Genomic DNA, 236863 nt, shown 5'->3' on the forward strand with positions numbered 1-236863 from the left:
GTTACTTTAAGAAAGAACAAACGTATTTAACTGAAGGTAAATTAACCGTGCTTTCTGGAATACACACCTGTTGCTAAAGAAAATGCTGCTATTTTACTGTAAACAGAATTTATTATTAGGCTATTTGCACTTAGTGTAACTAGAATAACATTTTTCAACTAGTTTAACTGCCAAAAATATAATTGTTCAGTTAACGACAGTGCAGTGTTGATTCAGTTCTGTCCAGTAGCCTATGTAAAGTTCTTCAATTATGAAATGAGTTCAACTGGTCAATATAGCATTGTTTACTAATATGAAGCCTTATTAACAAGCCTTTGTAAAAAGAATGGTTAACACATTTGTTTGTAAGGTAACAACCTTGACAGCTGTGCTGAATTAATGTTTGTGTTTGTCATGTGACAAGCATACTACTCTGAAACATTTGTTGCTTATTTTAAACGGTTTCACACACTGTTCTTTAAAAATAGTAGGAAGTATGCACTGTGCACTGGGCAGTAAGCAAGTATGGCATTTTGAAAACACAGCCCGAGACGGGATCGGGAGTTTGCCACTTGGTTCAACTACCATCATGGTACAGGCCCCTGGCTATTACATTATTTGTTTTACTCATGTTAACTGTAAATATTTAGACCTGTGTTGGTTGCACATTTTAATGTTTTATAAATATACAAATTGCTAATATCACTGCTCAAGATTTTTCACCAGTACTGGTTTGTAACATTAGGCTATCAGACTGTGTGAGTATGAATGAATGAATGATGCATTTATATAGTGCTTTATTGTGTATAGCTGTACACCCAAAGCGCTTTACAATCATGTGTGGGTCTCTCCTCAACCACCACCAGTGTTCAGCATCCACTTGGATGATGCGACGGCAGCCACAGGACAACGGCGCCAGTGCGCTCACCACACACCAGCTACAGGTGGAGAGGAGAGAGAGTCATTGAGCCAACCAAGTGTATGGGGATTATTAGGAAGCCGTGATTGACAAGGGCCAGTAGAGGGAATTTGGCCAGGACACCGGGGTTACACCCCTACTCTTTACGAGAAGTGCCATGGGATTTTTAATGACCACAGAGAGTCAGGACCTCGGTTTAACGTCTCATCCGAAAGACGGTGCTTTTTGACAGTATAGTGTCCCCCGTCACTATACCAGAGCGTTAGGACCCACACAGACCACAGGGTGAGCACCCCCTGCTGGCCTCACTAACACCTCTTCCAACAGCAACCTAGTTTTCACCGGAGGTCTCCCATCCAGGTACTGACCAGACTCAACCCTGCTTAGCTTCAGTGGGCAACCGATCTTGGGCTGCAGGGTGATATGGCTGTGGCTGTGTCGAGTATTGTGATGTTTTTCTCTGATCAGGATATTCTTCTCCAACTGGCATCATTGTTGGTGCTGTCGTCCTGTTGATTGCCATTGGTGTTGCTGGATATGTGGTCTATCAGAAGAAAAGAGGTAAGGACAAACAATTATGACAGGGTGTCCACAAATACTTAAAAATATTAAAACAACAATTCACTATTTATTCAATTCACTATTCAAAATTTAAAGCCATAAACAGTTTCACATTACTTTTTTTTCTCGCAAAGGTCCTGCTTAATTTTTTAACTGTTGACAGAATAAGAACTTTAGAGAATTCTAAGGTTATGTGTTTGTAATTTTTGTTTTGTTACAAAACTGGTCTTAAATTATATTTTAAATTTACTTCATCTTAAAATGCCTTAAATGTAATTATTTTAAAAAGCACATAAACACACCATATGTGATTTGACAATGTTATATTTGGTTGTAAATATAAAAAGATAAAATATGTATTTTGTAATAGTTTGTTCTATTTAGACTGTTTTTAGCTGATTTTGTTTTTGTGAAATTACTGAACTTACACTTCCTGTCTTGGTTGTTTTTCAGGATTCAGATCTGTCAGTGGTGAGATCCTTATATCTACATATTAAGATGGGCTGTAATGCGGTATTAAGATGGGCTGTAATGCGGTTAATAGAGGTATGTTAAAATATTGAAATAAAGAAAAATAGCAATTTTGTCCTTTTCTATAGAAACAAAGATGGCTGGTGTGCTAATCTAAACAGTCTCGATGGAGCGGCCCGTTGTGATGTTGTTTTCTGTTATAGCCTCTGACAGTGTTACAGATCAAAATTCATATAGATGTAAGTCATTCATCAGTGTAACTGTCAGTCATGTGATATGATATGAATGAAATGGTGTATGTTTCTTCTGGCATTTTAGGAGGCAAGACATGTGGAAAAGATGAAGTTGAAAAAAATGACGCTTATGCTGCTGCCCACTGTGTTTACAAAACTATACATAAACACACACAGGGCCGTAGCCAGTGTGTCCGGGGCCCTGGTGCAGGTTCTTGCTGTGGGTCCCCCTCAAAATCATGTTCCAGGTAGGGTTTTTCCCTCAGGTGTCACCTTCTCCATCCCAGCGACAGCTCTGCACACACACAGCACAGGATCAGAAAATTTAAATAAACAAAAACTTCAATTATTAGGTGTAATTCAGAATCATAAAGACATATTTCTTATGGTTCATTAATACATCTAAAAAAATCAAGTTTGGTGATTATTCACAGTTTCTGTTCTTCTTAGTTTTGGTTTATTGATTTTTTAAGTTTGTTTTTCATATCAGTCCTGACCCTGAAACTGAAATCTGACAAGCGTATATAGTGTATATGGGTTGATTTAGATATTAAATGACATTTTTAACTTTAATAAAAGCACTTTATATGTTATCACGTGAAGATGACAAAACATTTTTACAGTGTGGTTCTTAACTAATTTAATTGGTATATGTTGGTTTAGCAAATCCATTAAATTTAAAAAATTTGCATGATATTCTGGAAATATGTTTTGACTTTCCAAAAGCCATCATAGGTATTCACTATTATAGATTAAAATAATTGAAAGTAATTCATGTATCTGTATGTGTAAACAGCAGGGCCTTGATGATTAATACAGTTCTGTTTATCAAACAAAAAAGCTTGCATCTAAATAATGGATTAAAGTAAAATACAATCAGTTTCGTTTTTTTTTTCTTTATTGTTTTGTACAATGGCCATTGAAAGTCAAAAACTGAGACACAATGCCTAAAATCACTGCAAGGATTATTTCCAAGACAAGTTTTACTTCACACTGTTCTGACTTTGAGAAGAACAAGTGAAAACAACAGCAATCATCACCATATAAGAAGCTTCACATTAGGCATTAAGTGGTGACTTGAAAGAGTCCCAGCAGTTATCAGAAATTAATAAATAAACAAACAAACAAAATGTCTTTTAAATCAGACCTCAAATTGTATTTATTGGCTTAGCTATTGTTTGTAAATTTCTGAACATATCTTCATTATCAATGTCTTCACAATCCCAGCAGGCAATATTAATAATAATATTTTATTAATATAATATTATACATTCAGTTAATTCCTTAGTTTCTGGTGACCATGCCTATAATATCTATAGACACTTTTCGGACTGCAAGGAGGTATTTAAGCAATATATTTATTTATTTTTTTTTAACATTGTTTAATTTGCGATTCGGAACAAAGTGAACAATTATATGGTATTTATCCCGCTATAGAAGAGTTCCGCCCAAAACCGGAAATATCTGTTTAGACTCGCTTTTGAGACGCCTCACCTGTTTACAGGTAACGAACTCATACGCCTGGACGAAATATATCAAGTCATTTCTCTGGAACGATTATCTTTCTTAAAAGAAATGTTTCGCAGCTAAAAACAACCATGAGACCTGTTTTGCTCTTGCTTCTCGGAGTTCATTTAGCCTTTGCTGGTAAGTGGAGTGTTTTTACATTAGAGCCAGCGAATGACTTCCTTAAAGTGTCTTGTTATTGACACGATCATTTGACGCAAGCTATGTCTTAATACCTTTATGAAAATACATATTGAAACTTTATTTCACACTCAAAGCGTAATTTCGTTGGAGTTATGGGATTGTGTAATAGAAAGCACTAATGTGTACCTAAAACCTTGTATGTCATTTAAATATTTTACCTATATATACCAAATATATATATATATATATATATATATATATATATATATATATATATATATATATATATATATATATGTTTGTTGATTTGAGTTTTCACACTTTCGAAATGTTTTGGTTGTTTTTATTAGGCCTACTTCTCCTAAAGTAAACTAGAATGTGTTGTATCAGAGATCAGTTTCATTTTTAACCCGAGTTAAGTCTTTCTGCCTAGACCAATGACGAGCAACTTGCTAAATCTACTATTCTGAGGCCTACTACTAATTAAGCACAAACCTTGGGTCATTCTGTGTCAGCTCAACCAGAGGTCAAATTTTAGATTTTGCTAATATTTTTTTCTGAAGAAAGATAACCATGTTTAGTGATGAAAGGCAAAATATTAAATGTCATGGATGAATATTTACTGAGTAATCCTCTTATTTGGGCTCAAAATGGCAATTTTCACCTGAGATTCAGAGCCAAATTACAGCACGGTAAAAATGACATGAAGGTTCTGAACAGTTATAATTTCTTTTGTAGTTTTGATTTCTGCATTATCTATGTGAATATTAAAATCCCCTGCAATAGCAAAACAGTCAAACTCTGAGGAAATCATTGATAACAGTTCAGTGATCTCATCAAAACAGACATATAGTGATGAAAGCCAGAGATTCAGAGCCAAATTACAAGGGGGTAAAAATGACTTCAGAAAGATGGCAGCATCATAATGTTATTTTTACACAGTGATTGGTAGGTCTGTTAGTAAAATCTGTTGACTTTAGCAATCTTTGTTGCATTATGTGCTGGTGGTGACCAGTCAAAAATGGGTAAACAACATTACTTATTCTTCAGACAATCTGCTTTAAATACGAGAAGTATCATCTGTATACAAATACATTGAGGTCCCCATATCTCTGTGACTGAATCATATTGCGATATCTTTAATACTTGTTGAGTTATAGGCATGTGAACTTTGGAAAAAGAATATTTATGGCACTCAGACAAGTTTGTTCAATGCAATTGTTTTGACAGAACTAAACAAGATAGGCTAGTTTCAACATTATTTGTTCTTCTTGCATTCCTCTTTAAAAGAAAAGAAGTATCATATTTTTGCAAATTGACCCACATTTGGTTTTTGACCACTGATAATGTGTACATTTTACTCTTGGAGCCATATTGAAATTCCAATATCTCTGGAACCGAACCATATAGGGCCTTAAAAATGAAGATGCCAAAAGGAAGGTTTGTTAAGACCCAATATCTAAAAGGGCATTAAGATATCTTTAATACTTTTCGAGATACAGGCATGCAAACTTTGGAGAAAACACTTGAAAAGTGCTGTTTCCCCAATTTTGACTGGTCACCACCAGCGCATAAGCACACAGCAAAGATTGCTAAAGTCAACAGATTTTACTAACAGACTTACCAATCACTGTGTACAAGTAACATTATGATGCTGCCATCTTTCTGAAGTAATTTTTAACCCCCTGTAATTTGGCTCTGAATATCAGGTGAAAATAGCCATTTTGACCCCCGCTAGGGCTGTGCGATTAATCGAAATCGAATCGCAATCGCGATTTGAGACGTTGCGATTTACTAATCGCAAAGCCTGCGATGTGGACGCGATATTACTCTGTTCCAGAACATTTGCATGACTGCCAGCCTTGAGTGGTGGTCTTATTAGAATCAGAATCAGAAAGAGCTTTATTGCCAAGTGTGTTTGCACACACAAGGAATTTGTCTTGGTGTTATGAGCTTCCAGTACAGAAAGTACAAACATAGTGCAGACAACATATAATTAAGGTGATAAAGAACACTAATGAAGAGAATATACAATAATTAAGAATAACAATAGTAATAAAAATAAAAATATACAGAAAAGAGACATGACCATAGACAGAACTGTGAATGTGCATGTGTCCTATGTACAGATGAAGGTTTGATGGGTTATTTACAGATGTACAGTACCGGGGTGTGTTATGTGTTGTTCAGGTGGGATACGGCCTGGGGGGAAAAACTGTTCTTGTGTCTGGCTGTTCTGGTGCTCAGTGATCTGTAGCGCCGGCCAGAGGGCAACAGTACAAAGAGAGAGTGAGCTGGGTGTGAGGGGTCCAGAGTGACTTTCTTAGCCCTTTTCCTCACTCTGGAGGTGTAAAGTTCTTGGAGGCTGGGCAGAGGGGCACCGATAATCCTCTCAGCAGTCCTAACTGTCCATTGTAGTCTTCTGATGTCTGTTTTGGTAGCTGAACCAAACCAAACAGTTATAGAAGAACATAGGACAGAATCGATGATTGCAGAGTAGAACTGTTTCAGCAGCTCCTGTGGCAGGTTGAACTTCCTTAGCTGGCGGAGGAAATACAGCCTCTCCTGGGCCTTTTTCGCAATAGAGTCAATGTGATTGTCCCACTTCAGGTCCTGGGAGATGGTGGTTCCCAGGAATCTGAATGACTCCACTGCAGTCACAGTGCTGTTCATGATGGTGAGTGGAGGGAGAGCAGGGGGGTTTCTCCTGAAGTCCACTATCATCTCCACAGTTTTGAGCGTGTTCAGCTCCAGGTTGTTAAGACTGCACCAGACAGCCAGCTGCTCAACTTCCTGTCTGTAAGCAGATTCGTCACCGTCCTTGATGAGGCCTATGACTGTAGTGTCATCTGCAAACTTCAGGAGCTTGACAGAGGGGTCCTTTGATGTGCAGTCATTCGTGTAGAGGGAGAAGAGCAGTGGGGAGAGAACGCAACCCTGAGGGGCGCCAGTGCTGATGGTGAGAGTCCTGGATGTGAGTTTGCCCAGCCTTACTAGCTGCTGCCTGTCTGTCAGGAAGCTGGTGATCCACTGACAGATGGAGGAGGGCACAGAGAGCTGTCTCAGTTTGTCTGAGAGAAGGTCAGGTATGATGGTATTGAAGGCCGAGCTGAAGTCCACAAATAAGATCCTTGCATAATTCCCAGGTTTGTCGAGGTGTTGCAGGATGTAATGCAGTCCCATATTGACAGCGTCATCCACAGACCTGTTTGCTCTATAGGCAAACTGAAGAGGATCCAGCAAGGGTCTAGTGATGTCCTTCAGGTAGGCCAGGACCAGTCTCTCAAGTGACTTCATGACCACAGACGTGAGTGCGACAGGTCTGTAGTCATTAAGTCCAGTGATTTTGGGCTTTTTGGGTACGGGAATGATAGTGGAGCGTTTGAAGCAGCAGGGAACTTCACACAGCTCCAGAAATCTGTTGAAGATTTGTGTAAAGATGGGGGCCAATTGGTCAGCACAGACTTTTAGACAGGCAGGTGAAATACCGTCTGGTCCTGAAGCTTTCCTAGATTTCTTAACCAATAGAGTGAGCGCACCTCCGTTCTCCCCGATCAGCACTGCTCTAGCCAACTGCGTAAACACCCACCGTTTAACAAGGGTCAGATCGAAAGTTAGGCAAATTAAAACTAAAGAAAAACGTATGTAACTTCAGATTCGAAATGACAGACAACGAACACAAAATGTAATTTGCAAGAGCATATCAAGAGCTCCCTTATCGGTTCTGCTTTCAGTACTGGAGAATAAAAGATACACATTTTTAGATGTTTTTATTAGTAGGCTACATGAACCTTATCTTACACATTTTATCTCCCCAACAGATTAATTTGAAATAAATTTATAATGCATGTTCGCTAATTCAGAAGACCGCACACACAGCCCGTGTCTCTGAATGCTTCTCATACTCACTCCGCTCTGCCCCACGATGCGCGTCTCCCTCGTCTCACAGACGAGCCGTTTACATGCAGCCTGTCTCGTAATGCTCTTTTATACTCACGATCTCGCGCTCGGTTCTGCTCCGCAACTCTCTCACGAGCGCATCTGGCAATATGGACGAGGCCTGACGCACACGTGCAACCTGTGTCAACTCCCGCCTGGCTCCGCGTTTAAAACTAATGTAAATAACTACTTGCCAATTTCACTTGGATGAAATTAATCATTCAGCACATTTCCCACTTGTTCTTAAAATCCCAAATACTTAAAAATGAATAAATCAGCCCGCGTAACATAATACTTTAATAATTGACTAAAGAAATAGTTCTTTATTTATAAAAAATAAACACATCTTTCCAGTGAAACTCAGTAATTCTGTAAAAGTAGTAATACCATTATAATCTTCCCTGCAGAAAAAACAAAACAAACAAAAAAACAGTAGAACCCCTCCCAAAACACAATAGAAAATGTAATAGATTTAAGGGTTATAATGGGAATTGTATTGGTTTTAATGTAAACTATAATGGTGTCTACTGGTATTTGATGCATTCTATTGGTGGGATGTAATCTAAGTATCTTTATACAGTCTTTGATGTAATCTAGCAGATGGCAACCAATAGAACAACAGTAATTCCTATTGGAATAATGCCCAACACAAAAAGGACGGTTCTGTGACGGTTTCTATTGGGGTTTTTTTGTTTTGTTTTTTCAGCAGGGTAACGATACTCATACTGTCCTGCACATTATTGACAATATCGAGCTGAAGCTTGACTTTGCAAATTTAAAATCGCAATCTCTGTCAAAAAAAATCGCAATTAGATATTTTCCCCAAATCACACAGCCCTACCCCCCGCTACAAAATAGTGGATTAATCAGTAAATATTAATCCATGACATTAATATTTGGGCTATCATCACTATACATGTTTATCTTTATTTAGAAGAAATATTAGCAAATTCGAAAATTTGAGCCAGGGAACTTTCTGAAATTTGGTTGATTTCAAGTTTATTATTATAGCGCTTTTTACGATACAAATAGTTGCAAAGCAGCTCTACGGGAGATTAAGTTTCAGAAACTTAATATATTTAACTTATGGCAGAATTTGTTAATTCTGTATGTTGTCTGAGCGTTGGCATCCTCTGAGGTCCTCTGAGGGGTTTGCATCATCTCTTCTCCGGTGTTTGGTCATCTCAGATCATTTAAGGGTTGGATCCAGACTGAAGCTTCTGTAATTGAAGTAACTGATTTGTTCAACCCAAGCTAAAGAATAATAATAATGTACATTTGATCAGATATAACTGCAGTACAAGATTATAAGATGCATTATGTGAATGCTTGGCTAAAGAGATGTGTCTTTAATCTAGATTTAAACAGAGAGAGTGTCTGAACCCCGAACGTTATCAGGAAGGCTATTCCAGAGTTTGGGAGCCAAATGTGAAAAAGCTCTACCTCCTTTAGTGGACTTTGCTATCCTAGGTACTACCAAAAGTCCTGAGTTTTGTGACCTAGGGGAGCAGGTTGGGTTGTAGCGTGGTAGAAGATGAGGGAACTTAATAGGTAGCCAGTGCAGAGACTGTAAAATTGGGGTAATATGATCATATTTTCTTGTCCTGGTAAGGACTCTAGCCGCTGCATTTTGGACTATGTGTGGCTTGTTTATTGAAGATGCAGGACAACCAGCTAGCAGTGCATTGCAATAGTCCAGTCTAGAGGTCATGAATGCATGAACTAGCTTTTCTGCATCAGAAACAGGTAGCATGTTTCGAAGCTTGGCAATGTTTCTAAGATGGAAGATTGCTGTTTTTGTAACATGGGAAATATGATTTTCAAAGGACAAGTTGCTGTCTAATATAACACCCAGATTTTTTACTTTAGAGGATGTAACAGTACACCCGTCTAGTTGCAAATTGTAATCCAAGAAATTTTGTGTACTGTTTTTTTGCCCAATAAGTAATATCTCTGTCTTATCTGAATTTAATAGGAGGAAATTATTGGTCATCCAATCTTTTACATTTTTTACACAATCTATTAGCTTAGATAGTTTAGAAGTTTCTTCTGGTCTTGTTGAGATATATAGTTGAGTATCATCAGCATAACAATGAAAACTAATCCTGTATTTTGTAATAATATTACCAAGGGGCAAAATGTATATTGAAAATATCAGAGGACCTAGGACAGATCCTTGTGCTACTCTATACTTTACTGGTGATAATTGAGATTACTCCCCATTTAAATGAACAAAGTGGTAGCGATCGGACAGGTAGGATCTAAACCATCTTAAAGCCTGCCCTTGAATACCAGTATAGTTTTGTAATCGATCTATGAGTATATCATGGTCTATAGTGTCGAACGCAGCACTAAGATCAAGTAATATTAGCAATGACATGCAGCCTTGGTCTGAAGCAAGAAGCAAGTCATTTGTAATTTTAACAAGTGCAGTTTCTGTACTATGGTGAGGCCTGAAACCTGACTGAAATTCTTCATAGAGATAATTTTTTGCAAGAAGGAGCACAATTGAGCAGATACAACTTTTTCTAAAATTTTAGACATAAACGGAAGATTTGAAATGGGTCTGTAATTTGCCAGTTCATAAGAATTTAGTTGAAAGGCTTAATAACCGCCAGCTTGAATGGTTTTGGGACGTGACTTAAAGATAACGATGAGTTAATAATATTGAGAAGCGGTTCTTCTGCTACAGGTAACAACTCTTTCAGTAGTTTAGTGGGTACAGGATCTAATAAACATGTTGTTGGTTTAGATGTACTGATAAGTTTATTCAGCTGTAACCAAAAACTCAAGAGTTTCCCATCTCAGAGTAAATCAACTGTGAGTTCAAGTTTAAACTCAGAGTTGGTTGAACCTCCTTATCGAAACGGGCCCCAGGTATACTTTGATTGTATAAAACAGGGCTGGCAAACTCTGGTCCTGGAGAGCCGCAGCCCTGCAGAGTTCAGCTCCAACTCTAATTAAAACTCACCTGCATGTAGCTTTAGTAACAGGACCTACGTTCGCCACTCCTGGTTTAAAACTATAGGTATAATTTTGATAGTAAAACACATTTTAGGCATAATATTAAGACATGCAAGCACCACAAATAATCATCATCATCTTCTTTTTAATCAGTTTATTTGTTAATTGAACCATTTTTTATTGCATTGCCAAACACATTGTTACTATAGGTATATGGATGTTATATCCATGTTCAAAACTTCAGATAAATTGCCACTACCGCCATATACATGGCAAAGTTTTTGTCATTAAGAAAATGTCAAGATGTGAGTTTATAATATCGTAACCATAACAGGTATATTTATATCACCTCAGTAATAGTGACATAACACTAAAACTCTTTCCTGTTTTAATTTCTCTGCACTTGTGTCCGTAAGTTTAAAGAATAAAGCTTGGAATATGTGAACAGGTAGGCCTACTAAAGCACATTGCAGTTTAATATACTGCACTTATATGTTTTACAGGCAGTTGCTGAATTAATACATTTATTTATTTGAAAATCTGAAATAAAAAATAAACTTAAAATAGTAGGCTATTTTATAGTAAAACATCTTTACAACTATGAAAAATAATTTTTACAGTTTAGTGAGAGTTGCTTGACAATATGGATTTCCTTTTATTTAGCTTTCTTCTTATTTGGGAAAAATGGCAGAACAAAGCAGGCCTATATTCACTTCATTTAATTAGAAGGCCTATTTTGTTCCCTTTCGGTGATCAACAGTCATATTCCGCTTAGTAACTTGTGACGCTGCACATGTCTATTATCAGTAGCTACTGGCTGGAATCTCAGAACCTGTAGGCGTTGACACAGAGACATCTTACTAGTTCAGAGTCAACAACTGAGGCCGACGTTTAATATTAACTCACTATTGGTTGTGGTCTACTAATAAACATCAGAATGATTGTTTCACAGAGTATGAGGGCATACGGTGATAAAGTTACTTTTATGTTTGACATTAATTCGACATTCGGTTTCATAACAATTAAACCCTTTATGCCTGTTTTGTTTTGAGCCGTAACTAACTCAGACATAAATATATGCCCTTTACGTTGCACAAGGCTTAATTCTTAGAGAATTAAAAAAATATATATAATTAACCATGTAAATTAAACAATTTAACTACATTGCATTATACTATAAAACCAATACTAAAATGTTCAGAAATACATCCCTGTTATTGCACAAGGTTCTGTTCTTGAAATGATGTTTTATAATAATTTTAAAACTTTTAATGTATGCTATTATACAAACCCATTGTTTTACTTCATATTTCACAGTAATCTGGCATCCTAAAATACTAGAAACTTATTGCATTTCATTCCTTTCACATGATTGAATCCGTTGTACTAATGAATATAATAATAATAATAATAACACATTCCTGTCAATTAGGTTAATCAAATAGTCTACAAATCATAATTGTAGCATTTTATTTTCTTTGGACAGATTTCAAGTAATATATTCAATAATTATTTATATATATATATATATATATATATATATATATATATATATATATATATATATATATATATATATATATATATATATATATATATATATATTTGAGTTATTCTGTTACTGAAACAGACAAGAACAGTCCACTTGAGTCAAAGATTTGTGTTAATAACACTTTTTTTTTAGAGACGCGTAGCTTATTTGGATGTGTTTTATAAATGTAAAACCTATTCTAGAGCAAAACTAGATCAGTTTTATTTCTGACCCGAGAAGCGTTTTTCTGCCCGGATACCGATGACCCGCTACACTTCAGTCTGCTGTTAATTAGCAATAAACCTTATAGCTTTGTAATTGTCCTGCCATGTATTGTGGAAAATGACCTTTACAGCAGAATAAAAAGTAACAGGATTTTTTTTTTCATTTCTTCACAAGACCCCAGGAACAACTGTAAAGAAAAAATGTTTGTCATGTGGTTAAAGAGGATTTTGACTGCAGTTTTTTGGCCACTAGATGGAGATACAATGCCACAAAACATTTATATTTATTAATTTATTCCTTTAGCAGACTCTTTTATCAAAGCGACTTACAGTTGAGGAATATAACGAGATTTACTGTAAGATGTCAATAAACACGAGAAGTGTCTGTTATACAAGGTTACAGTCACACTGAAAAAAAATGGCTAAATTAAAGTGGTTGAAAATAATTTATTTTATCTACATTAAAAAAAATTGAAAAGTTAGTCAACTAAATTTGTTTACTTATGTTACGACCCTGGTCTAGGGTCAGGGAAGACAACATAAAGAAATCGGAAACATGTGGTTACATTGTACTGGTAAATTTCTTTTTCTTTTCATTCACTTTTTTTTAAAGTCTCAGTTGTGGTAACACAGTGAAAAGGGCCATCTCTTCGGGACGGGGCAAGGCCAAAACAACAAACAAAAACATAACACTAACTATTACCCAGGGAGTCTTAATAACCTATATAAGAAAATAAATAAATAAATGATAGAATTCTTCCCTGACTCCCTATCTAAAGCAAAACAGGAGAAAACGTTATTTACAATAAAGAAAAACGGCACCCAGTCCTTACGACCCTCATAGTGAGAGAACGCACTATTCACAATATTTACAATAACATACAAAAAGAATAGCGGCACACTCGCCAGCCTACTAAACCAAAGAAAGTAAGATTAACTAAAAAGTTGAAACCACAGGACAGTAATATAACAAAGGTCTAAACAGATCAAGGTACACACTACTCACTTATCAACACACAAAAAAGAAAGATCAATACTATGTCACCACGAAGGTAAATTCACAACACACAACAATGCCAACAACTGTCTCTCGCTCTCCTTCCACTTCCAACATCCCACTATTTCAAAAGACGCTGGTTTTCCCAGGGACGAATCAGCAGGTGCGTCTTTCACGTCCAATTAGGGCGGAGTCACCTAAGAGCGAGGGAAAGAGAAAAAGAGAGAGAGAAAGAACTACGTCCCCAGACGTTACACCCCCACCCATAAGTCAACACAGTTTGACTCTTAATCTTCAACATTTCCATAATAAATAGAGAGAGAGAATCCGCAAGTATATTTTCGCTACCCTTCTTATATCTTATATCAAGGTTGAACCCCTGGACCATTAAGGACCACCTCATCAACCTTTGATTTGCATTCACCATACGTGAGCGAAAAGTCAACGGATTGTGGTCTGTATAAACCACTACAGGCAAAGTACTACCTCCAACATAAACCTTGAAGTGCTGAAGTGCTAGAAGTAAGGCTAAAGCTTCTTTTTCAATAGTGCTGTAGTTGCGCTGTGCCCGGAGGAATTTTCTGGAGAAATAAGCCACAGGATGATCAATTCCCTTATCATTTTCCTGCAGCAAAACAGCCCCTGCCCCAACAGCACTTGCATCCACCTCCATTTTGAAGGGACGAGAGAAGTCAGGGGCGGCGAGTATAGGGGCATTACACATCAGATCCTTTGCAGCATGGAATGCAATCTCACACTCTGTATTCCAACAAAAACTTCTAGATGAACTCAACAAATCAGTAAGAGGAATAACAACCATAGCAAAATTCTTGCAAAACCCCCTATAATAGCCCACCATCCCTAGAAAACGGCGCAGCTCCCTTTTAGTCCTAGGGGGTGGAAATTCAGAAATTGCAGCAACCTTAGTATCCACAGGATGCACACAGCCCTGTCCCACCTGCTTACACAAGTACGTAACCATAATCTTACCAAACTCACATTTGGCCGAATTAATAGTTAAAGAAGCCTCCTGTAAGTGTGTGAAAACCTCGCACAACACTCGCAAGTGATCCATCCAAGTGCTGATATAAACAACCACGTCATCTAGGTAGGCTTCACAATTTGTCACACCGGACAAAACCTTATGCATCAGCCGCTGAAAAGTGGCTGGTGCATTACGCATCCCAAAAGCCATCACTGAATATTGAAGGAAATTTTCTGGTGTAACAAAAGCAGAAATTTCGGAAGCTCTGGCTGTTAATGGAACCTGCCAATACCCCTTTAACAGATCTAGCTTACTCACAAAATTCGCAGAGCCAACACTATCAACGCAGTCCTCCATTCTAGGGAGGGGAAACGAGTCAGGTTTTGTGACATCATTAACTTTCCTGTAGTCGGTACAAAACTGAAAGTGCCATCAGATTTCGGCACTAACAGGCAGGGCGAACTCCACGGGCTTGAACTGGGAACTGCAAGACCGTGCTTCAACAAATAATCAACTTCTACTCTCATTCACGCGATAAGGGTGCTGTTTGATAGGAGTGGCATTAGTTACATTGATATCATGAAAAAGTACAGTAGTTGGTGATAAATCATCTGAAAATATGGAAGGGAATTCTCTTATCAACTTCACCATATCATTACGAACATTTATAGGCAAGTAGTTTAACTGTATGTCGATGTTCCTAAGGATTTCAGAATTCGATAGTCTAGCACACAACCTCGATTCAACTTGAGCGCTCAAATCATCTTCCTCATGAACAACTGGAGCAAGTGTCATGACGATAGTAGAGACTGGCACGGCCTCTCCACTATTCCTCTCTCTACCCACATACGGCTTTATCATATTCACGTGGCAGACACGACTCTCTTCCTACGGTCAGGGGTACGGAGTACATAATTCTTTCACTCAGTTTTTCAGCGATGGTGTAAGGACCGGAAAATCTGGCCTGCAATGGAGAACCAGTAATTGGTAACAAGATGAGAACCAAATCATTTGCCTCAAAACTACGATACACCCCTTTTTGATCATAAATTCTTTTCATCTTCGTCTGAGTGCTGGAAAGATTTTTCTTAGTCACCTCACAGGCATGGCACAAACGTTCTCGAACTCGACTCACATAGTCAAGTACAGATACGGGTGGAGAATTTTCCTCTAACATCCTTTCCCTTAACACCTTCAACGGACCTCGCATGGTATGTCCGAAAATAAGATCAGCGGGGCTGAAGCCCAACGATTCTTGTACCGTTTCACGTACCGCAAACAACAGCATCGACAACCCCTCATCCCAGTCTCAGCCCGTTTCCACACAAAACTCCCGCAACATTGTTTTGAGGGTCTGGTGGAAACGTTCCAGCGCACCTTGAGACTCAGGATGGTAGGCGCTCGATAGCTGATGTTTTACTCCGAGCTTGCGAAGAACCTGTGTGAAGAGAGACGAGGTAAAGTTAGACCCTTGATCTGTCTGTAACACTTTAGGTAACCCAAATTTTGTACAGAAGTTAATTATCTCCTTCACCACCACTTTTGCCCTAATCCTACGTAGGGGAATGGCCTCTGGAAAATGGGTAGCGGTACACATCATAGTCAGAATATACTAATGCCCAGATTTAGATTTAGGCAGGGGACTCACACAATCTATTAAGATACGCTCAAATGGTTCTCCCATTACCGGAATCGGATGCAGTGGAGCAGGTGGTATTTTCTAGTTCGGTTTCCCTACCACCTGACAGACGTGACATGAACGACAATAAGCGTCTACATTGGCATTCATCCCCGGCCAAAAATAGTATTTTAGAATACGCTGGTAAGTCTTTCGGATACCTAAATGAACAGACAAAACATGATCATGTGCCAAGTTCAAAATCTGATCACGAAAACCCTTAGGAATCACGATCTGGCATACCTGGTCTGTAGACTCCCACTTCCTCATCAGAACCTCACCATCCCAAAAAACATTACTTTAGAGTCATTAGATCGGGCGTTATCTGCAGCAGCAATGCATTCAGACAGCGTGAGATCCTCTCGTTGTGCAGCCGCTAGCTGTTTACGCCCCACCTGCAACAGAATTTCATACAGATAAATATTTGGCACATCATTCGCTTTTTTCCTTTGATGTGGAGAAAGGTCGCTATCCCCATGACCACACATGAATGAACCAGACAAACTGACAGCGTCATCAAACTTACGAGCTTGCGCACGCGTCACCACACATGCAGGGAACATTTTTAATAGTGGTTCAGTGATTTCAATAGTACACACTTCAGGTGTATCCACTACCACGGGAGGTGGAAACACTTCCCCCCGGCCAAATCATTCCCAAGAATAAACTCAACCTCTTCCACTGGGAGCTTCGGACACACTGCTACAGTGACATAACCCGTCACTAAATCTGACTTCAGATACATTCGGTGTAACGGAACCTTTATACAGAGTATAAAGTCACCCCACGCAACAACACATCTGTATTGGTATATGTTTCAGATGATAAATCTAAAATAGTATCCAATACTATGGATTGGGCAGCACCAGTGTCACGAAGCAAAGTAACTTGCTTAGTTTCATTATCAGCATGAAATTTATTCATTAATTGCGGCATAACCATTAAACAAAAATGTTTCATAACCCGCCGGAGGAGAGACAGAAGGAAAAGAATGCACAAATCCCACACTCTTAGCCTTGGCTGCCACATTCTCTTTTTTCCAGGCTTCACAATCGGCAATCAAGTGACCAGGACTTAGACAGTAAAAACATACCCGTCCTTCACCTGCTCGCATTTTCGCTGCTCTCCCTCCCCCATAGGTCCCACCCCGATTGAACTTAGAACCCCACTCTCTACCTTTTAGTTGCACTTCAGCATCCTGGACAGCGAACCTATCAGGCTTCACCATAGGAGAGAAAACAGTACGGTGAGTTAAGACAAATTCATTAGCCAAAACGGCGGCAGCAGAAAGAGACGTCACCTTCCGTTCATTTAGGTGAACCACCAGAGTTTCCGAAACACACCTTTTAAAATCTTCTACCAGAATTAAGGTTTTCAGATCTTCAAAGCTAGAGACTTTACTTGCTGCACACCATTTATCAAACAAAGTTTTTTTTTTTTCTCTCTCGCAAACTCCACAAAGGTTTGTTTGTCTGTTTTCAAATGGGCTCTAAATTTCTGTCTATACGCTTCAGGAACCAGCTCGTAAGCACGTAGAACAGTTGTTTTAATCACGTCATAGTCAAGACTCTCTTCCACCGGCAATGCCGAACAAACTTCTTGGGCTTTTCCAACCAATTTACACTGCAATAGCAGAGCCAACATCTCTTTAGGCCATTGCAACGCAGTGGCCACACGTTCAAAAGCTGCAGTCCACCTCCATTTCTCTAAAAGAAGGTACCAAATTAATATGCTTGCTTATGTCAAATACGGGAAACACATTCCCATCAGGAATAGGAGGATGATTTGAAGAAACTGGCGCAGGACCTGAGGGCAGCCGAGCGAAAGATATAGAAGGAGCACGTCCCGGCGACTCCATAGCCGACAATGGCTGGCCATGAAGATCGCGAAATCGTCTCTCTCCCTCCAACACCAACTCCCTCAATCGAAGCCTTTTTGTCTCTCTCTCCTCCCGCTTAACCTCCAGCTCTAATTCCTTCAATTTAACAGCAAGCATTGGATCGACACCCAACATTGGATATGGTGTACTGTGCGACACAAAAGACGGTTCGCCTGGACGAACGGGAGAACGCAAAACAGAGGGCTTCTCGTCGGCCTCTACCGGCATAGCGGCTCCACCCTCTGCCCCAGCTATTCCCGATTCTTCCGGTAAAATCTGTTGCTGAACCAGTTCTCTGTACAACACAGTTCTAACTTCTTTTTTAGAAGCTTTCCGCGGCACATCAATTTTAAATAACTTGTCTATTCTACAACGCTACAGAAAAACGGCACCCAGTCCCTACGACCCTCATAGTGAGAAAACACACTATTCACAATATTTACAATAACATACAAAAAGAATAACGGCACACTCGCCAGCCTACTAAACCAAAGAAAGTAAGATTAACTAAAAAGTTGAAACCACAGGACAGTAATATAACAAAGGTCTAAACAGATCAAGGTACACACTACTCACTTATCAACACACAAAAAATAAAGATCAATACTATGTCACCACGAAGGTCAATTCACAACACACAACAATGCCAACAACTGTCTCTCGCTCTCCTTCTACTTCCAACATCCCACTATTTCAAAAGACGCTGGTTTTCCCAGGGACGAATCAGCAGGTGCGTCTTTCACGTCCAATTAGGGCGGAGTCACCTAAGAGCGAGGGAAAGAGAAAAAGAGAGAAAGAACTACGTCCCCAGACGTAACACTTAAATGTAAAAAAATATATAGTAAATTCAATTAATCACATTGTTCAAAATGGTAAAAGCTGGGACTTGAAGAGATAAAGAAGACAACAGACATATAAAACAGATCAATCACATCAATCTCTGAAATCTGATCCTGTTTGAGAGAGAAAGTGTTTGTGTTGAAAGCAGAATAGACAGCAGGATAAACACCATTTTTACTTCATATTTCACACTAATCCTGCGTCCTAAAATACCAGAAACTTATTGTATTTCATTCCTTTCACATGATTGAACCTGCTGTACTAATGAATAATAATAATAATAATAATAACACATTCCTGTTAAATAGGTTAATCAAATACAAATCATTATCATAGCATTTTTCTTTCTTTGTTCTATTTTTGGACAGATTTCAAGGAATATATTCAATAATAGATTAGTTCTTCTTATATTTGTCTTTACCTGAAGTGAGATCTCAGCTGTATATATCAAATCAAACATAGTTTACTGTGTCTAGATCTGTCTTTTATCTATCGTCTTGTGTTGTATTTTTAAGTAACTTGGATCAAAATAACTTCTGTGTTTTAGCACACTTGTCTAGTTTGTGAGTAAATATTATTTTAATAAAGAAAACAGCACATCTTGCTATATTTTTGGTACAATACCTGACAAGGTCTTCAGGTGTCATTTTTTGTTTTTTTGTTAGTCAATTTAAATATTGTAATATAAGTAAATGTTTTACCTGTTATGGTGTAAATTATTTTAATATAGCCTAATTGTGAATTTCAGTGTTGATGTAACTCTTAAAGTGTGAATTTTGAACAGGCTTTATTTGGATATGATTAATTTGAGATCATGAGCTTCTCTCTGTTTGTGTCTCGGTCCTCAGGAACACACTCTCTGAGATACGTCTACACCGCTGTGTCTGGAGACATTGACTTCCCAGAGTTCACTATTGTTGGTCTGGTCGATGATGAGCAGTTCATATACTTTGACAGCAACATAATGAAAGCTGTGCCGAAGACAGAGTGGATCAGACAGAATGAAGGAGCAGATTACTGGGACAGAGAGACTCAGAAAATGATTAGCACACATCAGGCCTTCAAAGTCAACATCCAGACCCTAAAGCAACGCTTCAACCAGTCAGCAGGTAAGTTGATAACAAACGTTACACACACAGACAAAGCCATCAGTTTTACCTGCCGGTGAAATATCTCTTCACACAGCGGTAGCACAAACCTCCAGGGGGTATTGGGGGGGGTCCTAGTTTTGATTATTTTACATACTAATGATACAGTTTTAGGAGTACAGCTACCATTTACATAGCATTTACAATATCTTTTATTTTTATTTTATTTAGGCAGTATTAAAGATGTGTTTGTTAAATAAACACTAATATCCACTAAAGACAGATATGTTTACTTTTGTCTTTTTTATTGTACAGTAAGGTAGTGATATTTTTAATATTTCACATTGGGACACTTTTCATTCATATTTATGACTCAAACATTGTATGTTTCAGTTTTGGCAAAAAGGTGTTAAAACAGCAGAACGAACACACACACACACACATGCACACACACACACACACACACACACTATGTAACGCAGTTTCTGCCGAGGGGACGTTCTTCCTGATGTTGGTCTTTAACAATCAGTCAGTATCTTCACTGATTTGAGTCGAGCCTAAAACACACACAACACAGAAACAGTTCATAAACAATCGTAATTATAATCATAATTATTTCATAAATATTAATTAGTTCCATGAAATTATCTCAAAATACAGAATAAAAAAAACATTATTGAACACAAATATATTACATTGATTTTACTGAAAATAAAACAAAGTTACATTTCAGGTGTTCAAAATGAACTGGTTTTGCTTTAGAAACAGGAGAAAAATGAAATGCGTGAGCAGAGATATTGACACATAGCAATCTGTGTCTGAAAATCAGTGTTTTTTTACTCGCATGTGACACAGATCAGATGTTGCACACGAGTAAACAGAAAAATCTGCACAAGATCTGATTCTTTTGCATCCATTCAGTCGCTTTCAAATGTGGTTTTAAATCGGATACATATCCGATATCTGGACGTCTGACCTGCGTCTGAACACACAAATCTGATTCCCATTGGAATAGCTCACATTGATTTTTACTTTCATCTTTTACTGAATAACCTCGAGCTGTCAAATATTTAGATTTTGTGAACTCATCATACGCACGTGCACAAGATTGATGTTTATTTGCAGATAAATATTCACTTTTCCTGGATGCTTGTATATATTAGTACAGACCAGTTCCATTAGCCAATCATAATTGCTCTCATCTTTATGTCGATGTTTGGTTTTGTGTTGAAAAAGAAGCCTGGAAAACATTCTGCTTAATTATCAAGTCTTTAAGATTATATTAGAGAAAGTGAGGAATGGTGAGTGTGATATAATGATCTGTGTTGTTTCTCTCAGGTGTTCACACAGTCCAGGTGATGTACGGCTGTGAGCTGGATGATGATGGCACCAAACGAGGATACAGGCAGTATAGTTATGATGGAGACGACTTCCTCAGTCTGGATACGATCTCCCTCACCTGGACTGCTGCTAAAGATCAAGCTGTGATTACCAAGAACAAATGGGATGCTAATAGAGCTTTTACAGACCAAAAGAAAGCATATCTGGAGAATACATGCATTGAGTGGCTGCAGAAGTATGTGGGATATGGCAAGGACACTCTGCAGAGAAAAGGTAATTATATTAGTTTCTGGGTCACTGCAGACCACAGCATATAGTGAGTGCTTATCATAACTGCATTCACATTTTTAACCAGAAATAGAGCCCTTATATGCATCACAAAACAATATTCATCTGCTTAAAACCCAGAACAGAATGTAAATGCCATACAGGAGATATTTATGATAATTCTTTTTATCATAGAACACAACATATAAGCAAACTGAATTTTGTGAAACAATAATCCAAACTAATTTAATACTTTATTGCGTATGCACACAGTGGGAAAAAAAGCTTTCGATCAAACATTGAAAAATTAGCTTTTTATAATTATCTGATAAAGCTATTGATACAACAGATTATGAGAAGAAATGTATAGTAATTACTTTATTTGAATGTTGTAGGCTTTGTCTAATTTTCTTGTTCAATATCTTTTTTAATCATCTTGTCTCTCTCTCAGTCTCTCCTCAGGTGTTTCTGCTGCAGAAGTCTTCCTTGTCTCAAGTCACGTGTCATGCTACAGGTTTTTACCCCAAAGAAGTAACAGTCTCCTGGCAGAAAAACGGACAAGAACATCATGAGGATGTGGATCTTGGTGAACTTCTTCCCAATGAGGACGGGACCTTTCAGAAGACAAGCAGCATCAGAGTTACACCTGATGAGCTGAAGAAGAACGAGTTCAGCTGTGTGGTGGAGCACCAGGGTGAAACCATTAGAAAGACACTGAGAGCAGATGAGATCATTACTAACTCTGGTAAAAGTGATTAGATGAGCAGACCTTAAAACTAAGAAATGTTGATGAATATCATTATTTGCTTTTTTTTCTCTTATAAACAATGTGTGTTCAAACCCTATTATTCTTGGAAGATAGCATGTAGAAAATATTAAATCATCTACCAGTTGTGGACTGAAACAAAGTATTTTTAATTCTGTACATCAAATATTAAAATTCCCATATCATCTACTCACCCTCATCTTTGTCAGTCCATTAAATGCAAGTGGATAGGTCCCTCATGCAAAAGATTTCCTTTAAATACAGCTTTGCTCATTAGTACATTGGTAAAAATTTCAAACTTAAGAAACCGAGACTCACTCCAAGACATTGTCCAATTTGTGAACTGAACCAATAACTTGTAAAAGGACTGAAAACATGTATAATTTGACACAGTAAGCGTAGTAACTGCCTCTCTAATGAGTCAGACACAAGGGACGAGTATAATTATATAAAGTAATACAATACAGATAATTAACTCATTTTAATTGCTCTTAATCCTGAAACAGATTAATCACAATGTGTCTAATTTCTGCTCAACAGAAGCACCTCTTCCCATCGCCATCATCGCTGCTGCTGCTGCTGTTCTGTTGATTGTCTTTGGTGTTGTTGGGTGTTTGGTTTATCAGAAGAAAAAAGGTGAAGGCACACACTTATGATTTTATGTCACTATGTCTTAACAGTATGTTTCACACATTTGTATTTGGCTCCATTTTGATATTTTTCCTCTCTGCTTGTTTTTCAGGCTTTAAACATTTCAAGGGTAAGTTTCTTATAATCGCTATTTCATAGAAATATCTCAATAACAGATGGTTCTACCATCGGACACTTGGATGTATATTAGTATATTCATGAATCTAAATCTGTATTCTTTTGACCCTTTAAAAATGACAAATGTGGATATATTGATTTAAAATCTCTGGTGTTGTAACATCGATTCTGTACATACAGGAACACTTTAAATCATTCTTGTATATGCAGTAGTGTGGCAGTTTTTAATGGAGCCTGTTTATCATTGTTTTCCAGCCTCTGTTGAGATCTCTGACTGCTCTAGTGAAAGAAGCACCAGTAGTCTACTATGTAAGTGTGAAATTATTTGTCACTTATTTGTCCAGTTCTCTATTCATGGGAGTAAACTACAAAAATGTAAAAGTTTAATTTTCTTGCAGCCTCTGGCAGTGGCTCTAGCTCCTCAAGTTAGACATCTCAAAGGCCTAATGCAGTATTGTAAGTATTATTATTTAGTACAACTGTCTCAGTCATGTGAAGTGAAATTTGAAGTGAAAATAAAATGCTGTTTATGTTTCAGTAATTTAGGACACCTCACCACAATGTGACAGATCCTGACAAACAATTCAGTCATCAAGTCATCTGCAGGATGTGGAAAAATCAATCAAATATCACAGCCAATCAGAAGAGTGTGTGGGCGGAGCTATATCTGCAAGAACACTGCACTAGATAAACATAAATGTATCTCTCTCTCTCTCTCTCTCTCTCTAACACACACGCACACACACACACACACACAATAATACATTCAGTCAACATCAACATTACACACTTTCAGTTATTATGCAGCAGGGCTGTAACCACCATAGACACTGAGGGGTGCAGGTCCCTCCAGTAATTAGTGAGGTAAGATATAAGTAGCTATATATTTGATTGTTTTACAATATAAATGTAAAATGACCATCTCTAATATCCTGTGCTGCAAACTACTGGACTTTGTCAAATTTTAAATTGTAAATACAGGATGAATAGTTTACATGATTCATATAATTTTTTTCCGTTTTCACCACATTCACTCTTATTCATATTGTCAAATACAAATATCATTTGTTAATAGTTCAAACTGATTACAAAAAAAATCTCTCTTATACTCTGTATTGCCTTAAATTCATTTAAATCTTTATTTATTTAGTTTATACACCCACCAAAAAACAAACAAATGCAAACCCACATTGTCCAAGACATGTTACAGTCTTGCAGGGTTACACACTGTGGTTAAATGTTAAAATGCAGAAAAGGTTGTGTGCAACATTAGCTGAAAAAAGACTGCACACATGCATACTTCCAAATGAACTGTAAATAAAGCTATGCAGGCAACTTTGGCATTGCATTTTTACTATATTTTAATTTCTGACACTATTTCTAATCTTGAATATACCAAATAGGATGGATTGTATGTGTATTTGGAAGGCATTCGGTCTCTCAGCTCGTTCACTTTCTCTTTGTCTCTCTGCAGTATGGCAGTAAATGAACACTTGTCGGCCAAGAGCAACACAAATAATACAATCAGGCTCATTTGGATATATTTCTTTCATCCTTTTCTCATATTGGGGATTTAAAAGAGCAGTTGTGTGCATTTAATATCTGAATGTGTTAACAGTTCTACAGAAACACTGGTTTTAACACATTGACATGGTCAGCTGATGCAGTGTATTGATTCGGTTGCATTCAATTAAACACTCTCATGCCAGGGCAATAGGTTTGTCAAAGCAATCTTTATGTTTTCAATTTGCAGCATCATGCTTTTGTAATTTACACACAAGCAACACAAAAGGTACAAAGCTGTCACTGGGGTGGTATCCTAAGGTACAAAAGTTACATCTTTGTAACTTATTTACCACTAAATGGTGCATATTAACGAGGTGCATATTAGTATTTTAAAGTACATATTAATACCTTTGAAGGCGTACCACCCCAGTGTTTTGTACCTTTTTTCTGAGTGCATGAATTACAGCAAATGTACAAGAAAAATGTTCAAGCATTTCCATACACTTTTGTTTTCATTATTAAAACTGTAATAAACTAAGCTTGAATGTTCTCCCTTGTGGCTGTTTTAAAAATATACAATGATCCATACATACAAAATATACTGTGAACTCACAGTTAGATGCGCGTGCATACACAGACACACACATTTGATATATTTACAGTTTTGATATATTTACAGTAGGAAATTCACTAAATATCTTCATGGAACACGATCTTTACTTAATATTCTAATGATTTTTGGCATAAAGGAAAATTTATAATTTTGACCCATACAATGTATTTTTGGCTATTGCTACAAATATACCCCAGAGACTTTTGTGGTCCAGGGTCACATATTGCAGTTTTTTTTTTCCAGCATTTGTACAAATTGCAATAAACTCAAATATAAACAATTTGAATCATTCTGATTCATTAAGTTTCCTTTCAGTGTTTCTACACCCTCTTCAGCTCTCAGGGCCAGGTCCAGATTTACTTCTCCTTCTACAGAAAAGAGAGAACCAAACAATAATTAAACAGACTACTTTTAAATGACACATCACTAAAATATGAACCTGTTGGGAGTGTTAAAAGTACGGTGAATATTTGATTACCTTGTCTTTTAACGCTGAGTCACTGGAGTCTATATGAAAAGAAAATTGAAATAAAAATAAAACATTTAGATATCCATTTATATTTATATATGTATACACAGGCATCTTTTCTGATAACAACAGCTCTATATACTACATATGATCAGTGAGGATACAGACTACATACACAACAGGACAGATCACTCTAATGTCAGTTCATCATCACTTCTGTGATGCAGTGATATACAGTAAGGGGGGAAAAGATCAAAGATGGTAATGATCAGAGTAAACTGACTTACCAGAAGAGCTGAATGTCCAGGAAATAAACTTTATCATGCTGTAAAGAATAAGTGCAACAGCGACCATCGCCATCACTATCATTAGTGAAATATAAAAAATACATGTTTTCATATATATTTTTCTCTTTTGGCTTCTCCTATAATCATGTGTCCATCTATGACCGTGTAACTCACCGATCACATTGAGTGCAGCAGCAGCTCGTCGTGTTCCTCCCTCATCTCCACCTCCACCGAGTCCAGCTCCAGACGGCTGCTCTGACTGAAGGTGCCATCAGACGCCTGTCTGTGACCCGTTACACTGCCCTGACCCAGAGAGCGGGACGTCCCGTCTGCCCCGCTGAACTCCCAGCTCAGATCCAGAGTGTGAGGAGCAAAACCAGACGCCTCACACTGAACCAGCAGCACCTGCCCAGGAACCAGCAGAGGAAGAGGAGACGGGTAGATGGACAGAGACGGAGGCTCTGGAAGAAAACTATCATCTTACCAAGTGTTTAACCCTCATTAAATCAGAAGCGTTCAACAGAGTTTAGTCCTTACTTTAATGACTCAAATTATAAAATACATGGATTGCATAATCATACTGAAATGCAAAAAAAAAAAAATAGAATACAAATAAAATATGAAATCACATCATAAGATATATAGATTCAAATCTAAAAGTGAAAGCACTACTAAAAATTATTATAAATTATATGCATTTAATATAATTTTTATATGACCTATTGTGCTGATAAGAAGTATGTAACATTACATGCATTTATGCAATATATTAATACAATTTTTATGCAATACATGAGAAACTTGGGCTCTACCTTTTGTCTCTTTACAAACAATTATTATAATTTATTATACTATATACTATGCAAATATACACTATTATATATTATTGTATGCAGTAAAATGTAAGCTATTTATTATTATTTCTGCAATATATGAGAAATTTGGTCTCTTTACCTTTCGGCTCTTTAGAAGCTAAAGGTGCTCTCATGATATTGGACAGCGTCAGCTGCTCGTCAAGTCCTTGTGCTGCCACTGAGAACCAATCAGCTTGCAGGTAGACTGGACTTTGGGCGGAGTCAGTGAGAGCAGACGCCCATCTGACCATAGAGGCATGAGGCATGAAAGGGTTAATCTCACACTTAGGTTTGTTCACAGAGCCTTTGAGTGGATTCAGAGCAGCACTGCAGAACGTACCAGCTGGATCTGGAGGAGAACATGCATTACAGATTATCATCAAATACTTGTTTTACACTCTAAAATAGGTGCCAATGTGCTGCGACATCTGTGACTGTAGGCTAGTGTTGGATCTGTTTGGTGTAGAAAGAGGATTTAAATACAGTATTTTTATGTTGCTGGACAGTAAGTTTTAGGCTATATTCCTATAAACCTTACAGTATATACAGACCACCATGAGAGCACAACATTATGCAAATCCTCTTTGAGTTAAGGACAGAGTTTATGAATAGTTACAGCCCACATGAAAACAATACTATGGTAATTCATAATAAATACTATAGTGTTTTTGAACCATACTATAGTAAAGTGTATTATACTATATATATTATAGTATTTACAACACTTTGTTAATGAATGCTACAGCATACCGTTAACTGATAAACTGTAATAAATACTGAAGTATACTTAACTTTTTACTACAGTAAACTGTAGTGTATTGTAGTATAATATACCATATAGTTGTAGAAAACTTACAGTTTTTTACGATTGCTTAGGCACGATTTTAAAAACAAGGCTCATTTTGTTAAAACACTACACACAGTTCACACATCTACACACACATAGCAGAACATCTCAGATCTTTTGCAAAATTAAACACTGCATTCAAAACTTTACAATAATTTAACAAAACCCAGTTTCGGTACCGTATGATACACACATGGTTCATACAGTCGGATTCTGTTTGAACCACTTACACACTGCTGTGCTCAATCTTAAACACAATCTTCCTAATGATACAGTCTGAGTTTGATATTTTTTTTTTTTTAGATATTGTTAAAGAACATGAATTGACCAAACACAATACACGAGACAAGTGTTGCACACTGATGAAAGTATTTATTTCTTACCACATTGTAAATTCATTGCATCAATGCAATTAGGCTGAAAATCAGAACATATTCTAATTACAATATAGTACATAAACTTTTGTTGAGACAAAAACACCTTCTCATGATCTCTTCATATAGCTGGATAAGGCCACTTCATCCACATTACAGGCAATGTCCAGGCAAAGAATCTTCTTGAACGGTGACTCCATCCTTACACAGACTCTGCATCTATTACAGTAGGTCACAGACCTCCTCCATAGCTTCAATAGGGTCAGAGGTCATACTGTAAACCTTCCACTATCATGCAGAAGGGATAAAGGAAAGGAAGGGAGAGTGTTGTGGGAGGTACTGTAATAATGGAAACAGATACCTACTGTAGTCTGTCCAATACTTAGTCTGTCTGAAAACATGATGTGGTCGGTGTTGTAAGGAGCTATTTTGGCATGAGGACCCCATTCTGTGTGATCGCAGCACATAATGTGATGTTACCACCATGTTGACCCGGGACATTCAAAATAGCTCTGTGGCCAAAAATATTTCTTCTTACAGTATTCCTCTTCCTCTTACTGCCACACTGCCTTTCATTTTTGTTGAATACAAAAATTGACCTGTTTATAGTGCTTACACCTGATTGTTGAGTTTACAGTTAAGCACCTAAGTGTCTGCACACCTGACAGCCGTGTTTGATCAATCGGTTCATATGTGTAGTATTTTGGAAAGCAGTGCCTTGAAATGGCAAAGGAGTGACATTATGTTAGATTTCTGTGTCTAATATAGAGAAGTGTGTGTTATGTTTCGCAAAAAGTGTGAGGCTGAGAATCTGCTTATTGTTGTGCATATTTGGGCTGAGGTAGTGTTCCTTGAGTGTAATAACTGTGTGTTATTGTTCATTTTAGTGCGTAAGCAATCGTAAAAAACTGTAATACAGTAATGGTAAAGTAATTTCTCTACTATAGTTATGTTATCACAGCAACTATAGAAGTACCACAACATATTAATTAAAGTACTATAGTAAAGTACTACTATAGTATTGTTACGTGTTTAAAGATGTAAACGGGATGATTGCGCAACATTTACGTGAGATACTGTTGTCATGTGTGCGGGTAGAAAAAAACAACCAGGAATACCAGACTCAACGTTCAAAACGTTTAATTATGAGTGAAGAGTTACCAGGACAAAGAAACATTATAAAGAGAAAAAAATAACAAACAAGCAAAAATAATGAAAAAGATTCAAATAGAAGAGTGTTGCCAAATCAAGGAAATAATCAAAACATAACTGCCACAGCTAGTTTACCCAAAACCTCTAAAACTAACTATCAAAGAAAAATGTAAAAAGAAACCCGAAATCTTCAGCGGATTCGCCGCCGTAAATAAACTACTCTAACTAAAAACAAAAACACAATAGTGACAATCACTCTTCAACTAACTAACAGAAATATTCTGTCTACCGTTGGTTTTAGATGTAATGGTCCACAACCAGTAAACGAACCCAAAAAGTAGGTCTAAGTGCTCTAGACAAGTTAATACTGCATTAATACGTTCGGTCTGACAGAGATCGGTCACACACACAACCAAATGCAGCATCAAAATTAACAAACCCGAAGGAGTGTTTCTCAAATCACATAACTAGGCATCTCACAGACATTACCGATAACACGTTCAGGATGGCTTCTAAAAGAAACGGCTCAACACACGCGAGTTGGCTGAGATCTGGCGAGGATCTGCATTAGGGGTGTGCTCAAAATATCGATTCTTAGATACATACCGATATAATAAAAAAGATACAGTATCGATATTCTAGCCCTTAGTATCGATACTCCGTCCAGCCATTAGGGGGCGCAGCGGCGCCCGCGAGTTTAAAAAAAACTCATGGAAAATGTTAAAGCAAGATGTAGCATTTAAGTGATTTCATAGTGAAATATGTTATGGCAGTACATGGTGTCACAAAAAAGAATTATAAGAAGATTTAATAAGAAGTTAAGAATAATAAGAAGAAGATGTTGTGCTTGTGTGAGCTCAGACTGTACCCTTGGAAAGTTAAATGTTGACTTGTGGTAATTTCCAGATTAATACAATTTGTGTACAATTAATCAGAGCACTTAAAGTTGCAAATATTTAAGCAAAATGCACTTTGGTATAATGCACTTGTCTTCAATAAATTGAAGAAAAATGCAGAGTTCTGTTTGTTGAGTAAATGTGTTCAGCATTAACTAATTGGCTCTGGCCCATGTATTTTTATTGAATTGTATCGAATCGTGTAGAGACAGCTCTATATCGAGGTACGTATCGAATCGTGACCTGTGTATCGAGGTATGTATCGTATCGCCAGGTTCTCCAAGGTATACAGCCCTAATCTGCATTCTCCTTGTGAATGGGCCTTTTAAATCCAGCAGAGCGTCAGCGAATTGGTAGAACGTCAGCGCCGACGCGTGGCGTAGTGATGTCACCTACAACGAAACAGCCAATGATCACAACCTACGGGTATGAATGGAAACATACAACAGCGCAAAAAAAAAAACAATACACAAGTCCACGTGGAACGTAACACTTTCCCCCTAAAAAAAAAGATTCTTTCGATTCTTGTGGCGAGCGGATTTGAGATGTTCCAGTGCCGTCTGTCGCCTCAAGTAATCGACGGAGTGCTGACAGGATTTACAGAACATCATTCCCCCATCCTCATAAAAGTCATTACCAAATTCTTTTGCTCTGTCCCGTGCCGTAATTTTTGCAGACAGGTGATGTTTTTTCAACTCTTACGCGGTTAGTTTTATTTTGGACATTTTATATGTGATATTGTTCATACGCTGCACTCTCACATACGTCACGTCAAACAGCGCAACTTCAAACGCGCACGCGCGCATTGTGTATACTTGACGGTTACCATGGTGACGGCTGTGAGATGCCCCCCCCCCCTTTTTTCATTTTTTTTTTTTTTTTTACAGATCTGCATGATTCACATAGGTCACATTTTCAGGTCGGAAAATCCGGAATTACGGACATTATAATTGACATTATAATTTGTCTTTTCTGGTGTATATGATAAATAGTAAATAATGTTAAAGAATTTTTACGAGGGACAATTTTGTATCACTAAAGTTAAATACCAATATTATCAGTCCATATGACATGATGCTCCGGTATTGTCTAAGACTGGAATAGTGCAGAACGTGGACTGTGTTTATGGGTCCTTTCCAGGGCCGTTTGAAGGAATTTGGGGGCCCCAAGCAAAATGGACATGGAGGCCCCCCGCATGCACGCAAAGGAACCTCAGCATAGCCATACAGTTTAAATTCACTCACACTTTATATAAATAAAAAAAGGTTTACAGTGCAAATACTGCTGTTGCATATACTGTGCATAAATAAAAAAATGTTTAGAGTGCAAATACTGCTGTTGTATATAAAGTGCATAAAATTTGAACATTTTCAACAATTGAACATTTGCAAAAAACACCACTGTACCATAAAATCAAATATACATTAAAAAAGTGCACAATAACTAAATCCAACATACTTAAAAACACACACACACACATACATACTCACATTAACATTTTTCAGTTCTCTCAAACATGTTTGTGACTTGCACTGGTCCTTTTTTAACAATTTGACAGCGCACACTATCAGTCAGGACTGCTGGCCACTGTGCAGGGTCATCAGCTATAATTACAGTGCTTGTGGTACCTTCAGCTGTAGAGGTAACCTCAGTGTTGGGAAGTGGTGCAGACTCAATTTCTGTTCTGGATGCAGTATCTTCCACTGTGAGAGATGCTATTGACGGTGTAGCTGGGGAAAAATAATGTTTTTATTAATATAATCCATCTGTTCAGGTACAGAATGCATCACTGAGTGTCTGACACCTAGAAATTTGACAGGCACTACTGTATATAAAAAATTCTGAAATGTCCATGGGCAAAAGTGACTAGTATTTACACAGTTTGATGGGAATTCAGTAGTGATTTGCACTGTTTTTTTCTAACAATATGACAGCACACACTTATCAGTTTAAACTCTGGGCTGTGCAGGATATCAGCTATAATTATAGAGCTTGTGGTACCTTGTGCTGAAGAGGAAACATCAGCACTGAGAAGTGATGCATCTGTTGATGTTGAGGATGAAGTTGATGGTGTAGCTGGGAAAATAATTATTAAAAAAAAATCTGAAATTACCATTTCACTGTTAGCATATTGAAAGAGGTCACTTTTAACAGCTCAGCTCAGGTCAGTGAGAGAAATTCACTCTACCTTCATCAGTGGAGGTATCCTTAGGAAGAGCCTGAGGGCTGAGAAATTTAAGCAAAGCACCTTGAGGGAGAAAGAAAAGATGGTAACACTTTATAATAATAACAATCATTAATAGAAGGTAAATTGACAGTTAATTAATCTTTAGTCTTTAGCTATGCATTTACTGAATGAGCACTGTGCAGCTGTTCGTCCGACTGTACTGTATTTTATTTTATTTTTCTAAACTGTTTTAATTATTCTTATTTCTTATTATTATTTTAATTTCTTCTATGTAAAGCACTTTGAATTGCCATTGTGTATGAAATGTGCTATATAAATAAACTTTTTACTGTTAACAAACAATTAAATTATAATTAAATGTTTACTAATTATTAGTAGTGCTGTGAGTCGACTACCAATGCTTAAAAACATCCCAAGCTAATGTTTGATGCACAGAATTTATTGTGTGGTTTTCCTAAATAGATTATCACAGTGGAATAGTTAGTATAGCATGCTATGCCACTTTCATCAAAACCTATTACAAAGCTATAGCAATGTCATGTCATTAAATATGATAAACAGCGATTCTGGAACAGATCTGCGTCTTCCTTATCCCGTTAAAAAACATATTACAGTATGTAACCATATTCCGTCCGTTCAAAAAAAAATTGCTCTAACTGTTCGTTACAAGCAGCATTTGCTGTCAGGCAGGTAACTTAGCTTAGCTAACATAAGTTACATAAACATATTCCTGCTAGCCTACCTGCTGCAAAATTGCACCATTTGTACAAGACAAGTAGAGCTATTTTATGTGTGTAATTTATCACTTACCACTGTCTTGTTTTTTCTTATCCTCCTCTTCCTTTCTCTTCTTTCTTTTTTGGCTTCCTGAAGCATAATTCCGCTTCATGACTGCCGAGGAAGTTTTGTATTTTGCCGGCAGCAGAGATCGCGTGGTTGGCTGGCTGCTGTCAGCGAGGGGGGCCCCCTTGAGGGGGATCCCGATAGCAGTGTCATTGCACTTTACTGCATTCACTATCAATGGGGCGATCACACAGTTTGTCGCTGCATTTTATTCTTAACCAGTCGTTGTCTTGGGGCTCCAGGCCAGCTCGGGGCCCCAAGCAATTGCTTGGTTTGCCTGCCTTGTCGCGACGGGCCTGGTCCTTTCTATTGGTCATATACAGTATTTGTCCTTTTGCAGGAGCTTGACATCTATAATTTTAAGGAATAGAGCTCCACTTGTGGAAAAGAGTATACAAATTATTTTGATGATGAAAAATACAGTAAACAGTACTGTGAAATATATAATGTTACAATTTAAAATAGGTGTCTTCTATGTGAATATATAGTAAAATATGATTGATTGTTGTGATCAAAGCTGTATTTTCAGCATCATTTCTCCAGGCTTCAGTGTCACATGATCCTTCAGAAATCATTCTAATATTCTGATTTGCTGCTCAAGAAACATTTCTTATTATTATCAATGTTGAAAACTGTTGTGCTGCTTCATATTTTTGTGGAAAATGTGATACCATTCAGTCTTGGGTAAGATTAAAAAATATAAATTAATATTTTTCCTCAACAATGTTGAATTAATCAAAGGGACTTTAATTAAATTGATTTAAGTGACAGTAAAGATATTTACACTTATTACAAAGTACTTATATTTCAAATAAATGCTGTTCTTTAACTGAAAACCATTATACCAATAATTTAATAACTGATCACAAATAATAACTGATAATAAAAGCAGCAAATTAGGCAGCATTAGAATGATTTCTGAAGGGACACTGAAGACTGGAGTAATGATGCTGAAAATACAGCTTTGATCACAGAAATAAATTACATTTAAAACATCCTAAATAGAAAACCACTATTTTAAGTGTAATAATTCCTTATATTTGGCTATTGTTTTACTGTATTGTTGATCAAATAAATTCAATATTCTTTCAAATAAATAAATAAATAAAAAGCCTTAATTCTTTCAAACTTTTAACCACCAGTGTGTATATAAAATAGGCTAATGCATGTGAATTAATAAGCAAATTATATTTTTATTAGGCCTATAATATAAATCACTTTCCTATGAACAGTACTTAAAAGCAAAAGTCTTCAGATTTACATTGTTCGATTGAGAACGATTTTTAACACGTGAAATCACGGAAGAAAGCAGATTTACATGAACACTTATGTCTGCTGAAAACTGCATTATGTAGCCTACATTATGACGATTAGAATAACGACATTAAAATCTGAGAAATGTGAAAAGGCCAGTAGTAGTTTGCATTCCTAAAAAATAATGTCTGTCGTTTAACTAAACGGTTGGCAAATATTGCTGAATTGTCTCGTCATGTTTAGCTGCTTACATTTGACCTCAGCTCGCATTCAAGTCGTGCGCAGCGTCTGTGAACAATAAACCCCGCCGTCTTCACTCTGATTGGCTGCTCAAACTGAGCGCTTTTGAGCCGTTGCACTGAGCCGGAGCACGATATATTAATTAGAATTTTTGAATGAAGTGGACCGCGCGGGCCATTCGTCTGGGCCGATGGAAGGATATATGTATGTGACGGAATCCGGGTCACGGCACCAATGTGACGGATGTGGTCTATCTCCTCCACTCTACGATGTGACTTGGACGAACACCACCGGCATCCGATAAGACACTGTTCTGTATGAAGGACTCAATCTCTGTCCGAAACCCCCCCTCTCCAATAAATGCTCGGAAACAATTCTGGCTGGTGTAATCTTTCTTTTTCTTTACTGCAGGCTGTAGAATGAAATAAAACACCCTTTAAGTGGTTGCTTTGCTGCAGGCATAAGTGACCCACAGCGTGCAGTACACATTGCAACTCCTGTGTTGCGTCATAACAGCATTAACAACGTCGCAACACGCAACCACACTTTACACATAACAATAGTAATAATAAACAAAAACATACAAATAGACATACCTGTAGAATGAAATAAAACACCCTTTTAGTGGTTGCTTTGCTGCAGGCATAAGTGACCTAAATAAAATGTAAAATAAAATTAACATCGTGGCCTTGCTAACGAGAGTTCACAACCGGCCAAATAACTTATAAAATATATGTTCATAGTCAAATGAAATGGTCAAAATATTACCCTAACTAAATCATAAACATCAAATACTTGAAAACTCAACTTATATTGCCATATAATTGAATATATATAACTAAATTGAGACATAATCATACCCACCCACAGCGTGCAGTACACATTGCAACTGCTGTGTTGCGTCATCTCCTGTCTTACCGAACATTGTATCTGCCTGCAGTTCTCACACAAACCACACGAGGGCACCAGTACAACATGAAATTAACCGTTGCTGAATTCATAAGAATTCACAATAAAACTAAATAAAATCCTAACTCTGTTACATGTACATTTACTAATAATCCATTTTTTTTATATATATTACGCAAAGACCCGGCCCACATTGTACAGTGGCCCACCGGAAAAACTCCCGGTGCTCCAGATGGCCAGTCCGCCCCTGATCATGTATGATAGAGATTTTTTCCCTGTACTTCATTTCTTAGGAGTTAAACTGATGGTGTTACAAACCAATGTTAGCCTACAACTCATCCCGTATTACAATCACTACAGCAAGATCATTCATTTGATTTATTTTACAGTAAACTTCCTCAGAAATTACAAACATTTGGCAACAACTAGAGTGTAAGATGTATATTGTTTATTGGGATATGTGTAATTACATTCCTTAATAATAAAGCTGACTTTTGATTTGCAGTATGTTTATAGACAAGCATTAGTGTTTGTTCAAAACAAATAACCAATAAGAACATATTTAATTCTAACACGGGCAAATGTCTCACTTGATTCCATATTCATTTAATTACTATTTTGTCTTTACTTTCATAATCAACCCAGTGAAGGAAATAACTCATAGCAACTCGTGACGTCAGACTTTTCAAGAAAAGCCATTGGCAAGAATCTGGGAGTCTATTTATTAGGCTTCAGCTCAGAAACATTTTACCATTTCACAGACTACAACCGAAGAGACTGGGTCACTTATTTAAAGTAAATCTGAAAGTTTCTTCTGAAAGGAATAGTTTCTCAGGCTAAAGCAAAAATGCGTCCCCTGCTTCTTTTGCTCCTTGGAGCTCATCTGGTTTGTGCTGGTGAGTAGATTATTTCAGAATTACAGTAATAGCCTATTATTTGTTATGATTGCTTAAGAGTTACAGTGCGTTCACACCAGACGCGACTTGCGCGAATAAATCGCGCGTAGTTGGACGCTTGAACATTTTGAGTTTATTCGCTTCATTCGCGAGTGAAATTCACTTCACAACAGACACGAATTTGTGGGAGGGGCTTCTGCAGGAGGCTCCAGTCTCGTTGCGAAATGGCTGACATGGATTTTGTTCATAGATATATATATACTAACTAGATGTCGCCTCTGACGCTGCTGTCCATAGGAACATCTAGTCAGATAGATATCTATGGATTTTGTTGAGAGGGTAGTTGCACTTTATTCGCTATGGAAACACTGGACGCGTGTATTTCAGCGGAGAATGTAGTTGTTTAAAACTTAAATCTGCAGTTTATTTATAAAAACAGCGCCTATTTGAAAATGTGCTTCGCCGATTTCGGAGCCGTGAGCTCCAGGCGATCACCGGGCGCTCGTGCTCATGAATCCCGAAGAGAGGAGCATAACCTCGGCTAACGTTAGTCCTTCTGACATTTGCCGCTGGCTCTGATGTCTCTGTAGTGGATAAACATAAGATATAATTCGTTTTGGGTAAATCTAACAGGTAATCTTTGGTCTATGGCACAGCTCCGGGTATCCACATACAGGACGATGATTTTATCCTCTGTTGTTTCGGGTTTCTGCCTCCGCTCGTACTGAAACAGACAAGAACAGCCTACTTGAGTCAAAGTTTCGTGTTAATAACACTTTTTCAGAGACGCGTAGCTTATTTAGTCGTGTTTTATATGTTTTAATGCTTTAATATCCTAAAGATCATACTTTAAACATTATGATATTATATTGTATATAGTTTTATAGTTATATACAGGTGCTGGTCATAAAATTAGAATATCATGAAAAAGTTGATTTATTTCAGTAATACCATTCAAAAAGTGAAACTTGTATAGATTCATTCATTACACACAGACTGATATATTTCAAATGTTTATTTCCTTTAATTTTGATGATTATAACTGACAACTAATGAAAGTCCCAAATTCAGTATCTCAGAAAATTAGAATATCAATTAAGACCAATGCAAAAAAAAATTTTTTAGAAATGTTGGCCAACTGAAAAGTATGAGCATGTACAGCACTCAATATTTATTTGGCCTGGATTACTGCAGCAATGCGGCGTGGCATGGAGTCGATCAGTCTGTGGCACTGCTCAGGTGTTATGAGAGCCCATGTTGCTCTGATAGTGGCCTTCAGCTCTTCTGAATTGTTGGGTCTGGCGTATTGCATCTTCCTCTTCACAATACCCCATAGGTTTTCTTTGGGGTTAAGGTCAGGCGAGTTTGCTGGCCAATGAAGAACAGGGATACCATGGTCCTTAAACGAGGTACTGATAGTTTTGGCAGTGTGTGCAGGTGCCAAGTCCTGTTGGAAAATATAATCTGCATCTCCATAAAGTTGGTCAGCAGCAGGAAGCATGAAGTGCTCTAAAACTTCCTGGTAGACGGCTGCGTTGACCTTGGACCTCAGAAAACACAATGGACCAACACCAGCAGATGGCATGGCACCCCAAACCATCAATGACTGTGGAAACTTTACACTGGACCTCAAGCAACATGGATTATGTGCCTCTCCTCTCTTCCTCCAGACTCTGGGACCTTGATTTCCAAAGGAAATGCAAAATTTACTTTCATCAGAGAGCATAACTTTGGACCACTCAGCAGCAGTCCAGTCAAGACGCTTCTGACGCTGTCTCTTGTTCAAGAGTGGCTTGACACAAGGAATGCGACAGCTGAAACCCATGTCTCGCATACGTCTGTGCGTGGTGGTTCTTGAAGCACTGACTCCAGCTGCAGTCCACTCTTTGTGAATCTCCCCCACATTTTTGAATGGGTTTTGTTTCACAATCCTCTCCAGGGTGCGGTTATCCTTATTGCTTGTACACTTTTTTTCTACCACATCTTGTCCTTCCCTTCGCCTCTCTATTAATGTGCTTGGACACAGAGCTCTGTGAACAGCCAGCCTCTTTAGCAATGACCTTTTGTGTCTTGCCCTCCTTGTGCAAGGTGTCAATGGTCGTCTTTTGGACAACTGTCAAGTCAGCAGTCTTCCCCATGATTGTGTAGCCTACAGAACTAGACTGAGATACCATTTAAATGCTTTTGCAGGTGTTTTGAGTTAATTAGCTGATTAGAGTGTGGCACCAGGGGTCTTCAATATTCAACATTTTCACAATATTCTAATTTTCTGAGATACTGAATTTGGGACTTTCATTAGTTGTCAGTTATAATCATTAAAATTAAAGGAAATAAACAATTGAAATATATCAGTCTGTGTGTAATGAATGAATCTAATATACAAGTTTCACTTTTTGAATGGTATTACTGAAATAAATCAACTTTTTCATGATATTCTAATTTTATGACCAGCACCTGTATAATTTATATAGTATATTGTGTTTGTGCTATTTTTTTATATTGTCCATTTTGCATATTTGTACATTATTATTTTTATTTTATTTTTTAAATTATTATTATTATCTGTGTCCTGTCGCTGTCATTCTGTCGCACTGTGGAGCTTCTGTCACTAAAACAAATTCATATGCAAACATACCTGGCAATAAATCTAAACCTATCCTTCTTCATGTTTGTCCGCGACGTTATATTTTGATTAGTATTCTTTTCACAAAACTGATTTAGCCATACTACTATTACTAACCTACTAACAATAATAATAGCTTAATAATAAACAATGTTAAATAATAATAATTATGCTGAGAAACAGGAGGATAGGAATTGCACGTATTCCAAAACATGCGTGTATAATAAAAGAAATAAATGCATAAATAGCTAACAAATATATTAAAATTATTGTTTTCAGTTGAAATGTAAAACCTATTCTAGAGCGAAACTAGATCAGTTTCATTTCTAACCCGAGAAGCGTTTTTCTGCCCGGATACCGATGACCCGCTACACTTCAGTCTGCTGTTAATTACAATAAACCTTATAGCTTTGTAATTGTCCTGTCATTTACTGTGGAAAATGACCTTTACAGCAGAATAAAAAGCAACAGCATTTCCCCCCCCCCCCCCCCGTTTCTTCACAAGACCCCTCGAACAACTGGAAAGAAAAGATGTTTGTCGTGTGGTTTTAGGGGATTTTGACTGCAGTGTTTTGGCCACTAGATGGAGATAAAATGCCACAAAACATTTATATTTATTCCTTTAGCAAACTCTTTTATCAAAGCGACTTACAGTTGAGGAATATAACAAGAGATTTACTGTAAGATGCAATAAACACGAGAAGTGTCTGTTATACAAGATTACAGTCACACTGGAAAATATATGCTAAATTAAAGGAAGTGGCTGCAAACTATTTATTTTAGCTACATTTAAAAAAAAAACATGTTGAAATTTAGTCAACTAAATTTGTTTACTTCAATGTAAATAATAATAATAGTCAATTCAATGAATAATTTTTTTTCAGTGCATTGTTCAAAATAGTAAAAGCTGGGACTTGAAGAGATAAAGAAGACAACAGACATATAAAACAGATCAATCACATCAATCTCTGAAATCTGATCCTGTTTGAGAGAGAAAGTGTTTGTGTTGAAAGCAGAATAGACAGCAGGATAAACACCATTTTTACTTCATATTTCACACTAATCCTGCGTCCTAAAATACCAGAAACTTATTGTATTTCATTCCTTTCACATGATTGAATCTGCTGTACTAATGAATAATAATAATAATAATAACACATTCCTGTTAAATAGGTTAATCAAATACAAACCATTATTGTAGCATTTTTCTTTCTTTGTTCCATTGTTTCAAGGAATATATTCAATAATAGATTAGTTCTTCTTATATTTGTCTTTACCTGAAGTGAAATCTCAGCTGTATATATCAAATCAAACATAGTTTACTGTGTCTAGATATCTGTCTTTTATCTGTCGTCTTGTGTTATATTTATATTTATATTTCTTGGATAGAAATTGACTTCTGTTTTTTAGCACACTTGTTCAAGTTCAAGTTCAAGTTGAGCTTTATTGTCATTCCGCTACATGTGGGGACATACAGTGGAACGAAATGTCGTGTCTCGCAGGACCACGGTGCTACATAAATACAGACATACAACAATGAGGGGGAAAAAAACACTATAAACCTATACACAACTAACCTACTGACAGATTTAACTATAAGTATACTATATATAAATATTTACCCTATACAAACTAAAACATAGAAGATAAGAAAATACAAACTATACGAATGCTTCACAAATACTGTACATATGCAAAGAGAGACATTTGAGTCAAGCAGCTGGTTGGGGAACAGTGCAGGATGATTTGTAGTGCATGAGCATGTAAACATACATATATTGCTGAGTCTTTTGTGGGATTGTGTACACGCAGCAGTGTGTGTAAAGTGTCTAGTGTACATAGAGGAGAGTGTGTTACTACAGGTGGTTTGTACAGGCCCACTCACCTGTGTGTAGCACACTTCGAATTGCACAAAAAAAGTTCCATACAGTTTTTTTCTTTGGTGTGGTAAGGTTTGGGGGCGGGGGTGGGGGGGGGGGGGGTGTTGAGCAGTCTGGCGGAGCAGGCTCTGATGCTCCGGTACCGTCTTCCTGATGGTAGGAGCTGGAAGAGGCTGTGGGAGGGATGGGTGGAGGGAGACTTGCTCTTTTCAGCCGGCGGAGAAAGTGTAGGCGCTGTTGTGCCTTTTTGGAGAGTGACATGGTGTTGGTGGTCCAGGTGAGATCCTCTGTGATCTGTGATGTCTAGTTTGTGAGTAAATATTGTTTTAATAAAAAACAGGACATCTTGCTATATTTTTAGTACAATAACTGACAAGGTCTCAGATTAATTTGAGATCATGAGCTTCTCTCTGTTTGTGTCTCGGTCCTCAGGAACACACTCTCTGAGATATTTCTACACCGCTGTGTCTGGAGACATTGACTTCCCAGAGTTCACTTCAGTCGGTCTGGTTGATGATCAGCAGTTTATATACTTTGACAGCAACACAAAGAAAACTGTGCCGAAGACAGAGTGGATCAGACAGAATGTTGGAGCAGATTACTGGGACAGAGAGACTCAGACTGGTATTGGCCACCATCAGCTCTTCAAAGTCAGCATCCAGGTCGCAAAGCAACGCTTCAACCAGTCAGCAGGTAAGTTGATAACAAACGTTACACACACAGACAAAGCCATCAGTTTTACCTGCCGGTGAAATATCTCTTCACACAGCGGTAGCACAAACCTCCAGGGGGTAGTGGGTAGGGCTGTGTATTGGCAAGAATCTTGCGATACGATACGTATCACGATACAGGGGTTGCGATACGATATGTTGCGATACATTGCGATACTGTAAGCAAGGCGATATATTGGGATATTTCTTATTTATTGACACATTATTGAACCACTTTTTGTGCTGTACGAACGAGTAAAGGGGGAAATATTCACGTGCTTGCATGATTCTTTAGTTAAATGTATGTATAAAATGTATTTTATAAGAAGAAAAATATATATTATAGACTCTAAAGGTTAACAGTTTAAATTTGTAATTGTGACATACAATGTCATAACATTTGATCTGAACAAAAAATTACATCTGGTTAATATCAATGAAAAATAAAGTGCTTGCAGAGAAAGAAAACAATTGTAAAACAATCAAATAAATACAGATGTTAAACATTCTCAGAACCATTCAACTTGGATTTCACAGGTTTTTCAGTTTGTATTTATGTTCCGCGTGAAATCGCCGAGACTGCGACACGAGCACTGCCCCAACTGCACAAAACACCCCCAACATGAGAGAAAGCTGCAGCTGCGCGGTGACTCTACCGCCCGCCGCGCAAAGGCTCTTCAACACGGGACTCAGCAAGCGGCAGAACCGAGATTGCGCTCACGCTGCGGTCCCGGGGCGGACATTACCACAAAAGCCCAAATGCCACCACACTTCAGCTTTGTACACCGAAACGAGAACTGGAACAATTATTTCATCCTCCATTACTGCCAGCGAACTATATTAAAGGATTAGTTCACTTTTAAAAAAACTTTTGCTGATAATTTACTCACCCCCATGTCATCCAAGATGTCCATGTCTTTCTTTCTTCAGTCGAAAAGAAATTAAGTTTTTTGATGAAAACATTTCTCCATATAATGGACTTCAATGGGACCCAAACGTTTCAAGGTCCAAATGACCGTTTCAATGCAGCTTCAAAGGGATTTAAACGATACCAGACGATGAATAAGGGTCTTATCTAGCGAAACGATCGGTCGTTTCAAAAATAAATAAAAAAGTTTAAGTTTTATAAGCACAAATGCTCGCCTTGCTCTGTTCTGTGATGCGCGTTCATGACGTCACGTAATACGCAATTACGTTGAAAAGGTCACGGTTGACGTGAAATCCAAAATTTTCTTTTAGGCTTTTTAATATTAAAACACCCAGGATACGCACACGAAATGGGCATTTTAAACGATAAACTGACACAAAGACATTTGAATATGTGTATATGGTCCTCCTTCCACACATTTGTAAACACTGACTCGGTACTTCCGCCTAAGTCAACCGTGACCTTTTCAACGTAATTGCGTTTACGTGACGTCATGAACGTGCATCACAGAACAGAGCAAGGCGAGCATTTGTGCTTATAAAACTTAAACTTTTTTATTTATTTTTGAAACGACCGATCGTTTCGCTAGATAAGACCCTTATTCATCGTCTGGTATCGTTTAAAGCCCTTTGAAGCTGCACTGAAACTGTCATTTGGACCTTGAACCGTTTGGGTCCCATTGAAGTCCATTATATGGAGAAATGTTTTCATCAAAAACCTTAATTTCTTTTCGACTGAAGAAAGAAAGACATGGACATCTTGGATGACATGGGGGTGAGTAAATTATCAGCAAAAGTTTTTTTAAAAGTGAACTAATCCTTTAACGCTAACATTAGTGGAGTGCCCTGATGCTAGTATTGACTAGGTGACAGGTCACTGTTTAAGTTCAGAGATGAAGACTAGCGGTCGGGATATGAACTCAAAACGAAACAACTGTATGATTTTTTTTTTTTATATCGATTTTCCGTTTTGGAGAATCGATACAGTATCGCCAAACAAAATATCGCGATACTCACGTGTATCGATATTTTCTTACACCCCTATAGTGGGGGGGGTCCTAGTTTTGATTATTTTACATACTAATGATACAGTATTAGGAGTACAGCTACCATTTACATAGCATTTACAATATCTTTTATTTTAATTTTATTTAGGCAGTGTTAAAGATGTGTTTGTTAAATAAACACTGATATCCACTAAAGACAGATATGTTTTCTTTTGTCTTTTTTATTGTACAGTAAGGTAGTGATATTTTTAATATTTTACATTGGGACACTTTTACAATTCATTCATATTTTACTTCAAATAAAAATGTGTGAGCAGAGATGCTTTAGATGAGATGACAATATTAGAAAAAAGTTATCATTTTCGGTGGGAAAAAAGTGATAATTATTGCATAAATATTAATTAGAACTATGAAATTCTCTCAAAATACAAAATAAAAAAGACAAAATATTATTGAACAAAAATATAATAGATTGATTTTGCTGAAAATAAAACAAAGTTACATTTCAGGTGTTTAAACTTCAAGCTTTTAAAAGCAATTCAAATTTAAAACTACTTCAAGCTTGATGCTTTTTAAACTGCTTTCTCAAACAACAGAAGGTTTGTCTTGACAGTCTTCTTTATCTAGTTCTTCTTTTGTAAAAATTGAAATGGTTCTGCTTTAGAAACAGAGGAGAAAAAGTGAAATGTGTCAGCAGAGATGCTTTAGATGAGCTAAAAATTATTTTTTGAATTATTTTTGATGGGGAAAACAATTATCATAATTATTTCATAAAGATTAATTAGTTCCATGAAATTCTCTCAAAATACTGAATAAAAAAGAAAAAACATTATTGAACAAAAATATATTACATTGATTTTACTGAAAATAAAACAAAGTTACATTTCAGGTGTTCAAACTTTAAAAAATTATTCAAATTTAAAACCACTTCAAACTTGATGCTTTTTAAACTGCTTTCTCAAACAACAGAAAGCTTGTTTTTAATATATCTTTAATCTAGTTCTTCTTTTATAAGAAATTAACTGGTTTTGCTTCAGAAACAGGAGAAAAGTGAAATGTGTGAGCAGAGATATTGACACATAGCAATCTGTGTCTGAAAATCTGTGTTTTTTACTCACATGTGACACAGATCAGATGTTGGAAAAATCCGCACAAGATCCGATTCTTTCGCATCCATTCAGTCGCTTTCAAATGTGGTTTTAAATCGGATACATATGTATGAAGGTATTTTTGGTGCAAAACAGCTGAGCGTCCGTGACAGCAGAATTTGTAGTTGTAGAGAATAGCCACACATGTGTATCAGTAAATTTGAAGCCACAGACAAAAGTTGCAAACTTGTAGATGTTTTTCTCTCTCCCACAAACACAACACAATAGTTACACCTTCTCGAATCCTTCATTGCAGAGACACAAATCCTATTCTACGAATCACAAATCAAGAAACTCGTACTCTCACATGTTTTGCTGCTATTGCTGCAGTGAATATGGTGCAAAACACATTCACACACCTGCATCAAAAATGTGAAGTCACGGACGAATTTTGTACATCCACAGATCAGTATCTGAATTATTGCAATGAGTTTTGCACACTTGTACAATGTTTTATTATATATATATATTTTTTTTTTTCCTCAAATGCTTTTTCGAGCACAAACACAAGTACACAACGACAACGGCTTGAATCTGCTGCTACGAGTCTTAACGCTGTTTTTCACCTGCAAATGACTAGTTTCGCGCCCTCTCCCTTTTGCACCACATATCTGTGTGATAAATGGAGCAAAAGTGATTTGTGCATCTGTAGAGGCAACAGCAAGCACTCTTCAGAGATCAGAGGATTTCAGCCAATCAGAAGAGCTAGTTCGGGCGCCTATCAGCAGGGAGGAAAAAAAACTTCTTCCGGAGCGGGGAGAGAGAGGCAAACAATAAAGGTTTTTTTCTTTCTTTTTCTGAAATCACTCACTGTTATACTGTACAGCAGGGATAGGCAACTTCGGTCCTGGAGGGCCGGTGTCCTGCAGAGTTTAGCTCCAACCCTAATCAAACACACCTGAAGAAGCTAATCAATGTCTTCAAGATCACTACAAAGTTACAGGCAGGTGTGTTTGATTAGGGTTGGAGCTAAACTCTGCAGGACACCGGCCCTCCAGGACCGAAATTGCCTATCCCTGCTGTACAGTATATTTGTTTATAGTTTAAATATTAAATGAGTTTAGCTCCAACCCTGATAAAACTCACCTACCTGTAGCCTTCTAGTAGTGCTAATCAGTGTTGGGAACTAGATACTAGTAATTTAGTTACTGTAATAATATTAGTTTTTGCAGTAACTAGTAGTGCAACTAATTACTAATAAGATTTCAGTGATAATATTACAGTTACTATCCATAAAACAGCTTAGTTACTTTTGATGCCTCAACCCCGCTGATTTAAAATCTAACAATCAAATAATTCCTAGATTTATTTTCATAATGTTCACGACTCATGCATGTGATGTCCCCAGTACAGCAGGCAAGCTTGGAATATGGAAAAGCTTACATTCGGCAGATGGAAATATTGCATTATATTGATTTTGTCAGGAAAAAAGATGATCTGAACACTGTTGTTTAAGTTATGGCTGTACTTTAATCTGGCATTAAATCCCAACCACATCCCTCTGATCAGCATGTGCTACATATTACTATAATTAAACATCTTTTTGAAAAATCAAACAGTTTCTCACTAACTTATGTGATTTGATAAAATACATAATGAAATGTATATGTAATGGAGAACTTACAATTAGCTTAAAGCTGCACATGACATTTACTGAGATAAATACAACACTTCTACTTGAATGTCACTAGTAATCACCACTGAGTGTTTGTAATCACTTCTGACTGCGATCCAATGTGGATTTTGGTCAAATGATGAGGCAGAAATGTTATTAGTAACATTCTAGAAGAATTTTATGTGGAAGATATACAGTTACAACTTCTGTGGGGCTTGAAGAAACAGTAATGTAACTAGTAGTGTAACTAATTACTGTTGCCATAAAGTAACAAGTAAAGTAACAATATTACTTTTGAAAGGAGTAACTAGTAATGAGTAATATATTACATTCTTTGAGTAACTAGCCCAACACTGGTCCTAATTAAGTTAACTGGTAGAGGTGTGTTTGATTAGGGTTCAAGCTAAACTGCAGGACAGTGCCCTCCAGTACTCAGTTTGCCCATCCCTGCTTCAACTCACAAAGAGGCTTCATAAAAGATAAACCCATTAATTGCATACTGTAGATAATTATGAGAGTGTCACTTACAAGATGATTATATATATTTGTTAATATATTTTAAAAGATTATAAACAAATGTACAGTATAACAGTGAGTGATTTCAGAAAAAGAAAGAAAAATGTACCTTTATTGGTATTTGCTGCTATTATTTTACAACCCCATAAAGACTATAAGCACAATAACTCATTAGCATTCGTCTTTATAATATTCTTTTTAATTGTTGAACATGTTCTTTTTAAAAATACAAATTACAAATCTTCATCTCTAGCATGTTGAGCTGAAAAAGGGCATCACCACAGTCCCCTGGGGACAGTATATGCAGCATGACAAAACAGATTTCACAGAAATAAAATACAGTAAAAATTTGTTCGTGTTGTTAAATTTCAGTAATTTTGGCAAAGTTGACAAGCTCTCTGATGAGAAACACCACGAGGGGATTCAGGCTGATGCTTTGTCTTTGCGCACTCTTTCCAGTAATCCATCTGATCTGTGACTCTGAATGGCATTTGGTGCCACCAGGGTTGATTCTCAGAATGAACCTGCAAGCACAAGAAAAAAAATAAATCAAAAGAAGTGTTTACAGAATTTGCCCTAACTGCCAGATTTGTGCTGTTTGTACTTTGAGATTAATTAAAAATACGATATACTCTCTGAACGCACCTACAAGGAAGGTGCATAATCAGTTGATAATCCATCACAAATCATTTAATTTATAATCCATTCCTTATAATGCATTCCTGTAGATCAAACAGTAGATCAAAGTCAAGTCACCATTATTTTATATACCGTTTTTTACAATGCAGATTGTGTCAAAGCAGCTTTACAGTACTAAACAGGGAAATAGTGTGTCGTTCTCCTCTGGCCAGATGAACCAGCAGGTTGTTCCATGCTGCAGCAGAGTCAGATTGTGCAAAGGACTCATCTGGTTCCTGTGGTCTTGTCCCGATGGCCGTCTTGGAGACAGGGTCTTCACTGGGGATCAGTCTCTGGAGCTCATCTAGGTGTCCTGGCTGTAGAGGTCATCTCTAGGTGCTGATCCACCATCTCATCTGGATACAGTCTGGATCTGGGTGGCTACGGTGACCTCGGAATAAGAAAGAAACAGACTAATATTAGCGTAGATGCCATTCTTCTAACAATGTAACAAGTACATCAGGTGTTTTAGGAAGTGTTCCCGGTTCCGGTTGATCTAATTAATGCAGCCTAGCAATTCTTTAACGGATTTGAATTATAGAAATGTGATAGTGTATTATGTGTAAGCCAGGTTAAAGAGATTGGTCTTTAATCTAGATTTAAACTGACAGAGTGTGTCTGCTTCCCGAACAGTGTTAGGTAGATTGTTCCAGAGTTTGGGTGCTAAATAGGAAAATGATCTCCCGCCCGCAGTTGATTTTGATATTCTATGTATTACCAAATGGCCAGAGTTTTGAGATCACAGTGGACGTGAAGGACTATAATGCAATAAGAGCTCACTCAAATACTGAGGTGCCAAACCATTCAGGGCTTTATAGGTAATTAGCAAGATCTTGAAATGCATACGATGTTTAATAGGGAGCCAGTGCAGTGTTGACAGAACCGGGCTAATATGGTCATACTTCCTGGTTCTAGTAAGAACTCTAGCTGCTGCATTTTGAACCAGCTGGAGTTTGTTTATTAAATGTGCCGAGCAACCACCCAATAAAGCATTACAATAATCTAGCCTCGAGATCATGAACGCATGTATTAATGTTTCTGCATTTGACATTGAGAGCTTAGTGTTATATTGCTGAAATATTGCTGGGTTGATTCCCAGGGAATGGATAACAATTTAAAAACAAACAAAAAAAACTTTAACTAGTTTAATTCGGCTAATTTACCAGTTGATGCTATCCCTGTTATGATGGCTATCACAAAAGAAGCCTCCAACTGTATTGTATTGCAGATGATATGATCCAGAGCACAAACTAGAAAATAATAATAATAATAAAAAAGCAGTAATTGAAAATACGGTTTGGGTAACTTAACTCAATAAAATGTGTACATAATGCAGCACAAGTTGCTTTGGATTAAAGCATCTGGCAAATGCAGGAATGTAAATATAATGTAAATTCAAATGTATTTTGAGTTACCTAATTTAAATAAAATTGACAGCTGGCCATTTGATGATTCTGCCCCTCATAGTCAGCATCACTGTTAGTGCTCGGAGCAATCTCCTGTAACAGAGTCAATCCTGTCAGTGTTATTGTAGTTTATGGTCAGATAAAAAACTACCATACAATAACAGATCTTACAGGTTATATTAAAATAAACAACATTCATAATGTTTGTTAGCCAAACTTCCTATATATTGCTAGTCCGTTCCTCTACACCCCAACCTGTGGGTTATTGAGCAGCAGCCAGTGTCTAATTCGGCTAATATAGTTGATGGCAGCTTACTCACCTGTTGTTAACACCTCTATGATTCAATCACAAGAAAAGACTCCAATATACCTCCGTTGCAGGTGGCATTACCAATAGACTAAAACCTGAAAGTAAAATACAAAAGATGTACATACCAGCGGTGTGTCTTAACTCATTTTTCTTTACTATTTTCACGTTAGCTCGCTGTTATGTAACGCCTGACATAACCTGAGATAAAAAGGCAGTGTAGAATTATTCTGCTTTCCTGATAAATTCGGTAAACTGATGTTATAACTTACCTTACCAGCTGATGTAATCAGCGTAATGATGGCTCCAAAACACACCCTAGCCATTGCAGACGATACGATCCATAAACTTGAACATAAAAACATGAACAACGATAAAAAATAACAAGAACCGGATACAGTGTAGCTCTTCTGATTGGCTGAAATCCTCTGATCTCTGAAGAGTGCTTGCTGTTGCCTCTACAGATGCACAAATCACTTTTGCTCCATTTATCACACAGATATGTGGTGCAAAAGGGAGAGAGCGCGAAACTAGTCATTTGCAGGTGAAAAACAGCGTTAAGACTCGTAGCAGCAGATTCAAGCCGTTGTCGTTGTGTACTTGTGTTTGTGCTCGAAAAAGCATTTGAGGAAAAAAAAATATATATATATATATAATAAAACATTGTACAAGTGTGCAAAACTCATTGCAATAATTCAGATACTGATCTGTGGATGTACAAAATTCGTCCGTGACTTCACATTTTTGATGCAGGTGTGTGAATGTGTTTTGCACCATATTCACTGCAGCAATAGCAGCAAAACATGTGAGAGTACGAGTTTCTTGATTTGTGATTCGTAGAATAGGATTTGTGTCTCTGCAATGAAGGATTCGAGAAGGTGTAACTATTGTGTTGTGTTTGTGGGAGAGAGAAAAACATCTACAAGTTTGCAACTTTTGTCTGTGGCTTCAAATTTACTGATACACATGTGTGGCTATTCTCTACAACTACAAATTCTGCTGTCACGGACGCTCAGCTGTTTTGCACCAAAAATACCTTCATACATATCCGATATCTGGACGTCTGAGCTGCGTCTGAACACACAAATCTGATTCCCATTGGAATAGCTCACATTGATTTTTACTTTCATCTTTTACTAACCTCGAGCTGTCAAATATTTAGATTTCTATGAAATCCTTTTTTAAAGCAAAAGTAAAGTGCAACACCGAGTGCAAGAAGCAAGTGTCCATCTCATGTCCAAATCACTGAAATCACAGCTCAGTATTATAGTGTGAGAACGACAACATCACCACCTGTTATAGTCTAATAATAATACAATTATAATCAAAAAACACTTTTTAAAGGAGTATTTACCAGAAATATTATTTACCAGAATTTATTTAGGTGAAAAATGTAAATGTGCAGAATTTCTGAAAAAAATACTAAATTTATAATATATATAAATATAAAATCAATTAATTGGAGATGCTTTTTTGTTATTAAAATTTAATGGAACCATTAAAATGGAATCCTGAAAATAATGGAAAACAGAATTTGGTAAAGATAAACCTGTAAAACTCAATTAATTAGACAGGCTTTTTGATTAATACAATTTAAAGAACTGAATTTGGAAATACAACGGATTTCATAGGGCCCTATAATTATATTTTTATTTTATTTTTTGTGGGAAAAAAAATATATTTAAGTGAACAATAGCTTTTAAAATGACTTAAAATACATATATAATAGCAATGATGCAATAATAATTAGTTCAAACAAAGTATTAAAAGCAAGAAATCAAATGGATTACGCGTTTGTTTTTACACATTACTGTGTGATCTCATCCTTGTTTAATATTGACCATGCACAATTTAATTCAAATGTACACTTTATTTATTAATTTGGCCATTCCTCTAGGACAGAAATGCTACAGTCACTGTAATTAAATGAATATGTGGTAGTGATGGGCGGATCGATCCTAAAGTATCGATACTTTCGATACTGATGTTGTATCGAAAGGATCGATCCTCACATAAAAATATCGATTCTAAAGTGCATTTTTTTAAACCACTAATTTTATTAAGACATTCTGTGCATAAATAAGCTTTTAAGTGTTAGTCTAATTGTGTTAGAGTGATTTCTCCTGCTCGATCGGAACGCAAATGCTGAAAGACAAAACCAATCAATCACAGACAGCGTGACGCATGGCTCAGTCATTTTAAATTACATTTTAAAATATATTAAAATAGAAAATAGTCATTTTAATGGTTATGGTTATATTTCACAATATTGCTCTTTTTACTGTATTTTTGTTCAAATAAGTGCAACCTTGGTGAGCATGATGTTTATTTAAAAAATATTACAAAATCTTACTAACCCCAAACTTGGTTTATGTAATATTTATTTTAAATAGGCTAGTTTGTGCAAGTAAATTTATTTAAACTGGTTGTTAAAAGTTAAAATGGGTTGTGTTAGGTTCTGTAATTGCTGTTAATAAAAAAATATGCTAAAGTTTCACCTTTAGAAGTACAGTAGCCTGGGAGCCTTTTACAAAAATTAACCATGGTTTTATTACAGTAACTACAGTTTACCACAGTATTTGTAGTAAAACTTCAGTAACCACAAATTTATCATAAAAATAATAATTTTAGTACTTATGGAACACAATGTTTATTTTTCATGAGGTACCCTCAAATGTGCGCATTTGTTATTTACCCTTAAAGCATGCATACTTGTATGGTACTAATATGCTCCCTTTTAGGGTAGGTGCACCTTTGAGGTTACTGCCCCAGTAAAGGGCTGAAATACAATTTATTTTATTTCTGACAGTGTAAGCAAAAAACAAAAAAAAGCCTATGAAATGTAAAAAAAAAAAAAACATCTAATATTAAGTGAGTATAATTACTGATTATATTTTTTTAATAATTTAAAAGATCAGTTTAGTCAAGGTATCGGTATCGATATCGACGATACTGGGTTTAAAAATATTGGTATCGGATCGACAATAAAATAAGTGGATCGCCCATCACTAATATGTGGACATCAAACCATGTAAACTCAGAGTGAGGGGTTGAGCTTTTATTTAGAAATCGCGGTATATTCAAGATTCAAGATTCAAGATTTTTATTTGTCACATACACAATTATACAGAGTATAACCAGCAGTGAAATGTAGGTCAGGTCCGCTCCAAGGACAGTGCAATTATATAGAATACAAATATTAAGAAAAAGAAAAGTAGAAAAAAATAAAAGATAAAAAATATAAATATAAATGTGCAGGTCAGTATGTTGTTGACTTGAATAGTAATAAGCAAAAAAGTTGTACAGGGTATTTAAATAGCAGCAATATGAGGTAGAGAAAAATTATGAATAATTATGAATAGCTTATTGATATGGTGATATATACATGGAGTCAAGTGATCTTATGACACAGAGTTAGAGTTTAGGAGCCTGAGGCCTGGGGGAAGAAGCTCCTCCTAAGTCTCTCAGTTTTTGCCATCAGGCTACGGAAGCGCTTTCCAGATGAAAGCAAAGTGAATAGACGGTTACCAGGGTGATCTGAGTCCTTGAAGATTTTAACAGCTCTACTTTTGCAGCGTTTGAGGTAGATGTCCTGCAGAGAGGGGAGAGCAGACCCTGAGATGCGCTCAACTAAGCGCACAACTCTCTGTAGTGCTTTGCAGTCCTGATTGGAGCTGTTTCCATACCACACTGAGATGCACTGAGTCAATACACTTTCTATGGTCCCTGAATAGAATGTTTTCAGGATTGCTGGTGAGACCCTGAATTTCCTCAGCTGTCGCAGATGGTACAGTACAGATGGTTCTCCTGTGTTTGTATAATTTATAAATGATTTACCTCACAAATCTGATTAAATGGCGCACGTTGTGTTCCCAGATGAACATTATAATAAACCCAAACTCACAACAACATGCAGAGATGAGTATGAGACGCTCCACATGTAAATAATTAAAGCGCATATACTGTGTGAGCTGCATCGCATATAATTATTTAATTAAATCATAGCGTTTGTGAATTCACAATTATGCTTAATTATGATTTTTAAATGGGTTTAATATATCATGCAGCCTTGGAAAATAGTCTAAATTGTAAAGCTGTGAAAAGTGCTATAGCGGTATAATTTGAATTGTTTTTCACCTTTATTTATATAGCGCTTTATACAATGCGGATTGTGTCAAAGCAGCTTCACAGTGTCAACAGGAAAATAGAGGACAACAACAGTCATTTTCCAGCTAAAGTCAGTTCATTGATGATTTAGTGATGTCATCCACTTCAGCTCTCTTCCAATAGTGTGCAATCAGTCAAGTGTCCCCAACTAAGCAAGGCAAAAATGTATTTTATGTATTAACCAGTGAAAAGAACCACGTCTGTGTATACTGTCTTGTGTAGCAGGATTTGCTTAGAGCATTAACATCCATTTATTTAATTTCATTTCTTTGTTGTATTTTTGTCCAGTACACAAAGACAAATTCCTTGTACATGTAAACCCATTAAACCCAAACCCTGGCAATAAAAGGGATTGTGATTGTGAAAGAACTTGTGGAGCATTGATTGAAAGAGTTTGGAAATTTGTCCTTTCCCTATTTAAACATTGTGGCTAAGAGGTTGCATGTGGAAAATGACCCATCAGATATTTGTCCATATCGAAATCCTGATTATTACTAGTAGTGTTTTACTAGTACTAGTAGTTACACTTTAAAGGTTGTCTTGGATAGTTAGCAGATGTTATAGGGTTTTTTGTAAAACAAGAAGTGTATGTGGGCAGCCTGCCAGTGTAAGAATGTGTTTTGCCAATGATCAACACAGAACTAGACTTAAACTTCGGGCTGTTGTTATGCAATAACAGTGTTTACATTAATGGGATTCGTTGTGACAATGTGCAATTTTTCTGATCGTATGATCAAATCATAATCATTCAGCAGCATTAGAAGTGCTTGGGCTGGAGAATGACGTTAACTTATTGTGACAGTTAAACTAGATTTTGGCTAGCAAACAGGTCACAAGTTAACACAGGCACATTTCCTGGATTCAGCCATGCTGCATAATGTTACGCCGAGAGTAAAATCCTATTAGAATCCAAAAATCTGCGATTGCATCAATGCAGCTCTATATATATAAATATATATATATACATATACATACACACATACATACATACATACATACATACAGTCAGGTCCATAAATATTGGGACATCGACACAATTCTAGCATTTTTGGCTCTATACACCACCACAATGGATTGCAAATGAAACGAACAAGATGTGCTTTAACTGCAGACTGTCAGCTTTAATTTGAGGGTATTTACATCCAAATCAGGTGAACGGTGTAGGAATTACAACAGTTTGCATATGTGCCTCCCACTTGTTAAGGGACCAAAAGTAATGGGACAGAATAATAATCATAAATCAAACTTTCACTTTTTAATACTTGGTTGCAAATCCTTTGCAGTCAATTACAGCCTGAAGTCTGGAACGCATAGACATCACCAGACGCTGGGTTTCATCCCTGGTGATGCTCTGCCAGGCCTCTACTGCAACCGTCTTCAGTTCCTGCTTGTTCTTGGGGCATTTTCCCTTCAGTTTTGTCTTCAGCAAGTGAAATGCATGCTCAATCGGATTCAGGTCAGGTGATTGACTTGGCCATTGCATAACAGTCCACTTCTTTCCCTTCAAAAACTCTTTGGTTGCTTTTGAAGCATTTGGCTGAATATGAGCAGATAATATTGCCCAAAACACTTCAGAATTCATCCTGCTGCTTTTGTCAGCAGTCACATCATCAATAAATACAAGAGAACCAGTTCCACTGGCAGCCATACATGCCCACGCCATGACACTACCACCACCATGCTTCGCTGATGAGGTGGTATGCTTAGGATCATGAGCAGTTCCTTTCCTTCTCCATACTCTTCTCTTCCTATCACTCTGGTACAAGTTGATCTTGGTCTCATCTGTCCATAGGATGTTGTTCCAGAACTGTGAAGTCTTTTTTAGATGTCGTTTGGCAAACTCTAATCTGGCCTTCCTTCTTGTGGTGAACCCTCTGTATTCACTCTGGTGAAGTCTTCTCTTGATTGTTGACTTTGACACACATACACCTACCTCCTGGAGAGTGTTCTTGATCTGGCCAACTGTTGTGAAGGGTGTTTTCTTCAGCAGGGAAAGAATTCTTCGGTCATCCACCGCAGTTGTTTTCCGTGGTCTTCCGGGTCTTTTGGTGTTGCTGAGCTCACCGGTGCGTTCCTTCTTTTTAAGAATGTTCCAAACAGGGGCTCGTTCTTCGTACGTCGCTAACTCAGTTAGCTGGATTTGATTGTTGACGATTTGGCATGATCTTGGATTGTTTGGTTCTTCGACGCTCATCCTGGACTTGCTGTCATAGCAACAGGTGCGCAAGCTTAAACCTGCTCGGGAGCAGGCTTATTTCATGTAAACAGGATTAGATCGCGGCTTTATAAGCGGAGGAGATAGGGAAGTCTGTCGCAGCCATGTCTTGCCCGTTTTTACGAGAGCAACCTGTTGCGGAAGGTGCGAGGATAATTCGCAGAGCTTTTAGAATTAATCGCGTTTTGCGACACAGACAGGATCCATTAGCACAGCGCGATAGTGTACTTTTTGAAAGATATCGTTTTTCACGTGAGGGTGTCATTTACATAATAAACTTGTTAGAACCTCATATTAAAAGTTCTACTCGTCTGAGTCGGGCTTTAACCACAGCACAAACTGTGTGCATCGCGTTGAGATTCTTTGCGAGTGGCACTTTCCTGTACACTATTGGGGATGCGGAGAACTTGGCCAAAAGTGCTGTCTGTCGTGCCATTCGTAAAGTTTTTGTAGTCTTTCCAAGCCACTTAAGACCCCAAGTTGTAAAACAGAGCTATTTCGCAATTGCAGGTACATTCTACTTGTTAATGAAGATCGTATGAATATGACCACACTAGTAAATATAAATCGATTGTCCCCCAGGCTTCCCTAATGTGATTGGTGCCATAGACTGCACACACATTCATATCAAGGCCCCACCAGGCCCCAAATGAAGGGGATTTTGTGAACCGAAAGGGGGTTCACAGTATAAATGTGCAGGTGAGTTAAGTATCACTATTCTTAATATTTTATATTGGTAATATATACAATGTATTCCATAAGTATGCAGTTGATTGACTACAATGTCTTAGACTATGTGTCATATCACAAATGTGGAAGCCAAATGGCCAGGATCTGTGCATGACTCAATTTTCAGAGAGTCACAGTTATGCACATTATTTGAACGTGGTAAGGATATTAATGTCATGCTCACTGTATTACACACACACACTTATTGTGGGCCTAACAGAACTGCATTTTACCATTGTACAGGTGATTACGATGGGATCCTGGTTGGAGACAGGGGCTATGCCTGTAGGCAGTATTTTATGACTCCATTCCCTGACCCCAACCCTGGACCACAAACCAGTTACAATGCAGCTCTAGCCAGGACAAGGTCACGCATTGAAATGACCTTTGGGCAACTAAAGGGAAGATTTCAGTGTCTGAAAAGTCTGAGGGTTGCACCTGACAGGGCATGCGACATTGTCGCATGTGCTGTATTACACAACATTGCCACCATTAGAAAGGAGAGGACCCCTGTGGTGGAAGTGCAGCCTGATGATGACCTCCAGCCAGTGCACTTGGATCAACCTAGTGGCAGAGCTGCACGGGACAGGATTGTGGAACACCATTTTTGAGAATAATTTAATAAAAATTAAGACAAATAAAAAAAAAAAAAAAAAAAAAAGACAAGGCAAATATGGATTCAATGACTTTTATTAGTTGTTCTTTGAGAAAAAACAAATTAGGGTCATCTTTTGCCTGTAAAGAGATATTGTTATGCAAGGTCAACAGTAGTGCTCTGAAATGTGAAATGTTTTAGTACTTACTCTGAAGTTCCTTTTGCAGCAACTCTATTTCTAGAGCAATTTTCTTCTTCATTAGCTCTTGGAGCTCCATTTCTCCCCTCAGTTTTTGTTTTTTTTAAATGCAAATATTCAACCTTTTGCTGTAGGCTACGTTTATAGAGGGAACGGATGTCACCCTGTGCCATTTGCAGAGAAAATAAATTAGACTCAACGCATACAAAAAAAAACTGAAAGTAAAAAAACAATGCAACACTGTCCACCTCTGTATCAGTTCTCTGTGCAGACTCCCTCTCTGCAGGCCTCTGTGCAGACTCCTGCAACTCATATTGCGGTCAAAAATATAAAGGACATTAGTTGATAAGTGTATAGGGTATATTATATAGTGCATTTTTAGGTGTAGTTATGCACTTACAGGTACTTCCTCCAAAGGACACTCATCCGAGAGGGTCTCTTCACTGTCCTGTGCAATGAAAATAAATGGTATGACAAAGTGATACGGTGTCTCCACTATTGATATTGATTTCACTATTGAGAAAAACAAAAAAAAGGACAAGTCCACTTACTGCACATGCTGCACTGCACATACCCCCCCCCCCCCCCCCCCATTTACTCAAAGTAGGTTTAACTGCCTTCCTTTCATGTCAATGCAATTCAGCACTACTCAAGATTTACCAGTTGAAGAGTGTAGCTGACATTTGGATTACACCAAATGCAAGGTAGCTACCAATTATTTTACAGTAGCCTATACAAAGTGAATTAAAAACCTCTTTACCAGTAATGAAGGTGCTGCTGCTACTGCTTCCTGGCTGTGGGTCTAAGGAAGAGCTGCTCCCAGGGATGTCCTGAACATTGGGTCGGTTCACATTTAACTCAGGGTGCAGGACCACCGCCTGTTTTTTTTTGCTCTGCCTTTTTCCTAGTTGCTGATATAAACAAGCACATCATTTCTCAGTCATTTAAAACAAAAACAAAAAAAGACTAAGAACAACATATGTAATTAATTATTACCATTTTGTTGAATATTCTTGTATTTCACGTTTACTTGTTCCCAATTTCTAGTGGGTCCTGTGGAGGCTCTAATATGAAAGATTAAAGTATGAAAATGTTTAATGTACATATACTGTAATAACTGATTGAAAACCTCTAACACAATCACTACTTACGCATTTAATTTGTCTGCAACTTTTTGCCAGCCCTCTCTCCTGGCTTTTGCAGCCTTTGAGGTGTTCTCTGTCGTTTTTATTAAATTTTGGAACTCCCCATAGCCCTCCATCAAGAGTTCTTGTTCTGCCGCAGAGAAAAAGTGGGCGCGCTCTTTGGCCATTGTGGGCAACCAATAACAGCGTTGCTGATCAGTGTTTCTACTATCGATACATATCCCCTTTTAAACCAGCGTATGAACGCGCAGTTATCTCAGATAACTCAATCCAGCGATACTCATCAACAACAGGTGTGTTCGAAGAACCCAATTAGCCGGATCATGATTAGCACGATGAAATCATCTAGGATGTCTCATTTGATCTCGGATGTTTTAAGCAACGTACGAAGAACGAGCCCCAGTTGTTTTGGCCACACCTAATGTTTTTGCTATCTCTCTGATGGGTTCGTTTTGTTTTTTCAGCCTAATGATGGCTTGCTTCACTGATAGTGACAGCTCTTTGGATCTCATCTTGACAGTTGACAGCAAACAGATTCCAAATGCAAATAGCACACTTGAAATGAACTCTGGACCTTTTATCTGCTCATTGTAATTGGGATAATGAGGGAATAACACACACCTGGCCATGGAACAGCTGAGAAGCCAATTGTCCCATTACTTTTGGTCCCTTAACAAGTGGGAGGCACATATGCAAACTGTTGTAATTCCTACACCGTTCACTTGATTTGGTGAAATTTAAAGCTGACAGTCTGCAGTTAAAGCACATCTTGTTCGTTTCATTTGCAATCCATTGTGGTGGTGAATAGAGCCAAAAATGTTAGAATTGTGTCGATGTCCCAATATTTATGGACCTGACTGTATATAGCTCAGTGCGTTCATTACTAGCGTCTCTTCCAGCGCAACTATTTTTGGGCGTGTTGGAAACCCGTGCCAAACAGACATTTTTATTTTTTTTTGTTCCGTAATTCAGCCGCTACGGGCGATCATACCATTAATTTGTAATCATTACAATAATACCAAAATCGTGTAATGAGCAAGTGTTATTAGACAGCTTAATATCACGTCAGTTTGTGCTTTCAGAATCGGCGAATCTACTGCGGTCGTCCCATCACATCTGGAGCGAAGGACCTGAACCAGGAAGTTGGTCACCAGATAACACGGAAACCAGTTAAACCGTAACTCCGGTTAGTCGACGCAAGCAAAATGAAGTCGACGATTTTTAAAAATCGACTAGCCGACTAAAATCGACGAATCGCGACAGCCCTACTTTAAGATTGTATTAGAGAAAGTGAGGAATGGTTAGATTAGATTAGATTAGATTAGATTCAACTTTATTGTCACTGTGCAGAGTACAAGTACAGAGCCAATGAAATGCAGTTAGCATCTAACCAGAAGTGCAAATAACAGGTTTATAAATAGATATAAAAAAATGTGTATATACATTGTTTTATGACATATAGTGCAAGTTATGAGGTAGATGGGGAGAGACTAGCTCAGTGCAAATGACTGTACATACGATTTAGGTTGCAAGGAAATATAAACAGAAGGTGCATTATAAAGAGAGGTATGTAAGTAGCATATGTATGGCCAATGACCTTCACGGCATCCGGAGGTAGAAATGTGCAAATATCAGGAATGTGCAAATAGCAGGAAATAAAAAACATTGTGAGTGAGGAGTGCAGACAGTTTGTTGAACAGTGCAGTTTTTTTTTTTTTTTTTAAACCATTAGGTGGTCCATCTTGGGTGTAATGTTCAGCGCCTGAGATTGGAGTTCAGTAGGCTGACAGCTGAGGGAAAGAAACTGTTCCTGAGTCTGTTGGTGCGACAGCGAAGACTCCTATAACGTCTCCCAGATGGGAGAGGAGTGAACAGTTTGTGACTGGGGTGAGAGGAGTCTTTGATGATACTTTTCGCTCTCCTTAGGCAGCGTTTGTGGTAAATGTCTTTGATGGAGGGTAGCACGACACCAGTGGTGTATTGGGCAGTTTTTACCACCCGCTGGAGGGCTTTCTGGTCCGAAACAGTGCAGTTGCCGTACCACACTGTGATGCAGTTTGTGAGTATGCTTTCAACAGTGCAACGGTAAAAGTTCAGCAGGATGTGGGGGGACAGGTGAGCTTCCCTTAATTTCCTAAGGAAGTAAAGGCGCTGTCGTGCCTTTTTGATCAGGGTGGAGGTATTGAGGGTCCAGGAGAGATCCTCAGAGAGATGGACACCAAGAAACTTAAAGCTCGCCACACGCTCCACTTCGGCCCCATCAATGTAGATGGGAGTGTGTGTGTGGTCCTTCTTAGTCCGCCGGTGGTCTACAATCAGCTCTTTGGTCTTCTGGGTGTTGAGTGCAAGGTTGTTGTTGGCACACCACATTGCTAGATGCTGGACCTCATCCCTGTAGGCTGTCTCATCATTGTCGCTGATCAGGCCTACCACCGTGGTGTCATCTGCAAACTTGATTATAGAGTTAGAGCCATATACAGGTATGCAGTCGTGGGTGAAAAGGGAGAAGAGGATTGGGCTCAGCACACAGCCCTGTGGTACTCCAGTGTTTAGGGTGAGGACGGAGGAGGTGTGGTTATTGATCCTAACAGACTGTGGTCTGTTGGTGAGAAAGTCCAGGGTCCAGTTACAGAGGGAGGGGCTGATGCCAAGATCGGTGAGCTTGGAGATCAGTGTGGATGGGATCACTGTATTGAAGGCGGAACTGAAATCAATGAATAGCATCCTGACATATGTGTTGGTTCTGTCTATGTGCGTCAGGGAGGAGTGGAGAGCTGAGGCAATGGCATCCTCAGTCGACCTGTTGGATTTGTAGGCGAACTGGTATGGGTCCAGTGTTGGGGGCAAGCATTTTTCAGGTGGGAAAGAACCAGCCTCTCAAAACATTTTGCAATGATGGGAGTAAGAGCAACTGGTCGGAAGTCATTGAGGGCTGCTGCACCAGTATGTTTTGGTACAGGTACAATGGTGGCTGTTTTGAAGCAGTTGGGAACAATGGCTTGGGCCAAAGAGAGGTTGAAAATGTTGGTGAAGACCTCAGCCAGCTGTTCTGCACAGGCCCTAAGCACTCGGCCAGGGATGCCATCAGGGCTGGCAGCTTTGTGTGAGTTCACCTTACGCAAGGTAGCGCACACGTCACTGGTGGAAAGTGTGAGCGGCAGGTCGTCAGGTGTGAGCTCAGCTTTGATGGGTGGTTCTGTGTTTCCACGATCAAAGCGAGCATAAAAGTTGTTCAGTTTGTCGGGGAGGGTGGCATTGCTGTTTGGGGGTGTACTGTTTGCTGTTTTATAGTCTGTGAGGGCATGGATGCCTGTCCACATTCGCCGAGGATCATTGTTTTTAAATTTGTCCTCAATGCGCAGTTTATAACTGTATTTAGCTGATTGAATTCCCCTCTTCAGATTGGACCTGGATAAGCTGTAGGCTTCACGGTCGCCAGATTTGAAGGCGGCGTCACGTGCCTTCAGCAGGAGCCGGACTTCCTTGTTCATCCAGGGTTTCTGATTGGGGTACAGTTTAATTACTTTATGGGTGGTTACCTTGTCAACACATCTGTTGATATGATGCAGAACAGAGCTGGTGTAGGTGTTAACATCTGTGTGGGAGTCCAGTGTGGCCCGGGAAGCAAACAAATTCCAGTCTGTGTCCAGGAACTCCTGCTGTAGTGAGGAGTCTGCTTCTTCTAGCCAAACTTTAACAGTCCTCACAGTGGGTTTCACACGTTTGATGATGGGGGTGTATTTGGGTAGCAGGAACAGGGAGAGGTGATCAGATTGTCCAATGTGGGGGAGGGGTGTTGCTTTGTAAGCATCAGGGATGTTTGTATAAACATGATCAAGAGTGTTGTCTTCTCTTGTAGGACAAGCAACGTTTTGATGAAATTTGGGGAGAGTAGTTCTCAGACTGGCATGATTGAAATCACCAGCAATAATAAAAACTCCATCCGGGTGTGTTGTTTGCAGCTTATTAACAACAGAAGATAGTTCTTTCGTGGCTAGTTTAGCATTAGCATCCGGGGGTACATACACAGCAGCGATTATGGCAGTTGTAAATTCGCGGGGCAGATAAAAGGGTCTGCACTTGATAAAGATGTATTCAATATCAGCAGAACAGTGGGATTTAATAATAATAGCATCGGAGCACCAGGATCTGTTTACATAGAGGCAAACACCCCCACCTTTGCTTTTACCGGAGTCCACAGCCGTTCTATCAGCCCTGTAGATGTTGCGCCCCTCTAGCTCAATCGCGCTATTTGGAATGGTGTTATTGAGCCAAGTTTCTGTGAAAACCATAATGTTGCAGTCTATAAACATTCGCTGAGTGATCCGAAGTCGTAGCTCGTCGATCTTGTTTGCCAGAGATCGTACGTTAGCAAGGAAGATGCTTGGTAGAGCTGGACGATGCGGATTGAGCTTTAGCTTAGCCCGCAGGCCGCTCCGCTTACCCCTTCTTTGTTTACGTTTGCAGCGCCGACGACGGGCACTTCCTGTCGGATTGAATGGTTCACTCGAGCCCGGGGACCGGAGTAATTCGGGAGGTAGTAGATGAAGATCTAGTGTTGTATCCACATCGGTGTTTGTGTAGCGAAGTTTGATATCCAGTAGTGTGTGACGGTTGTACGAGGTTAATGCGAAGCTATGTCGAATAACTGAACTGAAAATAACTAATAAAATAATAAGTAATTTGCAAAAACTGGAGAGACGCTGAGCCTCGCGTTGTTCACGCGCCGCCATCTTGGTCATCTTGGTGAGTGTGATATAATGATCTGTGTTGTTTCTCTCAGGTATTCACACACTCCAGCGCATGTATGGCTGTGAGCTGGAGGATGATGGCAGAGCTCGAGGATACGAGCAGTATGGTTATGATGGAGAGGACTTAATCAGTCTGGATAAGAGCTCCGTCACCTGGACTGCTGCTAATGATAAAGCTTTCAGAACCAAACTCAAATGGGATGCTGATAGAGCTATTGCAGAACAAGAGAAAGCATATCTGGAGAATACATGCATTGAGTGGCTGAAGAAGTATGTGGGATATGGCAAGGACACTCTGCAGAGAAAAGGTAATTATATCAGTTTCTGAGTCACTGCAGACCACTGCATAGTGAGTGCATATCATAACTGCATTCAAATTTTTAACCAGAAATAGAGCCCTTATATGCATCACAAAACAACATTCATCTGCTTAAAAACCAGAACAGAATGTAAATGCCATACAGGAGATATTTATGATATAAACCTGCATATTTCACATGTTGGGCATCACTGGAGTTTCTGTACCAGATCTAGTTTAAGAAGTGTGCTGCCAGAAAACAGATAATACAGAATGAAGGGAAAATATGTATTCCTCAGCATAATAATATTATTACACATAGTTTGGTATTTGTGAAGGGCTTTTTATCATAGAACAACACAACATATAAGCAAACTGAATTTTGTGAAACAATAATCCAAACTAATTTAAGACTTTATTGCGTATGCACACAGTGGAAAAATGCTTTCGATCAAACTTTGAAAAATGAGCTTTTTATAATTATCTGATAAAGCTATTGATACAACAGATTATGAGAAGAAATGTATAGTAATTACTTTATTTGAATGTTGTAGGCTTTGTCAAATTTTCTTGTTCAATATCTTTTTTAATCATCTTGTCTCTCTCTCAGTCTCTCCTCAGGTGTCTCTGCTGCAGAAGTCTTCCTCGTCTCAAGTTAAGTGTCATGTTACAGGTTTTTACCCCAAAGAAGTAACAGTCTTCTGGCAGAAAAACGGACAAGATCATGATGAGGATGTGGATCTTGGTGAACTTCTTCCCAATGAGGACGGGACCTTTCAGAAGACAAGCACCCTCAGAGTTTCACCTGATGAGCTGAAGAAGAACGAGTTCAGCTGTTTGGTGGAGCACCAGGGCAATACCATCAGAGAGATACTGACAGACGGTAAGAGTGATTAACTATGGTAAGATTGTCTTGATGAGTAGACCATGAGCAATGTTGATGGAGATCATTTGTTTTACTTCTGCAAACATATGTCATGGCCTGCATTATTATTAGTTGATGGCATCACAGTCACAGATTCTGTTGTTGTATCTTCCGAAATGTTCATGTACAGGTTTCTAACATCGTCAGGCTCATTAAAGATCTGATGTTTTTATCTGATCATATTCTTCAGATTCTCTTCCCATCGGTATCATTGTTGGTGCTATTGCTGCTGTTGTCCTCCTGTTGGCGGTGATTGGTGTTGTTGTATTTAAGGGGTTGCAGAAAAAGAAAAAGACAGGTGAGACAGAGACTGTGATATTATTATCGTGACTATAATATCATGCTGCTCTGATGGGTGCAATAACTTAATGTCTGTTTCTCTGCTTGTTTTTCAGACTTCAAACCAGTCAATGGTAGGTTCCTCATAATCTCTGTTTGATTTAAATACATTAATATCAGATGGACTCTGGACACTGGTTTATATCAGGCTGTTTTTAAATCTGCAACACAGTGTTTGAGAAATGTAAATGTTTCTAGTAAATCAAAATAGAAGTTTTGTTCTACAATATTTCTCTTTATTATAATAAAAGCAATAAATGACACTGTAGAAATATCTAAATCTAAACAGTTGTGTATGTGCAGTCTGTTGTGTTATTAATTATCTGTAATATTGTTTTCTGTTGTAGCCTCTGATGATGGTTCAAACAACTCCTAATGCATAAAGATGTAAGTGTATCTGCATTCATAACTATATCTCTCTCAGTTATGTGAAACAGATGAAATGTAATGTTTCTTTTAGTATTTTAGGAAACCAGACACGTGGCAGAGATGAACCTGAAAAATGATGCGAGTTCAATGTCCAACTGTCCAGTCATACAAAACTGCACAAAAACACATGATCATACACACACACACACTCTCACTCTCTCACACACGTACTCACACACACACACACACACACACACACAGACACACACTCTCTCTCTCACACACACATTATAGAATTTCTGTGATGGGATTTATGTCTTATGATTCTAAATTAATTACATCAAGTTTTTGTTTCTTCGTGATTTCTGTTCATCTTGATTTTCATTCATTTTATTTACTTTATTTTATGAAAATATATTTTTCCCTGTAGTGACAGAGACACAAGAATGCCAATGATTGATTAGCAAAGTTGATTAGTTTGTAAGATTTGTGAAAGATTTGCTTGTGTGTATATATATATATATATATAAAGTCAATGTAAGCAACTGGGTACAACAGCCTATCCGAGTCTATAAAGATTGCTTGTGTTTTGTAGACAATTTCTGTAAGAGACTAAGAAGTCAATGAAATGATAAAATAGTTTATTTAATGTAATATTTTAAGTTACTTTACTTTAAATGGTCTAGATTTAATCATTGGGCTTTTCCAATTAAATATATAAATATCAATATGCAGGCTTTGTATTTTATTCTTTGCAGGGGATTGAGCTTTTAATGTTTATAGATTTCTTTTTTTTTCCTTTTTTTTTTTTCAATGATTTAGATGATAATGTGTTACAGAATAACTGGTTCAAAATATGTTGTACTGTTAAACCTGAACATCTGAACGTTAAAATAAAATATACATTTTTCATTTAGCTAAATAAAAAGACACAATTTCTCTGAATATTGGTTGCCTTCAAAATGATGTCACTTTGGTTGTTTAAAAATAAAGAAAATCTCACAAAAAAGAAAGAAGCAGTGAATGTCTGTTATTAATTAAAACAGCAGAAGTTATCATTCATAAGATTTGCTTCAATTGCAGCTGAATGTTAGAGAATTACAGGACTGTGATGATTCCTTCCTAAAGTTGATATGAAATATAAATCAATTTGATCATAATTACTGCCTAAATATTAATTAGAACCATGAAATGCTCTCAAAATACAATACAAAAGAAAAAACATTATTGAACAAAAATATATTACATTGATTTTACTTCAAATAAAAATGTGTGAGCAGAGATGCTTTAGTTGAGATGACAATATTAGTTATTTTCGGTGGGAAAAAAGTGATAATTATTTCAGAAATATTAATTAGACCTATTAAATTCTCTCAAAATAAAAAAATAAAAAATATTATTGAACAAAAATATATTATAATAATTTTACTGAAAATAAAACTACTTCAAACTTCAGGTTTTTTAAACTGCTTTCTCAAGAAACAAAGTTTGTCTTGAGAATCTTCTTAATCTAGTTCTTCTTTTGTAAGAAATGAACTGGTCCTTAATTAGCAACTAAACCAGCATCAGACCAGCACAAAGCCTCATAAACCAGTCTAAGCTGGTCTTTCAGAAGGATGTTGATTATTTGATGAATGCAGGAGAAAGAGCTGAACTCAACACAAACACAACACTGCAGCGACTCAGAGACCTGCATTAATATATCATTTCATTTAAAATAATAAAACCCCAGTAAAGGAGACAAAACCTGTGGGATTCACAACAATTCATCCTCTTCTCCCTGAACACTAGAAAGTGAACGGCGGTCAACTGAGATAATAACAGAGTAAACTTTATAGTGACCCACACAATGTATGATTGACGTGAATAAAACAATCTAATTATGATAATTTTTATCAAATGTGAACAAGAGTCTAATTTTGTCAGTGTTTCCCTCTCTGCTGTGAAATAAAAATGAGTGAACCACATTAGTCTCTAATGAGGCTCTGTTTCAATCGCTGCTTCAGAAGAAGCTCCCTATGTAGACAGCAAGGTCTAAGCTGCTCTTTCAGTGGACTTTCATTGTTTCTAATGAATAATGAACTTTAACCAGAAGCTCAGAGACACACTGAACCCAGTGAAGAGAGACAGAAAGACAGACAGATCCATTCAAATATCATTTCATTTAAAATAAAATAAATAATGAATAATAAATTAATGAATCGAGAAGCCATTACTGTGAATTTCCTGACTTGAGCTGATTAATTGTTTTTATTATTTTATCTTTTCTAACTAATCAGACAGTTTTCCTGCCGCAGATGATCAAGACTCACAAGAATCCCATTGACTTTCATTGATGGAATGTTCAGAATCTTGAATCCATTCAAACTCAACTGAATCTCATCTGAATCTCAACTGAATCTTCAGTTGATTCAAATGTAAACAGACTAACATCTGTGTCTCCCCAGATAGAACAGACAACATATTTTTTGCAACATTGCAGCCTGTTCATTACTAAATTAAAACACAGTTAAAGTTACAGAAACAAATAACACTGTAAAAACACTATAAAAAATAACACTGCAGATACATTGCGAATATGGAAACATTTGGATTCGTGCCGAATGAGAGAGGTTGGCATCAGTTTGCTCAATACACACCTCTCTGGGCTCTGGAAACCCAGGCAGTCAGCAAACCCTCTCACTTTTTTGAAAAAGCTACCAGCTACGAAATGCACCTTTGTCCCTGGTCAGGTGAGCTGTCGGATGTTCCAGCTGTAAATCACTGGTTTTCAGGAGGTCTGGGTCTCAGCTCGCATCCTCCTGCATGAAGCAGTTCAGAGATACAAGCCAGAACAATGCAAGGAGAACTGAAACGCCTGCTTACCACCCAGGGCAGAAGATCTGGCTCTTTACCAGAGACATCTGAGATATCACCTATAAGGTCCATAACATCCTGGACTCCTGATGACGGGGAGATCAGCAGGAATATTTAGTACACTGGAGAGGATATGGTCCCGAAGACAGATCCTGGGTACCTCGAGACGATCTTGATCCTTCATTACTGACTGAGTTCCCTACCACTCATCCTAATGATCCTTGACCCAGAGAAGCAGAGACCCCCCCCCCCCCCCCCCCCCAAACAGCAGTAGAGGGGACCAGGGGGATTTTGCAACCCAGCCAGCACCAGACATCAAAACTCCTCCCACTGATTCCTGTTCTCAAGAATATTGATCTCATACACCTGCACACCTGCAATAGCTCGTAAGGGACATAAATACTCATCTCTCACAACCTCCCAGATTCTGGTTTCATCAACCACTACTGTGTGTTTACCTGACCTGACTACTCACCTCTGCTCCGGTCCACCTCAGCAACACTTGCAAGACACTGAAATGTTATTATCTATTATCTCAAGTTTCTTCTTTACCACCTGCTTCACTACCAGCTCATTCATTACTGCTGCAGCTCTTCAATAAAGTGTAATTGCTGTGAAATCCAGTGTCATCTCTTCTCTTATTGTGATAGTTATACAGTTTATACAGTCTAGAAATCATTATTTCTATGGAATGTCCCCATAAAAAATGGAAATCCAACATGTGTTTGTGTGCTTAATGCATTTGTAAATATTTTAAGGAACACTGAATATGAATTAAATTAATGTCCAATAACGGCTGCTTTAAAGCACTTAATTAATGACATTTTCCAATTTTCTGTAACAATCTAAAGTGATAAATGTTTATGGTTAATAAGTTGTTAACAAAGCATTATCTAACTCATTACATATGAGCTAATTAAACAATAACACATTGTTAATTACAGTGACAATGAATGAAGAACTCACTATTTATATGCAGTATTAATGTATTAATTACAGTTTATGAACTATTACCAATTAACCAATGGTTTGAAAATTATTTAGAAGTGCTTTGTTAGAGTATACTTATTATAAACTATTACCAATAAGTAAGTATAGTGCTCAAGAAAATGAGGTAATTCACTCATAGCTACTATTTTTTTCAGGACTATATAAAATACTATACTATATGGTATTAATGTAAATAACGTTTGTATATCATTAATCCTAATGCACAGATCATGATAACCCACTAATAATGACTACAGTATTAACAAATCCTTCTAAAGAAATTAGTGACCCAATAATCATGGACAAGTGTTCTAAAGTGTTACCAAAATTCGTTCTGCACAAATCACATAAATTTAATATTTTGGGTTCAAAAAGACTAAATTCGCAAAATTCAATGACTTTGGGGCACTAATAGTTTTGTACCTACAAAATATTGCTTGGACACGTTCCTGTTGAGAATGGATAACACATTTCAATTTGGCTTCTTTAGATCGGTCGTGGGCCATGTGTTTCACTTGGTTGCCTGTTGACAGCAACATTGCCCAAAAAGTTGCTCCATGTATCATCAGCCCAAGGCTTTAAGCATGTAGCCATTTTTATGACGTGTTAGTTTTATCACATTTAAGAGCTTTTTGTGCTTGCAGGAGACGATAGAGCTGCATCACTAATCAATGTACACGTACGTTAAATTGAAATACTAAATTTGTAAAATTATACATTTTATAGTTTAATACAAATTATCTCCCAGATAAACCTAGTGTGTTGCAGCTGTTGAGAGGGCAATTCTGGAGGCACTCAATGAACTGGACATGAAGATCAGTCATCTAACTTCAGTGGTCCAATCCCTTGCAGCTAACAGACGTTCCAATGCTCCAGTGCTGGTGGTGGACAGTGAGGATGATGTATTTCCTCTCAAAACCATGGAGGAACTAGACAAACTGGAAAGTCAATTATCAGAAAAAGCAATGATGCAAAAGATAGTAAAAATCACTGACATTTGTAGGTTTAATAGTGGTAGTGAAGTAAATAATGTCTATTATATACCCGGTTTCACAGACAAGGTTTAAGGCTAGTCCCAGACTAAAATGCAAGTGTGAGCTATCTTAACTGAAAATAACTTGCAATGACATACCTTACAATATGTCAGTGCCATTGTTTTGTCTCAAGATGCACACAGCATTTTTATAAAAGCAAAACTAAGACCTATAGTCCTGATTTAAACTAATCCCTGTCCAGAGCTGGGTAGTAACTGATTACATGTAATCTGGATTACGTAATCAGATTCCAAAAATTAAGTACTTGTAATTAGATTAAATTACATTTTATAATACTCGTAATCAGACTACAGTTACTTTTTTATGGATTACATGATTATTTACATAATAGCAATGGATTATTCAGAATTTAATTTTTCATCTTTTAAATTTTCCTTTCTAAAATATCTTAGGGAAAGGGAAAATGAGAGTTGATGGATGATACCATCAGGAAAACCAGAGAATGCAGTTATGAAAGAAGTCATTTCACCACCTGAGTAAAACCATCAGGGTCTGTAACTTGTACTAATAACCTCTGTTTCGTTTAGTTAAATGTACAATACTTGTAATGCGCTGGGTTATGACGAGTGTCCAGAATGCAGTCTCAGATGAAAGTCTTAATGGTTTCAAGGTTTTGGATTCCCGATCACGTTCTTCCGGGTTGAAGAGTGATGAATTCCAAAGATGTTCTGAGGAAGAAATGTTCTTCTAGGTAGATAGTGGAAAAGAGCTAAGAAAGATATCTGCTGAGGTCCGAGGAGCTTTGGTTGAATGGAATGTCAAGGCCTGGCACAAAAACTTAAGGGTCAAGAAGTGTTTGAGCTCACATCCGCATCTTCTCAGATTCTTTAAGATCCGCAGACTGGCAGGGCGTCACTGAATGTGAGAGCTTTATCTGCTATAGAGGTCACACCTCTGGGGAGTCAAAGAGCATATGGTGACTTGAACTTTTGGTAAGTTTACAACTCTTTGTCTCCAATTTGCATATGAACTGGATTGTGTTATGCGTCGGGTGGTTGTAGCAAACAGGCGCACGACGAAGGAGTAAACAAAAGAGTATTCTTTATTTATAGGCATCAACTCACACTTGACATTGAATTAACGTAAGAACGGACAAAAACATGTGGAGAACTGAGGACCTTTAAAGGGATAGGGCAAATGAGGAAACAAGATAATTAATCTAATACAGGTGGGGACGATCATTAATTAACAAAACTAGGACATGAACTAAAACAGGAAGAACCAAATATGGGCAAAACCAAACTGAACAGAAACAGAACCGTGACAGTTATCTCCCCCTCCCGGAAGGCGCGTCCCGCACCGTAACAATGACATCGCGGGCGGGGGGGGGCGGGCGCCCTCGAGGCTGGAGCAGGGCCAGGACAGGGAGGAGACAAGAGAAGCCTCCAGGGCGGATCAGGAGCCTTAGGAGACCATGGCGGGACTGGAGACTCGGGAGACCATGGCGGGACTGGAGACTCGGGAGGCCATGGCGGGACTGGAGACTCGGGAGGCCATGGTGGATCAGGAGATACGAGAGGCCATGGTGGATCAGGAGACTCGGGAGGCTTCGTGGCCTTTGCCTTCGGCCCGGCCACGCAGGCCCGGAGTATATAGCCTCCCCCCAAATTTTTTGGGGGAATGTTCCCTCCAGGGAACAATTGAGGAGAAGCGGGCTTTTGGGGGTGCTCAGGAGGAGCGGGCTCTGTGGGAAGCCTGGAGGAGCGGACACTTGGGGGCGCTCTGGAGGAGCGGACTCTTGGAGGCGCTCTTGCAGCGCGGACTCTTGGGGGAGCACGGGAGGCGCGGAGCTGGACAGAACCAGCGGAGACGAAGGAGAGCTGGACGGGACCAGTGGAGACGCAGGAGGGCGCTCTTGTAGCGTGGACACCTGAGGGCGCTCTTGCAGCGTGGACATTAGAGGGTGCACGGGAGGCGCGGAGCTGGACAGGACCAGCGGAGACGAAGGAGAGCTGGACGGGACCAGCGGAGACACAGGAGGGCGCTCTGGCAGCGCAGACACTTGAGGGTGCTCTTGCAGCGCGGACTCTTGAGGGCGCTCTTGCAGCGCAGACACTTGAGGGCGCACAGGAGACACGGAGCTGGACAGAACCAGCGGAGACGAAGGAGAGCTGGACGGGACCAGCGGAGACACAGGAGGGCGCTCTGGCAGCGCGGACACTTGAGGGCGCTCTTGCAGCGCGGACACTTGAGGGCGCTCTTGCAGTGCGGACACTTGAGGGCGCTCTTGCAGCGCGGATTCAAAGGGACGCTCTTGCAGCGCGGACTCTTGGAGGCGCTCTGACAGCGCAAATTCTTGGGGGTGCTCTGGTAGTGCGACTTCTCGGGGGTACTCTGGGAGTGCGGATCCGTACGGGACCAGCAGGGACGCAGGAGAGCTGGGCGGAACCAGCGGAGACGCAGGAGAGCTGGGCGGAACCAGCGGAGATGCAGGAGAGCTGGGCGGAACCAGTGGAGACACAGGAGAGTACTTGCGAGGAGCAGGCACTGGAGGGCACTGGCGAGGAGCAGGCACTGGAGGGCACTGGCGAGGAGAAGGCACTGGAGGGCACTGGCAAGGAGCAGGCACTGGTGTCCATGACATTCCCTCATACACGATTAGCACCCCTACCGGCACCTGAATTTCCTCCCGCGGCGGCTCTGGGTTTGCCGTAGTAGGCGGCGGAGCCATCTTCGCCGCGGACGGCGTAACTTTCATCGCCTCTTGCAGCGGAATCCTCTTCGCCGCGAGTGGAACATTCATCGCCGTGTACGGCGGGATCCTCTTCGCCGCGGGCGGAAACCAACCACTCGCAGCGGCATGGGGAAGCGAGCTGTAGATCGCCGGAGCTCCCTTCCATGGAGCCAAAATCAACCGCCTCCTCATCATGATGTCGTTTGGCGTGGTCCGTTCTTCTGTTATGCGTCTGGTGGTTGTAGTAAAGGAAGGCTCTCGACGAAGGGATAAACAAAAGGAGTATTCTTTATTAAATGGCATCAATACACTTCTAGACATTAAACTAACTTAAGAACGGAACGTTCATCGCCTTCGAAGGCGGTGGCTGCACTGTAAAAACCTCCTCCACGAAGTAAGAGGACCCCGCGAGGGATAGCACAACCTCCAGGTATTGCCTCAGGGATCCCGGGGTAGAGGCAGGTGGTGCCTGGAGGAACAGGTGGTCATCAAGGCCGCTCCAGAAGATAACCTTCAGTGTGCCATCCTTGCATGGCACGCGGTGGGTGAGCTGGAGGAATTCTTCCATATATTCTTCTATGGAGCGGCCCTCTTGTGCGATCTGGAGGAGTCCTTCTTCGGGAGGCAGGTTGGTGCAGTCCATATTCGGTATTGGTCCGTTCTTCTGTTATGCGTCGGGTGGTTGTAGCAAACAGGCGCACGACGAAGGAGTAAACAAAAGAGTATTCTTTATTTATAGGCATCAACTCACACTTGACATTGAATTAACGTAAGAACGGACAAAAACATGTGGAGAACTGAGGACCTTTAAAGGGATAGGGCAAATGAGGAAACAAGATAATTAATCTAATACAGGTGGGGACGATCATTAATTAACAAAACTAGGACATGAACTAAAACAGGAAGAACCTAATATGGGCAAAACCAAACTGAACAGAAACAGAACCGTGACAGATTGGAAGTTGATATACAAACTATTAAAGATTCCTAGAACACTTGTATGTTGCATAGGTATCAACATATAGTATACACTCTCAATCAGATCATCCGAAGACGAATTGATAGAGACCAAGCATGATACAGTTAAAGTGATATTAACTAGTGTTCTATAATAATCACGCATAAAACAGCATACAATACACAAGAACATATACAAGAACAGTGACCTGAAGGATATGTGTGTTCATTCACAGAAAGGTTTTTCTATGAATTAATTAGAGAAGAGTCCATTTTTATGGCATAATGTCGTGAGTGTTGCTCTACCCGCATTCCTTTGAGTAATAAAACTGGTGTTATCAGATTGGTTGCCATGGATCCGGGGGCCTGGAGTCATCACAGACATACGGGCGCCCAGTATGTGTATTGGGTGAGGGGTCTGTGATTATCTGTTAATCTAATAACTAATTGATTTGTTAAATAAAATGCAAAATAGTGTGTCTGATTGGTCCAAATGCTACACATCAGTATCATTGTTGGTGTTGCTGTCCTCCTGTTGGTGGTGATTGGTGTTGTTGTGTTTAAGGTGTTGCAGAAAAAGAAAAAGACAGGTGAGACAGAGACTGTGATATTATTATCGTGACTATAATATCATGCTGCTCTGATGGGTGCAATAACTTAATGTCTGTTTCTCTGGTTGTTTTTCAGACTTCAAACCAGTCAATGGTAGGTTACTCATAATCTCTGTTTGATTTAAATACATTAATATCATATGGACTCTGGACACTGGTTTATATCAGGCTGTTTTTAAATCTGCAACACAGTGTTTGAGAAATGTAAATGTTTCTAGTAAATCAAAATAGAAGTTTTGTTCTACAATATTTCTCTTTATTATAATAAAACCAATAAATGATGCGAGTCCAATGTCCAACTGTCCAGTCATACAAAATTGCTCAAAAACACAATCATAAACACACACACACACACACACACACACACTCACACACACATACAGTGCCCTCCAAAAGTATTGGAACAGTAAAGACAAAATTGCTCTGTTGGCTGTGGAAAGATGAATATGAGACAAAGCTACAGAATGTCACATTTTATTAATTGGGTGATTCAACACATAGATGTTTTACCAGCTAAGAAGTTCAGCACTTTTAGAGTTTCATCCCTCTATCTGATGTGAGCATATGTATTGGAACAGTTGCCTCAAAGGTCTTTCTAAGTGATCAGCTGTGTCCTGTTGCATTAATTCTTCAGATATTAAAAGCAGGGAATGTGTCGTATCAGTTATATCCATTACTTCTGTATTCTGAATCTGCATTCGATGATGACACACACAAATCAGGATGAAGACGAGGGAGCTGACTTTGAGGGAAAAGCAAGCAATTTGGACGCCAAAAGAAAAGAGGAAGTCAATTAGAGCTCTAGCAAAAACAAAGGGCATGGAGAAATCAAGAGTTTGGAAACCACCAGCGACACCAGCAACCAACAACGACCTGATCGGCTGAGAAAACAACAGCAGTTGATGACAGACAAATCAAAAAAGCTGTGAAAATGAACCCTAAAAGACATGTCTGTAAAATCACCAACAACTTCCAGAAAGCTGGGGTGATGCTCTGACAATCTACTGTCCTCAGGAGACTTTGACACAGAATTACAGATGCTACACAGCAAGATGCAAACCTCTGACCAGCACCAAAAATAGAAAGGCAAGATTAGAGGTTACACAAGGTGTAGATACGAAGCACAAGGTGAGCCAGAAGAGTTTTGGAACTGTGTTTATGGAACGATGAGACAAAGAAGAACCTTTATCTAAGTGATGGGAAAGCAAAAATGTGGAGAAAAAAAGGGAACTGCAATGATCCCAAGCATACAGCCTCATCTGTAAAGCATGGTGGAGGTGGTGTCATGGCATGGGCATGCATGGCTGCCTCTGGAACAGGACCTCTCAACTTTACTGATGACTTCATGTATGATGACAGTAGCAGAATGAATTTGGAAGGGTACAACACCATCTTGCCTACAAATATTCAAGAAAATGCCACCAGATTCATTGGGAAGTGCTTCATATTGCATCAGGACAATGACCCAAAACACCCTGCCAGTTCAGTCAAGGAATTTATAAGAGCAAAGAAATGGAAAGTCTTAGATTGCCCAAGTCAATCTCCAGATTTAAATCTGATTGAACATGAATTTCACCAGCTGGAGAGGAGAGTAAAGCAGAAACTTCCCAAAACAAGCAACAATTGGAGTTGGCTGCATTAAAGGCTGGGCAAAGCATTTCAAAGGATGAGAGCAAGAGTCTGGTGATGTCTATGGGTCACAGACTCACTGCTGTGATTGTGCGCAAGGGATCTGCAACTAAATAATAGCTTTTAATCTTTTATATCTGCCTTATGTTCAACTGTCCCAATACTTATGCTCACATCAATGAGTGGGATGAACTCTAAAAGTGCTGTTCTTTTTATTTGGTAAAACATGTATGTGTTGAAACGGCTAATAATAAAATGTGACATTCTGTAGTTTTGTCTCATATTCATCTTTTAATCATATTTGCAAATGTCTTGACTCCACAGCCAACAGAGCAATTTTGGCTTTACTGTTACAATATTATGGAGGGCACTGTACATGAATAACATTTATATTTGTATATTTAAATATAACTATTGTTTTTATTGAAGAACACAGTTCTCGCAACTTCTGGAATCACAAATGGTTAAAAGAGGGGACATTAAAACTATCACTTGGCTGTTACAATGGATCAATATAATTCTTGAGTAACATTACTGGGCTCTGTGAGTAGTCTGATGTTTTCCTCTGATCAAACAGGAGATTCTGTTCACATTAGCATCATTGTTGGTGCTATTGTTGTTGCTGTATTGTTAATGGTCAATGGTGTTGCTGGATATATGGTGTATCAGAAGAAAGAGAAATTAGGTGAGTGAAAAAAAACCTTTAATAGCTGTTGATACTACAATATTTAATGCACTTGTGTGCTGCTTTTAATTTGAGTTTTATAATTCAGATTACAAACATTAGTAAACGATTATTTGAACATCAGTTTTTTTGCTAATGGAATCCAGAATTTACAAGATTTCCCCTCAAGAACCCCCACCCCCCCACACACACACTGTAAAAAGGTTTAGAAACAGTTGTCATGCAGAAATTCATAATAAACACAAAATTACAATAAAACTGTAAGTTAAATTTTGAGTTAAATGTGTAGAAATACTGAAATAGAATTTTCTTGCAAAATACTCCAATAATATTTATTTTATTTACCACTTGCCTGTAAATCATTTAAACTATGATATGATATTTATGTATAATGTATGAATGAATGTCTCTGGATGTTGAGGTGATTTATAATAATTTATATTCATTAATTTAACTCTGTTATTGGTAAATTAGAGCCATATAAAACAACCACACGCAACCATATGATCTCCCATGTCATTATCAATACATATGTTCGTTAACACTGTGTTATTTTAGGCATTTGTTTCTGAGCAAGTTCTGGTGTTGTTGTAAAAGTTTAACTTTCACCTCAACTGTTGACAGTGCCACAAGACTATTATGTAAGTGTTTGTTTAAACATTTCCTTAAACTTTTTAACTGTTATATTATTCTGGTATAAACAGTGTATGATTATATACTGAATTGTCTATTTTGTATATTGTGTTTGTGCTATTTTGCATATTGTCCATTTTGTATATTTGTACATTTTTATTATCTGTGTCCTGTCCTGTCGCTGTCATTCTGTCGCACTGTGGAGCTTCTGTCACTAAAACAAATTCCTCTTATGTGCAAGCATACCTGGCAATAAAGCTAATTGTCAGGATTGTGGACTGTTTTGTGTGTTTTGCTCCCTATGTGTTCCTATGTCTCCTACGAGACCTGCTGCATAGAAGGTTAGATGCGCACATATGAACTGGTGGGATATAAGCTAAAATACACTTGCTGCACGGCGCATAAAACGTTAAAAAATGTCAATATGTGGGAGTAAGAGGAGAGTAGACATATGCCAAATCTGACGACACGAGAGAACTCAATTCAGTCCGGTTTTCTGAGCTTAGACACTGAGGTGTGTGTTCACGGTGTGTGTGTGTTCACTGCTGTGTGTGTGCACGCTGGATAGAGCACAAATTCCGAGTATGGGTCACCATACTTGGCAGTATGTCACTTCACTTCACTCACTCACTCACTGAAACACACACACACAGAAAGCGCATCTCACAGCATGTGAGTACTCGTTCACGTCGAATGAACGGAGAAATACACACAAAATGATGTCGAAATGTGGGAGCCAGCATGTAAGCCAATAATGAAACAAAAAAAACAATAATATTTTTGAGGCTTAGCATCATTTTTGATCAGCGTCTACTCAAATTTTTGTTTTAAAATTTACTTTTCGTATCCAGCTCTGTACTCTGATCCTGACCATGGATATAACAGTGGCTCAGACAATAATTCATGCAGTGGCTCACACAGTGGCTCAGGTACATCAGATATTGCCTCTGTTTGCTCTAACAATGGCTTATAAGTATCTTTAATTTAAATTTATAAATGACAATTTTTAAATTTATTTATATTTTATAAATAAATTTTTAAATTTATACATTTCTTTTCAAACAGTGGATCTGACAAGTCCTGCTAAATGAACTATAATGATAGATTTTTTTCTTATAGAATCAGACACAAAATGATTGTGCAAGACACAAGATGACAGTGAGAAAAGTGAACCTGGAAAAGTTTTGCCCAACTAAATATCTGATTCTTCAAGGGGGTTTTGTTGCTGTTGTAACTCCCTGTGGGTGGATTTTGACACCATTTGGGGGGTTCCTCCTAAGAATGTGCCATGTACTAAGTTTGCCTTCAGAAGATCTGTCATGTACCACAGCCAACCATTTTACTGGCTTATGTTTGTCAAGCGACTTGACACATCAGAACTAATGAGAAGAATGGATTCAGATGAAATTTGTATGGGAGCATAAACAGTAATTGGGAGTATTTGAGCAATAACAGCAATGTTGTGAGGCTACACCACACCTCTTCCAATACGAAGTGAGTCGTAGACATGAAAAGATCACTAGAGGTGTCAGAGATTTTTATTTTCAATCACTTTGTGCTGTCTCTTGGAATTGATAGCACCTTTGCTGTCTGTTCTTCAGTCGGTCTATCAGCACGAGTTAAGATAAGCTTATGTTAAAATAGTGATGATAGGTACAGCAGCGCAGTGATTGAGGTAGTTGAGCAGAACAAAGGTGTCTCTACCCGTTTGGCAAGTATAGTGAAAAAAAAGAACAGACTCAAAAGAATGATTAATTCATAATTGGTTGCATGGCAGGCTCAACTGAACACACATAATAACTACTGAAATATCTGCAGGGAAAACATTTCTCAGGTCAGTTCGGAGCACACAGTGTGTCTGTGAGTGTATATATTTGTGTTGTGTGTGGAGGAGGGATTCTCAGGCCAGTTGTGCACCTAATTGCATTGCCTTAATATCATTGTTAATGTAATGTTGCTATTCTTTTTAAGTCACTGTTTTGATTAACACTATTCTGCTGTTAAATTTCTGTACAAAAATACCCACATTATTACTTTATTTGCACATTTGTTGAAAAATTGTTAAATGCACTACATTTTTCAAGATGGCTACACGTAAGTTTCCCTGGTGCATAAGGTGAAAAGGTCAGTTGTGTCTTAACAGGAACTTGGAAGACTTTACATCATCATTTATTACCATTTTTTGTTTGTAATGTCTTAGAGCATAAAACATTGTCTTCAAATATGTCTGTAAATATCTTCAAATCTGCAGCAGTCAGAGATCACTAATGCTACGCCATCCAATAATGATGACACAGCCTCATGAATTTATCTAGAGAGTCTCAGCCATTAAACTCTAACATGTTAAATATTTTTAATTACTATTAAATATATTTAAATATTTTAATCATGACTTTACATAAGCATAACATTAATCAGGGATTTGGAGCTATATTCCCGTTGGAGCTGGCTCCACCCTCTGTAACGCGTGGTTTCTTGAAACAGAGTGCAGTTAAGGACACAGGGAAATAGATTTGTATTTGTGCAATGTGCAACAACAGATAGCCAAACCTGAATAGCCGGTTTTCCCTATTAGGCCTGCATTATTTTTACTCCAGCTTGTGACCTACTTGCTTGTGACCTTTGGATTTCTTTTGTTGTAGCATTTCTCTTTTGCGAGTTGCTTACAGATAAATTCAGTGAATGTATTTCATCAATACATTTAGATGTTTTTATTAGCTTTTCCCAATAAGCAACTGATACAACTTTCATTGCAACTTTGTGATATATCTTTGATGAGAGTGGTTAAAATCACCTGTATTGGAATTAACGGTTTTCATGCATTAAAAAAAAAAAATGAAGAAGAAGAAATGCTGGTTATTTTTCAATGCAAATGCTGTTGAGACTGTTGTTGTCAGTTCCAAGCACTACAAATTTTAAATTAATTTGATTTCTTTTACCCATATTAAATTGTATTGTCAAAGATATTGTTACTATGTTGGAAATTATATATTGCAGTTGTATTATAGAGAATGAGTCAGTCAAATTCTGTAGAATATGAATATACAAGTGCTATCAAACGATTAAATAAAGGTTTTTGTTTACATAATATATGAGTGTGTACTGTGTATATTTATTATGTATTGTGGCGGGAGGAGCCAACGACAGACACAGTGGGCGTGGCGTCAAGCCTCGGAGAGGTTTTTATTAAACAAAACATTAAAATAAAGTGTCCAAAGGGGGAAAAGTGTCCAAAATAAACAGGGATCTGGTGTCCTCGTTGTGCTGCGGGGCTCGTGAAGGAAGGCAGTGTTCAGGAGGGAAGGGTCCAGGTAAGGGGCGGAGTCCGGCGGCCGCACGCGCTCCCGTCTGGAGGTCCCGGGGCGCGGGTGACGGCGGCTTCTGCGGCGGCTTCGTCCAACTCCTTCATCCCCGGGTGCTCGACGGGATTCCACGGCCCGGCGTCCTTGCCCGACGGCCGTATCGCGGGTGCAGTGTCGGCCGGACTGCGGGTCCGGCCGCTCGCGTCTCTGGCGGCGGCAGGTAGTTCCCTCTACGCTCCCTTTCCTGGACCCACGAGGACACCAGCGTGCATGCACGGGGAAGAGACCGGTCTTCCGAGGAGAGGCGCGCTCGGCGTTTAAACGGCGGCGGTGATGAGGCTCCATTCACGTCAGGTGCGCCTCATCACACGCCGCCAGCCCTGCGTGTTCAGCGCCCCTCCTCTCTCACACACCCACTCCCGTCGGGAGCCTGGTGAAGGGCGGCGAATAAGGGACTGGGTGGTGATGATGGACAGGGGGGAGGCAGCCGACTCGTCACAGTATATATAAATACAAACACATGCATGTATATATTTAAGAAAAATATGTTATGTTTATATAGTAAATATATTTATATATAATATAATAATATAAATGTATGTGTGTGTATTTATATATACAAAATAAATAAACAGTACACAAATATATTATAAACAAAAACTTTTTTTTTGGATGCGATTAATCACGATTAATCATTTGACAGCAACTAGAATAGCATTAGAATAATATACACAGTATGTATTGATGTATGCAGATCTGTATAATAAATAATTACATTGTTAACATAATGTGAACTGACACAGTGTGCCCACTCAGTGTTTAATCCACAGGAATTGAGCAACATTAGGTCAGTGGACAGTAATTCCTATTATTTCTATTCTTGTCCATATTTAAAACTTGAACCTGACAAAGTTTTTGTCAAACAGGATGTAAGTTTATAATGATATTGACCATAACCTCATTAATAGTGACATAACAGTAAACATATTTCCTGTTTTAATTTCTCTGCACTTGTTTAAGATCTGTAAGTTTTTGTTTTTTACTATTATACAGGCTATTTAACATCAGTGGAGAAAATGAACTGCCTCAGCTGGAGTGGCACTTTTTGTCTATATGTGACTTTTGGTCTGTTTGATATTAAAGAGTTGAAAAGAAAGAGAAGATTTCCCTGCTTTCTAGGGTCACAAAAATAATGTTAAATTCAAATAATAATGTCTATGGTTATGATATACCAAAATAAATAGCCATATTATGTCAAAAAGCAGGGGAAAACACTTCCTATTTCTTAGTTGTTGACCAGATCATGCATCCAGTTCAACAATATTTTAGCACAAATTCATCTGTCTAAATTCAGCTAAATTAAACAGATGCTATCATGGACATTTTGTGACATAACATCATTAACCAAAAAACGTATTTGTTAATTGAGGATAAGTTTTGTGTGTTGAATTATTGGCTCCCGTGAGAATGAATCCATCAACATTTGAGAAACATTTAACCAATTAGGCCTATAAACAATGAATACCAAATTGTTTGCTCTTTTCTGAAGCAAAACTATTTGAGAACTAGTGACTCAATGCTGCTAATCGTTGAGCAGTTTGGATCAATATGGCACTAAACAGGTCAGGGCCTAACCCCTTTAAGGCCCTGACAACACGAGTAGGGTGAAGCTGCAGACCCGGAGGCCCAACTGCACGCTCAGACCCGCACTCCCAGAACTGTCGTTTTTTCAGACAGTGCCTCCTGCTGTTTGGATGAACTTTTGTTTTGTAGCGGTGTGTACGGTAATAATTTCCAACATTATAAAACTGCTAGCAAGTAGCAACATCGGACACGTGAGTAAGGTTATTAATTTTATTAAAGCGATTCCTGAAAATTACCAGGTTTTATGGCATAAATCAATGTGACATCTTATTACACCAACAAACGAATAGCCTATTTTAGTATTTAATGATAGTTTAGATAGATAGTTCGACAAAATAAGCCGTGATTTTTTTTCTCCCCAGTTATTTTCAGACACTAGGTTATTGCTAGCTTAGTCAGTGTTTGATTTGATCAAAATTAGTGTCGACAGATAGCATTATTTTATAATATTTACAGTTTGCTCTTATTTTCTGTTATTGTACCATTCTGGGATACTTAATATCTTTTCTAACAAAATAAAAAACGTTAAAGTAAAAATGTTAAAATATATAATAAAATTATTATTTGTAACATTTTAGTACTATGTAGGTCTACTGTACGTATTACTGTATTAACTATTATTATTTAATACTAATATTACTACTACATATACTATTAGTAGTAGTAGTATGTGTAAGAAAAATAATATTGCACGTTCTTTTTATTGTACTTTACATATCTCAAGTGCTACCACAGACAATAACAGTAATACAATAACAGTGTAACACAATAACAGTGTAACAATGAGAAATAAGGGGGTTGGGTTGTTAACGACTACAATGAAATGAGCCTGTTTAGGCGTTGGTGCACACATTTCCCCCTAAAAGAACAGTTTCTCAGTAAAACTCAAGAATGTGGCTTGTCAGAGCTCATCTTGCCCATGCTGGTGAGTAGATTATTTATATTTTAATTTCAGTATAGTGCCAGTAAGCGTTCTTCATAAAGTGTCAATGAACTTATTAAACAAACCTATATGAAGAACACATTATTTTTTTGAGGCATGTTACACGCTTCAATATTCTTTTAAAAGATAAAGCCAATAAACTTTTTCACAGGTTGAAGAGAGCCTTCTCCAGGTCTAAATAACAACAATAAACTTACGTGATTATTTACATGAGTGCTATGGTGTCAGATGCAAATCAGTTTCATTTCGCCTTTTGCAGAGCGATGGCAAACAACTTGTTAAAACCTGCATACTGCATTGTCGTCTATTATTTATAGGCTAAACTTTAGAATGATTCTGTCGCAATGTATGATGGAAAGTCCAATAACAGCAGAATAAATAAAAATAACGAAATTCTGCTGTTTAGAAGATCCACCGTTCTTGAGAAATGTGGAGAATTTGACTAAATGACCACTAGTGTCACAGTGCTACTGATGTGCCTTAGTCGGCCGCCAGAAGTCACTGTGTGTTCGTTTTGAGCACATGACTTGTAGTTTGTGCTATGTGTTCTCCTGTCTATTGTCTGTCCATGCCTTCCTTGTTATCTCATTATTGTTTCAGTGACTTCACCTGTGTCCTCCTTGATTGACTCCCCATTTATTCTCCTGGAGTCTGCAGTCCTGTGCTGTTTTGTTGTTTTAAGTCAGATGTTTGACGACGTGCGTGTTTGCCATCTCTGTCTACCTGCCTGTTTTTACCCCTCGGGGTGGTTTTTGTTCATTTTTTTTTTATTATTATTATTATTATATAAAGAACTTTCCGCCAGCATTTGAGTCTTCGTCTCTCCCCGTCCGTGACAACTATGGCAAAGTAACAAAGCAACCGAAATCATGATAATCAATCATAATATATGTATATGTAGCTAAATATTAATTAAAAATGACGGATTAAAGATGTGCAACAAATCATTACTCTCTTTATTTACGTAACTATTTCAAATTTATAGGCTATATTCAATAAGAGTTCGAAATGAGATATTGAAATTATGTAGCCTATATAATGCATACAACAAATGCTCCATTTATTTTATATTATTTGTTTTTCATTTATATTATTTGTTTTCTGTTTTGTGTTATATATTGTAAGTACTCAAAACTTTCATCCTTCATGATAGCAATTTAGCACATTAAGGGGATATAGCCTATTATTCAACCACCTAGTTTATTTGTCAAAAAAGAATACACATTTTCTGACTTCTTGGCTGATCTGAAATGTACCCCTAAATATAGAATGACTCAGTGTGTCCATTGTGAATAATGTGACTTTTGAACAAGCTGAATGTGAGCCTGTCTTGTGAGATGATGATTGTTATCTCTCTCCACAGCAAAACACTCTCTGAAATATTACTACACTGGTGTGTCTGGAGTCATTGACTTCCCAGAGTTCACTGCAGTTGGTCTGGTTGATCACGAGCAGTTTATGTACTTTGACAGCAACATAAAGAAAACTGTGGCAAAGTCAGAGTGGATCAGACAGAATGAAGGAGCAGATTACTGGATCAGAGAGACTGAGAATATGATCACATCAGACCTTCAAAAACAACATTCAGATTGCAAAGGAACGATTAAACCAGTCAGCAGGTAACCTTCCTACTCACAGACACAGCCAGTACAAATCAACAGTCATAAAATCTGTAGAATAAATAATACACGCTCTTAATATGTTCAGTCAGATTTATTTGATACTGAGTCAAACATGTGGAACTCTCTCTGAATGACTGATGACTGTATAAACTGAGATTTGAGATAAACTCATTCTCTCTCTTCCTCAGTTGTGCACACAGTCCAGGAAACATACGGCTGTGAGTGGGATGAATGCGTTTCGTCAGTTTGGTTATGATGGAGAGGACTTTCTGTTTCTGGATTTTAAGGAGCTGAGATTTATTTCCCCAATGCTGCAAGGTTTCCCCACCTCACAGAAGTTGAACAATGACAGAGGCTTCCTTGAGACTGACAAACATTACTTCAGCGCTCAGTGCATTCAGTGGCTGAAGAAGTATGTGGAGTAGCAGCCTGGAGAAAACAGGTACATCAGATCTCATCCTGCAATAATTATGTGCATGTTTTCCAAAACGATCTGGTATGCTAGATGTGATTAGAATTTTTTTATTTATTTGCACATTTTATCTCAAGTTTTGATTATTTTAAGCTTTACAAATCACAGGGTTTTTGTTTGTGGGAATGACAAATATGTGTACTTTAAATAGAGTACTAAACAGGAGGAAATGAATGCAAAGACAGCCTATAGATGTGCTTGAGCTCTACCATCACAAACGGTGTACCTTTTTCTTATTTACTCATAGAATTCATAAAAATATAAATTGTTATGTAGGGGCTAATTTACCTTTATTAATTTAGCTGAGGTTTTTATCCAAAGTGACATAGAAATACGAATTCTACAACATTATGATTTGTCCAGTGACTCTAACATAAAAGATGCTGCAAAACAAAGTTTCAAAACTTGGAAAAGTAGGGGCTTGTGCTGTTAATATATGTAGATGTTGCATGATGTGCTGTAGGGGTTACAACTGATAAGTAGAAGGTTAAGCTTTGCAATCCATTAATTTTCACCATTTATGCCCTTGAGTAAGTTGCTTAACCCCATGTTATCATTTTAAATGAAATTATAAGTCATGTAAACTATTGTAATCTATATAAGTATGATAAAAGTTAATTGAAGATGAAGCACACCTGATCATTTGCAGCCACTGAAAAAATTACATCACTTGTATTCTCTCTCTCTCTCTCTCTCTCAGCCTCTCCTCAGGTGTCTCTGCTGCAGAAGTCTTCCTAGTCTCCAGTCACGTGTCATGCTACAGGTTTTTACCCCAGTGGAGTAACAATCTCCTGGATGAAAAATGGACAAGAACATCATGAGGATGTGGAAGTTGGTGAACTTCTTCCCAATGAGGACGGGACCTTTCAGAAGACAAGCAGCATCAGAGTTACACCTGATGAATGGAAGAAGAACGAGTTCAGCTGTGTGGTGGAGCACCAGGGTGAAACCATTAGAAAGACACTGAGAGCAGATGAGATCATTACTAACTCTGGTAAAAGTGATTAGATGAGCAGACCTTAAAACTAAGGAATGTTGATGAATATCATTATTTGCTTTTTTTCTCTTATAAACAATGTGTGTTCAAACCCTATATTCTTGGAAGATAGCATGTAGAAAATATTAAATCATCTACCAGTTGTGGACTGAAACAAAGTATTTTTACTTCTGTACATCAAATATTAAAATTCCTATATCATCTACTCACCCTTCATTTTTGCATGGAGTGTTCCTTTAAATACAGCTTTGATCATTGGTACTTTATCAGAATGCACTTGATTTTAATGTTTGGACATTTTGAATTTACTAAATTCAAAAGTATTATTATTATTTTTTTATTAAAGAGTTTTTGTTTTCGTTTTTATTTATTTCGTTAAGTAGTAATTTAAAGCTTTCTATAGATATATATATTATATATATTCGCTGTCTTTTGGTTCATTTTTGTGAAGCGCTCCCGTTCAAGATAAAAGCACACGTTTTGTTGATATTGTGAGGGCACACAAATAAAAGTAGACCATTTACAGTTCCGAATGATGTATTACTCTTACCTTTATGAGCAAAAATTACAGCGTAAATTGTTTCCATTGAAAAAAAATGGTAATTGATTGTGTTGGTGCCGATCCGTCCTGCTTTAGCTTCCACTCTCCCCACAAACTACTGATGCAGTGCACATTTATCTAGGTTAACGTTTAAACATTGTTATATGCTTGAACTGTTTTAGTATATCTATAGATTTTATTTTAAGCAAGTCGTGATGATTTGAGAAGGCTAAATTGATCAAGCATAAGCTATGATCAGCCTGCCGGTCTGCCGCTGGCCGCTTGGTCGTTACTTTAAGAAAGAACAAACGTATTTAACTGAAGGTAAATTAACCGTGCTTTCTGGAATACACACCTGTTGCTAAAGAAAATGCTGCTATTTTACTGTAAACAGAATTTATCATTAGGCTATTTGCACTTAGTGTAACTAGAATAACATTTTTCAACTAGTTTAACTGCCAAAAATATAATTGTTCAGTTAAAGACAGCGCAGTGTTGATTCAGTTCTGTCCAGTAGCCTATGTAAAGTTCTTCAATTATGAAATGAGTTCAACTGGTCAATATAGCATTGTTTACTAATATGAAGCCTTATTAACAAGCCTTTGTAAAAAGAATGGTTAACACATTTGTTTGTAAGGTAACAACCTTGACAGCTGTGCTGAATTAATGTTTGTGTTTGTCATGTGACAAGCATACTACTCTGAAACATTTGTTGCTTATTTTAAACTGTTTCACACACTGTTCTTTAAAAATAGTAGGAAGTATGCACTGTGCACTGGGCAGTAAGCAAGTATGGCATTTTGAAAACACAGCCCGAGACGGGATCGGGAGTTTGCCACTTGGTTCAACTACCATCATGGTACAGGCCCCTGGCTATTACATTATTTGTTTTACTCATGTTAACTGTAAATATTTAGACCTGTGTTGGTTGCACATTTTAATGTTTTATAAATATACAAATTGCTAATATCACTGCTCAAGATTTTTCACCAGTACTGGTTTGTAACATTAGGCTATCAGACTGTGTGAGTATGAATGAATGAATGATGCATTTATATAGTGCTTTATTGTGTATTGCTGTACACCCAAAGCGCTTTACAATCATGTGTGGGTCTCTCCTCAACCACCACCAGTGTGCAGCATCCACTTGGATGATGCGACGGCAGCCACAGGACAACGGCGCCAGTGCGCTCACCACACACCAGCTACAGGTGGAGAGGAGAGAGAGTCATTGAGCCAATCAAGTGTATGGGGATTATTAGGAGGCCATGATTGATAAGGGCCAGTAGAGGGAATTACAGCCCTACTCTTTACGAGAAGTGCCATGGGATTTTTAATGACCACAGAGAGTCAGGACCTCGGTTTAACGTCTCATCCGAAAGACGGTGCTTTTTGACAGTATAGTGTCCCCATCACTATACCAGAGCGTTAGGACCCACACAGACCACAGGGTGAGCACCCCCTGCTGGCCTCACTAACACCTCTTCCAACAGCAACCTAGTTTTCCCAGGAGGTCTCCCATCCAGGTACTGACCAGGCTCAACCCTGCTTAGCTTCAGTGGGCAACCGGTCTTGGGCTGCAGGGTGATATGGCTATGGCTGTGGCTGTGGCTGTGGCTGTGTCGAGTATTGTGATGTATTTCTCTGATCAGGATATTCTTCTCCAACTGGCATCATTGTTGGTGCTGTCGTCCTGTTGATTGTCATTGGTGTTGCTGGATATGTGGTCTATCAGAAGAAAAGAGGTAAGGACAAACAATTATGACAGGGTGTCCACAAATACTTAAAAATATTAAAACAACAATTCACTATTTATTCAATTCACTATTCAAAATTTAAAGCCATAAACAGTTTCACATTACTTTTTTTTCTCGCAAAGGTCCTGCTTAATTTTTTAACTGTTGACAGAATAAGAACTTTAGAGAATTCTAAGGTTATGTGTTTGTAATTTTTGTTTTGTTACAAAACTGGTCTTAAATTATATTTTAAATTTACTTCATCTTAAAATGCCTTAAATGTAATTATTTTAAAAAGCACATAAACACACCATATGTGATTTGACAATGTTATATTTTGTGGTTGTAAATATAAAAAGATAAATGTTTTTTGTAATAGTTTGTTCTATTTAGACTGTTTTTAGCTGATTTTGTTTTTGTGAAATTACTGAACTTACACTTCCTGTCTTGGTTCTTTTTCAGGATTCAGATCTGTCAGTGGTGGGCTATTAAGATGGGCTGTAATGTGGTTAATAGAGGTATGTTAAAATATTGAAATAAATAAAAATAGAAATTTTGTCCTTTTCTATAGAAACAAAGATGGCTGGTGTGCTAATCTAAACAGTCTCGATGGAGCGGCCCGTTGTGATGTTGTTTTCTGTTATAGCCTCTGACAGTGTTACAGATCAAAATTCATATAGATGTAAGTCATTCATCAGTGTAACTGTCAGTCATGTGATATGATATGAATGAAATGGTGTATGTTTCTTCTGGCATTTTAGGAGGCAAGACATGTGGAAAAGATGAAGTTGAAAAAAATTACGCTTATGCTGCTGCCCACTGTGTTTACAAAACTATACATAAACACACACAGGGCCGTAGCCAGTGTGTCCGGGGCCCTGGTGCAGGTTCTTGCTGTGGGTCCCCCTCAAAATCATGTTCCAGGTAGGGGTTTTCCCTCAGGTGTCACCTTCTCCATCCCAGCGACAGCTCTGCACACACACAGCACAGGATCAGAAAATTTAAATAAACAAAAACTTCAATTATTAGGTGTAATTCAGAATCATAAAGACATATTTCTTATGGTTCATTAATACATCTAAAAAAATCAAGTTTGGTGATTATTCACAGTTTCTGTTCTTCTTAGTTTTGGTTTATTGATTTTATGATTTTTTTTTTTTTTAATTACGATGTACAGAGCTAGATATTGTACATATGTAAAATGTATATATTTGTCTTTAGTAACAAAAAAGAAAACAAGAATGCTAATTATTTATTTGTTTGATGAGTTCGATTTGTTTTTCATATCAGTCCTGACCCTGAAACTGAAATCTGACAAGCGTATATAGTGTATATGGGTTGATTTAGATATTAAATGACATTTTTAACTTTAATAAAAGCACTTTATATGTTATCACGTGAAGATGACAAAACATTTTTACAGTGTGGTTCTTAACTAATTTAATTGGTATATGTTGGTTTAGCAAATCCATTAAATTAAAAAAATTTGCATGATATTCTGGAAATATGTTTTGACTTTCCAAAAGCCATCATAGGTATTTACTATTATAGATTAAAATAATTGAAAGTAATTAATGTATCTGTATGTGTACTAAATCTCAAAACAGCAGGGCCTTGATTATTAATACAGTTCTGTTTATCAAACAAAAAAGCTTGCATCTAAATAATGGATTAAAGTAAAATACAATCAGTTTCGTTTTTTTTTCTTTGTTTTTTTGTACAATGGCCATTGAAAGTCAAAAACTGAGACACAATGCCTAAAATCACTGCAAGGATTATTTCCAAGACAAGTTTTACTTCACACTGTTCTGACTTTGAGAAGAACAAGTGAAAACAACAGCAATCATCACCATATAAGAAGCTTCACATTAGGCATTAAGTGGTGACTTGAAAGAGTCCCAGCAGTTATCAGAAATTAATAAATAAATAAACAAACAAACAAAATGTCTTTTAAATCAGACTGTATTTATTGGCTTAGCTATTGTTTGTAAATTTCTGAACATATCTTCATTATCAATGTCTTCACAATCCCAGCAGGCAATATTAATAATAATAATAATAATTGATCAATATAATATTATACATTCAGTTAATTCCTTAGTTTCTGGTGACCATGCCTATAATATCTATAGACACTTTTCGGACTGCAAGGAGGTATTTAAGCAATATATTTATTTATTTATTTTTAACATTGTTTAATTTGCGATTCGGAACAAAGTGAACAATTATATGGTATTTATCCCGCTATAGAAGAGTTCCGCCCAAAACCGGAAATATCTGTTTAGAGTTTCGCTTTTGAGACGCCTCACCTGTTTACAGGTAACGAACTGATACGCCTGGACGAAATATATCAAGTCATTTCTCTGGAACGATTATCTTTCTTAAAAGAAATGTTTCGCAGCTAAAAACAACCATGAGACCTGTTTTGCTCTTGCTTCTCGGAGTTCATTTAGCCTTTGCTGGTAAGTGGAGTGTTTTTACATTAGAGCCAGCGAATGACTTCCTTAAAGTGTCTTGTTATTGACACGATCATTTGACGCAAGCTATGTCTTAATACCTTTATGAAAATACATATTGAAACTTTATTTCACACTCAAAGCGTAATTTCGTTGGAGTTATGGGATTGTGTAATAGAAAGCACTAATGTGTACCTAAAACCTTGTATGTCATTTAAATATTTTACCTATATATACCAAATATATATATATATATATATATATATATATATATGTTTGTTGATTTGAGTTTTCACACTTTCGAAATGTTTTGGTTGTTTTTATTAGGCCTACATCTCCTAAAGTAAACTAGAATGTGTTGTATCAGAGATCAGTTTCATTTTTTTGAAACTGCCTAGACCAATGACGAGCAACTTGCTAAATCTACTATTCTGAGGCCTACTACTAATTAAGCACAAACCTTGGGTCATTCTGTGTCAGCTCAACCAGAGGTCAAATTTTAGATTTTGCTAATATTTTTTTCTGAAGAAAGATAACCATGTTTAGTGATGAAAGGCAAAATATTAAATGTCATGGATGAATATTTACTGAGTAATCCTCTTATTTGGGCTCAAAATGGCAATTTTCACCTGCGATTCAGAGCCAAATTACAGCACGGTAAAAATTACATGAAGGTTCTGAACAGTTATAATTTCTTTTGTAGTTTTGATTTCTGCATTATCTATGTGAATATTAAAATCCCCTGCAATAGCAAAACAGTCAAACATTCAAAAAGATGGCAGCATCATAATGTTATTTTTACACAGTGATTGGTAGGTCTGTTAGTAAAATCTGTTTACTTTAGCAATCTTTGTTGCATTATGTGCTGGTGGTGACCAGTCAAAAATGGGTAAACAACATTACTTATTCTTCAGACAATCTGCTTTAAATACGAGAAGTATCATCTGTATACAAATACATTGAGGTCCCCATATCTCTGTGACTGAATCATATTGCGATATCTTTAATACTTGTTGAGTTATAGGCATGCGAACTTTGGAAAAAGAATATTTATGGCACTCAGACAAGTTTGTTCAATGCAATTGTTTTGACAGAACTAAACAAGATAGGCTAGTTTCAACATTATTTGTTCTTCTTGCATTCCTCTTTAAAAGAAAAGAAGTATCATATTTTTGCAAATTGACCCACATTTGGTTTTTGACCACTGATAATGTGTACATTTTAACATTTTACTCTTGGAGCCATATTGAAATTCCAATATCTCTGGAACCGAACCATATAGGGCCTTAAAAATGAAGATGCCAAAAGGAAGGTTTGTTAAGACCCAATATCTAAAAGGGCATTAAGATATCTTTAATACTTTTCGAGATACAGGCATGCAAACTTTGGAGAAAACACTTGAAAAGTGCTGTTTCCCCAATTTTGACTGGTCACCACCAGCACATAAGCACACAACAAAGATTGCTAAAGTCAACAGATTTTACTAACAGACTTACCAATCACTGTGTACAAGTAACATTATGATGCTGCCATCTTTCTGAAGTAATTTTTAACCCCCTGTAATTTGGCTCTGAATATCAGGTGAAAATAGCCATTTTGACCCCCGCTAGGGCTGTGCGATTAATCGAAATCGAATCGCAATCGCGATTTGAGACGTTGCGATTTACTAATCGCAAAGCCTGCGATGTGGACGCGATATTACTCTGTTCCAGAACATTTGCATGACTGCCAGCCTTGAGTGGTGGTCTTATTAGAATCAGAATCAGAAAGAGCTTTATTGCCAAGTGTGTTTGCACACACAAGGAATTTGTCTTGGTGTTATGAGCTTCCAGTACAGAAAGTACAAACATAGTGCAGACAACATATAATTAAGGTGATAAAGAACACTAATGAAGAGAATATACAATAATTAAGAATAACAATAGTAATAAAAATAAAAATATACAGAAAAGAGACATGACCATAGACAGAACTGTGAATGTGCATGTGTCCTATGTACAGATGAAGGTTTGATGAGTTATTTACAGATGTACAGTACCGGGGTGTGTTATGTGTTGTTCAGGTGGGATACGGCCTGGGGGGAAAAACTGTTCTTGTTTCTGGCTGTTCTGGTGCTCAGTGATCTGTAGCGCCGGCCAGAGGGCAACAGTACAAAGAGAGAGTGAGCTGGGTGTGAGGGGTCCAGAGTGACTTTCTTAGCCCTTTTCCTCACTCTGGAGGTGTAAAGTTCTTGGAGGCTGGGCAGAGGGGCACCGATAATCCTCTCAGCAGTCCTAACTGTCCATTGTAGTCTTCTGATGTCTGTTTTGGTAGCTGAGCCAAACCAAACAGTTATAGAAGAACATAGGACAGAATCGATGATTGCAGAGTAGAACTGTTTCAGCAGCTCCTGTGGCAGGTTGAACTTCCTTAGCTGGCGGAGGAAATACAGCCTCTCCTGGGCCTTTTTCGCAATAGAGTCAATGTGATTGTCCCACTTCAGGTCCTGGGAGATGGTGGTTCCCAGGAATCTGAATGACTCCACTGCAGTCACAGTGCTGTTCATGATGGTGAGTGGAGGGAGAGCAGGGGGGTTTCTCCTGAAGTCCACTATCATCTCCACAGTTTTGAGCGTGTTCAGCTCCAGGTTGTTAAGACTGCACCAGACAGCCAGCTGCTCAACTTCCTGTCTGTAAGCAGATTCGTCACCGTCCTTGATGAGGCCTATGACTGTAGTGTCATCTGCAAACTTCAGGAGCTTGACAGAGGGGTCCTTTGATGTGCAGTCATTCGTGTAGAGGGAGAAGAGCAGTGGGGAGAGAACGCAACCCTGAGGGGCTCCAGTGCTGATGGTGAGAGTCCTGGATGTGAGTTTGCCCAGCCTTACTAGCTGCTGCCTGTCTGTCAGGAAGCTGGTGATCCACTGACAGATGGAGGAGGGCACAGAGAGCTGTCTCAGTTTGTCTGAGAGAAGGTCAGGTATGATGGTATTGAAGGCCGAGCTGAAGTCCACAAATAAGATCCTTGCATAATTCCCAGGTTTGTGGAGGTGTTGCAGGATGTAATGCAGTCCCATATTGACAGCGTCATCCACAGACCTGTTTGCTCTATAGGCAAACTGAAGAGGATCCAGCAAGGGTCTAGTGATGTCCTTCAGGTAGGCCAGGACCAGTCTCTCAAGTGACTTCATGACCACAGACGTGAGTGCGACAGGTCTGTAGTCATTAAGTCCAGTGATTTTGGGCTTTTTGGGTACGGGAATGATGGTGGAGCGTTTGAAGCAGCAGGGAACTTCACACAGCTCCAGAAATCTGTTGAAGATTTGTGTAAAGATGGGGGCCAATTGGTCAGCACAGACTTTTAGACAGGCAGGTGAAATACCGTCTGGTCCTGAAGCTTTCCTAGATTTCTTAACCAATAGAGTGAGCGCACCTCCGTTCTCCCCGATCAGCACTGCTCTAGCCAACTGCGTAAACACCCACCGTTTAACAAGGGTCAGATCGAAAGTTAGGCAAATTAAAACTAAAGAAAAACGTATGTAACTTCAGATTCGAAATGACAGACAACGAACACAAAATGTAATTTGCAAGAGCATATCAAGAGCTCCCTTATCGGTTCTGCTTTCAGTACTGGAGAATAAAAGATACACATTTTTAGATGTTTTTATTAGTAGGCTACATGAACCTTATCTTACACATTTTATCTCCCCAACAGATTAATTTGAAATAAATTTATAATGCATGTTCGCTAATTCAGAAGACCGCACACACAGCCCGTGTCTCTGAATGCTTCTCATACTCACTCCGCTCTGTCCCACGATGCGTGTCTCCCTCGTCTCACAGACGAGCCGTTTACATGCAGCCTGTCTCGTAATGCTCTTTTATACTCACGATCTCGCGCTCGGTTCTGCTCCGCAACTCTCTCACGAGCGCATCTGGCAATATGGACGAGGCCTGACGCACGCGTGCAACCTGTGTCAACTCCCGCCTGGCTCCGCGTTTAAAACTAATGTAAATAACTACTTGCCAATTTCACTTGGATGAAATTAATCATTCAGCACATTTCCCACTTGTTCTTAAAATCCCAAATACTTAAAAATGAATAAATCAGCCCGCGTAACATAATACTTTAATAATTGACTAAAGAAATAGTTCTTTATTTATAAAAAATAAACACATCTTTCCAGTGAAACTCAGTAATTCTGTAAAAGTAGTAATACCATTATAATCTTCCCTGCAGAAAAAACAAAACAAACAAAAAAACAGTAGAACCCCTCCCAAAACACAATAGAAAATGTAATAGATTTAAGGGTTATAATGGGAATTGTATTGGTTTTAATGTAAACTATAATGGTGTCTACTGGTATTTGATGCATTCTATTGGTGGGATGTAATCTAAGTATCTTTATACAGTCTTTGATGTAATCTAGCAGATGGCAACCAATAGAACAACAGTAATTCCTATTGGAATAATGCCCAACACAAAAAGGACGGTTCTGTGACGGTTTCTATTGGGGTTTTTTTGTTTTGTTTTTTCAGCAGGGTAACGATACTCATACTGTCCTGCACATTATTGACAATATCGAGCTGAAGCTTGACTTTGCAAATTTAAAATCGCAATCTCTGTCAAAAAAAATCGCAATTAGATATTTTCCCCAAATCACACAGCCCTACCCCCCGCTACAAAATAGTGGATTAATCAGTAAATATTAATCCATGACATTAATATTTGGGCTATCATCACTATACATGTTTATCTTTATTTAGAAGAAATATTAGCAAATTCGAAAATTTGAGCCAGGGAACTTTCTGAAATTTGGTTGATTTCAAGTTTATTATTATAGCGCTTTTTACGATACAAATAGTTGCAAAGCAGCTCTACGGGAGATTAAGTTTCAGAAACTTAATATATTTAACTTATGGCAGAATTTGTTAATTCTGTATGTTGTCTGAGCGTTGGCATCCTCTGAGGTCCTCTGAGGGGTTTGCATCATCTCTTCTCCGGTGTTTGGTCATCTCAGATCATTTAAGGGTTGGATCCAGACTGAAGCTTCTGTAATTGAAGTAACTGATTTGTTCAACCCAAGCTAAAGAATAATAATAATGTACATTTGATCAGATATAACTGCAGTACAAGATTATAAGATGCATTATGTGAATGCTTGGCTAAAGAGATGTGTCTTTAATCTAGATTTAAACAGAGAGAGTGTCTGAACCCCGAACGTTATCAGGAAGGCTATTCCAGAGTTTGGGAGCCAAATGTGAAAAAGCTCTACCTCCTTTAGTGGACTTTGCTATCCTAGGTACTACCAAAAGTCCTGAGTTTTGTGACCTAGGGGAGCAGGTTGGGTTGTAGCGTGGTAGAAGATGAGGGAACTTAATAGGTAGCCAGTGCAGAGACTGTAAAATTGGGGTAATATGATCATATTTTCTTGTCCTGGTAAGGACTCTAGCCGCTGCATTTTGGACTATGTGTGGCTTGTTTATTGAAGATGCAGGACAACCAGCTAGCAGTGCATTACAATAGTCCAGTCTAGAGGTCATGAATGCATGAACTAGCTTTTCTGCATCAGAAACAGGTAGCATGTTTCGAAGCTTGGCAATGTTTCTAAGATGGAAGATTGCTGTTTTTGTAACATGGGAAATATGATTTTCAAAGGACAAGTTGCTGTCTAATATAACACCCAGATTTTTTACTTTAGAGGACGTGACAGTGCATCCGTCTAGTTGCAAATTGTAATCCAAGAGATTTTGTGTACTGTTTTTTTGCCCAATAAGTAATATCTCTGTCTTATCTGAATTTAATAGGAGGAAATTATTGGTCATCCAATCTTTTACATTTTTTACACAATCTATTAGCTTAGATAGTTTAGAAGTTTCTTCTGGTCTTGTTGAGATATATAGTTGAGTATCATCAGCATAATAATGAAAACTAATCCTGTATTTTGTAATAATATTACCAAGGGGCAAAATGTATATTGAAAATATCAGAGGACCTAGGACAGATCCTTGTGCTACTCTATACTTTACTGGTGATAATTGAGATTACTCCCCATTTAAATGAACAAAGTGGTAGCGATCGGACAGGTAGGATCTAAACCATCTTAAAGCCTGCCCTTGAATACCAGTATAGTTTTGTAATCGATCTATGAGTATATCATGGTCTATAGTGTCGAACGCAGCACTAAGATCAAGTAATATTAGCAATGACATGCAGCCTTGGTCTGAAGCAAGAAGCAAGTCATTTGTAATTTTAACAAGTGCAGTTTCTGTACTATGGTGAGGCCTGAAACCTGACTGAAATTCTTCATAGAGATAATTTTTTGCAAGAAGGAGCACAATTGAGCAGATACAACTTTTTCTAAAATTTTAGACATAAACGGAAGATTTGAAATGGGTCTGTAATTTGCCAGTTCATAAGAATTTAGTTGAAAGGCTTAATAACCGCCAGCTTGAATGGTTTTGGGACGTGACTTAAAGATAACGATGAGTTAATAATATTGAGAAGCGGTTCTTCTGCTACAGGTAACAACTCTTTCAGTAGTTTAGTGGGTACAGGATCTAATAAACATGTTGTTGGTTTAGATGTACTGATAAGTTTATTCAGCTGTAACCAAAAACTCAAGAGTTTCCCATCTCAGAGTAAATCAACTGTGAGTTCAAGTTTAAACTCAGAGTTGGTTGAACCTCCTTATCGAAACGGGCCCCAGGTATACTTTGATTGTATAAAACAGGGCTGGCAAACTCTGGTCCTGGAGAGCCGCAGCCCTGCAGAGTTCAGCTCCAACTCTAATTAAAACTCACCTGCATGTAGCTTTAGTAACAGGACCTACGTTCGCCACTCCTGGTTTAAAACTATAGGTATAATTTTGATAGTAAAACACATTTTAGGCATAATATTAAGACATGCAAGCACCACAAATAATCATCATCATCTTCTTTTTAATCAGTTTATTTGTTAATTGAACCATTTTTTATTGCATTGCCAAACACATTGTTACTATAGGTATATGGATGTTATATCCATGTTCAAAACTTCAGATAAATTGCCACTACCGCCATATACATGGCAAAGTTTTTGTCATTAAGAAAATGTCAAGATGTGAGTTTATAATATCGTAACCATAACAGGTATATTTATATCACCTCAGTAATAGTGACATAACACTAAAACTCTTTCCTGTTTTAATTTCTCTGCACTTGTGTCCGTAAGTTTAAAGAATAAAGCTTGGGATATGTGAACAGGTAGGCCTACTAAAGCACATTGCAGTTTAATATACTGCACTTATATGTTTTACAGGCAGTTGCTGAATTAATACATTTATTTATTTGAAAATCTGAAATAAAAAATAAACTTTAAATAGTAGGCTATTTTATAGTAAAACATCTTTACAACTATGAAAAATAATTTTTACAGTTTAGTGAGAGTTGCTTGACAATATGGATTTCCTTTATTTAGCTTTCTTCTTATTTGGGAAAAATGGCAGAACAAAGCAGGCCTATATTCACTTCATTTAATTAGTAGGCCTATTTTGTTCCCTTTCGGTGTTCAACAGTCATATTCCGCTTAGTAACTTGTGACGCTGCACATGTCTATTATCAGTAGCTACTGGCTGGAATCTCAGAACCTGTAGGCGTTGACACAGAGACATCTTACTAGTTCAGAGTCAACAACTGAGGCTGACGTTTAATATTAACTCACTATTGGTTGTGGTCTACTAATAAACATCAGAATGATTGTTTCACAGAGTATGAGGGCATACGGTGATAAAGTTACTTTTATGTTTGACATTAATTCGACATTCGGTTTCATAACAATTAAACCCTTTATGCCTGTTTTGTTTTGAGCCGTAACTAACTCAGACATAAATATATGCCCTTTACGTTGCACAAGGCTTAATTTTTAGAGAATTAAAAAAAAAAAAAATTCACCATATAAATTAAACAATTTAACTACATTGCATTATACTATAAAACCAATACTAAAATGTTCAGAAAAACATCCCTGTTATTGCACAAGGTTCTGTTTTTGAAATGATGTTTTATAATAATTTTAAAACTTTTAATGTATGCTATACAAACCCATTGTTTTGCTTCATATTTCACAGTAATCTGGCATCCTAAAATACTAGAAACTTATTGCATTTCATTCCTTTCACATGACTGAATCCGTTGTACTAATGAATATAATAATAATAATAATAATAACACATTCCTGTCAATTAGGTTAATCAAATAGTCTACAAATCATAATTGTAGCATTTTATTTTCTTTGGACAGATTTCAAGTAATATATTCAATAATTATTTATATATATATATATATATATATATATATATATATATATATATATATTTGAGTTATTCTGTTACTGAAACAGACAAGAACAGTCCACTTGAGTCAAAGATTTGTGTTAATAACACTTTTTTTTTAGAGACGCGTAGCTTATTTGGATGTGTTTTATAAATGTAAAACCTATTCTAGAGCGAAACTAGATCAGTTTCATTTCTGACCCGAGAAGCGTTTTTCTGCCCGGATACCGATGACCCGCTACACTTCAGTCTGCTGTTAATTAGCAATAAACCTTATAGCTTTGTAATTGTCCTACCATGTATTGTGGAAAATGACCTTTACAGCAGAATAAAAAGTAACAGGATTTATTTTTTTTCATTTCTTCACAAGACCCCAGGAACAACTGTAAAGAAAAAATGTTTGTTGTGTGGTTAAAGGGGATTTTGACTGCAGTGTTTTGGCCACTAGATGGAGATACAATGCCACAAAACATTTATATTTATTAATTTATTCCTTTAGCAGACTCTTTTATCAAAGCGACTTACAGTTGAGGAATATAACGAGATTTACTGTAAGATGTCAATAAACACGAGAAGTGTCTGTTATATAAGGTTACACTCACACTGAAAAAAAAAAATAGCTAAATTAAAGTGGTTGCAAATAATTTATTTTATCTACATTTAAATTTTTTTTTAAAAGTTAGTCAACTAAATTTGTTTACTTATGTTACGACCCTGGTCTAGGGTCAGGGAAGACAACATAAATAAAGAAATCGGAAACATGTGGTTACATTGTACTGGTAAATTTATTTTTATTTTCCTTCCCTTTTTTTTAAAGTCTCAGTTGTGGTAACACAGTGAAAAGGGCCATCTTTTCGGGACGGGGCAAGGCCAAAACAACAAACAAAAACATAACACTAACTATTACCCAGGGAGTCTTAATAACCTATATAAGAAAATAAATAAATAAATGATAGAATTCTTCCCTGACTCCCTATCTAAAGCAAAACAGGAGAAAACGTTATTTACAATAAAGAAAAACGGCACCCAGTCCCTACGACCCTCATAGTGAGAAAACACACTATTCACAATATTTACAATAACATGCAAAAAGAATAGCGGCACACTCGCCAGCCTACTAAACCAAAGAAAGTAAGATTAACTAAAAAGTTGAAACCACAGGACAGTAATATAACAAAGGTCTAAACAGATCAAAGTACACACTACTCACTTATCAACACACACACAAAAAAAGATCAATACTATGTCACCACGAAGGTAAATTCACAACACACAACAATGCCAACAACTCTCTCTCGCTCTCCTTCCACTTCCAACATCCCACTATTTCAAAAGACGCTGGATTTCCCAGGGACGAATCAGCAGGTGCGTCTTTCACGTCCAATTAGGGCGGAGTCACCTAAGAGCGAGGGAAAGAGAAAAAGAGAGAAAGAACTACGTCCCCAGACGTTACACCCCCACCCATAAGTCAACACAGTTTGACTCTTAATCTTCAACATTTCCATAATAAATATGAGAGAATCCGCAAGTATATTTTCGCTACCCTTCTTATATCTTATATCAAGGTTGAACCCCTGGACCATTAAGGACCACCTCATCAACCTTTGATTTGCATTCAACATACGTGAGAGAAAAGTCAACGGATTGTGGTCTGTATAAACCACTACAGGCAAAGTACTACCTCCAACATAAACCTCGAAGTGCTGAAGTGCTAGAAGTAAGGCTAAAGCTTCTTTTTCAATAGTGCTGTAGTTGCGCTGTGCCCGGAGGAATTTTCTGGATAAATAAGGCACAGGATGATCAATTCCCTTATCATTTTCCTGCAGCAAAACAGCCCCTGCCCCAACAGCACTTGCATCCACCTCCATTTTGAAGGGACGAGAGAAGTCAGGGGCGGCGAGTATAGGGGCATTACACATCAGATCCTTTGCAGCATGGAATGCAATCTCACACTCTGTATTCCAACAAAAACTTCTAGATGAACTCAACAAATCAGTAAGAGGAGAAACAACCATAGCAAAATTCTTGCAAAACCTCCTATAATAGCCCACCATCCCTAGAAAACGGCGCAGCTCCCTTTTAGTCCTAGGGGGTGGAAATTCAGAAATTGCAGCAACCTTAGTATCCACAGGACGCACACAGCCCTGTCCCACCTGCTTACCCAAGTACGTAACCATAACCTTACCAAACTCACATTTGGCCAAATTAATAGTTAAAGAAGCCTCCTGTAAGTGTGTGAAAACCTCGCACAACACTCGCAAGTGATCCATCCAAGTGCTGGTATAAACAACCACGTCATCTAGGTAGGCTTCACAATTTGTCACACCGGACAAAACCTTATGCATCAGCCGCTGAAAAGTGGCTGGTGCATTACGCATCCCAAAAGCCATCACTGAATATTGAAGGAAATTGTCTGGTGTAACAAAAGCAGAAATTTCGGAAGCTCTGGCTGTTAATGGAACCTGCCAATACCCCTTTAACAGATCTAGCTTACTCACAAAATTCGCAGAGCCAACACTATCAACGCAGTCCTCCATTCTAGGGAGGGGAAACGAGTCAGGTTTTGTAACATCATTCACTTTCCTGCAGTCGGTACAAAACCTGAAAGTGCCATCAGATTTCGGCACTAACAGGCAGGGTGAACTCCACGGGCTAGAACTGGGAACTGCAAGACCGTGCTTCAACAAATAATCAACTTCTACTCTCATTCACGCGATAAGGGTGCTGTTTGATAGGAGTGGCATTAGTTACATTGATATCATGAAAAAGTACAGTAGTTGGTGATAAATCATCTGAAAATATGGAAGGGAATTCTCTTAACTTCACCATATCATTACGAACATTTATAGGCAAGTAGTTTAACTGTATGTCGATGTTCTTAAGGATTTCAGAGTCTAGCACACAACCTCGATTCAACTTGAGCGCTCAAATCATCTTCCTCATGAACAACTGGAGCAAGTGTCATGACGATAGTAGAGACAGGCACGGCCTCTCCACCATTCCTCTCTCTACCCACATACGGCTTTATCATATTCACGTGGCAGACGTGACTCTTCTTCCTACGGTCAGGGGTACGGAGTACATAATTCGTTTCACTCAGTTTTTCAGCGATGGTGTAAGGACCGGAAATTCTGGCCTGCAATGGAGAACCAGTAATTGGTAACAAGATGAGAACCAAATCATTTGCCTCAAAACTACGATACACCCCTTTTTGATCATAAATTCTTTTCATCTTCGTCTGAGTGCTGGAAAGATTTTTCTTAGTCACCTCACAGGCATGGCACAAACGTTCTCAAACTCGACTCACATAATCAAGTACAGATACGGGTGGAGAATTTTCCTCTAACATCCTTTCCCTTAACACCTTCAACGGACCTCGCACGGTATGTCCGAAAATAAGATCAGCGGGGCTGAAGCCCAACGATTCTTGTACCGTTTCACGTACCGCAAACAACAGCATCGACAACCCCTCATCCCAGTCTCGGCCCGTTTCCACACAAAACGCCCGCAACATTGTTTTGAGGGTCTGGTGGAAACCTTCCAGCGCGCCTTGAGACTCAGGATGGTAGGCGCTCGATAGCTGATGTTTTACTCCGAGCTTGTGAAGAACCTGTGTGAAGAGAGACGAGGTAAAGTTAGACCCTTGATCTATCTGTAACACTTTAGGTAACCCAAATTTTGAACAGAAGTTAATTATCTCCTTCACCACCACTTTTGCCCTAATACTACGTAGGGGAATGGCCTCTGGAAAACGGGTAGCGGTACACATCATAGTCAGAATATACTGATGCCCAGATTTAGGCAGGGGACCCACACAATCTATTAAGATACGCTCAAATGGTTCTCCCATTACCGGAATCGGATGCAGTGGAGCAGGTGGTATTTTCTGGTTCGGTTTCCCTACCACCTGACAGACGTGACATGAACGACAATAAACGGAACCTTTATACAGTCAGAGCCCACCCCACGCAACAACACATCTGTATTGGTATATGTTTCAGATGATAAATCTAACATAGTATCCAATACTATGGATTGGGCAGCACCAGTGTCACGAAGCAAAGTAACTTGCTTAGTTTCATTATCAGCATTAATTGCGGCATAACCATTAAACAAAAATGGTTTCATAACCCGCCAGAGGAGAGACAGAAGGAAAAGAATGCACAAATCCCACACTCTTAGTCTTGGCTGCCACATTCTTTTTTTTCCAGGCTTCACAATCGGCAATCAAGTGACCAGGACTTAGACAGTTAAAACATACCCGTCCTTCACCTGCTCGCATTTTCGCTGCTCTCCCTCCCCCATAGGTCCCACCCCGATTGAACTTAGAACCCCACTCTCTACCTTTTAGTTGCACTTCAGCACCCTGGACAGCGAACCTATCAGACTTCACCATAGGAGAGAAAACAGTACGATGAGTTAAGACAAATTCATCAGCCAAAACGGCGGCAGCAGAAAGAGACGTCACCTTCCGTTCATTTAGGTGAACCACCAGAGTTTCCGAAACACACCTTTTAAAATCTTCTACCAGAATTAAGGTTTTCAGATCTTCAAAGCTAGAGACTTTACTTGCTGCACACCATTTATCAAACAAAGTTTTTTTTTCTCTCTCGCAAACTCCACAAAGGTTTGTTTGTCTGTTTTCAAATGGGCTCTAAATTTCTGTCTATACGCTTCAGGAACCAGCTCGTAAGAACGTAGAACAGTTGTTTTAATCACGTCATAGTCAAGACTCTCTTCCACCGGCAATGCCGAACAAACTTCTTGGGCTTTTCCAACCAATTTACACTGCAATAGCAGAGCCCACATCTCTTTAGGCCATTGCAACGCATTGGCCACACGTTCAAAAGCTGTGAAATAGGAGTCCACCTCCATTTCTCTAAAAGAAGGTACCAAATTAATATGCTTGCTTATGTCAAATAAGGGAAACACATTCCCATCAGGAATAGGAGGATGATTAGAAGAAACTGGCGCAGGACCTGAGGGCAGCCGAGCGAAAGACATAGAAGGAGCACGTCCCGGCGACTCCATAGCCGACAATGGCTGGCCATGAAGATCGCGAAATCATCTCTCTCCCTCCAACTCCAACTCCCTCAATCGAAGCCTTTTTGTCTCTCTCTCCTCCCGCTTAACCTCCAGCTCTAATTCCTTCAATTTAACAGCAAGCATTGGATCGACACCCGACATTGGATATGGTGTACTGTGCGGCACAAAAGACGGTTCGCCTGGACGAACGGGAGAACGCAAAACAGAGGGCTTCTCGTCGGCCTCTACTGGCATAGCGGCTCCACCCTCTGCCCCAGCTATTCCCGATTCTTCCGGTAAAATCTGTTGCTGAACCAGTTCTCTGTACAACACAGTTCTAACTTCTTTTTTAGAAGCTTTCCGCGGCACATCAATTTTCATAACTCGTCTATTCTACAACGCTACAGAAAAACGGCACCCAGTCCCTACGGCCCTCATAGTGAGAAAACACACTATTCACAATATTTACAATAACATACAAAAAGAATAACGGCACACTCGCCAGCCTACTAAACCAAAGAAAGTAAGATTAACTAAAAAGTTGAAACCACAGGACAGTAATATAACAAGGGTCTAAACAGATCAAGGTACACACTACTCACTTATCAACACACAAAAAAGAAAGATCAATACTATGTCACCACGAAGGTCAATTCACAACACACAACAATGCCAACAACTCTCTCTCGCTCTCCTTCCACTTCCAACATCCCACTATTTCAAAAGACGCTGGTTTTCCCAGGGACGAATCAGCAGGTGCGTCTTTCACATCCAATTAGGGCGGAGTCACCTAAGAGCGAGGGAAAGAGAAAAAGAGAGAGAGAAAGAACTACGTCCCCAGACGTAACACTTAAATGTAAAAAAATATATAGTAAATTCAATTAATCACATTGTTCAAAATAGTAAAAGCTGGGACTTGAAGAGATAAAGAAGACAACAGACATATAAAACAGATCAATCACATCAATCTCTGAAATCTGATCCTGTTTGAGAGAGAAAGTGTTTGTGTTGAAAGCAGAATAGACAGCAGGATAAACACCATTTTTACTTCATATTTCACACTAATCCTGCGTCCTAAAATACCAGAAACTTATTGCATTTCATTCCTTTCACATGATTGAATCTGCTGAACTAATGAATAATAATAATAACAACACATTCCTGTTAAATAGGTTAATCAAATACAGATCATTATCATAGCATTTTTCTTTCTTTGTTCTATTTTTGGACAGATTTCAAGGAATATATTCAATAATAGATTTGTTCTTCTTATATTTGTCTTTACCTGAAGTGAAATCTCAGCTGTATATATCAAATCAAACATAGTTTACTGTGTCTAGATATCTGTCTTTTTATCTGTCGTCTTGTGTTATATTTTTAAGTAACTTGGATCAAAATGACTTCTGTTTTTTAGCACACTTGTTTAGTTTGTGAGTAAATATTATTTTAATAAAGAAAACAGCACATCTTGCTAAATTTTTGGTACAATACCTGACAAGGTCTTCAGGTGTCATTTTTTTCTTTTTTTGTTAGTCAATTTAAATATTGTAATATAAGTAAATGCTTTCACCTGTTATGGTGTAAATTATTTTAATATAGCCTAATTGTGAATTTCAGTGTTGATGTAACTCTTAAAGAGTGAATTTTGAACGGGCTTTATGTGGAGATGATTAATTTGAGATCATGAGCTTTTCTCTGTTTGTGTCTCGGTCCTCAGGAACACACTCTCTGAGATACTTCTACACCGCTGTGTCTGGCATCAGTGACTTCCCAGAGTTCACTATTGTTGGTCTGGTCGATGATGAGCAGTTTATATACTTTGACAGCAACATAATGAAAACTGTGCCGAAGACAGAGTGGATCAGACAGAATGAAGGAGCAGATTACTGGGACAGAGAGACTCAGAAAATGATTAGCACACATCAGGTCTTCAAAGTCAACATCCAGACCCTAAAGCAACGCTTCAGCCAGTCAGCAGGTAAGTTGATAACAAACGTTACACACTCAGACAAAGCCATCAGTTTTACCTGCCGGTGAAATATCTCTTCACACAGCGGTAGCACAAACCTGCAGGGGGTAGTGGGGGGTCCTAGTTTTTGATTATTTTACATACTAATGATACAGTATTAGGAGTACAGCTACCATTTACATAGCATTTACAATATCTTTTATTTTTATTTTATTTAGGCAGTATCAAAGATGTGTTTTGTTAAATAAACACTAATATCCACTAAAGACAGATATGTTTACTTTTGTCTTTTTTATTGTACAGTAAGGTCGTGATATTTTTAATATTTCACATTGGGACACTTTTACAATTCATTCATATTTGACTCAAACATTGTATGTTTCAGTTTTGGCAAAAAGGTGTTAAAACAGCAGAACGAACACACACACACACACTATGTAACGCAGTTTCTGCCAAGGGGTCGTTCTTCCTGATGTTCCTGATCAGTCAGTATCTTCACTGATTTGAGTCGAGCCTAAAACACACACAACACAGAAACAGTTCATAAACAATCATAATTATAATCATAATTATTTCATAAATATTAATTAGTTCCATGAAATTATCTCAAAATACAGAATAAAAAAAACATTATTGAACAAAAATATATTACATTGATTTTACTGAAAATAAAACAAAGTTACATTTCAGGTGTTCAAACCTTTTAAAAAATTATTCAAATTTAAAACCACTTCAAACTTGATGCATTTTAAACTGCTTTCTCAAACAACAGAAAGCTTGTTTTTAATATCTTTTTAATCTAGTTCTTTTGTAAGAAATGAACTGGTTTTGCTTTAGAAACAGGAGAAAAATGAAATGTGTGAGCAGAGATATTGACACATAGCAATCTGTGTCTGAAAATCTGTGTTTTTTTTACTCACATGTGACACAGATCAGATGTTGCACACGAGTAAACAGAAAAATCCACACAAGATCTGATTCTTTCGCATCCATTCAGCCGCTTTCAAATGTGGTTTTAAATCGGACACATCCGATATCTGGACATCTGACCTGCGTCTGAACACACAAATCTGATTGCCATTGGAATAGCTCACATTGATTTTTACTTTCATCTTTTACTGAATAACCTCGAACTGTCAAATATTTCGATTTTGTGAACTCATCATACGCACGTGCACAAGATGGATGTTTATATGCAGACAAATCTGTCTATTCACTTTTCCTGCATGCTTGTATATATTCGTACAAACCAGTTCCATTAGTCAATCATAATTGCTCTCATCTTTATGTCGATGTTTGGTTTTGTGTTGAAAAAGAAGACTGGAAAACATTCTGCTTAATTATCAAGTCTTTAAGATTGTATTAGAGAAAGTGAGGAATGGTGAGTGTGATATAATGATCTGTGTTGTTTCTCTCAGGTGTTCACACAGTCCAGGAGATGTACGGCTGTGAGCTGGATGATGATGGCACCAAACAAGGATACAGGCAGTATAGTTATGATGGAGAGGACTTCCTCAGTCTGGATACGATCTCCCTCACCTGGACTGCTGCTAAAGATCAAGCTGTGATTACCAAGAACAAATGGGATGCTAATAGAGCTTTTACAGACCAAAAGAAAGTATATCTGGAGAATACATGCATTGAGTGGCTTCAGAAGTATGTGGGATATGGCAAGGACACTCAGCAGAGAAAAGGTAATTATATCAGTTTCTGGGTCACTGCAGACCACTGCATAGTGAGTGCTTATCATAACTGCATTTACATTTTTAACCAGAAATAGAGCCCTTATATGCATCACAAAACAACATGCATCTGCTTAAAAACCAGAACAGAATGTAAATACCATACAGGAGATATTTATGATAATTCTTTTTATCATAGAACAACACAACATATAAGAAAACTGAATTTTGTGAAACAATAATCCAAAAGAATTTAAGACTTTATTGCGTATGCACACAGTGGAAAAAAAGCTTTCGATCAAACTTTGAAAAATTAGCTTTTTATAATTATCTGATAAAGCTATTGATACAACAGATTATGAGAAGAAATGTATAGTAATTACTTTATTTGAATGTTGTAGGCTTTGTCTAATTTTCTTGTTCAATATCTTTTTTAATCATCTTGTCTCTCTCTCAGTCTCTCCTCAGGTGTTTCTGCTGCAGAAGTTTTCCTCGTCTCCAGTCACTTGTCATGCTACAGGTTTTTACCCCAAAGAAGTAACAGTCTTCTGGCAGAAAAACAGACAAGATCATGATGAGGATGTGGATCTTGGTGAACTTCTTCCCAATGAGGACGGGACCTTTCAGAAGACAAGCACCCTCAGAGTTACACCTGATGAGCTGAAGAAGAATGAGTTCAGCTGTGTGGTGGAGCACCAGGGTGAAACCATTAGAAAGACACTGAGAGCAGATGAGATCATTACTAACTCTGGTAAAAGTGATTAGATGAGCAGACCTTAAAACTAAGAAATGTTGATGAATATCATTATTTGCTTTTTTTTCTCTTATAAACAATGTGTGTTCAAACCCTATTATTCTTGGAAGATAGCATGTAGAAAATATTAAATCATCCACCAGTTGTGGACTGAAACAAAGTATTTTTAATTCTGTACATCAAATATTAAAATTCCCATATCATCTACTCACCCTCATCTTTGTCAGTCCATTAAATGCAAGTGGATAGGTCCCTCATGCAAAAGATTTCCTTTAAATACAGCTTTGCTCATTAGTACATTGGTAAAAATTTCAAATTTAAGAAACCGAGACTCACTCCAAGACATTGTCCAATTTGTGAACTGAACCAATAACTTGTAAAAGGACTGAAAACATGTATAATTTGACACAGTAAGCGTAGTAACTGCCTCTCTAATGAGTCAGACACAAGGGACGAGAATAATTATATAAAGTAATACAATACAGATAATTAACTCATTTTAATTGCTCTTAATCCTGAAACAGATTAATCACAATGTGTCTAATTTCTGCTCAACAGAAGCACCTCTTCCCATCGCCATCATCGCTGCTGCTGCTGCTGTTCTGTTGATTGTCTTTGGTGTTGTTGGGTGTTTGGTGTATCAGAAGAAAAAAGGTGAAGGCACACACTTATGATTTTATGTCACTATGTTTCACACATTTGTATTTTGCTCCATTTTGATATTTTTCCTCTCTGGTTGTTTTTCAGGCTTTAAACATTTCAAGGGTAAGTATCTTATAATCGCTATTTCATAGAAATATCTCAATAACAGATGGTTCTACCATCGGACACTTGGATGTATATTAGTATATTCATGAATCTAAATCTGTATTCTTTTGACCCTTTAAAAATGACAAATGTGGATATATTGATTTAAAATCTCTGGTGTTGTAACATCGATTCTGTACATACAGGAACACTTTAAATCATTCTTGTACATGCAGTAGTGTGGCAGTTTTTAATGGAGCCTGTTTATCATTGTTTTCCAGCCTCTGTTGAGATCTCTGACTGCTCTAGTGAAAAAAGCACCAGTAGTCTACTATGTAAGTGTGAAATTATTTGTCACTTATTTGTCCAGTTCTCTATTCATGGGAGTAAATTACAAAAATGTAAAAGTTTAATTTTCTTGCAGCCTCTGGCAGTGGCTCTAGCTCCTCAAGTTAGACATCTCAAAGGCCTAATGCAGTATTGTAAGTATTATTATTTAGTACAACTGTCTCAGTCATGTGAAGTGAAATTTGAAGTGAAAATAAAATGCTGTTTATGTTTCAGTAATTTAGGACACCTCACCACAATGTGACAGATCCTGACAAACAATTCAGTCATCAAGTCATCTGCAGGATGTGGAAAAATCAATCAAATATCACAGCCAATCAGAAGAGTGTGTGGGCGGAGCTATATCTGCAAGAACACTGCACTAGATAAACATAAATGTATCTCTCTCTCTCTCTCTCTCTCTCTAACACACACGCACACACACACAAAATAATACATTCAGTCAACATTACACACTTTCAGTTATTATGCAGCAGGGCTGTAACCACCATAGACACTGAGGGGTGCAGGTCCCTCCAGTAATTAGTGAGGTAAGATATAAGTAGCTATATATTTGGTTGTTTTACAATATAAATGTAAAATGACCATCTCTAATATCCTGTGCTGCAAACTACTGGACTTTGTCAAATTTTAAATTGTAAATACAATATGAATCATTTACATGATTCATATAATTCATAACTTTTTTCCGTTTTCACCACATTCACTCTTATTCATATTGTCAAATACAAATATCATTTGTTAATAGTTCAAACTGATTACAAAAAAATCTCTCTTATACTCTGTATTGCCTTAAATTCATTTAAATCTTTATTTAGTTTATACACCCACCAAAAAACAAAACAAACAAATGCAAACCCTCATTGTCCAAGACATGTTACAGTCTTGCAGGGTTACACACTGTGGTTAAATGTTAAAATGCAGAAAAGGTTGTGTGCAACATTAGCTGAAAAAAGACTGCACACATGCATACTTCCAAATGAACTGTAAATAAAGCTATGCAGGCAACTTTGGCATTGCATTTTCACTATATTTTAATTTCTGACACTATTTCTAATCTTGAATATACCAAATAGGATGGATTGTATGTGTATTTGGAAGGCATTCGGTCTCTCAGCTCGTTCACTTTCTCTTTGTCTCTCTGCAGTATGGCAGTAAATGAACACTTGTCGGCCAAGAGCAACACAAATAATACAATCAGGCTCATTTGGATATATTTCTTTCATCCTTTTCTCATATTGGGGATTTAAAAGAGCAGTTGTGTGCATTTAATATCTGAATGTGTTAACAGTTCTACAGAAACACTGGTTTTAGCACATTAACATGGTCAGCTGATGCAGTGTATTGATTCGGTTGCATTCAATTAAAAACTCTCATGCCAGGGCAATAGGTTTGTCAAAGCAATCTGTATATATTTTCAATTTGCAGCATCATGCTTTTGTAATTTACACACAAGCAACACAAAAGGTACAAAGCTGTCACTGGGGTGGTATCCTAAGGTACAAAAGTTACATCTTTGTAACTTATTTACCACTAAATGGTGCATATTAACGAGGTGCATATTAGTATTTTAAAGTACATATTAATACCTTTGAAGGCATACCACCCCAGTGTTTTGTACCTTTTTTCTGAATGCATGAATTTCAGCAAATGTACAAGAAAAATGTTCAAGCATTTCCATACACTTTTGTTTTCATTATTAAAACTGTAATAAACTAAGCTTGAATGTTCTCTCTTGTGGCTCTTTTAAAAATATACAATGATCCATACATACAAAATATACTGTGAACTCACAGTTAGATGCGCGTGCATACACAGACACACACGTTTGATATATTTACAGTTTTGATATATTTACAGTAGGAAATTCACTAAATTTCTTCATGGAACACGATCTTTACTTAATATTCTAATGATTTTTGGCATAAAGTTGATAATTTTGACCCATACAATGTATTTTTGGCTATTGCTACAAATATACCCCAGAGACTTTTGTGGTCCAGGGTCACATATTGCAGGTTTTTTTTTTGTTTGTTTCCAGCATTTGTACAAATTGCAATAAACTCAAATATAAACAATTTGAATCATTCTGATTCATTAAGTTTCCTTTCAGTGTTTCTACACCCTCTTCAGCTCTCAGGGCCAGGTCCAGATTTACTTCTCCTTCTACAGAAAAGAGAGAACTAAACAATAATTAAACAGACTATTTTTAAATGACACATCACTAAAATATGAACCTGTTGGGAGTGTTAAATGTACTGTGGATATTTGATTACCTTGTCTTTTAACTCCGAGTCACTGGAGTCTATATGAAAAGAAAATTGAAATAAAAATAAAACATTTAGATATCCATTTATATTTATATATGTATACGCAGACATCTTTTTCTGATAACAACAGCTCTATATACTACATATGATCAGTGAGGATGCAGACTACATACACAACAGGACAGATCACTCTAATGTCAGTTCATCATCACTTCTGTGATGCAGTGATATACAGTAAGGGGGGAAAAAAATCAAAGATGGTAATGATCAGAGTGAACTGACTTACCAGAAGAGCTGAATGTCCAGGAAATAAACTTTATCATGCCATAAAGAACAAGTGCAACAGTGACCATCGCCATCACTATCATTAGTGAAATATTAAAAATACATGTTTTCATATATATTTTTCTCTTTTGGCTTCTCCTATAATCATGTGTCCATCTATGACAGTGTAACTCACCGATCACATTGAGTGCAGCAGCAGCTCGTCGTGTTCCTCCCTCATGTTTGGCCACACAGGTGACGTCTCCACCTCGACCGAGTCCCAGCTTCCCCGAGTCCAGCTCCAGACGGCTGCTCTGACTGAAGGTGCCATCAGACGCCTGTCTGTGACCCGTTACACTGCCCTGACCCAGAGAGCGGGACGTCCCGTCTGCCCCGCTGAACTCCCAGCTCAGATCCAGAGTGTGAGGAGCAAAACCAGACGCCTCACACTGAACCAGCAGCACCTGCCCAGGAACCAGCAGAGGCAGAGGAGACGGGTAGATGGACAGAGACGGAGGCTCTGGAAGAAAACAATCATCTTACCAAGTGTTTAACCCTCATTAAATCAGAAGCGTTCAACAGAGTTTAGTCCTTACTTTAATGACTCAAATTATAAAATACATGGATTGCATAATCGTACTGGAATGCAAAAAAAAATAAAAAATAGAATACAAATAAAATATGAAATCACATCATAAGATATATAGATTCAAATCTAAAAGTTAAAGCACTACTAAAAATTATTATAAATTATATGCATTTAATATAATTTTTATATGACCTATTGTGCTGATAAGAAGTATGTAACATTACATGCATTTATGCAATATATTAATACAATTTTTATGCAATACATGAGAAACTTGGGCTCTACCTTTTGTCTCTTTACAAACAATTATTATAATTTATTATACAATATACTATGCAAATATACACTATTATATATTATTGTATGCAGTAAAATGTAAGCTATTTATTATTATTTCTGCAATATATGAGAAATTTGGTCTCTTTAACTTTCGGCTCTTTAGAAGCTGAAGGTGCTCTCATGATATTGGACAGCGTCAGCTGCTCGTCAAGTCCTTGTGCTGCCACTGAGAACCAATCAGCTTGCAGGTAGACTGGACTTTGGGCGGAGTCAGTGAGAGCAGACGCCCATCTGACCATACAGGCATGAGGCATGAACGGGTTAATCTCACACTTAGGTTTGTTCACAGAGCCTTTGAGTGGATTCAGAGCAGCACTGCATAACGTGCCAGCTGGATCTGGAGGAGAACATGCATTACAGATTATCATCAAATACTTGTTTTACACTCTTAGGTGCCAATGTGCTGCGACATCTGTGACTGTAGGCTAGTGTCGGATCTGTTTGGTGTAGAAAGGGGATTTAAATACAGTATTTTTATGTTGCTGGACAGTAAGTTTTAGGCTATATTCCTATACCATAAACTTTACAGTATATACAGACCACCATGAGAGCACAACATTATGCAAATCCTCTTTGAGTTAAGGACAGAGTTTATGAATAGTTACAGCCCACATGAAAAAATACTATAGTAATCCATAGTAAATACTATAGTGTTTTTGAAACATACTATAGTAAAGTGTATTATACTATATATATTATAGTATTTACAACACTTTGTTAATGAATGCTACAGCATACTGTTAACTGATAAACTGTAATAAATACTGTAGTATACTTACCTTTTTACTACAGTAAACTGTAGTGTATTGTAGTATAATATACCATATAGTTGTAGAAAACTTACAGTTTTTTACGATTGCTTAGGCACGATTTTAAAAACAAGGGTCATTTTGTTAAAACACTACACACAGTTCACACATCTACACACACAAGTAGCAGAACATCTCAGATCTTTTGCAAAATTAAACACTGCATTCAAAACTTTACAATAATTTAACAAAACCCAGTTTCGGTACCGTATGATACACACATGGTTCATACAGTCGGATTCTGTGTTAACCACTTACACACTGCTGTGCTCAATCTTAAACACAATCTTCCTAATGATACAGTCTGAGTTTGATTTTTAATTTTTTTTAGATATTGTTAAAGAACATGAATTGACCAAACACAATACACGAGACAAGTGTTGCACACTGATAAAAGTACTTATTTCTCACCACATTGTAAATTCATTGCATCAATGCAATTAGGCTGAAAATCAGAACATATTCTAATTACAATATAGTACATAAACTTTTGTTGAGACAAAAACACCTTCTCATGATCTCTTCATATAGCTGGATATGGCCACTTCATCCACATTACAGGCAATGTCCAGGCAAAGAATCTTCTTGAATGGTGACTCCATCCTTACACAGACTCTGCATCTATTACAGTAGGTCACAGACCTCCTCCATAGCTTCAATAGGGTCAGAGGTCATACTGTAAACCTTCCACTATCATGCAGAAGGGATAAAGGAAAGGAAGGGAGAGTGTTGTGGGAGGTACTGGTATAATGGAAGCAGATACCTACTGTAGTCTGTCCAATACTTAGTCTGTCTGAAAACATGATGCGGTCGGTGTTGTAAGGAGCTATTTTGGCATGAGGACCCCATTCTGTGTGATCGCAGCACATAATGTGATGTTACCACCATGTTGACCCGGGACATTCAAAATAGCTCTGTGGCCAAAAATATTTCTTCTTACAGTATTCCTCTTCCTCTTACTGCCACACTGCCTTTCATTTTTGTTGAATACAAAAATTGACCTGTTGCCTTTTTATAGTGCTTACACCTGATTGTTGAGTTTACAGTTAAGCACCTAAGTGTCTGCACACCTGACAGCCGTGTTTGATCAATCGGTTCATATGTGTAGTATTCTGGAAAGCAGTGCCTTGAAATGGCAAAGGAGTGACATTATGTTAGATTTCTGTGTCTAATATAGAGAAGTGTGTGTTACGTTTTGCAAAAAGTGTGAGGCTGAGAATCTGCTTATTGTTGTGCATATTTGGGCTGAGGTAGTGTTCCTTGAGTGTAATAACTGTGTGTTATTGTTCATTTTAGTGCGTAAGCAATCGTAAAAAACTGTAATACAGTAATGGTAAAGTAATGTCTCTACTATAGTTGTTATGTTATCACAGCAACTATAGAAGTACCACAACATATTAATTAAAGTACTTTACTATAGTATGGTTCAAAAACACTACAGTATTTACTATAAATCACTATATTATTTTTTATATAGACCTAGTCCACAAATGTCTAAAAAAAGCATATGCTGCACTGTCACTGACCGGTTACATAGTAAACCCTGGATGAACTGATGTCTGCAGGAGGATGAAGTTCAGATATGATCTCTCCACTGAAGGCTTCAGTTCTGATGAACATGAGAGATTTCTCTTGACTCATCGGTGCTGAGAAACCCCCTCCATGACCCGGTTTCTCCTGGACAAACCAGCACTCCAGAACCGGAAGCTGCAAAATAACAATTCATAATCTTTTTAACCTCTTAGAATATACATTAAATCCACTAAAATAGCTTTAATACATGTCTTTTAGTATTTGTAGTGGATCTTGATTTCCACTAGGTGGTGCTCCGAGCACATTATTAGGCCCGACAGTGAATGTGACACTGGAGAGGATTTGAGGATCACGTGGTTTCTCTGAACAGAGTGCAGTTAAGGACACAGGGAAATACCAGCTCTTATTGTGTCTTGTAGTGTGCTAACAACAGATAACCAAACCTGTATAGCCTGTGTAGTTTTTCTGCATGTCTTTATTGTTTAGTGTGAAAAATGTATAGGTAGGCAAATGTCTCACATGATTCCATATTAATTTCATTACTATTTTGTCTTTACTTTCATAATCAACCCAGTGAAGGAAATAACTCATAGCAACTCGTGACCTCAAACTTTTCAAGAAAAACTATTGGCTACAATTTTAGAGATTTCACCATTTCACAAACAACCGAAGAGACTGGGTCACTTATTTAAAGTAAATCCTGAAGGTTTTTTCCGAAAGGAATAGTTTCTCAGGCCAAAGCAAGAATGCGTCCCCTGCTTCTTTTGCTCCTTGGAGCTCATCTGGTTTATGCTGGTGTGTAGATTATTTCAATATTACAGTAGTAGCCTATTATCTGTTATGATTGCTTTAGTTATTCTGTTACTGAAACAGACAAGAACAGGCCACTTGAGTCAAAGATTTGTGTTAATAACACTATTTTGGAGAGGCGTAGTTTATTTTGACGTGTTTTATATGTTTTAATGTTTTAATATCCTAAAGATCATATTTTAAACGTATCCTTCATGTTCAACTGTAATTTTTTTTCTTTTTTCATTTCTTCACAAGACCCCTCGAACAACTGGAGAGAAAATATGTTTGTCGTGTGGTTTTAGGGGATTTTGACTGCAGTGTTTTGGCCACTAGATGGAGATACAATGCCACAAAACATTTATATTTATTCCTTTAGCAGACTCTTTTATCAAAGCGACTTACAGTTGAGGAATATAACAAGAGATTTACTGTAAGATGCAATAAACACGAGAAGTGTCTGTTATACAAGGATACAGTCACAACGGAAAAATATATGCTAAATTAAAAGGAAGTGGTTGCAAACTATTTATTTTAGCTACATTTAAAAAAAATACATGTTGAAAGTTAGTCAACTAAATTTAGTTAAATGTAATAATAATAAGTCAATTCAATGAATAATTTTTTTTTTCAGTGCATTGTTTAAAATAAAAGCTAGTGTTACGTCCCAGATGAAAGGGTCTAGGGTAAGGGAATAACAGAGGAAAGTAAACATAAAATTGGTTGGGTTGAGTGAGTATCAGTCCCCTGCCAGGCACAACAGACACGTCAAATTCCAAGAAACCAAGTACTTTTATTTATAGAATTTTGACAAAGTAAAATAGGAAGCAAAATGAACTTCAGGAGGGGGAAAAGCCAAAACAACAAACAAAAGAACCCTCTGACTAATTAGGAAGTAAAACTGTCTAAACTGACAAAACAAAAGAAAATTAACAACAGAAGTGTACACTAACTCCCTAAGTAAAAACAAGAGAAAAAGATTCACAGAAATAAAATGGCACCCACCTCCCTACAGCTTCCAACATAGAGAGACACGTAATGCAACAACAATGCCACTATGTATACAGATGGCTTCAATAAGCCGTAACCTGAGAAGGCAAGGCAAGGCAAGGCAAGGCAAGGCAAGGCAAGGCAAGGCAAGGCAAGGCAAGGCAAGGCAAGGCAAGGGAGAGGTACAACACTCTGGAAGTCAAGCTTCAGTGTGGTAGACATGTTGACCAGCTTTTAAGCTTGCAACCTCTTGCACAGTAACAAGTAGCAGGTGAGAGCAATCACCTTCCTCTCCTCCGCACCTGGTTGAGCAGCAGTGACACACAGAGACACAGAAGGGGAGAGAGAGCAAGATAGCACACAGCAGCATGTAGAACCCAACAATAACATATAAATAAACATGGAACGTAACACTAGGACTTGAAGAGATAAAGAAGACAACCCTGGGACAACAGACATATAAAACAGATCAATCACATCAATCTCTGAAATCTGATCCTGTTTGAGAGAGAAAGTGTTTATGTATTGAAAGCAGAATAGACAGCAGGATAAGCACCATTTTTTGCTTCATATTTCACACTAATCCTGCGTCCTAAAATACCAGAAACTTATTGTATTTCATTCCTTTCACATGATTGAATCTGCTGTACTAATGAATAATAATAATAATAATAATAACAACACATTCCTGTTAAATAGGTTAATCAAATACAGATCATTATCATAGCATTTTTCTTTCTTTGTTCCATTGTTTCAAGGAATATATTCAATAATAGATTAGTTCTTCTTATATTTGTCTTTACCTGAAGTGAGATCTCAGCTGTATATATCAAATCAAACATAGTTTACTGTGTCTAGATATCTGTCTTTTATCTGTCGTCTTGTGTTATATTTTTAAGTAACTTGGATCAAAATAACTTCTGTTTTTTAGCACACTTCTCTAGTTTGTGAGTAAATATTGTTTTAATAAAAAAGAACAGCACATCTTGCTAATTTTTTTGTATAAAAGCTGACAAGGTCTCAAATGTGAATTTAGGCAGCTTAGGAAGATCTGGAATATGAACATAATTACAGAGATAATGAACAACTAAAGCTACAGTCCTTTTGTATATCAGGGTGTCATTTTTCTTTTTTTGTTAGTCAGTTTAAATATTGTAATATAAGTAAATGTTTTCACCTGTTATGGTGTAAATTATTTTAATATAGCCTAATTGTGAATTTCAGTGTTGATGTAACTCTTAAAGTGTGAATTTTGAACAGGCTTTATGTGGAGATGATTAATTTGAGATCATGAGCTTCTCTCTGTTTGTGTCTCGGTCCTCAGGAACACACTCTCTGAGATACGTCTACACCGCTGTGTCTGGAGACATTGACTTCCCAGAGTACACTGCAGTTGGTCTGGTTGATGATCAGCAGTTTATGTACTTTGACAGCAACACAAAGAAAACTGTGCCGAAGACAGAGTGGATCAGACAGAATGTTGGAGCAGATTACTGGGACAGAGAGACTCAGATCGGTATTGGCCACCATCAGCTCTTCAAAGTCAACATCCAGGTCCTAAAGGGACGCTTCAACCAGTCAGCAGGTAAGTTGATAAGAAGCGTTACACACACAGACAAAGCCATCAGTTTTACCTGCCGGTGAAATATCTCTTCACACAGCGGTATCACAAACCTCCAGGGGGTAGTGGGGGGGTCCTAGTTTTGATTATTTTACATACTAATGATACAGTGTTAGGAGTACAGCTACCATTTACATAGCATTTACAATATCTTTTATTTTATCTTTTATTTATTTGTGGTTTATGGGGACTCTCCATAGGCGTAATGGTTTTTATGCTGAACAAACTGTGTGTGCTATTGCCCTACACCAACCCTACACCTAAACTTAGCCCTCACAGGAGACTTTGTGCATTTTTAGATTTTCAAAAAAACACCATTTAGTATGTTTTTTAAGCCTTTTGAATTACGGGGACATAGGCAGTGTCCTCATAAACCACCTTCATGTTGTAATACCTCTGTCATACGCATGTCATTATACAAATTTGTGTCCTCATAAACCACATAAACATGCACACACACACACACACACACATACTGTCACATACACACACACACATACTGTCACATGCACACACACACACACACACACACACACACTATGTAACGCAGTTTTTGGCGAGGGGTCCTGATGTTGGTCTTTAACAATCAGTCAGTATCTTCACTGATTTGAGTCGAGCCTAAAACACACTCAACACAGAAACAGTTCATGGTTCAGTTTGATTGGACGTGATGAAAATCACATGACATCCGCTGCAGCGAATCAGAAGATAGCGGCTCCTAATGATTCATTCAGTGAGTGATTCAATCAAACTGAATCATAAGAGTCGTTCATTCTTGAGTCAAACTACACTGATTGTGCCGTGTGTTTGCTGTGCTGTTCATCTAATGAGGACATCACAATAGAAATCATGTTTTCTGTTACCCAGAACACCCTAGCAACCATACAGAGTACCCTAGCAACCACACAGCAATCTGTCTGAAAGACATCACTTTCAAATTTTGAGCTTTTAAAAGCAATTCAAATTTAAAACTACTTCAAACTTCAGGCTTTTTAAACTGTTTTCTGAAGCAACAGATAGTTTGTCTTGACAATCTTCTTAAACTAGTTCTTCTTTTGTAAGAAATGAACTGGTTCTGTTTAGAAACAGAGGAGAAAAAGTGAAATATGTGAGCAGAGATGCTTTAGATGAGATCAAAATAATATATTATAATAATATAATAATATAAAATAATATAATATATATAATAAATAATCATAATTATTTCCTAAATATTAGTTCCATGAAATTATCTAAAAATACAGAATAAAAAAGAAAAACATATTATTGAACAATATTTTAAATTGATTTTGCTGAAAATAAAACAAAGTTACATGTTTAAACTTCAAACTTTTAAAAGCAATTCAAATTTAAAACTACTTCAAACTTCAGGCTTTTTAAACTGTTTTCTGAAGCAACAGATAGTTTGTCTTGACAATCTTCTTAATCTAGTTCTTCTTTAGTAAGAAATGAACTGGTTCTGTTTAGAAACAGAGGAGAAAAAGTGAAATATGTGAGCAGAGATGCTTTAGATGAGATAAAAAAATATTAGAAATTAAATTGTATTATTTTCAATGGGAAAATATTGATTACAATTATTGCATAAATATGAATTAGTACCATGACAGTTTCAAAAAATAAAAAATATTGAACAAAAATATATTACACTGATTTTACTGAAAATAAAAAAGCTGATCCAATCATAATTGCGCTCATCTTTATGTCGATGTTTGGTTTTGTGTTGAAAAAGAAGACTGGAAAACAATCTGCTTAATTATCAAGTCTTGAAGATTGTATTAGAGAAAGTGAGGAATGGTGAGTGTGATATAATGAACTGTGTTGTTTCTCTCAGGTGTTCACACAGTCCAGGTGATGTACGGCTGTGAGCTGGATGATGATGGCACCAAACGAGGATACATGCAGTTTGGTTATGATGGAGAGGACTTCATCAGTCTGGATACGAGTACCCTCACCTGGACTGCTCCTAGTCCTCAAGCTGTGATTACCAAATTCAAATGGGAGTCTTATAGAGCTTTTACAGAACAACAGAAAGCATATCTGGAGAATACATGCATTGAGTGGCTGCAGAAGTATGTGGGATATGGCAAGGACACTCTGCAGAGAAAAGGTAATTATATCAGTTTCTGGGTCACTGCAGACCACTGCATATAGTGAGTGCTTATCATAACTGCATTCACATTTTTAACCAGAAATAGAGCCCTTATATGCATCACAAAACAACATGCATCTGCTTAAAAACCAGAACAGAATGTAAATACCATACAGGAGATATTTATGATATAAACCTGCATATTTCACATGTTGGGCATCACTGGAGTTTCTGTACCAGATCTAGTTTAAGAAGTGTGCTGCCAGAAAACAGATAATACAGAATGAAGGGAAAATATGTATTCCTCAGCATAATAATATTATTACACATAGTTTGGTATTTGTGAAGGGCTTTTTTATCATAGAACAACACAACATATAAGAAAACTGAATTTTGTGAAACAATAATCCAAACTAATTTAAGACTTTATTGCGTATGCACACAGTGGAAAAAAAGCTTTCGATCAAACTTTGAAAAATTAGCTTTTTATAATTATCTGATAAAGCTATTGATACAACAGATTATGAGAAGAAATGTATAGTAATTACTTTATTTGAATGTTGTAGGCTTTGTCTAATTTTCTTATTCAATATCTTTTTTAATCATCTTGTCTCTCTCTCAGTCTCTCCTCAGGTGTCTCTGCTGCAGAAGTTTTCCTCGTCTCAAGTCACGTGTCATGCTACAGGTTTTTACCCCAAAGAAGTAACAGTCTCCTGGCAGAAAAACGGACAAGATCACGATGAGGATGTAGATCTTGGTGAACTTCTTCCCAATGAGGACGGGACCTTTCAGAAGACAAGCACCCTCAGAGTTTCACCTGATGAGCTGAAGAAGAATGAGTTCATCTGTGTGGTGGAGCACCAGGGCAAAACCATCAGAGAGATACTGACAGACGGTAAGAGTGATTAACTATGGTAAGATTGTCTTGATGAGTAGACCATGAGCAATGTTGATGGAGATAATTAGTTTTACTTCTGCAAACATAAAATGTCATGCCTTGCATTATTATTAGTTGATGGCATCACAGTCACAGATTCTGTTTTTGTATCTTCTGAAATGTTCCACCTGTACAGGTTTCTAACATCGTCAGGCTCATCAAAGATCTGATGTTTTAATCTGATCATATTCTTCAGATTCTCTTCCCATCGGTATGGGAAGGGACGGGACCTTTCAGAAGACAAGCACCCTCAGAGTTTCACCTGATGAGCTGAAGAAGAATGAGTTCAGCTGTGTGGTGGAGCACCAGGGCAAAACCATCAGAGAGATACTAAAAGACGGTAAGAGTGATTAACTATGGTAAGAGGGTCTTGATGAGTAGACCATGAGCAATGTTGATGGAGATCATTTGTTTTACTTCTGCAAACATAATATGTCATGCCTTGCATTATTATTAGTTGATGGCATCACAGTCACAGATTCTGTTGTATCTTCTGAAATGTTCCACCTGTACAGGTTTCTAACATTGTCAGGCTCATCAAAGATCTGATGTTTTTATCTGATCATATTCTTCAGATTCTCTTCCCATCGGTATCAGAATTAGCTTTATTGGCAGGTATGTTTGCACATACGAGGAATTTGTTTTAGTGACAGAAGCTCCACAGTGCGACAGAATGACAGCGACAGGACAGGACAACAGATAATAATAATAATAAAAAAAAATAAATAAATAAATAAATAATGTACAAATACACAAAATGGACAATATGAAAAATAGCACAAACACAATATACAAAATAGACAATTCAGTATGTACAGGTATGTTAGGTGCAAATTTGAAATGTAATAAGTATGTGTATTAAATAAAAAATAAAAAAGTGTGATAGTGTTGTGTGTTTCATGTTTATTGTTAAGAGTTAAATGTTCATGAGATGGATTGCCTGAGGGAAGACACTGTTTCTGTGTCTGGTCGTTCTGGCGCTCAGAGCTCTGTAGCGTCGACCAGACGGCAACAGTTCAAAGAGGGAGTGTGCTGGATGTGAGGGGTCCAGAGTGATTTTACCAGCCCTTTTGCTCACTTTGGATAAATACAGTTCTTGGAGACAGTCCGGTCTACCCTCCGTAGTCTTCTGAGGTCAGATTTGGTAGCTGAGCTGAACCAGACAGTTATTGAAGGTCAGAGGATGGATTCAATGATTGCAGAGTAGAACTGTTTCAGCAGCTCCTGTGGCAGGTTGACCTTCCTCAGCTGGCGAAGGAAGTACAACTTCTGCTGGGCCTTTTTCAACAATAGAGTCAATGTGAATGTCCCACTTCAGGTCCTGAGAGATGGTGCTGCCCATGAATCTGAATGAATCCGCTGCAGTCACAGTGCTGTTCATGATGGTGAGTGGGGGGAGAGCAGGGGCCAGGGGGGTTTCTCCTGAAGTGCACGATCATCTCCACTGTTTTGAGCGTGTTAAACTCCAGGTTGTTGAGACTGCACCAGACAGCCAGCTCCTTAAGCTCCTGTCTGTAAGCAGACTCGTCACCTTCTTGGATGAGGCTGATCAGTGTAGTGTCGTCTGCAAACTTCAGGAGCTGGACAGAGGGGTCTTTAGATGTGCAGTCATTGGTGTACAGAGAGAAGAGCAGTGGGGAGAGAACGCAGCCCTGCTGATCGTACGGGTGTTGGATGTGTATTTTCCCAGCCTCACTAGCTGCTGCCTGTCTGTCAGGAAGCTGTTGATCCACTGACAGACAGAGGTGGGGACGGAGAGCTGAGTTAGTTTGGGCAGGAGGAGGTTTGGAATAATAGTGTTAAAGGCCAAGCTGAAGTCCACAAACAGGATCCTCACATAAGTCCCAGGTTTGTCCAGGTGTTGCAGTATGTAATGCAGTCCCATGTTGACAGGAGGTGTAAATGGTGTTTTTTCAAACCTGCAGTAGAACTCATTCAGATCATCTGCCAGTTGTTGATTCTCCACAGTGCTGGGGGTGGTGTCTTGTAATTTTGTGATGTCTTCCACACCTTTCCACACTGAAGCAGTGTCACTGGAAGAGAATTGGATCCTTAGCTTATCGGAATAATTCAGAGTCAAACTACACTGATTGTGCCGTGTGTTTGCTGTTGTGTTCATCTAATGAGGACATCACAATAGAAATAATGTTTTCTGTTACCCAGAACTTCCTAGAAACCATACAGAGTACCCTAGTAACCATATGTCGTCTTGTGTTATATTTCTGAGTAACTTATCAATAACTGACAAGGTCTCAAATGTGAATTTAGGCAGCTTAGGAAGATCTGGAATATGAACATAATTACAGAGATAATGAACTAAAGCTACAGTCCTTTTGTATATCAGGGTGTCATTTTTCTTTTTTTGTTAGTCAGTTTAAATATTGTAATATAAGTAAAAGTTTTCACCTGTTATGGTGTAAATTATTTTAATATAGCCTAATTGTGAATTTCAGTGTTGATGTAACTCTTAAAGTGTGAATTTTGAACAGGCTTTATTTGGATATGATTAATTTGAGATCATGAGCTTCTCTCTGTTTGTGTCTCGGTCCTCAGGAAAACACTCTCTGAGATACGTCTACACCGCTGTGTCTGGAGACATTGACTTCCCAGAGTACACTGCAGTTGGTCTGGTTGATGATCAGCAGTTTATGTACTTTGACAGCAACACAAAGAAAACTGTGCCGAAGACAGAGTGGATCAGACAGAATGTTGGAGCAGATTACTGGGACAGAGAGACTCAGATCGGTATTGGCCACCATCAGCTCTTCAAAGTCAACATCCAGACCCTAAAGGGACGCTTCAACCAGTCAGCAGGTAAGTTGATAAGAAGCGTTACACACACAGACAAAGCCATCAGTTTTACCTGCCGGTGAAATATCTCTTCACACAGCGGTAGCACAAACCTCCAGGGGGTAGTGGGGGGTCCTAGTTTTTGATTATTTTACATACTAACGATACAGTGTTAGGAGTACAGCTACCATTTACATAGCATTTACAATATCTTTTATTTTATCTTTTATTTAGGCAGTATTAAAGATGTGTTTGTTAAATAAACACTAATATCCACTAAAGACAGATATGTTTACTTTTGTCTTTTTTATTGTACAGTAAGGTAGTGATATTTTTAATATTTCACATTGGGACACTTTTACAATTCATTCATATTTATGACTCAAACATCGTATGTTTCAGTTTTGGCAAAAAGGTGTTAAAACAGCAGAACACACAGAAACTCACACACACATACATACTGTCACATACACACACACACATACTGTCATATACACACACACACATACATACTGTCACATACACACACACACATACTGTCATACACACACACACACACACACACACATACTGTCACATACACACACACACATACTGTCACATACACACACACACTGTAGCAGTTTCTGCGGAGGGGTCGTTCTTCCTGATTTTGGTCTTTAACAATCAGTCAGTATCTTCACTGATTTGAGTCGAGCCTAAAACACACTCAACACAGAAACAGTTCATGGTTCAGTTTGATTGGACGTGATGAAAATCACATGACATCCGCTGCAGCGAATCAGAAGATAGCGGCTCCTAATGATTCATTCAGTGAGTGATTCAATCAAACTGATTCACAAGAGTTGTTCATTCTTGAGTCAAACTACACTGATTGTGCCGTGTGTTTGCTGTGCTGTTCATCTAATGAGGACATCACAATAGAAATCATGTTTTCTGTTACCCAGAACACCCTAGCAACCATACAGAGTACCCTAGCAACCACACAGAGTACCATAGCAACCACACAGCAATCTGTCTGAAAGACATCACTTTCAAATTTTGAGCTTTTAATTGCAATTCAAATTTAAAACTACTTCAAACTTCAGGCTTTTTAAACTGTTTTCTGAAGCAACAGATAGTTTGTCTTGACAATCTTCTTAAACTAGTTCTTCTTTTGTAAGAAATGAACTGGTTCTGTTTAGAAACAGAGGAGAAAAAGTGAAATATGTGAGCAGAGATGCTTTAGATGAGATCAAAATAATATATTGTTTTAATTATTATCTTCAATGGGAAATAAATAATCATAATTATTTCATAAATATTAATTAGTTTCATGAAATTCTCTCAAAATACACAATAAAAAAGAAAACATATTATTGAACAATATGTTACATTGATTTTACTTCAAATAAAACAAAGTTACATGTTTAAACTTCAAACTTTTAAAAGCATTTCAAATTTAAAACTATTTCAAACTTCATGCTTTTTAAACTGCTTTCTGAAGCAACAGACATTTTGTCTTTAATATATTTTTTATTTAGTTCGTCTTTTGTTAGAAATGAACTGGTTCTGCATCAGAAAAAGAGTAGAAAGACTGACATGTGTGAACGGAGATGCTTTAGATGAGATAAAAATATTAGAAATTAAATTGTATTATTTTCAATGGGAAAATATTGATTACAATTATTGCATAACTATTCATTAGTACCATGACAGTTTCAAAAAATAAAAAATATTGAACAAAAATATATTACACTCATTTTACTGAAAATAAAAAAGCTGATCCAATCATAATTGCTCTCATCTTTATGTCGATGTTTGGTTTTGTGTTGAAAAAGAAGACTGGAAAACATTCTGCTTAATTATCAAGTCTTGAAGATTGTATTAGAGAAAGTGAGGAATGGTGAGTGTGATATAATGATCTGTGTTGTTTCTCTCAGGTGTTCACACAGTCCAGGTGATGTACGGCTGTGAGCTGGATGATGATGGCACCAAACGAGGATACATGCAGTTTGGTTATGATGGAGAGGACTTCATCAGTCTGGATACGAGTACCCTCACCTGGACTGCTCCTAGTCCTCAAGCTATGATTACCAAATTCAAATGGGAGTCTTATAGAGCTTTTACAGAACAACAGAAAGCATATCTGGAGAATACATGCATTGAGTGGCTGCAGAAGTATGTGGGATATGGCAAGGACACTCTGCAGAGAAAAGGTAATTATATCAGTTTCTGGGTCACTGCAGACCACTGCATATAGTGAGTGCTTATCATAACTGCATTCACATTTTTAACCAGAAATAGAGCCCTTATATGCATCACAAAACAACATGCATCTGCTTAAAAACCAGAACAGAATGTAAATGTCATACAGGAGATATTTATGATATAAACCTGCATATTTCACATGTTGGGCATCACTGGAGTATCTGTACCAGATCTAGTTTAAGAAGTGTGCTGCCAGAAAACAGATAATACAGAATGAAGGGAAAATATGTATTCCTCAGCATAATAATATTATTACACATAGTTTGGTATTTGTGAAGGGCTTTTTTATCATAGAACAACACAACATATAAGCAAACTGAATTTTGTGAAACAATAATCCAAACTAATTTAAGACTTTATTGCGTATGCACACAGTGGAAAAAAAGCTTTCGATCAAACTTTGAAAAATTTGCTTTTTATAATTATCTGATAAAGCTATTGATACAACAGATTATGAGAAGAAATGTATAGTAATTACTTTATTTGAATGTTGTAGGCTTTGTCTAATTTTCTTGTTCAATATCTTTTTTAATCATCTTGTCTCTCTCTCAGTCTCTCCTCAGGTGTCTCTGCTGCAGAAGTTTTCCTCGTCTCAAGTCACGTGTCATGCTACAGGTTTTTACCCCAAAGAAGTAACAATCTCCTGGCAGAAAAACGGACAAGATCACGATGAGGATGTAGATCTTGGTGAACTTCTTCCCAATGAGGACGGGACCTTTCAGAAGACAAGCACCCTCAGAGTTTCACCTGATGAGCTGAAGAAGAATGAGTTCATCTGTGTGGTGAAGCACCAGGGCAATACCATCAGAGAGATACTGACAGACGGTAAGAGTGATTAACTATGGTAAGATTGTCTTGATGAGTAGACCATGAGCAATGTTGATGGAGATCATTAGTTTTACTTCTGCAAACATAAAATGTCATGCCTTGCATTATTATTAGTTCATGGCATCACAGTCACAGATTCTGTTTTTGTATCTTCTGAAATGTTCCACCTGTACAGGTTTCTAACATCGTCAGGCTCATCAAAGATCTGATGTTTTAATCTGATCATATTCTTCAGATTCTCTTCCCATCGGTATGGGAAGGGACGGGACCTTTCAGAAGACAAGCACCCTCAGAGTTTCACCTGATGAGCTGAAGAAGAATGAGTACAGCTGTGTGGTGGAGCACCAGGGCAAAACCATCAGAGAGATACTAAAAGACGGTAAGAGTGATTAACTATGGTAAGAGGGTCTTGATGAGTAGACCATGAGCAATGTTGATGGAGATCATTTGTTTTACTTCTGCAAACATAATATGTCATGCCTTGCATTATTATTAGTTGATGGCATCACAGTCACAGATTCTGTTGTATCTTCTGAAATGTTCCACCTGTACAGGTTTCTAACATTGTCAGGCTCATCAAAGATCTGATGTTTTTATCTGATCATATTCTTCAGATTCTCTTCCCATCGGTATCATAATCAGCTTTATTGGCAGGTATGTTTGCACATACGAGGAATTTGTTTTAGTGACAGAATTATTGTTAAGAGTTAAATGTTCATGAGATGGATTGCCTGAGGGAAGACACTGTTTCTGTGTCTGGTCGTTCTGGCGCTCAGAGCTCTGTAGCGTCGACCAGACGGCAACAGTTCAAAGAGGGAGTGTGCTGGATGTGAGGGGTCCAGAGGGATTTTACCAGCCCTTTTGCTCACTTTGGATAAATACAGTTCTTGGAGACAGTCCGGTCTACCCTCCGTAGTCTTCTGAGGTCAGATTTGGTAGCTGAGCTGAACCAGACAGTTATTGAAGGTCAGAGGATGGATTCAATGATGGCAGAGTAGAACTGTTTCAGCAGCTCCTGTGGCAGGTTGACCTTCCTCAGCTGGCGAAGGAAGTATAACTTCTGCTGGGCCTTTTTCAACAATAGAGTCAATGTGAATGTCCCACTTCAGGTCCTGAGAGATGGTGCTGCCCATGAATCTGAATGACTCCGCTGCAGTCACAGTGCTGTTCATGATGGTGAGTGGGGGGAGAGCAGGGGGGTTTCTCCTGAAGTGCACGATCATCTCCACTGTTTTGAGCGTGTTAAACTCCAGGTTGTTGAGACTGCACCAGACAGCCAGCTCCTTAAGCTCCTGTCTGTAAGCAGACTCGTCACCTTTTTGGATGAGGCTGATCAGTGTAGTGTCGTCTGCAAACTTCAGGAGCTGGACAGAGGGGTCTTTAGATGTGCAGTCATTGGTGTACAGAGAGAAGAGCAGTGGGGAGAGAACGCAGCCCTGCTGATCGTACGGGTGTTGGATGTGTATTTTCCCAGCCTCACTAGCTGCTGCCTGTCTGTCAGGAAGCTGTTGATCCACTGACAGACAGAGGTGGGGACGGAGAGCTGAGTTAGTTTGGGCAGGAGGAGGTTTGGAATAATAGTGTTAAAGGCCAAGCTGAAGTCCACAAACAGGATCCTCACATAAGTCCCAGGTTTGTCCAGGTGTTGCAGTATGTAATGCAGTCCCATGTTGACAGGAGGTGTAAATGGTGTTTTTTCAAACCTGCAGTAGAACTCATTCAGATCATCTGCCAGTTGTTGATTCTCCACAGTGCTGGGGGTGGTGTCTTGTAATTTTGTGATGTCTTCCACACCTTTCCACACTGAAGCAGTGTCACTGGAAGAGAATTGGATCCTTAGCTTATCGGAATAATTCAGAGTCAAACTACACTGATTGTGCCGTGTGTTTGCTGTCGTGTTCATCTAATGAGGACATCACAATAGAAATAATGTTTTCTGTTACCCAGAACTCCCTAGCAACTTCCTAGAAACCATACAGAGTACCCTAGTAACCATATGTCGTCTTGTGTTATATTTCTGAGTAACTTATCAATAACTGACAAGGTCTCAAATGTGAATTTAGGCAGCTTAGGAAGATCTGGAATATGAACATAATTACAGAGATAATGAACAACTAAAGCTACAGTCCTTTTGTATATCAGGGTGTCATTTTTCTTTTTTTGTTAGTCAGTTTAAATATTGTAATATAAGTAAATGTTTTCACCTGTTATGGTGTAAATTATTTTAATATAGCCTAATTGTGAATTTCAGTGTTGATGTAACTCTTAAAGTGTGAATTTTGAACAGGCTTTATGTGGAGATGATTAATTTGAGATCATGAGCTTCTCTCTGTTTGTGTCTCGGTCCTCAGGAAAACACTCTCTGAGATACGTCTACACCGCTGTGTCTGGAGACATTGACTTCCCAGAGTACACTGCAGTTGGTCTGGTTGATGATCAGCAGTTTATGTACTTTGACAGCAACACAAAGAAAACTGTGCCGAAGACAGAGTGGATCAGACAGAATGTTGGAGCAGATTACTGGGACAGAGAGACTCAGATCGGTATTGGCCACCATCAGCTCTTCAAAGTCAACATCCAGACCCTAAAGGGACGCTTCAACCAGTCAGCAGGTAAGTTGATAAGAAGCGTTACACACTCAGACAAAGCCATCAGTTTTACCTGCCGGTGAAATATCTCTTCACACAGCGGTATCACAAACCTCCAGGGGGTAGTGGGGGGGTCCTAGTTTTGATTATTTTACATACTAATGATACAGTGTTAGGAGTACAGCTACCATTTACATAGCATTTACAATATCTTTTATTTTATCTTTTATTTAGGCAGTATTAAAGATGTGTTTGTTAAATAAACACTAATATCCACTAAAGACAGATATGTTTACTTTTGTCTTTTTTATTGTACAGTAAGGTAGTGATATTTTTAATATTTCACATTGGGACACTTTTACAATTCATTCATATTTATGACTCAAACATCGTATGTTTCAGTTTTGGCAAAAAGGTGTTAAAACAGCAGAACACACAGAAACTCACACACACATACATACTGTCACATACACACACACACATACTGTCATATACACACACACACATACATACTGTCACATACACACACACACATACTGTCATACACACACACACACACACATACTGTCACATACACACACACACATACTGTCACATACACACACACACTGTAGCAGTTTCTGCGGAGGGGTCGTTCTTCCTGATTTTGGTCTTTAACAATCAGTCAGTATCTTCACTGATTTGAGTCGAGCCTAAAACACACTCAACACAGAAACAGTTCATGGTTCAGTTTGATTGGACGTGATGAAAATCACATGACATCCGCTGCAGCGAATCAGAAGATAGCGGCTCCTAATGATTCATTCAGTGAGTGATTCAATCAAACTGATTCACAAGAGTTGTTCATTCTTGAGTCAAACTACACTGATTGTGCCGTGTGTTTGCTGTGCTGTTCATCTAATGAGGACATCACAATAGAAATCATGTTTTCTGTTACCCAGAACACCCTAGCAACCATACAGAGTACCCTAGCAACCACACAGAGTACCATAGCAACCACACAGCAATCTGTCTGAAAGACATCACTTTCAAATTTTGAGCTTTTAATTGCAATTCAAATTTAAAACTACTTCAAACTTCAGGCTTTTTAAACTGTTTTCTGAAGCAACAGATAGTTTGTCTTGACAATCTTCTTAAACTAGTTCTTCTTTTGTAAGAAATGAACTGGTTCTGTTTAGAAACAGAGGAGAAAAAGTGAAATATGGGAGCAGAGATGCTTTAGATGAGATCAAAATAATATATTGTTTTAATTATTATCTTCAATGGGAAATAAATAATCATAATTATTTCATAAATATTAATTAGTTTCATGAAATTCTCTCAAAATACACAATAAAAAAGAAAACATATTATTGAACAATATGTTACATTGATTTTACTTCAAATAAAACAAAGTTACATGTTTAAACTTCAAACTTTTAAAAGCATTTCAAATTTAAAACTATTTCAAACTTCATGCTTTTTAAACTGCTTTCTGAAGCAACAGACATTTTGTCTTTAATATATTTTTTATTTAGTTCGTCTTTTGTTAGAAATGAACTGGTTCTGCATCAGAAAAAGAGTAGAAAGACTGACATGTGTGAACGGAGATGCTTTAGATGAGATAAAAATATTAGAAATTAAATTGTATTATTTTCAATGGGAAAATATTGATTACAATTATTGCATAACTATTCATTAGTACCATGACAGTTTCAAAAAATAAAAAATATTGAACAAAAATATATTACACTCATTTTACTGAAAATAAAAAAGCTGATCCAATCATAATTGCTCTCATCTTTATGTCGATGTTTGGTTTTGTGTTGAAAAAGAAGACTGGAAAACATTCTGCTTAATTATCAAGTCTTGAAGATTGTATTAGAGAAAGTGAGGAATGGTGAGTGTGATATAATGATCTGTGTTGTTTCTCTCAGGTGTTCACACAGTCCAGGTGATGTACGGCTGTGAGCTGGATGATGATGGCACCAAACGAGGATACATGCAGTTTGGTTATGATGGAGAGGACTTCATCAGTCTGGATACGAGTACCCTCACCTGGACTGCTCCTAGTCCTCAAGCTGTGATTACCAAATTCAAATGGGAGTCTTATAGAGCTTTTACAGAACAACAGAAAGCATATCTGGAGAATACATGCATTGAGTGGCTGCAGAAGTATGTGGGATATGGCAAGGACACTCTGCAGAGAAAAGGTAATTATATCAGTTTCTGGGTCACTGCAGACCACTGCATATAGTGAGTGCTTATCATAACTGCATTCACATTTTTAACCAGAAATAGAGCCCTTATATGCATCACAAAACAACATGCATCTGCTTAAAAACCAGAACAGAATGTAAATGCCATACAGGAGATATTTATGATATAAACCTGCATATTTCACATGTTGGGCATCACTGGAGTTTCTGTACCAGATCTAGTTTAAGAAGTGTGCTGCCAGAAAACAGATAATACAGAATGAAGGGAAAATATGTATTCCTCAGCATAATAATATTATTACACATAGTTTGGTATTTGTGAAGGGCTTTTTTATCATAGAACAACACAACATATAAGCAAACTGAATTTTGTGAAACAATAATCCAAACTAATTTAAGACTTTATTGCGTATGCACACAAATATTAGCTTTTTATAATTATCTGATAAAGCTATTGATACAACAGATTATGAGAAGAAATGTATAGTAATTACTTTATTTGAATGTTGTAGGCTTTGTCTAATTTTCTTGTTCAATATCTTTTTTAATCATCTTGTCTCTCTCTCAGTCTCTCCTCAGGTGTCTCTGCTGCAGAAGTTTTCCTCGTCTCAAGTCACGTGTCATGCTACAGGTTTTTACCCCAAAGAAGTAACAATCTCCTGGCAGAAAAACGGACAAGATCACGATGAGGATGTAGATCTTGGTGAACTTCTTCCCAATGAGGACGGGACCTTTCAGAAGACAAGCACCCTCAGAGTTTCACCTGATGAGCTGAAGAAGAATGAGTTCAGCTGTGTGGTGAAGCACCAGGGCAATACCATCAGAGAGATACTGACAGACGGTAAGAGTGATTAACTATGGTAAGATTGTCTTGATGAGTAGACCATGAGCAATGTTGATGGAGATCATTTGTTTTACTTCTGCAAACATAATATGTCATGCCTTGCATTATTATTAGTTGATGGCATCACAGTCACAGATTCTGTTGTATCTTCTGAAATGTTCCACCTGTACAGGTTTCTAACATCGTCAGGCTCATCAAAGATCTGATGTTTTTATCTGATCATATTCTTCAGATTCTCTTCCCATCGGTATCAGAATTAGCTTTATTGCCAGGTATGTTTGCACATACGAGGAATTTGTTTTAGTGACAGAAGCTCCACAGTGCGACAGAATGACAGCGACAGGACAGGACAACAGATAATAATAATAAAAAAATTAATCAATAATAAAATAAAATAATAATAATAATGATAATAATAATAATATACAAATATACAAAATGGACAATATGAAAAATAGCACAAACACAATATACAAAATAGACAATTCAGTATGTACAGGTATGTTAGGTGCAAATTTGAAATGTAATAAGTATGTGTATTAAATAAAAAATAAAAAAGTGTGATAGTGTTGTGTTTCATGTTTATTGTTAAGAGTTAAATGTTCATGAGATGGATTGCCTGAGGGAAGACACTGTTTCTGTGTCTGGTCGTTCTGGCGCTCAGAGCTGTGTAGCGTCGACCAGACGGCAACAGTTCAAAGAGAGAGTGTGCTGGATGTGAGGGGTCCAGAGTGATTTTACCAGCCCTTTTGCTCACTTTGGATAAATACAGTTCTTGGAGACAGTCCGGTCTACCCTCCGTAGTCTTCTGAGGTCAGATTTGGTAGCTGAGCTGAACCAGACAGTTATTGAAGGTCAGAGGATGGATTCAATGATGGCAGAGTAGAACTGTTTCAGCAAGTCCTGTGGCAGGTTGACCTTCCTCAGCTGGCGAAGGACGTACAACCACTGCTGGGCCTTTTTAACAATAGAGTCAATGTGAATGTCCCACTTCAGGTCCTGAGAGATGGTGCTGCCCAGGAATCTGAATGACTCCGCTGCAGTCACAGTGCTGTTCATGATGGTGAGTGGGGGCAGAGCAGGGGGGTTTCTCCTGAAGTGCACGATCATCTCCACTGTTTTGAGCGTGTTGAGCTCCAGGTTGTTAAGACTGCACCAGACAGCCAGCTCCTTAACCTCCTGTCTGTAAGCAGAATCGTCACCGTCTTAGATGAGGTCGATCAGTGTGGTGTCATCTGCAAACTTCAGGAGCTTGACAGAGGGGTCTTTAGATGTACAGTCATTGGTGTACAGAGAGAAGAGCAGTGGGGAGAGAACGCAGCCCTGCTGATCGTACGGGTGTTGGATGTGTATTTTCCCAGCCTCACTAGCTGCTGCCTGTCTGTCAGGAAGCTGTTGATCCACTGACAGACAGAGGTGGGGACGGAGAGCTGAGTTAGTTTGGGCAGGAGGAGGTTTGGAATAATAGTGTTAAAAGCCGAGCTGGAGTCCACAAACAGGATCCTCATGTAAGTCCCAGGTTTGTCCAGGTGTTGCAGTATGTAATGCAGTCCCATGTTGCAGGGGGTCCAGTAAGGGTCCAGTGATGTCCTTCAGATAAGCCAAAAACAGTTTTTCAAGTGACTTCATGACCACAGATGTTAGAGCCACAGGTCTGTAGTCGTTAAGTCCTGTAATCTTGGGTTTCTTTGGGACGGGGATGATGGTGGAGCGTTTGAAGCATGAAGTGACTTCACACAGCTCCAGTGAACTGTTGAAGATCTGTGTGAAGATGGGCGCCAGTTGGTCAGCACAGGATTTCAGACAGGCTGGTGTCACACTGTCTGGGCCTGGTGCCTTCCTTCTCTTGCTCTTTTTGAAGACCTGGTGCACGTCATCTTCTCTTATCTGCAGTGCCGGTGTGGGGGAGAGGGGGGTTGCAGGAGGTGTAAATGGTGTTTTTTCAAACCTGCAGTAGAACTCATTCAGATCATCTGCCAGTTGTTGATTCTCCACAGTGCTGGGGGATGATGTCTTGTAATTGGTGATGTCTTTCAGACCTTTCCACACTGAAGCAGTGTCACTGGAAGAGAATTGGATCCTTAGCTTATCGGAATAATTCCTCTTTGCCACTCAGATCTCCTTTTCCAGTGTGTATTTGGCCTGTTTATACAAGACTCTGTCCCCATTCTTGTAAGCATCTTCTTTAGCCTGACGGAACTGCCTGAGTTTTGCAGTGAACCACGGTTTGTCGTTGTTGTAAGTTAGATGAGCCTTGGTAGGAATGCACATATCTTCACAGAAACTGATATAAGATGTTACAGTCTCTGTGAGCTCGTCCAGATCGTTTGCAGGGTGTTGTTGTTCTGTGTCTGTGATCAGATCAGCAAGTTTCTGTAAAGCTGAGCTCACGTGCGCTTGCGGTGGAATGTAGATACGAGAATGAACGAGCAGATCTCCTGCGGTGAGTAGAAAGGTTTACAGTTGATGAAAACTGTTTCTAGATCTGAACAGCACATCTTCTTTAACAGTTACATCTGTACACCACCTTTCATTGATGTAGAAGCATGTCCCGCCGCCGCGCTATTTCCCCATTTATTCCGCGTCGTGATCTGCTCTGATCAGCGTGAAGTTAGGAAGATGAATCACGCTGTCCAGGATGGCATCATTCAGCCAGGTTTCCGTGAAACACAGAGTAGCAGAGTTTGAAAAGTCCTTGGTTAACCAGGAAAGCAGAAGGAGTTCGTCCGTTTTGTTAGGTAGAGAGCGGAGATTAGCCAGATGGATGCTAGGCAACGGCGTTCGAAATCCACGCTGTCTGAGCTTCACGAGTGCGCCGGCTCACTTCCCCTGTCTGTGCATCCTGAAGCGTCTAAAGAGTGCTGCAGCTCCGCCGACTACTATGTTCAGCAAAACATCCGAATAATAGAAAACCGGTTGGAGATTTTGTGGTGTGTTCTGCCAAATGTTCAGCAGTTCTTCCCTGGTGAAACTGATCGTGTTGGACAAACAAAAAGCAGGAAAAACTAACAAAAGCACTAAAACAACTGGAGAGCCAAGCACAATGGCTGCCATGCGCGGCGCCATCTTGAGAAGTAAGTATCATTGTTGCTGCTGTTGTCCTCCTGTTGGCGGTGATTGGTGTTGTTGTATTTAAGGGGTTGCAGAAAAAGAAAAAGACAGGTGAGACAGAGACTGTGATATTATTATCATGACTATAATATCGTGCTGCTCTGATGGGCGCAATAATGTCTGTTTCTCTGCTTGTTTTTCAGACTTCTAACCAGTCAGTGGTAGGTTCCTCATAATATTTATTTTGATTTAAATACATTAATATCAGATGGACTCTGGACACTGGTTTATATCAGGCTGTGTACGATGTTCATATTTAAATCTGCAACACAGTGTTTGAAAAATGTTTATAGTAAATCAAAATAGAAGCTTTGTTCTACAATATTTCTCTTTATTATAATAAAATCAATAAATGACACTGTAGAAATATCTAAATCTAAACAGTTTTGTATGTGCAGTCTTTTGTATTATTAATTATCTGTAATATTGTTTTCTGTTGTAGCCTCTGATGATGGTTCAAACAACTCCTAAGGCATAAAGATGTAAGTGTATCTGCATTCATAACTATATATCTCTCAGTTATGTGAAACAGACGAAATGTAATGTTTCTTTTGGTATTTTAGGAAACCAGACACGTGGCAGAGATGAACCTGAAAAATGATGCGAGTCCAATGTCCATCTGTCCAGTCATACAAAATTGCACAAAAACACAATCATAAACACACACAATTATAGATTTCTGTGACAGGATTTGTCTAAATCTAAATTTATTTTACATTAATTACATCAAGTTTTGTTCCTTCATGATTTCTGTTCATCTTGATTTTGTCTGCGGCATCTGGCTTCCATGTTTGTGTTTTAGGTCAACACTTTTGGTGGATTGGTGTCTAGACACCAGAGCCCTAAGCTTCTCCCCAATGTGTTTTCTACCGTGATGTAGTCGGTGTCCGATATAATGTTTTAATGTGTTTGTTAACGAGAATGTGCTTTGTTTGAGGGGTGGAAGACATCCAGACACGTGTGCATGTCAAACCCCTAAACGGTTCAGTTCTGCTTGATATATAGGCTAAATGTCGATAGCTAAGACATTGCTGTTTTGATTGTTTGCAACAATACTGAAATGCTCTGGCAATGTGAATGTACAAATATTACTTGTGCCAATAAAGCACCTAAAAACTGAAACACAGAATTAAAGAATTCACCAAGATCATTACACAGCACACCTTCTATATGCTTCTGAAAAGGTGTTATGCTTGGGCTTGTTCTTTCTACCTCATCTGTATGAGTGTATGCCAACACCGCTGTAGGATCAGAACAACCTAATCTGTAGGTTGAATAGATAAACTTATGTGTCACGAATCCTGACCATGCACTTCCGTTCACTAGCCACCAGAGGTCACTCGTTCACCACACGGACTCATACACAGCTGTTCACAATGATCACTCCCACACCTGAGAACCATCTCGCAATCACCATCACCCAAACACACACTATATAAGCCATGGACTTCCTCAGCATTGAGGCCGAGTACTGATCTGCATTTAGTGCTCACCTAGCGCTAGCTGCTTTACCGTGCCATTCCGTGTTTCTGTTTTGTTCCTGTAATTGTTTGCATTTATCTCTCACCTAGCGATAGCACTTTACAGAGCCATTAGTCTTAGCCTTAGTCTTGCCTTGTTTTCCTGTCGTGTCTGACCCTGCACGTGTTTCCTGGATTTACCCTTCGCCTCTGCCGTTTGGACTCTGTTCGCTCCCCGTTTGGATTATTGCTCTCGTCTCTGGATTATCTCTCTGCCTTGCCCCTTTGGATACTGTTCGCTGATCGTCGACCCACGCTTGCTCCACGGATTGCTGTGTCTTGCCCTTGCCATACCTGTTTGCCACTGTCTGACCCTGCCTGTTTCTGACCATGTTTTATAATAAAGCCTTGCATATGGATCCGCACGTCTCACGTCTCGTCAGCCCCGTAACATTATGAGAAGCAGTCTTACGTTAAAAATTATTCAAACCATGAACTATCTACCAGTCCACCCATCCTATCCATTTCCTTCTAACAGTGAATGAATCTAACTTACAGTGGATATCCTCTATGTGGTTGTGTTAATGGCTTTACAACATCCACCTCATATCATGCTTTAGTTCATTTTATTTATAAAGCACAATAAAACAATGGTTGACCATTCTGCTGAACAATATCATTTAAAAGAGATTAAAGGACAAGACAAACAAATAAACATTTAAAATAAGCCTTGCTTTAGACAAATAATCAACAGCTGATATTTTGGGCTCACACACACACAGGGGTGTAACCCCGGTGTCCTGGCCAAATTTCCTCCACTGGCCCTTATGGCCCACATGGCCTCCTAGTAATCCCCATCCACTTGATTGGCTCTATCACTCTCTCCTCTCCACCTGTAGCTGGTGTGTGGTGAGCGCACTGGCGCCGTTGTCCTATGGCTGCCGTCGCATCATCCAAGTGGATGCTGCACACTGGTGGTGGTTGAGGAGAGACCCCCACATGATTGTAAAGCGCTTTGGGTGTACGGCAATACACAATAAAGCGCTATATAAATGCATCATTCATTCATACATTCACACACACACATGTTGGTTTTTGTGGTTTATGGGGACTCTCCATAGGCGTAATGGTTTTTATACTGAACAAACTGTGTGTGCTATTGCCCTACACCAACCCTACACCTAAACTTAGCCCTCACAGGAGACTTTGTGCATTTTTAGATTTTCAAAAAAACACCATTTAGTATGTTTTTTAAGCCTTTTGAATTACGGGGACATAGGCAGTGTCCTCATAAACCACCTTCATATTGTAATACCTCTGTCATACCCATGTCATTATACAAATTTGTGTCCTCATAAACCACATAAACATGTGCACACACACATACTGTCACATGCACACACACACTCACACACACACACACACACACGGTTTACATGTTTTGTGGGGCATTCCATAGAATATATGGTTTTTATACTGTACAAACTTTATTTTCCATCACTCTACACCAACCTTACACATAAACCTACCCCTTACGGAAAACTTTGTGCATTTTAAGATTTTCAAAAAACTTTATAAGCTTGTTTCCTCATGGGGACAAAAAAAAAAGTCAGCTGTACTTATATCGTGTATTGATTAACTTGATGTGTACCACTTGTGTTTAATTAGGCTAAGTATCTGACGTGCTCCTCCCGAACTTTGTTAATAAAACATAAAGTGCCAGCATCTGTGTTTTAAGCATGAAAGAGACGTACAAGGATGTTTCAACTATTATCGTCATTTCTTTTTGACCATAATAAACTTGTAATGAATTTTCTATGGCAAGTGATACAATGTACAGTTCTCATACTATAGCCCGATAAAACTGTTTTCTTTTAGATTGTTGATACTCAACAAACCCCAACACTACATCTTTCCAGAACAGAATACATTCATTATAAATGTTACTCCTAATGAAACTTAAAACATCTTGCCAAAATTTCTTTGTAATTGGACAGCTCCAAAAGATATGAACAACAGTTTCATCAGAGTCATCACAAAAAGAGCAACTGGAGGAAATATCACTTTTGAATTTTTTCATATAATGCTTTGCAGGATAGAACTTATGAATTATTTTGTAGGAAATCTCCTTTACTTTGTTAGTTAGTAGAAAGGTATGAGGAAGCATCCACACTTTTTCCAGCAGATGTTACCCACAGCATTATTCCAATAAGCAGACGCAGCTGACAGAGTTACAATATTCTGCTGAAATAATGAACAAATTATCCTATTATTATTTTTGCATGGAGAGGCAAAACATAATCTACCAGTAAAAGTATCAACCAAATTATGAGAAACCGGTGACAAAAGATGTGTACCTCTCAGTAAAGTAATAATACCTGATGGGACAGACCCCATAAAATTATTTTGGAGAGACCGGAAATTTAAAGTGATCTAAAAATTCTTTATATGAGAATAACAACCCTTGAGAGTTCATTAACTGACTGATCACTAGTATGTTTTTATCAAACCAATTTATTCTTGTATAAAACATTACAGTTATTCCAAATAAAATATCTGTGGGGTGAAAAGTTGTGCTTTAATATTAGCAACCGAGCCAAGAGAGTCTGCCTATGAAAAGCAGATAATGTAGCTGGTAGTTTATCAAGTTTATAGTTACACATGAGAAGAAAATCAAGTCCACCAAATTGAGAGAAAACATAATTTGGAATAAAGTTCCACAAAGACACTGGGTTCTTTCAAAATTGTTTAAGCCAAATGATCTTGAAAGTGTAACTCAAAGTACTAAGTACCCCCTTTCTCATATGTGTTCATTACAACAGATTTTCTAATATAATGTATAGAACGCTTCCATATAAAATTAAAGAGTAGCTGGTCAACACTTTTACCTAGCTTTGGATCCAAAGGAACAGACTGAGCGACATAAATAAGCCTTGCCAGACAGATCTCTTTGTAGCCACTGGTTAAATCTTTTCTCCGTTTTATCAATAAGGGGTTGGTAATTAAGATTACATCTTTAAAGTAATAAAAGTAAATGATAAATAATTATATACACACACCAACCCTCTGGCCCTCTTCGTTTAGGAGTCACACTTGCCTTCTTCGCGGTCAAAAGTGACCGAAGCCTTGAAATGTAACTTTTTTTTTTTTCAGGAAAATCAATGTAATATATTTTTGTTCAATAATATTTTGTTATTATTATTTATGATTTTGAGGGAATTGTATGATACTATGCAATATTTATACAATTCTAAAGAGCTATTTTCTCCATTAGAATTCATATGTATTTTTTACATTTTTAAATTTCTTTATTTTTTTTACTATTTTTTAATAAATGCAATATTTCACATTAAAATAGAGTGAAGGCATTTAAAAAAAAATTTAAGTGAGAATTGGGCCATCTGAAGGCATTAAAAAATAAAAACTTATGTAATGTTGTAATGTTGTACGCAACTGTAATGTTGCGTAACCTTCTTGCATTAGCACCCTATATAGATATTGTCACGAATCTGGTCCATGCTCTCCCGGTTAACCACCACCAGAGGTCACCCGTTCACCACATTGACTTTCACTCACAACACACTGGACTCCATTTCCCACAATGCATTGCACAGATCACAGCTGTCACCATTCGCACATCACACACACCTGATGCTCATTTCACAATCACTCACTCTCTATTTAAGCCTGGGACTTGCTCTTGCTCAGGGCCGAGTATTGATCTGTGTTTAGTGCTCATCTAGCGCTAGCTGCTTTACCGTGCCATTCCGTGTTTCTGTTTTGTTCCTGTAATTGTTAGCATTTATCACTCCCCAAGCGATAGCAACTTTACAGAGCCATAGTCATAGTCATAGTCCTAGTCTTAGTCTTGCCTTGTTTTCCTGCCGTGTCTGACCCTGCCCGTGTTTACTGGATCTACCCTTAGCCTCTGCCGTTTGGACTCTGTTCGCTCCCCGTTTGGACTTATTGCTCTCGTCTCTGGATTATCTCTCTGCCTTGCCCCTTTGGATACTGTTCGCTGATCGTCGACCCACGCTTGCTCCACGGACTGCTTTGTCTTGCCCTTGCCACACCTGTTTGCCACTATCTGACCCTGCCTGTTTACTGACCATGTTTTAGAATAAAGCTTTGCATATGGATCCGCACGTCTCACGTCTCGTCAGCCCCGTAACTGATATATACAGAGGCTTTTGGATTCCTGTTGTTTATTAGACATAATTTTTTTAGGTTTTGCATTTAGATATATATCTAGACATTCTAAAAGATTAGATGAGGTGAGGCACGAGCCGCGCAGGGACCAGCTCTGCAGTCACCAACCCTAAAATTGTCTTACCAGCTAATTTCTCTGTGTGCGTGTGCGCATGTGTGGGTGTCTATTTTGCACTCCTGATATTCTAAACAGTCACCCCTTGATTGCTGTACACTTTTTTTCTGACCAGTGACTGATTTGTAGTTTGTACCACCAAAAGATTCACTGACTTTTCACATTTTTTCGTATTTCCCATTCATTTCCTATGTCGGTCATTTTTGACGGCGAAGAAGTCAAGTGTGACTTTTTTTTTTTTTTTTTTTTTTTTTTTTCCTTTAACATATCCGAATCATGTCCATGATTTTTTTGTGTGTTCATGTTGCTAATGTGACAAAAGTCACCAAGTGTCATCTCATTCTGATGAAGCTAAGTTTTTTAAAATTTCAAAATATAAAATATTTTGGTCAAAAATGACCGAAGAGGGCCAGATTAAATAAATAAATAAATACACACACACACACATATATATATATATATATATATATATATTAGAATAAAAAAATAATAAAACAATAAAATAACCACAGCCAGCTGTAATAAGTAGCGTAACTAAACTGATTACATTTGATAACTTCTCTAAATTTCTAATGTTTTCAACTGTTAATCATTTTCAATCATATTAATTTCACAGTACTCAACACTGATTAGTCCTTCATCTCTTGAATTTAGATTAAAGTAATTCAATTTAAAAGCACAGCTACCACAAAATAAGACTTACTTTGAGATCATTCTGAGGTTAAATACAGATTTAAAACCATAAGAAACAGTTTAGTAACTATTATACTTTTTTTTTTTTTATCAAATATTTGCATAGTTATAACAGGAAACACTGGCATCTAACAATGCCTTGGAAAAAACAGTTCATCTTAAAAAAAAGCATATTCATGAATCCAAATATTAAATAAAAGTTATTGACTAAGCATGTGTCCTATTCTGTGTCCTAAACCCCTGAAACATTGGTGTCATATTTTATAGCAGTTGCTGCAATTTATGAAAGAAATCAATTAAATTTGTCTGTGGGTGTGCATGAAAAAAAAATTGTAATTATTAACATTTTCATGTTTTTTTTTTTTTATCAGTAACTCTAACTGATTACAATTACATTTATTTTGTAATTAAATTACGTAATTTAGTTACATGTAACTAGTTACTCCACAACGCTGTACATATATACATAAATACATACATAATATATACATTATAGACAATATGCACACACAGCAGCATCATACTGGGTGCTGTCACTGGCCTTCGACATCCTCAACTCCTCTGTGCATGACATTGTGCCCAGAATGAGCAGGGCAGTCTTCAGGATTTTGAGAAGGCTGATTGCTTTCCCCACCGCTGATGACCTGGAGACAGTGGGAGCGGGTTTTGCCCAGCTGGCTGGGTCTCCAACTTTCCATGTGGTAGCTGGAACAATATATGGCTGTCACATCCGAAGTGAACCACCAGCAAATGAACTGAGCCTTTGTGCTAGATGTTATTGCGTGTGGTGCTCCACAACCTCTGTCTTCAGAACAGGCACATTGTTGATCCAGAAGTTGTGAGGATCATGACGATGACCAACCTGAATCCCGAAGCACAAAGCCAGTGCAGGAGAGAATGTGTGGGACAATCGGCCACAGGTGTGTACGCACCAGACAACTGTCTGTCTTCAAGTGCATGATTACCTGTAAGACAATTTAACAGGTTAAGACTGCAAATCAGTTCATGTTCTACTCATATTGCTATTGTTTAAGCTAGTGTAAGTTAAAGTAAGAAATTATATATATATAATTTATAAACATGAATAAATACATATGTAAATATTTAAATGTACACGTGTGTGTGTTTATATATACATATAAATATTCACAGTACACACATTATATAAACACAAGCTTTTATTTTGGATGCAATTAATCAATTAGATGGTACTAAAGACATTTTAAGAACTTTTTAGAATTGAAAATAAATGTAAAGAGAGTGTGTAGTTAATGTTACTCATTTTGTATACTTTATCCCTTTGATTACAGCATTATGCTTTCCAGTGAAGATGGCTTCTTTAGCCTCTCTCTCCTGGATGAGAACACTGTAACATCAACATTAGGGATAATTATTGATCAATTTATCAATGCTACAATGACAGGCTAAGGCACTTATTAACAGAATTTTGCTATGTATCCAACAAATTTCTCTCCAAATTTCAGTACTGGTAAAGACTTTAACTCCCTCAAGTTTTGTAAATTTATCTCATTAAATTACTAAACGAACCGTCTGTTCAAGGAAAGCAGCGTTAACAAGCTGATGTACTGCATTGATTAAACATCTTTTAACAACAATTCGTCTCATCTGTTTACATTGTTTGAACCTTCAACAAGTAAGCCGTTTACTTGGATGATTTTAAACAAGTACAATTTAACCACAATGAACAACGTTTTTCCTTGAGGTATTAGAAGATGCCTCCTCTCCCGTGGCCTCATGGGATAGTAAAGTGTCCATCGTCGGCCTACTACAGAATTCGGGCGGAAGCAGTAGGTCATCCGGGTACTTCTCGCTTACTGTTTTTCGAATACTATGAATTCAGACATACTACTCGCCTCGAATACTGTTTTTCGCGTTCTATATAGTAGGGAAGTATACGATTCCAGACGCACCCTCAGTTTTCGAGAAGAAATCGATTCAAAATTCAGCGTTTAAACCCTTTTTGAACACTCCCGAACACTGTATGGTAACTGTTGTACTTTGGTGTCACTTGCATACATATTTATTTCTGAAATGCTGGAAAGTATTTAAAAGAACAATACTTCATAACTGCTCCACCACAGCGAGTGAGAGCAGAAAGAGAAGAAAAGCACGTAAACAATCGAAATGAGTCTTTATTATGGCAGCAGCAGGTTGTCACGAGTCCGGGCCCTGCGCTTCTCCCTGTCGCCACCAGAGGTCCCCATCTCCCTTCCTCCCGGACTCACCTCACCTAGTCACATTCACCTGCCACATCACACGCACCATTACACACACCTGTCACACTCCCAGCTGTTCTCCAATTGTCGGACTATATAGTCTCCCCTCACTCACCACTCTGCCTGGTTCGTTATTGTTATTTCATGTGTTTGTATTTGGTATGTTTCTAGTGTTTGCACCTCATTGCCGTTTTTGTATCCCAGTCCTTTTCTGTTTTGTTTTGTGCCGTGTTGGCCTTTTTTTTTTTTATTAAAGAGCCTTACCTGCACTTGGACCCTGACCTCATCTTTCCACGGCGCTCCTCTTAGCGTTCCGTGACACAGGTATGCAATACAATTTTAAAATGTGTATTATAAATGGATATATATTGCATATAATTATATACAACTATAGCTCGTATTTTACTATTTTTAAACAAGGAGATTTAAATAATCAAATAATAAATAGGATTATAAAATATGCTTGGAATAATATTAATACGTTTTGCACAAGTATTTTTAAATACATTTTCCATAATAAGAATACATTTGTAAATAAAATTCATTTCGCATCTCTAAACATGACTTTAATAAATAAATCACAGATGTCAAGTTAATTCATTGAAAGGTGCATGTTTTTGACCATTTTAGATGGTCTGCACCAGCACACAAACACATGTTTTAGGTATTCATCTGACCAAAAGGTTTGATCCTGGGGAAACACACACAACAGCAACTGTGTTGTCATGATTATATTCATAATTGATCCACTTTTATTAAAACAATGAAGTTACTGTATTCAACAGCACAGTACCTTGAAATATTGTCGTATATCTTTATTTTTCTAAATATCTAAACGTGTATTTAGCTTAAATATTAGTTGTTAAGTGTTTACAAAGTTTATATTTTTAAGAACATTAGATAGTTTGTAGTTCTTTTTATTCTATTGATAAACAGAGGTGGGTTGTCACGTGTCGGTTTCCTTTTAGTTCTGTTTTGCCCTTATTTGGTATTTCCTGTTCTTGTTTCCAGTCATTAGTTAATCATCGTTTAGTCCTTTCACCGGTTTTGTGTTAATCATCTCGTTTGCTCATTAGTTTGGCTTCTTTATAAGCCTTCAGTTCTGTTGTTATCTTTGTCGTGTCTAGACGTAATTTAGGTTAACCTTTATATGGGTAGAGTACCCAAAAACTGTAAAAGTACTTCTAGAAATATTTACTCAAGTAATAGTCTGAATAGTTACTTGAGTAAGAGTAAAAAAGTATCAGATAAAAAAAAAACTACACAAGTAGTTCGTTACTAGTTACTTTGGATCATATACTGTATATCTATAGTCTGTTTTTATTTAGATGTATAGATAAATATATGTAGTGTGTTTCTGTCATATATATATATGCGCACTGTTGTTCAAAAGATTTATAATTTGTTTTTGTTTTTTTTTATTACAGTATGTTGATTTATTATCAATGCTGCTCTTTTTAGCTTTCTATTCAAAGAATCTTGAACAAAATGGCACAGGTCCCAAAAAATATTAAACAGCAAAACTGTTTCAAACACTGGTAATAAATCAATATATTAGAATGATTTCTGAAAGATCTGAAAACTGGAGTAACAGCTGATGAAATGTCTGATTTGCATCAATGAATTAAATTATATTTCAAAGTATATTAATTATGTATTATAGCCTATATGTATAACCTCTGACACAGAGAAGAGTGAAAACTCCTCACATGACCGGCTACCGAACATCTGAGCATAAAGAAACAAAAGCACAATTGACGGATCTTCTTCCGTCTGTTCTGCAAAATGTAAACAAATGTAGCATATATTTCTGCAAGTGTAAATATTGTGAAAATATCAATATTAATTGTGTCTAGGCAAAGGCATTCCTCCTGGAACAGGGGGCTGTTCCATAAACCAAGATTAGAGTATAAGCCAGGCTTATTTCGGTTAGTCAGGCTTATTTTTGGTAGATTCGGTTTCATAAATCAAACTTAAAAAAGTTCCAACTCAGTTACCCCGGCAACTTATGCTGGCAAACTAACCTGGTCCGGAGCAGGCTAACTGTCCGGCTAAGCTGAGCTCCTCTAACACTGACCAATAGGAACGCATCGATATTACCACTGACTCTCTCACATACAGTCAGTTTCAGTGGGGATTTCTTTAAGACTGCAAGGGAAGCTCAGCTTCCCCTATAATGACAAAAAATTAATGCTCAAACATGTACTATTGTGTTAACATTTTATTGATTAAAAATGCGTTAGAACACGTTCATCTCGAAGATGAGTTCGTTCAGAATCAGCTACATATAGCAGGTGACTCGATTTCCTTCTCATATATTCCCGTAGCATCAGTGTATTTGCCTGTTGAAACCCAGCGTCCATTGACTTCTATGGAGCTGCTTTGAACAGTTTTTTTCAGTGCTTCAAATCTAGACGCTCATTGGATAAATGCTGCGATTATGTCCCGCCCCCGGACGCTCAGCGTCTCTGGGGGTGAATGGAGGAGTGGGCGGGGCTGGACTCCGGGCTTCTGCGTGATGATTGGAGGGTTTGTCGAAAGACTGCATCTCCTTTTGATTGACAGCGATTGTGTCCTATAAGAAGTCGCTGATGCTGAAGCTATTCGAGCCAGTGTTGCCAATTTAGCGACTTTTCAGACCACCCTAGCGACCTTTTTCCCCAAAAGTGACTAGCGACAAATCTAGCGACTTCTTTGACAAACCTTAGCGAGTCTCTGTGATCGCTGGAACTGCCGCAACGGCGCGAGGTCAGCGCGCACGCACCTCTTTCTCTGTTCAGTGAGCGGCTGAGAGGAGCAGCGCGTTCAGTTCAAATAGATATTATGTTGCTTCTCTAATTTTACATGCAAATATAGCCGAAATCACAGCACAGGAATTGTCTTGTCTTATCTTGTGTGTATTATTTGATTTAATCAGACGACGGCTCGATTCTAAATTAGGATTTTTGTGCAGACTAACTTCTTGGGAGGGAGAGCTGGTTATGTATTCTTAAAGGGCTGCGTTTCAGTCACTATTTCATATTTATCCCGTTGACTGACAACATAAACAGTAAAATATATAAAGGAGAACAGTTTTATTGAGAATTTGGCTGCATTAAAATACAGTATGAGCACAGAGAGACAAACAAATGTAAAAGGCAATATGACGCGATGACGTAATTAATATGCTAATTAACGCATGACGTCATCTGGCGACATTTAGCGACTTTTCAAACTGGCTTTAGCTACTTTCCATCGAAAGAAGTTGGCAACACTGATTCGAGCTCAGTCCCATAGTGGACTTTGCAAGTGTAGTCAAAAGACAAACTGCTGCAACCTATTTCTTGATATTTGCTTGGAGAAATTGCTGGCCAATTTTCATTTTACATTTCACACAATTATACACCACATTCCTTGTTTCAGTTTAACCTAATTCCCACATTTCCTCCGTCGAGTTTAATGTTTTTTTTTAGATCGTTTGTTCATTCATTCATTCATACAATAGGCCAGGCGGTGAACTAGCCAGCTAGCAAACTGCACACGATGGCAGAATTTACGTATAAATAAATGGACAATTTTTATGATGTAGGCCGAAAATGACAAATGAGCTTCCCCTCTTTGAAAGACCAGTAGCCGCCACTGGTCAGTTTAATTTATTATCGGTCCAAAAATAAAAGTATACAGAAAATACACCTTAAATAATCAAATAAATAAAAAATAGGCTACATCCAACTGTATTTAATGTATTGTGCCCAAAATGTAGGCGAATGACATTTTAACATAGTTGCTACTTGTGCATGCAGTTGATCAGCAGTTTCTAGCCATGCAGCATTTCTCTCTGAATTTATGACAGCTGTACCTTTTATGGTTATTAGAACATTAAAACATTACAATCTAAAATGTCTCTTTAAAGCATTAAAGCATAAAAACACAATCAAAAGTTAAAATCACTGAATTAAAAATGTAAATTTATAATAGAAATCCGAGTACATTTTAACTGATAAGCGGAACACACATTTAACTCATTTGAGCTAGTGATTAACAGTTGCTGCTATCATAAACATACACTTATATGTAGTAAAATTCTATGCGTCACATTTAATGTCCAACAACAAATATTTTAGCAGAATGTATATTTTATTCAGAATTCTTGCGCTAGTATTCTATTCTGCTCTGTCTGTGTAGCGCGCATGCGCGCCGCAGCGCTCGTTCTCTCGCATAAGCCCCGCCCACTCCTGACAGCTAAATGGATATATTTGCATGGCTTTCTGACATTTACAGATGTAAAAAATATACCTGTGACGTATCAGTTATGCACTGAGGAAAACACAATGTTTCAAATGCGTTAAACGGCACAAATATTCGCGGTGTGCTATGGTGGATCGATTTGATCCATGATCGACATTAAGGGCTGCTGCAGAATAAGCGTGTACGTCGCATTATCCTGACTCACTGAACCTGGATAGCATTAGCCAGATTGCGTGAACTTGAATTGTCGTTTATGGAACCGCTTTAGTCCCGATTGATTTGTTAGGTTATTTCAAGTCCGGTTTTGGACTTTAATCCCCGCTTTTCTTAGCGTCTTTTATGGAACAGCCCCCAGGTCGCTCTTGATGTTCTTAAACTCTGTTACAACTCAGTGAGAACCGCTTGGGAACTGAACGAATCATTCGAACCGATTCACTGGTTTGATCAAGCCTTTGAACAGAATTGACTCAAAAGAATGAATCATTCGCGAATGGGCATCGCTCATTGCCCAGAGAAAAGTAGACGGCGCGTTTGGAATAAATTGAAGCATTTTTAACTTGTATTGCATTAAGATACAGTAACGAGAGCAGCGTCGCCCACAGTAACTTAGTAAAAGTACCGTTTTTTAACTAAAAATGTACTTGAGTAAAATACACATTTTAAAATATACTCTAAAAGTATTAGTTACCCAAAAAATTTACTCAAGTAAATGTAACTCGTTACTACCCACCTCTGGTCTCTCCTCAGGTGTCTCTGCTGCAGAAGTCTTCCTCGTCTCAAGTTAAGTGTCATGCTACAGGTTTTTACCCCAAAGAAGTAACAATCTCCTGGCAGAAAAACAGACAAGATCATGATGAGGATGTAGATCTTGGTGAACTTCTTCCCAATGACGACGGGACCTTTCAGAAGACAAGCACCCTCAGAGTTTCACCTGATGAGCTGAAGAAGAACGAGTTCAGCTGTGTGGTGGAGCACCAGGGCAAAACCATCAGAGAGATACTGACAGATTATTATTTACTAATTCAGAAGTATTCTATTTGTATTTTTACTTCAATACATTTGATAAAAATATTATTTCAAACTTAAGAAACCGAGACTCACTCCAAGACATTGTCCAATTTGTGAACTGAACCAATAACTTGTAAAAGGACTGAAAACATGTGTAATTTGACACAGTAACCGTAGTAACTGCCTCTCTAATGAGTCAGACACAAGGGACGAGAATAATTATATAAAGTAATACAATACAAATAATTAACTCATTTTAATTGCTCTTAATCCAGTTAATAAACGTAGCATTTTGTACCTTTTTTCTGAGTGCATGAATTACAGCAAATGTACAAGAAAAATGTTCAAGCATTTCCATACACTTTTGTTTTTCATTATTAAAACTGTAATAAACTAAGCTTGAATGAAAAATGTAAAAAAAAAAAAACAGTTTAAAAGCAAAATACTATAAAATATATATCCAAGTAAAATAAACACAAAACGTAAAATCACATTTATTCTGTCTCAGGATCTTGTCTCCAGCCTTGACCAGATCAGACAATCTTATCTACATCATAGATCACATGTTGATGTTCAATGTAGTCAATGTTCTCCCTTGTGGCTCTTTTAAAAATATACAATGATCCATACATACAAAATATACTGTGAACTCACAGTTAGATGCGTGTGCATACACAGACACACACACACAAACACATATACATATGTTACAGGTCCCGGGCAATCGGGAAGACTGTAAGCAGTAATCAGCTTAAGTAGTAAATGAGAGAGTCATGAGTTAGTGGTTGCTTTCACGGTCCTCTTTTGTTGTCTGAGGATGTGCTGCAGTCGTCACGGTAACTCAACTCTCAACTCACAATATATTTAAGTAATTTAAATAAAACTTATATATACACATATCAACAGAAATGAACATAAAAATGAAACATACAAATAATTTAATTTGTGACCCAAACTCACATATATATATATATATATATATATATATTACAGTGTTTTTTTTTGTTTCCAGCATTTGTACAAATTGCAATAAACTCCTCAAATATAAACAATTTGAATCATTCTGATTCATTAAGTTTTCTTTCAGTGTTTCTACACCCTGTTCATCTCTCAGGGCCAGGGCCAGATTTACTTCTCCTTCTACAGAAAAGAGAGAACTAAACAATAATTAAACAGACTACTTTTAAATGACACATCACTAAAATATGAACCTGTTGGGAGTGTTAAAAGTACTGTGAATATTCAATTACCTTGTCTTTTAACTCTGAGTCACTGGAGTCTATATGAAAAGAAAATTGAAATAAAAATAAAACATTTAGATATCCATTTATATATGTATACGCAGACATCTTTTTCTGATAACAACAGCTCTATATACTACATATGGTCAGTGAGGATACAGACTACATACACAACAGGACAGATCACTCTAATGTCAGTTCATCAACAGCACTTCTGTGATGCAGTGATATACAGTAAGGGGGGAAAAAATCAAAGATTGTAATGATCAGAGTGAACTGACTTACCAGAAGAGCTGAATGTCCAGGAAAGAAACTTTATCATGCTGTAAAGAACAAGTGCAACAGTGACCATCGCCATCGAGTCCTCAATAGAAGGAGCACTGACACCTGATATCAACAAAACACCACATCAAGACTAGCAGAACAATCTGACTGACAAACATATTCCTCTGGAAATGCAAACAGAAGCTGAACTGAAACAAATCAAATGTTTTGGCTGATTCCCTCACAAAGACAGTCATTTGTTGTCACCTATTGGTGAACCATGTAATCTTCCATGAACATTCACTTGCTAGTTACAAAAAATTATCATATCACTATCATTAGTGAAATATTAAAAATACATGTTTTCATATATATTTTTCTCTTTTGGCTTCTGCAGAAAATAACTATAATCATGTGTCCATCTATGACAGTGTAACTCACCGATCACATTGAGTGCAGCAGCAGCTCGTCGTGTTCCTCCCTCATGTTTGGCCACACAGGTGACGTCTCCACCTCGACCGAGTCCCAGCTTCCCCGAGTCCAGCTCCAGACGGCTGCTCTGACTGAAGGTGCCATCAGACGCCTGTCTGTGACCCGTTACACTGCCCTGACCCAGAGAGCGGGACGTCCCGTCTGCCCCGCTGAACTCCCAGCTCAGATCCAGAGTGTGAGGAGCAAAACCAGACGCCTCACACTGAACCAGCAACACCTGTCCAGGAACCAGCAGAGGCAGAGGAGACGGGTAGATGGACAGAGACGGAGGCTCTGGAAGAAAACTATCATCTTACCAAGTGTTTAACCCTCATTAAATCAGAAGGGTTCAACAGAGTTTAGTCCTTACTTTAATGACTCAAATTATAAAATACATGGATTGCATAATCATACTGGAATGCAAATCAAAAATTAAAAAATTAGAATACAAATAAAATATGAAATCACAAGATATATAGATTCAAATCTAATTGAAAGCAAATTAATCTAAAAAAATACAAATCAAATTCGAAATCACATATTATGTATAACTATAATATTACTACTTTTAGTACTACCACTAAAAATTATTATAAATTATATGCATTTAATATAATTTTTATATGACCTATTGTGTTGATAAGAAGTATGTGATATTACATGCATTTATGCAATATATTAATAAAATTTTTATGCAATACATGAGAAACTTGGGCTCTACTTTTTGTCTCTTTACAAACAATTATTATAATTTATTATACAATATACTATGCAAATATACACTATTATATATTATTGTATGCAGTAAAATGTATTTGTTATTATTATTTCTGCAATATACAGTATGGGAAATTTGGTCTCTTTAACTTTCGGCTCTTTAGAAGCTGAAGGTGCTCTCATGATATTGGACAGCGTCAGCTGCTCGTCAAGTCCTTGTGCTGCCACTGAGAACCAATCAGCTTGCAGGTAGACTGGACTTTGGGCGGAGTCAGTGAGAGCAGACGCCCATCTGACCATACAGGCATGAGGCATGAACGGGTTAATCTCACACTTAGGTTTGTTCACAGAGCCTTTGAGTGGATTCAGAGCAGCACTGAAGAACGTGCCAGCTGGATCTGGAGGAGGACATGCATTACAGATTATCATCAAATACTTGTTTTACACTCTTAAAATAGGTGCCAATGTGCTGCGACATCTGTGACTGTAGGCTAGTGTTGGATCTGTTTGGTGTAGAAAGGGGATTTAAATACAGTATTTTTATGTTGCTGGACAGTAAGTTTTAGGCTATATTCCTATACCATAAACTTTACAGTATATACAGACCACCATGAGAGCACAACATTATGCAAATCCTCTTTGAGTTAAGGACAGAGTTTATGAATAGTTACAGCATACATGAAAAAATACTATAGTAATCCATAGTAAATACTATAGTGTTTTTGAACCATTCTATAGTAAAGTGCATTATACTATATATATTATAGTATTTACAACACTTTGTTAATGAATGCTACAGCATACTGTTAACTGATAAACTGTAATAAATACTGTAGTAAACAGTACTAAACAAAACTAAATATGTAGTAAACTGTAGTGTATTGTAGTATAATATACCATATAGTTGTAGAAAACTTAGCACAGTAATGGTAAAGTAATTTGTCTATATTACTATAGTTATGTTATCACAGCAACTATAGAATTACCACAACAAATTAATTCAAGTACTTTACTATAGTATGGTTCAAAAACTCTACAGTATTTACTATAAATCACTATATTATTTTTTATATAGACCTAGTCCACAAATGTCTAAAAAATCCCATGCTGCACTGTCACTGACCGGTCACATAGTAAACCCTGGATGAACTGATGTCTGCAGGAGGATGAAGTTCAGATATGATCTCTCCACTGAAGGCTTCAGTTCTGATGAACATGAGATATTTATCTTGACTCATTGGTGCTGAGAAACCCCCTCCATGACCCGGTTTCTCCTGGACAAACCAGCACTCCAGAACCGGAAGCTGCAAAATAAGAGAGATTGACAATTCTGTTCACTGGTCACACACATAATGTAACGTAAATGCAATAAAGACAAAGCGGTCTCGATCAGGCTACCAACATGCAGCAAAACAATGTACATCTTGTATATTGCCGAAATCTCATACACGTTGATTTATGTCCAAATTCAGCCTTTATTCATCGTCAGGTTTCCCTTGTCAGTACAGTTTCAGTGTTTCGCTTTCACTGCCTGTTTACGATGCATATGCTTGAACTGCTTATTGTTGCAATAGCATTTTGTGATATCTGAAAATAAAATAAATGTTCATCGTTTGGCACCGTTTACACCTAGCATAATCTTTTTAACCTCTTAGAATATACATTAAATCGACTAAAATAGCTTTAATACATGTCTTTTAGTATTTGTAGTGGATCTTGATTTCCACTAGGTGGTGCTCCGAGCACATTATTAGGCCAGACAGTGAATGTGATACTGGAGAGGATTTGAGGATCACGTGGTTTCTCTGAACAGAGTGCAGTTAAGGACACAGGGAAATACCAGCTCTTATTGTGTCTTGTAGTGTGCTAACAACAGATAACCAAACCTGTATAGCCTGTGTAGTTTTATACATTATGTATTTTGTGCATGTCTTTATTATTTGTTTAAAGTGTGAAAAATGTATAGGCTATACCTAAACTTGCTTGTTAAAGGATGAAGGATTTGTCAAAAAGGTTCAAATCACACTGAAGAATGTTTCCTTGATCTCTCGTTTAGCAAAACTTACAGAGAACAATCTTGATTAAGCTGGAAGTTGTGTGTTTTAAGTAGGCTATTCACGATATACATACTTTTGATTGCATATTGCTAATCTTCATCCATAGCAATCATATCTTCATCAGTGTTTAATTAACCTAAATATTTTTGTATACAAAGAACATTTTATCTTTAAAGATGAGGGAAGAATACATGTTAGCCACTTCATTTGGTCATTAGGCCTATAAGAGCTTTAGTTTGAGTGTACATCCACTCCACCACAAAATATTGATAGCAGCTCTTTGATTATTAATGACTATATTAACTGCTTAGAGTTGCACTCTGCTGTTTACTGTTCCACTTTCACATACAGTATATGTAGCTATTTTTCTAGTCTACTTTATACCTTTGTTTAGAGTATATGTATGTTACTGTCTTCTTTAGATGAATTGCTTATGTGGTAGCATTCTTCTTTTTAATATTTTTTCACTACTCTCCCTATAAAAGTGAAAGCCAATTAGTTTGAGCTTGAGTCTATATGTTATTAATTATATGTAATATAATAATAATAATATGGGATTTAATTTATTTACTGATGAAAAAAATAGCTTAAAATTGAATAAGTGAGAATAAAAAATAAAAACCAAAAAACTTCATTCACAACATGCATTTTTCAGGTTAATGCACAGATCTGCTATGGCCTGTTTTACAAGAAATATGCAAGAAATAAGTTAGTAAATTAGTGTGTGTGTGTGTGTGTGTGTGTTTTTTTTTTAACAACAACAACAACAATAATATAATATTGGTCTGTGAACATAATATAATAAAAAATAATAACAGTTGGTTTTGTAATGCTGTTATTAAACAAATGGACATGGACATCAGTTTAGAAGATAAAATAAAATACATTTTATTCTAAATGGGAAAAAACTTCATTCTAAAGCAGCAAAACAAATAGTTAAAACATAGGATAAGAAATTGTTAAATTGTTAAATGTGCATGTTGGTCATTTCACCAGGGGCGTAGCCATCATTTCAAAAGTGGGGGGGACGGAATGTCTAGTGTTATACCTGTTTTTTTGTTGTTGTTTTTTTTCAGTTAACCCTTGTCTAATTGACAGGTTTTATTTTTAATCATACCTTTTTGCTTAATATGCTTTATGATTAAATTATTATATGATTATAAAATAGAAGGAAAGAAAGATAGAAAAAAGAAAAAGAAAGAAAGAAATATGACAGCTTGTCACTGGGACAGTACCCTTCAAAGCACATCTTTGTACCTTATTTACCTCAAAAAGTTTCATAGTTGTACATTAGAGTCATATTGGTATTCTAAGGTACAAATGTGCACCTTTTTGAGTATAAGTTACAAAGATGTCCTTATAAGGGTACTATTATTTACAGATTGTATTTTGTGAGTGTTGTATGTACAGTACATGGCACACAGTAATGGATACTTGCACATTCACATACTTCTTTATTCTGTTCTGTTCTATTATACATTAATGTTAAAAGAAATATCTTATCATAGACAATGCTGTAAATAATCTTTACCTCTGAAGCCTCACTGAAACTTTCTGCCTCATTCACTCTCATCTGTGTATTCACTTCTGCCTCCGTCTACAGCAAATAAAGCAGTGTTTGAAACATGTACATACAGGGAATAGTGACATACAGAAGAACATAACTAATTAAGTACACTGCTGGACAATAACCAATCATTTGTATCCTAAATTATTTTTAACACTTTAGAATGATAAACACATATTCACTATTAACTATGACTTTTTTTCAATAAACTCTTCATTTACTGCTTATTAATAGCTTGTAAGGTAGTCGTTGTAGTTGTTAAGTTTAGGATTATGGGATGCAGAATATGGTCATGAAGAATACAGAATTAATATGTGCTTAAGCATAGGCAGAGTTTCACATTTTTGCCTGGGGGGGCACCTACCGGTAGACCATGAGCTCAGATTTTAAATTTTTTACACACCGTATATACCTTTTTTTTTTTTTTTGCACACTGCATATACCATATTTTCTACATTAGCCTATATATATTTTCTTCTTCATTTAAAGGAGCACTGCGTAAGTTCTGAAATTTCTAACAGTTACTGACACCAGTGGCCGTTAGAGGAACTGCAGCCAGTCTCATGCTCGTTCTCGGTGCGCACTAAATGAGGCTTTTTTGTTTGTTTGTTTGTTTTTATTTTAAGCTTCCGATGGGCTTTTGTGGGTGTCTGGGTTGTGCTGGAGGCTGGTCGCTTCTTTCCTTCCACAGAGTCCATTTCAAACACTACCGCTAGCGATTACCGCTGTAGACGAGAACGCGCATGACGTCACATTTTGTGAATTTTCGCGCCAGTTTGGACCCGACTCCAGACACAACTGAGCCTACAGGTTGATAGAGGCAAAATACACTGAAAATAAATAAGTGCATGTTTGTCCAGGCAGCTTTTTATTTCTCCATATAATGAACATCAAAACTTGCTAATTATTCAACGAGAGCAATAGGCAGAGTCACTCAACATTGTGCAACACTATTCGGATACCACATGACAACTTACGCTGCTCGACTTCTTCCTAAAAGAGGAGTGAAGCGTTTCTTGCCGCTTTGAACTCATCTCGACCTCTAATGAATGATGGATACAGCGCAGGACCGCGGTGTCCAGCAGTGTACTTAATTAGTTATTTTCTTCTGTATGTCACTATTCCCTGTATGTACATGTTTCAAACACTGCTTTATTTGTTGTAGACAGAGGCAGAAGTGAATTCAGAGATGAGAGTGAATGAGGCAGAAAGTTTCAGTGAGGCTTCAGAGGTAAAGATTATTTACAGCATTGTCTATGATAAGATATTTCTTTTAACATTAATGTATAATAGAACAGAACAGAATAAAGAAGTATGTGAATGTGCAAGTATCCATTACTGTGTGCCATGTACTGTACATACAACACTCACAAAATACAATCTGTAAATAATAGTACCCTTATAAGGACATCTTTGTAACTTATACTCAAAAAGGTGCACATTTGTACCTTAGAATACCAATATGACTCTAATGTACAACTATGAAACTTTTTGAGGTAAATAAGGTACAAAGATGTGCTTTGAAGGGTACTGTCCCAGTGACAAGCTGTCATATTTCTTTCTTTCTTTTTCTTTTTTCTATCTTTCTTTCCTTCTATTTTATAATCATATAATAATTTAATCATAAAGCATATTAAGCAAAAAGGTATGATTAAAAATAAAACAGGTATAACACTAGACATTCCGTCCCCCCCACTTTTGAAATGATGGCTACGCCCCTGCTTTGTGTGTCAGTAATAAATAAAGGTCACGTCACAGTCCTCCTCATCTGATCAGCCTTAAGGTTTTGTTTCAGATTTTAAGTAAATGTTATATCAGTTTAAGCATGACAATCTTCTAACTTATATAACATAAATCTTGTCATTTATTGCAAATGAAATTATAATCCAGAAGTGAAATGTTCATTTTTATAACACAAATATGTATTTTGCCCTATAAATCCTTTGTTTCTGTACAGAGACTTACAGCTTTTGTGTCACTTCAAGAGTAAAGTGATCATGCATGATAGAGATTTCTTCCCTGTACTTCATTTCTTAGGGGTTCAACTGATGGTGTTACAAACCAGTGTCCAACTCGTCCCTTATTACAATCGCCGCTCTCCCTACAGAGAGTATTTGATTTATTTGACAGTAATCTTCATCAGTGGCATCCTCGGAAATTACAAACAATTGGCAACAACTATAAGTCTATAAGTGTAAGATTTATATAATTTATATATTATTAATATAACCAACACTGTAAATCACATAAAGCTGACTTTTGATTTGCAGTTTGTTGACATTAACATTTCAGTGCATTCTATTAACGTAAGTTGAAAACAAATAACCAGTGAGAAAATATTTAATTCTAATTCTAAGATTCTAAAATTAGCGCAATTTCAACTGAGGGGGGCCTTAATCAGTCCGTGCCCAGGGCACCGGTGCGTCATAAACCGTCCCTGGTTAATCGCTGTTTTGTCTTTACTTTCATAATCAACCCAGTGAAGGAAATAACTCATGGTAACTCGTGACGTCAGACTTTTCAAGAAAAACCATTGGCTAGAATTTCAGAGTCTATTTATTAGGCTTCAGCGCAGAAACATTTCACCATTTCACAGACTACAACCGAAGAGACTGGGTCACTTATTTAAAGTATATCCTGGGTTGTTTTCTAAAAGGAATAGTTTCTCCGGTCAACGCAAGAATGCGTCCCCTGCTTCTTTTGCTCCTTGGAGCTCATCTGGTTTATGCTGGTGAGTAGATTATTTCAATATTACAGTAGTAGCCTATTATCTATTATGATGGCTTTTTAAGAGTTATTCCGTTACTGAAACAGACATGAACAGCCCACTTGAGTCAAAGATTCGTTTTTTTAGAGACGCGTATTTTGACGCGTTTGATATTTTAAAGTTTTAATATCCTAAAGATCATACTTTAAACGTATCCTGTTCATGTTTCTCTACGAGGTTATATATTGATTACATTATTGTTTGCTCTCAAAACTGACTTCACCATAGCCTACTACTAATAATAATAACATTAATAATAAACCATATTAAATGGCTAATAATTAGGCTACTGTGCTGAGAAACAGGAGGATAGGAATTGCACGTACGCCAAAACATAAGTGTATAATAAAATAAATAAATGCATAAATAGCTAACAAATATATTTAATTTATTGGTTTGAGTTTGAAAATGTAAAACCTATTCTAGAGCACTAGTTCTATTCTAGAGCTAGATTGCGGGTCTCTGATAGTTTCATTTCTGACCCGAGAAGCGTTTTTCTGCCCAGATACCGATGACGAGCTAAACCCTCTATACTTTAGTCTCAAGTTACTATTAATTAGGAATAGCCTAAACCTTATAGCTTTCTGCCTGTCTTACCGTGTAATGGGAAAAAGCCCCATTACAGCACAATAAAAATCAGAATGATTTATTTTCACAACAACCAAAGAACACATGGAAAGAAAAACGGGCGCAGGTTTAATGCAATTTTTGACTGCAGTGTTTTGTCCACTAGATGGCGATACAATGCCATGAAACATTTACATTTATTCATTTGGTAGATATTTTTATCCAAATCAACTTACATTTGAGGAATACAACAAGCGATTTACCATAAAATGACAATAAACACGAGAAGTGCCCTTATACAAGGTTACAGTCATCGTTTAAAGTAGTAAAAGCTAGGACTGGAAGCAATAAAGAAGACAACCATCGGAACAACAGACATAGGCTATACAGATCAATACTAATCACATTACTGAAATCTATGTGTGTGAGAGAGAAAGTTCATGTGTAATAGCTGAAGAAAAATGGACAGGAGGATAAACACATTTTTTTCACTTAGTATTTCACACTAATCTGGCATCCTAAAATGCCATACTCCATTTTAACATCATTCCTGGTTTATATTTATTATTATTATTATTTAGTCATTTAGCAGGTGCTTTTATCAAGTCACTTACAAATGAGGACAACAGAAGCAATCAATTGTAGTACTAAAAACTAAAAGCTAAAACTTTATAAATACTACCTATACACATTTTAAAAATAAAGAAATTCAATAAAAATGACAAATGCATACAACAAGATTTCAAAAATTACCTTTTAAATGAAAAACAAAAAATAAAGCTAAAAACAATTTAAAATATTAAAGAACAAAAGGTATAAGAGTATAATAATGATTCTAACATAACACTAAGCCAAAAAAAAACAACACCTATATATTTGTTTCAATTAAACACAGAGCTCTACTCAGATTATTTGAATCATTCTTGTCGGACAGTATAATGTTCAATTGAAATAGACATTTTAATTACCGTGTTGGTCCTGGCATTTTGTACTCTCTAAAATGTTTTTATTTCTTCTTCTTCTTCTTCTTCTTATTATTATTATTATTATTATTTTACCTCTTCTCAGTTTAATTAATTAAAATGAGCTGAAGTAACATGATTTTTGAACATTTCGTACCAACTTAATTTGATTGTTCTTAATATATTTAACAATGAAGTTTACTTACATTTACATTTAGTCATTTAGCAGATGCTTTTATCCAAAGCAACTTACAAATGTGGACAATAGAAGCAATCAAAACTAACAAAAAAGGCAATAATATGTAAGTGTTATAACAAGTCTTGATTACTTAATTTGTGTCAAACCTACATGAATCATTTTTGCTAACATAACTAACTGGGCAGTGGATCTGTAGTTCCCATCATGCTTCGCAAGGGACTGCATTAGGAGAGTAAATTTAGGGATCAAGTATTATTTTTAAGTGTTTTTCAGGGAAAAGGGAAAGACATGTTAATGTTTAATGTTAAGTTATGTTGGACATTTAAGGATTTTAATGTTTTTGAATTCTGTTACCATTATGCAGGAGTGTTGCCTGTGATTAAACTATGGGCAGTAAATAATTGCTATTTTAGTGACAGGACTGACATTGGACTTTTTTGTGTTTGTTTATTATATGAAGTGTATATAATGATGAACACACTTACTTGTTTAAGCTTAAAAAATATATTTAAAAAATTGGTGAATTAACAAGAAAGATTTTGTCCCCCATAAAAAATTTGTCCCCCATAAAAAAAAAATAGATATTGACAAACATAAATTTGAACATACAATAGATTAAATTAATTTGATTTAAACCAGCTAAATTGCATTGATCCAACTAAACAGATTTATTTTGAATTAAATAAATTATATTGCATGTAAAAACAGTAAGGGTAATGAATTCAGTGAGTGCCAAATTGACGGGTCAGATTCTACTTCACAAGTTGGATTAATTTGAGAGAACATGCTTTAAAATGCATGAAAACTCCTGTTCATCAAAATTTCACCTGTGAGCTAAAAGAAAAGAAAAGAATTGTGGGGACATTGTTGGTTCTGTCTGTTTGGTTTGTGTCTAAACTGTTTTCTCCCCTCTAACATTTCAGGCTCCCACTCATTCAAGGCCTTTTACACAGCAACAACTGGGGTCACCAACTACCCTGAGTTTACAGCTATGGGTGTAGTTGATGGCATGTTGATCAATCATTATGACAGCATAAGCAAGCAGGTCGTTCCCCGCACAGAATGGATGAAGAATTCAGAGGGTCCAGACTACTGGAAACAACAGACTGACATCATTGTGGGTACAGAGCAAAGTTTCAAAAACAACTTACAAGTAGCAATGGGTCGTTTCAATCAAACTGCAGGTTAGTAAAAATTATTTTTATGCTCCACAATATCACACCACATGTTACAATCACCTGTTAATACCCACCTGCTGAGTCTTTAGTTGATTTAAGTTTAACCAACATCTTCTTTACCTCTGACTTGCTCACACCAAACTGAATCAGTTGTGAGTCGAGTCATCCATGCAGCTCTAAGCTGGGTTTTCAGAAGGTCTTTCACTGTATGTCTGAGTTCAGGAGAATAAGCATGCAAAAATGCTATAAATATGCTAGACAAGCTAGTATACATGCTAAAACTACATAACTACATAGCAACACCCCAGCAACTGCACAGAGTACCTAGTAATGGCATAGCAACCACCTTAGACACCTTAGCAGCCATCTAGCAACCATCCAGAGTGCCCCAGCAACTGTTTAGCAACCACCCATAACACCCTAGCAGTCACTCAGAATGCCCTAGCAATCACAAAGCAAAACCTTAGCAACCACCCTGAGAGAAGGAGAGACAGCATTAACTCAAAACCTTCAAACTAAATAAATATTTATTAGAAGCATGAAATTCTCTCTAAATGCAAAATAAAAAAGACAAAATATTACTGAACAAAAATATATTACATTGACTTTCCTGAAAACAAGACAAAGTTACATTTCAGTTTACATTTAGAAATGAACTGGTTCTGCTTTAGAAACAGAAGTGTGTGAGAAGAGATGCTTTAGATGAAATTAAAATATTATCTTTTATTTTTGATGGGAGAAAATTGATCATAATTATAGCATAAATATTCATTAGAACCAGGACATTTGCTCAAAATACAAAAGAAAAAATAATATTGAACAACAATATATTACATTGATTTTACTGTTTACTTTTAATATTAATTTGTACCATTACATTTTCTGAAAAAATGTTTTGAACAGAAATATATTACATATATTTTGCTGAAAAAGGATACATTTTAGGTGTTCAAACTTCAAACATTTAAAAGCAATTCAAATTTAAAACTACTTCAAACTTCAGGCTTTTTAAACTGCTTTCTCAAGAAACATAAAATTTGTCTTGACAATCTTCTTAAACTAGTTCTTCTTTTGTAAGAAATAAACTGATTCTGCTTCAGAAACAGGAGAAAAAGTGAAAACGTGTGAGCAGAGATGCTTTAGATGAGATGAAAATATTAGATTTTTTAAATTATTATTTTTGATGAGAAAAATTATCATAATTATTTCATAAATATTACCATGTACCATGAACTGGTTTTGCTTCAGAAACAGGAGAAAAGTGAAATATTTGAGCAGAGACAGAAATAGTTGAGCAGCACTATTCATGGTTTAATGTAGTGTTAGTTGATCCTGTCTGAGGACACGTTTAGTTTGTTTTTAACCCAGAGCTGTTTTATTCTGGGTTCAGTCTCGTGCTTCAGGTGCAGTTGTGTTTAGTTTACTTCTCAGTGACTCCTGGACTATTGCGTCTAACAGCCTGGTTTCCACGTCACGGCTATTAATTTAGCTGCTATATTTGCATTTGTCCAGTTTAATAATAGTAAAAAACTATTTCGTAATTTAATAATTGTTCATTTATGATACACTTTGTTAGTAGCTTGTACTCGCGAGTGTTGATCAGTTGATACACTGTAAGAAAAATATCTAGAGAAATGGAAAAGGTACAAGTAATTTTCCAGGATATGATGCGTTCTCCACCGGAAGTGTTCGAGCCGCCGTCTTTCTCTTCTCTACCAGCAGAGAGCAGCATGGCGTCTCATGCAGACCGCTGACCTAAAATCACCCGATCTGAAGCGAATCAGTCACACGGTAGTAGTTTTTATGTTCGGTGTATGTTAATTCATCTTTACTTCAGATGTTATCGGCAATGTTTATGGTGTTTTTGTGCAGGATAAGCGATATATTTAATCTGCTGCGCGCTGTCAACACAAAATATAGCCTGTTTCTTTATGTAACCTTATGTAATTATTCAGGAATTATTAAACATGAACGCATTCAGAAATTGATTTGAATATACAGTGAATAATACGATAGCCTCAGTTACTTTATTTCTCTATATTGTACTGAAATGAAAAGCTTAGCTTGGAAATAAAGCTTCAATGTCTATAAATCCGTGCTGTATGTAGTCAGTTATTTCTCTGAATAAATGATGATGTGTATATGTTTAATGTCCTGATTAAGCAGCATCTATTTCAGCTCTCTATTATAGATCAGTGGCTGTAACACAAAAACACAAAATACATCACATGATTAAAAATGCAGGTAAAAACCTGTGAAACTCAATCCGGAGAATCCCTTCATATTAACAGAGTAGACTGTGCTGTATTTGACAGACTTTCTCAAAGTGTAGCACAATAACTAACTACTAACACACGGCTTCAAACTATAACTGTTCAGAAACTCTAGTTTTACTTGTTTACTCGCTAATAATAAAAAAACTTCATTTCATCGTTCAAAAATGTGTACGTTTTCCCAAATTTAATTAAAAACTGTTATTTACATTTTAATATTATATTATGCCTTTATATTATTTTACGAACAAAACTAAATAAACATATATAAATGTATTTTTTGCTGTGAATTTGATGCAGAGACACAATTTAGTTTCTTAAACCCGTCGACTTTCTCTCAGAGCTTGTGAAAAATGAGCCCAAATACTCAAATATTAAATATTCCTTCAAGATAACATCCAGAATAACAGGCTTTAAACATGATTGTGTTTAAATAAGATGAAGTAATGCTAAACCAAAGCACCACACGGGACAAAAACATGGAGTATTTTGTTATTATCGTTATAAAACATTAAGCGTTAAAACAAGGCCACAGCGGCGCCTCGGTGTTTAAACGTCCTGCATGATTCACACGCGACAAAACATGAACTAAACTAACAGTTTAACTCATAACTAACTGTTTAAGTAAATCAGCCAAAGCACAATATGACAAACTTGAACTTATTATATAAATAAACACATAGGACTTAGATAAATAGGTGTCGCCTGAGCTGCCAGATTTACGTCCGTCGTAAACAAACACTTTTGAACATTTATCACAACTTACGAAGTTTAACTCTTTCTCAGTTTTTCAGTGAGATTTGAGAATTGTTTCCAGATGTCTTGCCTTTTAATATCTTTTTAATCTAGTTCTTCTTTTGTAAGAAATTAACTGATTCTGCTTCAGAAACAGGAGAAAAATGAAATGTTTGAGCAGAGATGCTTTAGATGAGATCAAAATATTTATTATTTTCGATGGGAAAAATTGATCATAATTATTGCGTAAATATTAATTATTACCATGAAATGCTCTCACAATACAAAATAACTAAGACAAAATATTACTGAATAAAAATATATTATAATAACTTTACTGAAAATAAAACAAACTTACATTTCAGGTGTTCAAACGTCAAGCTTTTAAAAGCAATTCAATTTAAACAAAGTTTGTCTTTTAATATCTTCTTAAACTAGTTCTTCTTTTGTAAGAAATGAACTGGTTCTGCTTCAGAAACAGGAGAAAAAGTGAAATATGTGAGCAGAGATGCTTTAGATGAGATGAAAATATTAGAAATTAAATTGTATTATTTTCAATGGGAAAATATCGATTATAATTATTGCATAAATATTAATTAGCACCGGGAAATTTTCTACAAATACAAAAGACAAAATATTATTGAACAAAAATAAATTATAATTTTGCTAAAAATAAAAGTTATATTTCAGGTGTTCAAAATTCAAGCTTTTAAAAGCAATTCAAATTGAAAACTACTTCAAACTTCAGGCTTTTAAGCAGTTTTCTCAGAAACAGAGTTTGTCTTGACAATCTTCTTCATCTAGTTCTTAAACAGAGGAGAAAAGGGACATGTTTTAGGAGAGATGCTTTAGATGAGATGAAAATATTAGACAAAAACAATTTGGTGGGGAAAAATCTATCATAATTATTTCATAAATATTAATTAGTTCCATGAAATTATCTCAAAATACAAAATATAAAAGAAAAAATATTATTGAACAACAATATATTACATTGATTTTGCTGAAAATAAAACAAGGTTATATTTCAGGTGTTCAAACTTCAAACTTTTAAAAATAATTCAAATTTAAAACCACTTCAGGCTTTTTAAACTGTTTTCTCAAGCAACATAAAGCTTGATTTTAATATATTTTTAATCTAGTTGTTCTTTTGTAAGAAATGAACTGGTTTTGCTTCAGAAACAGGAGAAAAGTGAAATGTTTGAGCAGAGACAGAAATAGTTGAGCAGCACTATTCATGGTTTAATGTAGTGTTAGTTGATCCTGTCTGAGGACACGTTTAGTTTGTTTTTAACCCAGAGCTGTTTTATTCTGGGTTCAGTCTCGTGCTTCAGGTGCAGTTGTGTTTAGTTTACTTCTCAGTGACTCCTGGACTATTGCGTCTAACAGCCTGGTTTCCTCGTCACAGCTATTAAATTAGCTGCTATATTTGCAATTGTCCAGTTTAATAATAGTAAAAAACTATTTCGTAATTTAATAATGGTTCATTTATGATACACTTTGTTAGTAGCTTGTGCTCGCGAGTGTTGATCAGTTGATACACTGTAAGAAAAATATCTAGAGAAATGGAAAAGGTACAAGTAATTTTCCAGGATATGATGCGTTCTCCACCGGAAGTGTTCGAGCCGCCGTCTTTCTCTTCTCTACCAGCAGAGAGCAGCATGGCGTCTCATGCAGACCGCTGACCTAAAATCACCCGATCTGAAGCGAATCAGTCACACGGTAGTAGTTTTTATGTTCGGTGTATGTGAATTCATCTTTACTTCAGATGTTATCGGCAATGTTTATGGTGTTTTTGTGCAGGATAAGCGATATATTTAATCTGCTGCGCGCTGTCAACACAAAATATAGCTGTTTCTTTATGTAACCTTATGTAATTATTCAGGAATTATTAAACATGAACGTATTCAGAAATTGATTTGAATATACAGTGAATAATACGATAGCCTCTGTTACTTTATTTCTCTATATTGTACTGAAATGAAAAGCTTAGCTTGGAAATAAAGCTTCAATGTCTATAAATCCGTGCTGTATGTAGTCAGTTATTTCTCTGAATAAATTATGATGTGTATATGTTTAATGTCCTGATTAAGCAGCATCTATTTCAGCTCTCTATTATAGATCAGTGGCTGTAACACAAAAACACAAAATACATCACATGATTAAAAATGCAGGTAAAAACCTGTGAAACTCAATCCGGAGAATCCCTTCATATTAACAGAGTAGACTGTGCTGTATTTGACAGACTTTCTCAAAGTGTAGCACAATAACTAACTACTAACACACGGCTTCAGACTAGAACTGTTCAGAAAGTCTAGTTTTACTTGTTTACTCGCTAATAATAAAAAAACTTCATTTAATCGTTCAAAAATGTGTACGTTTTCCCAAATTTAATTAAAAACTGTTATTTACATTTTAATATTATATTATGCCTTTATATTATTTTACGAACAAAACTAAATGAACATATATAAATGTATTTTTTGCTGTGAATTTGATGCAGAGACACAATTTAGTTTCTTAAACCCGTCGACTTTCTCTCAGAGCTTGTGAAAAATGAGCACAAATACTCAAATATTAAATATTCCTTCAAGATAACATCCAGAATAACAGGCTTTAAACATGATTGTGTTTAAATAAGATGAAGTAAAGCTAAACCAAAGCACCACACGTGACAAAAACATGGAGTATTTTGTTATTATCGTTATAAAACATTAAGCGTTAAAACAAGGCCACAGCGGCGCCTCGGTGTTTAAACGTCCTGCATGATTCACAAAACATTAACTAAACTAACAGTTTAACTCATAACAGTTTCCAGATGTCTTGCCTTGCTTTTGTCGAGTAAACAGCCGCTTTAATGTTCTTCTCAACTTCGTGTGTTGATTCTGTTTCTATAATGCGCCAAATCCCAGCGTTCCCCGCGAATCTCCCGCCAAACTCTCTGACGGAAGCGAAGCTAAAACCGGCCGCTGCTGTGAGATTAGCATTGGGTCCTGATTCTGAGCTGGTTCTGCTTTAGAAACAGAGGAGAAAAAGTGAAATGTGTGAGCAGAGATGCTTTAGATGAGATAAAAAATATTAGAAAATATTTATTTTCGATGGGAAAAATTTATCATAATTATTGCGTAAATATTAATTATTACCATGAAATGCTCTCACAATACAAAATAAAAAAGACAAAATATTATTGAACAAAAATATATTATAATAACTTTAAAAAATTCTTCAGAAACATAGGAGAAAAAGTGAAATGTGTGAGCAGAGATGCTTTAGATGAGATAAAAATAATAGAAATTAAATGGTATTATTTTCAATGGGAAAATATTGATTATAATTATTGCATAAATATTAATTAGTGCCATGAAATGTTCTAAAAATAAAAAATATTATTGAACAAAAATATATTACACTGATTTTACTGAAGAAAAAAAAAACTGACCCGCTGAACTTTAGTGACATTTAAATGCTGTTTTAATCCTGCAGGAATACAGATGTGATATAAAAGGAAATAAAACACATGCTTTTCATTTAAGACCTAACCACTATATAGTAACATACTAGCAACCACTCATAACACCCTAGCAACCACCCAGAACACCCTAGCAACTTCCTAGCAAACACCTAGCAACCACCCAGAACACCCCAGCAACCACATAGCAATCTGTGTCTGAAAATCTGTGTTTTTTACTCACATGTGACACAGATCAGATGTTGCACACGAGTAAACAGAAAAATCTGCACAAGATCTGATTCTTTCGCATCCATTCAGTCGCTTTCAAATGTGGTTTTAAATCGGATACATATCCGATATCTGGACGTCTGACCTGCGTCTGAACACACAAATCTGATTCCCATTGGAATAGCTCACATTGATTTTTACTTTCATCTTTTACTGAATAACCTCGAGCTGTCAAATATTTAGATTTTGTGAACTCAGCATACGCACGTGCACAAGATTGATGTTTATATGCAGACAAATCTGTCTATTCACTTTTCCTGGATGCTTGTATATATTAGTACAGACCAGTTCCATTAGCCAATCATAATTGCTCTCATCTTTAAGTCGATGTTTGGTTTTGTGTTGAAAAAGAAGACTGGAAAACATTCTGCTTAATTATCAAGTCTTTAAGATAGGGCTGCCACAAACGACTATTTTTATATCGACTAATCTATCGACTAATTTTTCGATAAATTGATTAATCTAAACGATTAATTTCCCACAAAAAAAACTAAATTTTTACTTAAGAATATTTTATTAAACCAAATGAAATCCAAATTTCTATGAAATCCTTTTTTAAAGCAAAAGTAAAGTAAAGTGCAAGAAGCAAGTGTCCATCTCATAATCACTGAAATCACAGCTCAGTATTATAGTGTGAGAACGACAACATCTCCATCTGTTATAGTCTAATAATAATACAATTATAATCAAAAAACACTTTTTAAAAGAGTATTTACCAGAAATATTATTTACCAGAATTTATTTAGATGAAAAATGTAAATGTGCAGGAAAAAAAAATTTTTTTTTTACATACAAAATCAATTAATTGGAGATGCTTTTGATTATTAAAATTTAAATGGAACCATTAAAATGGAATCCAGAAAATAATGGAAAACAGAATTTGGTAAAGATAAAACTGTAAAACTCAATTAATTAGACAGGCTTTTTGATTAATAAAATTTTAAAAAACTGAATTTGGAAATACAACTGATTTCATAGAGCCCTATAATTATATTTTTATTTTATTTTTTTGTGGTAATAAAAATAGATTTTAGTGAACAATAGCTTTTAAAATGACTTAAAATACATATATAATAGCAATGATGCAATAATAATTAGTTCAAATAAAGTATAAAAAGCAAGAAATCATATGGATTATGCGATTGTTTTTACACATTACTGTGTGATCTAATCCTTGTTTAATATTGACCACGCACCATTTAATTCAAATGTACACTTAATCTTTATTAATTTGGCCATTCCTTTAGGACAGAAATGCTATAGCTGCTGTAATTAAATGAATATGTGGAGATCAAACCGTGTAAACTCAGAGTGAGGGTTTGAGCTTTTATTTTGAAATCGTGATGTATTCTCCTGTGTTTATATTGAATTATAAATGATTTACCTTCACAAATCTGATTAAATGGCACACGTTGTGTTCCCAGATGAACATTATAATAAACATAAACTCATAACAACATGCAGAGATGAGTTTGAGATGCTCCACATGTAAATAATTAAAGAGCATGTGTGAGCTGCATCGCATATAATTATTGAACTAAATCATAACGTTTGTGAATTCACAATTATGCCAATGCACCACTTCTGGTATTTTGCCGATTAGTCGACGCGAGCAAAATGAAGTCGACGATTTTTAAAAATCGACTAGTCGACTAAAATCGACAAATCGCGACAGCCCTACATTAAGATTGTATTAGAGAAAGTGAGGAATGATGAGTGTGATATAATGATCTGTGTTGTTTCTCTCAGGTGTTCACACACTCCAGGTGATGTACGGCTGTGAGCTGGAGGATGATGGCACCACACGAGGATATTACCAGTTTGGTTATGATGGAGAAGACTTCATCAGCTTTGATAAGAGCTCCCTCACCTGGACTGCTCCTAGTCCTCAAGCTGTGATTTCCAAGAACAAATGGGATGCTAATAGAGCTCATTCAGAACAATGGAAAGCATATCTGGAGAATACATGCATTGAGTGGCTGCAGAAGTATGTGGGATATGGCAAGGACACTCTGGAGAGAAAAGGTAATTATATCAGTTTCTGGGTCACTGCAGACCACTGCATATAGTGAGTGCTTATCATAACTGCATTCACATTTTTAACCAGAAATAGAGCCCTTATATGCATCACAAAACAACATGCATCTGCTTAAAAACCAGAACAGAATGTAAATGTCATACAGGAGATATTTATGATATAAACCTGCATATTTCACATGTTGGGCATCACTGGAGTATCTGTACCAGATCTAGTTTAAGAAGTGTGCTGCCAGAAAACAGATAATACAGAATGAAGGGAAAATATGTATTCCTCAGCATAATAATATTATTACACATAGTTTGGTATTTGTGAAGGGCTTTTTATCATAGAACAACACAACATATAAGCAAACTGAATTTTGTGAAACAATAATCCAAACTAATTTAAGACTTTATTGCGTATGCACACAGTGGAAAAAAAGCTTTCGATCAAACTTTGAAAAATTAGCTTTTTATAAAGCTATTGATGCAACAGATTATGAGAATAAATGTATAGTAATTACTTTATTTGAATGTTGTAGGCTTTGTCTAATTTTCTTGTTCAATATCTTTTTTAATCATCTTGTCTCTCTCTCAGTCTCTCCTCAGGTGTCTCTGCTGCAGAAGTCTTCCTCGTCTCCAGTCACGTGTCATGCTACAGGTTTTTACCCCAAAGAAGTAACAATCTCCTGGCAGAAAAATGGACAAGATCATGATGAGGATGTAGATCTTGGTGAACTTCTTCCCAATGACGACGGGACCTTTCAGAAGACAAGCACCCTCAGAGTTTCACCTGATGAGCTGAAGAAGAATGAGTACAGCTGTGTGGTGGAGCACCGGGGCAAAACCATCAGAGAGATACTGACAGACGGTAAGAGTGCTTTACTATGGTAAGATTGTCTTGATGAGTAGACCATGAGCAATGTTGATGGAGATCATTTGTTTTACTTCTGCAAACATAATGTCATGCCCTGCATTATTATTAGTTGATGGCATCACAGTCACAGATTCTGTTGTATCTTCTGAAATGTTCCACCTGTACAGGTTTCTAACATTGTCAGGCTCATCAAAGATCTGATGTTTTTATCTGATCATATTCTTCAGATTCTCCTCCCATCGGTGTCATTGTTGGTGCTATTGCTGCTGTTGTCCTCCTGTTGGCGGTGATTGGTGTTGTCGTGTTTAAGGTGTTGCAGAAAAAGAAAAAGACAGGTGAGACAGAGACTGTGCTATTATTATCGTGACTATAATATCGTGCTGCTCTGATGGGTGCAATAACTTAATGTCTGTTTCTCTGCTTGTTTTTCAGACTTCAAACCAGTCAATGGTAGGTTCCTCATAATCTCTGTTTGATTTAAATACATTAATATCAGATGGACTCTGGACACTGGTTTATATCAGGCTGTTTTTAAATCTGAAACACAGTGTTTGAGAAATGTAAATGTTTCTAGTAAATCAAAATAGAAGTTTTGTTCTACAATATTTCTCTTCATTATAATAAAACCAATAAATGACACTGTAGAAATATCTAAATCTAAACAGTTTTGTATGTGCAGTCTTTTGTATTATTAATTATCTGTAATATTGTTTTCTGTTGTAGCCTCTGATGATGGATCAAACAACTCCTAATGTATAAAGATGTAAGTGTATCTGCATTCATAACTATATCTCTCTCAGTTGTAAAACAGATGAAATGTAATGTTTCTTTTGGTATTTTAGGAAACCAGACACGTGGCAGAGATGAACCTGAAAAATGATGCGAGTCCATCTGTCCACGCGCACACACACACACACACACACGCGCACACACAAACACACACACACGCACACACACACACGCACACACACACACGCACACTCACTCTCACTCACACTCACACACACTCACACACTCTCACACACACACACACACACACACACTCACACACTCACACTCACACATTATAGAATTTCTGTGATGGGATTTATGTCTTATGATTCTAAATTAATTACATCAAGTTTTTGTTTCTTCATGATTTATTTTCATCTTGATTTTCATTCATTTTATTGACTTTATTTTATGAAAATATATTTTTCCCTGTAGTGACAAAGACACAAGAATGCCAATGATTGATTAGCAAAGTTGATTGGTTTGTAAGATTTGTGAAAGATTTGCTTGTGTATATATATATATATAAAATCAATGTAACCAACTGGGTACAACAGCCTATCCGAGTCTATAAAGATTGGTTGTGTTTTGTAGACAATTTCTGTAAGAGACTAAGAAGTCAATGAAATGATAAAATAGTTTATTTAATGTAATATTTTAAGTTACTTTACTTTAAATGGTCTAGATTTAATCATTGGGCTTTTCCAATCAAATATATCAATATCAATATGCAGGCTTTGTATTTTATTCTTTGCAGGGGATTGTTGAGCTTTTAATGTTTATAGATTTCTATTTTTATTTTAATGATTTTGATGATAAAATGTATTACAGAATAACTGGTTCAAAATATTTTGTACTGTTAAACCTGAACATCTGAACGTTAAAATAAAATATACATTTTTCAGTTAGCTAAATAAAAAGACACAATTTCTCTGAATATTGGTTGCCTTCAAAATTGTCACTTTGGTTGTTTAAAAATAAAGAAAATCTCACAAAAAGAAAGAAGCAGTGAATGTCTGTTATTAATTAAAACAGCAGAAATTATCATTCATAAGATTTGCTTCAATTGCAGCTGAATGTTAGAGAATTACTGGACTGTGATGATTCCTTCCTAAAGTTGATATGAAATATAAATCAATTTGATCATAATTATTGCGTAAATATGAATTAGAACCATGAAATTCCTTAAAAATACAAAATAAAACAAAAAATATTGAAAATGTAAAAAGTCACATTTCAGGTGTTCAAACTTCAAGCTTTTAAAAGCAATACAAATTTAACTACTTCAAACTTCAAGATTTTCAAACTGCTTTCTCAAGAAACAAAGTATGTCTTGACAATCTTTTTAATCTAGTTTTTTTTTTAAGAAATGAACTGGTTCTGCTTTAGAAATGTGTGAACAGAGATTCTTTAGATATGAAAATATTAGATTTTTTTTTATTTTTGATGGGAAATTATTGCATAAATATTAAATATTACCATGAAATGATCTCAAAATACAAAAGAAAAAATATTATTGAAGAAAGATATATTACATTGATTTTACTGAAAATAAAAAATTTGTGAGCAGAGATTCTTTAGATGAGAAGAAAATATTATTTTCCATGGGGGAAAAAAATTATCATAAACATTAATTAGTATCATGAAATTCTCCCAAAATACAAAATATTATTGAACATATATATATATATATATATATATATATATATATATTAATATAGATTTTACTGAAAATAAAATATTGTAAATTTCAGGTGTTCAAACTTCAACCTTTTAAAACTACTTCAAATTTTATGCTTTTTAAACTGCTTTCTCAAGCAACAGAAAGTTTGATTTTAATATCTTTTTAATCTAGTTCTTCTTTTGTAAGAAATGAACTGATTCTGCTTCAGAAACAGGAGAAAAGTGAAATGTGTGAGCAGAGATGCTTTAGATGAGATGAAAATATTAGAATTGTTCATGTGAATTAATTCATGTACGGCTGTGAGCTGGATGATGATGGCACCAAAGGAGGATACCTACAGTATGGTTATGATGGAGAGGACTTCATCAGCTTTCATAAGAGCTCTCTCACCTGGACTGCAGCTAATGATAAAGCTGTGATAATCAAGAACAAATGGGATGCTATTAGAGCCCAATCCGAAAGATATAAAGAGTATCTGGAGAATGAATGCATTGAGTGGATAAAGAAGTGTGTGGGTTATGGCAAGAGCACTCTGGAAAGAAAAGGTTTGAATATCAGTTGTTTTGATAGTCACTACATTTTGATTGACCTTTTGTTTTTTAGAAACAAATATCCTTCTGAATGTCCGATAATACATACCTCTCATTTATACTCTCTGTATAGAGTTCAATGTTAAAAAAACATGTTTCTTTGCCTTCATAAAAATGGAGATAGGATAAGAATTCCCTAATAGTCCTAACTTTATTATTTTTTTACGTTATGGTAAACCTATTGATCTATTGATCATTTGGACTTCATCAACAGATAGTTGGAAGAAAAATGTGTTAACAAACAGACTGTGCATGAAACATGATGAAAATATCCTTTGAATTGTGTAAATATTATGTCATATTAATTTAGTCAAACTACTATTTTAAGTATTACTATAAAAACAATATAATTCACAGAACATTTTTTTTACTGCATTCCTGAAAAGTGCTCATTGTATCAACCTAGTACCCTGAAAGCAACTTTTCTGACTAATAAGAACTATGTAATATCAAAAAATGTAATGATCAATTATTGTTATCACTATTTGCTTCAATATTCATCAGAAAATAATCGTTCATGTTTGAAATTTGATCTCTATGTGATCTTTATGCAGATGCACCTGAGGTGTTCCTGCTGCAGAAGGACTCTTCCTGTCCAGTTTTGTGTCAAGCTACTGGCTTCTACCCCAGCAACATAATGATGACCTGGCAGAAAAGAGGTGAAGAGCATCATGAGGATGTGGATGTTGGTACAACTATGCCAAACGCAGACGGGACCTTCCAGAAGACCATCACCCTCTCAGAGGAGGAGTGGAAGAAGAACAAAAATGACTTCAGATGTGTGGTTCAGCATGTGGGAGCAGCGAAGGACATTGTTGTCACTGTGGATGATATCCGCTCAAACCCAGGTATGTGCATGAAAGTTTCTCTCATATGAAATATCATATGAACACTTTATAATAACTGAACACTATGAATCATTAGGTAAACATTAATAAATAGTCAGTTCATCCTTTTATAAAGCATTGTCTCAAAATTAATAGTCATTAGTAAGCAGTTTATAAATACAGCTATACATGTTTTGTTCTTGATTTATAAGCATATCTATTACAAAGGAGATTTAAAGGCTCAGTTATTAACATAAAAAATAAATAAACACAACACAGAGGGATACAGAACTAAAGGAAATGTGCAAAAAACAAAAATGAAACTGTACAACTGTACACTTGAATTTTTTTTTTTTTTCAATAAAATTGCAGAGGTTTATTTGTCATTTTTTATCAAGTGTACAGTTGTACAGTTTCATTTTTTGCATCTTGAAAAAATATTGTGTTGTGTTTGTTTAACTTTTCTGTTTGGAAGATAAATGAGCCTTTAAATCTGCTTAGTAAATGCTTTATAAGGTATACATAGTCCTCACTTCAGATGAACTCACACAAATAGATGGCTGGCAACTGCTAAATTTCTTATAACTACCTGACTTAATCATGAATTACAGCAGGAATATGTGTTAATAAAGAATTTATTAACACACTGAGCAACTATTATCATGTGTCTAAATAATAAGATTTATAAATGTATATTTAAATAGTTTATAAATCATGTACTTACACTTTCTAAATGATCTTATGAACCACTGACAACTCCTAAATAACTGGTTTGCAAATAATGTAAGAATTTAGAAATGATAAATTGATAATTTATAAAGTATGAAAATACAATTATTAAACATTACAGATATGCTCAAGAACAAAACATTTATAGCTGTAATTATAAACTGCTTACTAATGCCTATTAATGCTGTAACAATGCTTTTAAAAGCAATTCAAATTTAAAACTACTTCAAGCTTCACGCTTTTTAAACTGCTTTCTCAAGCAACAGATAGTTTGATTTTAATATATTTTTAATCTAGTTCTTCTTTTTTAAAGAAATTAACTGGTTCTGCATTAGAAAAACAGGAGAAAAAGTGAAATATGTGAACAGAGATGCTTAAGATGAGATATTATTATTAGATTTTTTTTTATTATTTTCGTTGGGAAAAGATTTATCATAATTATTGCATAAATATGAATTAGAACCATGAAATTCTCTCAAAATACAATAGAAAAAATAAAAAATATTATTGAACAAAAATATATTACATCGATTTTACTGAAAATAAAACAAAGTTATATTTCAGGAGTTCAAACTTCAAGTAAAAAGTTCAAACAGCTTTCTCAAACAACAGATAGTTTGTCTTGACAGTCTTTTTAATCTAGTTCTTTTGTAAGAAAGGAACTGGTTCTTAACTACCTTAATTAGCAGCTAAACCAGCATCAGACCAGCACAACGCCTCATAAACCTAAGCTGGTCTTTCAGAAGGATGTTGATTATTTGATGAATGCAGGAGAAAGAGCTCAACTCAACACAAACACAACACTGCAGCGACTCAGAGACCTGCATTAATATATCATTTCATTTAAAATAAAAAACCCCAGTAAAGGAGACAAAGCCTGTGGGATTCACAACAATTCATCCTCTTCTCCCTGAACACTAGAAAGTGAGCGGTGGCCAGCTGGGATAAGAATAGAGTAAACGTTATAGTGACCCACACAATGTATGATTGACGTGAATAAAACAATCACATTATGATCATTTTTATCAAACGTAAACAAGTCTAATTTTGTCAGTGTTTCCCTCTCTGCTGTGAAATAAAAATGAGTGAACTCCTGTTTCAATCGCTGCTTCAGAAGAAGCTCCCTATGTAGACAGCGAGGTGTAAGCTGTTCTTTCAGTGGACTTTCATTGTTTCTAATGAATAATGAACTTTAACCAGAAGCTCAGAGACACACTGAACCCAGTGAAGAGAGACAGAAACACAGATCAATTCAAATATCATTTCATTTAAAATAAAATAAATAATGAATAATAAATGAATGAATCGAGAAGTCATTACTGTGATCTTCCTGACTTGAGCTGATTAATTGTTTTTATTATTTTATCTTTTCTACCTGATCAGACAGTTTTCCCGACGCAGATGATCAAGACTCACAAGAATCCCATTGACTTTCATTCCATTCAAACTCCAACTGAATCTCAACCGAATTTGAACTGAATCTCAACTGAATCTCAACTGAATCTCAACTGAATCTCAACTGAATCTCAACTGTCAGAAGATTCAAATGTAAACAGACATACATCTGTGTCTCTGCTGCTGAGCGATCAACTATTAAAACTGTATTAAACTCTCAGAGAGTCTCTGTTGAAGCAGCATCAGAACTGATCTTGATCAACTTGATCTAGTTTTGTTCTTGGTTTGACGGTCGTCGTAGGAGATGTCACATTGCAGGAAACTTGAGGAAAGTGTCTGAAATCTTCTGACACTGCCAGAATTTAATCGGAGGAAAAAATTGATCGCAACGGCCATTAATCGGCTGTCGGTGAACATGTCAAACCAGCGATCTAGACAACCGATTTTAGCCTAGGATTATAGGAATCTTTTAGGATGTTAGGATTTTCAAAATTTGTCTCAGACGAACAAATCGTGGCCAAAATCGCACAGTGTGAGCCGGGCTTTAGAGATTCTGCTCTCTGCTGTCCAGAAAACTCTGCTTTATATGTTTCTATCACCTATTTTTCTGAGAATTTTGGGATATTGCATAAATTCACCAAGTTCACCATATTTATCTTGCGTATTTTGATTGATATTAGCTACCCTGGATGTGTTGTGATAAGCAAAACGTAACATTCACATTGTGAATGTTACGTTTTGCTTATTCGGATGTTTATAGACATATTTGTGAATGTGATGCATGTGTACATCAAAGTGAAAATTAAGTGCATTTCCAATTCTGAACTCAGTCCCCAAGTAAATTCTGCTAAAGATGATGCGCCTGCGGTTCACAGTGAGGTTAGCATGTCGGCCTTGACAAGTTTATTGGAAGAGCACAGAGCTGCTCTCTCTACTGATTTTAAATCTGCTTTAACGTCTTTGGAGGCGAAACTTGATCTCGTCCAAGCTGCGGTGTCGGACCATGGTTCACGAATAACATCACTAGAATCTAATGCAGACCTCGTCAGCGATCGAATTCACACATTGGAAGCGGTATGCGCCGAGTTAACAGAGAACTATACTAAACTAAAGGCCAAAACGTCTGATTTGGAGGGCCGCAGTCGGCGTAACAAATCAGGATTATTGGCCTATACCGGAATCCGTCGAGGGCCCTCGACCCACTGTGTTCTTTGCAGAGATGCTGTCGGAAGTCATGGGCGAACAGGTTCTGTCGTCTCCTAAGGAACTCGACAGGGCGCATCGAGCTCTTGTGGCTAAGCCAAAGCAGGGAGGGAAGCCGAGAGCGGTTATAGTTCGTTTTATCACCGGTACCAGATTAAGGAGGCAGTGATACGAGAGGCTCGTAAGAGAAGAGGATCGTTGCAGTATCGTGGCAAGCCGATCGCTATTTACGATGACTACAGTCCAGAAGTCCTGGAGCAGCGCGCTCAATATCGTGGGGGTAATGGCAGAGCTCTACTCTTTGGGATTTAAACCATCCCTTCTCTTCCCCGCAAGATTGAGGATTGTGACCAAGGAAGGCGAACAAAAGCTGCTTGCATCGGTGGATGAGGCCAAGAACTTTTTAACAGCTCACCGTAACGCCTCTTAGAAGGTAACGTTGGCCGTTTGGTTGACTTGACCGGTGGATCTATATAAGCCGTTTATTATTCTTTTTCATATTGTTTATGTGGTGAGATGGCCGGCTGTACATCACTGACCTTACAACACCGGGCTTGTTTTGGGCCTTCTGAAGGTCAAAGGATGGTTCGTTGTTCACTTGTAAAGTTTTGAGTCAAGTGGACATTTGTGTTGTCTTAAATATTTCTAAGTTCTACAGACTTCGAACGTTTCTATTTGAGTCAAACGGACATTTTTCTTTTGACTTTGTGCCGTTGTGTCTGATCTGATTGCTCCTGTGTTGAGTAAGATATGTTAAATGCACTAATGGTCTTTTTTTTTTTTTTTTTTTTTTTTTCTGATTACAGTTTTTGGCTGTTCTAGGGAAAACTATTGTTTTTCTCTACATTTTCACTCATTTTGGTTTACTCTGATTATTTTATTTGAATGGATCGTCATGCCATGGCTTTACTCATATGTTAAACCTACTACTTGATGTGCTAATTATGTCTTATATTGAAGATATTCTGTTTTAAGGGACAGAGACTATATAAGGTAAGGAGAAATAAGGAAGTGTGTAAAAGACACTTGTTGTTTTTGAAGGTAGTTTTGTTGTTATTGTAATGTTTTTTGGGGGTTGGGTTGATTTGGTGGGAGGGTTGGAGATTTCTATGGGGTGGCGTTATGCTGGCTTTACATCTTCTGTGATCGGTGTTTCTTTGCTGTGTTTTGGTTTCTTTTTTGTAATTTTCTGTATTCCCAATTTTCATTCCCAATCCTCTAATGTCTACATTAATGGGTAGAGAGTTGAGATTTATGAGTTGGAATGTAAAGGGCTTAAATCATTTGGTGAAGAGAAGCAGAGTTCTTGCTCATCTTCGACAGCTCAAAGCAGAGGTTGCCTTCTTGCAAGAAACCCATTTACGTAGTACTGACCAATCTCGCCTCAACTGTAAGTGGAACGGGCAGATTTTTCACTCTTCATTTCAGGCAAAGGCAAGAGGTGTAGCTATTTTGATTGATAAGAATGTACCCTTTGTTCCAAATGATATTATATCAGATAAGAATGGACGTTATATAATTGTCTCTGGCACTTTATGCAATAAGAATTAAATTTTAGCTAATTTTTATGCTCCTAATTTTGATGATGTCAGTTTTTTCAAACATGCTCTCTCTCTTCTTCCTGATCTAAATTCTTATTCTCTTATACTTGGGGGAGACTTTAATTGCTGTCTTGACCCGGTGTTGGACCGTTCGTCTTCTAAACCATGTGCCCCAAGTAAATCTTCTATTTACCTAAAACGTTTTTTTTTCTGAATATGGCCAGATCAGATGCATGGCGATTTCTGAATCCCCAAAAAAGAGAATATTCCTTTTTTTCAAATGTCCATCATTCCTACTCTCGGATTGATTATTTCATCTTGGATAATGCCCTAATTTCTAGAGTTCAATCCTGTGCATACCAAAGTATTATCATAACGGACCATGCTCCGCTTATTCTTGACTTTTTTAAATTTGTCTTCACCTAGGAGGAACTGACGTTTCAATACTTCAGTCTTGGCGGATGAGAATTTTATTTCCTTTATCGCTGACCAGATTCCTTTTTTTTTTAGCGTTAATAAATCACCAGATGTTTCAGACTCCGTAGTGTGGGAGGCTCTTAAAGCATATATAAGAGGCCAAATTATTTCATATACCACTACTAAAAGAAAAAAATCCAAAGAAAAGCAAATATCTCTTGCTAATGAGATATCTAGGTTGGATGAACAATATGCTAAGTCTCCCACACCAGATCTGTATAAGAAGCGTCTTAAATTGAAGTCTGAGCTCGATTTACTTTCGACCAATGAAATAGTGGGCCTTTTGAGGAGAACCAGGAGTGTTTTTTATGAAAGTGGGGAGAAATCTGGGAAAGTATTGGCTAATCAGCTGCGCAGGTTCCAGGCAAAACAAATTATAAGTGGTCTTCGTTTGGATAATGGAGAGATAACAACTGATCAAAGTACTATTAATGAAAAGTTTAGAGATTTTTACTCTACTTTGCATGCGGCTGACTCTTTTCTGCAGGAGGATGTTGAAGATTTTCTTGGTCGATTAAATGTCCCCACCTTATCAGCTGATGTCTGTAACCTTTTAGAAGAACCAATCTCACAGGAGGAGGTGATAGCTGCCATTACTTCCCTACAATCTGGGAAATCCCCAGGACCTGACGGCTTTCCGTCAGAATTTTATAAAACAAATTCTGTACAGCTTGCTCCTTTTCTGACTAATGTTTTTTCTGAGTCTTTTAAGACTGGAACTCTTCCCCCAACTTTAAATCAGGCATGTATCTCTTTATTGCTTAAAAAGGATAAGGACCCTTTGGATTGTGCTTCATATAGGCCCATTTCTTTGCTTAACTGTAATGTGAAAATTTTAGCGAAGGTGCTTGCCTCAAGGCTTGAAGATGTTCTCCCTACCATCATCTCTCCTGATCAAACTGGGTTTATAAAGTATCGTCAGTCTTTTTTTAATATTCGCCGTTTACTTAATATAGTTTATTTTCAACATCAGTCCGTTCCAGAATGTGTCGTCTCTTTGGACGCCGAGAAGGCATTCGACAGGGTGGAGTGGGAGTATCTTTTTTTTTAGTTTTGGAAAGATTTGGATTTGGTCCAGTCTTTCTCTCTTGGATTAAGTTACTTTATAGCGCTCCCTCCACTGTAGTCCTGACCAATGGTTTATCTTCTCAACCTTTTAACTTGCATCGCGGAACCCGGCAGGGCTGCCCGTTGAGCCCATTATTATTTGCCCTTGCTATTGAGCCTTTAGCAATTGCTCTACGTGAGTGTCAGCAGATTACTGGAATTACACGTGGTGAGGCCGTGCATAAAGTAACTCTGTATGCAGATGATCTATTGCTTTTTATTTCTAACCCGCAGACTTCTTTGCCTGCAGCTCTAACCTTACTTGAGAAATTTGGCCAGCTCTCCGGCTACAGACTTAATCTGCAAAAGAGTGAAGTTTTCCCGATTAATAAAGTAGATATGCAATTACAGTACTCCAACATACCACTGAAGATAGTCAAAAATAATTTTACTTATCTTGGTGTCTGTATCACTCGCCAGCATAAACATCTTTTTAAACATAATTTTGGTATGCTTCTTGAACGAATTAAGAAGGATCTTTCTAAATGGTCTCCTTTAAAAATTTATCTCATTGGAAGCATTAATTCCATTAAGATGGTGGTGCTTCCTAAATTTCTTTATCTTTTTCAGTGTTTACATTTTTTTATTCCGTTGTCATTTTTTAAATCTCTGGACTTGGTTATCTCTACTTTTATTTGGAATGGTAAACATCCTCGCTTGCGTAAATTATACCTTCAGAGGCCTAGACGAGATGGTGGTATGTCCCTGCCTAATTTAAAATTTTACTACTGGGCTGCTAACATACGAAATACACTGTATTGGTGGCATTATCACCTCCATCCTGGGTGGACATGGAATTATATGCCCATAAGCAAATTTCCCTACCAGCACTTCTTGTAGCCAAATTAAATTTAATTTCTTATACTTTTGTCGATTGCCCTGTGGTGAAACACTCGCTGAGGATTTGGACTCAATTTAGGAGATCATTTGGTTTTAGGGTTCATTATAAGATTTATTTATCAACAACTTATTTGCTTCTTTTGAACAGTTAGTGTCACACTTTGGTCTTACTAAATCTGATTTCTTTAGAGTCTTGCAAGTAAGAGATTATGTTAGGCCATTTTTATCTGATTTTCCAATGATCCCTCCTGAAAATCCTTTGGATAGCTATCTTTCGTGCAACATATTAGCTAAGGGCTCAATTTCCATAATTTATAATTTAATGATAAATCAGGCATCTTCCTCTTTAGACAACATCAGGAGAGCTTGGGAGGAAGACCTTGGCGGACCACTCTCGGATGACACATGGAACTGTGTACTTAAACAGGTTCATTCATCATCCATGTGTGCTCGACACTCTCTTATTCAGTTTAAAGTAGTACACAGAGCTCATATATCCAAAGTTAAATTAGCGCAAATGTTTCCTGGTACTAGGTCTTTGTGCAGTAGATGTCAGTGTGTTGAAGGTACTTTAATTCACATGTTCTGGACATGTCCCAAACTGGAACGTTTCTGGCGGTCAATATTTAACACCCTTTCTGTGGTTCTTCAGTGCAGATTAGAACCAGAACCACTTGTGGCATTGTTTGGAGTTGCTCCAGAGGAGTTACAGCTGTCTGTATCAATGTGTAAAATTCTTGCCTTTTCCTCTTTGTTGGCACGTAGAGCCATTCTATTAAAATGGAAGAATTCTCTCCCACCCACACATATTCAATGGATTAGAGAAACGATGTCTTGTTTATACCTTGAAAAGATTAGGTACTCATTAAGAGGATCGGGAAAACAATTCTTTAAGTTGTGGCAACCTTTCATCGATTATGTTGACAATTTTAAATTACACCCTTTCATTGATTTGAATTTATATTTTGTTTTTTGTATTTTATCTATTTATTTCCCTCTTTTCTCTGATGTACACATGTATGCACTGATTATTATTTTTTTTCATCATTATTATTATTATTTTTTTTTTTTTTTAACTTGTAATTCCTTTTTGAATTATTGGACAGCATGAGCGTTACTCCGGGGTTGGTAAGGATTGGGAGATTGTTAAATGTGATATCAAAAAATCAATAAAAAATATTCAAACCAAAGGTGTAAGGATTAGCAATAATCTTTTCAAAGGAAAAATTTTCAAACTGCACATTTCCCAGAGAATGACCCACATTTAGTAGCCTAAGCACAAAAAGTATATTTGTCCTGCATTACATTACATGCAAGTATTAAGTAATTTTTTTATTCACTGAAACTGAAAATACAACTAATAATAAAAATAATGCACCAAAAGCCTCTTTGATTGAAAATCTTTTAATTTTCAGATAAATGAGACATCAGATGTGATCAGAACATTCCCTTCTTATATTTGTAGATTAACTCTGACACGTCCTCCTTACACACCTTGATCCAGCCATCCTCCTGCATGTGGTACACTAAACGAAGAAAACATATGTGAAGACTTGATCTCTTAAATATGACACACAAATACTATGCAACAATAGTGTACATTCATGAATTATTGATGGGGACAAACTCACACTTCTCACAGATTTTGGTTAAACCAAACTGGCACATTACTGCAGGTCAATATTATTAAAATTTTACTGTTAAAGAAGGGATCATTCACAGATTTATTGCTAGCCAGTTCGTAATAAACTGCTGTACTTACAGTTGACCACACCACCAGAGTAAGCGTCTCTGTGTGTGGCATGAGCTATACCACGACGGCCCAGCTCATACGCCTCCTCTACAGTCATATCCTCACGATAACCACTGTCCACGACACCATACGCATAACTGTTCCCACAGCCAGTGGAGAACATCCGGCCGGAGAGACGAGTGCCATTATCATCCACATAGTACAGGCCTGGACCCTGATGTGAGGGAAAACAATAATATAAACAAACTGAAGATTATGTATGCATGATTGTTATACTTCAAGATTATGAGAACTTACAAAGAACATTACAATAATAATAATAATACTGTTGTATAATACTATATGCTTTGACTGAGAGCACCCTGAAAATATGCAAACAACCAAAAAATACACAACACTTCACCTGTTTGTCCCAGCCGCAGATCATACTCCCCATAGACAGACCCATGCCTCTGTATCCCAGCATCATGTTGGACAGCAGCTTGGAGGCTGCAGACACCGAGATCCTCTGCTTGTTACGCAGTTTGTAAAGCCTGTTTTTAAAACACACAAATACTTGTGCATATTAATATATTGACAAAAAATAACAATCAATGTAAGAATCAATACAATGGGCTTCTGAAAAAATCAAAACAGTAATGGAGGGAAATGCATTTTCAATTCCTATGACGCGATCCTAAAATATCATGGTGTTCAGTCATGTGACATGCAAGAACTGATAAGATTTGATGTTAGTTGACATTTGAGGTTTGTTGCCATATTTGATGTAGTCTAACTATGTCAATGTATTGATGTGATTTGAGAGCAAAAAATTTTGATCTGTTCATCATAAAAGATAACTTTGCGTCCTTTTTAGAGTTTAACTAAAGCATTCTTCAAATCTTCTTTTTGAGATCACCATAAGAAAGAAAGTCATGTTTGGAACGATATGTGTGTTAATAAATGATGACTGAATTTTCAACTATATCTTTAAATACCAGTGAATTCAAAAGGTTGTTTTCACATGATATGAAAAGTCATTTTTAAAGGTTTATTCTTCTAATAATCTTTATTAAGGCTTTAGATTCTTTAGACATTTCCTGACACAAACACAAGCTGGTAACTTCATCCTGTGAGCAGATGCTCATCCCCTTCATAAGCATGTTGAGACAGACCTGCACTCTTTAGCCAGCAGTCTCTCCCAGTACTGACAGTCTGCAGCGCTGCCGGACATGGTGCCCAGCAGGTAAGGGTTGATCTCTATCACTTTATTGGCCTCCTTTGATGCTGCAACACATTGGGAGAAACATCATAATTTAACAAAGAAGCACAATTTGACAATATATGGTGTAGCTGTAAAATAAGCTTGCTTTTGACTCAAGGAGGTGTTTACACTTTTAATAACTGGATGCTTACCGATGTATTTTCCAGCTGATGCTCTGGAGTCAACGGCCACAATGACTCCATGACGAAACTTGAACGCCAGGGTTGTGGTGCCATGATTCAGATCTATGGAAACACCGTCTTCACAACTGCATGACTTCAGAAACGTAGAGGGCTGATGGGAACACAGAATAATATGTTACAAAGCAGGCTAATTCATATTTTTTTATCTTTATTTTTTACTTGAATGGTAGCTATTTTCCCTGTTGCTGAGAGTCTGCCCCCTATGCCCCAATAAGCAAAATCATCTGGTAATGCATATTCTTATAGCGAACCAAAAACTTTTATTGCCTATCACTTGTTCTACAACTACTGAAAATAGTCTGAAAAGCTGAATATCTCAAATAATATTTTTGATTAATCTGTTAGGAGGCTTTCACCTGTTTGGGTGCAATCTTCTGCTTCTTTCATTTTCTCACAAAATGTGATTTTAGCTATCACTAACAGCGTAATGTGCTCTCTAGGAGCAAGTAATGATATGATTTTGATAACAAAGTTAGGCTACTTACGTCGACTCCGACAGGTACCGCGAACTCCTGGCATTTGGCCCCGAAACTATAATGATTGAGTCTGTCGAGAAGATGCGTTTGCTTAAAGCCAAACTGTGACGCGGAGTTATATTTATATCCACTTACATCCAAAAGAGCCATCCTCCAGGTCTATGTTAAGAAAATACGATTAAAGTAATCAAACAGTAAAGTCGAAATGACCTAAGTGTATTTCACGAGGAAATACGAGCTCTGCACGGAAGACAATGATTTCGAAACCGAAAGATTTATAATTTTTTCTCTTTTCGATTACAAGCAGAAAATATATATATTTTAAAAACTAGGCTATAACAGCTGTAAATGAATTTCTTTTATTTGCATATCTTGTGTTGTTTAAAAGTATTTGAGGTAAATGTAAGAATTTAGTGATTTTTTTGAGGAAGAAGTTGTGTATGCTGCTGGTTATCCAATAGGAGCGCGCGTCTCTCCGCGTCTTCAGTCTCTGTGGAGATTCATTAGATTCAGGTTAAGAAAAGGTGCATCATTGGTAAGGTGACAGTAACCGTGTAGAGACACACCCTACAGCATTAAAAGGCAGGTTGTTCAGTTCAGTGCCTCAAACTGAAGAGCAAACATTATAGACACTTTTTATATACTTGTATGTCATATTCGAGATGAACTGACCCTGTTGAATGTAGGCCTATTAAGAATTAGCTTTGATGCACAAGTAAGCTACTATGCTTTTTAGTTGTCTTGTCCAATTAAAGTCCATTGATTGACCTTTTTTACTGTTTTCTTGTCATTTCCTTTAAGTTGCTGCATGCTTTTTTTTTTAAACATATAAAATGGAAATATGAATGGAAACATGTTTGAAATGGAACACCCAAGTATTTATCGTTTGCAACACATCGCCTATAAGCCTAAAGTCATCTTTGATCAATAAAGTGTGACAACTGATCGTTTTGCATTTAACTAATTATTATTTTCAGTGTATTATAAAGGTTTACCTCAGGAACACTTAAGTAGATGTTAGAGAGAGAGAGAGAGAGAGAGAGAGAGAGAGAGGTAAATTAAATCCATAAAACCTAAAATATTGCTATTTACTTTATTGGCAATTGCCAGTTTTTATTGTAAATTACCCAATTGTTTTTTTGTTTTTTTACAGTTTAGTAAAAATGTTACTGACTGGTGTTTTAGCACATTTTCTGCAAATATGGAAAAAATAAAGGGTATATGTGCAGTTAAATATGTGCAGTTTCACATGTTTAGTGCAAATTGTCACATGACCAGAGCAGTTTATTTCCTGTTTGCGCCATAAAATGATGACTGCCTCAAAGCTCCAAAATAAAAAGCTAGTATTGTATATTAACATAAAGATATGACAAAGATTTTTGGTCCACATTATCTTTAAGGTGTCTATTATTAATATATGAATTCACAGTTACTCAGTTTTGTTGAGTGTTGTTATAGAACGAGTGAACATCTTGATGGCAACAATAGTGGGGTAATAACTTTTTTTTTGTATCTTAGTATACCTATTCAGTGTTGTATAAGGGTATTTAATGTATAATAGTAACCATAAACTGTTATGAAACAGTTTAAAATGGGTTAACCTTGTATTTAAGCACATCAAATAACCAATAATATCAATATTGCACAAAATGTCCCTGGAATATCTTTGAGTTGCATATTTTAAATCAACCTGTGTTTAAACATTAAAAATGCTGTTCAGTGAATATGTTGGAAATTGTATTAGTTTATTGATGATTATCTGCACACCAACTATGAAATGAAGAGCACAATCATCAGACATAAAAAGGCATTTACAGCATAATCTGACAGTTTTTGTTTGTTGAACTGAGGTGAAAGAATCCCTCTTCCAGATCACATTATGACATCTCAACTGGATCCTGTTATTTCCATCATTTGCACCGTCTCATGCACCAACTCCAGCTCCAGCTGATTCACGGTTTTAGTTAGAACCGGTGTTGTACCTGGCTTATATTTATACTTTGCCTGTCTGTGAGAGAAAGACAGAGAGAGATCAATATAATGCAATAATATAATTAAAATTTACAATATAATCTAAATGAAAAAAAAAACTCTGACCTCAAAAGTGACTAAAAAGCTGGTGTTTTCTTACCTCTTATAGTTATAAAGGGACTCTCGATGAGGTCTGATATAGTCCACCCCCTCTTTTGTAATCACACACAGGTCTATGTTGTTTCCTGATCCCAGGTCACACATGATACCTGCGTGGATGGCATCGCTTACCAGTGTCTTGGCCTCCTCCAGCTACAGGAATTGTTGTACAAGATAAACTTTAAGGCACATTTTAAACAGCTTCATTTGGATGGAGAACTACATTTTTATGACATTTTTTAAGAGTTTTTATGTTTATTTAGGAAACAAAAACTTTTATACACCTGAAAAATAATCAAATTTGTGGATAAATTGTACATAGTTTTTAAAATCAATACCTGAGAACTCACTGGAAATACAACAAACAATAAAAAGTAACACTTAAATACTGAGTAATGCTGAGTTTGAGCTTTCATTTCTAAATATTGAATGTCGAAAACTTTTTTTTACTTCACTTTGAACTACAGGAACACTATTTTGATATTAGAAAACTTACAATAAGAAGGTTCAGCAAAAAGCAACTTACATCCATGTTTGCTTTAAATCTGTCCTCCAGTATCCCCATAGCAGGCAATTTACCAGATCCTTAAAATACAGAAACATTGCTGTCATGAGCTGACTTCAGAATTGATCACATACACTATGTGCAAAAAATATAAGAATTAGAAAAGCATAACAAGTCACATTCTGTGATTAGTTATAGTGAAGACTAGCTTTTTGAATATTAGATAAATGTGCAGATTGGAATATTTTTTTCAACAGAAACGCATATGAATCTTGATTAGCACATTTCTGACCATTATCAATCATTTATCATTCATCAGTTAGATATTACATACCCATGGCAAGAAATGGCACCTTGTCCATGCTCCCATAAGGGCCAACTGTGTACAGGTGACTGCCAGTGCAGTCAACACCGCCTAAAATCAGATGAGCTCCAATCATACCTCGATACCTGAGAAACAGCAATGAAACATTATCGTTTAGATAGAGATATCACATAAAACACAGCCTTATACTTCTATTACAAACTAAAATATATGATCACGCAATATACTATGTTTGATAACAGGTGAAGATTATGATACAGTCAAACGAAAAATTATTCAGACACTAAATAACATTTTTGATATGTTGAGGATAGCAACATAAAGTAAACTGTGACATATTATGCCCAAAAATTCTTCATACAGTGGACTACCAATAAAATTCATAAAAATTTGGGAAAAATTTGATTTGACACTTTGACCTGACTATGTTTTGTTACATACCTTTCTATCAAAGTTATCTGACATTATCAAGATGAATTTGTTCTGACACTGTTTAACTCTGAGTTCTTGTCATGTTTTATTACCATTTTCTAAACTATAGCGAATAAACTGATAATGTGCAAAATTTTGAAGGTGTCTGAATAAATTTTGGTTTGACTGTAGATCACCAAGTCTGCACACACCTGAAGAGCATGTCCTGTAGTATATTAACAGCCATGATGACTCTCGGGTTCCTGCCGCTGTTCATGGAGAAAATGGTGAGGTTTGATGACAGCATATCTGTCGTCTTCTCTGTGTCAGCCGCTGTTCCTGCTCCACAACAGCTAACAAAAATAAAATAAATGATTTTGATTGATATATGTGACCCTGGAGCACAAAACCAGTTAGTCGCTGGGGTATATTTGTAGCAATAGCCAAAAATACATTGTATGGGTCAAAATTATCAATTTTTCTTTTATGCCAAAAATCATTAGGATATTAAGTAAAAATCATGTTCCATGAAGATATTTAATTTCTTACCATAAAATATAAAAACTTCATTTTTGATAATGATGTATGCATTTTTGATAATATAATATGCATTGCTAAGAACTTCATTTGGACAACTTTAAAGACGATTTTCTCAATATTTAGATTTTTTGCACCCTCAGATTCCAGATTTTCAAATAGCTGTATCTCGGCCAAATATTGTCTGATCCTAACAAACCATGCATCAATGGAAAGCTTATTTATTCAGATTTTCAAAATCTCAATTTTGAAAAATTGACACTTAAGACTGGTTTTGTGGTCCTGGGTCACATATGTGCATTTTCATTATGATTTGCATTATAAATTATGAACATTTGACACTCTCATATGCATTTAACCCCTTTTATAACTGGCACAATGGATTGTTAATCCTTACTGTTACTTACTATATGTTAGGTGCAATGTAGTGAATCTTGGCACATGCTTTATCTGCCACTATTTCATCAGAGGTGGCTCTTGTGTCTGCTCCCAGAACTACACCATCCTATAAACACACACATATAGTCTGTTCAGTTGTTTGTATCTGTATCAAGCACACATGTTTGTATGTTTGATTTCTAGTTACCTTATAAACCACTCCAGCAATGGTGGTGCCTGTTTTCATGGGTTTTGGAGCCTTGACTTTCCCCTCTTCTGAACCATTCTCCAGTACAATATTTCTGAATGAAGAAGACGGAGATTTGTCTGTCATATATGAGATTGCAAGGATTCAAGCAGGTCATGTCACGACATACTTATAAAAAAGTTTCACATAACTGATATATGAGGATTACTGTAAAAACGATTCTAGAAAAGAAAGACCAAAATGAAGTCTGGCCATACTTTCACTTTTGTTCGAATCAATTTTTACGACGATGCAAGGTTTGTTTTCTGCATGTTACGCGCAGTATTATCATAATATAACTGTATCAAGCCTAATTCATTCTTACCTTGTGGAATTTTCGAAGTTAAATCCAGACAGAGCAGGTTCGAGGACGCACGAAAGAGACATGTCTAGAATCTATCCGGGAACTGTTCTCTGCGTGTAATGCGTCTCGTGAACACTAGGTGTGCTGCTTCAGAAGCGCGCGGAGCTACACTCACAGTCCGGAGACTCGACCTGAATCTCATCCACAATCTGTATGTCCAGTTTTTAATTATGGAGAAGCATCATTCATACTCACAAGTAAAAGGTGTCAGCACCGGCGTAAGTATTTATCGCGTTTATATATGACTCTCAAACCTTTGCAGCGTGTTGTTGACGCGAAATTGATTTTAAATAATAATAATAATCAGGCAGGTGATGTTTATCTTATTGTCTGAGACAATGATATAAAATACTCGTGTAAATATATTACAATATCCATCTGCGTAGTTGTGACTCTACAGTTTAAGTGTAGCGTTGCTTAAAGTTACTTTCGATTTCGCGGAGAGATATTGTGGCATCATTCGTGAAGCTGAGAATAGCCTGGAAATATTAACTTGCATCTGGAGATATCTAAAGTTTTAGTTATGGACTGTGGCATACATTCTTACTTATCTTACACATTTTCGCATATAAAATAATGGTGGAGGCTGCAGTTATAGAAAGCCTCTCTCCCTTTAATTTCCCTTTTGACCATAGATGTCACTAAATCTCACTTCAGCACATTTATTAAATGACTTTACATGATCTATTCTTGTGTGTAATTATATTATTATATGATTTTTTTGTTGGCTAATAGGGGATTTGTGTACATAGTAATTCATTTACATTTTTGTGGTGTTTTAATATTTATTTTGTAATTGTATCTATTTATTCAAATTGATTTGGTATTTTATATGAATGATACTTAATAAAATAATTAACTTTTTTTATTATTTATTTATTAGACCACCATTCTTGCTGTTAAGTTCAATGGAGGAGTTATCATTGGGTCCGACTCCAGAGCTTCTATGGGAGAGTGAGTATTTTCACAAATCTCACAACACACACAATTATACACTGTCAGAGAAAAAAATGTGCCAAAATTGTACCTTTGGGGTACAACAGCTTGCCACTGGGGTTTGACCCTCAAATGCACACCTTTGTACTTTTTCTTTACCTGTAAAGGGTGCATGCTAGTACCTTAGAGTAGTAATGTGTACCCGGCTTTAAGGTAGTAATATGTACACTTATGATACTATTATGAAGCCTTTAGGGGTAAAGCAGGTACAAAGGTGTCCCATTGAAGGTACTGCGCCAGTGACAATCTGTTGTACCCCTAAAGGTATCATTTTTGTTCCTTTTCTTCTGAGACTGTACCTCTTGTAACTACAATATAACATTTACCTGCAGGTCCTATGTGTCATCCAAAACCATCAACAAGCTGATCCAGGTGCATGATAGAATATTCTGCTGCATAGCTGGATCACTGGCAGATGCACAAGCTGTTACCAAAATGGCCAAATTTCAGCTGTCTTTTCACAGGTCTGTTTATTTCGGTAGCATTTTTTGGAGCATCCTAAAGAAAAGCTAACCTAGCAAGAATTGTCTGTGTCTATTTCTTTAGTATTCAGATGGAATCTCCTCCTTTGGTAAAAGCTGCAGCGTCCATCATGAGGGAGCTTTGCTATAGCAACAAGGAAGAGCTGCAGGCAGGCTTCATCACAGCGGGCTGGGACAGGAAAAAGGGACCACAGGTGATGCTCTGTTACAAACAAACTAAGACTATGGACAAGTCAAGTCAAGTCTGCTTTATTGTCAATTCTTCCACATGTACGGCACATACATACAGAGAATTGAAATTGCGTTACTCTCAGACCCTTGGTGCATACAGTTAACATTAAACACGTTCAGATACAGATAAATACAGTTTAAACATATGTACATACAACTATACAGATATACAATGAGGACATTGAAGAAAAATAAAGAGAGATAGATAAAGTGGCATAAGGCACATGGCAGATAGAGTGCAAACCAGTTAAATAAAACAAAACTGTGCAGATATATGTGTATATGTATAGAGCGTATATATATAGTGCAAGAAAGGTCAAAAGATATGAGTGCAGTTCTGCATCACAGTCACGTGTGACTCTCAATATTGCTGTAGGCATGCAAATAAAAATAATAAAGAGAATAATATAATACTAACAGCACATGTTTGCATGTTTGCAAAAAGAAAGTACAGCAAAATTATGTTATTGTATGTTTAATCAAATGTTACATAAACCTCTGCAATGCATGCAAACCTCTGCAATGTTTTGTCTTTGTACAGATATACGTAGTGTCTTTGGGAGGAATGATGCTCAGTCAGCCTTTCACCATCGGTGGATCTGGCAGCACGTATATCTATGGTTATGTGGATGCCAAATTCAAGCCTGACATGAGTTTAGAAGAGGCTACACAGTTTTCCACAAATGGTACATAGAATTGCAATAAAAAAGTAAAGGAAAAATTATATTGATATTTATATGTACAGTGATGGTCAATGTTTGTGTCTCCACAGCTTTGGCTCTGGCTATGGGTCGTGATAATGTTAGTGGTGGTGTGGTTCACCTGGTCGTGATCACTGAAGCAGGAGTCAAGCATATAGTTGTTCCAGGAGACAAACTGCCCAAGTTTCATGATGAATAGAACACAACTACAACCAAACTGGATGGTTTTACAAATATCACTACTTTGTGATTAGATGTGTGCAGAGATTTCTGAAGATTATTTTCTTCACCGCCTTTGTAATAAATATATAAAAGTGTTATTTTCAGTGTGATGTCTCTTCTTGAGTATAAAATGCATATTATGTCATCTTCAGATTACTTAATTTGGTTATAGTGCATAATCTGAATTTCACATTGAGAATATTTCCACACACAAGCAATGCAAAATGGCAAGAGGTGCTTTAGAACAGTGTATCTCTTATGCTTACATCTTTCCCTCTTTGTCTGACTGTGGCCCATCTATTTATTTGGGGACCTGTGAAAGATTATTTTTCAGTCTTAGAGCAAATATTTGGAGAGAACAGTTATTTTGTGTTTAAATAAATACAGCAGAGCATATTTAGTACTTTACGTTCAAGTATTAAATTGAAAATATTAAAGCATTTTCTACATGTGTACTCACTTTGTGCAGAGATTTAAAACCTAATGTAGACCTATACAATTATAGGATTGTTTGTGATATTTACAATGACTCCTCAGTTGTTAATACTAAAGTAAAATTGACCTAATTTGGTGACACTTATGCAGCATGCTCAATGTTTGTCAGTTATATTTGTTGTTTTTGTTTTCAACTCTTGTAAGGTGTAGTTTAGCAATTATCCAGTGATTGTTACTGTTATATTGCATGGCGTACAAAATGTACGTTGTGTGAGAGCAAAAAATAAAATAAAAATAAAAAGCTTTTTACAGAAATACATGGGCAAAGACAAACACAGCTGATAAGAAATACAAGGAAATACAGTAAACTGGTAGGCTACAATGGTGGATGTTTGTATAAATTAAATTGCAAAGACATAAATATTGAATACACTGTTTTTTTTTTCTTTTCCAAGTTAGTTTTTTATTATGGTAGCTAATATAATAGTATTGGCATGCATTGGCCTACTTCAGTGTGAGCTGAGCTAAGTGGGAAGTGATTTTCTTTCACTTTCTGTTATAGACAGAGAAAATGGAGGAATAGTTTAGGCGCATTAAAATGCTGAAGGCCGGGCACTACAACAAAACTAAGTTGCTTTGCTCAGTTTAATTCATTTTCACTCGCTATTAAAGGCTTCGTTTGAGGTACGCAGAGGTATCGAGTATCGAGTCTCTTCTGGTGTCCAGCTCAGGCAGGTTTGCACAGGACAGGTAGTCGCTTTGCATCCATTCAAAATGTCGGAGGAATTGTTTCCAGAGCCAGAATGGCTATCTGAAGAAGTCAAAACCGGGGTGAGTTATCGCCTAATGGGCTTAAAAGACTTGAACGAGTGGTTTATTTCAAGCTACATAAAAACAGAAACGAGTTTCAAAGCTTAATTTTTCTATAACTAGGCTAGTTCTAGTTTAGAAGGTAACTTGCTCCAGAAAGCGAGCTTTAACTGTGTTAAGTAAGCGTTAACAATTGCCTGGAATATTATTTTGACATTTTTATTTCAAATGCATGCTTTTTGTGATTTTAGACGACCATCATCGCGGTAACTTTTGACGGTGGAGTTGTTCTGGGCTCAGATTCACGTGTGTCTGCGGGGTAAGAGACTCATGGGGTTTGTGCAGAGATGTAGCTTATTAGACTGAACTCTAAATGATCAGTCAGTGCAAAACCTTTCCATAAAAGTTTAAAACACTACTTTTAGGACTTTTTATATGAAATAACATTGATAAACTCATTGGACTCTTACTTGACAAAAACACAAAGACATTGTATATCGTTTTTATAATAGTAATTTATTCAGTGAATATTTGAAATAACATTTCTAGAACCAAGAACACTAAAATGCTGTGTGTGTTTCTCAGGGAGTCAGTGGTGAATCGTGTGATGAACAAGCTCTCTCCTCTCCATGACAAGATCTACTGTGCTCTGTCTGGATCAGCAGCGGATGCTCAAACCATTGCTGAGATAGTCAACTACCAGCTGGATGTGCACAGGTATTAAACACTGCTGTCCAAATTATTAGCCCAAGTACATACTGATTGGTGTTAAAGACCAGCAGAGGACACATGCTGCACAAATTTTCCTTTTTCTCAAAAATGTGTTTAAAAATGTACTTGAATCATGTATTTTGACAGTATTGAGGTGGAAGATGACCCCCTCGTATGCTCTGCTGCTACTCTGGTGAAGAACATTTCATACAAATATAAAGAGGAACTATCAGCACATCTTATTGTTGCAGGGTGGGACAGAAAAAAAGGAGGACAGGTTAGCTCCTTTTTTATTTTATAAGGCCTGCAGGCTGATGTAGACAATCACAAATTAAATACTACAGGTCTAATATTAATATTGTTGTCATCTGTTTATTTCAAACAGGTGTATGCGACACTGAATGGTTTGCTGACCAGGCAGCCTTTTGCTATTGGTGGCTCTGGGAGTTTTTACATTCATGGGTTCGTTGATGCAGAATACCGAAAAAACATGACAAAGAGAGAATGCCAAGAGTTTGTCGTGAACGGTAAGTTTGTCAGTGCATTATACAAGCACATATTTGAGAAATGCTATGGTGATAATATAATATTTATTATATGAAACCATGATCCACACTCCCAAAAATACAGTCTTCTTTTAGCATTTTATTTTACATTAATCACCAACAGGACAAAACACAAACGTTTTTGCAAGGTGTGTCGAACAATTCAATCCCTCCACCCACTTTTTAAATCATAATTATATTGACAGCACCATTTCCATTTGTATATAACACAAATTTTCACATCTACTAATACTTTGCATAATATACCCATGACTATTAGAGGATCGCATATTTATAACAATTTCACAGTTAAACAGTTTAATAAATCAACAATCCCCAACATCTGGTAGCTACCTGAATTAAATTTCAAAATATATAACAATGGAGAGTACAATTATACTACATTTTATACTAAAATTAATGACTGTACACTGATTAACTGAAGGAATCTCAGAGTTATTATTATCAATATATCTACAAGATGCCAAAGCTATCTCTTCTCTCTCTGTAGCTCTCACTCTGGCGATGGGTCGGGATGGATCAAGTGGAGGCGTTGCATATGTTGTTACCATTGATACAGATGGAGCAGAAGAGAAGTGTGTTTTAGGAAATGAACTGCCCAAATTTTTTGATCAGTGAATTAAAGTACTTTGCTCTGAAAATAAGAACAAGTATACTTTGTAACATGCCATATTTGGGAAGTCGTTTGTATTGTGTATTTGATTTTACATAAACATACATAAACACACTGTTATGTGAACAGCTGCATTCACTTTGCCTCAAAGTTTGCTAATAAACCATATTAGAAATGGCTATGTTTTCAAGTTGTTTAATTCTGACATTTTGTCAAAAATGTGTTAAGAGATATGCATCCTCCTAATCAAATATTTGACAAAGCAATAATGGATCATATATTTATGGACCTGTCTAAAAAGGGCTTTGTGCTGCTATTGCTGTGACTCATCAGTTGCTAGGCAGAAATGAACGAGGCAGGTTTTCTGTTGTGGTGTCTCGGAAAAGGGAGACGTTTGTTGGCCCTAAACTTATAATAACATATAAGTATTAGACATGTAATTAATACTAATAATAAAATATTCGTTAATTTGTCTTTAAGATGCAGCATAAATATTAGGTTATTTTTGATTATTTCCTTAGGGTAGCCAACTGCTTTCTCAGGCATATTAAAACAATAATAATAATTGTGAAAGTGAAATAATTGATTTGTGATTTTAAAATGAATCGATTGAGTAACGTTAAAGGTTTAACGCAAAGCGCTGCCTTTTATGTTTTAGGAAAATCCCTTTTTAGAAACTGAAAGTAAAAGGAACATAATGTCTGTGTCCTGAAATGCCCCAGCGCTGTGTGAAGAGAAGACAGCATCGTGCTCCGTATAAAACAACCAAAACGTTACTGAGAAGAAAATAATACCCGAAAAGGCTCGTTTTGTTTTGTTTATTTATAAATAGATTACGCTCGCGAGTTATTTAGCGTTACCACGGCAACCGGTTTATGGGCTACGTGCATCATGCGTAAAGTTTTGGTGTTCGCGTGTGTTTTATGTGTAGACATAATAATAGTTTACACTCTGGACCTCGGAGGAGCTTTGCTGAAGTCTCATTTAAGAAACCTGGACTGTAATGTGTTTCGCCAGTGGGCTGAATCTGCACTGAGATGCACGCTGCTGTTCTCAGGATCTGTTTTATATAAAGATGCGACTGATCCGCTGATAAAGAGATGGATTACAGTCCACTGTTTTACCGGCTCGGTTTACGAAACCGGACGCGTAGCGCTGTTTGACAGCTATCGCCTTGATAAATGTAATTCGTGGCTTGTCGGTACCGTCGCTGCTGCTTTAGCTTGTCTGTTTTGGGAGATAACGCTGCCTGACACGAATGGAGAGAGTAACGGTAAAGAGCGCAAACAGAGGGCTCGAGTCCTCTTCATCCGGGTCATCCGTTTATACAGGCCAGACTACATATTATTGTGTGGAGCTTTTGTCTTTCTATCCTTAGCTGTGCTATGTGAGTATTTTGTTGTATTTACTTAATATATGAAATAAAATTATAATGTAAAGCTGCTCTGTAAAGAACTTTCTACATGTTTCAGGTGAGATGTTCATCCCACTCTACACTGGAGAGGTGATTGACATCTTGGGTTCCCATTACCAGTGGGATAACTTCAGATCAGCTATACTTTTCATGGGATTATTCTCATTGGGAAGGTTGGTATCACAAAATATGAGGTTTTTACTACAAAAATGCACTTTTAGTGTTTTTTAAAACATACTTTTATTGTAAAAAAGACATGGAAGATAACATGTCCGTACATTTTTATTCTTAATTCCCTACCCCTACCTCCCAAAGCATCCTAAAATTCAATTATACAGGTAAAGAAGTTGTTATACAAAGGCTAAGACAGACATATCCACATATTTTCACATACAAAAGTGTATATATACGCATATCAATCAGTAGAGCAGGGGTCACCATACTCGGTCCTGGGGGGCCGGTGTCCTGCAGAGTTTAGCTCCAACTTGCCTCAACACACCTGCCTTGAAGTTTCAAGTATACCAAGCAAGACCTTGATTAGCTGGTTCATGTGTGTTTGATTAGGGTTGGAGCTAAACTCTGCAGGACACCGGTCATCCAGGAACAAGTTTGGTGACCCCTGCAGTAGAGTGAGAGGTATTTGTTACCTGTGCTGAGAATGATTTTTTTCCCAAAAACTGTAAACAGATCCAAAATTGTATGATAGTCCTTTAGTTTGCCCTTTATACTCTAGGTTATTCTTTCCAATACAATATAATGTGCTAATTCAACCAATGGTCAATGGTTGGACCTTCTATATTCTTCCAGTAGAATGCTATCAAATGTCTAGTATGATAACCTGGTAATGATAAACTTACAGGAAATAAACCCAAAGCACATATTTCATATTTCTTAATGAACACTGTTTTCTGTTGTCCTTAGTTCTTTCAGTGCAGGTTGTCGTGGAGGCCTGTTCATGTGTGCAATCAATAGCTTCACTTGCAGAGTCAAGGTGCAACTGTTTGGTTCCCTTGTCAGGCAGGACATTGGCTTCTTTGAGACCATCAAGACAGGTAGATCTAATCCAATATCTGGTGCATTTACTCAAGTTATCTACTCCAGTCATCATCAGTTGCTCTTTTGATATGGACTCAAATGACTGAATTTGTTTTTCAGGTGATATCACTTCTAGACTGTCCACAGACACTACTCTGATGGGTCGGGCTGTAGCCCTGAATGTCAACGTCCTTCTGCGGACCATGATTAAGACCCTGGGTATGTTGTATCTGATGCTGAGTCTCTCGTGGAAACTTACACTACTGATGCTGATGGAGACGCCACTGACAGGCTTACTGCAGAACATATATGACACACGTTATCAGGTACGGAGCTGAAAATTAATATCATAATGAATAATTTGTGTGCCTTTGAGAATCATATCAAGTTTCCATGCTCCTTTTTAGAGGCTCTCAAAAGAAGTTCAGGACTCTATGGCGCAAGCCAATGAAACTGCTGGGGAGGCGGTGTCAGGAATCAGGACGGTAAAGAGTTTCAGGACAGAACTTGGGGAAGCAAATCGCTATGATGTCCGCTTGATGGAAACCCATAATCTGAAGACCCGACGGGACACAGTCAGGGCGATTTACTTGTTAGTTAGGCGGGTAAGTATGAGTTTAGTCTTCAAGTGCATATGTGTGTTGATATGGAAGTGCATTGCTGTAGATAGTGTCTTTCTGACGTTGGTGTGGTTTGCAGATGACAGAATTGGGAATGAAGGTGGCCATGCTTTACTATGGGAGACTCTTCATCCAGTATGGACAGATGAGCACAGGGAATCTTGTTTCTTTCATTCTCTATCAGCAAGACCTTGGAGACAACATTAGGGTACGTCTCTGTTTAAAATAGGCATTTCTCTTGACATAGCGGCTTGTATGACCCTCTGTAAATCTGCTTTGTGTGAAATAAATCATTTTCTACTTAAAAAAAAAAAAAGATTAATCAATATTTATCCATCTCTGTCTCAGACCTTGATCTATATCTTTGGAGACATGCTGAACTCGGTGGGTGCAGCCGGTAAGGTGTTCGAGTACCTGGACCGAAAGTCTGAAGTCAGTATTGATGGTAACCTTCAACCCAGTGATCTGAAAGGGCATGTCAGCTTTCAAAACCTCACCTTCTCATATCCCAGAAGACCAGACCACAATGTCTTAAAGGTACAACTTTTAGATCACTTCATTTGATCCTCATCAAGTTTGAGAACGCATTTTACATGAATCTAAAATATGAGTAAATATGGAACTTAAACACATAAAGATCTTTTATTTCTTATGTTTTCTTCAAAGGCTTATATATACAGTTTCAAGACAAAGTAATTGACTATTTTCAGTTTCCTGGTTTTCTGATTAAATTGGTCATGAAATGTTATCTGATTCACCAAAGTCACAAATATTAACAAACACAATATTTCTAAGCTGATAAAACACAAAACAATCATAATCTTTCATGTCTCTATTGAACACACCCATTATTAAACATACAAAGTGATGGTGGAAAAAGTAAATGCTTTAATAACTGGTTGAACCGCCTGAACTGGCTGAAATAACCTCAAGCAAGCACTTCCTGTAGCTGTGTATTAGACCCATACAACATCTAGGAGTAATTTTAGACCATTCTTCCCTAGAGAACAGCTTCAGCTCACCCATATTTTTAGGATGTCTGGTGTTAATGACTCTCAAGGTCATTTCACAGCATCTCCATTGGGTTGAGGACTGGGCTTTGACACTCCAAAAGGTGGATTTTATGTCTCCGAAGCCATTCTGTGGTGGATTCAATGTTTCGGGTCACTATCCTGCTGCATCACCCAGCTTCTTTTGAGCTTTAGCTTGCAGACAGCCACATGAGATTATCCTGTAGGTTGTCCTGATAAACTTGGGAATTAATTTTTCCCTTCACAATGGCACACGGTTCAGGTCCAGAGTTAGCAAAGCAGCCCCAAATCATGATGCTCCCTCCACCATATTTCACTGTTGGGATGATGTTGTCATGTTGGTACACTGTTTTCTTTTTATGCCATACATAGCGCTGCATGTTCTTCCCAAACAATTCTATTTTTGTTTCATCTGTACGCAAGACATTTTCCCAGTAATGTTGTGGAGTGTCAGGGTGGTCTTTGGCAAACTTTAAGCATGCTGCAATCTTTTGTTTGGAGAGCAATGGCTTCCTTCGTGGTGTCCTTCCATGGATACCATGCCTGTTTAATGTTTTACGTATGGTTGACTCATGAATGGAGATGTTAACTAGCTTTAATGAATCCTACAAGTGTTTTTCACCTCATTGGGCATTCTGAGGTGTGCCTTTGGAGAGATCTTGGCTGGGCACCCACTTCTATGGAGAGCCACAGTACCATATAGTCTCCATTTATAGACAATTTGTCTAACTGTGGACTGATGAATATTTAAAGTCTTTGAGATTACTCTGTAACCCTTTCCAACTGCATGCATATCAACAACTCTTGATCGTAGGTCTTACATCAGCTAATGCTACTTGTGAATAGCACACTGATACTGTTTGGGTGTTTATATAAGTCAATTTAGCTCTAAAACCACACCTTTATTCTCATTTGATTGTTTGGACTCCTGCTAACACCTGACTCCAGTTGGTATTTAGAGACACTAGAAACCTAGTGTTTCACTTACTTTTTCCTCCATTATCTTGTATGATTAATGTGTGCTCAGTAAAGAAAAGAAAGATGATGATGATTGTTTGTGTTTTATCAGCTTAGAAATATTGTATTTGTTGATATTTGTGACTTTGGTGAAAATCAAATGAAATTGAAGGACCAATTTCACAAGATCGCCTGCCCATCCAGTCCTGATGGTTAATGGTAAACGAACTTGGCTTGCTGTCATTAATGGAGGCTCAAACCCAAGGCTCGGCTTGACTGCGGAGTTCGACCCCCACATTGTGGTACTCCCTAGAGCAGGGGTCAACAAACTTGATCCTGGAGGGCCGGTGTCCTGCAGAGTTTCGCTCCAACTTGCCTCAACACACCTGCCTGGAAGTTTCAAGTATACCTAGTAAGACCTTGATTAGCTAGTTCAGGTGTGTTTAATTAGGGTTGGAGTTAAACTCTGCAGGACACCGGCCCTCCAGGACTGAGTCTGGTGACCACTGACCTAGAGGGAGAAAAACAGACATAGAGGAGGAGATAGGGAGCTGGAGGGATGTCGGAAGAATTGACGCTGGGACGGTGCAATGAGTGCTGCTTATATAGGCTCAAAATGATGATTGACATTGGACTGAATGATTAGGCTCCTCCCGAACCTACGTTTGGAACTTGATTAAAGCAGAAATCCTGAAAATTTTAAATAGTTCACTTATACTTTTCTTGCAACTGTATACACACATGCACACACAGTTGATTGAGTGCATAGAATAGAAAATGCCTAATCTTGTTAATCATGATGTATACATGGTATGTACTAGGTTTATCATATTTTTGTAATAATTACCTTACCTTTTTTTTGGTTTGTTTTTCAGAACTTCTCCCTGGAGTTGAAGCCAGGTCAGATGACGGCTCTGGTGGGAATGTCAGGTGGGGGGAAGAGCACCTGTGTGAGTCTGCTGGAGGGATTCTACCAGCCTCAGCAGGGACACATTCTGTTAGATGGACAACCACTGCAGAACTACCAGCACAAATACTTGCACAGCAAGGTGACTACTCTGAAATAATAAACACATTATTATTGTATGTGGTTATATTTTATACCACATCTGTTCATACTACCTATGAGTCTTCTTATAAACTAAAGAACCATGTACAACCATCTAATGCAATGCAAAGAACATTTACTATAAATACTCTCTCTCAGATAGCAATGGTGGGTCAGGAGCCTGTACTTTTCTCCGGCACCGTACAAGACAACATTGCCTATGGTCTGTCTGGCTGCTCAATGGATAAAATAAAGGAGGCTGCCAGCAAAGCCAATGCTCATGCCTTCATCTGCAAATTGGAAAGTGGCTACAACACAGGTAAATGAACTGCTCTCACTGCCCACTGGTAGTCTTGTGTCAGTGACTAGAATGATTCAAATTGGACATAAAGATTCATTTAAAGCAAATATTTTTATGATTTTCTACTCTTAACGTAAACATCCAAATTGCTAGAATTTAGTCTTTTAGTTATACATCCCGCCTATACCCCAACAAACTTGTCCTGAAAAGTTTTGCTGGCACACTTGCTAGACCAGCAAAAACCAGCCTGGACTAGCATACAAATACATCTTAGTCTAAGCTAGACTTTACATTTAAAGTCAGTTTAGAATTCCTGACATTATGTACAATTCTGGATGTTTTTCTTTTCGATTTTTGTTATATCTTTTGGTTATAGGAGCTTGGTCCATGCTAGACCAGCATAAACCAGCCTTTTATTCCACTTCATTTTGGAAGGTTTTAGGTTTAAGCATGGTAAATGCCACAGTTGTAAAATCTTGTTTTATTTGTCAGACGTGGGAGAGCGTGGTAATCTGCTCTCCGGAGGTCAGAAGCAGCGCATCGCTATCGCCAGAGCTCTGATCAGACAACCTCAGGTGCTCATACTGGATGAAGTGACCAGCTCTTTAGACACTGAAAGTGAACAAATGGTAAAATATGGCAATTAAATATGAACTCAAAGGTATGAACTGTTTACTTTAGTGCTACTATTAAAATATTTCTTACATGTTTTGTTATTTCACAGGTTCAACAGGCCCTGGCCTGCTGCCCCACCCAGACCTTGCTTGTGATTGCTCATAGGTTGAAGACCATCGAGAAGGCGGATCAGATCGTGGTGATTGACAGCGGGGAGGTGGTGGAGCTGGGCACACATCAGGAACTGATGGACAAGAAAGGAAACTACTATAAACTGAGAGAGAGGCTCTTTACTGATGATAATACAGCCAATCAAGGCAAAGAGAAATCTGACACTGTAAAAGCCCAGTAGCCTGTGATAAAATAATGTGCATGTTCGTAATACAAATATATACCATTACAAACCTTTTAAATAGGGACATACAGTATAAGTGAGGACATTCTCACAGAAATTATCACATTTCTAAAAGATTTGTGGAATTGACCTGTGGACTTGTACGTAGAATAAACTTAGTGACCATTATCAGTAAAATGATGACCATCATCATCAGTATGGGGCAGTCGTGGCCTAATGGATAGAGAGTTGGACTTGTGACCCGAAGGTCGTGGGTTTGAGTCTCAGGTCCAGCAGGGATTGTAGGTGGGGGAAGTGAATAACCAACACTCTCTCCACCCTCAATACCACGACTGAGGTGAGACCCTTGAGCAAGGCACCGAACCCCCAACTGCTCCCTGGGCGCTGCAGCATTGGCTGCCCACTGCTCTGGGTGTGTGTTCACTACTGTGTGTACAGTTGGATGGGTTAAATGCACAAATTCTGAGTATGGGTCACCATACTTGGCCACACACCACTTCCCTTTCCTTTCCCCCCCTAAAAATGTTTTATCAACAAACAATTTTGATAAATGCAAAGTTCAGGATTTGTTTGGTGTTGTGAATAAATGTGAATAAATATTGGGTTCGTGCTACTGTGGTTTTTGTGTGATTGTTTTATGCAGTCTAATTTCAAATTTTAGTGTCATCATTACCTTGTCATGTTTGTTTTATTTCATAACTGCTCTGAATGAACGTATCAGCTCATGCCATGTGCCTAAATCATTTATACTATACAAAACAACTCAATTTAAGAATTTTACTTAAATGAGAGCAAAACATGTTGGCCTTTCCATCCATATGCAAAAACAATTGGGTGTATTTTTTGATTCAGAATTTAATTTTGTAAAACAAGTTAATATTGTAGTAAAAGCTAGTTTCTACTACTTAATTTAATAGCTAAGATAAAACCAGTGCTCTTGGAGATGATCATCTGTGCTTTTATTTCATCTAGATTGGACTGTTGTAATGTGTATTCAGGAATTTCTCAGTCATTGGTAAATCGGTTACAGCTTGCTCAAAATGCTGCTGTTAGACTATTGACTGGTATGAGAAAGAGAGACAGAATAACTCTAATTTTAGCATTGTTGCAATGGTTACCTGTTAGATCAGTGATTCTTGAGACATGGGACAAAACATGTCCAGCAATTGTAACTGCTAAAAATATTTTCAATTGTAAATGTTATGGGGATTAATAATAGAATGTATTTAACACAATTATCCCCTTCAATTTAATTTAATAATTATTATGTGAAATCTATGACACGTATTGTCTTCTCACTACATGTGTCCACAGAGAATGGTTCAATGTATGTTTTATGAAAAGCAACGCTTAATAATATCTCATATCAAAGCAAGGTTGCTTTTCAGTGACACACTCATGTTTCATAAGGTTTCAAAGTTGTATCCCCACTTTTTGTCAACACCGTCAGACATTCATTAAAATATAATAAAATCAGGGAATATCAGGGGCAGCTGTGACTCTAAAGGACCCCCTTGCCACAGTCCTCCTCTGCAGAGTACATCACTGTCAGACAGGCTCTGGTCAGTTTTATAGTTTTAGAATATTTTAAATCCTAATGTTAATATTTCCTGGTCACAACCATGATTTGTCAACACCATCTTCCAATTTTTTAGGAAATTATTTGTAATATTTAGATCATTTTATTCTCCTGAAGCAGGTTCCATTAGCATCTAGCATCAACAGAAAAAAACTAAATGGCTACTACATGTACAATAACATACTCACTGTTTGTTGTGTTTGTTTTAATACAGTAATTGATTGAGTCAATATATTTGATAGTTAAAATGACTACAAATTCAGGTTTTTGTCACCACCGTCAAATGTGTCAGCTCCGTCAGTTTAATATTTTGATAATATTTCATTATGATATTTTACATTTGTTGAGGAATTGTTGGACATATGTGAAAGTGGAATCTGTCTGCTAACATGAGGATGTGTTTTGAAATGTTAAAAACATCTTGAGTGCTGTTTATACGAGCGTACTGGACACTCGGTGGGTTCAGGTGTAGTGCAGCCAAGATGGTGGTGTGTGTTTCCGGTAAGAGAAACAGGAGAGGGAATCCCAATTTAACTTGTTTAATTAAAGGAGGTTAGTATATGTTACTTCACGCATGTGTGTGGTCCTATAATAAACAGAAAAGATACAAAGAACACAGTGGTAAATATATTAGTGAATGACACAAAATACAGTGATTAAGTAATATGTTAATTAACATACGTGATTTGCTGATTGTATTAGAAAATAAAATAAACAATGACAAGTGGAATGCACGACCGTTGTGCATACTCAATACCACGAGCAGGGAACAAGCAAAGTCATCAATTCGACATTTCAACAATATAAACAAACCAGATGATATGTAACTAAGTAAGTGAACATACTCATTTTATTCTAATAGGATTACGCTTATTAGCAAGCTCAAAGTCCGATATGAAAGCACTTGGTTTCACTTTCATTTGTGACGCAGTTTAAATTACGTTCAATTAACGGGCGAATATTCACATTCAGAACAATAATGTAGGTTACAAATTCAAATATATATGAAAACTCACCAGTAATCATTTACGCACTGGGAAAAGAAAACATATACAAAGTTGAAAAAAACAGTCCAGCCAGCCTGGTTTGTAACTTGCTGCTGAGTCAAAATGACCGCTCCTAAAAGAGCTATGTATGCTACGTGCCACTAGGGGGCGTTCAGGTTAAAGCTTTCTCACACAGCCGCCCCCAAATGTGTGTAAGGACATTTGAAATAGTGAGAAGCCCTAGCTAATTAGTAGGCTCAATAGGGTCATCGTCAGAGAATTTAGGGAGTGGGACTAGACGAGATACAGGTCTCACATATGTGCGATTGTGTACCTGCACTTCAACTGTTCTGGTACGCCCGTCAATTCCAGGGAAAGTGTTGGTCACTTTTCCTAATGGCCAACATGCTCGTGGAAGTTGTGGATCTACTATCAGCACCACCTGGTCTAGATCAATTTCTCTTCCATCTTTACGCCATTTCTGTCTTTCTTGCAGATTCGGGAGATAGTAATGAATGAATCTAGACCAGAAATGGTCAGCAAGTACTTGGCTATGTTTCCATCTTCGGGTACCCAAAAGGTTACTTGAATCATAGAGCACTTGTGGGAGAGAAGAATCATGGCGGCCCATTAGGAGGGTGCTAGGTGTAATTGGGTCCAAATCCGACACGTCTGATGACACATACCCCAAAGGCTTAGCATTTAGGATGCCCTCTACTTCAATGAGCACGGTACGCAATACAGTTTCAGTCACTGTTTGATCCTTCAGCACTACCTTTAGAGCCTGCTTTACTGATTTAACCTCCCGTTCCCAAGCTCCCCCGAAATGAGGGGCGCCAGGTGGAATGAATCTGAATGAAATTTGTTGTTCTGCAAGTTGTTCCCTGAGTTGTGGCATCATGGCTACATAGGCTGCTTTCATCTCTTTATCTCCTCCAACAAAGTTGGTTCCATTATCACAGAGTAGCTCAAATGGTTTCCCTCTTCGTGCTATGAATCTGCGGAGAGACATTAGAAATGCATCTGTATCAAGGCTTTCTAGGAGATCAAGATGGAGACAGCGGGTGGTCAGGCACTTGAAAACTATTCCCCATCTTTTCTCTGTACGTCGACCGATCTTCACTGTGAATGGACCAAAACAATCCATTCCAGTGGAATAGAATGGGGGTTTGTACAGGCGTAGGCGTGCTGATGGGAGGTCAGCCATTTTGGGTACACTAGGCTTAGCGCGCCATTTCTGGCAGTCCACACACCTGTATTGATATTTCTTGATAGCTTCCCTTCCTCGCAGAATCCAGTATCGTCTTCTCAGCTCAGCAAAGACTCTTTCTGGTCCAGGATGTAGAAGGGAGGTATCATAGTCCTTGATCAGAAGCTTGGTTAGGTGGTGTTGTGGATCAAGCACAATGGGATGTATTGTGTCTAATTCCATATGCTTCACATGTCTTAACCTCCCTCCGACCCTGATAAGTCCACTGGCTTTATCATACTCTGGTGATAAGGATGCTAATCTGCTGTTAGATGGTAATGGTCGCTCAGAGGCGAGAGCCTTAAAGTCCTCTGGAAAGGAATCTTTCTGAGCCTGTTGTAGGAGTAGCTTCTCTGCTGAGATGTAACTCTCTGAATCATCTGAAGACTGCATAGGAGATGTAGCCGCCCCGTGAAGGGATGTCACTGTAGCCTTTAGCAGCTCAGACCAGGTATTAAATTGGTTGATATCAGGAAGGGGAATGTCTGGACTAGTGCACACATGCAGACAAATTGCTGACTTTTTCAACTCTGCCTCTGGTTCAGGTTCATCTGCAGGCAAAGTGGGCCAACATGACTCTGGCTGATGTAGGAAATTTGGTCCATTAATCCAACGGCAAGGTGGGGTTAAATCCTTTAATGACTGGCCTCGTGTTATGACATCAGCAGGGTTGTTTGCTGAATCTACGTACCTCCAGGAATCAATATCAGTGAGTGATTGAATTTCAGCCACCCGGGTTCCCACAAAAACTTTGTATCTGCATGATTCAGATTTAAGCCATTGAAGGACGGTAGCTGAGTCTGACCAGAGAATGACATGATTAATGTCCACAGTTAGTTCTGCTTGAAGGATATTAGCCACCTGCGCTCCGGTAAGTGCCGCACTCAGTTCCAGACGAGGGATCGTCAGCTGCTTCCGAGGTGCCACTCGTGAACGGGCTGACACAAATGAGACATGTACATGTCCTTCATTGTTTTCTGTGCGTATGTAGGCCACTGAGCCATAGGCCCTCTCGGATGCGTCACAGAATATATGTAAATCTCGATTGAGGATTTCCGCATGCCCTTCACATGGAGTGTAACACCTTGGGATTGCAATCTGATTCAAACTGTGGAGCTCTTGTTGCCAGTCTTGCCATCTGGTTAACAGGCTGTCAGATGTGATTAGGTCATCCCACCCTAGATTGTTCTTCCACAAATCCTGGACCAGCACTTTGGCTCGGGTTGTAAATGGAATTAGATAACCCAGGGGGTCGTATTGAGATGCCAAAACTCTGTAGACATTACGCAGAGTGGGTTCAAGGGATCCAAATTGGCTGGGTTTATAGCTGAACGTGTCTGTGAGACAATTCCACAGTAGCCCAAGTGTACCTTCTAGAAGGTCAGTACTCTTCTGTGATAGCCAGAGTTCACTATTCAGTGATCTTGCTTCAGAGGGGAGATGCTGAATAACTTCAGGTCTGTTGCTGGCCCATTGACGGAGCTCGAACCCGCCAGTGAGCAAAAGTTGCCGTAGGTTGTCTACTAGTGCTCTAGCTTCAGCAACAGTTTGAAGGCTATGAAGACAGTTGTCTACATAGAAGGAACTCTTGACCGTTCTCACCAGAGCTGGGTCTACTTGAGGGTGGTTCTGAGCAATTTCCTGGAGTGCATATATGGCGCAGCACGGGCTGCACGTTGTGCCGAATGGTAAGACTTGCCATTCGTAGATCTTAGGCTGTTCTGTTCTCTGCATGTCTCTCCATAGAAAGCGTACAATAGGCTTATCACTGGGCAAGAGGCGAACTTGGTGGAACATACCTTTCACATCTCCGCTGATGGCTATAGGATGTTCTCGGAACCTCAGCAAGACACCAAGTAAAGACGGACCAAGAACAGGCCCAGGCAGGAGGATGTCATTTAAAGCATGGCCTTGGAATGAATAAGAACAGTTGAAAACAATTCTGTCCTTATTGTTATGCGTCACCATATGGTGAGGGATGTACCATGCCTCTCGGGATTGCTCAGCTTCTTGGGTTGATATCTCTGCCACATAGCCAGCTTCTTGCAGTTTCTTCATTTCCGAACAGTAAGACTCAGCTCGCCTAAAGTCTTTAGCAAGTTTACGCTCAGTGCTTCGAAGGTTAGCCATCACTGCTTCTTTAGGGGCTTTAAGAAGTTCAGTGTTAGGCCGTCTGAGCAAGGGAGTGGCGTATCGCATAACACCACTGACTTCTACCCTAGTGGTATGTGTCTGGAGAAGAGAGAGGGCATACTGATCATGCTTGGAGCGAGTGGCTGTCTTCTCATTTACATAGGGCAGGGTATCAATTTGCCAAAGGCGTTCCACATTCTTGAATAACTCAGTATTATTTGTGGTTGTGGTTATGTGGAGACACTGTGGGTTGGAAAGGGCTGCTTGAATGAGTCCAGTGGGACCTTGGAGGGTCCAGCCAAGTTTAGTACAGATGGCAATCGGTCCATTTGCAGGTCCCATACGCACTGGCTGGACAGGAGTAAGCAGATGAGGCAGGTCAGACCCAATGAGCAATAGAGGTTTAGCTCGGTCAATCAAGGGCAATGGCAAGGACCTAAGATACTCATACTTGCGCCGAAGAGTGGATACAGGGTAGGAATGTTCAGAAAGTCTCAGGTTATCTGCGGTGAATGCATGAGGGATCAGGTATTTCCTGCATGGTCTGTGCAAGGGTGACACCTGAAGGGAAACAGTGGCTCCGTGCAGATTAACTACATCTTGATGGACTGTGCGTAGTGTGAGGGTTTCAGGTTCAGTAGGGAGGTTCAACTGATCTACAGCCTGTGACAAAACAATGCTACGCTCTGAACCATCGTCCAACACTGCGTATGCTTCGATGGCTTTCTCTTGGTTATGCAGTAAGACCTTGACTATCTTGAGCATTACTCTTTGAGATCTGTTAGGCCGGTCTAAATAGACCTGATGGGTAGGAACGTTGACCAACAGCACACTTTTCTGGATCTGTAAGGCTGCATCATGCAAGATGGTCAGATGTAACTCTTTACATTTTATACAGGTTCTTTTCAGAGTACAGCTGTCTGGATTATGGGTTCGCCCACATTTCCAACAGCGCTTTTCTTTGGATATCCACTGTATTATCTGCTCTGAAGTCAGTATCTTGAACTCAGGACATGCATTAAGGAAGTGGTCCTTGGTGTTACAGTAAGGGCAGAAGGGTTGAATCTTAGATTGGGACTTCGATTTCGTCTGTCCTTGCAAAGCTGAACTGGCATCAGCTGAGTACAAAATAGATGTGAATCTCTCCTTTGGACGAGAAGGTACTGACCTTTGCTGTTCTTTCTTGGTGGATCTAGACATATCATTCTGATACATGGTAGCTGCTTTATTGGAAAGGCATTTCGCTTGTGACTTCATCTGCAACCATGCAGACAGATCAGGTAATGTATAGGTGCGGTCTGTGCCAGTTTGCAAAATACCTCGGTTGAAACAGTACTCAACGAACCCATCGCGATATGATGGTGGCATCTTGCTTAGCAATCGATCAACATGAGAACCACAACGAAGTTCGTACCCGTTTGGGCCTTCCAAAGTTCCGAGCATCCCTACTAGTGTTTGTATAGATAGGGAAAAAGAATCGAACGCTTCTGCATCTCCAAACTTGACTACTGGGGCATTCAGTATGACACCTAATTCGGACTGCACCAGTTGACGTGGTTGGCCATACTTATCTTGCAACGCCTGCAGTGCGGTTGTGTATGGTCTGAGATCATACATATATGCTTTGGCCAACTGCAGAGCGCTGGGGAGTTTTAAGTGACTTAAAAGGACCTGATATTTGTAATGTTCACTCAAATGAGGCTGATTATTCATTACATTATCTAAGGCCATCTTCAGTAATGCAAAGTCACTTTCCCTTCCTGTATCGAAGTATGGGATAGCCGGCTTCGGGACCCCGTAAGCTGAGGCAGCTAACATTTCCAGACCAGGTGGTTGGGCCAGTGAGGGGTACATCACTGCCCGATTATGAGAAGCGTCGGATGGAGGAATAGGGTACGGTACTGCTGTCCAATGAGGGCTAGGATTCGTGACCTGGTAGGACTGAGACTGTAATGGAGCCCCTAATATTACAGGAACTGTAGATGGGACTGTAGGCAGGACACTGACAGGGGGTGTCTGACTATAGGTGACAGAGGTATCTGAGTAATGAGGTGACCTTGCCACCAAGGCTGGGTTAAAGGGTAAAGGAGCTGCATAATCTGGCCTAGACATTAAGGTAGGCGGTGCCATAACTAGTGAAGCCAATGACCTTGTAACTATGTTGGGCTGGGTTACCTCGGCAGCTGAGGAGACAGTACGGAACGGGGATTCAGCTACTGAAGCAGTAATGTGTACAGCAGGTAATATGGGAGAAGGCATTACTGATGACACAGGTACAAAGTTAACATGGCAAGGGGTAGAATGACTAGGCATTACTTGGGCAGATGATCTAAGATCAGTAGCAGCAACTCTGTGTTGTTGAGTGCTTCCCTTAGACAGAGGATCAGCTGCTAGGCTGGACTGTGAAGCAGCAACATTAACATCTTGAAATTCCTGTTTAAGAAGTACACAAACATATTTAGCAACCTCAAGCTCAGTTTGAACCTTTTTGAGACGCCGCCGGCTCTCTACCTGCTTCGCTAGCAACTCTCTAGCCTTAGTGGCTTGTTCCTGTCTATACTGCGCTTCTCTAGCCTGAGCATCAAGTCTCTCACACTCTTTATCTATGATGGCGTCCTCTTCGATCTGCACTTGAAGTTCTTCCAAGTCCAGAGTCTTTAGCCTTTCGTCCAACATGGCAGCTTGAAGATCGGAGAGTCCTTGTCTGGGAGATCTGCGTTGTGTACTATGATGCGATCTGGATGAAGTACTGGACACCGTGCCAGAAGAAATGGATCTAGATGCATGTCTTGATGGTCTAGATAGTCTCGGTGAAGACGAATCAGCAGGAGGTGGCTCTGGATGTAGGTTAGGCGGGAGCTGGACGTCGTAAGGGGCTAGATAAGCAGGAAGGTGTCTCTCTCGTGGAGGGCGAGGTCGGACGACAGGCTCAGTTGCACTGGGAGTTTCAGGATCCATCTTGATGCACTAATCCGGCTCGAAGGACCATATACGAGCGTACTGGACACTCGGTGGGTTCAGGTGTAGTGCAGCCAAGATGGTGGTGTGTGTTTCCGGTAAGAGAAACAGGAGAGGGAATCCCAATTTAACTTGTTTAATTAAAGGAGGTTAGTATATGTTACTTCACGCATGTGTGTGGTCCTATAATAAACAGAAAAGATACAAAGAACACAGTGGTAAATATATTAGTGAATGACACAAAATACAGTGATTAAGTAATATGTTAATTAACATACGTGATTTGCTGATTGTATTAGAAAATAAAATAAACAATGACAAGTGGAATGCACGACCGTTGTGCATACTCAATACCACGAGCAGGGAACAAGCAAAGTCATCAATTCGACATTTCAACAATATAAACAAACCAGATGATATGTAACTAAGTAAGTGAACATACTCATTTTATTCTAATAGGATTACGCTTATTAGCAAGCTCAAAGTCCGATATGAAAGCACTTGGTTTCACTTTCATTTGTGACGCAGTTTAAATTACGTTCAATTAACGGGCGAATATTCACATTCAGAACAATAATGTAGGTTACAAATTCAAATATATATGAAAACTCACCAGTAATCATTTACGCACTGGGAAAAGAAAACATATACAAAGTTGAAAAAAACAGTCCAGCCAGCCTGGTTTGTAACTTGCTGCTGAGTCAAAATGACCGCTCCTAAAAGAGCTATGTATGCTACGTGCCACTAGGGGGCGTTCAGGTTAAAGCTTTCTCACACTGTTAAAGTTGAAATTATATTACGGAGTCCAAGGTTAAAAGAACATTTTGTTAAAAAAGAGAAAAGTTGGGAGGTGGCATCAAAGCATAGCTCAGTAGCGTTGTACAAATAAGATACATTATTGTAGTTTAATTTGTCTGAGTATAAGGTTTTATTTTTGAAAAAATTTCCTGTTTTGTCCCACTTCTCAAAAGTGACTGAGATATCAGATTGATTTAGGGGGGAAAGGGAAGTGGTGTGTGGCCAAGTATGGTGACCCATACTCAGAATTTGTGCTCTGCATTTAACCCATCCAAGTGTACACACAGTAGTGAACACACACCCAGAGCAGTGGGCAGCCATTTATGCTGCTGCGACCGGGGAGCAGTTGGGGGTTCGGTGCCTTGCTCAAGGGCACCTCAGTCGTGGTATTGAGGGTGGAGAGAGTGCTGGACATTCACTCCCCCCACCTACAATCCCAGCCAGACCTGAGACTCAAACCCACGACCTTCGGGTTACAAGTCCAACTCTCTATCCATTAGCCCACGACTGCCCATTTTATCAAGGTTACTCTACACACACCAGTAAAGAACCTAAGATCTGCTAATAAACTATTGCTCCAGGTACCGCGTTCCTGACTCAAGCAAAAAGGTGATCGGGCCTTTTCGATAGCCGGTATTGCCTCTAGCCATCCGCTTAACCACCCCCCTGATCGCTTTTAAAACCGCTTTGAAGAAGCACTTTTAAATCTTAGCTTTTGAGTCTGTTTTATGATAAACTTAATATTTGTTTTTTTATGATGCTGTGTTAATGTCTTTGTTTGGTTTTCTTGAATGCACTGTACAGCACTCTGGGCTGCTCTTGTGGCAGTAGAAATGTTCTGTATAAGAAATCTGAACTAAACGACATATTGCTCAATCTGCTGCTGTAGTGACTTATAGCTTTGAATTTGTTAAAAAGAGTTAGCAGAAAATGTATGTTTTCAGAATCAAGGCCAGAAATGGTGCACAATTGTTTTTGTAAAACCATGTGACTTCCTTGCCATGCCCCACCTGCCAATCCTGTTTGCTGGCGCTCTGCCTGGCAGCACATTTTTGTTATTGAAATAGTTACCCTGATTTGAATATAGGTCAATGCAAAACACACATATATATATATATATATATATATATATATATATATATATATATATATATATATATATATATATATGTATTTATAGTGTATGTATTTATATTAAATTTATTCATACGTGTTTGGGTAAAACAACTTTATATAATAAAAATATAAAAATTATTAGTTTCATATTAATTTTAGTGCATACATTTTAACTCATAGCAATTCTACAGAATAGCAACCTAAAATATGCACTTCCTGCTTTATTTGAAAAATAAAGTCATCACCTCATTTTATAATAATCAAAGCCAACAGTACTCCATAAAATGACAGTTTAATTGCTGTTAGGACCCTTATGCAGCTGCACATTGCTATAGATCGATAGGAAGGTGATAATGTTAGTTTTTGACGAATACAAATCATTTATACAAAAGCTGTGTGGTAGCTTTGACATGCACAGATTTGATTGTTATTTTGGGCTGTGTGGTTGCATCACAAGATCAACTACCAAACAAGCAAACCCTGTTTAACTGGAAAGTCCCTATAGGTGTTTCACCTGGTTACACATTTGTGTGTTTGGCCTGGTGCCTGGCTCATGCCGTGTTTCCCCACCCCCAATGCCAGCGGGACAGACATGACAAGATCTGGTCTCCATTTTATAATGCTGCCCGCGGTCTAGATGCTTCAATATGGCTGCCATCATTTTGAAATGATGCATAATATACCACATATATTTATTTTCCTATTAACCCTAACTATAACAACAACAAAAAAAGAAACGTTGCTATGGTGATAAATATTGGTTTAAATTAACTTTGCATTGTGATAGCAGGTCCAATGTATTCGTTGAGTAGATTTTGGTTCACTGTGAAAAGTCATGCTTGAATCTACATTACTGTGTTGCATAAACATCAAGAAAAAGCAGAGATACCACCTTTTCACAATTAAAATATATTTTCCTTTATACACTAGAAAGGCAGAGAGTTAACTTCCCTCACTTAACGCAGGGATGCTATAAGATTATTGGGGGGTGGGGGTTCTCGTAAACAAAACAAAGCAACTGGCCATGAATGAGTTAAGTGTTTGCACAATTTTACATGCCAGTGAAGATGCACAATTGGTTTCATGAAACCACGTGACTTTCATGAAATGCCCAGGTTGCCAGTCCAGATTATCTGCACCATTTTGTGATTTCCGGCCATTTTGTCACCTAAAAAAAAAAAAATGGCAAGCTCAAGTGAAAGGATGTCATCACAAATCACAGTAGCCTATCTCTTCAGCAAAGAAAGTGACAGTGTGCATACATGCACATATTCTTTCATTTCACATCCTGAGAATAACAAAAAAGTTTTGCAGTCTTTCAAAGCTTAATTATTTTTTACTTCCTAAAGTCAATTTAAAACAATAGCACCATTTAATATTGTCTTTCACTTCTTACTAGATTGTTGTCGTGATACATCGCCTTCGAATAGCTGCTGTATAGTGCTGCTGTATAGAGCGCCTTTAGTTTTAGGAAAGTACCTGTTGTTCTTGTTTAGGTAGTGCGAGTCTGTTTAGCTTGCTGCCTGGTTATGCCTGGCTCATGGTGCATCCACGATTGCGGTGTTATGTTTTATCACCCCCTATTACCAGCAGCACAGACATGAAAAATGGTCTCCACTTTATAACGATGACAGCATTGCCCACCTTCCTCAGAATGGCTGTCACTATTTTTCATTAACGCATACCTTTGTGGTCTATAGACCTATATCTGTTTTTCTATAGCCTAACATGCATGTTGATGATGATGTGGTCTAGATTAAAATTGCATTGAGTTATAGGTCAAATATATTGTTTGAATAGATTTCAGTACCTAACAAATATTATATTATATTATATTATATCGCAAACAAAAAAACTAAGTGACTGGCCATGTGGCCATGGCACAATTGGTTTCATGAAATCACGTGAGGTTTATGAAATGCCGCGTTGCCAGTGCCGTGCACCATTTTGTGATTGCCGGCCATTTTGTGGCATGAAATGAAACAAATTTGCCAAGCGCAGGTGATAGTGAAAGGATCTGGTCACATATGAAACTCATTCTCTTCGATAAGGAGACTGAGATTGTGCATACCCTTCCTTAAACATCCTCAGGGTGACAAAAATTAGTTTTTCAGTTTGTTTCTTTTTTAGGCTATTTTAAGTTATTTTAAAACCATTCCACCATTTAATATTCTGTATCACCTTTTTCTAGTTTATTGTGGTGTCGTGATACATCAACCTGGAATAATTTCCCCTAAATATTCAGAATGCTGAGATGTTTATAGCTCATCTTTGAGACATTGTTATTTTATTTTGGAAAGTCCCGGTACTTCTTTTGGTAATGCATGTCTGTTTTGCTTGCTGCCTGGCTTTGTCTGTCTCGTGGTGCATACACGACTGATGTTATGTTTTATCACCCCCTATTGGAAAATATACTGCTGGCAAGAAATAGTACAGTGATATTTTGGCCTCCAGAACCAATTGTTGCTGATATACATGCAGATTATATATCCTTTGGATCTTTGATGCACATTACAGTACTTAATTTACTATTTTAAATGATCTATGCCTCTGTTGTACTACGAAAGCATCACTTTTAACTCTTTTGAACTAGATAATGAACATTAGGATTTAAAGCTCAATGGAAGTTGAGCAACATATTAAAACTTAAATAATAATAATAAAAGAAAAGCTAGTGATTTTATTGTTCTAATATTTGGCTTTCAATGAAATTTCGGCACATATTATAGCACGTGGAAGAGTGGGGGCAGCCATTTTCTCGAGTGTTGGCATATCATGAAATGTCTGACAGTTTTTAGGTACTTTTTTGTTTTGTTTTGCCCACACATGCTACAGAAAAAACGAAACAACAGACAACCACCGAATCAAATGAGACAATAGCTCACTCTACGTTCAAGCAATAGTTTACTCACCCTCAAGTCGTTCCAGACCTGTATGAGTTTCTTTCTTCTGCTGAACACAAAAGACCAAACAGTTGCCGGTAGCCATTGACTTCCACAGTATTTTTCCCCATACTAAAGTCAATGGCTACCAGCAACTGTTTGGTTATCAGAATTCTTCAAAATATATATTTTTGTGTTCAACTAAAGAAATGGATTCATAGAGATTTTGGAGTAACTTGAGGATGATTTATTTATATGAATTTTATAAATGATGAATTTTCATTTTTGGGTAAATTATTTCTTTAAGACAACTGAGCATTTTATTGTGTCGTGCAAGAGTGTGTGTTTGAATCATCCATTTTCTCGTCTCCTTGGGTCCTGACAAAGCATTCAAGAGTTTTCCCGCACTCCTCTTTTGGTTTGATTGTATAATCACGCCACCAGTAGCTGAATATCACATGCCAAACACAATAACAACACCCTGGAAAGTACCGAGCCGGCACTCTTTCACTTTCCTTTCTGCTCCAGTTTGTTGGTGATGCCAAGCCAAGCCAAGCCAAGTCCTGTGACTCAGTGATGGAGGGGGAGGGAAAGAGCTGATAGAAAGATCAAATGCAAAACAGCCGCTCCCTGGCAAAATATATGAACTTTAAACCCTGAACTTATTTTGAATCTGATCAATGATTATTCACTTTTACTGACACTGGATCAGTGCATTTTATAACAATTACGAGGTGATATATTGTGTATGACATGACAGGGAAACTTGGGGAAATTCTCGTCATTTTTAGCATGCCTGATGAATGCGGATCTGAAAAAACCTGCTTTAATGAGTCATCACTCAAGGGTTAATTTCCCAAAATTATCTGTGATAATGAAACTAAGGAAGCCATTGGGTTGAAATTTTACCAACAGACCTGACTAGTACCAACACAGCAGAGAACTTAGTACTCTAACCTACTTAACCAAAAAAAAAAAAAATACAAAAAAAGACTTCTGGGCAGCTGATCTGAGCATATAAATAATTATAATAATAAAAAAAATAAAAAAAACTTACATTTAAATAATATTGATTTTTTAATAGGCTATTAGGTATTTCTGCACTATTTACCTCAACATGCCTCACCTTGTCATACAGTAGATATATGTAGTTTTAGCTAAAACTCTGTTATGCACTAACTTTGCGACAATGAAGTTGTTAGATACAAATCAGATTTTCTTACTGTAAATCATTTCATTGTAAAAGTATATAAAACAGCAGTTAATATGACATTGTTTCAGGAGCAGACCACACAGATTGTGTCAGTTTGGTTGGGTTAATTCACTGATAATCCCCTAAAGTTCCCAAAGGGGTAATGGAGGGGTGTGTAGCTTTATGGTTACATCATCAACAGAAATGTGGTAATGCGGCATACATTATAGACAAGCTTTTTTTAGCCTAGAAAGTCCCTGCAGTAGCAGTTGTTTCTTTTGGTTGTCTGATAAAGAGCTCCCCCAACAGACTAATCAACAGATTTCACTCTATCCTTGTCGACTAACAAAAATATTCTGACAGACTGATTACTTATTTTTGTCCACTTTTTTGCATTCATTTTTATACAGCTTAATCAGAGAATAGCCTGTAATCATTCGAAATGGTATTTTATACATGCCCTAAAAACTCTACATAGGTTTTTTCTAGGTAGGCCTATTCCAAACCTGCTCTTTCCTCACACACATGGCAACTTCTTACGAATCATGCAACCAATCAAAAAAAAGGCCCAAATCTGCGGTGTCATCCTGGTTTCTAATGCACAGACTCTGGTGCCATCTTGTGAACACAATGAAAAGCTCAACAAGATGCTATTCTGTAGTGTTTCTATCAAAATCTAATAAAAAATTCAGTTAAACCATTGTATTAGCAGTAAGCTTTGTAAAATATATAGATTTTTTATTATTATTATTGTTGTTGTTGTTAATAGTGCTCATATTGTAGTGCTCTGATTTGTTTGTCCTGATCTCGCAGCACATGTAGTTTGAGGTGTTTGTGGGTTATGGTTGTGTGTTAGGAGAGGCACCAATGTAATGTGGTTTTGTTGCATATGATAACTATGGGTTAGCTATGCAGTGGTTTCTTTGTTGTTCTGTATGATCTAGAATTTCATAGAGAAATACAGTAGGCCTACCGTATATAACAATATATCAGCAAAACAAGCAGCATCCTCTCACATCCGACTGCTTTTTATTTGGAATTAAATTCTTAACATAAACTGAATTTCACAGATATATGATGAACTGAAATGGAATAATGAGTCCCTGAACAAAGCAGAGGGTAAATATCAAAAGGCATACATCATTTACTGTTTTTAATTATTTTTTTTCCCCTCGGGGGGACCGGCCTGTCAAATATTTCTGTTTTATTATCCTTGTGGAGTCCCCACAATGTAGCATAAACAAGTACACACACACACACACGTTGGTTTTTGTGGTTTATGGGGACTCTCCATAGGCGTAATGGTTTTTATACTGAACAAACTGTGTGTGCTATTGCCCTACACCAACCCTACACCTAAACTTAGCCCTCACAGGAGACTTTGTGCATTTTTAGATTTTCAAAAAAACACCATTTAGTATGTTTTTTAAGCCTTTTGAATTACGGGGACATAGGCAGTGTCCTCATAAACCACCTTCATATTGTAATACCTCTGTCATACCCATGTCATTATACAAATTTGTGTCCTCATAAACTACATAAACATGCACACACACACACACACACTCATACACACACACACACTTAATTGATTTCTTTCCCAGATTGCACTGACTGCTCTAAAATATGAGAAAACAGTGTTTAGGAGTTTAGGACACAAAATTGATTATTTGATAACTGTTTAATTTGGGTTTATGTACATGCTTTTTTAAAAAGATTTTTAAGATTTAAGATTGTTTAAGATTAAGGCATTGTTAGCTGTCAGTGTTTCCTGTCATATGCAAAGATTTAATTTCAAAAACAGTATCAGTATCAGCTATTACAGTTTTTTCAACTGCTTACATTTTCAAAACTTTGCCTCGTTTTTTAAATCTTTACACACAAATCCAACAATTGCACACAAAATGCAAAATGCCTCGCATCTTGCAAAATGAAGCACTGCATTCAAAATATCACAAACACATCTCAAAAGCAAACATCTTTACCGTAATATTAATTCCTGCTAGATTTGTGTGTTACATGGAGAATTGTGTGTTGTGTTTTGCAAAAAAAGTGTTTTATGAAATTGAAAACAATGGCCGATAATTAGTGTATGGTTTTCCAGATTTGGTGTGTGCTTCTGGTGTTTGAGTGTCAGCTTTAAGAAACTGTGTGACAAGTAAATATTTAGTGTGTAAGCAGTTGAAAAACAAACTGTAAACTATTTCTTGTTATGATTTTAAATCTGTTATTAACCTCAGACTGATCTCAAAGTAAGTCTGATTTTGTGGAGGCTATGTTTTAAAGGAACACTCCACTTTTTTTGGAAATAGGCTCATTTTACACCTCTCCTAGAGATAAATAGTTGAGTTTTACCGTTTTGAATCCATTCAGCTGATCTCTGGGTCTGGCGGTAGCACTTAAATTAGCATAGATCATTAAATCGGATTAGACCATTAGCATTTGGTCATCAAAAATGACTAAAGGGTTTCGATAATTTTCCTATTTAAAACTTGACTCTTCTGTAGTTACATCGTGCACTAAGACCGAAGGAAAATGAAAAGTTGCGATTTTCTAGGCTGATATGGTTAGGAACTATACTCTCATTCCGGCGTAATAATCAAGGAGCTTTGCTGCCGTACCATGAGTGCAGCAGGCGCAGTGATATGACGCAGTGCCTGAAAGTAGTCCCCAGCTAGGTAACTAGTTTTTTTTATTTTTTATTTAATGCTTTGAACAATCACACAGAAAGGCATTCATAACAGGGAGGTTAACAAATATTGACTGAGATTACACTCAATTTTCATTCACATTCTGTACATCCTATAACAAATTAAGTATGAAATAAAATAAAACATAGGGGAAGAAAAATAAATAAATAAAGACAAAGCAGTAGTAGGAGAGTAGGATGTCTAATAAAGTATACAAAAATCTTGCTTTGGGACTTTTCATCCCTCTTAACGTCTCCAAATATATGACAAATTCCTCTTTAAACACCACTAATCATTTATGAATGTAAAATTCTAACAAAAGAAACAGATTATTTATTACATATGACACCTTTTTGTCCTTAAATAACCAGCCAAACTGAACAATTTCCCATGAGAGGACCAGTCTATGGTGAATTCAACAGAATGCATCATTCCAGAATGTTTGTACCAAATTACACTGAAAAACAAGTGTTTAACTGTTTCTATCTCCAGATTGCATAATTGGCACATATTGGAATCCCCAACATTAAATCTTACTCTTAAAAATTATTTTGCAGGATAAATGTGATTCATCATTTTAAAGTGTACCTCTTTACATTTAGGGTTGACAGGGAATGCAATAAAATTGGTTCTAATTTCAGACACTTTTTTTCTTATCAAAATGACAAAATATAGGTAAACAACGTTGTAATAAACAATTTCTCAAAAATATGTTAGAACATTTTTTATCAGTAAAGTTAACATTTTCTATCATAAGATCAGGCAATTTTTTCTTCTAAACTTTGTTTAAGGATGATTCTCAACTATGTTATAAAATATATAACAAAATGATTTGATATACCATTTTGTTTTATGCAATATGTTTGTACAAATTTCCATAAACTGGTTTTCCCATTAAACACAGTGTATCTATACTGTATCTAATTTGCATATTAATGGGTTGCTGTTGGGACAGCATGTTGAAAAAAAGAATTGTCATAATGGGAGTAATCATTGGCCAGATTTTCATAATAATATCTAATATTTCATAACAAAATAGATATAATTTATTTTCCTATTCAATTGTTATGTCTCCCAAAATGCACAATAAACATGCTTTTAGTCCTGGTGTCCTCTACAGTGGATATGTATGAAATTATGTCCTGTTTCATAACAGGAAGTCATATTTGAATTTGAAAACCCATAACATTTTCCTGAGATGTTGCTTTATGACAAACAATTAGAAAATTATTCAGATTTAAATGACAATTACAAAATATAATCATATTTCCATAATGATGTAAACATTTTTCACTCATTTAAATTTAGTCATCTTTAAAGACCTAGGAGAGGATGTGGTCATGGTGAAACGTCCAATCATTTAGTATCTCTATAAAGCCCTGAATGTGCTCTGTACAGGACATCCAGACTTACAACTGTGACATGTGAGGTCTCAGAGAAATACACTGAAATATAATGTCCACTACAGAGGCAAAAACTCCATAGCTGGGTCTCAGGTCAATAACTTTTCATTTTCCATATGAAATCAAAATTTAACTTATTTATCGCCTTTATCTTTTTTGCAGACACTGTTAAAGAAAACATGGATATATGGATTTAGAAAGACTTTCTACTTTCGTTAATAAGATTCTACCAAAGATCGTTATGTCTCTCTGAAACCAATTGTTCATCTCTAGATTTTTATCAACATTTAAATTTTCTAAATGATCTGTTCTCTTAGATAACCAAATACCTAAGTATTTAATTTCATTTTTTACTGGGATATTGTATAATGATATACTAGGGTTATCAAGGATGGCCAATAGCTCGCATTTTGACATATTCAACCATAAACCTGAAGCTTTTGAAAAAATTATTATAGACTGGAGTGCTAAGGGAATTTGCAGCACATTTCTTAAAAAAAAAAGTCGAATCATCAGCAAACTCACTGATAATAAAATTATTCCCTTCTAAGTTGATGCCCGATATGTTGCCCATTTTGATTAAAATAAACAACATTTCTGCAACCATGATAAAAAGTAAAGGTGAACAACCACAACCTTGTCTAATACCTCTTTTGACCGGGAATCTTGAACATGTACCTTGAGTAAAAGCTACAGACAGAGCTGTTTATGTCTTTATATAGCATTCTTACAATATTTATACATTTTGGACCAAAACCAAAGTGTTAATAAAAAAATAAAAGGGTGTTACACCATGTCAAAGGCCTTATAGAAATCCAAAAATAAAATAATTCTTCAATTAAATGACTATATTCAATCAAATCAAAAATGAACCTATTATTATGAATTGATCTATCCTTTAAAAATCCTGATTGTGTCACACACTGATAATTTGTGATATTTTCAATCTAGAAGCCAAAGTCATAGTAAATAGTTTGTAATCTGTATTTAGAAGTGTTATGGGGCGTAAGTTATCCAATAATCGCTTGTCTTTACCTGGTTTTGGTAACAAAATTATAAGGCCTTGTTTCATAGTTGGTAAAAGTTATATTCCTTATACACTCCTATAAAGCTTCCAACAAAATAAATTTTAGGTCTTAGCAAAATATTTGATAAAAATCTGTGGTTAAACCATCAGGACCTGGTGATTTACCAGGTTTGCTCTTTTTAACAGCTGCATCGAGTTCTTGTATGGTTATTTCTGATTCATAAACTTCTTTAAATACACTGTCAATTGACGGGATATTATTTTTTATCCTCTGAAAAAAAGAATTAGCATTACTAGGGGAAAATTATGATGAATACAATTTAGAGTAGAAATTAAACACTTAATTTGCTATTGTGTTATGATCTCAATGTTCTTCGTGATTCACAATTAAACAATTAATCGAATTTCTTTCTTGACGTCTTAAGATTGACAAAATATGAACTATTTTTTTCCCCTCTTGCAGCCTAGCCCTGGATCTCACATACGCCCCTTTAGCCTTTTTAATATAAAATTCATCTAAAATGGAGTGTAGCTTAATAAGTTTTTGTCTCTCCTCTTCTGACATATTAGGTTGACAACAATATTTATTAATCTCTTGAATCAACTGAAATTCTTTTTCTTGTTTCTTTTTTTATCCGATTTTTACTAAATGTAATTGAATATTCTCTCAATTTATGTTTTAAGTATTCCCATTTAATACCACTCTGCATTCTTTTTACTTTAAATTCAGCTATTATTTTTTTAATATATGCACAAAAGTCATTATGATTTAGTAAGTAATATCCTTTAGTTTTAGAAGATTTCTTATTTTGTTCTAAGATTAAATTGATTACTCTATGATCTGTTAATGGCACCTGAAATACTACATTTAGTTGCATAACTTGAAAGAATATCAGATCCTACCGATTCTCGGTTTTGAAGTGGCATTTGGTTTGAACCATGAAAATTGTCTGGAAGTGGGGTTTAATTTTCTCTATATATCTGTTAATGGATTTGATAAACAGAAATCTTGAATAATATAGTTCATATGAGAACTACTAAATTTAGAAGGATGTCTATCCATAAATGCATCTGGTGTCATGTTAAAATCGCCACCAATTAAAACATATTCTGTAGGATATCTAACTTTCATCAAAGTTCCTTGATTACGCCGGAACGAGAGTATAGTTCCTAGCCATATAGAAAATCGCAACTTTTCATTTTCTGTCGGTCTTAGTGCATGATGTAACTACAGAAGAGTCAAGCTTTAAATAGGAAAATTATCGAAACTCTTTGGTCATTTCTGAGCGAGATGCTAATGGTCTAATCAGATTCAATGATCTATGCTATACTAAGCTAAAAGTGCTACCGCCAGATCCGGAGATCGGCTGAATGGATTCAAAAACGGTAAAACTCAACTGTTTAACTCTTGGGGAGTTGGAAAATGAGCCTATTTCCAAAAAAAGTGGAGTGTTCCTTTAAAGGGGACATCGGATGCCCCTTTTCCACAAGTCGGTATGATTCTTTAGGGTCTTCATGAAATGTCTGTAACATAATGAGCGGCTGCTCACCCTGCCCCTCTCTCCCGTGGAAGAACAAAGGCGATTTTGCAAATAATCATAAAAAAAATATAAAGTGTGAGATTTAATTCTTCAGAGGTGCAGCTGGATCACGAACAGTGGGTAGGCTACTGATATCAAAACCTGCTTTGAATTGTCCCTCATTCAGAAAGCAGTCAGGAGTAAGTGCAGACATAAACGAATTTAGGTGTATTCGGTGGCGCATTACCATTAAACACAGAACTAATCCACTGAGTCTTCAGTGGCTCTGATGTCGGGATGTTCTTCTACATCCAACTACAAAACACCTGCATTGATTACGAGACGTTGTGATACAGCTACTCGAGCGCGGCAAAATGACAGGCAGTGTACAACTAGCTGAGGGCGGAGATATGCAAATACGGGACAGTGCGTCAGCGGTCATGGGTGGGGCCTGAGCAGAAACTCAAAATGGCTCTATCACGGAGACGGTTTAGGTTTGAAGTGAATGGATTATGATTGAAGGGTGGTTATGGTCACACACTGCTAAGACATTTATATGCAAACCATGTCAAATTTAATTTTGCATCTAATGTCCCCTTTAAAATGAAAGTATTAGTTTTTCACAATCATTTTTGCACTAATAACAGAACCTTCGTGTCATTTTTCAAAACTCTAGACACAAAACAGTCATTATTTGTAACATTATGGTCAAAACTGTGCATATTGCTTTCACATCTTTAAAGAAGCTTTGCATTTGCAGAAGCATTGGTTCAAAACAGTTTTTCTCAGTTGCTTAAACACATGTTCACCAAGACATCACATTTTCAAAACCGTTAACACACAGGCTAAAACTGAAGCTCAATGGCCAAAATGACTCATTTTGTTTGCAAAATGCGCCAAAACATGCAACATAAGCAAGTACTTCCAAGTTAATTTATTCTTTCAATCAATCATGACACAATGGACTACAAAATACAAAACGCAGCTATCAATATGAAATTACACCGTTCAAACTCAAGCATTGAATATAGTCAAAACAAAAAGGAAACTCATGGGTGGTAATATCTTTAAAAAAACTCACATTGGATGTTTTCTCTTGCAGTGTTACAGTGCACCAATGGAAATACCTCCTTTCATGACAAATCCATCAACAGCCCTCTCTCTTTAGGTGAAACCAGTCTTTCATTTAGTGCATCAAGAAATGTGAGGAGGCATTCTGTATTGAACTGATAGTTTGTGTGTGGCAAAGGACACCATCATTGGAGATGGTAGCACACATGGTGATATTGGCGCCTCTCTGACCTGGCACTGCAACAGTGACCCTCTGCCCAATAAATGTTTCTCCTGCGTCTCCACTTTACAGAGGTTGAAGCTGGCTTCATCCACAAATTACTGTATTTTCTTAATAAAAATAAAATTATAGACCATTGCATGTAACTGTATAGTATAACAATGCATTACAATAACAAATCCAAACAAAGCATATCAAAATTGACATTATGACAAACGCATAAATGAGACTGATGAAACATCTGTATTACTGTAGACTAAGTTTGTTTTGTCAACAGGGCAATACAGTAAAATGTCTTTTGTAGAGGGATGAGGACTGATTGCTGACTGAAGAGTTGTGAAAACGAGTTTCACACAGGTGCATTAGAAATTAATAATTATGCAAGTAATTTCTATCAGCTGTGAATAATGTTTTCCTTTTGTGCAACACAGTGAATCAAATTAAACGTTTGAAAATTATTGATGATTTCCAGCTCTATCACCCTCTAAAAAGGCACTAATTGTAGGAAAAACAAATACTGATACAATGATATAGATATCAAGACAAGTTGAGCTTTATCGTCATTCCGCTACATGTGGGGACATTGTATATCACAGTGGAACGAAATGTCGTGCCTCACAGGACCACGGTGCTACATAAATACAGACATACAACAATGAGGGGGAAAAAACACTATAAACCTATACACAACTAACCTACTGACAGATTTAATTATAAGTATACTATATATAAATATTTACCTTATACAAACTAAAAAAAAGAAGATAAAAAATACAAACTATACGAATGCTTCACACAAATACTGTACATGTACAAAGAGAGACATTTTGAGTCAGCAGCTGGTTGGGGAACAGTGCAGGATGATTTGTAGTGCATGAGTATGTAAACATACATATATTGCTGAGTCTTTTGTGGGATTGTGTACACGCAGCAGTGTGTGTAAAGTGTCTAGTGCACATAGAGGAGAGTGTGTTACTACAGGTGGTTTGTACAGGCCCACTCACCTGTGTGTAGCACACTTCGAATTGCACAAAAAAAGTTCCATACAGTTTTTTCTTTGGTGTGGTAAGGTTGGGGGGGGGGGGGGGGGGGGGGGGGGGGTCCATGTTTCAGGAGGTAGGGGATTGCCCATGTTTCAGGAGGTAGGGGATTGCATGGGGTTTCAGAGGGGGGCGGGGTGGTTTGAGTTCAGGGCTCTCACAGCCTGGAGGAAAAAGCTGTTGAGCAGTCTGGCGGAGCGGGCGCTGATGCTCCGGTACCGTCTTCCTGATGGTAGGAGCTGGAAGAGACTGGGAGGGATGGGTGGAGTCCTTCATGATGCTGTTGGTTTTGCTGGAGCATCGTGTAAGGAAAATGTCCAGGATGGAGGGGAGAGGGGCACCGATGATCTTTGAAGCTGTGTTCACTGTCCGCTGGAGGGTCTTGCGGTCAGCAGCACTGCAGTTCCCGTACCAGACAGTGATGCAGCTGGTCAGCACACTCTCAATGGTGCCTCTGTAGAATGTGGTTGGGTGGAGGGAGACTTGCTCTTTTCAGCCAGCTGAGAAAGTGTAGCCTTTTTGTGCCTTTTTGGAGAGTGACATGGTGTTGGTGGTCCAGGTGAGATCCTCTGTGATGTGCACCCCCAGGAATTTAGTTCTGCTGACTCTCTCCACAGTCGAGCTGTCGATGGTCAGTGGGGGGTGGTCAACAGAGTTTCTCCTGAAGTCCATCACAACCTCCTTTGTCTTCTCCACATTGAGGGACAGATTGTTAGTGCCACACCATTCAGCCAGCTGTGCCACTTCCTCTCTGTAGTGCGTTTCATCGTTGTTGCTGATGAGACCTACCACTGTTGTGTCATCGGCAAACTTGATGATGTGGTTGGAGCTGAACTTGGCAGTGCAGTCGTGGGTCAGCAGTGTGAAGAGCAGCGGACTGAGCACACAGCCTTGTGGGGCCCCGCAGGTTTATGAGATTTATGAGCTGTTGTGGGATTATTGTGTTGAATGACGAGCTGAAGTCAATGAACAGCGTTCTAACATAGGAGTCTTTTTCTAGGTGGGTAAGAGCCAGGTGGAGGAAATTGCATCGTCCATAGAGCGGTTTGGACGATATGCAAACTGGAGCGGGTCGAGTGTGTTGGGGAGGCTGGTTTTGATGTTGTGCATGACTAACCTCTCAAAGCACTTCATCATGATTGGAGTCAGTGCTATGGGACGGTAGTCATTGAGACAGGACACAGGTGATTTCTTTAGTACCGGTATGATTGTTGTGGATTTGAGACATGTGGGGACGACTGCCTGGCTCAGCGAGGTGTTGAAGATATCTGTAAGCACATCTGTCAGCTGTGCAGCACAGTCTCTCAGAACACGTATGTTGTCAGGACCCGCAGCCTTGTGTGGATTAATCCTAGATAGGGTCTTCCTTACGTCGGCTGGAGACAGACAGAGCGCCCGGTCGTTGGGAGGTGTGGGCAGTTTTTGTGCAGGTGTGTCATTCTGCATTTCAAACCGTGAATAAATTAGTGCATCGGGGAGGGATGTGTCCTCATCACAGGCCTGTGGCGGGGGCTTGTAATCAGTGATGGTCTGAATGGCTTGCCACAGGCTCCGTCTGTCTCTGCTGTCTGTGAAGTGGTTGTTGATTTTTTGAGCATATGACCGTTTTGCATTTTTGATGCCACAGGACAGACTGTCTCTTGCTGTTTTGAGGGCTGCTTTATCTCCTGATCTGAATGCTTCATCTCTGGTCTTTAGCAGCCCACGAACCTCTGCTGTCATCCATGGCTTCTGGTTTGCACGTGTGGTGATGGTCTTGGTGACTGTCACATCATCAGTGCACTTTTTGATGTAAGCAGTTACAGTTTCAGTGTACTCATGCAGGTCTGTGTGGTTGTTGTAGGTGGCTGCCTCTTTAAACATATTCCAGTCTGTGTCCTGGAAGCAGTCCTGCAGTGCTGAGGTGGCATTGTCTGGCCATACTGTTATCTGCTTTTGAACCGGTTTGGAGAGTTTGAGAAGTGGTCTATATGCTGGGATTAGCATAACAGTGATGTGGTCTGAGTACCCGAGGTGGGGGCGGGGTACAGCCTTGTAAGAGTTCTTTACTGTTGTGTAAACAAAGTCCAGTGTGTTGTTTCCCCTTGTTGCAAAGTTCACATGTTGGTAGAACTTTGGCAAAACGGTCTTTAAGTTTGCGTGGTTGAAGTCACCGGCTATGATGAAAAAGCCGTCTGGGTTATTTGTTTGTTGTTCACTGATGGCGCTGTACAGTTCACGAAGCGCGTCCTTAGCGTTTGCACACGGGGGGATGTAGACCGCAACAATAACAATGACCGTGAACTCCCGCAGCAGAACGGTCGACACTTCACAAACATAAACTCCACCAGCGATGAACAGCGTTTTGATATTACCGCAGCATTGTTACACCAGTCTTTGTTGATATACACACACAAGCCACCTCTGCGGGTCTTACCAGACAGTGATGAATCTCTGTCCGCTCGGAAGTTGGTTAGCCCGTGCAGCTGAATGGCGGAGTCCGGGATGTTGTCGTTTAGCCATGTTTCAGTGAAAACAAACACACAACAATCCCTTGCCTCATGCTGTGTAGACCAACTTGAATTATGTCCAGTTTGTTTTCCAGAGAGCGAACGTTTGAGAGCATGAGTGTTGGAAGAGCCGGTCTTGTGGGGTTAGCCCTTAGCCTAGCTCGTATACCTCCGCGCTTACCGCGCTTTCGTCCTCTCTCACACCGCTTGCGACGCTGCCTTGTGCGGGTATCGTCAGTAGGCGAGGCCGCGGTCTCGAGGTCCGGCTTCAGCAGTAAACAAGACTTTGGCGATCATAGATGAGTTCTGGGGTGATTTCCTTATGAGTTAGCGGTAAACTGACACTATTTGGAGACGAACAGACGACATTAAAAGACATAAAAGCACCGTCTTTGGGACCCGGAGCAGCCGCTGCGTCTGATCGCACCGCCATCTAAGCATTAAGCTGCTATATGATATATGATTTTGTTTTTTCTCCCAAAAACAGGCATCTTGAAACTGATCATACCTGAACATACTCTGTCCTCAGTTGCTTCACTTTCATAATCTAAACATTTAATATTGTTCATCATTTTCCATAAAAAAAACTATGTTTCAAGAGTAACATTTACGTAACATTTTGAGTGATATCAATTGATAGTTAGATCATTGTAATGTAATTAATTGACACTTAATTCAGATGTAATATGGGAGTTGCAATTTGAAATGGTAATGCTTTGATGTTAAGTTGTGTCATTTTGAACCAGTGATTTTAGTTCAATGAACAAAAGATCTTTGGCTCATGTGTATCCAAGCATTTGGAAAATGTGTTGTGTTTTGAAAATTTTTGATCATCGGTATTGAATTATGTCTCTAGAGAAATGACATGAAGTTTCTGTTATTAGTACAAAAATTATTGTAAAAAAACTGTATAATTTCAATTCAAGTTATGAAGGATTTCGAAAGTCTGACATTAATTAGTGTTTGTTGAGTACTAGTAAGGTTAACCCTGCCTGTTTACATGTTTGAAAACATTAGAAATTTAGAAAAGTAATCAAAAAGTAATCACATGTGATCAGTTACATTAATAAAGTAATTGAAAAGTTATACTACTTTTTACATTTTAAATAGAGTAATCTGTGACCTGTAATCTGTTTTAAGTAGAGTAAACTGTAACCTATTACATTTCCAAAGTAACCTTCCCAACACTGGTCCTACATCACAGACATAGCAGTCACTCTGGTCACATGTGCAGTCCTCATGCCTCCTGCAGCTGGACTATGTTCACACAGGTGACCAGGAGCTGTTTTTCAGAGTTAGTAAGGGTCTGTTTACTGTTCTAGAAGTTATTTTACCTGTGACTTTGACTGTGATGACTAAAACACATCTCTTCCATCTTTATTTGACCCTTAACTATAGCACTCTTTATTCTTTTTCTATTATCTACTTGTTTTATTTTTTTTTATTAAAAACGTGTCTGCTAAATGTAATGACTTGAATTGCTTGCTGCCTGTTGACGATTAGTGTTTAAAGGACTGTTCCACAGGTGCATGAGCAATAATTGTTTGTGATTCATTGAACGAGTATGAAAAATATTGTTTAAACTTATTTTTCCAGTAAATATTTGGATTTTTACAAAATGATCTCTTTGTTTTTGTCCCTTCTAGTCTCAGGGGCCGGGATACACACCAACCCCTGTACTTAGAGGATTTTGCATCTTAACTCTTCATATATATATATATATATATGTATTAGTGCTGTCAATCGATTAAAAAAATTAACTAATTAATCACACATGTTTCTAAAATTAATCATGATTAATCACGCTTAACCCCACCTAACATTCAAGTTTTTAAATAAACAATCTTCAAATGTACACTGTACAAACAACATTACGACAGTATATTTTTTATATTTCTTTAATGGTATCTTTTTCATGATTGAAGGCCAGCATCACTGATATCAATACTACTGATGTCTCTATAAAAAAAATTTTTTTGCCCCCTGAATATTTAACCATTGACTGTAGCCATTCAGCATTACAGTATAATTGAGAGCTATCGATTTTAACATTTATTAGACTTAACGTCTAATTTAAGTGAACTTAAAACAATCTTCACATGAACCCATTATAATAAATGACATATTTAGCTACCTGTGCCCTTCAGCAGAAATATACAGAAAATTAATACTTACCAAACACTAAATTCTAAATTAAATATAGATGAACCCCTTAAAACAATAAAAGTTATTGATTTCCTCTTTTTTTCTTTTGTTCTTGGATTAATAGACATCACAGCAGCTGGTTATTGACTTATTTGCCTGCTATTGCTTTAAAAGCTGCTGCTGCTGAAGGTGATGGGGATCTGACATGCATCTTATTTTCTCACAAATCTCTTTACATTTTCTGACTCACTTCAGGTCTGAAAGTCTCAACTAATGAGCGGATGAGTTGAATTGGGTATTTTAGATGAGGGAGACAGTGCTAGGGTGCCTCAGGACAGTTTCAGAGACATGTACTTAAATGTGACGCATATATAACATAGGCTATTGCATGCATGCACACAGTTTAAGGCAGCTTTAATCGCCTTTTTGGAAACTTCATGCCTTAACTGACGGCATAACTACGACATTGCATGCACGTAGTTTCTTTCGCTGTATGATATGAAATGATATAGGCTACAGCGCGCACCGGCACCTATGTGCGTGTATTTGAAGAGTGCGCGCTACGAGCACAGTATCTTTTACGCGCTTGTTTGACTCGCGTCTGGCGTGGAGGCGACGTATAGAGCACGTGTCTGAAACTTCTCCCGTTTGATGTGGTCATAAAGACATTCTGCATCTAAAGAAACGCAATCCTTTGCAAGAAAAAAAGCAGTTGCGAATGGGGTGGCCAACCGTAGCCCCGCCCCTGCGTTAATTGCATTAAATATTTTTAACGCGTTAATCTGAAAATAATTAATAGCATGCGTTAACGCGCTAATTTTGACACCACTAATATGTATGTATGTTGTGGAAACAACATCACAAATAAAATGTAGAAAAGATTATATTATAGTCTAAATGTTGTTACACACAAGCCGACTTTTGAAATGTCTGGTTATTCCCATCATAAACACTAGATGTCAGTGTTGTACACAAAATAAACACTCCTCCCGGATGTGGCAGAGGCATTATATAGGCCTATTGTATTACTACTAGTAAATTCTATACTCTGACTTCGATTTAAACACTTAAATCACACTTGCTTTGGTGAAACAGCAAATAAAATGTGGAAAAGATTCTATTCTAGAATCTCAGTTCCAGATTCCATAATAGGCCTACCAAAAGTATCACCCAAAGTAGAGTTATTATATAGTATAATGCTACAGTAATATATATATATATTTTTTTTCAGTTTTGTTTGTTTGTTATCTTGATTATTTTTAGAAATAAATAAATAATCTCTTTTAGATTCAGTCTGGAGTTCACCTGACAAATGAGATATATAGCCTAAGAATGGAGAATGAAAAAAACTTACTCTTTCCCTCTATCTTTCTCTCCTCCCTTACTAGCTTGTACTTATTTGAACAATGACTGAGGCTTGGTGTTACGAGCACTTCCTTTGTCTGATTGCCTCTTCAAGATAAATCGCTTTTTGTATTCCCCAATTGTAAGTCGCTTTGGATAAAAGCGTCTGCCAAATGAATAAATGTAAATGTAAGAATGGTGGTGAGAAGTCTTCCTGTTTCCAGTGAACTGCTGCTCATTTGCTTCTGCCTAATGCAAAAGTGATTGTACAATGCTGATGTATAATTCCTGATGGAATCTGAAACTTTGTTGGCTCAGTGGTGATTCATTGTGTACTCACTTCCTTTTCTGAGTTTACAGTAAGATACCTGAAGGCATTTTGAAATACATATGCCATGCACTCACTTTGAAAGGGATGTATTCATGATGATGTCTATTTAGGTGCAGAACAGCAAATGTGACATTTAAGAGAAAAATACTCAAATGTCATTTAGGGGAATTATCACAACAGCTTTATGGTAATAAATATAGTAAATGCTCCTGGTTCAGCTTTATTTCCACACATCGTTGCAGAGGTAAATGTGATAATGCAACAATGGTTCTGCATAGCAACGCTTCACACCTGTGCAGAGCAGAGCTGTTGGGGTTCATTGTGTCTGGCTTCAGAATAGAAGTGCAAATGGCTGTGAAAATCACTCTTAATAGCTCCACAATTATAACCAGTGACGTTTTCACAGAAAAGTCTGTTAGGCCTCAAAGAATGGGCTTCTAGCAGTCATTTAATGTCAGACAAAGCCTTGGCAAGTAACTGATTCTGGGGCGAACATTTTATTTGGAAAATAAGTTGTACAAAATCTACTACATACCTTGCCCTCTTACTGATAGTTTATCATTTTAGTAAGTAAAAAGCCTTTCAGTATAATGCTAAAAAAATGGCCACCTTGTGTGTCATCATGTCATAATGTAGAAATAATAATTATATAAATAGTTCAAAATAAACATGTACTGGACTGAAGCACCTTAAATTATCCATGTATCATTATTACAAAAATCATGCTAAAATCTAAGTATAAAATATAACACATCAGGCTTTTGAGGAACATTTATTAGTTCATCCTTTATTGTATTGCATCGGATTTTATGTTTTGCTTATACTACAGAGCTTTTATCATAAAACTAAACAGTTAAATATCATCTTACCAACACATATTATTGGCACATATACAACTGACATTTAAATGCATCTTACTGTTACATTGTTTTAAGCATTTCATTGATGTACAGTGCAAGCTATCAGAAATTCATCGTACTTTTTGGCCTCATAAATAACATCTGCACTATTTTGCATATTTTTGCTCAGTTTGGGCATCTGAAAGTACACTTTTTTTTTCTTTAATGGTTCAATAAACATGTTAGGCTTTACAGGGTTAAAAACAAAAAGCATGCTCAAACATTGCATTGGAATTTTTTTTTTTTTTTTTTTGCAAAAAGATACAAACCAATATAACACCCCTCCCCTAAAACCAACCATTGAGCATTACGCTGTAAAAGTGGGTGCTTTCCTTCAGCGCAGTGTCTATTGCCAAGAACATCCAGCTATTAAAAACAGAAAGAGGTGTGAGCAAGAGCCTCCATAGCAACCGTGTCTCCTGCTGGCCAAGCTGCCTTGTGACGCTGAGTCAGACTGGGTTAGTGTTGTCTGTGCTCAGTTGTGTGGGACATGAGTGACAGGCCAGGCGTGTGCTTTCCCATCATGCTGCTCTAAACGATGTTGTTAGATGTAGGACAACATAGTCAAAGAACTATGTGGTGATGTTTAAATGTAAAATATCTAAAAATATATTTAAATTAAAATACATGTAATATTTATAAATATACATTTTAAATTAATTTAATTATAAAAGTAATATATTTATATTTTGCCAAATATAAAACCATATATATATATAAAGAGTTCATTTGCAAAACAGATAACTCAGTTTTTAACAATTTTCAAACTGCAGTATTTTTATTCTGTAAAAATAACTAACAAATACAGCTAACTAACACAATAAAAACATGATAACATAAAAAAACGATTTTTTTAAATAAAAAAAAATTAAAAAAGGAAGTTATCTGTTTTTGCAAATAAACTCTTCATATATAT

At 37.4% G+C, this 236863-nt stretch overlaps 11 protein-coding genes across 11 annotated transcripts; 7 read left to right on the forward strand and 4 right to left on the reverse strand.

Annotated features, from left to right (window-relative positions):
* Positions 1 to 19664: 19664 nt before the first annotated feature.
* On the forward strand, positions 19665 to 23510 carry LOC306847472 (DLA class I histocompatibility antigen, A9/A9 alpha chain-like; the record flags this gene model as incomplete). Its single annotated transcript, XM_079381416.1, has 7 exons — positions 19665 to 19959; positions 21277 to 21552; positions 21998 to 22291; positions 22853 to 22948; positions 23055 to 23072; positions 23336 to 23389; positions 23479 to 23510. 7 exons carry the CDS (start codon positions 19665 to 19667, stop codon positions 23508 to 23510), a joined length of 1065 nt encoding a protein of 354 aa, XP_079237542.1.
* Positions 23511 to 36261: 12751 nt separating this feature from the next.
* Positions 36262 to 179364, forward strand: LOC306847474 (major histocompatibility complex class I-related gene protein-like; the record flags this gene model as incomplete). The annotated part of the gene is made up of 10 exons (XM_079381418.1): positions 36262 to 36408; positions 41344 to 41604; positions 170850 to 171125; positions 171718 to 171990; positions 172224 to 172331; positions 172429 to 172446; positions 172720 to 172745; positions 174741 to 174996; positions 175596 to 175889; positions 179210 to 179364. Exons 1-10 carry the CDS (start codon positions 36360 to 36362, stop codon positions 179362 to 179364), a joined length of 1716 nt encoding a protein of 571 aa, XP_079237544.1. The 5' UTR covers positions 36262 to 36359.
* Positions 62656 to 65716, forward strand: LOC306847008 (class I histocompatibility antigen, Gogo-C*0203 alpha chain-like; the record flags this gene model as incomplete). Its single annotated transcript, XM_079380742.1, has 7 exons — positions 62656 to 62662; positions 63059 to 63334; positions 63935 to 64207; positions 64440 to 64547; positions 64645 to 64662; positions 64936 to 64975; positions 65057 to 65716. 6 exons carry the CDS (start codon positions 62656 to 62658, stop codon positions 64962 to 64964), a joined length of 711 nt encoding a protein of 236 aa, XP_079236868.1. The 3' UTR covers positions 64965 to 64975; positions 65057 to 65716.
* On the reverse strand, positions 111730 to 115850 carry LOC306847009 (uncharacterized protein; the record flags this gene model as incomplete). Its single annotated transcript, XM_079380743.1, has 7 exons — positions 111730 to 111741; positions 111852 to 111880; positions 112306 to 112627; positions 113127 to 113374; positions 115373 to 115553; positions 115683 to 115741; positions 115823 to 115850. The coding sequence occupies 7 exons, from the start codon at positions 115848 to 115850 to the stop codon at positions 111730 to 111732; spliced, it is 879 nt and encodes a 292-aa protein (XP_079236869.1).
* Positions 116015 to 138295, forward strand: LOC306847351 (uncharacterized protein). Its single transcript, XM_079381258.1, has 15 exons — positions 116015 to 116174; positions 118483 to 118743; positions 120611 to 120886; positions 121491 to 121763; positions 122002 to 122145; positions 124359 to 124619; positions 126518 to 126793; positions 127398 to 127670; positions 127909 to 128052; positions 130025 to 130285; positions 132178 to 132453; positions 133028 to 133300; positions 136558 to 136575; positions 136857 to 136896; positions 136978 to 138295. The coding sequence occupies exons 1-13, from the start codon at positions 116126 to 116128 to the stop codon at positions 136563 to 136565; spliced, it is 2775 nt and encodes a 924-aa protein (XP_079237384.1). The 5' UTR covers positions 116015 to 116125; the 3' UTR covers positions 136566 to 136575; positions 136857 to 136896; positions 136978 to 138295.
* LOC306847010 (uncharacterized protein) lies at positions 143425 to 157714 on the reverse strand (the record flags this gene model as incomplete). The annotated part of the gene is made up of 7 exons (XM_079380744.1): positions 143425 to 143596; positions 150086 to 150254; positions 151890 to 151991; positions 152310 to 152644; positions 153181 to 153454; positions 154180 to 154360; positions 157658 to 157714. The coding sequence occupies 7 exons, from the start codon at positions 157712 to 157714 to the stop codon at positions 143425 to 143427; spliced, it is 1290 nt and encodes a 429-aa protein (XP_079236870.1).
* Positions 179365 to 184347: 4983 nt separating the features above from the next.
* psmb8a (proteasome 20S subunit beta 8A) lies at positions 184348 to 187327 on the reverse strand. Its single transcript, XM_079380436.1, has 6 exons — positions 186845 to 187327; positions 186309 to 186450; positions 186068 to 186179; positions 185317 to 185446; positions 184923 to 185127; positions 184348 to 184686 (listed from the first exon to the last, which is right to left on the reverse strand). Exons 1-6 carry the CDS (start codon positions 186983 to 186985, stop codon positions 184598 to 184600), a joined length of 819 nt encoding a protein of 272 aa, XP_079236562.1. The 5' UTR covers positions 186986 to 187327; the 3' UTR covers positions 184348 to 184597.
* A 1096-nt stretch (positions 187328 to 188423) lies between these two features.
* Positions 188424 to 191824, reverse strand: LOC306846812 (proteasome subunit beta type-7-like). The gene is made up of 8 exons (XM_079380437.1): positions 191694 to 191824; positions 191330 to 191423; positions 191151 to 191248; positions 190419 to 190559; positions 189805 to 189920; positions 189492 to 189550; positions 188967 to 189118; positions 188424 to 188843 (listed from the first exon to the last, which is right to left on the reverse strand). Exons 1-8 carry the CDS (start codon positions 191753 to 191755, stop codon positions 188723 to 188725), a joined length of 843 nt encoding a protein of 280 aa, XP_079236563.1. The 5' UTR covers positions 191756 to 191824; the 3' UTR covers positions 188424 to 188722.
* On the forward strand, positions 191583 to 194462 carry psmb12 (proteasome 20S subunit beta 12). The gene is made up of 6 exons (XM_079380438.1): positions 191583 to 191950; positions 192616 to 192686; positions 193061 to 193192; positions 193275 to 193404; positions 193983 to 194127; positions 194214 to 194462. Exons 1-6 carry the CDS (start codon positions 191792 to 191794, stop codon positions 194339 to 194341), a joined length of 765 nt encoding a protein of 254 aa, XP_079236564.1. The 5' UTR covers positions 191583 to 191791; the 3' UTR covers positions 194342 to 194462.
* Positions 194463 to 195304: 842 nt separating this feature from the next.
* Positions 195305 to 197676, forward strand: psmb9a (proteasome 20S subunit beta 9a). Its single transcript, XM_079380439.1, has 6 exons — positions 195305 to 195630; positions 195861 to 195928; positions 196195 to 196326; positions 196468 to 196597; positions 196706 to 196847; positions 197377 to 197676. The coding sequence occupies exons 1-6, from the start codon at positions 195574 to 195576 to the stop codon at positions 197502 to 197504; spliced, it is 657 nt and encodes a 218-aa protein (XP_079236565.1). The 5' UTR covers positions 195305 to 195573; the 3' UTR covers positions 197505 to 197676.
* A 165-nt stretch (positions 197677 to 197841) lies between these two features.
* On the forward strand, positions 197842 to 205477 carry tap2a (transporter associated with antigen processing, subunit type a). Its single transcript, XM_079381179.1, has 11 exons — positions 197842 to 198886; positions 198972 to 199086; positions 199835 to 199965; positions 200069 to 200274; positions 200356 to 200553; positions 200648 to 200776; positions 200917 to 201105; positions 203432 to 203605; positions 203764 to 203923; positions 204398 to 204534; positions 204630 to 205477. Exons 1-11 carry the CDS (start codon positions 198391 to 198393, stop codon positions 204870 to 204872), a joined length of 2178 nt encoding a protein of 725 aa, XP_079237305.1. The 5' UTR covers positions 197842 to 198390; the 3' UTR covers positions 204873 to 205477.
* The last annotated feature ends 31386 nt before the right edge of the window (positions 205478 to 236863 follow it).

The sequence above is a fragment of the Barbus barbus genome (assembly GCF_936440315.1).
Source record: "Barbus barbus genome assembly, chromosome: 27".
Classification (NCBI taxonomy): domain Eukaryota; kingdom Metazoa; phylum Chordata; class Actinopteri; order Cypriniformes; family Cyprinidae; genus Barbus; species Barbus barbus.

What these genes read in the sequence shown, in the direction of transcription:
- LOC306847351 (XM_079381258.1), top strand. Translation starts at nt 116,126, where the DNA reads ATGCGTCCCCTGCTTCTTTTGCTCCTTGGAGCTCATCTGGTTTATGCT. An exon ending in ACGCTTCAACCAGTCAGCAG is followed by an intron (nt 118,744 to 120,610) that starts GTAAGTTGATAA and finishes TGTTTCTCTCAG; the next exon opens with GTGTTCACACAGTCCAGGTG. An exon ending in CAGAGAGATACTAAAAGACG is followed by an intron (nt 122,146 to 124,358) that starts GTAAGAGTGATT and finishes CTCGGTCCTCAG; the next exon opens with GAAAACACTCTCTGAGATAC.
- psmb8a (XM_079380436.1), bottom strand. Translation starts at nt 186,985, where the DNA reads ATGGCTCTTTTGGATGTAAGTGGATATAAATATAACTCCGCGTCACAG. An exon ending in CGGTACCTGTCGGAGTCGAC is followed by an intron (nt 186,451 to 186,844) that starts GTAAGTAGCCTA and finishes TGTTCCCATCAG; the next exon opens with CCCTCTACGTTTCTGAAGTC. An exon ending in CTCTGGTGGTGTGGTCAACT is followed by an intron (nt 184,687 to 184,922) that starts GTAAGTACAGCA and finishes TTCTTCGTTTAG; the next exon opens with TGTACCACATGCAGGAGGAT.
- LOC306846812 (XM_079380437.1), bottom strand. Translation starts at nt 191,755, where the DNA reads ATGTCTCTTTCGTGCGTCCTCGAACCTGCTCTGTCTGGATTTAACTTC. An exon ending in GGTGCCATTTCTTGCCATGG is followed by an intron (nt 189,551 to 189,804) that starts GTATGTAATATC and finishes CTGTATTTTAAG; the next exon opens with GATCTGGTAAATTGCCTGCT. An exon ending in TCCCTTTATAACTATAAGAG is followed by an intron (nt 188,844 to 188,966) that starts GTAAGAAAACAC and finishes TTTCTCTCACAG; the next exon opens with ACAGGCAAAGTATAAATATA.
- psmb12 (XM_079380438.1), top strand. Translation starts at nt 191,792, where the DNA reads ATGCGTCTCGTGAACACTAGGTGTGCTGCTTCAGAAGCGCGCGGAGCT. An exon ending in TCCAGAGCTTCTATGGGAGA is followed by an intron (nt 192,687 to 193,060) that starts GTGAGTATTTTC and finishes ATTTACCTGCAG; the next exon opens with GTCCTATGTGTCATCCAAAA. An exon ending in ACAGGAAAAAGGGACCACAG is followed by an intron (nt 193,405 to 193,982) that starts GTGATGCTCTGT and finishes GTCTTTGTACAG; the next exon opens with ATATACGTAGTGTCTTTGGG.
- psmb9a (XM_079380439.1), top strand. Translation starts at nt 195,574, where the DNA reads ATGTCGGAGGAATTGTTTCCAGAGCCAGAATGGCTATCTGAAGAAGTC. An exon ending in TACCAGCTGGATGTGCACAG is followed by an intron (nt 196,327 to 196,467) that starts GTATTAAACACT and finishes GTATTTTGACAG; the next exon opens with TATTGAGGTGGAAGATGACC. An exon ending in ACAGAAAAAAAGGAGGACAG is followed by an intron (nt 196,598 to 196,705) that starts GTTAGCTCCTTT and finishes TATTTCAAACAG; the next exon opens with GTGTATGCGACACTGAATGG.
- tap2a (XM_079381179.1), top strand. Translation starts at nt 198,391, where the DNA reads ATGCGTAAAGTTTTGGTGTTCGCGTGTGTTTTATGTGTAGACATAATA. An exon ending in GGATTATTCTCATTGGGAAG is followed by an intron (nt 199,087 to 199,834) that starts GTTGGTATCACA and finishes TGTTGTCCTTAG; the next exon opens with TTCTTTCAGTGCAGGTTGTC. An exon ending in ACACTGAAAGTGAACAAATG is followed by an intron (nt 204,535 to 204,629) that starts GTAAAATATGGC and finishes GTTATTTCACAG; the next exon opens with GTTCAACAGGCCCTGGCCTG.